The sequence below is a fragment of the Oncorhynchus kisutch genome, linkage group LG27, assembly GCF_002021735.2.
Source record: "Oncorhynchus kisutch isolate 150728-3 linkage group LG27, Okis_V2, whole genome shotgun sequence".
Classification (NCBI taxonomy): domain Eukaryota; kingdom Metazoa; phylum Chordata; class Actinopteri; order Salmoniformes; family Salmonidae; genus Oncorhynchus; species Oncorhynchus kisutch.
In genome coordinates, this window is record NC_034200.2 from 15,169,555 (window position 1) to 15,445,286 (window position 275,732).

A 275,732-nucleotide genomic window follows, 5' to 3' on the forward strand; every position below is an offset into this window, starting at 1 on the left:
ATAATCAATCATAGGCTGCTGAAAAACGCATGTGTTATGGTTTTACACCCCCTGCTATAACGTGGATAAAGAGTTACTTGTCTAACAGAACACAGAGGGTGTACTTTAATGGAAGCCTCTCAAACATAATCCAGGTAGAATCAGGAATTCCCCAGGGTAGCTGTTTAGGCCCCTTGCTTTTCCAATTTTTACTAACGACATGCCACTCACTTTGAGTAAAGCCAGAGTGTCTATGTAAGCAGATGAATGAACACTATACATGTCAGCTACTGCAGCAACTGAAATGAATGCAACACTTAACAAAAGTTGCAGTTAGTTTCAGAGTGGGTGGCAAGGAATAAGTTAGCCCTAAATATTTCTAAAACTAAAAGCATTGTATTTGGGAAAAAACATTCACTAAACCTTAATTAAACCCCAACTAAATATTGTAATAAATAATGTGGAAATTAAGCAAGTTGAGATGATTAAACTGCTTGGAGTAACCCTGGATTGTAAACTGTCAATGTCAAAACATATTTTTACAACAGTAGCTAAGATGAGGAGAAGTATGTCCATAATAAAGCGCTACTCTGCCTTCTTAACAACACTATCAACAAGGCAGGTCCTACAGGCTCTAGTTTTGACGCACCTTGACTACTGTTCAGTTGTGTGGTCAGGTGCAACAAAAATGGACTTAGGAAAATTGCAGTTGGCTTAGAACAAGACCGCACGGCTGGCCCTTGGATGTACACAGAGAGCTAATTTTAATAATATGCATGTCAATCTCTCCTGGCTCAGTGGAGGAGAGATTGACTTCCTCACTACTTGTATTTATGAGAGGTATTGTCATGTTGAATGCACCGAGCTGTCTGTCTAAACTACTGGCACACAGCTCAGACAGCCATGCATACCCCATAAGACATGTCACAAGAGGTCTCTTCACAGTCCCCAAGTCCAGAATAGACGACGGGAAACACACAGTACAACATACAGTAGATCCATGACTACATGGAACTCAATTCCACATCAAGTAACTAATGCAAGCGGTAAAATTAGACTTAAAAACAGATTACAAAAACACCATATGGAACAGCGGGGACTGTGAAGCAACACAAACATAGGCACAGACACATGCAGACATACACACGATAACATATGCACTATACACACACATATACATGCATTTAGTATTGTAGATATGTGGTAGTGGTGGAGTAGGTGCCTGAAGGCACACAGTGTGTTGTGAAATCTGTGAATGTATTGTAAAAAAAAATGTAATTATATAAAATGCTTTAATTTTGTTGGACCCTTTGCAGAGCAGCAGCTAAATCGGGATTCATAATAAATACAAATACACAACGCCACAGATGTCTTAAGTTTTGAGGTAGCATGCAATTGGAATGTCCACCAGAGCAGTTGCCAGAGAATTGAATGTTCATTTCTCTAACATAAGCTGTCTCCAATGTCATTTTAGAGAATTTGGCAGCACGTCCAACCAGCCTCACAACCGCAGACCTGGTGTAACACCAGCCCAGGAACAATACATCTGGCTTTTTCATATGCAGGATCATCTGAAACCAGCCACCCGGACAGCTGATGAAACTGAGGACTGAGATACCTAAATAATGGCACCGGAGGGGATGGCTGTCATTTTACGGGCTCCGAACCAATTGTGATATTTTGTGTTTTTTTCCTGCGTAATTCTTTACTTATTTTGTACATACTGTTTCTGCCACCGTCTCATATGAGCTTCCAGATATCAGAACAGCAATTACCCACCTCAAACTGGACAAAGATTTTTTCTTTAATGAGTCGGACGCAAAGGATTTACTGCTGATACTGGACCAGGCCCAAATCCCCGATACAAGGGATACAGATCTGGGTGCCTTGTGAGAATTTGAAGGCAAGTGGGTAACCCACCTCTACCATCTGTCCTATTGGCCAATGTGCAATCATTGGAGAATAAACTGAATGAACTCTGTTTGAGACTATCCTACCAACGGGACATTAAAAACTGTAATATCTTTCAACAAGTCGTGGCTGAATGACAACATGGATAATATACATTCAACGACAAGACAGAGGTTTTGTCACCAAAGCCCCATATACTACCCACCACTGTGACCTGTACACCCTCGTTGGCTGGCCTTCGCTTCATACTCGTCGCCAAACCCACGGGCTCCAGGTCATCTACAAGTCTTTGCTAGGTAAAGCCCCGCCTTATCTCAGCTCACTGGTCACCATAGTAGCACCAACCCGTAGCACACGTTCAAGCAGGTATATCTCACTGGTCACCCCCAAAGTCAATTTGTCCTTAGGCCGCCTTTCCTTCCAGTTCTCTGCTGCCAATGACTGGAACAAACTGCATAAATCACTGAAGCTGGAGACTCATATCTCCCTCTCTAACTTTAAGCACCAGCTGTCGCAGCAGCTCACAGATCACTGCACCTGTACATAGCCCATCTCTAAATTGACCATCCAACTACCTCATCCCCATACTGTATTTATTTATGTTGCTCCTTTGCACCCCTAGTTTCTCAACTTGCGCATTCATCTTCTGCACATCTATCACTCCAGTGTTTAGTTTGAGTTAATTTTTTTACAGGGACAGTGCACATTAATCAACGTTTCAGTAAAAGTGCCGGTTTTAGCCAGCCGGCTAATTTTCAACAGCAGTCCCTAATTTTCAACCACAGTTGCTATATTGTAATTATGTCGCCACCACAGCCTTTTAATTGCCTTACCTCCCTTATCTTACCTCATTTACACACACTGTATATAGACTTTTTCTACTGTATTATTGATTGTATGTTTGTTTATCCCATGTGTAACTCTGTGTTGTTGTATGTGTCGAACTGCTTTGCTTTATCTTGGCCAGGTCGCAGCTGTAAATGAGAAACAAGATGCACCTGAACTCAATTTCAAGTCTCCTAGCAAAGGGTCTGAATACTTATGTAAATGTAATATTTAAGTTTTTTATTTTTAAATGCATTTGCAAACATTTCTAAAAACCTGTTTTCTCTTTGTCATTATGTGGTATTGTGTTTACATTGATGAGGAAAAACATGAATATAATCCCTTTGAGAAAAAGGCTGTAACGTAACAAAATGTGGAAAAAGTCAAGGGGTCTGAATATTTTCCGAATGCACAGGTCATGACAAATGTTCATGAACAGCAAATTGATACTTGCAATGCAGATTCCTTATTAACCTCCAGTGTCCATTTTCAGACTCACAAGTTGACAGTTACCCTGTGGATAATGTATCCAAGGAAGCATATGGTGGAGCGATGGAACTCACATTTTTCGGCTTTGACAAACAGTTGGTACTCCAGGAGATGCTGGAGGACTTGTCAGACATGGAGAACGTGTTCTTGAGCCGAGTGGGAAAAGACAAAGAATGTCGTCGAGGTAGACGAACACATACCGGTTCAACATATCCCGGAGAACGTCATTCACCAGGGCCTGGAACACAGCAGAAGCATTGGTCAAACCGAAGGGCATCACCAGGTATTCAAATCAAATCAATGTTTATTTGTCACGTGCACCGAATACAACATGTGTAGACCTTACAGTGAAATGCTTACTTCAGGCTCTAACCAATAGTGCAAAAAAAGGTATTAGGTGAACAATAGGTTGGTAAAGAAATAAAACAACAGTAAAAAGACAGGCTATATACAGTAACGAGGCTACAAAAGTAGTGAGGCTACATATATACACCGGTTATTCAGGCTGATTGAGGTAGTATGTACATGCAGATATGGTTATAGTATATGATAAACAGAGAGTAGCAGTAGTGTAAAAGAGGGGTTGGCGGGTGGTGGGACACAATGCAGATAGCCTGGTTATCCAATGGGCGGGAGCACTGGTTGGTCGGCCCAATTGAGGTAGTATGTACATGAATATATAGTTAAAGTGACTTTGCATATATAATAAACAGAGAGTAGCAGCAGTGTAAAAAGAAGGGTTGGGGTGGCACACAATGCAAATAGTCCAGGTAGCCATTTGATTACATGTTCAGGAGTCTTATGGCGTGGGGGTAAAAACTGTTGAGAAGCCTTTTTGTCCTAGACTTGGCACTCCGGTAGCGCTTGCCATGTGGTAGTAGAGAGAATAGTCTATGACTGGGGTGGCTGGGGTCTTTGACAATTTTTAGGGCCTTCCTCTGACACCGCATGGTGATCTAGAATTTTTTTGCCCTCTGGTTGCACATTTAACATGTTGATGGAAATTTGGGAGAACTGATTTAAGTTTCCCTGCAATAAAGTCTCCGGCCACTAGGAGCGCCACCTCTGGTGGTTTCCTGTTTGCTTATGTCCTTATACAGCTGACTGAGTGCGGTCTTAGTGCCAGCATCTATCTGTGGTGGTAAATAAACAGTCACGAAAAGTATAGCTGAAAACTCTCTAGGTAAGTAGTGTGGCCTGCAAGTTATCACAATATCCTCTACTTCAGGCGAGCAAAATCTAGACTTCCTTAGATTTCGTGCACCAGCTGTTGTTTACAAATATGCACAGACCACCACCCCTCGTCTTACCGGAGTGTGCTGTTCTCTATCTTGCCAGTGCAGCGTATATCCCGTTATCTGAATATCCATGTCGTCATTCAGCCACGATTCCGTGAAACATAGGATATTACAGTTTTTGAGGTCCCGTTGGTAGCATGTTCGTGATCGTACCTCGTCTAGTTTAATGTCCAATGATTGCACGTTGGCGAGTACTATTGACACTAACGGCAGCTTTCCACACGCCTTTTTCGGGTCCTGACCAGGCATCCGGCTCTTTGTCCTCTGTACCTGCGTCGTTTCCTCTTGCAAATAACAGGGATGTCGGCCCTGTGGGGTGTTTGGGTAATGTCCTGTGCGTCTTGCTTGTTGAAGAAAAACCGAGGTGAGTGATCGCTGTCCTGATTTCCAGAAGCTTTTTTTTGCCGTAAGATACGGTTGCAGAAACATTATGTACAAAATAAGTTACAAATAACGCAAACAAAAACACATAATAGCACAATTGGTTGGGCGCCCGTAAAACTGCTGCCATTTCTTCCGACGCCATTTGGTACCTTCACAGTAACTGATAGCAGTGTTGTAGGCTGTATCCATACCAGGTGGTAGGCGTTCCGCAGCTCTAACTTAGAGAAGATAGTGGCCCCCTGGAGCGGCTCGAAAGCCGAAGCGATGAGTGGTAGAGGGTAACGGTTGAACCTTTTTGGGATAGGGGGCAGCATTTTCCCTTTTGGATGAATAGCATGCCCAGAGTGAACTGCCTCCTACTCTGTCCCAGATGCTAATATATGCATATTATTATTAGTATTGGATAGAAAACACTCTGATGTTTCTAAAACTGTTTAAATGATGTCTGTGAGTGTAACAGAACTCTGTTCTGGCCCTGTTCACTCACATCTTCCGGCACTACGGGGTGCCTGAGTACATAGTCTCTGATCGGGGTCCCCAGTTCAGGGTCTGGAGAGCGTTCATGGGGGTCTGGGTCAGCCTTACCTCAGGTTTTCACCATGAGAGTAACGGGCAGGTGGAGAGAGTAAATCAGGATGTAGGTAGGTTTCTGTGGTCATATTGCCAGGACTGGCTGGGGGAGTGGGCGACGTTCATCCCCTGGGCAGAGATGGTCCAAAACTCACTCCGCCACTAACCTCTCTCCTTTCCAGTGCGTACTGGGTTATCAGCCAGTTCTGGCACCGTGGCATCAGAGCCAGATCGAAGCTCCTGCAGTGGACGAATGGTTCCAGCGCTCGGAGGAGACCTGGGATGCCGCCCATGTGCACCTACAACAGGCCGCGAGGTGGCCATCCTGGACTCGAGGCGTCGGGCGAGGGGCCTTCAGTACCTCATGGAGTGGGAGGGGTACGGTTCGGAGGAGAGATGCTGGGTGAGTGACCCGTCTCCATCCGGGTCACCCTGCGCCTCGTCCTCCGGGTCGTCCCAGAGGTCGGTGTCGGCGTGCTACTGGAGCCGTGCGTCAAGGGGGGGGGGTACTGTCACAACTTCCGCCAAAGTCGGTCCCTCTCCTTGTTCGGGCGGCGTTCGGCGGTCGACATCACCGGCTTTCTAGCCACCATTTTCCATTTGTTCTGTCTTTGTCTTATCACACCTGGCTTCACTCAATCAATTACTTGTTTATTATTTAACCCTCTGTTCCCCATGTTGTATTTGTGAGTGATTGTTTATTGTATTTTCGGTCCAGCATTGTGTGCTCATGATGTTACTTTGTAAATTTGTCATTTTGAGTAAAAGTACGTTGATTATTCATATTTGCTGTCCTGCGCCTGACTGTCTACACCAGCTCTACACACAGGACCCTTACACCCTTATACATGTACATACATTAAGTGCACAAAACATTTGGAACACTTTCCTAATATTGAGTTGCGCCCACCTTTTCCCCTCAGAACAGCCTCAATTCGTCGGGGCATGGACTCTACAAGGTGTCGAAAGCATTCCACAGGGATGCTGGCCCATGTTGACTCGAATGCTTCCTACAGTTGTGTGAAGTTGGCTGGATGTGCTTTGGGTCATGGACCATTCTTGATACATACGGGAAGCTGTTGAGCGTGACAAACCCAGCAGCGTTGCAGTTCTTGACAGAAAGCGTTGTCTTGCCCATTCACCGTCTGAATGGTACACATACACAATCCATGTCTCAATTGTCTCAAGGCTTAAAAATCCTTCCTTAACCTGTCCTCTCCCCTTCATCTACGTTGATTTAACAGGTGATATCAATAAGCGATCATAGCTTTCACCTGGATTCACCTGGTCAGTCTACAGAATGTCATGGAAAGACCAGTTGTTCCTAATATTATAATACTTGAGTTTTCTGTATGGGGAAGATAAGAAAATATATTTAGCATGTTATTAACTTCACCAAACAGTGCTCAAACCCGGTCAAAACAACAACAACTAGTCAGTAAGCTAAGACGACCAACAGGAGAGCTCCCCAGGGAGTAGGTGGGGGGTGTGATTGGTACCTGGATAGATAAGGTCTTATTGCCACCACCTGGAGCTGTGCTGTAGTACACTTTTCACCTGAGGAGAATATGTGTTGAAGGACTTTCTGAATGAGAAAAGAGAACTCCATCGTGGTTCCTATTTTAGGGATGTAACAGTTTTCCTCCTCTCCGAGGAGGACCAATATGCAGCGTGGTAAGTGCTCGTCATTTTATTCAACTGAACTGAACACTACAATACAAAGTAAACAAAAAGAACAACTGAAACAGTTCCGTCTGGTAACTAAAACAAAGACAGAAAACAACTACCCACAACCCATAGTGGGAAAACAGGCTGCCTAAGTATGGTTCTCAATCAGAGACAAAGATAAACAGCTGCCTCTGATTGGGAACCATACCAGGCCAAACACAGAAATACAAAAACATAGGACAACACATAGAATGCCCACCCCAACTCATGCCCTGACCAAACTAAAATAGGGACATAAAAAAGGAACTAAGGTCAGGACGTGACAAGGGACCTTTGTTGTTTACACTTTATTAGATGGTTGTATGGGAAAATGTGGGATATCTCTCAGAGGTCCCCCTATATGTATTACTTATTACTAACAGAACACTGGAAAACGCTGTCTCACAAAGTACACACTAAAAGTTCAAAATAGCGGACTCTAACATGTGTGCCTGTGTCAAAATCCCTCCGAGAACATTGACTTATTGTCTGGGTTTTCCTTTTACTCAGGCCTACAGGATATTGGTCATGGCAGCCTAGCATACTCATGCTATGTGTAATGGATTGACTGAGGAGTGTTTTCTATGTTACTGGGAGTCAAGCAGGTGTAACTCTGAGGGGGATGTTACACAGAGGGGGTGCGGAGTGGGGAGGCTGGGAGAATCCTAAATGGGGGGCATGCTACAGTAGATGCCAGTGATTCACTTGGTTGTTAGTAACACATCTCTAGGGAGGATTAGCCCCTAAGTTAGTCAACAGGGTTGGGTTGTCAAGTCAGACGAAGAACAAGATCAATGGGCAGTTGAAACAATGGCATAGAAGGCATTGAATACACGAGGCAGGAGCATGAATCGTAACAAGAGCCTTTGTTTGAATAAAATTCCACATCAGGGACTCACACGCCCCGACAGGAAGCTGTAGCAAGCCAGGAACCAGGAAAGACACTGCCCTATGCTCTTCCTCTGCTGCCACTTCAAAAATACATCAGCCTTGCCTTGCCCACCAGGCAGCAGCTTTTTAAAAAGTACTCTGTTCTGAACAAGATCCTGTTTTCACTCTCTGTCACTGGCTGTTCCATGTAGGATGGTTTGCGCAACTCTGAAAGACTGGTGTGGAACATTATAGAATGGATTGAAGTATTTCATTACAAATATGACTACTACACGATAATGTCTATAACTAATGACATGGTTTATGTTGTTTGTGTTCATGTTTTTTGTTATGTTTTCATAGTTAGCAACAACATGAGATTTTATTGTTATTTTCTGAGTGTAAAGTAATAATCATGTTGTTCACAGCTTATCAACCCAGGTTTCATCTCCTACCAGTAACATTAAACTTCAATTGCTGCAGTATGTACGCATGCTGCATCAAAGTCACGTGTCATCAAGTCACTTGACTCAACGATCAGTATCTTTCGCAATGTCTTTCCACTGTAATTGGAATAGGTGATAGCTATCTGGTCATAACTCAGGCAAGGGCATCTTGTGAGACCACTGCAAGGCCTGTAGTGATAACCCAAGGAAATATAGTACCTGTAAAAACTGTGTGATATAGAAATACAGATTTGGAGAGAGTACCCATTGATTAGACGAATAGAATTGTCCGAAAAGTGCCAGCCCCGTTCATCTTGGACTTCAGGAAGGCTCAATCAAACACTGAAAGTAATGAGAGACAAAAATACTATTTGAAGTACAGTCTACCAAAACGGCGCCGGAGCAGAAGGCAAGAGTTTAACGTGCCCCCAACTGATAGTGTTTTTTTGTTCGTTTATCTGCGTTGTTTGTAACTTGTTTTTTTTTACTCATTTTGTACATAATGTCGCCGCTACCGTCTCTTATGACCAAAAATAACTTCTAGGACTGACATCAGGACTGCAATTACTCATGAGCAGAATCCTTTTTCTTCTTTCACGACTCTGAAGATCCCGAGGCGGAGGATATACAGCTCCCTCGGGAACAGTCCCCGACCCCCGTGTTCTGAGTGAAGAGGAGGCGGAGAAAGAGAGGCCGAAGAGCGGGCTGCCTTCTGAGAATTCGAAGGCGAATGAATAAACCCCCACTTTCCTCAATTCTGCTCGCAAACATGCAATCTTTGGACAATAAAATCGACGAGTTATTGGGAAGATTAAACTACCATCGGGACATTAAAAACTGTAACATCTTATGTTTCACGGAGTCGTGGCTGAATGACGACAATATCAACATACATCTGGCTGGAAATATTTTTGTAAATAACAGCTGCTGCATTATATCTAAGGAAGTCTCGAACTATTGCTCACCTGAGGTTGAGTATACCATGATAAGCTGTAGACCACACTACCTACCGAGAGAGTTCTCATCTGTATTCTTCAAAGCTGTTTACATACAGTTGAAGTAGGAAGTTTACATACACCATAGCCAAATACGTTAAACTCAGTTTTTCACAATTCCTGACATTTAATCCCAGTAAAAATTCTCTCTCTTAGGTCAGTTAGGATCACCACTTTACTTTAAGAATGTGAAATGTCAGATTAATACTAGAGAGAACTATTATTTCAACTTTTATTTCTTTCATCACATTCCCAGTGGGTCAGAAGTTTACATACACTCAATTAGTATTTGGTTGCATTGCCTTTACATTGTTTAACTTGGATCAAACGTTTCGGGTAGCATTCCACAAGCATCCCACATAAAGTTGGGTGAATTGTGGCCCATTCCTCCTGAACGAGCTGGTGTAACTGAGTCAGGTTTGTAGGCTGACTTGCTCGCACACACTTTTTCAGTTCTGCCCATATATTTCCTATGGGATTGAGGTCTGGGCTTTGTGATGGCCACTCCAATACCTTGACTTTGTTGTCCTTAAGCAATTTTGCTACAACTTTGGAAGTATGCTTGGGGTCATTGTCCATTTGGAAGACCCATTTACAACCAAGCTTTAACTTCCTGGTTGATGTCTTGAGATGTTGCTTCAATACATCCACATAAGTTTCCTTCTGATGATGCCATCCATTTTGTGAAGTGCACCAGTCCCTCCTGCAGCAAAGCACCCCCACAGCATGATGCTGCCACCCCCGTGCTTAACGGTTGGGATGGTGTTCTTTGTTTTGCAAGCCTCCCCTTTTTCCTCCAAACATAACGATGGTCATTATGGCCAAACAGTTATATTTTTGTTTCATCAGACCAGTGGACATTTCTCCAAAAAGTACGATCTAGGAAATAGGACTCGTTTTACTGTATGACGGCTGCGTGGTCCCATGGTGTTTATACTTGTGTGCTGTTGTTTGTACAGATGAACGTGGTACCTTCAGGCATTTGGAAATTGCTCCCAAGGATGAACCTGACTTGGGAGCAATTTCTGAGGTCTTGGCAGATTTCTTTAGATTTTCCCATGATGCCAAGCAAAGAGGCACTGAGTTTGAAGGTAGGCCTTGAATTACATCCACATCCACAGGTACACCTCCTATTTACTCAAATTATGTCTAATAGCCTATCAGAAGCTTCTAAAGCCACGACATCATGTTATGGAATTATCCAAGCTGTTTAAAGGCACAGTCAACTTAGTGTATGCAAACTTCTGACCCACTGGAATTGTGATACAGTGAATTATAAGTGAAATAATCTGTCTGTAAACAATTTTGGAAAAAGTACTTGTGTCATGCACAAAGTAGATGTCCTAACCGACTTGCCAAAACTATAGTTTGTCAACAAGAAATTTGTGGAGTGGTTGAAAAACAAGTTTTAATGACTCCAACCTAAGTGTATGTAAACTTCCGACTTCAACTGTACCACCTCAGTCAGAGGTTGGCAATAAGATAGGATTGAGTGAGATGTATTCCTCCATAAGCAAACAAGAAAACGCTCACCCAGAGGCAGCGCTCCTAGTGGCCGGAGACTTTAGTGCAGGGAAACTTAAATCAGTTTGACAAAATTTCTCCCAGCATGTTAAATGTGCAACCAAAGGGAAAATAACTCTGGACCACCTGTACTCCACACATACAAAGCTCTCCCTCGCCCTCCATTTGGCAAATCTGACCATAATTCAATCCTCCTGATTCCTGCTACAAAACCAAAATTAAGGCAGGAAGCACCAGTGAGTAGATCAATAAAAAGGTGGTCAGATGAAGCAGATACTAAGCTACAGGACTGTTTTGCCTGCACAGACTGGAATATGTCCGGGGATTCCTCCAACAGCATTGAGGAGTACACCACATCTGTCATTGGCTTCATCAATGAGTGCATGAAGCCATGGATTACAGGCAGAATCCGCACTGAGCTAAAGACTAGAGCTCCCGCATTCAAGGAACGGGACTCTAACCTGGAAGCTTATGAGAAACCCCGCTATGCCCTCCGACGAACCATCTAAAAGGAAAAGCATCAATACAGGACAAAGATCGAGTCGTACTACACCGGCTCTGACGTTCGTCGGATGTGGCAGGGCTTGCAAGCCATTACAGACTACAAAGGGAAGCACATCCGAGAGTTGCCCAGTGACACAAGCCTACCAGAGAGTTAAACTATTTGTATGCTCGCCTCGAGGCAAATGACACAGAAACATGCATGAGAGCACCAGCTGCACCGGAAGAATGTGTGATCACGCTCTCTGCAGCCAATGTGAGAAAGACCTTTAGACAGGTCAACATTCACAGATGGATTACCAGGACGTGTACTGCGAGCATGCGCTGACCGTCTAGCAAGTGTCTTCACTGGCATTTTCAACCTTTCCCTGTCCAAGTCTGTAATACATGTTTCAAGCAGACCACCATAGTGACTATGCCCAAGAACACTAAAGTAACCTGCCTAAATGACTACCCACCCGTAGCACTCACGTCTGTAGCCATGAAGTGCTTTCAAAGGCTGGTCATGGCTCACATCAACGCCATCATCCCAGAAACCCTAGACCCACTCCAATTTGCATACCGCCCAAACAGATCCACAGATGATGCAATCTCTATTGCACTCCACACTGCCCTTTCACACCAGGACAAAAGGAACACCTATGTGAGAATGCTATTCATTGATTACAGCTCAGCGTTCAACACCATAGATCCCTCAAAGCTCATCAATAAGCTAAGGACCCTGGGACTAAACACCTCCCTCTGCAACTGGATCCTGTACTTCCTGATGGCCGCCCCCAGGTGGTACGTGGAGGTAACAACACATCCGCCATGCTGATCCTGAACACAGGGGCCCTTTAGGGATGCGTGCTCAGCCCCCTTCTGTACTCCTTGTTCACTCATAACTGCACAGCCAGGCACGAATCCAACACCATCATTACATTTTCCGATGACACAACAGTGGTAGGCCAGATCACCGACAACAACGAGACAGCCAATAGGGAGGTGCCAGGACAACAACCTCTCCCTCAACGTGATCAAGACAAAGGAGATGATTTTGGACTACAGGAAAAATAGGACCGAGCACGCCCCCGTTCTCAACGATGGGGCTGCAGTGGAGAGAGCTTCAAGTTCCTTGGTGTCCACATCACCAACAAACTAACATGGTCCAAGCACACCAAGACAGTCATGAAGCGGGCACGACAAAACCTATTCCCCCTCAGGAGACTGAAAAGATTTGGCATAGGTCCTCAGATCCTCAGAAGGTTCTACAGCTGCACCATCGAGAGCATCCTGCCTACTTGCATCACTGCCTGGTATGGCAACTGCTCAGCCTCCGACCGCAAGGAACTACACAGGGTACTGAGAACGGCCCAGTACATCACGGGGGCCAAGCTTTCTGCCATCCAGGACCTCTATACCAGGCGGTGTCAGAGGAAGGCCCTAAAAATTGTCAAAGTATCCAGTCACCCTAGTCATGGACTGTCCTCTCTGCTACCGCACGGCAAGTGGTACCGGAGCGCCAAGTCTAGGTCCATGAGGCTACTTAACAGCATCTACCCCCAAGCCATAAGCCTCTTGAACATCTAATCAAATGGCTACCCAGACTATTTGCATTGCTCCCCTCTCCACATCACTGAGACTCTTTTGTCATCTATGCATAGTCTCTTTAATAACTCTACCTACATGTACTATTACCTGAACTAACCGGTGCCCCCACACATTGACTCTGTACCGGCACACCCCTGTATATATTGTTATTTTTTACTGTTGCTCTTTAATTACTTGTTACTTCTACCTCGTATTCTTATTTTTGAAACTGAATTGTTGGTTAGGGGCTCATAAGTAAGCATATTTCACTGTTAGGTCTACACCTGTTGTATTCGACACGTGACTAATAACATTTGGTTTGACTTGATACACCATTTTATGAAAAAAAACTGAATAATCTGTGCACTCTCAGATAGCAATAAGAATTTATATGTTATGCACCACTTTATGTTTCTGTAGAAATGCAAAACCTGAACTTAGGAAGGGTTAGCTAACATGGTAAGTAGTTCAAAAGTAGTTCAAAAGTAGTAAGTAGTTGGAAAGTGGGAAAAATTGTCAGTGATGTGATTCAAACACGCAACCTTTGGGTTGCTATATGGTAGTGTTATACGCCCACGTATCCTCCTCGTGTTATACCCCACTCATTCTCCCCGTGTTATACGCCCACCGATTCTCCCCGACCAACCTCCCTACTTTTGTTTTTGGCTTAAGTAACCTACTGTCCTATGTAACCATACAAAATGTAACATATCATACTCATTTGAGGTGCACAAATGTACGTTTAATATGTTACGTCTGGTCTATATGGCCAGGCTGCAATGTAGCATTGGGGGAAAGTCCCCAGTATGATACAGTATATCTTGAGTGAATGCAGTAATCCTCTCTCTTGGGCTGAGCCCTATGAGCTGGTTTTCTGCTCTACTTTGAGCTGGGCGGATGGACTTCCAGCTGGAAATGTTCTATTGGGCTTTGGTCCCATTTCCTACAATCTTTGTTTATTAAAAACAGCCCATCCTCAGTTATTCACATGCATTGCACAACGCACAACAAGGCCTTATATAAGGGAGACTATAATAGCTGCTACAAAAAAAAAATCATCCTTATTATGGTCCTGATGCAATCTTAACATTTTCTAATGATAGTAGTTTAGCATTAGAAGCATTGGGATAAGTACATTGCCTTCAGAGAGTATTCAGACCCCTTTATTTTTTCCACCTTTTCTATTTTCCATTTATTCTAAAATGGATTAAATAAAAAAAATCCTTCGCAATCTACACACCACAGCCCATAATGACAAAGCGAAAAAAAAAAAGATTTATCATTTAAAAAAACGTATTTACATAAGTATGCAGACCCTTTGCTATGAAAGGCACAGATCTGGGCAAGGGTACCAAAACATTTCTGCAGCATTGAAGGTCCCCAAGAACACAGTGTATGTACTCCATCATTCTTAAATGGAAGAAGTTTGAAACCACCAAGACTTTTCCTACAGCTGACTGCCCGGCCAAACTGAGCAATCGGGGAAGAAGGGTCATGGTCAGGGAGGTGACCAAGAACCCGATGGTCACTCTGACAGAGCTCTAGTGGTTCTGGAAGGTTCTGTGGAACCTTCCAGAAGGAAAACCATCTCTGCAGCACTCCACCAATCAGGCCTTTATTGTCACACCCTGATCTGTTTCACCTGTCTTTATGCTTGTCTCCACCCCCCTCCAGGTGTCGCCCATCTTCCCCATTATCCCCAATGTATTTATACCTGCGTTCTCTGTCTGTTGCCAGTTCGTTTTGTTCGTCAAGCCTACCAGTGGTTTTCCCCTTGCGCCTGTCTTTTTCTATTTCCTGTTTTCTATTTTTCAAGTTTTGACCATTTCTGCCTGCCCTGACCCTGAGCCTGCCTGTCGTTCTGTACCTTGTTATCCCACCATGGATTATTGACCTCTGCCTGCCCTGACCCCCAGACTGCCTGCCGTTCTGTACCTTATGGACTCTGATCTGGATTACTGACCTCTGTCTGCCCTTGACCTGTTGTTTTGCCTGCCCCCTATTTTAGTAATAAACTTTTGTTACTTCGACACTGTCTGCAGCTGGGTTTTCTCCTGAAACGTGATATTTTATGGTAGAGTGACCAGACGGAAGCCACTCCTCAGTAAAAGGCACATGATAGCCCACTTGGAGTTTGCCAAAAGGCACTTAATGACTCTCTTGGGTGATGAAACCAAGATTGAACACCTTGGCCTGAATGCCAAGTGTCACGTCTGGAGGAAACCTGGCACCATCCCTACGGTGAAGCATGGTGGTGGCAGAATCATGCTGTGAGGATGTTTTTCAGTGGCAGGGACTGGGAGACTAGTCAGAATCGAGGCAAATATGAACGGAACAAAGTAAAGAGAGACCCTTGATGAAGACCTGCTCCAAAGCACACCTTCCAACAGGACAACGACCCTAAGCACACAGCCAAGACAACGCAGGAGTGGCTTCGGGAAAAGTGTCTAAATGGCCTTGAGTGGCCCAGCCAGAGCCCGGACTTGAACCCAATCGAACATCTCTGGAGAGACCTGAAAATAGCTGTGCAGCAACAATCCCCATCCAACCTGACAGAGCTTGAGAGGATTTGCAGAGAAGAATGGGAGAAACTCCCCAAATACAGGTGTGCCAAGCGTGTAGCGTCATACCCAAGTAGACTCGGGGCTGTAATCACTGCCAAATGTGCTTCAACAAAGTACTGAGTAAAGGGTCTGAATACTTATGTCAATGTGATATTTAATTTATTTTCTGAAAACCTGATTTTGCTTTGTCATTATGGGGTATTGTGTGTAGATTGATGAGGGGGAAAAAACGATGTAATAATCTTTTGAATAAGGCTGTAACCTAACAAAATGTGTAAAAAGTCAAGGGGTCTGAAGGCACTGTATGTGTTGTAAAAAGAAGCAGTAAGGTAGCAGTGGTTGTTCAGTAGTAGCCAAGTTGTAATGGTGTAAGTAATAATCATAATACAAATATTTAATGTAGTAGTTGTAGGCTTACGGGATACACAGCCAAGGAATTGGATATTCACAAACCATCATGTTGTTTACCATGTTACTATACTGTACTTTCCATTTACAGGTTGGGTGTATAATATTGCAATTGACAAGATACAATGCCTTCAGAAATTATACACAATTATACACAGTTGACTGCTGTGGCTAGCCAAAAAGGACTCCTTTTGACAGAGCCTGGGCGCAAACCTGGGCGCAAACCCAGGGTCTCTGGTGGCACAGTTGGCACTGCGGTACAGCGCCCTTAACCACTGCGCCACCCGGGAGGCTAGATTTGACTGTTCAGACACATGGCCAGGAATCAGATTTGTATCTGACTTCTTATCCTTTGAGCCTTTAAAAGTGTTCTTCCACTATGATTTTGAACATTCAAAGCAACTGTGAAATGTCCAAGGCAGTCATTGTTGTCACCTTAGCTTGCTACATAACTTCTGAGTGATAGGAACCACGAGCACCACCACCAATCAGCCTACACCACCACCGTGCACAAGCCCAACATGGCTAACATAGCATAGCCATGTTAGCGAATGATTTTGATTTTGATTTTGTCATTTGTAACTTGCTGTTTTTCAAAACAGATTTGAAAAAACAAAAATGATTTGAACATTAAGGTCTGCAATATGAACAAGGCTTAAGAGCTTCCCACACCTGGAATGTGCCATGTTTGCCCATTATTCTATTCAAAATTCTTCAAGGTCTGTCAAATTGGTTGTTGATCATTTTCATGTCTTGCCATAGATTTTCTAGCAGATTTAAGTCAACTGTAACTCGGCCACTCAGGAACATTCACTGTCTTCTTGGTAAGAAACTCCAATGTAGATTTGGCCTTTGTTTTAGGTTAATGTCCTGCTGAAAGATGAATTCATTTCCTAGTGTCTAGTGGAAAGTAGACTGAACCACCAGGATTTTGCCTGTGCTTAGCTCCATTCCGTTTCTTTTTTATCCTAAAAAAAACTCCTCAGTCCCCGGGGGGCTGCCTCTCGTGCCTGTTGCGCTGCGTCACCTCATATCGCCTCCGCTCAGCTTTAGCTACCTCCAGTTCTTCTTTGGGGTGGCGATGTTCCCCAGCATGTGCTCCCTGTTACCACGCTGCTTGGTCCGTTTGTGATGAGTAGTTCTGTAAAGATCATTGTCCTCCTCGTATGAGGAATAGGAAGGATCAGACCAAAACGCAGCGTGGTTAAGTGTCCATGTTAATTTTAATAAATAAACTGAACACTGCAATTACCAAAAAACAACAAAGAAAGAGAGTGAACGAAACGAAACAGTTCTGTAAGGTGAAGACACACAAAACACAAAACAACTCCCCACAAACACAGGTGGGAACAGGCTACCTAAGTATGGTTCTCAATCAGAGACAACGATAGACAGCTGCCTCTGATTGGGAACCATACCAGGCCAAACACAGAAATACAAAACATAAAACAAAAACATAGAATGTCCACCCCAACTCACGCCCTGACCAAACCAAAAATAGAGACATAAAAAAAGGAACTAAGGACAGGACGTGACAGTTCAGATCTCCTTCTTTTCACTCTGTCAATTAGGTTAGTACTGTAGAGTAACTACAATATTGTTGATCCATCATCAGTTTTCTCCTATCATGGCCATTAAACTCTGTAACTGTTTTAAAGTCACCATTGGCCTCATGGTGAAATCCCTGAGTGGTTTCCTTCCTCTCCGGCAACTGTATCTTTGTAGTGACTGGGTGTATTTATCCAAAGTAAGGGATATTCAATGTCTGCTTTTTTTTACCCATCTACCTTTGCAAAAAACCTCCTTGGTCTTTGTGGTAGAATCTGTGTTTGTATGTGTAGGGTACAGAGATGAAGTCGTCATTCAAAAAATCATGTTAAACACTATTGCACACAGAGTGAGTCAATGCAATTTATGTGACTTGTTAAGCAAATCTTTATTCTAGAACTTTTTTAGGCTTGCCATAACAAAGGTTTTGAACACTTAGACTCACGACATATCAAGTTTTCATTTTGTATTATTTGTAAACATTTCTAAAAGCGTAATTCCACTTTGACATTATGGGGTATTGTGTGTAGGCTAGTGACAGAAAATGTCAATTGAATCCACTTCAAATGCAGGCTGAAAAACAACAAAATGTGGAAAAAGTCAAGGGGTGTGGCACAGAAGACACTGCAATGGGCTCAAGTCCATATTTGGCAGTATTATATGGGTATATTATTGATCATAACAATCATATTGTTACTCAATCCAGGTTGATAAAATGGGTTTTCTGATGGGTTAGGATCAGTCTCATTGCTCCATGAGAAACAAGCGCCACCAAAGATGCCTAGTGTATTCATTCCTATGGATATGGGCATTGATTTAGTAAATGGATCAGAGCACAGTCAGACCCATTCATTATAGCAGTATTTGGGAATCATTTGGCTTTGAGAAAAATGTTTTCAATAGTTTGTGTTTATTTCCGTTAGCCATAAACTTTGAATTATTTTATAATTAAGACCCACAAATTACACTGAAAATGAAACATGTTAAATGAAACCCGTGTAAATCACAAATTAATAAAATGGTTGATTGAACTCCCGACGACTTTTGGCCAAGTATTAATCACATAATCTCAGCAGGAACTTCTCAACATCCAGAGAGTAGGCAGCCAGGCAGGCCAGTTAGATAACGGGATTACTGTAATTACTGATTGGGAAGCTCAATTCCCTTCATACACCTCTCTGGCTGCTCAGTCATGAGGGGAAAACCCTTCTCAAAGTTCCATTTAATTCTGCTCCATGGAAGTGTTCACCTATGTGTTCTCTTCTCTGAAACTCTCCCAAGTACTGGATCCAAAATATTGCTATTAAACAGATGGTGTGTGTGATGTGTGACGTAACTGAAATACGTTCAAAAGCTCTGTAAGTCATATGACTGTGTATGTATTGTATACCGATTCAATACATGGAAAGGATTATTCCAACTAATTTATGGGAAAAAATGCAATAATTTTTCTTAGTTCCTAAATGTAGACTGTAGGATGTGTGGCATGTAGGCACTAGGCAATGAGTCTAGTGTGATTCATCGTGTGGATAGAGGTTATAGGGGTCTGCTTCTTTAAATAGTCAACATGAGCATTTTTGACATCATAAAAATTAAATTAAAATCTCCCATGAATAGTGATTGGTTGGTTAGAGACTAATAAAATGTATTTTAAATGGAAATAGAAAACTGCAGCAGAGAGAGGGCCAGTTCATGGCCTGAATGGGTGGAGCTGGTCAGAGGGTGGTAGATGATGGTGAACTGTTGTTTTACAGGGTCAGCCATAGTAGTACGGTGCCCCTGGAGCAAAGGGCACATCGGCAGATGTATTCGAACCAATGACCTTTCGGTTACTGACCCAACGCCCAGTGTGTGTGCGTGCGTGCGTGTGCGTGTGTGTGTGTGTGTGTGTGTGAACAATATGTGTATGTGTGCAATCTGTGTATGTAACAAAAACTGAGTTAGCGTTTTCTCTAACAAGATCCTGTGGTCCCCATAGCCGTCAGTGAGATCCACACTGGGCCCGTTTGCAGTAATCAGCCAGACTGTCTTGCTCTAATTGTTTCCAGATTTGTGTGGGAGGTCAGGGTCCCGGAGTGCTGATCCTTGCCAAGTTTATAAACAGAGCAGTGTTTCCAGATGGCCACTGGCTCCAGACTGGCTAGCAGGTTGATTGGGACCAGAATAATAACAGGTGGAGGACAGTCATTGAATTCCTTGACACTGTTTACCTCCTCATGCACACACATACACACACTAAGCAAGGATACTTATTCACACTCTCTCTCCAACCAACACACACTTTGGACACACTTAAAGAACACTGACGCCTTCTCTCCCTCTGTTTTTTTCCTTATTCTCATCGACAACCAGAGCTAATACTAACACTGGAAGGATTTACAGTGAACTTTAAATTGAGGAATGAAGAGCAGCTCAGAGGAGACTTTGTCCAGCCGTCTTTTAAAACATGAAAGCATAGATCAGACATTTAACACATATCCTTCTAAAAACCAATTCAGCTAATTCTGATTGAAGACTTTTCACTCTAAATGCAGTGTATATTAGAGTGTATCAATTTGTATTTCCATGATGAAATTGCAACCAACTGACTATCAGCCAATGGATTATACCTTTAACTCATGATTTTAAAATACTTCAATAATTGAATCATTGCATAAGGACCAAATGAGAAGCCCAACTGAGTTAAATAATCCCATTTTAATTCACTTTTTCATCATTTAAGTTATCAACTAAACATCATTTTATCTTTCATATCAGAAAGCCAGATACAGAAACACCTACAGTTTCTGGGAACCTAATCTACGTTTCAACACTGCTTTGCTATTCTTCTGATAAAAATGATTATGGATCATCTTGGACATCAGCTTCCTCAATCAAACCTCAAAACATATTTACTTTTCTGTGTTTTAGAGTTATTATATTTTAATGCAGAGGATTTGTAGTCATATTTTTTAGAAATACATGATTAGAATTTGAATTGTGGACGACATTCGACCTCTACTAATATTTCAAGTTGTCAAGTTAAATGATTTGCTGCTGAGAATTTTTTTTCCGTAGATGTGAGTCTACTGTTGCAATCCTGGATAGCATTTACCATGACACGCACACATACACAAGTTTACAGTTAAGACTGTAGCAGCAGCTAGCCCTCTGAAGACATTCCCAGCAGCACAATCACATCATTAGCTCGCAGCCTGCTTTCTAAAATGCTTAGCTGTCAAATTTTTGCTTACAGAACTAAGTCCTCCCAGTGTCTTTGTAATGGCTTGAGACTAGAGTGAGGAGAGAGAGAGCTTGGTGAGTTAGGAGCCGGTAGGAGGGGGGGGGGGGGGGGGGGGGGGGGGGGCTTTCATCGGTTGTGCTCTGCTACACTTGCTCGAGCCAAGGCTGGCCCCTGTTTTTCAGTAAGCGTACTCCACTCCAGATGTGCGGCGGCTCCAGAGTGGCTGCCATGTACAGTAAATCGGCATCTGAGGCCTCGTCAATCTGTGGGATAGAGCGCTGCGGTGTCGTCAGCCCCAGCCACTGGCATAAATGGAAATTTGTACTGCTGAGGTCCCATGAGACATGGGGGAGGTGTGTCGGGGTAGAAGGAAGGGGGAGGGGAGGGAAGGAAGGGAGGGGGTGGACTTGGGAGATGTGAGAAGAAATCCAATCTGAGAAGAACCCGATGATCAGCGAGGGACATGGGATTGTGAACATTCTACAATAGAAGCTGCTACAAAATGTCAGGAAAATATTTTACAAGGGTGGTGGGATGATATCCATTGGCTCCTTCTCACAGTGTTAAAATAGAGGAAAAATTAGGCCAAAGAAGAAGAAGCCAATACAGTGATGAATTTCACAGGCAAATTGATTCATTATTGAACTGGAAAGTGAAGCTGCGGAAGTGGAGCTTTGTTGGACAATTTGTAACATGCTTTAAATCAATTCAGCTTCCAAACACAATAAAACACATAACATGATACTCAATCTCATTGGCCTCCCTCCCAAGAAAGCCAGATAACATTATATGAGTATGTTGGCTCACTGTCACAATGATCTGACAAGCAGTAAATACAATAGAAACAAAAACAATATTTTTTGCAGTTGAAATAGCCCAATATACTATCTTGAATTTCCTGTATATGTAATTCTATCATGACACAAGGCGAGACCCAGATGCAGACACAGGAGGCAGATGGTTGGAGTCCTACAATATTTATTAATCCAATAGGGGAAGGCAAGAGAATGGTCGTGGACAGGCAAAAAGGTCAAAACCAGTTCAGAGACCGAAGAGCAGGCAGAATCTAGGTCAGGGCAGCAGGATGATCAGGCAGGCGGGAAAGAGGTTCAGAGTCAGGCAGGGGTCAAAACCGGGAGGACTGGCAAAAAGAGAATAGCAAAAGGAGTACGGGAAAAACACACTGGTTGACTTGACTAACATACAAGACTAAATGGCACAGGAAACAGGACAGGAAACACAGGGATAAATACACTGGGGAAAACAAGCAACACCTGGCGGGGGTGGAGACAATAATGAGAACAGGTGAAACTGATCAGGGTGTGACAAATGCAGCTTTTAGCTGCCATTTATACTGAAGTAAAACTCAACTCATGTGAAATAAAACTCATCAAATGCATAGTTGACCTTATTATCCCCTGCAATTAATACCGACTGATAATTTGTGCTAATACCAACTAATCTAAAGAGCGGTGATGATGATGCGACATCCCTTGAAACATTATTGTGAAAGCTCTTAAAAACTAAAAGTCGTAAAAAAGAGAGATGAGCTCTGATTTATAAAAGGATTCTGAGCAGACTCTGGCGTGTCTTCAGTTCAGACAGACTTTCCCCCACACATTCCAAGCCTACGGATTTTCCCATGCTTACTGCAAAGGGCCTGACTCAGCATGGTTAGGCTATAACTGAGACCATGTCATAGGAAACAAGCCACTGATGACTTACAGCGTGAAGCCAAAACTGACATTAGAGCCAGCTTGACTCAGTACTAGTCTACAAGCTTTGATCTTTTCATTGGATTTTTCAATCAAGGATTTTTTAAATATATATCAAGCCATGATGATATTGTGGCCCCCGATATATGATAGAGATTATTTAAAACATCTTCTTAAATGTATTCTAAAGTAAACCATCACATAAGTTACCTCTAGATGTAGGTCAGCTGTAAATGTACATTTTAGCTACATCCTTACTGTAATGATAGTTTAGGGTTAGGGAGGATTCCTGCTCTGGAGTTCTTCTGTGTGATTGTTTTTCCTAGCGTGGATGGCCAGTCGGCCCAGCCACATCTTAACCTTCTCGTCCCCTGGCTGACAGGCTACAACTGGGAGAGCCCTGTCCTGCGTTTCCTGTGGGATCCCCTATGCTCTGCAGCCCGCTGGGTATCCCCCTCCACCCTCTCCCTGCCAGTAACGAGCCAAGGCGTCAGAGACCTGATTATTTGCACTGACCCAGGTCTGTCTCCTCAGGGCCAGGCGGCTAGCCTCGGCCGGCACAGTTGCATTGGATCACATTGACACAGAGTGAGGGAAAGGGAAGGGGGGAGAGAGAGAGAGGGGAGGAAGGGGGAAGAGAGAGCGGGAGCGAGAGGGAGGAAAGGAGAGGAAGGGGGGGAAGAAAACAGGCCCTGGCTCCAGTCAGGCGGCCCTCCTCGGCAGGTTGATGAATGTCCAGGACTTCACGATCTTTGCCACACAAGCCAGCGGAGTCAGGCTACAATGAGTTACAGTCTCTGGGCTACGGCCCTCTCCCTCCCCTAACTCCCTCCCTTACCGAGCCCCGTAGAGCCCCCAGCCTCACCTCCCCAAAGCAGAGCTGGCTGGCCGGCGTCCCTCCACAAACACTGAGGGTCTATCCTCCATACCTTTGCTCCGTCCACAGAGCAGCAGTAAAACACCCCACCACCACCTCTACTGCCACCTCCCTTTCAAACCTTTCACGGTCCGACTGGCCTGATTCTAGCAAAGCGACACACACTGGCTTGGCTAAGGGCTCTGCCCATCACAAACTGGCATACTGGACAGACATACAGGATACCCAGTTTGTAATCTTGATTGTATTGGCAGGTTGCTATGATGCTAATGTTCTCAATGTCAAAGCTAAATGTTTGCACGATAAATCCATCCTACCTACACCTGACATGTCATATTGGCAGATTCTGAGATAGAAATGAAATGTTCTATCAATTAAGAAGAGCAACAAAATCTCCAGAATATTTATAGTAAATAACAACATCCTCCAAAACTATACAGTGTATCAGTGGGCTATATGGCAGAGAATACACTTTGCACCTGACTACAAAAAAGGGAAATTGATGACAAAGCGCTAAGGAAGTAATGCACACACAGGAAAAAATGGGGAAGCTAAGATACAGATGACAGTCAGGGTTGGGTAGGTTCCTTTCTAAATGTAATCTGTTACAGTTACTAGTTACCTGTCCATAACTGTAATCAGTAACGTAACTTTTGGATTACCCAAACTCAGTAACGTAATCTAATTTCATTCAGTTACTTTTAGATTATTTTCCCTTTAAGAGGCATTAGAAGAAGACAAAAATGTATGTTACCAACTGAACGACATCTATTGCTAAATATATAAATCACATAGCTGTCCATATATGGATGTTAAATGTTACTTTATGGGTTGGTTGTGTGGACTTCTTCTAACCCATCGCGTTCTACACAATAATACGATTAAATTATATCTTTACATTAATATATATAATTTATAACTACAAAAATGGATGTAGCAACTACAGATTGACGCTTTAAGTCTATCAAATGTTTGAGCGTGTGTAACGGCTGTCCTCCTGGGAAGGAGAGGTGGACCAAAATGCAAGGTGGTTGAAGTTCATGTTTTTTAATAAGAAAACTAAAGATGAACATAATACAAAACAGTAAATGTGGAAAAACCAAAACAGCCCTATCTGGTGCAACAAACACAAAGACAGGAAACAACCACCCACAAAACCCAACACAAAACAGGCTACCTAAATATGGCTCCCAATCAGAGACAATGACTAACACCTACCTCTGATTGAGAACCATATCAGGCCAAACATAGAAATAGACAAACTAGACACACAACATAGAATGCCCACTCAGATCACACCCTGACCAAACAAAACATAGAAACATACAAAGCAAACTATGGTCAGGGTGTGACAGCGTGTCTGCACTAGGCCTATGGAAGAAAGAAAAAAAGATCAGCATGAATTAGATTGAGCAATAAAAGCCCAATTTTTATTCCGTAGGCTTGGCTCTGCACTATGCAGCTGTTGCAAGAGAGCGTTTTTCACTGGCTGTCCACTGGTTTCAAAAACAATGATTGATAGGCAGCTTAAACATCTTGAACTCAACCATTATTGGGTTCAAAAGACACATTTCGATTTGTGATCAGCCATCCACAACAACCCCAATCCGTAAGGTGCAAATAGCTAAATGAGAGAGCATCAGTGTGATTCACATCAATGTACTGTGTACCATAGATCTGTATCGCCATACATAGCTTGGACTGTAGCCCACATTTCCCACGATCCATCAAATCCATTTGGTGTGTCATCATAGTGGTCTCTGACTTGTGGTTAGACTCGCTCAGGTGGAACAAACTTGAATTTGCACCTTTTTCAATGCTGATTTGAATGTTATTGAGAAAACAGAGAAGTGTCCAATATTTTTTGTGCAAACATCCTTTCTGAATTTAAAAGTAATCCTTGAAGTAATCATCTAGTTTTTCAAAAAAAATCTGTAATCTGATTACAATATTTTTGCTGGTAACATACCGGATTACAGTTACCGTTTTTTTATAATGCATTCTCCCCAACCCTGATGACAGTACAATGACTGTCTTTGAAAAAGAATTGTATTTACACTAATATTGACAATGAAGATTGCCATTTTCCCATTGCCTACAGTATAACAGGGGATCCTGTTTTCTGAAAACAACAGCCTGCAATAGTGCGAACGACATTGTACTTCATTACTCAATGAAAGGGCACAATCCTTCTTCCCTGGTCGTACCCAATCAGAACCCAAAATCTATTTTTTTTTCCATTCCAATATTTGTCAACACTATTGAGCTGCAGCAATTTCTGACTGACTGACGACTGACTGACTTGACAGGTGACCTGCCGTGACACTAAAACTTTCGAGCTGAGGTGTGGGAATGCAGTTGTTGTTGTTCAATCACTACATGAAATATGGGTTGTCAGTCTTTTCTTGCGTTTTTTTTTTCCTCTAGTAAAACTGGTTTTGGTTTTTGTTATTTAACCACTACTACTACTACTAGACAAAATAGACAAGCATTACATACAGTGCATTCGGAAAGTATTCAGACCCCTTCCCTTTTTCCACATGTTGTTACATTACAGCCTCATTCTAAAGTGGATTAAATTAAATGTATTCTTCATCGATCTACAAACAATACCCCATAATGACAAAGATAATTTTCTGCTGACAAATAGAATTTTCTGCTAAAATATAACAAATATAGTACAGAAATACCTTATTTACAAAAGTATTCAGAACCTTTGCAATTAGACTCGAAATTGAGCTCAGGAGCATCCTGTTTCCATGGATCATCCTTGAGATATTTCTACAACTTCATTGGAGTCCAATTGATTGGACATGATTTAGAAAAGCACACAGCTGTCTATATAAGGTCCCACAGTTAACAGTGCATATCAGAGCAAAAAACAAAAACAGGCCATGATGTCGAAGGAATTGTCTGTCGAGCTCCGAGATAGGATCGTGTCAAGGCACAGATCTGGAGAAGGGTACCCAAAAATGTCTGTAGGATTGAAGGTCCCCAAGAACACAGTGGCCTCCATCATTCTTAAATAGAAGAAGTTTGGAACCACCAAGACTCTTCCGAGAGCTGCCCAACTGGCCGAGCAATCGCGGGAGAAGGGTCTTGGTCAGGGAGGTGACCAAGAACCCGATGGTCACTCTGACAGAGCTCCAGAGTTCCTCTGTGGAGATGGGAGAACCTTCCAGAAGGACAACCATCTCTGCAGCACTCCATTAAAATCAGTCCTTTATGGTAGAGTGACCAGACGGAAGCCACTCCTCAGTTATATGCACATGACATCACGCTTGTAGCTTGCCAAAAGGCACCTAAAGGACTCTCAGACCATGAGAGTCTGATGAAACAGGATTTAACTATTTGGCTTGAATGCCAAGCATCACATCTGGGGGAAACCTGGCAACATCCCTACGGTAGGCATTCGTGGTGGCAGCATCATGCTGTGGGTTGTTTTTCAGCGGCAGGGACTGGGAGACTAGTAAGGATCGAGGGAAAGATGAACGGAGTAAAGTAGAGAGATCCTTGATGATAACCTGCTCCAGAGTGCTCATGACCTCAGAATGGGGCGAAGGTTCCCCTTCCAACAGGGCAATGACCCTTGGCACACAGTCAAGACAACACTGGAGTGGCTTCAGGACAAGTCTCTGAATGTCCGTTGCCCAGCCAGAACCCGGACTTGTACTGTTAGACTTTTACTGTACTGCTGGAGCTAGAAAAACAAGCATTTCGCTGCACCTGCTTTAACATCTGCTATATATGTGGACGTGACAAATCAACATTGATTTGAGATGCTTTGTTATTGTTTCAACGGTGGATTACCCCTTTAAAATGCTTCCAGTGAGTGTTTAGAACTCTTCATGCATCAAAATGACTGGGAATGGACCAAAACCTTGCCGTTGTAAAATGGAAGTGGTATTTATTGCCATGTACACTATTATTATATCTCATTATGATGGTTAGAAAACAAACTACACTCCTCTTCATATTTATTTGGACAGTAAAGCTAAAACTTGTTAATGTGGCTCTATGCTCCATTTTGGATTTGAGATCAAATGTTTCATATGAGGTGCTGGTACAGAATACATGTATCAAATCAAATGTTATCGGTCACATACACATGGTTAGCAGATGTTAATGCAGGTGTAGCGAAATGCTTGTGCTTCTAGTTACGACCGTGCAGTAATATCTAACAAGTAATCGAACAATTTCACAACAACTACCTTATACACACAAGTGTAAAGGAATGAATAAGAATATGTACATATAAATATATGGATGAGCGATGGCTGGGCGGCAAAGGCAAGATGCAATATATGGTATAGAGTACAGTATATACATATGAGATGAGTAATGTAGGGTATTTAAACATTATATAAAGTGGTATTGTTTAAAGTGACTAGTGATACATTTATTACATTCAATTTGTAATTATTAAAGTGGCTAGAGATTGGAGTCAGTATGTTGGCAGCAGCCACTCAATGTTAGTGATGGCTGTTTAACAGTCTGATGGCCTTGAGATAGAAGCTGTTTTTCAGTCTCTTGGTCCCAGCTTTGATGCACCTGTACTTACCTCGACTTCTGGATTGATCTTTTTGGCATTCCTGTGACATTGGGTGCTGTAGGTGTCCTGAAGGGCAGGTAGTTTGCAGCCGGTGATGCGTTGTGCAGACCTCACTACCCTCTGGAGAGCGTTACGGTTGTGGGCGTAGCATTTGCCGTACCAGGCGGTGATACAGCCCGACAGGATGCTCTCGATTGTGCATCTGTAAAAGTTTGAGTGTTTTCGGTGACAAGCCAAATTTCTTCAGCCTCCTGAGGTTGAGAGGTGCTGTTGCGCCTTCTTCACCATGCTGTCTGTGTGGGTGGACCATTTTAGTTTGTCCATGATATGTACGCCGAGGAACTTAAAACTTTCCACCTTCTCCAATACTGTCCCGTCGATGTGGATAGGAGGGTGCTCCCTCTGCTGTTTCCTGAAGTTCACGATTATCTCCTTTGTTTTGTTGATGTTGAGTGTGAGGTTATTTTCCTGACACCACACTCCAAGGGCCCTCATCTCCTCCCTGTAGGCCATCTCGTTGTTGTTGGTAATCAAGCTTACCATTGTAGTGTTGTCTGCAAACTTGATGATTGAGTTGGAGGCGTGCATGGCCACACAGTCATGGGTGAACAGGGAGTACAGGAGAGGGCTGAGAACGCACCCTTGTGGGGCCCCAGTGTTGAGGATCAGTGGGGTGGAGATGTTGTTTCCTACCCTTTTGGGGGCAGCCCATCAGAAAGTCCAGGACCCAGTTCCACAGGGAGGGGTCGAGACCCAGGGTCTCGAGCTTAATGACGAATTTGGAGGGTACTATGGTGTTAAATGCTGAGCTGTAATTGATTAATAGCATTCTTACATAGGTATTACTCTTTTCCAGGTGGGATAGGGCAGTGTGATTGCGATTGCGTCGTCTGTGGACCTATTGGAGTGGTAAGCAAATTGTAGTGGTTCTAGGGTATCAGGTAGGGTGGAGGTGATATGATCCTTGTCTAGTCTCTCAAAGCACTTCATGATGACAGAAGTGAGTACTACGGGGCGATAGTTGTTTAGCTCAGTTACCTTAGCTTAACAATGGTGGCCCTCTTGAAGCATGTGGGAACGGCAGACTGGGATAGGGATTGATTGAATATGTCCGTAAACACACCAGCCAGGTGGTCTGCTCATGCTCTGAGGAAGCGTCTAGGGATGCCTTGTGAGGGTTAACACATTTAAATGTTTTACTCACATTGGCTGCTGTGAAGGAGAGGGAGAGCCAGCAGGTTTTGGTAGCGGGCCGTGTCAGTGGCACTGTATTGTCCTCAAAGCGAGCAAAGAAGTTGCTTAGCTTATTCGGGAGCAAGATCTCGGTGTCCGCAATGGGGCTGATTTTCTTCTGGTAATCAATGATTGACTGTAGATTCTGTCACATACGTCTCGTGTCCGAGCCGTTGAATTGCAACTCTACTTTGTCTCTATACTGACGCTTAGCTTGTTTGATTGCCTTGCGGAGGGAATAGCTACACTGTTTGTATTTGGTCATGTATTCTGGTCACCTTGCCATGATTAAAAGCAGTGGTTTGCGCTTTCAGTTTTGTGCGAACGCTTCCATCAATCCACGGTTTCTAGTTGGGGAATGTTTTAATAGTCACCGTGGGTACAACATCACCAATGCACTTGCTAATAAACTCGCTCACCAAATCAATGTATACATCAATGTTGTTGTTTGAGGCTATCCGGAACATATCCCAGCCCAGGTGATCGAAGCAATCTTGAAGTGTGGAATCAGATTGGTTGGACCAGCGTTGAACACACAGGCTGGGAGCAACAAAATGGAGTCGTGGTCAGATTTGCCGAAAGAAGGGCAAGGGAGGGCTTTGTATGCATCGCAGAAGTTAGAGTAGCAATGATCCAGAATGCTGCCAGCCTGGGTTGCGGATTTGATATGCTGCTAAAATTTAGGGAGCCTTGTTTTCAGATTAGCTTGGTTAAAATTCCCAGCTACAATGATTCTAATCGAAGAGAATTCTCTTTGTAGGTAATGTGGTCGGCATTTGAATGCAAGGAATTTGCAAGGTCAGGTGAACAAAAGGACTTGAGTTCCTGTATGTTGTTATGATCACACCACGACTCGTTAATCATAAGGCATACACCCCAGCCCTTTTTCTTACCAGAGAGATGTTTGTTTATGTCGGCGCGATGCATGAAGAAACCGGGTGGCTGTACCGACTCTGATAACATATCCCGAGGGAGCCATGTTTCCGTGAAACAGAGAATGTTAAAATCTCTGATATCTCTCTGGAAGGCAACCCTTGCTCAAATTTAATTTAGTCTACCTTGTTCTCAAGAGACTGCACATTGGCGCATAGTATACTCGGGAGTGGTGAGCGATGTGCCCGTCTACAGAGCCTGACCAGAAGACTGCTCCGTCTGCCCCTTCTGGGTCGCCAACTGGGATTCCGATCCATTGTCCTGGGTGGTGGTCCAAACAGAGGATCCGCTTCGGGAATGTCGTATTCCTGGTCGTAATGTTGGTAAATTGACGTTGCTCTTATATCCAATCATTCTTCCCGGCTGTATGTAATAAGACTTAAGATTTCCTGGGGTAACAATGTCAGAAATGATACATAAAAAAAGAACACGAAGCGAGGTGACCATCTGTGTCGACGCCATGTTGCTGTTGATTTATGCAAGCCCATTCCCGATACCATTTAATTCTTTTTTTAGATAGTATCTAAAAATGGTGAGATACTATCTCAAATATTTGAGATTGTAGATCATACACATAGCATGCGTTTCTTCATTTGTAGCATTGTGTGGCGATCTTTCCAGAGATCAGCTCAGTTCCCCCGGCAAACATGTGGCAAGCAGGCATTTGCCACAGTACTTTAAATTTGGTTTAATATTTAATTAACAAAAATGTACACAAAGCTTTGAAAAGAGGGACAAAGTACTGTTGTTCAGACTAATTTTTATTTATTTATTGAATTTTCCCCCTTTTTCTCCCCAATTTTGTGGTATCCAATTGTTGTAGTAGCTACTATCTTGTCTCATCGCTACAGAGACGAAGGTTGAAAGTCATGTGTCCTCCGATACACAACCCAACCAAGCCACACTACTTCTTAACACAGCACGCATCCAACCCGGAAGCTAGCCGCACCAATGCGCCAAGCCCTCCCTAACCCGGGCGACACTAGGCCAATTGTGTGTCACCCCACAGACCTCCCGGTCGCGGCCGGTTACGACAGAGCCTGGGCGCAAACCCAGGAACTCTGATGGCACAGCTGGCGCTGCAGTACAGCACCCTTAACCACTGCGCCACCCGGGAGGCCCTGTTCAGACTAATTTAACTCATGATTTAACAACTCACAATTAATCTGTACTTCTGTCTGATCAACTATAGTCTACTGATAACAACCACAGCCAACAACCACAAGACAATTTTGGTTTAACTAGGCTACCTAGAACTTTTCAATCTAAAATTATTGACTGGAATTAATAAATCAACACAATAGTGATGACATACTTTGTGAAAGGGACTCTAAAGTGCTATCCTTTTGGTCACATATCCTAAATATTTTGATGTGCCAACTGGATTTTTAATGGCACCAGCTAATGGGGATCTTTAATAAATACAAATACAAATATGGGAGCACCAGGGCACCTAGAAAAGAAATCACCCAGATAATAATTGTTGTAATGATAAGATTTCGCTGTACCGTTGTTTGCAGAGTGCAGATTCATTAGCTGTTGCGCCTTCTTCACCACACTGTCTGTGTGGGTGTACCATTTCAGATTGTCGGTGATGTGTACTTGAAGCTTTTCACCTTCTCCACTGTGGTCCTGTCGATGTGGATAGGGGCGTGCTCCCTCTGCTTTTTCCTGAAGTCCACGACCAGCTCCTTAATTTTGTTGATGTTGAGAGAGAGGTTATTTTCCTGGCACCACTCTGCCAGGGCCCTCACCTCCTCCCTGTAGAATGTCTCGTCATTGTTGGTAATCATCATTTGCAAACTTGATGATTGAGTTGGAGGCCTATGTTACCACGCAATCATGGAGTACATGAGGGGGCTGAGCACACATTTTTGTGGGGGAGGGCTTGGCCGGAAGGGATGTTCTTGTCCCATTGCACACTAGCGACTCCTGTGGCAGGCCAGGCACAGTGCACGCTGACACGGTCGCCAGGTGTATGGTGTTTCCTCTGACACATTGGTGCGGCTGGCTTCCAGGTTAAGCGGGAATTGTGTCAAGAAGCAGTGCGGCTTGGCTGGGTTGTGTTTCGGAGGCCGCACGGCTCTTAACTTTCGCCTCTCCTAAGTCTGTACGGGAGTTGCCGCAATGGAACAAGACTGTAACTACCAATTGGATACTGAGAAAAAGAGGTAAATAAAATTAAGAAAAGAGACTGTACAATGGTGCCGGGGGGGATGGCTGCCATTTTACGGGCTCCTAACCAATTGTGCTATTTTACGTGTTTTTTCACATTGTTTGTAACTTATTCTGTACCTATTGTTGATACTATCGTCTCTTATGACCAAAAGAGCTTCTGGATATCAGAACAGCGATTACTCACCTTGAACTGGACAAAGATTTTATTTAATGAGTCTGACGTGAAGGATATAATGTTGCTCCCAGACACGGCACAAATCCCCATCATTCGCAGCAAGAAAATATGAAAATACAGGGGGCGCAGATCAGGGTGCCTTGTGAGAAGTCGTCGGTGAGTGGGTAAACCGCCTGTACCATCCGTTCTATTGGCCAATGTGCAATCACTGGAGAATAAACTGGATGAGCTCCGTTCAAGACAATCCTACCAACAATGTCCCATGTTTAACCGAGTCGTGGCTGAACGACGATACAAATAATATACAGTTGGCTGAGTTTTCCATCAATTGGCAGGATACAACAGCCTCGTCCGGTAAGATGAGGGGTGGGGGTGTGTGTCTATTTGTCAATAACAGCTGGTCTGCAGTAGTCTCGAGGTATTGCGCGCCTGAGGTAGAGTACCTCATGATTAGCTGTAGACCACACTATATACCAAGAAAGTTTTCATCCATATTTTTCGTAGCCATCTTTTTACCACCACAAACCGACGCTGGCACTAAGACCATACTCAAGGAGCTGTATAAGGCCTTAAGCAAACAGGAAAATGTTCAGCCAGAAGCGACTCTCCATGTGGTCAGGGACTTTAATGCAGCCAAACTTAAATCCGTTTAACCTCATTTCTACCAGCATGTCACATGTGCAACCTGAAGGGAAAAAAACTCTGGACCACCTTTACTCCACACATAAGCTCTCCCTTATCCTCCATTTGGCAAATCTGACTATAAGTCTATCCTCCTGATTCCTGCTGACTCGCTCAATACGGAAGTTGTAAGATGACACGGATGCTAAGCTAGAGGACTGTTTTGCTAGCACAGACTGGAATATGTTCAGGGATTCATCCAATGGCATTGAGGAGTATATCAGTCACTGGCTTCATCAATAAGTGCATCGACAACATTGTCCCCACAGTGACCATACGTACATATCCCAACCAGAACCCATGGTTTACAGGCCTCATCCGCACCGAGCTAAAGGCTAGAGTTTCTGCTTTCTAGGAATGGGACACTAATCTGGACGCTTAAAAGAAATACCCCTACACCCTCAGACGAACCATCAAACAGGCAAAGAGTCAATACATGCACTTGAATCCTACTACACCGGCTCTGACGCTCATCGGATGTGGCAGGGCTTGCAAACGATTACGGACTACAAAAAAATCCAGCCGCGAGTTGCCCAGTGACACGAGCCTACCAGACGAGCTAAATGCCTTTTATGCTGGCTTTGAGGCGAGAAACACTAAAACACCATGAGAGTATCAGCTGTGTGATCAGACTCTCCGCAGCCGATATAAGCGAGACCTTTCAACAGGTCAAAATTCACAAGGCCGCTGGACCAGACGGATTGCCAGGGTATGTACTCTGAGCATGCGTGGACCAACTGGCAAGTATCTTCACTGACATTTTTAACCTCTCTCTGACCGAGTCTGTAATACCTACAGTTGAAGTCTGAAGTTTAAATACACTTAGGTTGGAGTCATTAAACCTTGTTTTTCAACCACTCCAGAAATGTCTTGTTAACAAACTATAGTTTTGGCAAGTCGGTTAGGACATCTACTTTGTGCATGACACAAGTAAGTTTCCAACAATTGTTTACAGACAGATTATTTCACTTACAATTCACTGTATCACATTTCCAGTTGGTCAGAAGTTTACATACACTAAGCTGACTGTGCCTTTAAGGACAACAAAGTCAAGGTATTGGTGTGGCCATCACAAGCCCAGACCTCAATCTTATAGAAAATGTGTGGGCAGAACTGAAAAAGCGTGTGTGAGCAAGGAGGCCTACAACCCTGACTCAGTTACACCAGCTCTGTCAGGAGGAATGGGCCAAAATTCACCCAACTTATTGTGGGAAGCTTGTGGAAGGCTACCCAAAACGTTTGACCCAAGTTAAACAATTAAAGGCATTGCAACCAAATACTAATTGAGTGTATGTAAACTTCTGACCCACTGGGAATGTGATGAAAGAAATGAAAGCTGAAATAAATCATTCTCTCTACTATTATTCTGACATTTCACATTCTTAAAATAAAGTGGTGATCCTAACTGACCTAGGACAGGGAATTTTTACTGGGATTAAATGTCAGGAATTGTGAAAACTGAGTTTAAATGTATTTGGCTAAGGTGTATGTAAACTTCAGACTTCAACTGTACATGCTTCAAGCAGACCACCATAGTCCCTGTGGCCAAGAAAGCGAATGTAACCTACCTAAATGACTACCGCCCAGTAGCACTCACGTCGGTTGCCGTGAAGTGCTTTGAAAGGCTGGTAATGGCTCACATCAACGCCATCATCCCGGAAACCCTAGACCCACTCCAATTAGCATACCGGCCCAACAGATCTACAGATGACGCAATCTCAATCACACTCCACACTGCCCTTTCCCACATGGACAAAAGGAACACCTATGTGAGAATGCTGTTCATTGACTACAGCTCAGCATTCAACACCATATTACCCACAAAGCTCATCACTAAACTAAGGACCCTGTGACAAATACCTCTCTCTGCAACTGGATCCTAGACTTCTTGACAGGTTGATGGTAAGGGTAGGCAACAACACTGTTATTAGATCCTTGATACAGTATATAGACTTTGTAATTGTAATACTTTTAATTGTATTTTTTTTTGCTGGATTATTGACAATTGTAAATAGCATTCATGTTATAAAATTCTATAGAGGCCACCTGGAGGTAACCATTTTACTCAGCATCAATGTCGCACGGCAATACATTCCTCATAAATCTGCAAGGCTTATGAAGGCTCCACCCCAATGAAAAAAAACAAGCTAGACAGTGTTTTCAAGTGCTGTGTGTCAGTGGTGAAACCAAAGATAAATTAACGAGATGCTGTACAGTTCAGAAAAACATGCCACACCATTAGAAATGTAATCATTCCCTATTACAGTGAAAGCACAGTCATTATGTTACCCAGCAATTGCGATTGGCAACACTTTTTTTGGTAATTTGATGACGCACAAATCTTGGTGCTGTTGGCAGGAGTCGGGCTGCGTGTGTCTCACCCCTTTTCCATGGATATGATCAGCCAAGAGTCTACTCTGGAATGACCCGCAGCATCTAACTCTCAGAGACATTCCCTCAGCACAAATGTCATATTCCCTACTGAGAACCATGAGAATTTATGGGACATTTCTAGTAGCAGTATAGAGTAGAGTAAAGTCTTTACTATTCCTTGGGGGCAATTCATCCCACAAACATCTAGTCAACATGATTTTGTGTATTAGCTAACTATATATGCATGTACAGGTAACTGGCCAAATAAAGGAAACACCAACATAAAGTGTCCTAAAAGGGTGTTGGGCCATCATGAGCCACCGGAACAGCTTCAATGTGCCTTGGCATAGATTCTATAAGTGTCTGGAACTCTATTGGAGGGCTATGACATCGTTTTTCTACGAAAAATTCCATAATTTGGTTGGTTGCTGAGGGTGGAGGAAAACGCTGTGTCAGGTGCCGCTCCAGAATCTCCCATAAGTGTACAATTGGGTTTGGATCTGGTGAATGAGAGACACACACCCTTTAAATCCACTATGGTCCTTTGAGACCCCGCTTTCAAAGTTACTGGGATCTCTTCTTCTAGCCATGAAAGACAAAATAATGTGCAACTGGGCATTTTTTATACATCACCCTAAAGCATGGGATGTTAATTGCTTAATTAACTCCGGAATCACACCTGTGTGGAAGCACCTGCCTTCAATATACTTTGCATCCCTCATTTACTCAAGTGTTTCCTTTATTTTGGCAGTTACATGTATATTGTTGGTGCTATTTTTTGCACTAGTTTTGATTGTGCACGATTTCAATAGCACTGTAGAATAATAATAATAATAATAATGAAGACATAAAAACTATGAAACAACACATATGGAATCATGTAGTAACCAAAAAAGTGTTAAACAAATCAAAATATATGTTATATTTGAGATTCTTCAAAGTAGCCACCCTTTGCCTTGATGACAGCTTTGCACACTCTTGGCATTCTCTCAACTAGCTTCATGAGGCAGTCACCTGGAATGCAATTCAATTAACAGGTGTGCCTTGAATTTCTTTCCTTCTTAATGCATTTGAGCCAATCAGTTGTGTTGTGACAAGGTTGGAGTGGTATACAGAAGATAGCCCTATTTGGTAAAGGACCAAGTCCATATTATGGCAAGAACAGCTCAAATAAGCAAAGAGAAATGACAGTCCATCATTACTTTAAGACATGAAGGTCAGTCATTTTGGAACATTTCAAGAACTTTTAAAGTTTCTTCAAGTGCAGTCACAAAAACCATCAAGCACTATGATGAAACTTTGCTGTCATGAGGACCGCCACAGGAAAGGAAGACCCAGAATTAACTCTGCTGCAGAGGATAAGTTCATGAGAGTTAACTGCACCTCAGATTGCATCCCAAATAAATGCTTCACACTGTTCAAGTAACAGACACATCTCAACATCAACTGTTCAGAGGGGACTGCGTGAATCAGGCTTTCATGGTAGAATTGCTGCAAAGAAACTACTACTAAAGGACACCAATAAGAAGAAGAGACTTGCTTGAGCCAAGAAACACAAGCAATGGACATTAGACCAGTGTAAATCTGTCCTTTGGTCAAATTTGAGATTTTTGGTTCCAACCGCCGTGTTTTTGTGAGACGCAGAGTAGGTGAACGGATGATCCCCGCTTGTGTGGTTCCCACCATGAAGCATGGAGGAGGAGGTGTGATGGTGCTCTTCTGGTGACACTGTCTGTGGTTTATTTAGAATTCAAGGCACGCTTAACCAGCATGGCTACCACAGCATTCTGCAGCGATACGCCATCCCATCTGGTTTGCGCTTAGTGGGACTATCGTTTGTTTTTCAACAGGACAATGACCCAAAACACATCTCCAGGCTATGTAAGGGCTGTTTAACCAAGGAGAGTGATGGTGGTGCATCAGATGACCTGGTCTCCATAATCACCTGGACCCCATCCAAATGAGATGGTTTGGGATGAGTTGGACCGCAGAGAGAAGGAAAAGCAGCCAACAAGTGCTCAGCATATGTGGGAACTCCTTCAAGACTGTTGGAAAATAATTCCTCATGAAGCTGGTTGAGAGAATGCCAAGAGTGTGCAAAGCTGTCATCAAGGCAAAGGGAGGCTCCTTTGATGAATCTCAAATATAAAATATTTTTTTATTTGTTTTAACACTTTTTAGGTTACTACATGATTCCATATGTGCTATTTCATAGTTTTGATGTAGAATGTAGAAAATAGTAAAAAAAGAAAGAAAGAAAAGCCTTTGAATGAGTGAATGAGTAGTGTCCAAACTTTTGACTGGTACTGTGTGTATTCAGCATTTGTCTCCTTTTGCAGATAATCCACAACAGAATGAAGTTGACCAAATTAACAACACAGATGACCTTGCATGGTGGGCGCGTGGGACTTTTCCAGTTAAACGTATTTCAGCTAACCATCAGATGAAAGTGCTACTTAAAAGACTTCAGCAATCAGCTGACCAACACAGAGAGTGATCCTGTCAATGGATGCTTTGAGTACTCTTTCAAAGCAACCACTGTCTGCACACAAAGCTCATCCCATCCTTCTCTCTCTTCTCTTTAAACCAGATCTGACTTCCGTCCGACCCTCCCTTACTCTCCCCCGACACCCCCACTGGTGCGGGAGATATTCCTACAGCAGGATGGTTGAATGGCAGCCCTGTTGCATGTCAGCCTAGGCGGCAGCAACAGGCATTTTACAAGGTCCCTGCTGTGTGGAACTGTGACCTGGCCCTCCGAGCAGTGGTCCCATGTGACAAATAAAACACTATCCCCCACAGGAGCTGGCTGGCCCTGAAGACTTCACAATGCTAACCTAATCGTAGCTATAACTCCAAGTGGCCAGCTCATTCTCTCGCTCTCTGCCAGCCATTCAGAGGAGTAGGTGCTGCTAATTGGGAAATAAACGTGTGTGATAAATAGTCGGGGAGTAGGTGGTTTTAATGTGGGGCCCTTAAATGGCCACTTACTGTTCATTGTGTTTTTCACAGAGTCATTGTTCAGTAGAAAAAGGTTTAAAAAAAAATCTGGATAGCCACAGACAATGTTTTTTGCCCTTTTAATAAAAAAAAAAACGAATTAAACACTACACAACACAAAGGTTGTTCAACACCATTATTGTGCATTATTGTGACCTGTCACTATAATAAAGCTGGTAATTGTGTAGAGGTGTTTTCTGTTTTACTGATAAAAGGTGCACTTACCAAAACAATACAGCGTAAATGCATCTAAAAACATCAGTCAAGTCAGTAATGTTAAGAAAAGAAATGCACCAGATCAACAATTTGGTCGACAAATGGTCCCAGTGTCCAATGATATTCATTGTAAATAGGGGCTCTGTCCCTCGGATCAAATGGGCAGGTTCTCAGCAGGCTATCAAGGTTGTTAACGCCGGCTGTAAACCAAACCTCCCTGGGGGTCAAAGGTTGAAATGTTTGGGCTTCAGAGAGACGCCAATGGGTGAAGCATGGCAAGGATTTACAATGAAGCCTGTCACACAGTTACAGCCCTTGAATCAATGACCTCTCCCCAGCCCCAACTTTGGCCATCAGGGAGCTCCATTCTCAGGGAACACACACACACACAAGCGCACACACACTGATGTGGATTGTTGTTGGCAGACTAAATCAAACTTATGTAATGATAATAACAAGCTAATTTAGTCATGAAATTTAAAACCATGATCACTGAAAGGGCTGCAAAAGAATACTAGTTGCAGACAGCTAGGTTAGTTAGCTATGTGATTAAATGTTATGTAACAGCATAGCATTTATGTTTGAACGTATGTCATCTGTGATGTTTGTGTTGACATTCTCTATTTATAAAAAACTGGGGTATCAATTTAATTCCAATCAATACCTTTTTGCCACCCCTCATCGCATTGTGTTTCACATACTTAGTTAATGGTTGTCCATTTGGTCATGTGCTTGCTTGGTTGGGACCACGTATATTAAGTCCGGAACTTGTGAAATTGCTGTGAGAAAAAGGTAATTACACCCGATTTGATCTAGAAGTATTCCCCAAAGCAGATGGTAGATTAGTGAGTCTGGTGATGTGAGATAGGTGGAGGATAACTCAGGTAGAACCTTGTAGAGCCAGTTAAGGGAGGCTGCAGGCCCATCCATGGTAGGTGTTGAACGTAGCTAATGGTAAAACGAGATGCTGTATTCTAGAGCCTGTAGGCTTACTGTAGTGTAGCAATCACAGTCTCGATTTGTTCTCAAATTAGGCCAATAACAATTTCCAGAAATGTCCAGCCCCCCCCAAAAAACGAAGACTTCAACAGGAACTACAGCAGACAGAGAGAGGCTGAAAGGCCAATTTCAAATAATGAAAAGCACAATAGCCACTCTGTGTGTCTGAGATTCAGACTTGATAAGTGAAAACGCTTTTGAAAATGTGTTTGAGAAAGTCAGTAGACCATTATCACAGTGGTTTTAAAAACACATTTTCTGATCAATGTCCAAATTAAATCAATACAGTCATCTGACGTGCCCTATATTAATACATTTTAAAAAAAGACATTCCATACAAAGGCTTCGATAAGGAAATTAACAAGCTTTTCCTCTCAACTTCCTTTTTAATCATCTGGCGAGCAGCGTACACTGGCAAGCACCTCAGTGTACCTCTCTCTCCAGTGTTGTCCCGGAGGATAAGAGAGGGAATATAATGATCTAGCAACAGAGTAAATGAACATCAAGCCCAGACTTTGGGTGCCAGAGTGACGTGGGGAGAGATGAGGAGACGGAGAGGGCGAGAGAGACAGAGAGAGGGAGAGAGAGACAGAGAGAGGGAGCGAGAAAGAGAGAGGAAAGAGAGAGGGAAAGAGAGAGAGGAGAGGGGGGGGGCAAAAGATAGAGAAGGGGAGGATGAACACAGCTCATATCAGTGGATGGGAGCAAAGATTACCTGAAACACAAGTGCAACCCAACCAGGCATATTGAATGACAATAACACTAGGGGTGAAAAGAGTGATTACAAAGCACTCACCATGTAAATACATCATAAATACACAGAGAAGTTGGATTTAGGTCACATCATACCTGGGATTTGATTCCTCCTTTTCATTCATATTAAATGGCGATCATTCGGGTACTTAAATGCTCATGTTATAGGACTTTTCAAAGATATTGACTCAAATGCTGTCACTGCGGTTCAATGGTATTTGAACATGTCGAACAATTTACTGTTTGTGTGTCTGTTCATTGGTTTATTTCCCCTATGTTACAGCTTCATCACAAAATTGCCATGATCTATCTTCTGTCCACCTTATCTAAGTATTTCAACACATACTGTAGCAAATTGCAAATATCTATATAGATGTCAAATTAGTCCACTTTACAAAGTTCTCAAAATTCATACCTTGATAAGCTGCAACAGTTAACACGTAAAACAAAAACACAGATTCAGCATAAAAAGGGAATAGTCAATCATTTCTGCTTTAGGATTTACTATCAAATAATGTTTCTTGAGGGACTGATTGCCCTCTTGTCCCAGTGAGCGACACCGGAGGAGGGAGCCCCTAGATGAGAGCTATTGTAAGAGCTGCTAATACGAACCAGATGTTAAACTTGTGTCCTCAAAATGAATGGGCCTATTGGGAAACCAAAGGCGGGTCTCACGGGACATTCCAGTGAAGGCTAAGCTGATTGGTTCATATTGAAACAACATGGCCAAGATAAACGAAAGATTTTCAAGAAAGTGGGTCTCTGGACTCTGAATCTAAAATAAATCGTTAGGGCTAAAGGAGGAGCTTAGCTCATCCTCTAAGGAAAACAGAGCGTTTTGCAAGTGACTGACACACATGATGACTGTGGCGCCAGGGAACCTAGGTCTAGGGCCCAGTTGTGCAGCCTGGTCTCATAGAGTAGACGTAACATAATAAAAGTATATCCGAGATACTCAAATGACTGTGATATGTTACGTTTGACATGGTTACATAAGACAGAAGGTTACTTAAGGCAAAAGGGTGGATGGGCGGGCAGTTAATGCGAACATCTAGCAGCACAAAGGTTGCATGTTCGAATCTCATCTCGGAAAACTTTATAATTTTAGCAACTTTGCAACTACTTAACATGTTAGCTAACCCTTCCCCTAACCCTAAACCCTTTAACCTAACTTCTAACCATAACCATAACCTTAACCCCTAACCCAGCTAACGTTAGCATTAGCCATCTAGCTAATGTTAGCCACAACAAATTGGAATTCGGAGCATTCATACGTTTTGCAAATTCTTAACATATTGTAAGAATTGCAATTCATAACATATCATTCAAATTGAAATGTGTAACATATCATACTAAATGAAAGATAGACATCTACAAATTAATCCATACCCATACGAAACGTAACATATCATAATAATTGGAGTGTTCTGGATTCACTTTTACTATGTTACGTCTACCCTTGAGTCCAGGTTGCAGCCAGAAGTTGTGGGCTGCTGCCTGGGCTGCATGGGAAGTGGGGATCATCGGCCAGGGCCGTGCTTCCTTTATGCTGATGTCACATAGCATCGAGGCTACAAGACTGCAGGGTATTACTTTTTCCAAATTGTTCTATTTATTTTCCCCTCGTGACTTGGATTGTTTTTGGAAGAGTACGGAGCTCAGCACAACTGAAATGGTCTTGTAGCTGCAGCAATAATACTTTTGTTTATTCAATCTGATAGAAAAGCTTTCTAAAGCTGTCATACATAGCATAAGTATCACAGCTTATCTGACGACACATCTTCCCTTGATCTGTTTATTTTCCAACCCAAATCCAGACAGTATGTGAAAAAACGGCAATGGTGTCATAGGGTCGAAATTCTAATAAAACCATTAACTAAGATGACTTTTGTTTTACAGTTTAAACTCCATTTTTGCCATCATTTCATCAGCTATTTCAATACTGATTTTGTGTATTTTCTTTTTAAAAATGTGCATAATAATATTAAGTAATATAATTACACTAGCAGCTATTTATTTTCTAGGATCATGGGCAACAAACTTTGAGATATTAACAGACCTTGAAGGCTTCAGTAGGATTTTTTTGGAGAAGCATTTTCTGGAGAAGCATTTCGACACAGGAAGCAGCTCTGTTGCCACAGTTTGCACCCCTACTATCTCCATCAGACAACAGTCCTCCCCCTTTCACCTACATTGAGGTTGTCGACATAAGCGTTTATGAAAGGCTTATATACAGCTTATGGATGTGTTATGTATAGGCTAGGTCTTCATGTAGGTAACCTTCAAATAAAGTGTTACCTAATTCTCACTGTGATATTACAGAAAAGCGTTCTGCCCCAGTGAGCTAGGGCAGTAATTGTACTGTACCACGTTAAAAATAATAAAGTCAAGGTCTAATAGTGACATGGTAATTAACTTAAGGCAGGCATGTAGCTCCAGTAGGTGAGGTAGTTCTCAGTGCCGTGTCTCTTCCGGCTCTCAGAGCTGTGTCGGTGCTTAACTGTACAAAGGTGAGGTTCTAAAAAGAGAAGCACACTTCTACACAATAGCTGGAAAGCAGGAGTGCGGCGGTGCTTTCCTCTGTCAGTGGGCCGCCAGCCTGTTTTGTAAGCACTTCCATCCTGTGAAAGCCCCTGGTAGACCTCCACCTGCTAGTTAGCCCAGGGAGGGAGGGAAGGAGAGAGGGAGGGAGAGAGAGGGAAGGAGGGATGGAGGCGCCTCCAAAGCCAGCCTCTCCCCCTCATATCACTGGCGCCAGCTCTCAATGGGCCCTGCACTTTGATTATTTGTGTTAACAGTTAATTTAGCACCACAGACACATGTGTAAAAGCTGGCTTCACTTCCTCATGCATCACCAACAAATGGGACTTTTATGAGTTCTTTTTCACAGGGCCACCCCCCTCTGTTCTCCTCACTCTCTCTCTCTCTAACCCTCCACAGAGTAGTGGAGTGACACTCCGCCACTCTCCACCACCACCCCTAACTCCCTCCACCCTTCTTTTCAACCCCCGCCTCCACTTGCTGCTTGGTTCGGTCCTAATCTCTTCCACATCTTGCATGAGAGAGTTATTTCTGGCTCCTCTGTTCCCAATGGTTGCATTATCAGGAATACATTTCATGTCAATTTATGGTTGGTTAATACCACAGAGAGACTCTTTGTTATTGAGATTTGCTCTCGATCCAGTTGAAAAGTAAAAGCTCAACCCCCAACCCCCTGAAAAAAAAGGTTTCTGCCACATTTTCTAAACTTCTTCCCCCTATTTGGATCATGCAGGGCTCACAAAAATAACTGCAGGAAGAATTCAAAGAATAAGTGTTTCATAAGCCCTAATTATAGTCACAATTACATGCAGTAAAGGGGTAGAGAGAGTTTATTGAAACAGTTGACTCCTGAGTTTTATAAGTAATCATAAGGATTCCCAAGGCATTGAGGACCACTGTCATCTGAGGACCAATGTTTAAAACCTCATTTTGAATAAATATCTTGATAAAGCTGATACTCTGGCTGCACATGTTCAGTTTCAGCGTATGGAATAACTATGTAGGCTATGATGTCCTCTCACAAAAAAATCCCCACCCTTGGCTCTCAGTGGAACAACACTCCCAAGGGTGTTTCAGGGGGAGTGAGTGAGTGAGTGAGTGAGAAAAGCATCTTGGATGATAATGTAGATGGCTAGTTGAGCTAAGACACTGATAGTTATAGGAAGGGAACAGTGCTGAGAGAGCACAAACTAGCCACAGCACACAAGGGCTCATGCCTGAAGTATGCTAGCAGAAGGCCACAGGAGCCATGGAAATATTTGGACATCTTTTTTTTTGCTCCCTCTGCTCGTCTGCGATGTAACCAACTGCATCATTTTTTTTGTGTGGTTAAGAGGCACGTTTTCATGTGGCTTGAGGGAGGCAGAGCGTTCAGAAGTTTGGCCTCTCTTGTTTTTCTTGCATTTGAACCGCTCAACATGAGAAAAATGTGACCCAGCATCCCAGTTTGTCCCGTAAGGCTGACGCATATGTCATTCAAACCATGATGCCATGTCCTTTCTTAACTCTGAATATGAACATTGATTCATCATATACCACAATGTTCCAGAATGAAATAACAGTAAAGAGCTATAATCTGTAAACATGGTTTCCGTTTGGCAGCTAGCTGTATAAGGTCACTGTTTGATCTTGTTTGATGTGCTCTGGAGTGTAGAGACTCCAGCTATAATTGGTTATCAACGCATGAGAATTATTTTGACGTAATCCACTTTTCCCCCTTCTGTGGCAGATGGGGTCTGGTCTGACCGGGCACGCCACTCCTCTGAGCACATGAGAGTACCATGAAAATCAGGCCTCCGTGTAGGTTTCATCTCCTTAGTACTGTGACAAGCCGGTTAATGCTGCAGATTTGACAGATATGGGCCTGTTGAATGACAGGTGAATTACATTGAAGAGAACAACAACAATGCAATGATGTCAGCTCTGTGTCAATGCTTTGGAAAATACTGTTTTGAAAAGAATAAAGCAAACCAAACGCTGAAATATTAATCAAAGACGTTGGCACGAACTAGAGACAGAAGACTTCATTATCATTCACAGAGCATGCAACAAGAGACTGATGAATGCTGACCAAGCTAACTCAAGCCAAGCCCCGGGGACAGTGAGGAGTCCTTCATATAATAAAAAGCTCTTCTCTTCTTTTCCCTTCTCCTCCTATCCTCTGTTCACTCTTCTCTTGTCTTCTTCTCTTCAAGAGGACCCGGGGGGACAGTGATGTAGGAGCCGAGGAGGCTGGTGGGTGGAGCTATAGGAGGATGGGCTCATTGTAATGGCTGTAATAGAATAAATGGAACTAAGTCAAACATCTGGTTTCCATATGTTTGATGTGTTTGATGCCGTTCCATTCATTCCATACCAGCCATTACAATGAGCCTGTCCTCCCATAGCTCCTCCCAACAGCCTCCACTGGTGAGGAGTCATTATGGGGTGGAGGCTCCTCTCTTCAAGACAACCAGGGCTGATGATGACCACCAGGCTCCATCTAACACAAAGCCCAGGATTCCCTCCTCTTCCTTCCCAGCATTGTTTGACATCCTGCAAGGCCAGGGTCCCAGCTCTCTGTGGTCCTGTAGCCACTGCCTGCCACAATAGCACCAACCAACTAACCAGCCAATGCCCAAGGCCCTGGGCATGGAAGTGTGACAACGGGGACAGACAGCAGCAGTCAGCTCAGCTCAGCTTTATGGGATGTGACCAATGACTGCTGGGGATGTGACACACTTCTTTTCCTCAACAATTAACTACATGACAAAGCAAAACGCCTGACACGACATGAAAGTCTAACTTGACATTAAAGTCATGATGGACTCTGTCTGACAGATTTGTCGTGATAGGCCTATTTTACTATCTATCCCGCAGTATGTAAAAGTGAACTTATACGGTTAGATGCACTACATACTACAAAAGTATGTGGACACCTGCTCATCAAACATCTCATTGCAAAATCACGGGCATTAATATGGAGTTGGTCCCCCCTCTGCTGCTATAGAAGGCTTTCCACTAGATGTTGGTACAGTGCTGCTGGGACTTGCTTCCAGTCAGCCAAAAGAGCAATAGTGAGGTCAGGCACTGATGTTGGCCGATTAGGGCTGGCTTGCAGTCGGCGTTCCAATTCATCCCAAAGCTTTTCGATGGCGTTGAGGTCAGGGCGCTATGCAGGCCAGTCAAGTTCTTCCACACCGATCTTGATAAACCATTTCTGTATGGACCTCGCTTTGTGCACGGGGGCATTGTTATGCTGAAACAGGAAAGGGCCTTCCTTAAACTGTTGCCACAAAGTTGGAAGCACAGAATTGTCTAGAATGTTATTGTATGCTGTAGCGTTAAGGTTTCCCTTCACTGGAACTAAGGGGCCCAGTCCAAACCATGACAAACAGCCCCAGACTATTGTTCCTCCTCCCCCAAAATCTACAGTTGGCACTATACATTTGGGCAGGTAGCGTTCTCCTGGCATCCACCGAAAACCCAGATTAGTCTGTCGGAATGTCAGATGTTGAAGCGGAATTCATCACTCCAGAGAACGCATTTCCAATGCTCTCAATGGCGGGACGCTTGATACCAATCCAGCCGACACTTGGGATTGTGCATGGTGATCTTAGGCTTGTGTGCGGCTGTTCGGCCATGGAAAACCATTTCATGAAGCTCCCAACGAACAGTTCTTGTGCTGACGTTGCTTCCAGAGGCAGTTTGGATGAATGTTGCAACCGAGGACAGGCGATTTTTACGCGCTACGCACTTCAGCACTTGGAGGGTCTCGTTCTGTGAGCTTGTGTGGCCTATCACTTTGTGGCTGAGCTGTTGTTGCTCCTAGACGTTTCCACTTCACAATAACAGCACCTACAGTTGGCCCGGGGCTACTCTTGCAGGGCAGAAATTTGATGAACTGACTTGTTGGAAAGGTGGCATCCTATGACACTGCCACGTTGAAAGTCACTGAGCTCTTCAGTAAGGCCATTCTACTGCCAGTGTCTGTCTATGGAGATTGCATGGCTGTGTGCTCATATTTATACATCTTTCAGCAATGGGTGTGGCTGAAATAGCCGAATCCACTAATTTGAAGGGGTGTCCACATGCTTTTGTATATATAGTGTATTTTGGTTCTGAATATGAACAGAATGCGCTCGTCACAGGTCAATACGGATACAGAATATCATCCAAATGTTATATTATACATAGACTGCTTTATATAACACTGGGGGAAATGACGTGATGGACTGAACCACCTCAACATGTTGCACATTCCATATGGCCGTATGTTTAAGAGCAAAGCAGGCTGGACATTCTGACTCCTCCAGAGTTTGGTTGCTGTTGCACACAGTCCTCTGCTCAATACTAATAATAATGTTACTGATGGCATCGCACTGAGAGCAGGATTAAGTGCTTAAACTGCTGGATGAGAGTCGCCGGCCGGCCGCAGCGGTCCCTGCTTTGGCTGCCATACACATGGGATTTGACTTGACTTTCTTAAACATCAGAAAAATGGGAAGGCAACAATCTTTTTCATTTAAGAGCAATTAAGTGGATCCCAGTCAGAATCACTGGCTCCAGCGTGCTGCGGCGCGAGGGAGGTTATTTGGGGGGGTTTATTACCCATTTCCTTTCCCCTTGCGCCAGCAGCAGGAATGCTCACTTTTCTTTCACTAAAAGCCACATTCCAAATGCCAGAAACACATATACAAGGACCACCATGGGCCAGTGCTTCCCTAAACATACGAAGAGGCATTATAAGGGCCCTCTAACACTGGAGAAGTGTTGTGTTCCAACATTTATAGTGAGGTAATTAGAAACATCCAGACGTAATTTAATAGTTCCCGCAGAGTAGAGACATGAAGTCTACTGACTTTTCTCTCCTCTGTATAAATAACTTGGAATGCAATAAGTACACAGCTTATTTGTTCATATTTTTTTTCTTTACCTCCTTTCTCAACATTCAGTCAGTTGATGTGAGGCCCTCTTTAATATCACACTGGCCACATATTAAGTGGCAATAAATAGGCTATTTGAAATGATGTTTCAGATAGCATGTTTATTATCATCATACAACATCAGCCATAAGATATCAGTGAACTTCCCCTTGACTAACTGATATATCATTCTATGGATCTTGGATTCCAATAGCCGTGAGCACAATGTGCCATAAGTATAAACAGGCTGACTGAAGCCCAGCTCTCTGCATGAGTATTGTACTTTGTCTGTGAAGTGCCTGTCAATATCCCTGGCAAGCAGACATGCGGTTCCAATCTGTCCCTTTTCTCACAATGAGAAGAGGCCATTCATGTACTAGCTCACCACTGTAAATGCAGCACTTGAATGTGTGAGCAAATCCCCCCCCTTCAGTAGAAAACCATGCCTTTTTCTGTTATCATCAACAAAATTCTCATCTATAGATAAATAACAAGCCTAATAGTGAGAAATATCTTGTTCTCTATAGTTCCAGGTTACCATTGTTGAAATACAGTGTGCCTCCTTTCTCTGGAAATGGGCCTCAAATTGCTTCAATCTTAGAACAAGTAAATTATCTTTATCTTTTTGTTTTGTTTATCGACTAGGCCTATTACAGAGCCTACAGAAAGTTCATTTTCTTTTGCGTTACAAATTGTGAATGAAATATAATTTTAAAAAAAATTAAATGTCATTGATCTACAGAAAATATGCCATAATGTCAAAGTGAAAAGAAAATTCTACCCATTTCTACAAATTAATACAATTTCACGTTCTGACCTTAGTTCCTTTGTTTTGTCTTTTGTTTTAGTATGGTCAGGGCGTGAGTTGTGTGGGTTGTCTATGTTAGTTTTTCTATGATTTTCTATTTCTGTGTTTGGCCTGGTATGGTTCTCAATCAGAGGCAGCTGTCAATCGAATTGAATATGTACCACGCTGCGCATTGGTCCTCACCTTATTCCACCGACGACGGCCGTTACATACAATGTAAATAACTCAAATATAGTCATTGCATAAGTATTCAACCCCTTTGTTTAGGCATGCCTAAATAAGTTCAGAAGTCAAATTTGGCTTAAAAAATCGTAATAAGTCATATGGATTTTTGAATGACGACCCCTTCTTCTGTCCCCCATACATACAACATCTTGTCACGCCCTGATCTGTTTCACCTGTCCTTGTGACTGTCTCAACCCCCTCCAGGTGTCATTGATTTTCCCCAGTGTATTTATCCCTGTGTTTCCTGTCTCTCTGTGCCAGTTTGTCTTGTATGTTTCCAAGTCAACCAGCAGTTTTCCGTTCTCCTGCTTTTTGCTCTTCTCCTTTTTCTAGTCCTCCCAGTTTTGACCCTTGCCTGTTTCTGGACTTTGTACCCTCCTGCCTGACCATTCTGCCTGCCTTGACCATGAGCCTGTCTGCCACTCTGTACCTACTGGACTCTGATCTGGTTTTGACCTTTTGCCTGTGCACGACCATTCTCTTGCCTACTCCTTTTGGAAGAATAAACATTGTAAGACTCCAACCATCTGCCTCCTGTGTGTGTATCTGGGTCTTGCTTTGTGTCATAACATCAGTAAGGTCCCTCAGTCAAGTATTGAATTTCAAGCACAGATTCAACTACAAAGACCAAGGAGCTTTTCAAAAGCCTCATAAAGAAGGGCAGTGATTGGTAGATGGGTAACAATAACAAATCAGACATTGAATTTACTGTATCCTTAAGCATGGTCAAATTAATAATTATGCTGTGGATGATGTATTAAACCACCCAGACACATCAAAGATGCAGTCGTCCTTCTGAACTGAACTGCAGGACAGGAAGGAAACTGCTTAGGGATGTCACCATTGGTGGCCATTGGTGATTTTAAAGCAACTACAAGAGTTCAATGACTGTGATAGAAAACTGAAGATGGATCAACAATATTGTAGTGACTCCACAAAAATATATATATATTTTATTTAACCTTTATTTAACTAGGCAAGTCAGTTAATAACAAATTATTATTTACAATGACGGTCTACACCGGCCAAACCCGAATGATGCTGGGCCAATTGTGCACCGCCCTATGGGGCTCCCATAGGATGTGATGCAGCCTGGATTCAAATCAGGGACTGCAATGACACCTCTTGCACTGAGATGCAGTGCCTTAGACCGCTGCGCCACTCGGGAGTGGTCTAATGGCCTAAATGACAGAGTGAAAAGCAGAATAAAAATGTACAGAAATAAAATGTCCAAAACATGCATATGTATGCAACAAGGCACTAAAATAATACTGCAAAACAACACGGGAAAGGAATACACTTTTTGGACGAAATGCAAAGCCAGGCTGTATCACAACCGGCTGTGATTGGGAGCCCCATAGCGCGGCGCACAATTGGCCCAGCGTCGTCCGGGTTTGGCCGGTGTAGACCGTCATTGTAAATCAGAATTTGTTTTTAACTGACTTGCCTAGTTAAATAAAGGTTAAATAAAAAAAATATGTTTGGGGCAAATCCAATACAACATATCACTGAGTAACTGCCTCCTTATTTTCAAGCATGATGGTGGCTGCATCATGCTAATGAGTATGCTTGACATCGGCAAACAGTTTTACCAGATGACAAGAAACAGGATGAAGCTAAGCACAGGTCAAATCCTAGAGGAAAACCTGCTTCAGTCTGCTTTACACCAGACACTGGGAGAACAATTCATTTTTCAGCAGAACAATGACCTACAATACAAAGACTAATCTACACTGGAGTTGCTAACCAAGACAGTGAATATTCCTGAGTGACCAAGCTACAGTTTTGACTTAAATCTGTTTGAAAATCTATGGCCAGACTTGAAAATGTCTGTCTAGCCATGACCTCCAACACCTTGACAGAGCTTGAAAATATTAACTTTTTATGGCTGCAGGGGCAGTATTGAGTAGCTTGGATGTAAAGGTGCCCATTGTAAACGGCCAGCTCCTCAGTCTCAGTTGCTAATATATGCATATTATTATTAGTATTGGATAGAAAACACTCTAAAGTTTCCAAAACTGTCAAAATATTGTCTGTGAGTATAACAGAACTGATTTTCCCTGAGGAAAATGAAAACAGGAAGTGGCTTCTATTTTGAAAACTCCATGTTCCATAGACTCCCTTTGCTGGATTTAAAGGGATATGAACCAGCTTCCTCAAGGTGTCAACAGTCTTCAGACATAGTTTCAGGCTTTTATTTTTGAAAAATGAGCCAGAACAATAACATCGGGTCAAGTGGTCACATGAGTTTTGCTCGCGCAACAGAGTTTGGATAGGTATTGCTTTTCCCTCTCCAACTGTGAAAAGCATTTGCGGTTGATATATTATCGATTATATATTTTAAAAACAACCTGAGGATTGATTATAAAAAACGTTTGACATGTTTCTGTGGACATTATGGAAACTATTTGGAATTTTTGTCTGCATTTTCGTGACCGCTCTTTCCTGTGGATTTCTGAACATAAAGCGGCAAACAAACGGAGGTATTTTGGATAGAAAAATAATCTTTATGGAACTAAAGGAACATTTGTTGTGTAACTGGGAGTCTCGTGAGTGAAAACATCCGAAGATCATCAAAGGTAAACGATTAATTTCATTGCTTTTCTGATTTTCGTGACCAAGCTTCCTGATGCTAAGTGTACTTGTTTTGTCGTGCAATCGATAAACTTACAGAAACGCTTGGATTGCTTTCGCTGTCAAGCATAATTTCAAATTCTGACACGACATGTGGATTAACAAAAGGCTAATCTGTGTTCTCCTATATTGCACTTGTGATTTCATGAATGTAAATATTTGCAGTAATATTTATTGAATGTAGCGCTATGCAATTCAGCGGTTGTTGATTACACTTATCCCGTTAGTGGGATTGCAGCCATAACAAGTTTAAATGGGTAAAATATTGCATAATATAGGTGTGTAAAAGCTCTTATTAGACTTCCCTAAGAAGAAGACTGACAGCTGAAATTGCTGCCAAAGGTGTTTCTAACATTATTTAACATTAATCTAAAAAATAATATATACAGTGGGGAGAACAAGTATTTGATACACTGCCGATTTTGCAGGTTTTCCTACTTACAAAGCATGTAGAGGTCTGTAATTTTTATCATAAGTACACTTCAACTGTGAGTCTGATGACGGTCATAGGTATACTTGTGCAGTGTATCAAATACTTGTTCTCCTCACTGTATATATGCAAGTTCTCCCACTTAATAAGATGAGAGAGGCCTGTAATTTTCATCATAGGTACATTTCAACTATGACAGACAAAATGAGAAAAAAAATCCAGAAAATCATATTGTAGGATTTTTTATGAATTTATTTGCAAATTATGGTAGAAAATAAGTATTTGGTCACCTACAAACAAGCAAGATTTCTGGCTCTCACAGACCTGTAACTTCTTCTTTAAGAGGCTCCTCTGTCCTCCACTCGTTACCTGTAGTAATGGCACCTGTTTGAACTTGTTATCAGTATAAAAGACACCTGTCCACAACCTCAAACAGTCACACTCCAAACTCCACTATGACCAAGACCAAAGAGCTGTCAAAGGACACCACAACCAAAATTGTAGACCTGCACCAGGCTGGGAAGACTGAATCTGCAATAGGTAAGCAGCTTGGTTTGAAGAAATCAACTGTGGGAGCAATTATTAGGAAATGGAAGACATACAAGACCACTGATAATCTCCCTCGATCTGGGGCTCCACGCAAGATCTCACCCCGTGGGTTCAAAATGATCACAAGAACGGTGAGCAAAAATCCCAGAACCACACGGGGGGACCTAGTGAATGACCTGCAGAGAGCTGGGACCAAAGTAACAAAGTAACACACTACGCCGCCAGGGACTCAAATCCTGCAGTGCTAGACGTGTCCCCCTGCTTAAGCCAGTACATGTCCAGGCCTGTCTGAAGTTTGCTAGAGAGCATTTGGATGATCCAGAAGAAGATTGGGAGAATGTCATATGGTCAGATGAAACCAAAATAAAACTTTTTGGTAAAAACTCAACTCGTCGTGTTTGAATGCTGAGTTGTATCCAAAGAACACCATACCTACTGTGAAGCATGGGGGTGAAAACATCATGCTTTGGGGCTGTGTTTCTGCAAAGGGACCAGGACGACTGATCCGTGTAAAGGAAAGAATGAATGGGGCCATGTATCGTGAGATTTTGAGTGAAAACCTCCTTCCATCAGCAAGGGCATTGAAGATGAAACGTGGCTGGGTCTTTCAGCATGACAATGATCCCAAACACATCGCCCAGGCAACGAAGGAGTGGCTTCGTAAGAAGCATTTCAAGGTCCTGGAGTGGCCTAGCCAGTCTCAGATCTTCAGATCTCAACCCCATAGAAAATCTTTGGAGGGAGTTGAAAGTCTGTGTTGCCCAGCAACAGCCCCAAAACATCACTGCTCTAGAAGAGATCTGCATGGAGGAATGGGCCAAAATACCAGCAACAGTGTGTGAAAACCTTGTGAAGACATACAGAAAACGTTTGACCTCTGTCATTGCCAACAAAGGGTATATAACAAAATATTGAGATAAACTTTTGTTATTGACCAAATACTTATTTTCCACCATAATTTGCAAATAAATTCATTAAAAATCCTACAATGTTTTTCCATTTTTTCTGTCATGGTTGAAGTGTACCTATGATGAAAATTACAGGCCTCTCTCATCTTTTTAAGTGGGAGAACTTGCACAATTGGTGGCTGACTAAATACTTTTTTGCCCCACTGTATATACTGTATATACAGTTGAAGTCGGAAGTTTACATACACCTCAGCCAAATACGTTTAAACTCTGTTTTTTTTTTACAATTCCTGACATTAAATCCTAGTAACAATTCCCTGTCTTAGGTCAGTTAGGATCATCACTTTATTTTAAGAATGTGAAATGTCAGAATAATAGTAGAGAGAATTAATTATTTAAGCTTTTATTTCTTTCATCACATTCCCAGTGGCTCAGAAGTTTACATACACTCAATTAATATTTATAAGCATTGCCTGTAGATTGTTTAACTTGGGTCAAACGTTTCGGGTAGCCTTCCACAAGCTTCCCACAATGAATTTTGGCCCATTCCTCCTGACAGAGCAGGTGTAACTGAGTCAGGTTTGAAGGTCTCCTTGCTCGCACACGCTTTTTCAGTTCTGCTCACAAATTTTCTATAGGATTGAGTTCAAGGCTTTGAGATGACCACTCCAATACCTTGACTTCGTTGTCCTTAAGCCATTTTGCCACAACTTTGGAAGTATGCTTGGAGTCATTGTCCATTTGGAAGACCCATTTGCGATCAAGCTTGAACTTCATGACTGATGTCTTGAGATGTTGCTTCAATATATTCATATAATTTTCCTACCTTATGATGCCATCTATTTTGTGAAGTGCACCAGTCCCTCCTGCAGCAAAGCACCCCCACAACATGATGCTGCCACCCCCATGCTTAACGGTTGGGATGGTGTTCTTCGGCTTGCAAGCCTCCCCCTTTTTCTTCCAAACATAACAATGGTCATTATGGCCAAACAATTATATTTTTATTTCATCAGACCAGAGGACATTTCTCCAAAAAGTACAATCTTTGTACCCATGTGCAGTTGCAAACCGTAGTCTGGCTTTTTTATGGAGGTTTTGGAGCAGTGGCTTCTTCCTTGCTGAGCGGCCTTTCAGGTTATGTCGATATAGGACTCGTTTTTACTTTGGATATAGATACTTTTGTACCTGTTTCCTCCAGTATCTTCACAAAGTCCTTTGCTGTTATTCTGGAATTGATTTGGACTTTTCGCACCAAAGTACGTTCATCTCTAGGAGACAGAACGCGTCTCCTTCCTGAGCGGTATGACGGCTGAGTGGTCCCATGGTATTTGTACTTGTCATGCCCTGACCATAGAGAGCCTTTTTATTCTCTATTTTGGTTAGGTCGGGGTGTGACTAGGGTGGGTGATCTAGTACATTTATTTCTATGTTGGCCTGGTATGGTTCCCAATCAGAGGCAGCTGTTTATCGTTGTCTCTGATTGGGGATCATATTTAGGCAGGCATTTCCCTACTGGTTTTTGTGGGATCTTGTTTCTGTGTAGTTGCTTGTGAGCACAGTTTGAGCTTCACGTTTCAGTTGCTGTTTTTGTGAGTTTCCTTTGTTAAACATGTGGAACCCAAATCACGTTGGTCTGAGTATATTTCCAGTTCACACGACGATCGTGACAGTACTTGCATACTATTGTTTGTACAGATGAACGTGGTACCTTCTGGCGTTTGGAAATTGCTCACAAGGATGAACCAGACTTGTGGCGGTCTACAATTATTTTTCTGAGCTCTTGGCTGATTTCTTTTGATTTTCCCATGATGTCAAGCAAAGAGGCACTGATTTTCAAGGTAGGGCTTCAAATACATCTACAGATACACCTCCATTTGACTCAAATTATGTAAATTAGCCTATCAGAAGCTTCTAGAGCCATGACATCATTTTGTGGAATTTTCCAAGCTGTTTAAAGGCACAGTCAACTTAGCGTATGTACATTTCTGACCCCCGGAATTGTGATACAGGGAATTATAAGTGAAATAATCTCTCTGTAAACAATTGTTGGAAAAATGACTTGTGTCATGTACAAAGTAGATGTCCTAACCAACTTGCCAAAAATATAGTTTGTAAACAATACATTTGTGGAGTGGTTGAAAAACGAGTTTTATTGACTCCAACCTAAGTGTATGTAAACTTCTGACTTCAACTGTACATTGATTCCACCTTGACAAAATATATGTTTTTTTGTAGATTGTAGATTCCCACTTTTTAACACAAAATATGAAGAAATCCAAGGGGGGTGTAGACCTTCTAGGCACTGTATATGTTAACTCTCAATTTGCACAAGCACAGACAATCACTGGGGTAAATCCTGTGAAATGTATGCGAAAAATGTTTTTGCGATAGACACGTTCTCCATCTCCACTCATTCCTTCTGTCCTGTGGACTGTAAAAAGAGACAAAGCTTTTTTTTTATAGCTTTTACAGTACGGACAAACGGAAGATGTGACCTTTTGTCCCAGGAGGGCAGAAGGTGAGAACTCTGGGAATCCACTAAAGAGGGCTGGCTCCAGAAGCCAGTCTGTAGACTAGCATCATGTCCTCCTCACCACATTCCTTCCCAACTTAGATCACTGAAACGCTCGCAGACTACATTCAGCTCAGTCATTCAAACCCAAAGCAACATTTACTAATTTCACACGTTTTCGAAAAGGTGGGAGACTGGTTGCCTGACTGCATGGGTAGAGAGCTGAGCGTGAGAGGACAGAGGATGTAAAAAGTGAAACAATGTCAGTGTAAGCCTCCACTTGAGCTTCCTGCAGAGGGAGAGAGAGAGAGAGCCTTGAGAAAATAAGAAAAAGGATTCAAATTGAAGTCCTTATTGAGGTGTTCAGAGTTGAAATTCAGATTAGCGTGACGGTGCTGGAGGTTAAACAGTCAGGTGTGGATTTGCTGCTCCTATTGTTAAGATGAATCTCTCTCAGGTTAAATACTATATTATGTGCCGAGAAGTCTTCATAAGACAGCCTTTTTAGTAAACGCATTCTGTTAGAATGCAATAATATACACTGAGTGTACAAAACATTACAAACACCTTCCTAATATTGACTTTGCACCCCCTTTTGCCCTCAGAACAGCCTCAATTTGTCGGGACATGGACTACCAGGTGTTGAACGAGTTCCACAGGGATGCTGGTCCATGTTGACTCCAATTCTTTACACAGTTGTGTCAAGTTGGCTGGATGCCCTTTGGTGGACCATTCTTGACACTGTGAAATTGTGAAAAGGATGATAATGCCCTTTTAGTGTAAGAGCTGTTTGAAATTTCAGCCTGTTTAAGAGTTCCAAACCTCTCTGCCAATAACAGCAAATTTTCCGTTTTCCGCTCCACACTCAAACCACCCCAACAGTCCATTCTTGCTTGAGAAATGACTCTTTGTTAAGAAGCGATTTTAGTTTATTTTTGACCATTTTAAATGAAAACCGCTACAGTGGACCTTTTACAACAGCCCCTACATTATCTTCAGACATACACTGAGTTCTTGACACACTTAAACCGGTGCACCTGGCACCTACTACCATACCCACGTTCAAGGGCACTTACATGTTTTGGCTTGCCAATTCACCCTCTGAATGGCTTACAAATCCTTCTTTAACCTGTCTCCTCCCCTTCATCTACACTGATTGAAGTGGATTTAACAGGTGACATCAATAAGGGATCTTAGCTTCCATCTAGATTTACCTGATCAGTCTGTCATAGAAAGAGCGGGTGTTCCTAATGTTTTGTAGACTCAGTGTATTTCCTCTGCGTGTAACTGGGAATTTGGAAGGTTCTTCAAATTTGGGTAAAGAAAATCTGAGCTCTACTAATGACTTCAAATGGATTACTTGCAGTAAATGCATGGTTATTGTGATAAAAAGAAAAAAGTACCTCACACTCCTATTTAGAAAAAACAAATCAAATCAAATCAAATGTATTTATATAGCCCTTCGTACATCAGCTGATATCTCAAAGTGCTGTACAGAAACCCAGCCTAAAACCCCAAACAGCAAGCAATGCAGGTGTAGAAGCACGGTGGCTAGGAAAAACTCCCTAGAAAGGCCAAAACCTAGGAAGAAACCTAGAGAGGAACCAGGCTATGTGGGGTGGCCAGTCCTCTTCTGGCTGTGCCGGGTGGAGATTATAACAGAACATGGCCAAGATGTTCAAATGTTCATAAATGACCAGCATGGTCGTATAATAATAAGGCAGACCAGTTGAAACTGGAGCAGCAGCACAGTCAGATGGACTGGGGACAGCAAGGAGTCATCATGTCAGGTAGTCCTGGGGCATGGTCCTAGGGCTCAGGTCCTCCGAGAGAGAGAGAAAAAAGAGAGAATTAGAGAGAGCATATGTGGGGTGGCCAGTCCTCTTCTGGCTGTGCCGGGTGGAGATTAAAACAGAACATGGCCAAGATGTTCAAATGTTCATAAATGATCAGCATGTTCGAGTAATAATTTTTATTTTATTTATTTTTATTTTTTATTTCACTTTTATTTAACCAGGTAGGCTAGTTGAGAACAAGTTCTCATTTGCAACTGCGACCTGGCCAAGATAAAGCATAGCAGTGTGAGCAGACAACAAAGAGTTACACATGGAGTAAACAATTAACAAGTCAATAACACAGTAGAAACCAAAGGGGGAGTCTATATACAATGTGTGCAAAAGGCATGAGGAGGTAGGCAAATAATTACAATTTTGCAGATTAACACTGGAGTGATGAATGATCAGATGGTCATGTACAGGTAGAGATATTGGTGTGCAAAAGAGCAGAAAAGTAAATAAATAAAAACAGTATGGGGATGAGGTAGGTGAGAAAGGGTGGGCTATTTACCAATAGACTATGTACAGCTGCAGCGATCGGTTAGCCGCTCAGATAGCTGATGATTGAAGTTGGTGAGGGAGATAAAAGTCTCCAACTTCAGCGATTTTTGCAATTCGTTCCAGTCACAGGCAGCAGAGTACTGGAACTAAAGGCGGCCAAATGAGGTGTTGGCTTTAGGGATGATCAGTGAGATACACCTGCTGGAGCGCGTGCTACGGATGGGTGTTGCCATCGTGACCAGTGAGCTGAGATAAGGCAGAGCTTTACCTAGCATGGACTTGTAGATGACCTGGAGCCAGTGGGTCTGGCGACGAATATGTAGCGAGGGCCAGCCGACTAGAGCATACAAGTCGCAGTGGTGGGTGGTATAAGGTGCTTTAGTGACGAAACGGATGGCACTGTGATAGACTGCATCCAGTTTGCTGAGTAGAGTGTTGGAAGCCATTTTGTAGATGACATCGCCGAAGTCGAGGATCGGTAGGATAGTCAGTTTTACTAGGGTAAGCTTGGCGGCGTGAGTGAAGGAGGCTTTGTTGCGGAATAGAAAGCCGACTCTTGATTTGATTTTAAGAAGGCAGAACAGTTGAAACTGGAGCAGCAGCACGGCCAGGTGGACTGGGGACAGCAAGGAGTCATCATGTCAGGTAATCCTGGGGCATGGTCCTAGGGCTCAGGTCCTCCGAGAGAGAGAAGGAGAGAATTAGAGAACGCACACTTAGATTCACATAGGACACCGAATAGGACAGGAGAAGTACTCCAGATATAACAAACTGACCCTAGCCCCCTGACACATAAACTACTGCAGCATAAATACTGGAGGCTGAGACAGGAGGGGTCAGGAGACACTGTGGACCCATCCGAGGACACCCCCGGACAGGGCCAAACAGGAAGGATATAACCCCACCCACTTTGCCAAAGCACAGCCCCCACACCACTAGAGGGATATCTTCAACCACCAACTTACCATCCTGAGACAGGGCCGAGTATAGCCCACAAAGATCTCCGCCATGGCACAACCCGAGGGGGGGCGCCAACCCAGACAGGATGACCACATCAGTGAATCAACCCACTCAGGTGACGCACCCCTTCCAGGGACGGCATGAGAGGGCCCCAGTAAGCCAGTGACTCAGCCCCTGTAATAGGGTTAGAGGCAGAGAATCCCAGTGGAAAGAGGGGAACCGGCCAGGCAGAGACAGCAAGGGCGGTTCGTTTCTCCAGGGCCTTTCCGTTCACCTTCCCACTCCTGGGCCAGACTACACTCAATCATATGACCCACTGAAGAGATGAGTCTTCAGTAAAGACTTAAAGGTTGAGACCGAGTTTGCGTCTCTGACATGGGTAGGCAGACCGTTCCATAAAAATGGAGCTCTATAGGAGAAAGCCCTGCCTCCAGCTGTTTGCTTAGAAATTCTAGGGACAATTAGGAGGCCTGCGTCTTGTGACCGCAGCGTACGTGTAGGTATGTACGGCAGGACCAAATCAGAGAGATAGGTAGGAGCAAGCCCATGTAATGCTTTGTAGGTTAGCAGTAAAACCTTGAAATCAGCCCTTGCCTTGACAGGAAGCCAGTGTAGAGAGGCTAGCACTGGAGTAATATGATCAATTTTTTTGGTTCTAGTCAGGATTCTAGCAGCCGTATTTAGCACCAACTGAAGTTTATTTAGTGCTTTATCCGGGTAGCCGGAAAGTAGAGCATTGCAGTAGTCTTACCTAGAAGTGACAAAAGCATGGATAAATTTTTCTGCATCATTTTTGGACAGAAAGTTTCTGATTTTTGCAATGTTACGTAGATGGAAAAAAGCTGTCCTTGAAATGGTCTTGATATGTTCTTCAAAAGAGAGATCAGGGTCCAGAGTAATGCCGAGGTCCTTCACAGTTTTATTTGAGACGACTGTACAACCATTAAGATTAATTGTCAGATTCAACAGAAGATCTCTTTGTTTCTTGGGACCTAGAACAAGCATCTCTGTTTTGTCCGAGTTTAAAAGTAGAAAGTTTGCAGCCATCCACTTCCTTATGTCTGAAACACATGCTTCTAGCAAGGGCAATTTTGGGGCTTCACCATGTTTCATTGAAATGTACAGCTGTGTGTCATCCGCATAGCAGTGAAAGTTAACATTATGTTTTCGAATAACATCCCCAAGAGGTAAAATATATAGTGAAAACAATAGTGGTCCTAAAACGGAACCTTGAGGAACACCGAAATTTACAGTTGATTTGTCAGAGGACAAACCATTCACAGAGACAAACTGATATCTTTCCGACAGATAAGATCTAAACCAGGCCAGAACTTGTCCGTGTAGACCAATTTGGGCCAACAAAGTAGACCAACAAATCCTCATCATCCAACCTCAGCAGCAGGTACTTTATTGCATGTTCTGAGACCAGATTCAAGAACTTATCGAGAAGATTGCGTTGTTATGTAATGACTAGTAAAAATGCACAATGACCTTACTCCCCATTCTTGTGATAATTAACCCATACACCAAGACAACCCATAGGGCTGCTGGCTTGGGGCTTTGCACGTAGGGAACTCCATATCACATCAGGTCACATCAAGTAAGAAGTTATACTATACTTACCATCCTTCTAATATATTGTAACATACTGTACTTCTCTCGTTTTCCTGTGAAACCATCTATTGATACAAAACCCTGGTCAAATATATCAGCACTCAGACAATAACTACATTCAAAGGCTCCTGACAAATGATGGAATAATTGTGTTCTCTATCTGGTTGCTTTTAAGTATCCAAGAGAGGACAGCTTGTGAGAGAAATAATCACTTGCGGGTGTCCAGAATGACGCCTTAATTACATAAATTAATCATTCATAGTTGGTGCTTTGCTTTGGACACCAATTCAAAAGCACAATGAAGACACATGGTGAACGCCGGCTAACAGGCAGGCAGCACTGCACAGCACGAGTAGCTAGTGCAAATATATATATATTTTTTATTTGATTTCACCTTTATTTAACCAGGAAGGCCAGTTGAGAACAAGTTCTCATTTACAACTGCGACCGGGCCAAGATAAAGCAAAGCAGTGCGACACAAACAACAACAGAGTTACACATGGGATAAACAAACGTAGAGTCAATAACGCAATAGAAAATTCTATATTACAGTGTGTGCAAATGAAGTAAGGTGAGAGAGGTAAGGCCTATAAATAAGCCATAGTGGCGAAATAATGACAATTTAGCAATTATCCGTACGATATTGGGTGAGGCGGGTTGCAGGAAAGTATATTTCGTTCGTAGATAGAAAGTGAGATTAAGATATATACGAAAAAGACTGGCTATTTACAAGGGATAGGACATGGGATAAGACAGATAGATATACACGTCCTACTGCGCTGCCATCTTGGAACAAGATCATGCATATCATTTTTCCCTTTGGTGCGCAGCTCTGTCTAAAGCATCTCTTTTTAAAGAGTAATGTAAACATGCGGCAATGGAGGCACTGGAGACAAACCTAAGCAGCATCATACTGCTGCCCCTGCCTTTCAGAACAGTTATGACTCCAAGAGTAGAAACCACAGCTAGAATGGAAAGCGCTCCGAGAACACCCAGTAGTGTGAACTCACAGGCATATAGCTCCCTCTAGGGGATGATTTCAGCGCTGATTAATTATAGAATGGCTGAAGCTTGATAACAAGACGGGGTGAATCTCAATCCTAATTCCTTGATTCCTCATGGAGAATATCAATTGTATTTAGTTGATTCCTCATTGAGCTCCTTCTCAAATCACATTGGAGGTCCAGGATGGAGAGGACACAAGGAATCAAGGAAATACTATTTAGATTCAGTGGTGTAAAGTAGTTCAGTAAACATACTTTAAATGACTACTTAAGTCGTTTTTTGTGTTATCTGTAGGCTACTATTTATATTCTGGACAACTTTTACTTCATTACATTCCAAAATAAAATTAATCCATTTGTACTCCATACATTTTCCCTGGCACCCAATAGTACTCCCTAAATCATGTCTGGGTGTTGGAGTGTGCCCAAGGCTATCTGTAAATTAAAACAAAAAACACATTGTTCTGTCTGGTTTGCTTAATATAAGGAATTTGAAATAACATATACTTTTACTTTTGATACATATTTACTTTTGATACTAAAGTATAATTAAAACAAAATACCTTTTAAGACTTTTACTCAAGTAGTATTTTACTGGGTGACTAACTTTTACTTTTAGACATTTTCTATTAAGGTATCTTTACTTTTCCTCAAGTACTTTTTCCACCACTGTTTTGATTTAGTCCACCAGGGAAGAAATCCTCCACCAACTCTTCCCACAACCACTCTCTTCAAAGATGGTTTCCTCCCAGCATCTGTACATATGACTAAGCACATTTTTACTGTGTGCTTTTCGAGTAGATGCTTCCTTTGTATATTTAGGCTGTTTTAATTAATTAGTTATTCTGCTGTTACTAAGATGGCCATGCTGGTGCATAGGTCAACGCCAGTGTTATTTACAATACAGAAAATATTTGGATATGGCTTTGTTGTCCTTCTCGTCTTTTGGGATACCATTTATCCTGTGTTGTTCTGTTGCGAATATATCCTTTGTTTATGTAAACCTATCAGCTTGAGATGAGATCTATACACAAATACAGCAGAGAGAATGAATGAACACATCTAACAAAGGAAATGTTTCTGTGGCTGACAATGAGCTCTCCCATACTGAGGTTATATAGTGTGTGTGTGTGTGTGTGTGAGATGTGGTGCCCAGTCCACAGCGATGTGGGCGGTCTACTAGTCTGCAGTGAATGTGATGCTCAGCCCCAAGACAGTCAAGCTGCTCTGTGTCAGGCCACTGCAGTGGGAGAGATCTATGGTGGTCAGGCCATGCCGAGGACTGGCATGGTGGCCTTACAGTCACTAACCATTACAGTCTATGACCCTGAGTGTCACATCACACAATCCTCTGTAACATGAAAGCTGTACTGTTTTAGGATACTGACTCCTGCAATACAGAGTTCTGACAGACAGTATATGGAAAAAAGTGTATAATCACTGTCCAAAATCATGAATTAATCAGTATTATTAATCAAAGTTAATGGCCTTTTGCACATAAAACTCAACTGTATGAAGAAAAAGAGCTTGTGTTTTCAGTCCAACGGATCATTTTCTAATTATCTGCTATGGCTTGGCAAATGGCTATTAAACACTGTCCAAATGGCCTGATATCACCACTGTAATTGTTTTGGTGCCAATTGCTAGTGGTTAATCCCTGAACCCCATTTAAAGAATGAAAGCAATTGTATATCAAGGCTAACAAGATCTATGAAATATTATATATACACTACCGTTCAAAAGTTTGGGGTCACTTAGAAATTCTTGTTTTTGACAGAAAAGCAAGTTTTTTTTTTGTCCATTAAAATAACATCAAATTGATCTGAAATACAGTGTAGACATAGTTAATGTTGTAAATGACTATTGTAGCTGGAAACGGCAGATTTGGAATATTTACATAGGCGTACAGAGACCCATTATCAGCAACCATCACTCCTGTGTTCCAATGGCATGTTGTGTTAGCTAATCCAAGCTTATAATTTTAAAAGGCTAATTGATCATTAGAAAACCCTTTTGCAATTATGTTAGCACATCTGAAAACTGTTGTTCTGATTAAAGAAGCAATAAAACTGGCCTTCTTTAGACTAGTTGAGTATCTGGAGCATCAGCATTTGTGGGATCGATTAGATCTTTGTAGACATTCCATAAAAAAAATCTGCCGTTTCCAACTACAATAGTCATTTACAACATTAACAATGTCTACACTGTATTTCTGATCAATTTGATGTTATTTTAAATGGACAGAATGTTTTTCTTTAATAAACAAGGACATTTCTAAGTGACCCCAAACTTTTGAACAGTTGTCTATATATTGCATCACAGGTGGACATAAGCTAGAAAAGATTTAACTTATTTATGAGAATCGTTGATAGTGTTGATAATCTGGCTGTTAGACAGGTCAGTATCAACATTCAGAATTTATTTCATTTTATAAGCTGGGTGGTTCGAGCCCTGAATGCTGATACCACGGGTATGACCCCAAAAATGATTTGGAATGCTCTAATTACGTTGGAAAACAGTTTATAATAGCAATAAGGGTGTTTGTGCTATATCAAATACATTTTTATGTCACATGCATCGAATACAACATGTGTAGTAGACCTTACAGTGGAATGCTTAACCAACCAATGCAGTTAAGAAAAATAAGTGTTAAGTAGAAAATACAAATAACAAATAGTTAAAGAGCAGCAGTAAAATAACACTAGCGAGGCTATATACAGGGGGTACCGATATAGAGTTAATGTGCGGGGGCACAGGTTAGTCGAGGTAATATGTAGGTATAGTTAAAGTTACTATGCATATATAACCAGAGTAGTAGCAGCATAAAAGAGGGGGTGGGGGGGGACAATGCAAATAGTCTGGGTAGCCATTTGATTAGCTGTTCAGGAGTCTTATGGCTTGAGGGTCGTAGCTGTTATGAAGCCTTTTGGACCTAGACGTGGCGCTCCGGTACCGCTTGCCGTATATGGCCAATATACCACGAATAAGGGCTGTATACAGGCACTCCGCGTTGTGTTAAGAACTGCCCTTAGCCGTGATATATTGGCCATTTACCACACCACCTCAGTCCTTATTACTTAAATAACTGTTACAGTATAATATTCAACAGATATTTCAGAATAGATTGGGTAAAAATGTATGCAGTTTGCAACATATTTTTCAGATATTGATTTTTAATGTCAGAAAAATCACAATGTCATACATACACTTGTCATTTTCACAAAAAGTTAAATGCAAGGGGTATTTTTTCGGAACCAAACAGGCTTTAAGGTCTGTTACAAGTTAAAAAGCAGCAGAACAGAAACATTGGCATTGTGTCAAATAAAAAATAAAAACCAAATCCTTCACACCCGGTGACACTACGTCTGGCCTACAGCCACATTTTAATCTTCATAATAATTCAATGTACCTACAAATTACAACTGGTGTATTATAGTCTATTTCTTAGTTGGAGCATGCCATCATACACACACCTCAATTCTATATTTCAGTGACCTACCATTCGAAAGATAAATTGTTCTGACTTGGGTCTCCACTTGGTGCTATGCTCCTCTTGGGAAGCCAACTTGACACATCTCTTGATCAGAAAGTGAATGGTCACACTAGCCTAGTGGTTACAGCGTAGCCTAGTGGTTACCGGAGCAAGTTCAAACCCCCGAGCTGACAAGGTACAAATCTGTCGTTCTGCCCCTGAACAGGCAGTTAAACCCACTGTTCCTAGGCAGTCATTGAAAATAAGAATTTGTTCTTAACTGACTTGCCTAGTTAAATAAAGGTAATATTAAAGGTCAATAGAAGAGAAATAACAGTGTTCTTAAAAACATAATTTCACTCTCAGTGGGGATATTCTAGAATGAGCTAACTAGAAGAAATGTCCAATTTTAGGAATATCCAACCTGGCTCTCAGTCTAAATTCTTGGAATGGTGGAGGGAATATTTTTTTATAAGAGAATAAGGTTTAAGACAATAGGGGTCAAAAGTAAACAATCCGTGAACAATTAATTGCTGTAGGTTTGTCCTTCTGGTGGTTGTGGGAGCTTCATATTCTCCTTGGACATCATTAGACGCCTTAACTCTTGAAGAACAACTTTAATGCTATAAGAATTTTGCCATTTAGATAGAATTGGTATGCTTCGTGTATCCACCTGATAGAGAGAGAGAGCGGCAAATCAGTGAACATCCTTTGAAGAGCACTACATTTACCAGAACATATATACACTAATAATTTAACAGATTTAGGTCTATCATTTGTACGAGCAAAAATGTGTATGTAATGTAACTTACCATCCCATTGGAATTATTTATCCCATTCATGCAAATTTTTGTTACAAATCTAACGACCGGTGGTGATTCAGGATATTTTGGACCACATTCCACTTTCAGACTGTATATCCTGTTCTCATAATTAGTCTGGAAAACAAAACAAAGAAACAAACATTGCTTGGTCAGGGTAAAGGTGATCAGTTACAGTGAGGGGAAAAAAGTATTTGATCCCCTGCTGATTTTGTACGTTTGCCCACTGACAAAGAAATTATCAGTCTATAATTTTAATGGTAGGTTTAATTGAACAGTGAGAGACAGAACAAAAAAATCCAGAAAAACGCATGTCAAAAATGTTATAAATTGATTAGCATTTTAAATGAGGGAAATAATTATATGACCCCCTCTCAATCAGAAAGATTTCTGGCTCCCAGGTGTCTTTTATACAGGTAACGAGCTGAGATTAGGAGCACACTCTTAAAGGGAGTGCTTCTAATCTCAGTTTGTTACCTGTATGAAAGACACCTGTCCACAGAAGCAATCAATCAGATTCCAAACTCTCCTCCATGGCCAAGACCAAAGAGCTCCCCGAGGATGTCAGGGACAAGACTGTAGACCTACACAAGGCTGGAAAGGGCTACAAGACCATCTCCAAGCAGCTTAGTGAGAAGGTGACAACAATTGGTACGATTATTCGCAAATGAAAGAAACACAAAAGAACTGTCAATCTCCCCCGGCCTGGGGCTCCATGCAAGATCTCACCTCGTGGAGTTGCAATGATCATGAGAACTGTGAGGAATCAGCCCAGAACTGATCTGGGAGCTGGGACCATAGTCACCAAGAAAACACCAAGGTAACACACTACGCCATGAAGGACTGAAATCCTGCAGCACCCGCAAGGTCCCCCTGCTCAAGAAAGCACATATACATGCCTGCCTGAATTTTGCCAATGAACATCTGAATGATTCAGAGGACAACTGGGTGAAAGTGTTGTGGTCAGATGAGACCAAAATGGAGCTCTTTGGTATCAACTCAACTCGCTGTGTTTGGAGGAGGAGGAATGCTGCCTATGACCCCAAGAACACCACCCCCACTGTCAAACATGGAGGTGGAAACATTATGCTGTGGGGGTGTTTTTCTACTAAGGGGACAGGACAACTTCACTGCATCAAAGGGACAATAGACAGGGCCATGCACCGTCAAATCTTGGGTGAGAACCTCCTTCCCTCAGCCAGGGCATTGAAAATGGGTCGTGGATGGTTATTCCAGCATGACAATGACCCAAAACACACGGCCAAGGCAACAAAGGAATGGCTCAAGAAGAAGCACATTAAGGTCCTGGAGTGGCCTAGCCAGTCTCCAGACCTTAATCCCATAGAAAATCTGTGGAGGGAGCTGAAGGTTTGAGTTGCCAAACGTCAGCCACAACCTTAATGACTTGGAGAGAGGAGTGGGACAAAATCCCTCCTGAGATGTGTGCAAACCTGGTGGCCAACTACAAGAAACGTCTGACCTCTGATTGCCAACAAAGGTTTTGCCACCAAGTACTAAGCCATGTTTTGCAGAGGGGTCAAATACTTAATTCCCTCATTAAAATGCAAATCAATTTATAACATTTTTGACATGTGTTTTTCTGGATTTTTGTTGTTATTCTGTCTCTCACTGTTCAAATAAACCTACCATTAAAATGCTAGACTGATCATTTCTTTCTCAGTGGGCAAACGTACAAACTCAGCAGGGGATCAAATATTTCCCCCCTCACTGTATGTACATTACAATGCCGGTTTTGACTTACTGGTTATTTTTCAAGAATTTTCAACAACACAATTCAGACACAGTATGGTCTTACACACACATATTACTCTTCCACTTCCCTGGTGGAAACACGTTTAGAGGTGCTTATGTTACAGAGGTGATTCGGTAATCAAACCAGAGACAAGAGGAAGCAAGACATCCCACTCGCTATTTCTGGTTCATATACAGTCAATAAACTAAGCAGACCAGACCCAGCTGCTAATGCATTGGTGCCTATGGGAGTGCCACCCCCTTAAAAAGCAATTGCCCCTAAAAAAACAACTTCTCATTTAGAAAATCAATATGAGTCCGAAACATTTATAAAAATTGACTACAAAGTGTAAATAGGATACTTTTGGTCATGAAGTCAGTCTTGTCCAAAACATAGATTTGTGGTCGTGACTACATCACAAAATAAATCAATGTTGGGTTTGTTTCAATCCTGCCCACAACACACAAGTAATCATCAATTTGGAGTGCAGTTGCATGCAACCCAATCGTAATGCCCGTGGTAAATTTGAATTGACTTTGGATATCCCTATGGGGCTAGTTAGGGATCTTTGGTAAATTACACAATGTACATGGGACAATGTTTAAATTCCAAAAGCTCCAATTTTCAATTATTTAAAAACCTGAAACCAACTATAAAATTGTAGAAATGTATATACATATATTCAAAGTATGATAACCTAAATATGTTCTACATTAAAATATTGTCCCATTTACATTGTGTAATTTATTGACGGTCCTTAAATAGCCATACTAGTCAAACCAACTGCCACGGTCAGACACCAGCCGGCTGACGCTAATTGGCTAAATAATTTGGATAACTCTTCTACCTGCAAAGATATACGAGACACCCACATCAAACCCCACCACAAAACCAACTCATGTTTGAATTCAGTCTTGGCCCCTAGCATTTCTTAATTAACCAAATCTAAAATTAGGGCAAAACAGGAAGTATAGAGCCTCTTGAGTGGAGCAGCAGTCTAAAGCACTGCATCGCAGTGTTGCGGCGTCACTACAGCCTGGGGTTTGATCTCACTACTGGCCGTGATCAGCCTGCAGGCACCCAGGGTCGCCCGGGTTAGGGGGAGGGTTTGCCCCGGGGGGGGGGGGGGCTTTACTTGGCTCATCGCGCTCTAGCGACACCTTGTGGCAGGCCAGGTGCCTACAGGCTGATCTTCAGTTGAACAGTGTTTCCTCTGACACATTGGTGCAGCTGGCTTCCGGGTTTAGTGAGCGGGTGAAGAACGGTTTGGCGGGTCATGTTTCGGAGGACGCATGACTCGACCACCGCCTCTCCCGAGCCCTTTGGGGAGTTGCAGCGATGAGACAAGTTAGTAATCACAAAATTGGGGAGAAAAGGGGGTAAAAAGAAATTATGAAAAAGGAAGTGCAGTCACCCATTAAAGGTCAACTGCACGTCCTGATTTAGCCTCGTTTTTCATCAATGCTCATGAACAAATACCATGACAGAAGGCAAATGAGAGTTGTCCTGGGGGTGTGGTTTGATGTGGGCGTTTCTTGGTTGTGTCTTATCCAGTCAATCACAACAAACAAGGACAGTAGCTAGCCAGTTTGAGTTTAAACATTATTGAAAGAAAGCTGCATAAAACATGTCATCGGGTTTGCTTGATTGTGAGAACTAGCTTGCTAACATCAGTTAGCAGGGCTCAAACCTGTCTTCAGGTGCAACATTAGCTATGCAAATCTTCCTCTCACATTACATGTAAGGGAGAGGCTATGTATTTAGGCTATGCCCCTATGATACTAGGCTATCAAATAATGACATAATGCTATTAGCTAACAAAATGTAGCTACATTAACCAACAACACACCTGTCTGGGGTTTGACGGTTGACAGGCCAAGCCGAAGCTCGTCGGACTTAATCCATATCCTTGGCATTCGGCCAAGATTGTTGAACAACTTTATGGAAGCCCGTTTTCCCTAGAGTAGGTATTTCCTGACCATGGGCAAGTACTAACCACTATCTGGGGAAGACGTTCCAGTGGGCGAGTTTGTTTTGCGTGACTTGGTGCCCCGGGTGGGCGGGGTTTGCTCATGGTCCTTCTAAGAAAAGGTCTCCGCCCACCCGGGGTACCGGACCATGCAAAGCATACTTGCCCGTTCTTTTCCCAAAGAACAAACACTACGTGTTAATAGGCAAAAGGGGGCATGAATTGTTGACATAATGTTAACAATTAACATAATGTTAATCCAAACCTAACATTAATTTCCTCGTAAATTATATTTACATTTTGTAGTCAATTTTAAAACTACAATAAATGTTTGACTCATATCAATGCCACATATACTGTTTTCAAAGGGATTAGTTGTTTTTTTAGGGGCAGTCATTCTTTAAGCAGACGGGAATTTTTTTTCCTAAAAGGTAAACAGTCTTCATTTATCCACCATCTGATCAAACATTAAGTGCTGTGTAACCTTGCCTGAGACTTTTGTTACTTTAGCTCAGCTGACTTTTACACAGTAATGTGGCGCGTAGACAACTCTTACTTACTCCTGCTGCAGTCACACTTACTCGTGCCGGTCCGATGATCATGCCCGTCCACCGTGTTAGCATTATGTCTTCATCGTCTTCAAGGCCCCAGCTGACTGTCCCATCTCCAACACCTTTCTGACCCTCTTCAAGCTCTTCCAACAAGCGAAAATTACGTGGAACTTTAACTCCTGAAATAAAAACAATACAAGATTAAAAACTAGAAGACAGGTTATCCTGGGGCGGGTTTGGCCATGCTACCCCCATGCTAACAACTGCTCAGGCCGCAACACTGCACAACAAAACCATATAAAACTGCTGACTCAACAAGATATCTGCAACTACTTATTGAGTATTTGCTAGTGGCTGAAAACAGGCAACCAACTATCACTGTCATCATCCCTTGTGCTGTAAGTCACTGGAATGAACACTTCCTTCTAATGGGTAAATGCGATGTCAGTGTAGGTTATCATTTTAACTGTACACTGATGGCAAAATATCAAATTCTGACCTGCCCTGATCTTTCCAATTCATCATTAAGAGATCATCCTAACACTGTAGCCTATTGAACACTGGGTAATTAGTGATGGAACAGGACTAACCTCATCCTACATGATTCCAGAGAGGGAATAATGAGGTACATGTCTATGTGCAATTTTAAGTGGGGTGTGTCAGTGTGGGTATTGTGTTCTGGATCATTCTGCATGCCAGGGTGGAACCAGAGATATGGCACTCTGTGCTTGGCTCTGAAAGTAATGGAATGCAGCTGTCATGATTCCTCAATCCACCACTGCACTATCAGACCTGGCAGGGGGCAACTTCCTTTATGCTGAAAACAGGCGCAAGCCAAACAGCCAACTGTGAAAGCAGTGTTTCCCCTATATTTAATCGTTGCTGCCACTCCCAAAAAATCTGCTTCAAATTCTGACGATTTTAAAGCTGCAATATGTAACTTTTTGGGCGACCCGACCAATATCTGTCACTCATTGAAAACAAGTCTAAGAAGCGGTAGATCTGTTCTTTGTGCACTATTTCTATGCTTCCCGTGCATAAGTTTCGCTTTTGTCTTTTACTTTCGGTTTTGTAACTAGCTTCAAACAGCAAAAAATACATTTTCTGGTTACTGAAAATATATTTCACAGTGGTTTACATGGTACAATGATTCTCTACACTATACACTGCTTGTTTTGTCACATACTGTTATTGGAATTAGACAAACTATTAGAATTTTAGCAACCAAGAAATGGCGGAGCGATTTCTGCATATTGCACCTTTAAACTTTTAAAGCCCCCACTCACCGGCAAGTTTATTAGGTACACTACCCCGATCACGAAATGGATCACTCCTACAGACAGTGAGTCACGTGGCCGTGGCTTGCTATGTAAAGCAGTTAGACAGGCATTGAGGCATTCAGTTACTGATCGATTGAACTTTATAATGGGCAAAATGAGTAACCTAAGCGACTTTGGGTATGGTATGATCGTTCGGTACCAGGAGCACCAGATCTAGTATCTCAGAAACAAACACCCCCCCTGGGATTCACGCACGAGTGTCTACAGTTTACCGAGAATGGTGGTTGAAGGAGAATGGCAGAAATCCTGCAAGCGAACAGGCGGGCTTCAAACAGACAAATAACAGCGCAGTACAACAGTGGTGTGCATAATGGCATCTCGGAACTCACAACTCGTCCATCCTTGTCATGGATAGGCTATTGCAGCAGACAAGCACACATGGTTTCACTCCTATCAGCTAAAAACAAGAAGTGTCTCCAGTGGGCACACAGTCACCAACACTGGACAATTGAAGAGTGGAAAAACATGGCCTGACGAATCCCGGTTCCTGTTACGTCAGGCTGATGGCAGGGTCAAGATTTGGTGTAAGCAGCATGAGTCCACAGCCGCATCCTGCCTGGTGTCAACAGTATAGGCTGGTGGTGGTGGTGTAATGGTGTGGGGAATGTATTCCTGGCACACGTTAGGTCCCTTCATTCAAATTGGAAAGGGGGATACCTAGTCAGTTGTACAACTGAAACGTGTCTTCCGCATTTAACCCAACCCCTCTGAATCAGAGAGGTGCGGGGGGCTGCATTAATCGACAGCCACGTCATCGCTGCCTAACTGCCTTGCTCAGGGGCAGAATAACAGATTTTTACATTGTCATCTCGGGTTGAGTAACGTTTCCATGCGCTGAAGAATTCAGGCTGTTCTGGAGGTAAAGGGGGGGTCCAATCTTTGTAATTGCGCCATCAAATTACACCTGTGAACGGCTGATCTCACCAGCCCATAAAAACAGAAATTCAGTTTCTGAAATTAAATGCATGCAAAATGCTCATAAGATGTCTGAGTAAATGTTCTGAGTATATGTAAGGCCATGTTCTGTTATAATCTCCACCCGGCACAGCCAGAAGAGGACTGGCCACCCCTCATAGCCTGGTTCCTCTAGGTTTCTTCCTAGGGAGTTTTTCCTAGTCACCGTGCTTCTACACCTGCATTGCTTGCTGTTTGGGGTTTTAGGCTGGGTTTCTGTACAGCACTTTGAGATATCAGCTGATGTAAGAAGGGCTATATAAATACATTTGATTTGATCCATCCTCAGCCATTAAACCTCTTAAATGTAACTAAATGTAATTACATAATCCCCTAAATGTATTATTTATCATGAAAGTGCCATAAACAATTACTAGTAATGCTGCATAATCCAAGAACGGTTCTGGTAAAAATTAATTGCTCAGGTGTGGTCACTTTTGATGACACAAACTCATGTACACATTACAAATATGTTAAAATATGAAATTGTATGATGTATTTCTTCAACAAAACTGCATAAAAGGTTGAAATGACTTATATTTGTTATAAATATAGTATAATCAATTTATAAAATGACTAACTAAGATCTCAACTGCCTTACAACTGTAAAATACATATGTGTATTTAGTGTTAGAGAACATTTGCATCTTTTCATTGCTGTGAACATCCCACCGAGCTCTAGCTTGGCTTCCTGAACTCGTTAGGAACTCACCTTTCATCTCATATTAATTTTCTCTGTCCATTTTATAATAAAAAAAATACTGAACCTTTATTTAACTAGGCAAGTCAGTTAAGAACAAATTCTTATTTACAATGACGGCCTACCCCGGACGATACTGGGCCAATTGTGCACCGCCCTATGGGACTCCCAATCACGGCCGGATGTGATACAGCCTGGATGTAACAATGAGTACGGTATGACTACGACAAACAGAAAATGGTGTTTGTTTAAAATCTATTAATTACTTTAGATTACTGGCTATAAATCAATCTATGAATGTGCTACAGCAACGAAACCATCTCCCGCTACGTTACGATGTGTTGTTGTTTGTGACGTAGGTTTCAGACAGGAGTTGATGGACAGTCGGAAGAGGGAACCAAATGTTAAACACTATTATTGCACACAGAGTCCTCGCAACGTATTATGTGACTCGTTAAGCACATTTTCACTTCTGAACTTATAGTTTGGCTTGTCATAACAAAAGGATACTTTTTAATTAATTTAAACATTTCCCAAAACATTCCACTTTGACATTATGGGATATTGTGTGTAGGCCAGTGACAAAACTAAATGAATACATTTTTAATTCAGGATGTAACACAACAAAATGTGGAAAAAGTCAAGAAGTGTGAATACTTTCTGAAGGCACTGATTGATACAACAGATAATGTGATTTCAACCAAACAGTTTTGGTATCCATTACTGGGAGTTTCAGGTTAGGTACAGTTAGGTGTAGCACAGAGAATTTTCAACCAACCTTAACGATACTATCTTTGTACTCTTTTCGGCAAAACATACTGTATCTTCTAAATGTTCTGCGTCCAGTTGCTGGTGGTGCGTTTGAAATTCAGAAAATGCTCAGTTTTTTAAATAAATACTTTTTTTTGGTCCATGAAGTAATCAAATAATGAGTACGGTTACATGCACACAATAATGTGATTATTGTGGACAGTTAGTCGGAAGTTTACATACACTTAGGTTGGAGTCATTAAAACTCGTTTTTCAACCACTGCACACATTTCTTGTTAACAAACTATAGTTTTGGCAAGTCATTTAGGACATCTACTTTGTGCATGACACAAGTAATTTTTCCAACAATTGTTTACAGACAGATTATTTCACTTATAATTCACTGTATCACAATTCCAGTGGGTCAGAAGTTTACATACACTAAGTTGACTGTGCCTTTAAACAGCTTGGAAAATTCCATGGCTTTAGAAGCTTCTGATAGGCTAATTGACATCATTTGAGTCAATTAGAGGTGTACCTGTGGATGTATTTCAAGGCCTACCTTCAAACTCAGTGCCTCTTTGCTTGACAACATGGAAAATCAAAAGAAATCAGCCAAGACATCAGATTGTTTTTCATTTTTAGGACTCCACAAGTCTGGTTCGTCCTTGGGAGCAATTTCCAAATGCCTGGAGGTACCACGTTCATCTGTACAAAAAATGTTACGCAAGTATAAACACCATGGGACCACGCAGCCGTCATACCGCTCAGGAAGGAGATGCGTTGTCTCCTAGAGATGAATGTACTTTGGTGCGAAAAGTGCAAATCAATCCCAGAACAACAGCAAAGGACCTTGTGAAGATGCAGGAGGAAACAGGTACAAAAGTATCTATATCCAGAGTAAAACGAGTTATATTTCCTAGATTGTACTTTTTTGGAGAAATGTCCTCTGATGAAACAAAAATATAACTGTTTGGAGGAAAAAGGGGGATGCTTGCAAGCCGAAGAACACCATCCCAACCGTGAAACACGGAGGTGGCAGTCTCATGCTGTGAGGGTGCTTTGCTGCAGGAGGGACTGGTGCACTTCACAAAATAGATGGCTTCATGAGGTAGGAAAATTATGTGGATATTTTGAAGCACCATCAAGACATCAGTCAGGAAGTTAAAGCTGGTCGAAAATGGGTCTTCCAAATGGACAAGGACCCCAAGCATACTTCCAAAGTTGTGGCAAAATAGCTTAAGGACAACAAATTCAAGGTATTAGAGTGGCCATCACAAAGCCCAGACCTCAATCCCATAGGAAATGTGTAGGCAGAACTGAAAAAGCATGTGCGAGCAAGGCGGCCTACATGCCTGACTCAGTTACACCAGCTCTGTCAGGAGGAATGGGCCAAAATTCACCCAACTTATTGTGGGAAGCTTGTGGAAGGCTACCCAAAACGTTTGACCCAAGTTTAACAATTTAAAGGCAATGCTACCAAATATTGAGTATGTAAACTTCTGACGCACTGGGAATGTGATCACAGAAATTAAAGATGAAATAAATCATTCTACTATTGTTCTGACATTTCACATTCTAAAAATAAAGTGGTGATCCTAACTGACGTAAGACAGGGAATGTTTACTAGGATTACATTTCAGGAATTGTGAAAAACTGAGTTTAAATGTACTTGGCTAAGGCATCTGTCCTCGTGCTCCTAGACCTTAGTGCTGCTTTTGATACCATCGATCACCACATTCTTTTGGAGAGATTGGAAACCCAAATTGGTCTACACGGACATGTTCTGGCCTGGTTTAGATCTTATCTGTCGGAAAGATATCAGTTTGTCTCTGTGAATGGTTTGTCCTCTGACAAATCAACTGTAAATTTCGGTGTTCCTCAAGGTTCCGTTTTAGGACCACTATTGTTTTCACTATATATTTTACCTCTTGGGGATGTTATTCGAAAACATAATGTAAACTTTCACTGCTATGCGGATGACACACAGCTGTACATTTCAATGAAACATGGTGAAGCCCCAAAATTGCCCTCGCTAGAAGCATGTGTTTCAGACATAAGGAAGTGGATGGCTGCAAACTTTCTACTATTAAACTCGGACAAAACAGAGATGCTTGTTCTAGGTCCCAAGAAACAAAGAGATCTTCTGTTGAATCTGACAATTAATCTTAATGGTTGTACAGTCGTCTCAAATAAAACTGTGAAGGACCTCGGCGTTACTCTGGACCCTGATCTCTCTTTTGAAGAACATATCAAGACCATTTCGAGGAAAGCTTTTTTCCATCTACGTAACATTGCAAAAATCAGAAACTTTCTGTCCAAAACTGATGCAGAAAAATTTATCCATGCTTTTGTCACTTCTAGGTTAGACTACTGCAATGCTCTATTTTCCGGCTACCCGGATAAAGCACTAAATAAACTTCAGTTAGTGCTAAATACGGCTGCTAGAATCCTGACTAGAACCAAAAAATTTGATCATATTACTCCAGTGCTAGCCTCTCTACACTGGCTTCCTGTCAAAGCAAGGGCTGATTTCAAGGTTTTACTGCTAACCTACAACCCATTACATGGGCTTGCTCCTACCTATCTCTCTGATTTGGTCCTGCCGTACATACCTACACGTACGCTACGGTCACAAGACGCAGGCCTCCTAATTGTCCCTAGAATTTCTAAGCAAACAGCTGGAGGCAGGGCTTTCTCCTATAGAGCTCCATTTTTATGGAACGGTCTGCCTACCCATGTCAGAGACGCAAACTCGGTCTCAACCTTTAAGTCTTTACTGAAGACTCATCTCTTCAGTGGGTCATATGATTGAGTGGCCCAGGAGTGGGAAGGTGAACGGAAAGGCTCTGGAGCAACGAACCGCCCTTGCTGTCTCTGCCTGGCCGGTTCCCCTCTTTCCACTGGGATTCTCTGCCTCTAACCCTATTACAGGGGCTGAGTCACTGGCTTGCTGGGGCTCTCTTATGCCGTCCCTGGAGGGGGTGCGTCACCTGAGTGGGTTGATTCACTGTTGTGGTCATCCTGTCTGGGTTGGCGCCCCCCCCTTGGGTTGTGCCGTGGCGGAGATCTTTGTGGGCTATACTCAGCCGTCTCAGGATGGTAAGTTGGTGGTTGAAGATATCCCTCTAGTGGTGTGGGGGCTGTGCTTTGGCAAAGTGGGTGGGGTTATATCCTTCCTGTTTGGCCCTGTCCGGGGGTGTCCTCGGATGGGGCCACAGTGTCTCCTGACCCCTCCTGTCTCAGCCTCCAGTATTTATGCTGCAGTAGTTTATGTGTCGGGGGGCTGGGGTCAGTTTGTTATATCTGGAGTACTTCTCCTGTCCTATTCGGTGTCCTGTGTGAATCTAAGTGTGCGTTCTCTAATTCTCTCCTTCTCTCTTTCTTTCTCTCTCTCGGAGGACCTGAGCCCTAGGACCATGCCCCAGGACTACCTGACATGATGACTCCTTGCTGTCCCCAGTCCACCTGGCCATGCTGCTGTTCCAGTTTCAACTGACCTGAGCCCTAGGACCATGCCCCAGGACTACCTGACATGATGACTCCTTGCTGTCCCCAGTCCACCTGGCCATGCTGCTGCTCCAGTTTCAACTTCCACCTGACTGTGCTGCTGCTCCAGTTTCAACTGTTCTGCCTTATTATTATTCGACCATGCTGGTCATTTATGAACATTTGAACATCTTGGCCATGTTCTGTTATAATCTCCACCCGGCACAGCCAGAAGAGGATTGGCCACCCCACATAGCCTGGTTCCTCTCTAGGTTTCTTCCTAGGTATTGGCCTTTCTAGGGAGTTTTTCCTAGCCACCGTGCTTCTACACCTGCATTGCTTGCTGTTTGGGGTTTTAGGCTGGGTTTCTGTACAGCACTTTGAGATATCAGCTGATGTACGAAGGGCTATATAAATAAATTTGATTTGATTTGTATGTAAACTTCCGACTTCAACTGTGGATTAATATAATAGTTTGATTAAAATGTTTACTTGCTTTGCAAGAAGACCAATTTCCCTAATAATCCTGTTTACATGGACACATCTGAAATCAGGCTACCTGATGGCACTGGTAAATGCAGAAAATGGCCAATCAAAATAAACTTTCAACCACCAGGACAGTTATTTTTGGGAAACATATTTGATTGTGAGTTTGGAAGTAAAGTTTGTATGTGAAAACTACTTCTAAGACGCATACATTCAGTAGTTCTGAATTCTTCACTTGCGCTGAAGAGGGAGGCTCGGTTGGCTAGTGCTAGCACAGGCACAGATCAAATACGTCGGAACGCAGATTAAGGTGTTTACATGTCTTAATTCAAAAGATTTTCTCAGAAAACTAGGTGTTTAAATTGGCGTATGCTTACTTTAATTTGGACCTCATGCCAATTAAGGTAAGAGAAATGTGTTTACATGACTATTGCATAATCTGCCCCCTGCCCTAACCTGAGAAAAAAATCCAACCAGGAAGTGGGAAATCTGAGGTTTGTAGTTTTTCAACTCAGCCCCCATTGAAGATACAGTGTGATATTAGTTATGTTTCACTTCCCAAGGCTTCCACTAGATGTCAACAGTATTTATAGAACCTGTTTTGAGGATTCTACTCCAAAGGAGGGGCTCATAAGAGCTCTTTGAGTGAGTGGTCTGGCAGAGTGCCCCAGCCTCTGTCTGGCGCGCTCACGTGAAAGGTAGCTACATTCCACTTCATTTGTACAGACAAAGGAATTGTCCGGGTTGGAACATTAATTAAGTTTTATGTTAAAAAAATCCTAAAGATCGATTCCATACTTAGTTTGGCATGTTTCTACGGGCTGTAACGGACCTTTTTGAACTTTTCATCCGATGTTCGGCGTGACCTGAACGCGCTTTTGGATTTGTTACCAAATGCCCTAACAAAAGAAGATATTTGGACATAACTGATGGACATTATCGAACAAATCAAACATTTATGGTGGAACTGGGATTCCTGGGAGTGCATTCTGATGAAGATCATTAAAGGTAAGTGAATATTTAAAATGCTCTTTCTGAGTAATGTTGACTACCCACTATGGCAGGTATCTTTTGGCTGCTTTGTTGTCCAAAGGCTGTACTCAGATTATTGCATGGTTTGCTTTCTCCATAAAGTAAAAAAAAAAATCTGACACAGTGGTTGCATTAAGGAGAAGTTTATCTAAAGTATAATAATGTATAATAGTCGTAATCTTTATCAATGTTTATTATGAGTATTTCTGTAAATTGATGTGGCTCTCTGCACAATGTTTTTGAACTACTAAACGTAACGTGCCAATGTAAACTTCGATTGTTTGATATAAATATGAACTTTATCAAACAAAACATACATGTATTGTGTAACATGAAGTCCTATGAATGTCATCTGATGAAGATCATCAAGGGTTAGTGATTCATTTGATATCTTTCTGCTTTTTGTGACTACTCTCTTAGGCTGGAAAAAATGGCTGTGTTTTTCTGTGGCTTGGTGGTGACCTATCATAATAGGTTCTGGTGCTTTCGCTGTAAATCCTTTTTGAAATCAGACACTGTGGCTGCATTAACGAGAATTGTATCTTTAAAATGGTGTAAAATAATTGTATGCTTGAGGAATTTTAATTATGAGATTTTTTGTTGTTTTGAATTTGGCGCCCTGCACTTTCACTTGCTGTTGCGGGGGGGGGGGGTTTAAGACAGGTTAAGTACCCTGAAACTGAACAAATCCCTCTGCAACACATTCGCAACGCTGATCCTCAACACGGGCCCCCCCTCATAGGTGAGTGCTTAGTCTCCTCCTTTACTCCTTGTTAATGCACGACTCCAACAACATAATTTAGTGTGCAGGCGACACGACGGTGGTAAGCCAGATCGCCGATGAGATAGCATTGAGGGGAGGAGGGGTTCACAGACCTGGCAGTGTGGTGCCAGGACAACAACCTCACCCTCAACGTGAGCAATACATAAGGAGCTGATCGTGGACTACAGGAAAAGGAGGGCAGAGCATGCCCCCATTCACACCGATGGGGCTTTAGTGGAGCGGGTTGAGAGCTTCAAGTTCATTGGTGTCCAGATCAGTAAGGACTTATCATGGTCAAAACACACCAACACAGTCGTGAAGAGGACACAACACCCATTCCCCCTGAAAAGGCTGAAAAGATTTGGCATGGGACCGCAGATCCTGAAAATGTTATACAACTGCACTATCGAGAGCATCCTGACTGGTTGCATCCCCACTTGGTATGGCAACTGCTTGACATCCGACCGCAAGGCGCTACAGGGTAGTGCGTACGGCCCAGTACATCACTGGGGATGTGCGTCCTGCCATCCAGGACCTCTTTACCAGGCGTGTGAGAGGAAGGCCTTAAAAGTTGTCAAAGACTCCTTCCACATAGACTGTTCTCTCTGCTACCATACGTCAAGCGGTATTGGAGCAGCAAGTCTGGGACCAAAAGGTTTCTTAACAGCTTTTACCCCCAAGCCATAAGACTGCAGAACAGTTAACAAAATGGCTACGCTGACTATTTCCATTGCCCCCCTTATTGTATTCTTATTTTTTGCATTGACTCTCTTGCACAGGCTCGATGTACTCTCACTGGACTCTAACCGCACATATTACACTGACACTCCAACACACACGCACACTGACGCCCCACACACATAAACTCAGCAAAAAAAGAAACGTCCCTTTTTCAGGACCCTGTCTTTCAAAGATAATTAGTAAAAATCCAAATAACTTCACAGATCTTCATTGTAAAGAGTTTAAACACTGTTTCACATGCTTGTTCAATGAACATGCACCTGTGGAACGGTCGTTAAGACACTAACAGCTTACAGACGGTAGGCAATTAAGGTCACAGTTATGAAAACTTAGGACACTATAAAGAGACCTTTCTACTGACTCTGAAAAACACCAAAAGAAAGATGCCCAGGGTCCCTGCTCATCTGCGTGAACCGTGCCTTAGACATGCTGCAAGGAGGCATGAGGACTGCCGATGTGGCCAGGGCAATAAATTACAAATTCCGTACTGTGAGAAGCCGAAGAGCGCTACAGGGAGACAGGACGGACAGCTGATCATTCTTGCAGTGGCAGACCGTGTAACAACACCTGCACAGGTTCGGTACATCCGAACATCACACTTGCGGGACAGGTACGGGATGACGACAATAACAACTTCCTGAGTTACACCACGAACGCAAAATCCCTCCATCAGGCTGGACTGAGGGCTTGTAGGGCTGATGTAAGGCAGGTCCTCACCAGATATCACCGGCAACAACGGTGCCCATATGCGACATATGGGCACAAACCCACTGTCGCTGGACCAGACAGGACTGGCAAAAAGTGCTCTTCACTGACGAGTCGCGGTTTTGTCTCACCAGGGGTGATGGTCGGATTCGCGTTCATCGTCAAAGGAATGAGCGATACACCGAAGCCTGTACTCTGGAGCGGGATAGATTTGGAGGTGGAGGGTCCATCATGGTCTGGGGTGGTGTGTCACAGCATCATCGGACAGAGCTTGTTGTCATTGCAGGCAATATCAACCCTGTGAGTTACAGGGAAGACATCCTCCTCCCTCATGTGGTACCCTTCCTGCAGGCTCATCCTAACATGACCCTCCAGCATGACAATGCCACCAGCCTTACTGCTCATTCTGTGTGTGATTTCCTGCAAGACAGGAATGTCAGTGTTCTGCCATGGCCAGCGAAGAGCCCAGATCTCAATCCCATTGAGCACGTCTGGGACCTGTTGGATCGGAGGGTGAAGGCTAGGGCCATTCCCCCCAGAAATGTCCGGGAACTTGCAGGTGCCTTGGTGGAAGACTGGGGTAACATCTCACAGCAAGAACTGGCAAATCTGGTGCAGTTCATGAAGAAATGCACTGCAGTACTTAATGCAGCTGGTGGCCACACCAGATACTGACTGTTACTTTTGTTCAGGGACACATTATTCCATTTGTTAGTCACGTGTCTGTGGAACATGTTCCGTTTATGTCTCAGTTGCTGCATCTTATGATCATACAAATATTTACAAATGTTAAGTTTCCTGAAAATAAAGTTGACAGTGAGAGGATGTTATATATATATATAACCACAATTAGCTTGACTAACCCGTACCCATTGACTCAGTACCGATACCCCCTTGCATATTGCCTCATTATTTTGTGTTACTATTTTTCCATTTAGCACATTTTTCGTGCTTTTTAAAATAACCAACAATGCAGTTTAAGGGATTGTACATTAAAAAAAAGTCGCGGTAATGTGTTTATGTGAATTTGTATCAATTAGATCCACCTCTCTCAATCAATGAGAGAAGATTTGAAATGGACTAAATGGAGTACACACTGTTGGATTACTTCCTGAATAAAAAATAAAGGAACATTTTCTAAATACAAACGCACCACATGCAACTGGACACGGCAATTTTAGAAGATATATGTTTGGCAGCTCGAGAACGAAGAAAATGTTGCCACGTTAAGGTTGGTCTAGAATTGTCGGTGCTACACCAAACCGTTCTCATATATATATATATATATATATATATATATATATAATAAACCAATATACCACGGCTAAGCTTATTTGTCCTGTACAACCGCTGTCTTTCTGAGGAGAGCTGAAATTCATACTAAATTAAGTTTTGAATAAAACCACTGACTTTTTCTCATTTGTTTTGCTCAACTTACATACTCAAGGCCGCTATGTCTACAGTTAAACAGAAATGATGAAAATGTCAATGGTTATATTCGATAAATGTTATTAAAAGGTATGCATTTGAACACACTGCAAAAAGGACCACGGTTGTACAGGACAAACATAGGTTTTCGTTTCGGTAAGCGTTTTCAGAAGGTATTTTCCTACAAGTATCGACTGAATTGAACGTCCCTCAGCCATCCAGTACAGTTCGGTAAACCTCCCAGTAATAATTGATACCAAAAATATTTTGTTCAATCACATCTGTATCATTCTGTAGCTAATGATGCACACACGTGTGGCGAAACGTTAGCTAGCAAATTATGAAAACCAGTGGTCTATTCTGAAATAGGGCAAATTCTGTTTGCTTTTAACTAGCAAGCTAATTGTAACATCCATGATCCAAGTTAGCTATATAACCGTTAACTGACGTTACTGTAGCAAAGAGATGCTAAGTTACTTGGTGGTAGGCTAGGTTGACCTATCAAATCATTATGCTAGTTTGACTTAACTTCATATAATGAAAATACACATCTTATCAGATAAATCTGGTGGCTGTTAGCAAAACAGTTTGTTACTAACAAATTAGCTAACCTTCACCAATAATTGCCGATAGCTAGCTTGCTGCAAGCATTTCAGACCCCCTGCATCTTTCAGATTGTGTTCAAGTAAATACATACTATGACTCGCACGAACAAATAATCATTTAGAATCTTTACATATTGCCCAGTGTGTAGCAGACAAACCTGAGGAGGCCGCCATCTTCTTCAGCCAAATCCAGAAGCAGTGACATCACGATTATCTGACCGCAGTCTATGAAATAGGGTGTGTTGGGCCTCAGGCATGTATGCAGAAACCGCTCAGGCCCCGCTGGGTCTTTCCATGTATTCGAATATACTACTAAGTAGGGGGTTAAGTTGGGGGGTTGGACAAGATTAAATTAAAGCCAAAAGGCATACCAAGAATGTGGCTGACAAGGTGGTCTTGCATTGGGACAATCAGGAGAGGCACATTACACCAACTGCATACGAACTAAGCTTGAGAATGCCATGAACATACAGTACCTCAAACTGGTACAGCCAGATCTCTTCCCGTTCCTCTTTAGGTGTATACCTTTCTAGGGAGTTTTTCCTGTCCTACTATGCTTTTGCCATGTGCTGGGTAACACAGTAGTCCTAAGTGCACACTGCCTGTAATCATGGCACACCTTGTCATAGTGTTGCATTGTAGCCCTGGCATCAGCATTCTTCCAAACCTGAAACATCCCAAAAGACATATAAAAGCATTTCTTTATTGCTCACCAAAACATCAAAGCAACCAAGCACTATCAGTAATCATGAAGCATACAATGCTAGTCCTGACTGAGTCATTAACATTAATGTGGTCAAACATTCTTCACAGATCAGTATTCTGTAGAGAAAGCTGCTGGTTCAGGGAAATAAGTGCAAATTCAATGACTGTACAAGGTAAGGGGAGGCGTGAGTTTCTTTATAGCAGGCGAACAGTCTTTCCAGTGACAGTCAGATAGTCTTCATCTGCCAGGGCGCGCAGAGCCTCTTCAAACATGTCCTTTGTTATTGCCTGAAAGTTAACACATTAGGAGACAGAAACACTATTCAGAAGATGGATATGCTTACCATCCAATTCAAATGTACAGAAAAATACACATTTAAATCTTGTTTTAGGGTAATTGTGAGGACTGTTTTGATAGTTCTCAACAGGAAAAGCAGAGCTGGGAGGTACTACTTACAGCTTCAGACTGTCCTCGGAGATCATCAAACAGCTGCTGGTACTTCATGGCAGGGGTCTTTCCCTTGGACTGGATCATTTTCTTCAAGGCCTGGGCCACTTCCTCCTTACGCTTACGGGCCGTGGCACTCATTCCTGGGTTGAGTAAAAACAAAAAGACAAGATAATATTTGCACCATATTGCACATTATCAAAGACACTGACACATACAAATTCATAACATGGTTGGGTTCGCACATCCAACCAATCCAAAAACATATTTGAAACATTTAACATGGCAGACACCTGAAAGAAATTTGAAGAGCTGTCATAGTAAATAATTACAAATAGACTAAATCCTCCATACCGGTTGTGATGATGGAGATGTCGACAAAGCCAGTCCTGGGGTCTGTAGCGGACTGCTTGAGGGCTTCGCGATGCAGTCTCTTGGCCTCCTCCACGTCGATGGTCTCCACCTTGTCAGAGAAGCGCACCTTGGCATGGGCCTCAGCCAGGCGGATCAGAGACTCCAGCTGCCTGGGGTAGGCAGACACCATCCCCCGCCCGCTGCCAATCTTCCTCATGTCCACGTAGGCCTGGAAGAAAGATACCCATACAATCAATCCAATTTATTTATAAAACCTTTACACTGTTGAATGCTACTGCAGGCTATCGACCAGGGCTTCATCTGGCTTAATATAGCCTAAACCTGGAACCAGCACAGAACTTGTTACATTCAGGGCCTGAAACAAACCTAGCCAGCCACTTAATACTTTTTATTTTATTTGGTGCTGTCAGGCCCTGAAGTTACATCTACATCACAACCCCTTTCAACTTAGAGTATTTGTTATTATTATATGCCTATATCGTACCTCAATGAGTGCCTGGCTGGCTTCTTCGTTCAGTCTGGGGTTGATGTAAGTGCGAGCGTATGCAATGTAGTCCTTCAGCACAGCCATGTCCAGGAACTCTTCCTCGATCTGCTCCTCGCTCTGGTAGTAGAGCGCCACCAGGTGGTGAGCCAGGCGACGGTCGTACGCCTCGTCCTGAGGATCCAGCATCAGGAAGATCAGATCAAATCTGTAGGGGAAAAATAGCATTTTATTTTTTTATATATTATGTTTAATGCCTCACATACTACATTTTTTAATAGTAGATCATATGCATGTTGTGAGTTATTTTTATTTTATATATTTTTTGGCAACAAGGTGCATTTAGTTACAGTGGAGAAGTCATTGTTTGGGGTTCAGTGACCCTAAGGATATTATTGACAATCAATATCATTTATCAATAAGAGTGTCCAGGGTGGTTGACCTATCAGGTAATATTTACCTTGAGAGCAGTGTGTGAGGGAGCTGGATGTTCTCAATGGTCGTCTTCTTGGGGTTCCACTGAGACTCCACGGGATTGGCTGCTGCCAGGACGGAGGTGCGTGCATTGAGCTGGCAAATGATTCCCGCCTGCACAAAAATAAAGAGAGAGCTTTGTAAGAAACTACCCTGTAGTTCATCGTTACTAACAGACTATTTACAAAACAGAAAACAAAATTATAATGCTTCTCCAGTATTGAAACTATTTAATCATTTGATGTTAGCAACACCACATTTAACATTAAAATTCAAGAAGAGCCTATAAGTTTCTGTGAAGTGCATCATTTCTGTGAATAGTCTTGAACCTAGTGCTGAAACTTAAACATAAGTAAACTTTTTTATTTAACCTTTAACAAGGAAAGTTCATCCCCTAATCTTATTTTGTTCTTTTTTCTTTTTTTTCCAACCAACCTTGGCGATGGAGAGAGTCTGCTGCTCCATGACCTCATGCAGCACAGAGCGCGTGCTGTCGCTCATCTTGTCAAACTCATCAATACAACATATCCCGTTATCACTGAGCACCAGGGCCCCCGTCTGCAGCACTAGCTGCTTGGTCTCTGGGTCCTTCATCACGTAGGCTGTGAGGCCCACGGCGCTGGAGCCCTTCCCAGACGTGTACTGACCGCGGGGCACCAGGTTGAACACGTACTGCAGCAGCTGTGACTTGGAGGTGCCGGGGTCTCCACAGAGCAGGATGTTTACCTCGGCACGGAAGTTACCGCGGCCTGTCTGGCTGAAGTCTTTACGGGTGCCCCCAAACAGCTGGAGAAGAATACCCTTAGGAAAAGAAGATAAAGTTTATAGTACTGTGCATTTTGAATAAAAGTCTAATCTAAACTCAGTCAAAAATGAAACAATTGCTGCAGAAAAATACCCTGGGAAAAGAATGAAACTTTATAGTACTGTTCATGGATGTTGAATGAAAGCAAAATCCACTGTAATCTGAAAGACAGCAGTTCCACATCCCTGGCAACAGAGGACCCCACGTTCATTTGACGAGACAACGATCCCGTGGTGAGTTTCCCAAAAGCGTTGTAGCACAAACATCTTAATTACATAGCAGGCAATATAGAAAATGATCTTTGTGCTACAACTTTGCTTTCACTGACCTTTTTGATGTCCTCGTGTTCATAGATGCTGGGGGCCAGGGCGGAGGAGAGACGATCGTATACATCTGGTTTGGAGGCCAGCTCCTTCAGTATCTGGACACGCTCTTCAGTGAAAAGCTTCTGGTCTGAATCCTCATCCAGCCCGTGAAGGCGCTTCTCATCAGTCTTGCGGAAGTGGATGACATCGATGTGGGTCTTATACACAGACTTCACGTTGCTCTGGCGAGGGTTCTCACGCATAGGAACCGCTCTGTAGATACCTGTGGGGGAGTTGAGGAGTTTCGTCACGACAATAGGACCATTTTCTTGCATCCCAACATCAAAAAGCTCTGTAGCAGGACAGCTAACACGGATGTCGGGAGTCTCGGGACCTTGAGAAATTTAACAGTGAGTGAGTGATGACCATGAAAACACACAAGACTGACGGCTATTGCTATGCAGGGATGGAACCAAAATTATTCTCCAATCGTTTTGTTCTGAACAGAATCATTATTTTTGTTGGTTCCGTTACACTGTTCCAACCAGCAAAATAAAGTTCTGGACCGATTTAAACCCCAAAAATGTAACGTTTATATTGTTCATTTCTGTTCCTTTTTAAACCTTTTTACATTCAACTCGACATTAAATGACTTCACCAATGGATACGGGAGCTTGCTATGGAGCAGGCAAGCTACAGACAAATGTAGGGGGCGACATGTGAATGAAATGCTGTGGGTGAGGAGAGCACTGGGCATGAAGCACTGGGTAACTTGTTGATATGACATACATTATTTGAATTAGGCCCACATAATTATACCTACGGAGGAGTCACTTCTAAGAAGGAACATAACTTCAGAGAGTTATCGTAATGTTGGACCAGAGCTAGCCCTGGATCATGACTCATTTTATTTCACCTGTTCTCTTTACTGCTCCAGAACAGTAAAAGGTCACTTTTATTCTCGGTTCTGCTTCTTATTTTTTATTATTTAAAAAAAAATCGGTCTTTCCCGGTTTTCGGTTCCCTGAACAGGTCCCAACTTGTTTCTAATGTTCAACAAGTATATTATTCTTATGGCTTTATCTAGCTTTATTTGTGATATTTCCCCTTGCCTTGTTGGCTTGCTAGGTTATCAATCCTCTGACATCTGCGTTGTTGACGGTAACCATCTGAGTAGGTTTAAAAAAAAATGTTTTACTTGCACGAGCTGCATTTGAAGTTGCACGCGATCGTATCCACTGCTAGGTACACAGATGACGAACTGCACACTCAACTTTTCATGACGCAGCAGAGAAATGAGTCTATAGAACCATGTCTTCTTATTCAAACTCTAGTAAGGCACAGCAGCAGTATGCATGACTACGGCTAATTGTTTTCCTTACCACGTGACCTGACCAGAAAAACTAAGCCCACGGTTATAGGCTTAAAAAATAAAGAAAGGGGGGGGGCAAACAGCAGTTGAAACAAACAAAGCGCTATTGATTGCAAGGACTGACCACTAAAATATCACAATTATAGTTAAGCATATTTTAAGTCGAAACAGTGTTTGTTACTAACATGGGATACGGTAGTTGCACTATGCGCATGAGGCACTTACAAGTTATATTCTACAAGAAATCACTGAATATCATTTATTTAGAAGTCCAAAAATGGATGTGGCAACTTCAGATTGCCCTTTTAACTAGAGCACACTTTTTGGAAAGCACTTTATAGCCTGTTACAGAATCCCGTTGCCGAGGTCGCCACAACATTGTGTGCGCATTTGTTTATTTGCTTTCTGGAGCCGCGCTGTCTGGCTCTCACCCCTGTGCACGCTCTAGCCATGCAGTCTCTCCGAGCCCTGATTGGCTAACCAGCCTGACCCACACACCCCAAGGGAGTAAATATGGCCCGTCCCCAAACAGTCTTTTCCCAGTCTGTGAGCATGGTTGAACCGGTGGATATGGGGATGCGTGAAAACATAAGTTTGTATCACTATTGTTATGCCCGTTGGACGTGTTTACCACATATGTGCTCCAAGTAGAGATGAACTTTTCTTGACATTTATGTTGCCTATTTGTATAGCTTCACAGTGTTCATTGAATGTTATTGTTAGCATGAGCGCTAGTTGTAACTCGGGTTACTACAGTTGAAGTCAGAAGTTTACATTAAAACTAGTTTTTCAAACACTCCACAAATGTCTTGTTAACAATCTATAGTTTTGGAAAGTCGTTTAGGACATCTACTTTGTGCATGACAAGTAATTTTTCCAACAATTGTTTACAAACAGATTATTTCACTTATAATTCACTACCACAATTTCCAAATACCTGAAGGTACCACGTTCATCTGTACAAACAATAGTTGGCAAGTGCAAACACCATGGAACCACGCAGCCATCATACCACTCAGGAAGGAGACTTGTTTTGTCTCCTAGAGATGAGCATACTTTGGTGTGAAAACTGAAAATCAATCCCAGAACAACAGCAAAGGACCTTGTGAAGATGCTGAAGAAAACAGGTACAAAGGTATCTATATCCACAGTAAAACTAGTCCTATATCGACATAACCTGAAAGGACGCTCAGCAAGGATGAAACCATTGCCTCAAAACCGCCATAAAAAAAGCCAGACTACGGTTTGCAACTGCACATGGGGACAAAGATCTTACTTTTTGGAGAAATGTCCTCTGGTCTGATGAAACAAAAATAGAACTGTTTGGCTATAATGACCATCATTATGTTTGGAGGAAAAAGGGGGAGGCTAGCAAGCCAAAGAACACCATCCCAACCGTGAAGCACAGGGGTGGCAGTATCATGTTGTGAGGGTGCTTTGCTGCAGGAGGGACTGGTGCACTTCACAAAATAGATGGCATCACAAGGCAGGAAAAATATGTGGATATATTGAAGCAACATCTCAAGACATCAGTCAGGAAGTTAAAGCTTGGTCGCAAATGGGTCTTCCAAATGGACAATGACCCCAAGCATACTTCCAAAGTTGTGGCAAAATGGCTTAATAAGGACAACAAATTCAAGGTATTGGAGTGGCCATCAAAGCCCTGACCTCAATCCCATTAAAAATGTGTGGGCAGAACTGAAAAAGCGTGTGCGAGCAAGGAGGCCTACAAACCTAACTCAGTTACACCAGCTCTGTCAGCAGGAATGGGCCAAAATTCACCCAATTTATTGTGGGAAACTTGTGGAAGTCTACCTGAAACGTTTGACCCAAGTTAAACAATTTAAAGGCAGTGCTACCAAATACTAATTGAGTGTATGTAAACATATGACCCATTGGGAATGTGATGAAAGATACTATACTATACTATTTCACATTCTTAAAATAAAGTGGTGATTCTAACTGACCTAAAACAAGGAATTTTTACTAGGATTAAATGTCAGGAATTGTGTAAAAGTGAGTTTAAATGTATTTGGCTAAGGTGCATGTAAACTTCCGACTTCAACTCTATGTAATATATGGTTATTAGATAGTCCTTTGCTCCAGTTGTATTCATCATTCCTTCATACATAGCACTCTGCACACATCTATGCAGTGTATTTATATCCTGTATAGCATATTCATCTTCTCTCTGTACCTTTACAGGACCTTTCTCAGGGTGTTTAAATAAAGTTAATGTGTGCCAACTCTTGGGCTGCTTTATTCCCCTCTAACAGGGGACGGTGTCAGTGGCTCACAAACCAGTAAAATACGTAGAGCCGGGTTGCTCTCCTCCACATACCATATCCAACAGCTAAGCTATACATTATCGCTTCACAGCCAGTTCTTCTACGGGGTAAACAGCTCACCAGTGATGTTGATGCGGTCTCCTGGCTGTACTTTGTCGACCAGGTCGTTGTGAGCGTACACTATGGTGGTGTGAGGGGTCTGCCCAGCAGGCATGTCATCAGGAGACTCCTGCACTTTGATCTGAAAAGGGGAGATGGAGGAGAAAAAAAAAGGAATCCGAGTGAAAACAGGAGTTCTGCTTCTTCAGAGCTGTGTCTGGGAATACACTAATATTGGATTTGTGTTCTAACCCAGGAAGACAAGCTTTTATGGACTAACGGGTATCTGAACTAAACCACTATCCTCAGTTTTCTGTTCAGCAGCATCCAAACAAATCGTATCTTCCAATTAAAGTAAGCAGACAGTCAAAGTATAACAGACCCCTGCATGATCTTGACCAACTCTTAAAAAACGCTTTCACCCCATATCTCACCATCTGTTTGTCGGAGAAGGCTGAGCGGTTGTGGATGAGGGCCAGACTGTGGGTGGTGTTGCAGTTGCGGCACACGGCAGGCTCTGCGATGCGGCCGCGGTCCACCTCCACGCAGGTAGAAAAAGCACAAACCTGGCACTGGAAGAAGGCCTCCTGCATCTCTGGGATCAGCTGGGAGGTCCTGATCACCATGCCACTGATGGTGATCATTTGGTCAATGTCTGGAAGGAGAGGGACAGAGGAAGATTGTATTAAGTACTGAGCACTATAGCACCAGATATGGCTTCAAATTGTGCTCGTTTCAAACATTTTAGATATGGTTAACTGAGCTTGCCCGGGACAAATGGAATCAATGTCAGCCCCAAAAGTACAAATCATCTGGCACTCTAGGCCACAGGCTCATTCAAACGCTCAATTTGGAAAGAAAATCAATGTTAAATTGAGTATAATTCACTCTTCATATGGTTTATAGTGCAATAGATGTTCATGTGTTGTTCAGGGAAGCTAGACATCCATCAGATGCTCCCAGGTGATATTTATTTTTAACAATGTTTCGACCCGTAGGTCTTCATCTGACATCGGTGCAAATGCAATCGAAATTCTAATCAAACACTTCATGAGAGCCCTGGCATTCAGAGTTTGAGCGGAATAGGATTGCCTGTTGCACAGTGAGAGCCAGCTCCTCATAGCTACAAGACTATGGTGCTTACCTATGTCTATGCGCAAACCCTACACCCCAACCCGAGCACTCCGTTCTGCCACCGCAGGCCTCTTGGCCCTCCCACCCCTACGGGATGGCAGCTCGTCTCTGTCCTGGCAACCCAATGGTGGAACCATCTTCCCCCTGAAGCTAGGACAGCAGAGTCTCTGCCCAACTTCTGAAAACATCTGAAACCCTACCTCTTCAAACAGTATCTTAAATAATCCTCCTCACCTCAACCCCCCCTCCCATTTTTTAAATGTTTATATAAACACTTAACCAGCACTTGCACTTGACTCCCTCTTCTAGCTCCGACTCTGACAGCTACGTTAAAGGAAAAATGTACTTTCCATGCCTGTGATATGTGGTTGTCCCAATGAGTTAAATGTAAGTCGCTCTGGATAAGACTGTCTGCTCAATGACTAAAATGTAAATAGCTGGTTGATGTATTGAATGAAGTAAGTTTTCCCATTAGCCCATGTTGCGCAACATTTCTATAGGCTATGCAATTGCATGGCAAAACTGAGTTGATGCCCTCTGCTAAAAAGAGGGATACCATAAGTTTTCTATAGGCTAGGTCTACTATATTTATTTCTTAAAATTCCTAATATTAAGCACATTGCTTCGCTTTATAACCGGAGTAGCCTACCTGGCTGGCATGAAAAAGAACCACGGTGAAAATGTCCTCTATTCGCTATTTAAATGCCCAAGATGACCTTTTTTTCCCCCCTGGCCCTGTTCCGACAGGTGCATGATAATGGCCCTAAATCAAAACTAATTTCACACATACAGTACCCGTCAAAAGTTTGGACACCTAATTTCAGGGTTTGTCTTTGTTTTTACTATTTTGTACATTGTAGAATAATAGTGAAGATATCTAAACTATGAAATAACAGATGGAATCACGTCGTAACCAAAAAAGTTTTAGATTCTTCAAAGTAGGCACCCTTTGCCTTAATGACAGCTTTGCACACTCTTGGCATTCTCTCAACCAGCTTCATGAGGTAGTCAACTGGAATGTATTTAAATTAACAGATGTGCCTTGTTAAAAGTTAATTTGTGGAATGAATGCCCTTCTTAATGCATTTGAGACAATCAGTTGTGTTGTGACAAGGTAGGGGTGGTATACAGAAGATAGCACTATTTGGTAAAAGACCAAGTCCATATTATGGCAAGAACAGCTCAAATAAGCAAAGAAACAACAGTCCATTACTTTAAGACATGAAGGTCAGTCACTCCAGACAATTTCAAGAACTTCAAGTGCAGTCACAAAAACCATCAAGCGCTATGATGAAACTGGCTCTTATGAGGACCGCCACAGGGTAGGAAGACAGAGAGTTACCTCTGCTGCAGAGGATAAGTTCATTAGAGTAACAGCCTCAGAAATTGCAGCCCAAATAAATGTGACGCATCAAATCAAAGTTTTTTTGCCGAATACAACACTACTGAAATGCTTACTAACCAAATAGTGCAGAAGAAAAGGCATGCGTGTGTGTAGGTAAGTAAAGAAATAAAATAGTAAAAAGACATTTGAAAATAAGAGTAGCAAGGCTATATAAAGACACCGGATAGTTGGGCTTATTGAGGTAGTATGTACTAGAGGTCAACAGATTATGATTTTTCAACGCCGATACCGATTATTGGAGGACCAAAAAAAGCCGATACAGATTAAAATCGGCCGATTTTTATTTATTTATAATAATGACAATTACAACAATAGTGAATGAACACTTATTTTAAATTAATAATACAAATCAATTTAGCCTCATAAATAATGAAACATGTTCAATTTGGTTTAAATAATGCAAAAACAAAGTGTTGGAGAAGTAAAAGTGCAATATGTGCCATGTAAAAAAAGCTAACGTTTGAGTTCCTTGCTCAGAACATGAGAACATATGAAAGTTGGTGGTTCCTTTTAACATGAGACTTCAATATTCCAAGGTAAGAGGTTTTAGGTTGTAGTTAATATAGTATTTATAGGACTATTTCTCTCCATACCATTTGTATTTCATATACCTTTGACTATTGGATGTTCTTATAGGCACTATAGTTTTGCCAGTGTAACAGTATAGCTTCCATCCCTCTCCTCGCCCCTACCTGGGCTCGAACCAGGAACACAACAACAGCCACACCCGAAGCAGCGTTACCCATCGCTCCACAAAAGCCGCAAACCTTGCAGAGCAAGGGGAACAACTACTCAAAGTCTCAGAGCGAGTGATGTTTGAAACACTATTAGTGTGCACCCCGCTAACTAGCTAGCGATTTCACATCGGTTACAACAGCCATTAGGCTGATAGGCTTGAAGTCATAAACAGCGCTGTGCACGCGAAGAGCTGCTGGCAAAACGCACGAAAGTGCTGTTTGAATGAGTGCTTACGAGCCTGCTGCCTACCATGGCTCAGTCAGACTGCTCTATCAAATCATAGAATGACTTATAACATAATAACACACAGAAATATGAGCCTTTGGTCATTAACATGGTTGAATCCGGAAACTATCATTTAGAAAACAAAACGTTTATTATTTCAGTGAAATACGGAACCTTTCGGTATTTTATCTAACGGATGGCATCCCTAAATCTAAATATTCTTGTTACATTGTACAACCTTCAATGTTATGTCATAACTACGTAAAATTCTGGCAAATTAGTTCGCAATGAGCCAGGCTGCCCATATACCCTGACTCTGCGTGCAACGAACGCAAGAGAAACGACACAATTTCACCTGGTTAATATTGCCTGCTAACCTGGATTTCTTTTAGCGAAATATGCAGGTTTAAAAATACAACCCAGCAGCAGGACCACTACCTCCGCCTTTGTGCAAGGAGGACCAGGAGGAGCACTGCCAGAGCCCTGCAAAATGACCTCCAGCAGGCCACAAATGTGCATGTGTCTGCTCAAACGGTCAGAAACAGACTCCATGAGGGTGGTATGAGGACCCGACGTCCACAGGTGGGGGTTGTGCTTACAGCCCAATACCGGGCAGGACTTTTGGCATTTGCCAGAGAACACCAAGATTGACAGAGTCTGGAGACGCCGTGGAGAACATTCTGCTGCCTGCAACATCCTCCAGCATGACCGGTTTGGCGGTGGGTCAGTCATGGTGTGGGGTGTCATTGGTGTGGGGTGTCGTCTCGCTCCATCCACCAACGCCACGTTGCACCACAGACTGTCCAGGAGTTGGCTAATGCTTTAGTCCAGGTCTGGGAGATCCCTCAGGAGACCATCCGCCACTTCATCAGGAGCATGCCCAGGCGTTGTAGGGAGGTCATACAGGCACGTGGAGGCCACACACACTACTGAGCCTCATTTTGACTTGTTTTAAGGACATTACATCAAAGTTGGATCAGCCTGTAGTGTGGTTTTCCACTTTAATTTTGAGTGTGACTCCAAATCCAGACCTCCATGGGTTGATAAATTTGATTTCCATTGATCATTTGTGTGATTTTGTTGTCAGCACATTCAACTATGTAAAGAAAAACATATTTAATAAGAATATTTCACTCATTCAGATCTAGGATGTGTTATTTTAGTGTTCCCTTTATTTTTTTGAGCAGTGTATATACTTCTGTGTATTGATTTTAAGAAAGGCATTGGTGTTTATGGTTAGGTACAGTCGTCCAACGATTGTGCTTTTTTCGCAAATGCGCTTTTGTTAAATCATCCCCCAGCGTTGCATCGATTATATGCAACGCAGGACACGCTAGATAAATTAGTAATATCATCAACCATGTGTAGTTATAACTAGTGATTATGATTGATTGTTTTTTATAAGATAAGTTTAATGCTAGCTAGCAACTTACCTTGGCTTCTACTGCATTCGAGTAACAGGCCTCGTGGAGTGCAATGAGAAGCAGGTGGTTATAGAGTGTTGGACTAATTAACTGTAAGGTTGCAAGATTGGATCCCCCGAGCTGACAAGGTGAAAATCTTTCGTTCTGCCCATGAACAAGGCAGTTAACCCACCGTTCCTATGCCATCATTGAAAATAAGAATGTGTTCTTAGCTGACTTACCTAGATAAAAAGGTATACATTTTTATTAGATTTTTTTTAAATCGGCGCCCAAAAATACCGATTTCCGATTGTTATGAATCGGCCCTAATTAATCGGTCAACCTCTAGTATGTACATGTGGGTATGGTTAAAGTGACTATGCATATATGATGAACAGAGAGTAGCAGTAGCGTAAAAAGAGTGGTTGACGGGTGGTGGGACACAATGCAGATAGCCCGGTTAGCCAATGTGTGGGAGCACTGGTTGGTCGGGCCAATTGAGGTAGTATGTACATGAATGTATAGTTAAAGTGACTATGCATATAAGATAAACAGAGAGTAGCAGCAGCATAAAAGAAGGGTTGGGGAGCACACAATGCAAATAGTCTGGGTAACCATTGGTTACCTGTTCAGGAGTCTTATGGCTTGGGGGTAAAAACTATTGAGAAGCCTTTTTGTCCTAGACTTGGCACTCCGGTACCGCTTGCCATGCGGTAGTAGAGAGAACAGTTTATGACTGGGGTGGCTGGGGTTTTTGACAATTTTCAAGGCCTTCCTCTGACATGCCTGGTGTAGAGGTCCTGGATGGCAGGCAGCTTAGCCCCAGTGATGTACTGGGCAGTACGCACTACCCTCTGAAGTGCCTTGCGATCGGAGGCCGAGCAATTGCCGTACCAGGCAGTGATGCAACCTTGAAGCATGGAGGTGGTGTGATGGTGCTTTGCTGGGGACACGGTCTGTGATTCGTTTAGAATTCAAGACACACTTAACCAGCATGGCTACCATAGCATTCTGCAGCGATACACCATCCCATCTGGTTTGCACTTAGTGGGACCATCATTTGTTTTTCAACAGGACAATGACCCAAAACACGCCTCAAGGTTGTGTAAGGGCTATTTGAGAGTGATGGAGTGCTGCATCAGATGAACTGGTCTCCACAATCACCCAGAAACCACCAAACCATCCCAAGATGGTTTGGGATGAGTTGGACCTCAGTGTGCAAATTTGTCATCAAGGCAAAGGGTGGCTACTTTGAAGAATCTCAAATATATTTTGATTTGTTTAACATATTTTAGGTTACTACATGATTCCATGTGTTATTTCATAGTTTTGATATCTTCATTATTATTCTACAATGTAGAAAATAGTAAAAAATAATTAAAAACCCTGGAATGAGTATGTGTTCACACTTTTGACTGGTACTGTATATTATTTAGTATATGCATAGACAAGATTACATTGAGAATAGCCTGATGGGTGAGATTATCACCAGTTGTGAATGATGTTCAGCGTATGCAGTCTAGGCAAGAAACAGCACATGCATTGTTTTTTAAAAACTTTTTCAAACCATAGTCACATGCAATCATGCGGACTACCTAACCCGAAGGGCTATATGTTTAAAATCAACTAAACTGGCCACATAACTAAGCATAGCCTATAGGCCTATGACCCCTGGAACATGGTTGGGTAGACCCCATAGCCTAAAGAGCCTAGTGAAAAGTGTTCTTATAAGCCCAGTCATTGCGCCATCACATGTGAAAACTGTTGACTGGCCACTATTTAAAAAAAGGTTAAAGCTTTCTTGTGCTGCTTTATTTATTGCTAAATTCTTAAAATTAAGCACATTAATTCACTTTCGAACCGGTGTAGCCAACCTGGCATATTAACAACGGAACCGCGGGAAGAGCTTTCGCTACTTGAGTGCAGGCTAAGGATAACATGTTTTTGTGTGGGCCACTCTAAATCAAATAATCCCACATGTTAGTAGGCGATATGCAAAAAACATTCAATTCAGAATAGTCTGATAGATGAGAATACTGCGGAGTGCTTGTCAAATTGTGAATAAGAGAAAGATGGTGTGCAGCCTGTGCAAGAAACAGGCTACTTTTGCCAAATCATCCTTAGTGTCCCATCATGCAGCCTCAGAAATCAAAACATATACCTTAAGTTTTGTATCACAACTAAAGTTGCATAAATAACTACATTTAAGCATATAGGACATGTTTTAACCCATCACTTTGTTAACCAATCAACACAGAATAGCAGCATGCATGTGCGCACTCCCGTCAGAAAAATAACCTTTCTATTTTATTCCACTATGTTCAATTGTACTCTTCTTACTAGAACATAATATACAATGCCACAGGAAATAAGCAAATCTTGTCTGCTAAATGAACTAGTGTATCAAACAGCCACATGGCATAGCCAGATCAGGGCCTAACATGACCCCAGAATATGCTATTCGGTTCTTTTCTCCATATGATGTATCTTTAGAAATGCCTCAAATAAATAATGGATTTATTGTGTTGGTGTAGGCTATAATCAATTGATTCATTAGCCTATTTTAAAGTGTATGTTCCAGAGGTCCGATATCAGTGTCTTGTAGGCTATGTGTGTGGAAGTCCGGAGATGTTAAACGTGTTTATGTTAATTAACGGTGAACAACAGTGAGACCAGCAGTTATTTGCATGACAGTTACCGGCTGACAAAATGTAATTACCGCCACAGTCCTATTACCTTCAGGGTTCAGGCTCCTCATGTTCCTGGTCTTCAGGGCGTTGTATGGCCGCACCTGGATCTGGTGCTCCAAGATGGAGTCTGGGAAACGCTCAAAGAACAGCTCATTGACAGCCATGTCAAACGTGGGGATGACTTCCTGTGAAAGAGAAAAACAACATTATGAATCACCATTCTTATTGGTATGCCACACGTAATTAAACATATTGCAATCTCCATGGTAATAAATGGTTGAAAAATATTTTGCAGACAAATATTACACCAACCCACCCTTGCTAGCGGTCACAATTTGATTTAACGTTGTCATACGGGAAACATTTTAAGTTAGCACTCATAGCCCATTATCTCCCATTAATATTAAAGAGGTCCTAAAGCTAGAAATCAAATATCTAAATGACCCTTGGTAATTCCATATGCTAGCTTAGTAGAACTTACACACACACACACACACCCCACTTAGACTCGAGAGGGTTCATATGTGAGACCGTCTGGTGCGTGTTTACCTGGGGGTAGGAGATGAGCTGCCTGTACAGGTCCGCGTCAAAGGACTGCACATGGCTGCAGTTAACGTTCAGCACAGGCTCACCAACCACACTGATCTAGAGGGACAACACAAGTAGAAAATGATCACTGCAAAAGAATAAGTGCAATACTAGTCTCAAGACAAGATGTTAATGGTTGATCACTGTTATTGGTGTCACATGGTGCTAGGGGGAGGGGGACCCTACCTCCTCCAGCTTCTGCATGTAGAGAGGCTCATTCAGGTCCAAACCAGCATTCTCATCCTCGTTGGAAGTCGGGTCAATGAACCTCTGCAGGAATCTCTGTGGGGAAAATGAACAATAATAGCATTCAGATAAAATGATCTAACAGATTGAACTCACATTTTTTCTTATCAATTATATTTGTATTATTTATTTTTCTACACAAATGAAAGCAAAGCCCCAAAGGTTCATTTCCATACCTGGAACTTCTCCTTGCACGTTCCCACATTGACATCAGTGCCCCAGATAACAAGCTTCTGACCCAGTGCCTGCTCACTGGCTACTGCACCATCTGCACTTGGCTGGTGGAGGACAAAAATGGCATTAGCTGTTATAGATTTCCTAACAATGTCATTCTATATAGCATAAGCCGTTAGCAAATCTCTAACGCCAACTTTCTAAAATAAATAGCATTAGCTGTTACAGATTTGCTAACAATATCATTCTATATCTATATAGCATTAGTGGTTATACATTTCCTGATTATCATTCTCCATATAGGAGTTTCTCTACTCACCGGCTCAGAGTGAAGGTCCACCTGGGGGGCCTTCCTGATGGAGCCCAGGTCAGGGCGCTGTCTGGCTGGGGTGCCACCCACACCACTACGGGGGGTGCCCTCCACCCTGGAGCTCGGAGTCCCGTACATCAGAGGGGAGCTCATGTCCACCTCACTTGGGAGAACTGAGAAGACATTGACTTAACATTCCGAGTGACATCACAGGGTCAAAATCCCAGTTCTTTTAGGTACAGTTCCAGTTTATCTTTTGCAGTTGTGCTGCACAAATGATCTGGGCCCGTCTCCACAAAGCATCTCAGAGTAGGAGTGCTGATCTTGGATCTGTCCATATAAATCATATCAAACTTTAGTTGTCACATGCGCCCAATACAACAAGTATAGACCTTACTGTGAAATGCTTACTTACAAGCCCTTAACCAACAGTGCAGTTCAAGAAGAGTTAAGAAAATATTTACCAAATAAACTAGAAAGTAAAAATAGAAATAAAAAGGGGCCAGTGTTGAGGATCAGCATGGCAGACGTGTTATTGCCTACCCTTACCATCTGGGGGCAGCCCGTCAGGAAGTTCAGGATCCAGTTGCAAAGGGAGGTGTTTAGTCCCAGGATCTTTAGCTTAGTGATGAGATTGGAAGGCACTATGGTGTTGACAGCTGAGCTGTCGTCAATTAATATCATTCTCACATAGGTTTTCCTTTTGTCTAGGTGGGAAAGGGCAGTGTAGAGTGAAAAAGAGATTGCATCATCTGTGGATCTGTTGGGGTGGTATGTGAATTGGAGTGGCAATTGACAACAACAAAAAATATATATTATTATCAAGTGCAGTCACAAAAAACATCAAACTGGCTCTTATGAGGACCGCCACAGGAAAAGAAGACCCAGATTTACCTCTGCTGCAGAGGATAAGTTCATTAAGAGTTACCAGCCTCAGAAATGGGCAATTAACTGCACCTCAGATTGCAGCCCAAATAAATACTTCACAGAGTTCAAGTAACAGACACATCTGATCATCAACTGTTCAGAGGAGACTGTGGGAAATCAGGCCTTCATGGTCGAATTGCTGCATAGAAACCACTACTAAAGGACACCAATAAGAAGAGACTTGCTTGGGCACAAGAAACACAAGCAAAGGACATTACACCGGTGGAAATCTGTCCTTTGGTCTGATGAGTCCAAATTTGAGATTTTTGGTCCCAACCGCCATGTCTTTGTGAGATGCAGAGTAGGTGAACGGATGATCTCGGCATGTGTGGTTCCCACCGTAAAGCATGGAGGTGGTGTGATGGTGCTTTGCTGGGGACACCGTCTGTGATTTATTTAGAATTCAAGACACACTTAACCAGCATGGCTACCACAGCATTCTGCAGCGATATGCCACCCCATCTGGTTTGCGCTTAGTGGGACTATCACTGGTTTTCCAACAGGACAATGACCCAAAACAAACCTCCAGGCTGTGTAAGGGCTATTTGACCAAGAAGGAGAGCGATGGAGTGCTGCGTCAGATGATCTGGCCTCCACAATCACTCGACCTCAACCCAATTGAGATGGTTTGGGATGAGTTGGACAACAGAGTGAAGGAAAGGACCCAACAAGTGCTCAGCATATGTGGGAACTCCTTCAAGACTGTTGGAAAATCATTCCTCATGAAGCTGGTTGAGAGAATGCCAAGAGTGTGCAAAGCTGTCAAAGCAAAGGGTGTCTACTTTTAAGAATATAAAATCTATTTGGATTTGTTTAACTTTTTGGTTACTACATGATTCCATGTGTGTTATTTCATAGTGTTGATGTCTTCACTACTATTCTACAGTGTATAAAATAGTAAAATAAAGAAAAACCCTTGAATGAGTATGTGTCCAAACTTTTGACTGGTACTGTATATTTATGCGACTGCAAAAAAAAAGACTAACTCAAACAGCATCATTCTGTGTGTTAATGCTGGAGAGGCAGTTAGTTACCTGAGCGGCGCGGGCTGGAGAACAGAGAGGTGTCATGGACAGCAGGGCTGGCAATGTCTGTGGCTGGAGACGTGGGCATGGCCCGCAGATCCCCGTTGGAGGAGTCCTGACCTCTCCGCCGCTGGGAAGGAGGGGAGACCAGGCCATCACTGCCAGCTACAGAGACAGAAAAATACATAGTTGGTTAGGTTAGACTGCTTCCTTTCATCTGATTTATATGTCCTTGAGTGTTATATTAAATTAAAAGCAGAATATCTCTGTACAAAATCAAACTGTAAATATAGTTTATGGTACTCAGAACCTTTTGCTGTCGACTTAGGAGTGGCTGGAATGTCATCCCTGTTACGCTTGCGTCTACCGGGAGTTGATGTTGGTGAAGACATTCTGAATGATCACAGGTCCTAGAAAAGAAATCTGGTTGACTATACGAAAAAAAAAAAAAGTTAAATAACGTTAAATGTATGCGTCTTTGACTCGTAAAATAACATAATACAACCAGTAAGTAACACATAGTTAATTCAAGCTCAACTCCGCTAACTACTGGCTTTGTTATTAGCTATGTCACTAGCTAACGAGTTCATTGTTGGTAGCTACTTGCATTCTATTCGACGTGTAATGAAACAATGCATCCTAGCCAGTTAGCTAGCTGGGAAGTCAACTAAACATCCGAAAGAGCTTGTAAACTAAAAATAAAATATTGATTGTAAATCCTTAACTAGGTACATTCTCTAATTATATATTCCTAATAATTTGTTTATCAAATACTTTGATGGCTGGCATGTTCATTGTAAAACAGTAGCTAGCTAGTGCAAGTTAACAATAGAGAGAAAGCTACTATATGTTAGTATCTTTGCATGAAAGGCACCAACTACTACTTGCCGAGGAAACCCAGTCTGATTTTATTTTTTAAATCCGGTGAACACTCCCAAACACATAAATTAGGTCATCTGAATTTGCTCTAACACAAAACATTTAATAAACAACGACCTAGTTCATTTAGCTTTTGAAAACCTTAGAATTAGCTAGCTACAGTATCTTAAAATTACTTTTCTTACCTACTACGTAGTGATACCGCAATGAATTTGGCGCGAAATGGTGGGTGTGACGTTTTAGTCCCGGGAAACTTTGCACCAATAGCGAAGCTAAGTACTTGTGCGCTAACCATTAGTATTTGCACATCAAGGGGGTTCCGGAGTGTCTTTACAATCAGTACGGTTAACATTTTAAATGGAATACCTTAATAATCTTATTTTTTGTAAGTATTTCATTATTAGATCAGGAGTTTGCATTGTAATAATTGTGTTCACCTAAAGGTCTGGGTAATCCCCCCATCAATCTGATATCGTTTCACGGACCAGGATGTCTTGCTCCCAGGCAGACTAAACAACTTTTTTGCCCGCTTTGAGGACAATACAGTGCCACTGACACGGCCTGCAACGAAAACATGCGGTCTCTCCTTCACTGCAGCCGAAGTGAGTAAGACATTTAAACGTGTTAACCCTCGCAAGGCTGCAGGCCCAGACGGCATCCCCAGCCGCGCCCTCAGAGCATGCGCAGACCAGCTGGCCGGTGTGTTTACGGACATATTCAACCAATCCCTATACCAGTCTGCTGTTCCCACATGCTTCAAGAGGGCCACCATTGTTCCTGTTCCCAAGAAAGCTAAGGTAACTGAGCTAAACGACTACCGCCCCGTAGCACTCACATCCGTCATCATGAAGTGCTTTGAGAGACTAGTCAAGGACCAATATCACCTCCACCCTACCTGACACCCTTGACCCACTCCAATTTGCTTACCGCCCAAATAGGTCCACAGACGATGCAATCTCAACCACACTGCACACTGCCCTAACCCATCTAGACAAGAGGAATACCTATGTGAGAATGCTGTTCATCGACTACAGCTCGGCATTCAACACCATAGTACCCTCCAAGCTCGTCATCAAGCTCGAGACCCTGGGTCTCGACCCCGCCCTGTGCAACTGGGTACTGGACTTCCTGACGGGCCGCCCCCAGGTGGTGAGGGTAGGCAACAACATCTCCTCCCCGCTGATCCTCAACACTGGGGCCCCACAAGGGTGCGTTCTGAGCCCTCTCCTGTACTCCCTGTTCACCCACGACTGCGTGGCCACGCACGCCTCCAACTCAATCATCAAGTTTGCGGACGACACAACAGTGGTAGGCTTGATTACCAACAACGACGAGACGGCCTACAGGGAGGAGGTGAGGGCCTTCGGAGTGTGGTGTCAGGAAAATAACCTCACACTCAACGTCAACAAAACTAAGGAGATGATTGTGGACTTCAGGAAACAGCAGAGGGAACACCCCCCCATCCACATCGATGGAACAGTAGTGGAGAGGGTAGCAAGTTTTAAGTTCCTCGGCATACACATCACAGACAAACTGAATTGGTCCACTCACACAGACAGCATCGTGAAGAAGGCGCAGCAGCGCCTCTTCAACCTCAGGAGGCTGAAGAAATTCGGCTTGTCACCAAAAGCACTCACAAACTTCTACAGATGCACAATCGAGAGCATCCTGGCGGGCTGTATCACCGCCTGGTATGGCAACTGCACCGCCCTCAACCGTAAGGCTCTCCAGAGGGTAGTGAGGTCTGCACAACGCATCACCGGGGGCAAACTACCTGCCCTCCAGGACACCTACACCACCCGATGCTACAGGAAGGCCATAAAGATCATCAAGGACATCAACCACCCGAGCCACTGCCTGTTCACCCCGCTGTCATCCAGAAGGCGAGGTCAGTACAGGTGCATCAAAGCTGGGACCGAGAGACTGAAAAACAGCTTCTATCTCAAGGCCATCAGACTGTTAAACAGCCACCACTAACATTGAGTGGCTACTGCCAACACACTGTCAATGCCACTGACTCTACTCCAGCCACTTTAATAATGGGAATTGATGGGAAATGATGTAAATATATCACTAGCCACTTTAAACAATGCTACCTTATATAATGTTACTTACCCTACATTATTCATCTCGTATGCATACGTAGATACTGTACTCTATATCATCGACTGCATCCTTATGTAATACATGTATCACTAGCCACTTTAACTATGCCACTTGGTTTACATACTCATCTCATATGTATATACTGTACTCGATATCATCTACTGTATCTTGCCTATGCTGCTCTGTACCATCACTCATTCATATATCCTTATGTACATATTCTTTATCCCCTTACACTGTGTATAAGACAGTTTTTTTTGGAATTGTTAGTTAGATTACTTGTTCGTTATTAGTGCATTGTCGGAACTAGAAGCACAAGCATTTCGCTACACTCGCATTAACATCTGCTAACCATGTGTATGTGACAAATAAATTTGATTTGATTTGATTCCACTCAGGGGCGCTAGTGTAAACCTTTACCACAAGGTGGCGCATGTGCCATGAGAAATGTGTCAACATTTTTTGACGATCACTCGAAAAATACAGAAAGCATTTCTTTAGATTTTCATAGAATTTATGGCAATGGCATGAAACAAATTCCGGGAACACATCAAACATGCAGAATTGCTCTTACCATAAGTAATTACTCTGCATTCTTCTATATAGCAACAATGCCTTTATATCAAATTAATAACCATGATAACCTACTTTCCAGGGCCATCAAGGACATCAAATTTATTTTATAGACAATGGCATGTACTGTACACAAAAATCGGTGAATATAAAATATTGTTCATTATGTAACATTTCCACTGCCCACAATGTCATATGACCAGAGACGTGCACTTGACAGTTTACATCAATGGTTCCCAACCAAGGGTACTTGACCTACCCACAGTGGGTACTTGAAAAGACTCATGAGACCATAGGCCTACTGGTAAAAACTACACGAGGGGGTACTTTAGGGGTACCAACGGTTGGGAACCACTGATTTACATGATGATGCCTATAAAAGCGCTGGCTCCACATACGCAGCATGAAATTGTGCGCTTGTCAGTTAGGGAATTCGATTCATCTGGCCCGGGCGCCTTGGCGTGTTTTGCCCTGGGTGAAAGTTGATTGCATTCGTTTTAGAACCGGGCTTCCTCCCGGGCGTGAGCCAGGTTCGCCGTTTAAAGCCCACGGCGTAGTCGCCTCAAAACTAAAGTTAAGTAATTAAGCATGTGAGTAGGAGTAGGATTCTATGTTTTCACATGGAAGTGATCACTTTGAGAAAAACACTTATTTTAACTGCCTTACCAATGAAAACTAGATTGAAAATTCAAACATATATGTATAGAAAAGTGATGTGTTTCTGGACAATGCACCATGCTGCATCGTTGACATGGCAGAGCGGCGCAGATTACTGTTCGATTTGAGAGGGCACAGCTACCTCATCTCTTTTGCCCGTTGACCTCACGGGTCATAGAACGGTGGCCCCGCGGATCAGCATAATCGAATCCCCCCCAATGCACTCGTAGTATAGAAAGAGGGTGGCATGTGCGCACACCCTTCTCTCCTCAAATGGGAGCTAGGGAGACCACGTGATTCAAACTAGACTCTACTGGCTTGTCAAAGGGGGAGGTAAACCTTTGACGTAAGCAGAGGAAAGATACAAAATACACTCCGCGAAATACAGAGACTTCAGAGAAGTTACAGACCTTAATATACCGCCACTATTTTAGAATAAACCTAAACACCACTTAAAAGAAGCAACGTTGGGGAAAGGGAAGAGGACGCTCCAGTAATACAGAGTGAGCGTGATACATTGTATCAAGCTTGTTCCAACTACTTGGCTACTAAGTAACGAAATCTATTGACGTTCGATCCCACGAGGGCAGAAAGCAGAGTTCATGTGTGATATATACAGCCTGGATTCTCAGTGCGTGTCTCCACAATGCAACATGAGTTGGGCGATGGAGCCTACAAACTTCTACGACAATAAGCTGAGCAGCGGTCTTCAGGGGGTCTGCAAACCCGGGAGAAGTGATCATGGCACGGGCGAGGACACAACCATGGCCGAGCTGAACACAGCCCCTGCAATGTACGACGACGAGAGTGCCATCGACTTCAGCTCCTACATAGAGTCGATGACAGCAGTACCACACCTGGAACTCTGCAACGATGAACTTTTTCTTGACTTATTCAACACTGTGAAGCAAGAGAAGACAGACTTCTACATGCCAAGCTCGACTACGTCGTCCAGCAATATGCAGCAGCTGTCAAACTGTTCAAACAACGCATACGCAGTTGGAAGCCAAAAAGAGTTCGAGAGGAAGCTCAAGGGTGGATTTGACAACAAGGGGGTCTTCAGTGCACCGATTAAACAGGAATCGGACTGGAGCGACAATGACATGTCCTCGTCGTTACCTTCCCAGATCAAAAACTGCGCGCAGACCTCCGTGAGCCTTCCCATGGGACAACCAACTCCACCATCAACCCCAGAGCCCCTCTCAAGCCAATCAGCCCACTCCTCTCCTCGGAAGGTCGGCAAGGAGAAAGGGAAGAAGAATTTTGACAGGTACAGCCAAGAGTACCGCCAGAGACGTGAGAGGAATAACGTTGCAGTGAGGAAAAGTAGGGACAAAGCAAAGCAACGCAACGTGGAAATGCAGCAAAAAATGCTTGAACTGGGTTCAGAGAATGACAGATTACACAAAACTATCGATCAACTAACCAGTGAGCTCACTGGCCTGAGAGATTTCTTCAAGCAGCTTCCCAATCACAGCTCCTCGTTTTTGGGGACCACGGGTGGGGCCAGGCGGTGACCAATTAATCTTACTTTCTAATTAACTGAACTTTTGAAATACATACCTCAACACAGACTTACCATCTGTAACAGATGCATTATAAACAAGCTTACATTTATGGCACTGGAAATGTACTGGAAACGTAGGCTTCCTCCCATATTGTTGCCATAATCTTTTTGGGGGATTTTTTTTTTCTATATTAAATTATTTTACTACTTCATTTAGTTGTTGTTATACCAGATATGGTACATGTTTTATAATTCCAAACTTTGTAAGAGCAAGAGCATGTTTGAATTTTATATAGTTTATATAAAAAAAAACATTAAATATTTGTCTTATGGAATCTCTAATAAAAGTGCTGAAAAGTCATACAAATCAACATCGTCTATGAGTGTGTTTGGGATGTACATATGTGATTATAAATTACTTGGCATGGTTAAAGAATCTACCTCAGTTGGAGTTGGGCCACCTCTCTAGAATAACATTTTCACAGCTAGCGGAAGAAAGTACAGAAAAAGGTAAACAAATACACTAACTTATAATACAAGGTTTATTGACACAGTATAAGCACCATTCATCTTCAGAGAAAGATTAGGGGGTAGATATTCAAGGGAACACTTTGAAAGAAATGTGCGGCTATATACAGCAAACAGGCATATTTTACAGTCACCATTTGGACCCACGTGACAAAGTCTGACATATGTTACTCCTCTCTGGTCCTTCAGTTCTAACCTTGGGCTGTCATCTCCAGGGTCCTAACATATCAGTAACACACAAACAGATCTATTTTTTCCAGCCTAACTATTCATGCGCTGTACAGAGAGCCTGGGCCTGGCTGGGCTGAGGAGACCTCCTAGTCCTACAGATTGATTTCACGGGATCCCATTCCACACTTTGACAGCCTCAGAGGCAGATCTCTTCCAGGCGGATCGACAGGGCAGGTTTCCTGGTGACCACGCGGACGTAAGCGCTGAGGGGGCCCACCTCCTTCCCCAACACATTTTCCACCTCGTAACCTGGGAACTGCAGCACATGAACAATCAATCTAACTATGGATCTATAGGCATAGGCTAGTCTAAGAGTAAGACTTACAGTGTAAGTCGGAAGTTTACATACACCTTAGCCAAATACATTTAAACTCAGTTTTTCACAATTCCTGACATTGAATCCTAGTAAAAATTACCTGTCTTATGTCAGTTAGGATCACCACTTTATTTTAAGAATGCGAAATGTCAGAATAATAATAGAGAGAATGATTTATTTCAGCTTTTACTTCTTTCATCAAATTCCCAGTGGGTCAGAAGTTTACATACACTCAATTAGTATTTGGTAGCATTACCTTTAAATTGTTTAACTTGGGTCAAACGTTTCGGGTAGCCTTCCACAAGCTTCCCACAATAAGTTTGGTGAATTTTGGTCCATTCCTCCTGACAGAGGTGGTGTAACTGAGACAGGTTTTTAGGCCTCCTTGCTCGCACACGCTTTTTCAGTTCTGCCCACACATTTGCTATGGGATTGAGGTCAGGGCTTTGAGATGACCACTCCAATACCTTGGCTTTGTTGTCCTTAAGCCATTTTGCCACAACTTTGTAAGTATGCTTGGGGTCATTGTCCATTTGGAAGACCCATTTGCGACCAAGCTTTAACTTCCTGACTGATGTCTTGAGATGTTGCTTCAATATATCCACATCATTTTCCTACCTCATGATGCCATCTATTTTGTGAAGTGCACCAGTCCCTCCTGCAGCAAAGCACCCTCACAACATGATGCTGCAACCCTGTGCTTCACGTTTGGGATGGTGTTCTTCGGCTTGCAAGCCTCCCCCTCCAAATCAAATCAAATCAAATCAAATTTATTTATATAGCCCTTCGTACATCAGCTGATATCTCAAAGTGCTGTACAGAAACCCAGCCTAAAACCCCAAACAGCAAGCAATGCAGGTGGAGAAGCACAGTGGCTAGGAAAAACTCCCTAGAAAGGCCAATACCTAGGAAGAAACCTAGAGAGGAACCAGGCTATGTGGGGTGGCCAGTCCTCTTCTGGCTGTGCCGGGTGGAGATTATAACAGAACATGGTCAAGATGTTCAATGTTCATAAATGACCAGCATGGTCGAATAATAATAAGGCAGAACAGTTGAAACTAGAGCAGCAGCACAGTCAGGTGGAAGTTGAAACTGGAGCAGCAGCATGGCCAGGTAGACTCCAAACATGTAACGATGGTCATTATGGCCAAACAGTTCTATTTTTGTTTCATCAGACCAGAGGACATTTCTCCAAAAAGTATGATCTTCGTCCCCATGTGCAGTTGCAAACCGTAGTCTGGCTTTTTTAATGGCGGTTTTGGAGCAGTGGCTTCTTCCTTGCTGAGCAGCCTTTCAGGTTATGTCGATATAGGACTCGTTTAACTGTGGATATAGATACTTTTGTACCCGTTTCCTTCAGTATCTTCACAATGACCTTTGCTGTTGTTCTGGGATTGATTTTCACTTTTCGCACCAAAGTACATTAATCTCTAGGAGACAGAACGCGTCTCCTTCCTGAGCGGTATGACGGCTGCGTGGTCCCATGGTGTTGTCCCATTGACTCAAATTATGTCAATTAGCCTATCAGAAGCTTCTAAAGCCATGACATCATTTTCTGGAATTTTCCAAGCTGTATAAAGGCACAGTCAACTTTGTGTATGTACTTCTGACCCACTGGAATTGTGATACAGTGAATTATAAGTGAAATAATCTGTCTGTAAACAATTGTTGGAAAAATGACTTGTGTCATGCACAAAGTAGATGTCCTAACCGACTGGCCAAAACTATAGTTTGTTAACAAGACATTTGTGGAGTGTTTGAAAAACTAGTTTAAATGACTCCAACCTAAGTGTATGTAAACTTCTGAATTCAACTGTAGTAACCCGAGTCACAACTAGCACTCATGCTAACAATAAACATGTTACCTAATAACATTCAATAAACACTGTGAAGCTATACAAATAGGCAACATAAATGTCAAGAAGAGCGTAACCTATGTGTATGTAAACTTCGGACTTCAACTGTAAAAACACAAGTTAGACATGCTCAATGAGAACAAAAGTTGGAGCTAAGCTAAGCGTCAAAAGTTAGTTACACTCTATAATATAACTTATAATGACAATATATTGTTATTAGATTGGGGGGGGGGACATCCAGTGCAAAAACTCAATAGAAAATATTTGTATTGGGTATGTGGAGCTGATCCACCTCAATTAACCTGGATTGTTGGTTTGCCCTGGTTCTCAATAATGGATGTAAGCCAGGTTTTCAACAATATCCATTCTAGAATGCTGGATGATACAGTGCATTCAGAAAGTATTCAGGTCCCTAGACTTTTTCCATATTTTGTTACGTTACAGCCTTTTCCTAAAATAGATTAAATCATTTTCCCCCCTCATCAATCAACACACAATACCCCATAATGACAAACAAAAATAAGGTTGACATTTTTGCTCATTTATAAAAATATATATATATATATAAAAAAAATATCACGTTTACATAAGTGTTCTAACCCTTTACTGAGTACTTTCTTAAGGCACCTTTGGCAGAGATCACAGCCTTGAGTCTTCTTGGGTATGACGCTACAAGCTTGACACACCAGTATTTGGGGAGTTTCTCCCATTCTTCTCTGCAGATCCTTTCAAGCTCTGTCAGGCTGGATGGGGAGCGCCGTTACACAGCTATTTTCAGGTCTCTTCAGAGATGTTCGATCGGGTTCATGCTCGGGCTCTGGCTGGGCCACTCAAGGACATTCAGAAACTTGTCCCAAAGCCAGTCCTGTGTTTTCTTGACTGTGTGCCAAGGGTCGTTGTCTTGTTGGAAGGCAAACCTTCACCCCAGTCTGAGGTCCTGAGCGCTCTGGAGCAGGTTTTCATCAAGGATCTCTGTACTTTGCTCTGTTCATCTTTCCCTCAATCCAGACTAGTCTTCCAGTCCCTGCCACTGAAAAACATCGCCACAGCATGATGCTGCCACCACCATGCTTCACCGTAGGGATGGCGCCAGGTTTCCTCCAGACGTGACGTTTGGCATTCAGGCCAAAGAGCTAAATCTTGGTTTCATCAGACCAGAGAATCTTGTTTCGCATGGTTAGATGCCCTTTGGCAAGCTCCAAGCGGGCTGTCATGTGCCTTTTACTGAGGAGTGGCTTCCGTCTGGCCGCTCTACCATAAAGGCTTGATTGGTGGAGTGCTGCAGAGATGGTTTTCCTTCTGGAAGGTACTACCATCTCCACAAAGGAACTCTGGAGCTCTGTCAGAGTGAACATCAGGTTATTGATCAACTCCCTGATTGCTCAGTTTGTTCAGGCAGCCAGCTCTAGGAAGAGACTTGGTGGTTCCGACCTTCTTCCATTTAAGAATGATGGAGGCCACTGTGTTCTTGGGACCTTCAATGCTGCACAAATGTTTTGGTACCCTTCCCCAGATCTATGCCTTGACACAATCCTGTCTCAGAGTTCTATGGACAATTCCTTCGACCTCATGGCTTGGTTTTTGCTCTGACATGCACTGTCAACTATGGGACCTTATGTAAACAAGTGTACGCCTTTCCAAATCATGACCAATCAATTTATTTTAACACAGGTGGACTCCAATCAAGTTGTAGAAACATCAAGGATGATCAATGGAAACAGGATGTACCTAAGCTCAATTTCAAGTCATATAGCTAAGGGTCTGAATAGTTACAGTACCAGTCAAAAGTTTAGACACACCTACTCATTTAGTTTATTTATTTTTACTATTTTCAACATAGTAAAATAGTAGTGAAGACATCACAATTATGAAGTACACATATGGAATCATGTAGTAACCAAAAAAGTGTTAAACAAATCAAAATATATTTTATATTTGAGATTCTTCAAAGTTGCCACCCTTTGCCTTGGTGACAGCTTTGCGCACAGTCTTGGCCTTCTCTCAATCAGCTTAACAAAGTTAATTTGTGCAATTTCTTTCAGTCTTAATGTGTGAGCCAATCAGTTGTGTTGTGACAAGGTAGGGGTGATATTTGGACTCATCAGACCAAAATACAGATTTCCACTGGTCTAATGTCCATTGCTCGTGTTTCTTGGCCCAAGCAAGTCTCGTCTTCTTATTGGTTTCCTTAGTAGTGGTTTCTTTGCAGCAATTTGGCCATGAAGGCCTGATTCACACAGTCTCCTCTGAACAGTCGATGTTGAGATGTGTCTGTTACTTGAACTCTGTGAAGTATTTATTTGGGATGAAGTCTGAGGTGCAGTTAACTCTAATGAACTTATCCTCTGCAGCAGAGGTAACTCTAGGTCTTCCTTTCCTGTGGCGGTCATCACGAGAGACAGTTTCATCATAGCTCGATGGTTTTTGCGACTGTACTTGAAGAAACTTTCAAAGTTCTTGAAAGGTTACGGATTTACTGACCTTCATGTCTTAAAGTAATGGATTGTCGTTTCTCTTTGCTTATTTGAGCGGTTCTTGCCATAATATGGCCTTGGTCCTTTACCATATAGGGCTATCTTCTGCATACCAACCCTACCTTGTCACAACACAACTGATTGGCTCACGCAATAAGAAGGAAATAAATTGCACAAATGAACTTTTAACCAGGCACACCTGTTAATTGAAATGCATTCCAGATGACTACCTCATGAAACTGGTTGAGAGAATGGCGAGAGTGCGCAAAGCTATCATCAAGGCAAAGTGTGGCTATTTTGAAGAATCTCAAATATGACTTAAATTTGGATTTGTTTAACACTTATTTGGTTACTACATGATTCCATATGCATTAGTTTTGATGTCTCACTATTATTCTACAACGTAGAAAATGTTATAAAATAAAGAAAAACCCTTGAGTAGGTGTGTCCAAACTTTGGGATGGTACTGTATGCAAATAAGGTATTTCTGTTTATAATTTTTAATACATTTGCAAACATTTCTAAAAACCTGTTTTCACTTTGTCATTATGGGGTATTTTGTGTAGATTGATGAAGATTTTTATTTATCGAATCAGTTTTAGAATAAGGCTGTAACGTTACAAAATATGGAAAAAGGGAAGGGGTCTGAATACTTTACGAATGCACTGTATATGGTGGTCAGAGCCATATATTTAGATGTCAGAGCCTTATATTTAGATATTTGGCTTTGATGGTGGTATGTGGTGATACCAGTGTTTGTAGATTAGAAGGAAATATAGATCCAACTCCAGCGATACTAGTATCATTTGGCTCTTCTTACAGTATTGATCTGTGTGAGTAAGTCCCGCCATTGTTCTAAACAGCTCCCTTAACACAGTCTAACTATGGGATATCAGACAGATGACAATGATGTCACTTTCAGCAAACATACTGACAGTCTGACGCATAGGAGGATCAAAATGCTATATCGATGCACTAAACTGAGAGGTAAGTACTGTCTGCATAAAAAGGCAGGTACAGCGTATTACATAACATGTGAGAGAGAGCTCACCTCATGGCCAGAGGCTGCACAGTTCAACACAGACATGATGGTGCTCTGCTGGAGCTAGAAAACAGTAGAGAGAATAGTCACCATACTTGTTTGAATAAATGGTCTGGATTGGACTGTCAAACTAAGCTTCTTCATATTAGATGTTTTATTCAATTATGTCATATTACATTACAGCACATACCTTATAATAACGTAATAAGCGGTTATGAGCATTGACTTTGTCATAGCTTTTTCAACAGTTTCATGTTTCCATTAATGATACAATCTAAGACTATATTTGACAGTGACACTAAGAAAATACAGAACTATTGGTATACACTTCAAGTGAAAAGATCTGAGACCCCATCTTGATTAAGATTAGATCAACCTTCCCTTTATATTACTTTATACTTATGCACTGCTATGTCACACATTGAAAACACAGACATTTGCCAACACACAACCTAAACTCAAAATCTTGTCTCACCTTTACTTTCACAGTGAAGTCTCTCAGTGTAGAACAATTCATGAACACTTCAAGCTGCATGTTCATGGTTGGTTGGTCAACCAGTGAATCACAAGCAACACAAAGGAATGCTTGACTGGGGACAACAGACATAATGCAGATACTGACATCACATTTCAACCACAATACACAGGTTCCCTTTGCAAAAAAATGAAGTTATTCTATTGGTAAACCAATAAGATTCAATCAGTTATTTAAGCTTATCCCCTATAGGTCATCAGCAGGTGAATTGAAGACTTACGGCTTTTGGGGTGCCATCTCCAAGCGGTCGCTCCCACACAGGCTGCAGACTGGCCAGGAGTAGGCCGTGTCCTCATCCACACCAACTATCACACCTACAAATCACCAACACAACCATCAGCACTAGCCAGAGAAACAAACCTCTCTAGGGCACCACACTGACTAAACTGGCAAGCAACATGGGTGGAAACTGGGAATGAGCAGTGTAACAATTGTATCAATATTCTTGAGGTCACTGTGGTATGGATGAAAAAAGGAAAGATAAAACAAGCACAGTAAGAAGATAAGAATGACATTTTAGGGTCAAAGGGAAAAAAATCAAGTTTGCAGCCCCAGATATTCTTATCTGTGCGTTGAAATGGATAGCAAGTGTTTACTCCCTTAAAGAACTGACACAATCATAGTTAACAACTAGAGATATGCCCCCCCCCAACACACAGCTTATGTAAAATATATATATATTTACCAACCAATAAAAAGAAAAATTCTGTCTTCACACAGAGCCAGGCAAACTGCCATAAGTTAGAACTTCCTTACGAGTGCAGATAAAGACACATTATATGGCAGGTAGCCTAGTGGTTAGAGCGTTGGACTAGTAACCGAAAGGTTGCAAGATCAAATCCCCGAGCTGACAAGGTACAACTCTGTCGTTCTGCTCCTGAACAAGGCAGTCAACCCATGGTTCCTAGGCCGTCATTGAAAACAAGAACTTGTACTTAACTGACTTGCCTAGTTAAATAAAGGTAAAAAAAAATAGAGAAAAAATACCCTATTCTACACTTCAGAGCCTAGCACAACTGTACCGTGCTGGCCTGGTTATACATCTACCATAGCGTCTGGAGCCGTGCTGGAAATGACCATTTGAAAATAAACTATCTGAGCCAGCAAAGCACGGGTTCAGCACAGCATTCGGGTTAGTGTGAATCAGGCATTGGTGTTTGTTTTATTCAGCCAGCTGATCCAACATGGAAGACAAGTGAGAGACCTGAACTAATCCAAAGGGTTCACAGTTTCACCTTTGATCTCTCCTGTGACACAGGGTGCTAACAGATGCAACTTATCGTGACTTACTCAAGATTCCCTGAGTTGCATATAAAATAGACTGTAGACAGACAGTGAATGCATTTGTGCCAGTATCTTAAGGGCTTAAGGGCTCTGTAGTTTGATTGGATCCCTTAATCAGATTCATACCATTATCACTGAGTTTAGGATAACAGTATCATCACTTGATTACAGATAGATAGTCCACAGCTAGTTGCATTGGTGGGCCTTGAAAGGTTGTCACAACCAGTGGCTCAACCACTTGAGGGAAACTGTGAATGAGAGTGGAAGAACACAATGCCTTCGACTAAACACAAGAAGGCCTCTGTCTCGCACAAAGTAACAAATACAAACAGGCAACAGCCACAACACACTCAAAACCGTTTGTCTGTCCCTCCAATAAAACAATTATCCGGGCTAACCCTGAAAAATAATTGATCAAAGAGGAGAGCGTGACTGACCCGAGAACGTGCAGAGGGAGTTGGGTGGTGTTTCCGGACCCAGGGGATCCAGCGTCACATGTTGTGGTAAAGCCTGAGGAAGGACATTGGGCTGGGATTGAGGTAGGGGCTGAGGTAAGGGCTTTGCCTGGGACAATGACAGAGACCCTGGGCCCAGCGTGCTCTCGGTATGTGGGCAGCACACTGATACCAGAGGCCACAGCTGCACAACTGACTGCTCCACACACAGGATCCCACCTGGAGAGAAATCATTGCATAGCTTCATAAAACAGTAGTTTGACCTGACATTGGAGGTGCTTTCATTATTAAGTTTTGGGGAAGCAGTAGCCATGTGACTTCAGATGTCCTACAGTATACAATACATAGTGGCTAATGCAATATACACTATATAGTGACAGACTAGATGAATAACACCATATATATGTCCCAAATGGAACCCGATTCCATATGAAGTGCACTACATAGGGAATAGGGTGCCATTTGGGTAGTAGCCATGATATTGCAGTAAAACAGTACCATGCTCTCTGACTGCGTCCCTGAATGACAAGCGGAAGGTGCTGGGGGTGCTTATTGCCTTGGCGACAGAGGAAGTGAGCACACAGGAAGTGGTCACACAGACAGCCAGCGTTCGTCTGCATGGTGGCCCATCGGACTGCTGCTCCTCCTGCAAACTGGGGTCAGTCACCACCAGCCAAACCTCCCCTGGGCTCTGATCACTACTCTGAGACTGGAGGGGAGAGAGAAAGGGGGACAGACAGAGTTGGTGGGGGCTATCATCCATATCGACCAAGATGATAATAAAGTGAGGAAGAGAAAGAGGGGATCAGTCGTTAGTGTAGATTATTAGAGAGACAAGGCGCGAGAGAGACAACGCGAGAAAGAGAGACAATGAGAGAGGGAGAGACAACGAGAGAGAGAGAGAGAGAGAGAGAGAGAGAGAGAGAGAGAGAGAGAGAGAGAAAAATGGTGTGGGAGACTATGAGCTTACTTTCTAAATTCTAAGTGTCTTAGTGAATAAACACCTTTCTGTCTGTATCTGTATGTGCATCAAACAAAAAGCATGAGTCTCTGTTGGCTCAGTCTGGTTGCTCGGAATCATCCATTTGATGACTGACATGAAAAGCAGAGTGGTATAGACAAAAAGCGTTGGACTTCGCCACACGCTCTGTTCTGGGCCTGTTATCTCCATCCCGGTGGTCAAAGTGTAAAGGTTTCACTGATCAACAGTAAAAAATAAAACAAACTGGTAGATAATGTAGGTTAATATGCATACAGATGGTGAAGGCAGTTTGCCTCGTCTTGTCAACACAGCAAGTTCTAATGATTCCCCACTGTCCACCACAGCAGGATGTGATCATGTTCCTGTCAACTCTTTAAATATGTTGTGTTAAATCTACCCGTCTCTAATAAGATAAGATACAGATAACAGTTTCTCAGTCAGACTATACATTCTCATTGAAATCCAAGGATGCATTTGAAAGTACCTGCGTTCTCTTGTAGATGACAGTGGCGACAAAGCTACAACGATGGCTGTTGAGCTCACACTGAAATAGATGTGACAGGCCGTTACTACAATTCATATTTGATCGATTGCCACTGGCTCAACAAAGTCAGAGTGAAGGAAAAATGTGTCATCTGGTCTCAACAACTCAAATGTTTGGAGGAATAGTTGGGGAGGTATACAGAGTTAGAATTCAGTTCTCGCCCTCTCTCTCTCTCTCTCTGTGTCACTAGTTACCTGCAGTATGTCTCTGAGGGTTTGTTCTGTAGGAGGCAGGTATAGAGAGGATAAAGGCTGTCCCTCTACAGGCTCCACAGAGCCCTCTTGGCCTGACAGCAGGTAACAGAAGCTTGGGGCTGGGCCTTTGTGTCTGCTGTCCTACAAACACACAGAATCAAGATTATAATCCACTACGTGCAGGCAGTATTCATAGCCATTCTAACATAAATTAACCATAATAACATGGGATCTCAATATCAAATGGAAATACTGTATATACATTGTTCACGTAATTGAGATGCAATTGCGGGAAAAGGCAGAATATGATTCACAACGGAATATTGAATAACCTACACCTTGACAGCTCTGGTTTTCTCCAAGTACTTTGAAAGGCATCACTGGTGGCCAGAGGCTGTCTATCAGGCTGAAGAGTCTGGTCCACCTGTGAGAGCGAGAGCAGAAGAAAGTGAGAGAGGGGTTGGAAAGGGAAAAGACAGTGAACGACAGGGTATACAGAGAGGGAGGTGCAACAATATCAGTTGGTTTCCCTTTTACGGAATGACAGATCTGTTAAGACAGGGCACTTTTTAGCTTTCACCGAATCAACAGAAAACATGCCGAGACTGGTGCGAGAGACACACTCTCGCGCTCTCTCTCGCACCTCTTTATCACTAGCAATCTGACTGCTGAAAAGACAAGCCTAGCCGTCTCCCTGCATAGACCTGCAGCGTAAAGACTTTTTGCAGAGAGCCTATATGCACCTTAGAGATGATTTGCACAGACTACTCACACATCCAACCCTTACACACAAACAACCATAAACAAAACGCACCCCCACTCAGAACTCACACTGCTGCTGTTCTTTTATATACTATTGATTCCACTACCCACTTTATATTTGTAAATACAGTGTAAATACAGCCCATTATTACTATGCATACCAATTTAATTTGTATATTACTTCTACTACTTGTTATTGTGACTCTTTTCATCGCTATTATTGATTAATGTACTGCATTGTTGAGGGAGCTATTACATAAGCATTTCGCTGCACCTTTCATACCCGCTGTAAACTGTGTATGTGAAGAAAACATTTCTTACACACACCAAAACATTTAACCGAGCAAACACCTTATGTAGGGTGTCCAATCAAAAACACATATTTAGACCAATGAGTAAAATCATTTTAATTGTGTAGATACTCTTCTAAGAAAATGAATGGTCCCAACCTTATGTCTCCATCATAATCCATTCAAAAGTTATTGTAGTTACTACCCTGGCCAAAATTAGAGTGACTAAATCAATGGAGGCCAGAGGAAAAAAAAGTGTTAATAAATCTGGAAAATAGCATTGTGTCAGCTAGCACGATGCTGTGCGAGAATTTAGACTGACAGGCTCACCGTTGAACTTGTCTTTCTTCTCAAATCCGGAGGACATAAAACCACATAGAGGTGAGATAGATATCGATTTTGAGACGTGACACTAAACATTTTCATATTTTAGTATAAGCTTTTCATATTAATGCAACCGTTTTAAAAGACTTCTCACAAAAACAAGCGTATCTCTGAAATGTCAATGGAGCACTGAGCGTACCACCTTTTATTGTCAAAACCTTTAACAATTCATTCAGTTCGGGGCAACAGAGCCCAGTACTTGTTATCGGATGTATTATGTTACGAAATCCGACTTCTTGGATTTAATGTTAATGACATGTTAGAGAAAGACCCCACTGAACGATTCAGAACATGAAGAATCATATTTGTCTTGGTAAAATGTATTTTATAACATAATGAAGTGAAATTTCATCACCAAAGCATCTTTTCACCCGCGCTATGTAAATCCCACACAAAAACAAGTCTGGCTTCTATTGGTTTCAATTGTTGGTTTCAACTGACAATTTTGACACCTGAGGGCCTGGGTGTTGCTTTGAGGTGCCCCGTCTAGAAAATCCAACTAGGGGACCAACAGAGGAAGACCGAAAATAGCGATGCTTCAACCCCAACCTAAATGCCCAGAAACAAAATAAATTAAACCTGTCCTTGAGTTCAGGGCCACCAGTTAGTCAGTGTATGTGTGTGTGTGTGTGTGTGTGTGTGTGTGTGTGTGTGTGTGTGTGTGTGTGTGTGTGTGTGTGTGTGTGTGTGTGTGTGAGAGAGGTTGGGTTGATGTCATTACTATTCCTCCTCTTTGGTGCTGTTAACTCAGTCTGCCTCATTGGTTGGTAAAAACCGGTTCCACAGGGTGTCTGTGTACAGAACTGGCTCTGCACCCCGGGCTGGTCCAACAGGTCAGGATGAAGAATGAGCTCACCTCACACAACACTGACTTTGTTACCGAGACCTTTATTGTAACATTGTACAAGTGAGCTGATTTGCCTACTGAAGAATGCTTTTTAAGTACAGTAGTATGTGAGTACTGAAGAGTCAGTCAAGGACTCAGTGACAACACTAACATTTATCAAAAACTGATTTGACATGATTACAGTAACATGATCTAATTGTCGATTTAATGATGATTCAAATTGAGATTCTTAAGTGCCAACACATCAAAAACACTTGTTTAAGCTTTGATAAAGGCTTATTAAAAGATCAAGCCCCAGCTACTGTATATGCAGGGTTCCACAGTGCTACCTGGAAATTAAATTTAGGAGCCCCAGTCCGCCAAGAAAAACAAAGGATTCTAGCTTTAATACCTCAAATATTTTTCATTGTGCTCCTATATTTCTTTGTGTCCGCCTGCATTTTCCAACTTAGCCGCATAAGTATTCCTTGTTAAAAAAAATAAAAAAATCTAAGTCAGTGTAGAGCCCTGATATGGCAGGAATGTTTTGTTTAAGATAAGAGTATAAGATGGTGGCTACATGCGTTTGGACCAATCCCAAATTGACACCTAAACTACGCACTTCAGGAAATCAGAGGATTTTACAGGTGTAAGTAATATAGTTATCGCACCACCTTGACCTCAAGTGCATAGGGCATAGAGGTGCTTGCTCCTGAAGGGGATATATCCATCATGGCGGACTGTAGACAACAACCCCCGCCTCCCCACCAACACATTATGGGATGCTTTTTGGCATAAATGAAGCCGTAAACACACTAACCCCTCCTCTAAATGTCCCCACACCAGTTCTCCAAAATGTTTCTAATCTGAGCTCCTGACTGTAGAAAGTAAATCATAGGTCCAGTGCGAGCACCAATGATGTATCACTTTACATGTAAACATGGGACAGTGACATGGCAGGATGATCAGCGGGCGGCCATCTTGAACTCAGGTTGGAAAGTTATGATAGTTAGAGTGTATTCGGAAGGTATTTAGACCCCTCCACTTTTTCCACATTTTGCTATGTTACAGACTTATTCTAAAATGGATTACATAGTTTTTTCCCCCTACACCCCATAATGACAACAAAAAAAATACAAAAACTGAAATATTTTTACTTTACATAAGTATTCAGACGCTTAACTATGTACTTTGTTGAAGCAGCTTGAGCTGCTTGGGTATGATGCTATAAGCATGGCACACCTGTACTTGGGGAGTTTCTCCCATGCTTCTCTGCAGATCCTCTCAAGCTCTGTCAGGTTGGATTGGGAGCGTCGCTGCACAGCTTTTTTCAGGTCTCTCCAGAGATTTCGATCAGGTTCAAGGCAAGGCTCTGACTGGGTCGCTCAAGGGCATTCAAAGACTTGTCCCGAAGCCACTCCTGTGTTGTCTTGGCTGTGTGCTTAAGGTCGCTGCCTGTTGGAAGGTGAACCTTCATCACAGTCTGAGATGCTAAACTCAGTCTGAGATCCTAAGGATCGCTCTGTACTTTGCTCCCTTCATCTTTCCCTTGATCCTTACTAGTCTCCCAGACATTGCAGCTGAAAAACATCCCCACAGCATGTGCTGCCACCACCATGCTTCACCTTAGGGATGGTGTCAGGTTTCCTCCAGACGTGACACTTGGCATTCAGGCCAAAGAGTTCATTCTTGGTTTCATCAGACCAGAGTCTTGTTTCTCATGGTCTGAGAGCCTTTTACGTTCCTTTTGGCAATCTCCAAGCGGGCTGTCGTGTGCCTTTTACTGAGGAGTGGCTTCCGTCTGGCCACTCTACCATAAAGGCCTGATTGGTGGAGTGCTGCAGAGATGGTTTTCCTTCTGGAAGGTTCTCCCATCTCCACAGAGGAACTCTGGAGCTCTGTCAGTGACCATCGGGTTCTTGGTAACCTTCCTGACCAAGGCCCTTCTCCCCCAATTTCTCAGTTTGGCCGGGCAGCAAGCTCTAAGAAGAGTCTTGGTAGTTCTAAACTTCTTCCATTTAAGAATGATGGAGGCCACTGTGTCCTTGGGGACCTTAAATGCTGCAGATATGTTTTGGGACCCTTCCCCCCTAGGAGGGGTGCGTAACTTGAGTGGGTTGAGTCACTGACGTGATCTTCCTGTCCGGGTTGGCGCCCACCTCGGGCTGGTGCTGTGGGGGAGATCTTTGTGGGTTATACTCGGCCTTGTCTCAGGGTAGTAGGTTGGTGGTTGAAGATAACCCCCTAGTGGTGTGGGGGCTGTGCTTTGGCAAAGTGGGTGGGGTCATATCCTGCCTGTTTGGCCCAGTCATCGGACAGGCCAGTGTCTCCCGACCCTTCCTGTCTCAGCCTCCAGTATTTATACTGCAATAGTTTGTGTCGGAGGGCTACGGTCAGTCTGTTATATCTGGAGTATTTCTCCTGTCTTATCCGGTGTCCTGTGTGAACTTAAGTATGCTCCCTCTAATTCTCTCTTTCTTGGAGGACCTGAGCCCTAGGACAATGCCTCAGGACTACCTGGCCTGATGACTCCTTGCTGCCAGTCCCCAGTCCACCTGGTCATGCTGCTCCTCCAATTTCAACTCTCCTGCCTGCGGCTATGGAACCCTGACCTGTTCACTGGACGTGCTACCTTGTCCCGGACCTGCTGTTTTGGAGTCTCTCTCTAACGCATCTGCTGTCTCAACCTCTGAATGCTCGGCTATGAAAAGCCAACAGACATTACTCCTGAGGTATTGACCTGTTGCACCCTCTACAACCACTGTGATTATTATTATCTGACCCAGCTGGTCATCTATGAATGTTTTAACATCTTGGCCATATTCTGTTATAATCTCCACCCGGCACAGCCAGAAGAAGACATGCCACCCCTCAGAGCCTAGTTCCTCTCTAGGTTTCTTCCTAGGTTCTGGCCTTTCTACAGAGTTTTCCCTAGCTACTGTGCTTCTACATCTGCATTGCTTGCTGTTTTAGGCTGGGTTTCTGTTTAGCATTTTGTGACATCGGCTGATGTAAAAAGGGCTTTATAAATACATTTGATTGATTGTTTTTTTTATCACCACCTGATATGGCAACTGCACAGCCCACAACCGCAGGGCTCTCCAGAGGGTGGTGCGGTCTGCACAACGCATCACCAGGGGCAAACTACCTGCCTTCCAGGACACCTACAGTACCAGAGCCAAAAAAACCATCAAGGACAAAAAACACCCAAGCCCGTGCCTGTTCACCCCGTAATTACCATCCAGAAGGTGAGGTCAGTACAGGTGCATCAAAGCTGGGACCGGGAGAAGGAAAAACAGCTTCTATTTCAAGGGCATCAGACTGTTAAACAGCCATCAAATCAAATCAAATGTTATTTGTCACATACACATGGTTAGCAGATGTTAGTGCGAGTGTAGCGAAATGCTTGTGCTTCTAGTTCCGACAATGCAGTAATAACCAACAAGTAATCTAGCTAACAATTCCAAAACTACTACCTTATAGACACAAGTGTAAGGGGATAAAGAATATGTACGTAAAGATATATGAATGAGTGATGGTACAGAGCAGCATAGGCAAGATACAGTAGATGGTATTGAGTGCAGTATATACATATGAGATGAGTATGTAAACAAAGTGGCATAGTTAAAGTGGCTAGTGATACATGTATTACATAAGGATGCAGTAGATGATATAGAGTACAGTATATATGTATACATATGAGATGAATAATGTAGGGTATGTAAACATTATATTAGGTAGCATTGTTTAAAGTGGCTAGTGATATATTTTACTAACACAGAGGCTGTTGCATACATACAGACTTGAAATCATTGTCCACTTTAATAAACGGATCACTAGTCACTTTAATAATGATGTCTTGCATTACTTATCCCATATGTATTTACTGTATTTTATACCATCTACTGCATCTTGCCTATGCCGGTAAGTCATCGCTCCTCCATATATTAATATGTTCATATTCTTTTGTGTGTATTAGGTAGTTGTTGTGGAATTGTTAGATATTACTTGTTAGATATTGCTGCACTGTCCAAACTAGAAGCACAAACATTTTGCTACACTCGCAATAACATCTGCTAACCATGTGTATGTGACCAAGAACATTTGATTTGACATTGAAACGTTAGCTAGCTAACGGTCTGACTGACTTTGTTAGCCAACTAATTTTCACACCATAAACTAAATTATTTGATCAGCTAAATTAGCTAATGTTGCTCAACATTTATCTTGCTAGCCAACAGAGAATTCAATCCAGCAAGATACTTAACAATCCTAACAATTCTTGTTCCACCACACTTGTTCCCTCACCTCAAACTTTCCAAATGCCAGTTTTTCGGTTACAGCTCATGAAGTACGCTGCATCACCTTCTCAACTCAGTCTCTAGGCTTCTCACCTACCTCTTCATTGTCATTCAGGGGACGCACTAGTGTGTTGTATCTGGCAAACTGCCTTCCCACTGTCTGCGGTCTTTCCAGAGCGCGCGCTGAAGCTGTAACTAGCAAGTTGGCTGTCTCTTCTCTCTTCAGTCGCATGCTTGGATACATACAGTATTGCTCCAAACATGCATCACTGGTTCTACTTACAGCCATTAGTGACCCGAACCCGCATATTAGACAAGCCCGCACCCAAAAATTTTTACATTTACTCATCAGATCTACAGAAATCTTGTCGTCTACCTATTTTGGATTAAAAACGTTGAATTTCGTGTCTAAAAAAGTGTCTACTTTGCATCCCTGTTACATAGACAGGTATGTGCCTTTCCAAATTGTGTTCAATCAATTGAATTGACCACAGGTGGACTCCAATCAAGTTGTAGAAACATCTCAAGGACGATCAATTGAAACAGGATGCACCTGAGCTCAATTTTGAGTCTCATAGCAAAGAGTCTTAATACTTAATAACGTATTTCTGTTTTGATTTGTTTTATACATTTGCTAACATTTCTAAAAACCTGTTTTCGCTTTGTCATTATGGGGTATTGTGATGTCATTATGGGGTATTGTGATGTCATTATGGGGTATTGTGTGTAGATTGATGAGGAAAAATAATAATTTCATCAATTTTTAGAATAAGTCTGTAACGTAACAAAATGTGGAAAAAGTGAAGGGGCCTGAAAACTTTCCGAATACACTCTAGGTTAAATGAGGTCAGTGGAAACTGGCCATGGATTTCATATCAGGGACACAAATGGTAGATATCTAACGTTCACAGTTCACACCTGTTTTTGTAGCTTTAACCTCAGGCCTAAGCCCAAGACTACGTTGGCCTTGTTCGGGACCTAGAACAGATAACCTCACGAATAATCATCAAAATCTTAATACATATTTGAATTTGAATCTTAATACAGGAAAATACATACCTCTGGCTAACAATAGTCTGTAGCCCTGGGTTGAAGTTCAAACGAAAGGCCTGCAGTGTGTGTGTGACTCTCTCACCTTTCCCGAGTGACCCGCTGCACCACTTTGATGGCTCGCAGGACGCAGGTCCGGCCCTCCCACTTCCTGGTGTAGAGGTGGAGAGGGTCCTCAGACGGCAGAGGGTGGAGCTGAACCATGCTGAACATCCCATAGCCGTCCTGGACCAGCACACACAGCCTGGAACACACAAACACAGGGAGAACGTAACACACAGCCTGGGCCTCATAGAAACAGGTAGAATTTAGTTAAATAAACTGAGGGCTGCAAGACAAGTTAGTCATTTGCCAGTCCATTGACTATTATTTCAAATCTGTATTGGTATATTAATGTGTGTTGGTGAGGGTGTAAGAATATAACATTAACTGAACACACATTATGAACCAAACTCAAAGCTTTGTGATTTGGGCTTGTATTGACATTTTACATTTGAGGTGTTGGAGGTTGGTTTGACAGGCTGGCTGCTGAGATTGAGAACCGTTGGCCTAGTAAACAAGATGTGCTGTTCTGCCACAGAACTCTGCTGCTCTCAGCAACCAAGAAAGAGAAGGAGATAGCAGAATTAATTACTAGGAGGTATCAGAAGGAGTTCAAATCAAATTGTATTTGTCACATGCGCCGAATACAACAGGTGTAGACCTAACAGTGAAACGCTTACTTACAAGCCCCTAACCAACGATGCAGCTTTAAGAAAATACAACAAAAAAAAGTTTTTTAAAAAGGTATGAGGTAAGAATACCAAATAATTAAAGAGCAGCAGTAAATAACAATAGCGGGACTATATACAGGGGGTACCGGAACAGAGTCAATGTGCGGGGGCACTGGTGTCGAGGTAATTGAGGTAATATGTACACGCAGGTAGAGTTATTAAAGTGACTATACATAGACAATAACAGAGAGTAGCAGCAGCGTAGAAGAGGGTGGCTGTAGTGCCTTGCGGTCGGAGGCAGAGCAGTTACCATACCAGGCAGTGATGCAACCAGTCAGGATGCTCTCGATGGTGCAGCTATAAAACTGGTATCATAAGGAGTTACTAGAAGTAGTCAGAAGGAGTTACTAGGATTAACAGCGGGATATCAGAGGGAGTCAACAGGAGGAGTTAATGAGTTAGCAGAAAAAGACAGGATTTTAAGTCAGCCCTTCAAGTCCAGACACAGCCGCTGTACTGTACCAGTCCTTAGAGGGTAAACAGTGCTGTTCATAACCCCCAGTTAAAAGATACCAGAGGGGGGAGTGGACTCTTAGTGCTCTATACCCTCCGTCAGGAGAGGGGGAGGAAAAACAGTGGGAGGAGTAGGAAGGAGAGGTGTGTAATGGACAAAAGTTCAAGGCTAACCATGCATTTGCATTTCCCAGACACTAGGAATGTTTTGAGTCTGTTGGTTTCCATTCCAGCCACCTGCTTGGCTATATAAACTGTGTTGGTAAACATTGGTCTGTGTTTATTTCTCATCTACATCATACCAAGTTGCTAGGGAACAGTACAGCGTTTTATTGTTAACAATTACCAATCCATAACCTACTTACACAGTGCTGTAAAATGGCTGAGTCCAATAATCAAAAGAAGAAACATTCTTCTACACTATAAGGTGTAAGGTGTTATCAGTTAAATTATGGAACTGCATACATGGGAGGTCCATGGGGAATGTCTGAAAAAGTCTGAATATGTGGATCATGATGCATTTCATGGCAATATACAGAGAGCATACAAAACATTTAGAACACCTGGTCTTTCCATGAAAGGCTGATCATGTGAATTACGGTGACTGCTATGATCCCTTATTTATGTCACTTGTTAATTAAATCAACTCCAAAATCAGTGTAGATGAAGGGGAGGAGACAAGTTAAAGAAGGATTTTAAAGTATTGAGACATGCATTGTGTGTGCTATTCAGAGGGTGAATTGGCAAGACAAAAGTGACTTTGAACGGGGTATGGTCGTAGGTGCCAGACGCACTGGTTTGTGTCAAGAACTGCAACGCTGCTGGTTTCTCACGCTCAACAGTTTCCCATGTGTATCAAGAATGGTCCACCACCCAATGGACATCCAGCCAACTTGCAAACTGTGGAAAGCATTGGAGTCAACATGAGCCAGCATCCCTGTGGAACGCTTTTGACACCTTGTAGAGTCCATGCCCCGACGAATTGAGGCTGTTCTCATGGCAAAGGTGCGACTCATTATTAGGAAATTGTTCCAAAGGTTTGATATACTCAGTGTATCTCCATTAACAACATACAGATTTTAGGGAAAACGATTTGTCAGGTAATTTATCTAACGATGACCTAAAATTGAAATTGAACTTTTGCGTGGTAAATATTATCATCTGCTGTCAATCAGATCAAGCCAAAACACTGCTCTTGGGTGAAGCAATCTAAAGTTATCCTAATCGGAATACTGATCGTAACTAAACACCGTTTAAGACACTGGGCATCTATCAATCAGTGCATTTAGAAAGGATTCAGACCCCTAGACTTTTTCCACATTTTGTTAGGTTACAGCTTTATTCTAAAATGTATTAAATAGTATTTTCCCCCCTCATCAATCTACACACAATAAAAAAAAATTGCAAATAAATTATAAAACATTTATCTCTGCACAGCTTTATTCAGATCAATCCTGAGATTTTCAATCCTATTCAAGTCCAGGCTCTGGCTGGGCCACTCAAGGACATTCAGAGAAACTCCTGCGTTGTCTTGGCTGTGTGCTTATGGGTCGTTGTCCTGTTGGAAGGTGAACCTTCACCCCAGTCGGAGGTCTTGAGCACTCTGGAGCAGGTTTTCATCAAGGATCTCTCTGTACTTTGCTCCGTTCATCTTTCCCTCGATCCTGACCAGTCTTCCAGTCCCTGCCGCTGTAAAACATCCCCACAGCATGATGCTGCCACCACCATGCTTCACAGTAGGGATGGCGCCAGGTTTCCTCCAGACGTGACGCTTGGAATTCAGGCAAAATACTTCAATCTTGGTTTCATCAGACCAGAGAATCTTGCTTCTCATGGTCCGAGAGTCCTTCTGGTACCTTTTGGCAAACTTCAAGTAAGCCGTCATGTGCCTTTTACTGAGGAGTGGCTTCCGTCTGACCACTCTACCATAAAGGCCTGATTGGTGGAGTGCTGCAGAGATGGTTTTCCTTCTAGAAGGTTCTCCCATTTCCACAGAGGATCTCTGGAGCTCTGTCAGTGGCCATCGGGTTCTTGGTCACCTCCTTGACCAAAGCCCTTCTCCCCCGATTGCTCAGTTTGAATTTACCACAGGTGGACTCCAATGAAGTTGTAGAAACATCTCAACGATGATCAATGGAAACAGGATGCACCTGAACTCAATTTCGAGTCTCATAGCAACGGGTCTGAAAACTTAGTTACCTGCTTTTTTATTTTTAATACATTTGCAAAAAAGTCTAAAAAACTATTTTTGCTTTTTCAATTGTGTGTAGATGGATTAAAACAAAAAATAATCTCACATTTTAGAATAGGGTTGTAAAGTAACAAAATGTGGAAAAAGTCAAGGGGTCTGAATACTTTCAGGCTGTAATCAGGTAATCAATTTCCATGCGTAGTTATGCTGCATTCAGTTATAAGAGTGTAATCCTATCTGTTTTAAATCTAATATGATTAATAAAACAACACAGGGAGGGACAGAGAAGCAGTCTAATATTAAATTGTTTACAGTGACACTAAATATAGTGTTGACATATGTAAACTTGTCTCCAGTTACAGCTAGTATCTCTGCGCTCCGGTCAAGACATTTGTGCATTTGTTTATCTTAGTGCATATTTTCCACCAAATACACATTAATAGCTAAATTAATTTGGGAGATTTTTCATTTTGGACAGAACTGAAAAATATCCTGTAGTACTCTCTGACTAAACTTCTATTTTGCAAATGTTGAAAAACAACCACAGAGATCTAAAATCAGAGCATGCATAAAAGAGTCTTAACTGGAATAGCTAATTTTGTCCAATGTAAACAGTCGCTGTTTTAAAGTCAACTGCGGCACAAAACTTAGCCTACACAGGTTTCTCCTTCTTTTCTTTTTTTAACAGCAGAGCCTGTTCAAACCTGAAATCCTAAAGTGAAAGCTAATTGGTGAAGAGAGAGAGAAAAAGTTGGGAGAAAGGTAAGAGGGGGGAGTCTTGTGGTATTACCATCTTGACATAACCACCCATCTATCCAGCCCCTACACTAAAACTATACCCCATTCAGCCTCTCTTTTTAGCCTTTTCCAGTCCCACTCAGTTTCAGTCACAGGCTGATTTCAGAATGTGTTATTGTGAGCAATCACAAGAACTCTCAGCAACTCGGGGGTTCTTCCAGGAATTACGATCCATTGAGCGTGTCCAAATACACACACACACCACTTGGCCCCACAGTAAGTAAGAGACCCACACATTAACACAGCCGAGAGGCCTCATTGACAGGGGGCATTGAGGAGGGATTCCTTCCTCTGCACCGTCCACCAATCACGTCGCAGAGTGATAAACATGCTTGTAACAGGATCCCTGCAGCACATTGTGTTCCAAGCTCTGTGAAAATAGCCAGCCTCCTCCTCCTCCTCTCCTCCTCCTCACTCCCTCCCTCTCCTTTCCCCCTCATCTTGTCTTCTCTTCTGCCTCTCCTCCTACCCCACCTTCTCTATTCCCCACTCCCTCCCTGCAAACAGTTAATCTTCTTGTTTATTCAATTCTGAATTTACTGGAACTAAACATCTTCTAGCATAAATATAATCCTGGTTTCCTCTCTCCCCTGTGTATGTGAAAGGAACAGGCTATAAAATCAAACAACAAAAAGGACTAGAGAAAAGTGGCTACCCAGAATAGTGAGATAGAAATTGGGGAGAGGGAAACAGAGGTCCATAGGTCACTCATCCTACTTTCTTTGATCACTTAAATTGGGACGTTGGGCCAGTGGATAATGGACTAGGCCTACATTGCACTAACCTATATATTTTTTAAAAACACACAAAAAAACAAATTGAACACAAAATTAAAATAACAGAACAAATATTTCAAATGTTGGATTACTACAGCCAAAGTACACATTACTACATTATCATTTAAATTGACTAGATGAGATGGCAAATTCTTATTCCTCAACAAAGTGTGCAATATGGACACTGACTAACAGACTCAAGCAGAGGCAGGCAGGCAGGCGTTCATTCTGAAATTCCAGACCTCATGGTCACATCCAGGACACACCCCCACCTGAGCCAGCTCAATCTGGTTGTTGACTAGTGAGGCAGTCAGGCTGAAGGCTGTGCACTGTGTTACAAAGTGTGCTTCAAAGTGTGCGTGCATGTGTTTCCTGTGAGAGGTGGTGTTTGCTTACCAGCTGTAGCAGCATGGCAGGAGCAAAGGGGACAGGAGCAGAGGTGTCAAATTACTACTGCCCGGTCAGTCAATTAGTGACAGCCTAGTCAGCTGACCGGGACTCCCCTTCTTCTACCCTCTTGTACCACCCTAAAATACCACTCCAGTCCCCACGTGCAGCTCACAGTGATCCCCCTACGCACCCTGCCTCGGATCCCATCCCTCAATAAAAGTAATTTTAAAGTCACCTACAATTTGAGTGTAATAATTGTCAATGATATCTTGGGTTCAACATCAGAGGTAATTATATGACTAATGGCTGTTTAAAAGGTAATAAAGCATGGTAGCAATTCAACAATATGGCTCCTAAAGAAACATAATACTTCAAATGGCAGAAGCCATGATTGCACATCCCAGCACTTTATTCCAGTCCATCCAGTGCAATTTGTATATACACACACCGAACAAATTCTGTTACAGTTCACATCAGGAAATCATTCAATTGAAATAAATTCATTAGGCCCCAATTTACGGATTTTACATGACTGGGAACACAGATACCTTAAAAAAAAAGGTAGGGGCGTTGATCAGAAAACCAGGCAGTATCTGGTGTGACCACCATTTGCCTCATGCAGCGCAACACATCGCCTTCGACATGGAGTTGATCAGACTGTAGATTGTGGCCTGCGGAATATTGTCCCAATCCTCTTCAATGGCTGTGCGAAGTTGCTGGATATTAGCGGGAACTAGAATACGCTGTCGTACATGTTGATCCAGAGCATCCCAAACAAGCTCAATGGGTGACATGTCCTGTGAGTATGCAGGCCATGGAAAAACTGGGACATTTTAAGCATCCAGAAATTGTGTACAGATTGTTGCAACACGGGGCCGTGCATTAGCATGCTGAAACATGAGGTGATGGCGGCGGATGACAGGTATCACAGTATATCTGTGCATTCAAATTGATATCGATAAAATGCAATTGTGTTCGTTGTCCGTATGCTATAACCCCACATCAGCAAACCGCTTGCCCACACGACGCCATACACTCTGTCATCTGTCTGATACAGTTTGAAACCGGGATTCACCAGCGTGCCAGTGGCTATTGAAAGTGAGCATTTGCCCACTGAAGTTGGTTACAACGCCAAACTGCAGTAAGGTCCCGACTCTGGTGAGGACGACGAGCATGCAGATAAGCTTCCCTGAGACAGTTTCTGACAATAAGTGCAGAAATTCTTTGGTTGTACAAACCCACAATTTCATCAGCTGTCCGGATGGCTGGTCTCAGAAAATTCCACAGTTGAAGAAGCCGGATGTGGAGGTCCTGGGCTGGTGTGGTTACGCGTAGTCTACGGTTGGGAGGCCGGTTGGACGTACTGGCAACAGCTCTGGTTGACATACCTGCAGTCAGCATGCCAATTGCACGCACCCTCAACATTTGAGACATCTGTGGCATTGTGTTGTGTGACAAAACTGCACATTTTAGAGTGGCCTTTTATTGTCCCCAGCACAAGGTGCAGCTGTGTAATGATGATGCTGTTTAAATCAGCTTCTGATATGCCACACCTGACAGTTGGATGAATTATCTTGGCAAAAGAGAAATGCTCATTAACAGGGATGTTAAAAAATTTGTGCACAATTTTTAGGGTAGAAAAGCTTTTTGTCCTTATGGCACATTTCTGGGATATTTTCTTTCACCTTATGAAACCAACACTTTACATGTTGCCTTTATATTTTTGTTCAGTATAGATGTATTTTAGTGATATATATTTTATGTTATGATTTTCATGTTTGTCTCTTGAAAACTGCCGCAAACCAATTTCCCATTGTGGGATAATAAAGGGAAGTACTACTAGTACTCTCAACGACCATGCATTCTATCATGAGCTCCAGTCCAGGGTCCATGTTCAGGCAACTGTCAAGTCTGCCTAACATAAAAAATAGCTTAAAAAAAACAAGCCATTCGCTCTCTGAACAAGGTAATTAAATGGAAATTGGTTTTATGTAGTCTGCTCGTCAATCAAAGTTTATTGCTGGCAGTCCTGGAAGCTATAGGTTAGGCAGCGTTGTGCCACCCTGTGGCCAGTGGGCATTACTGGGCATCCCCTCCCTCACCTACTGATGCAGCCAGGACCCAGCAGGACCCTCCCTGGAGCTCAACAACATGTCGTCTTTTGTTCCAGAGAATTGGCCTGGTGGATCATGACAGCACAGCAGGTCTGGCTTCAATTATAAATGTTTATTTCCTTTGTCAAGCAATGCCATATGGCTGGAGAGTAAAGAGACAGTCCTCTGTGGAGGGGGTCTGTTCAGCTAACTGTCCAGTGTTTCGAGATTTCTATGAAATATGACTTATAATTAATAACAATATGCGTAAAATAATTTTCCTTCCAAGAAATTGTAATTAAGTACTTCAAAAAGCAGTTTATCTGTGTTGGAATGGTGTGGGCATACCACAACAAAAGAACACTGTGGGTGTATACCGGTCAATAAAAATATTTGTGAGAATAGTCTGCTGATTGGCCAGCTCATCCTTCCTCGGGAGGATGACATCATCCTATGAGGAAATAGCAAGCATTTTTTAAATGGTCTGTTGATGTTCGTTTTTTTCTTCTCATATTTATGCGTTGGCTACAAAGGCAAGTATAGGATGAGTCAACAACATTATTTGAGTATGAGTTAACAGAATATTACAGATTTTTACTGGACAGTTACTTTAACAATAGCTAAGAACTAAGCTGGGGCACATGTTGCCACCAAGGCGAGGCAAATGTCCATGGAGAGGCAGAGGAACTTGCTGCAGGAAAGAATAAACAATGGAATAAACATTGCATATGGACAAGAACCAAAATAACATTAGAAAGTGACATTATCAAAAGGGGGAAGTATCAGCCTATATAGCCAACACACAGTTTGGGCTTCAGTAAGCATAAGAAAATAGCAAGCGATTCACATCTTTCTCTGAAGTTCTCTACCATTACATTTTCACATTTATATTTCGCTCTTACAGTGTTTGCCATTAGCGCCGGCTGTCGGCTAAATCAGTCGGTTGACTCATTTTCAGCCGGCTACATTTTCCACTTCATAGTAAGTAGGCTACTTTTTATTTAAAAGTTTCAATTCGCTACTCCGTCGAACCTACTAGAATGAACAATCTGCATTTCCTAGGGATCTATTGATAGGAGGCACCTGCCTGTCAGACACAAATTGCGCAATGACACGGAAACGCAGCAGAGAGGAAGAGGCGAAGAGAGAGTATTCATTCTCCCCAAAATTGGTCCAAAATAAGGCCAATGCATTTCTATGGGCTTATTTTGGACCTGAGCTTGTCGCCTTCCTTCCCGTCTTTGGGACAACGACTGCCATTGCTAGGGCAGAGACATTAGCATCTCGTCATTATATACAGATCTCTGGTTGCAGTCAAATTTCTTTAGGCCTACATGGAGGTGAGAGAGCATGATGTTCGTGACTTTGCAGGTGGTAACAATGACTCAGCTTAATTGTTTTCACACATTCATTTATTTTGCTAGTGTTTCACATAGCCAGCCACGAGGAGTCATGACGCATATTTACAGTGCGTTGATTGACAAATGAACAGCAAGTGTTGACTATAGTTGATAAAAAATATTTTTTAAACTGTCAAACTGACGAAATAAAGTTGATCTCCTATTCTATTTGCCATTCATAAATCATACAACGTGGTTATACGTCCATGCCATGGTATTTGTATTTTTTTTATTCTAGATCCCCATTAGCTGCTGCAAAGGCAGCAGCTACTCTTCCTGGGGTCCAGCAAAATTACATATAATAAAACAATACATTACACCACAATATTACACACTACTCTACCATAACATTATACAATCCAAAATCAATCAAATCAATACAGCAAAATAACAATATTAAAATGCGTGTGTGAGTAGTGTGTCTGTTCGCATATGTTTGCGAATGCTGTGTGTGTGGGTGTGTGTTTCTCGTCACAGTCCACACTCTTCCATAAGGTGTAGTTTTATCAAATCAGATTTTACTGATTGACTGAGCTACATGATGTGGAACACAGTTCCATGTAGTCATGGCTCTATGTAGTACTGTGCGTTTCACGTAGTATGTTCTGGACTTGGAGACTGTTAAGAGATCTCTGGTGGCATGTCTTGTGGGGTATGTATGGGTGTGTGAGCTGTGCGCTAGTTGCTTAGACAGCTCAGAGATTTCAACATGTTAATACCTTTTGACCATGACAGTTTAGAATCCAGGGTTACTCCAAGCAGTTTAGTCAATTCAACTTGCTCAATTACCACATTACTAATTACAATATTTCGTTTGAGGTTTAGGGTTTAGTGGATGATTTGTCCCAAATACAATGCTTTAAGTTTGCTTAATATTTAGGACCAGCTTATTTCTTGCCACCCATTCTGAAACTGACTGCAGCTCTTTGTTAACTGTTGCAGTGATTTCACTTGCTGTGTTTGCTGACGTGTATTGTGTTGAGTCCTCTGCATATATAGACACACAGGCATTACTCAGTGCCAGGTCATTAGTAAAGACTGAAAAAATGAAGGGGCCTTAACAGCTGCCCTGGAGAATGCCTGATTCTTCCTAGATTATGTTGGAGGTTTACATTAAAGAACACCCTCTGTGTCCTGTTAGAAAGGTAACTCGATCCACAATATAGCAGGGGATATAAAGCCATAACACACATGTATTCCTTATAAGTCTAACAAAACAGCTCCCACAATTTTCTTATTATCAATTGCTCTCATCCAAAAATCAGCCATTTGTGTAAGGTACAATACACATGTTGAAAGCCCTTCCCTATAAGCGTGCTGAAAGTATGTTGTTAATTTGTTTGTGAAATAGCATTGTATCAGGTCAAACACCATTTTTCCAAAAGTTTACTTAGGGTTAGTAACAGGTTGATTGGTCGGCTGTTTGAGCCAGTAAAGGGTGATTTGTTATTAGCGGAAAGACGTTTGCTTTCCTCCAGGCCTCCACTTTCCTGTAGGCTTAGATAAAAGAGAGGGCAAATAGGAGTGGCAATATAGTCCGCTATTATCCTTAGTAATTCTCCATCCAAGTCGTCAGACCCAGGCAGCATATCATTTCACATTTTCCACACTCAATTTACAGAATTCAAAATTACAATGTTTGCCTTGCATAATTTGGTCAGTTATGTATGGATGTGTAGGTTCAGAACTTGTTGTCATGCCTACATTTTCTAATCTTGCCAATAGAAAAATCATTAAAGTAGTAGGCAATATCAGTGGGTTTTCTGATGAATGAGCCATCTGATTCAATGAATGGAGCCGAGTTTGCCTTTTTGCCCAAAACTTCATTTAAGGTCGCAAATTCTTTTTATTATCATTCTTTATACATATATTCTATATATTTTTTTTCATAGTACAGTTGATCATTTTTGTTAAGTTTAGTCACATGATTTCTCAATTTACAGTAAGGTAGCCAATCAGCTGTGCAACCAGATCTTTTTGCCTCATCCCTCTCAATCATCGAAATGTGCAATGAATATGGTTGATTTTTAAGGTTAGGGAAAAGTGCAATTAATAGTGCCACTTTCCATGATTTCAATATAAATGTATGTATTTATGGTTGTTTATAATTTTTTCTTGCATTTCAATCATTATATGTGTTATTGTTTTTAACCATCGAGTGTTTTAATTAATACTTAAGTGATCTGTCTGTTACACAAATAATTTCAATTCAATCATAACATTTTTTAATTCCTCATCAATCCACAGGGATTTAACAGTTTTTACAGTCATTTAATAATGGGTGCACGCTTATTAGTAACTGAAATAAGCAATTCAGTAAATTATTCAAGTGCAGCATCGGGATGTTCCTCATTACACACATCAGACCAACAAATTTTTTTCACATCTTCAAAATAGGAATAATTTCAAAACCTTGTTTGATCGCATATACAGTCGTGGCCAAAAGTTTTGAGAATGACACAAATATTAATTTTCACAAAGTCTGCTGCCTCAGTTTGTATGTTGGCAATTTGCATATACTCCAGAATGTTATGAAGAGTGATCAGAAGAATTTCAATTAATTGCAAAGTCCCTCTTTGCGATGCAAATGAACTGAATCTCAAAAAAACATTTCCACTGCATTTTAGCCCTGCCACAAAAGGACCAGCTGACATCATGTCAGTGATTCTCTCGTTAACACAGGTGTGAGTGTTGACGAGGACAAGGCTGGAGATCACTGTAATGCTGATTTAGTTCAAATAACAGACTGGATGCTTCAAAAGGAGGGTGGTGCTTGGAATCATTGTTCTTCCTCTGTCAACCACCATTCATATGTGGGGTTGCTTCTCAGCCAAGGGAGTGGGCTCATTCACAATTATGCCTAAGATCACAGCGATGAATAAAGAATGGTACCAACACATCCTCTGAGAGCAACTTCTCCCAACCATCCAGGAACAGTTTGGTGATGAACAATGCCTTTTCCAGCATGATGGATCACCTTGCAATAAGGCAAAAGTCATAACTAAGTGGCTCGGGGAACAAAACATTGATATTTTGGGTCCACGGCAAGAAAATTCACCAAACATTAATCCCATTGAGAACTTGTGGTCAATCCTCAAGAGGCGGGTGAACAAACAAAACCCCACAAATTCTGGCACATTCCAAGCATTGATTATGCAAGAATGGGCTGCCATCAGTCAGGATGTGGCCCAGAAGTTAATTGACAGCTTACCAGGGCGGATTGCAGAGGTCTTGAAAAAGAAGGGTCAACACTCCAAATATTGACTCAGCATCAACTTCATGTAATTGTCAATAAAAGCCTTTGACACTTATGAAATGCTTGTAATTATACTTCGGTATTCAATAGTAACATCTGACAAAAATATCTAGACACTGAAGCAGCAAACTTGGTGAAAATTAGTATGTGTCATTCTCAAAACGGCAGTCAAACGAAAGTTAAATGACCAAAGTTGCTAAGGTTGCAAGATAATGTCCTATTTGGCAAAATCGAGTTGATGATTATACAGAAAGCAGATAAGGACATGAATAACAGCGAGATGGAGAGAGGAAATTGTTGCAATATCAAGGTATCTTAAAGGGGACCATTCTACTCTCATAACGTTCGTTGATCACACATTCTATACCGAAGCTCTCATATGGGCAGCAATTACGAGACAGCGCAGAAGCGTGGGACATGTTATAGCGGTATTTTGACATGTAAAGGCAAGACATGCTTTGATAATGCAACATATGGATTACATAATAAAGTAAGGAATTTTCATGTGAGACAGGAGTCATGATTTTGAGTTTGTTGGATTGGGACGATAAGAAACTAGCCTAGGCTCTACATGTGGCTATATAAGGCTACTACATGAGTCAATAAATATATTCATAATACACTTGACTTAGGCTACATTATTGCATGCTAAAAGTTTCTGATCAGATAGATGATCAAACAAATAAATGAGATACCACTTCCACTTGTCCTGAGAGATAAATGATCCAAATATATAGACAGATTCAGTGAAAAAAAATCACATTTATTGATAATCAGACAAGTCACAGGCTTTTGGTTGGGAGTAGGCCAGGCAACTGCCCGCATGAAGAGCAAGACTTAAATAACATGGTGCCATGTTTCATGAGCGGAAATAAAAGATCCCATACATTTTCCATATGCACAAAAAGCGTATTTCTCTCAAATTCTGTGCACACATTTGTTTACATCCCTGTTACTGAGCATTTCTCCTTTGCCAAGTTAATCCATCCACCTGACAGGTGTGGCATATCAAGTAGCTGATTGTGCTGTTTAATCATTACACAGGCGCACCTTGTGCTGGGTACAATAAAAAGCCACTCAAATGTGCAGTTTTGTCACACAATACAATGCCACAAATGAGGGAGTGTGCAATTGGCATGCTGACAGCAGGAATGTCCACCAGAGATGTTGCATGTTAATTTCTCCACAATAAGCCACGTCCAACGCTGTTTTAGAGAACTTTGCAGTATGTCCAACAGGCCTCACAATCGCAGACCACGTGTATGGCGTTGTGTGGGTAAGCAGTTTGCTGATTTCAACGTTGTGACATCAGCAACGTTGTAGTGATGGTGGGGTTATGGTATGGGCAAGCGGTGGAATTATGGTATGGGCAAGCAAAAGCTACTGACAACGAACACAATGTCAATAGAAATTTGACAAATGCATAGAGATACCGTGACAAGATCGAGGACAATTGTTGTGCCATTCATCCACCGCCATCAGCATGATAATGCATGGACCCACGCAAGGATCTGTAAACAATTCCTGGAAGCTTAAAATGTCCAAGTTCTTCCATGGCCTGCATACTTACCAGACATGTCACCCATTGAGCATATTTGGGATGCTCTGGATCGACATGTACGACAGCATGGTGCAGTTCATGCCAATATCCAGCAACTTCACACAGCCATTGAAGAGTGGGACAACATTTCACAGGCCACAATCAACAGCCTGATCAACTCCATGCGAAGGAGATGTGTTGCGCTGCATGAGGCAAATGGTCACACCGGATACTGACTGGTTTTCTGATCCACGCCCCTACCTTTTTCTTAAGGTATCTGTGACCAACCAATGCATATCTGTATTCCCAGTCATGTGAAATCCATAGATTAGGACCTAATTTATTTATTTAAATTGACTGATTTCCTTATATGAACTGTGACTCAGGAAAATCGTTGAAATTCTTTATATTTTTGTTCAGTTCGGTAAACTTCTGCTACAGCTTAGTATGAAACGTAGCCGTAATGCTGAGGCTGCATTGGCACGCACTACGCTCTTAAACTCTTGATGGTTGCTAGGCAGCGCCAGTTAACCATCCTCCTGCCAGTAGTTTACTTTGCAAAGCATTTCACTTCTACCATCTCTTCACATAGCCCACCACTAAGTATGCGCTGTTTTCTTAACCACAACTGGATGGATCCATAAAGAATTAATGTGGGAATAAATATCACTGAATTTTGAAAATATTGGAATAAAGTAGGCTAATGCATTTGAAGGCATGTATCAAATGGTTGCTTACTGAAACTCCCAAAGTCATCCAACTGTTCTAATACATTTGAAGCAATAGCCTACCCACGTGTGGAAAACCAGATGATAATTTCAGCACGATTTTGATTAGGACAGCGCCATCGCGCTGCTTTGAGACAAGTGTGGGAACTCGTCTCGATAAATCAATCAATGTCAGATTTTTTTTTTCACCAAATCTCTGTTTGTATATTTGTAGGGCTGTCCCCAACTGTAAAAAATCTTGGTCGACCGAAAGTCATTTGTTCTTTCGACAACTCGATTGGTCAAAATATGTATTTTTATATGTAACTTTTCCACATTTTGTTATATGTAACTTCATCCACATTTTGTTACATTCTAAAATGTATTAAATAACATTTTCCCCAATCAATCTACACGCAATATCCCATAATGGCAAAGTGAAAACAGGTTTAGAATTTTTTTCTAATTCATAAAAAATAAAAAACAGGAATACCTTATTTACATAAGTATTCAAAATTGAGCTCAGGTGCATCCTGTTCCCATTGATCATCCTTGAGATGTTTCTACAAGTAGATTGGAAAGGGAAAGGGGGATATATTGTCAGTTGTCCAACAATGTATTCAACTGAAATATGTCTTCCGCATTTAACCCAACCCCTCTGAATCAGAGAGGTGCGGGCTGCTGCCTTAATCGACATCCACGTCTTCAGCGCCCGGGTTAACAGTGGATTAACTGCCTTGCTCAGGGGCAGAACAACATATTTTTACCTTGTCAGCTCGGGGATTCGATCCAGCATTGGATGGAGCTCACTTGTGTAAATTCAATTGATTGGACATGATTCGGAAAGGCACCCACCTGTGTATATAAGGTCCCACAGTTGACAGTGCATGTCAGAGCAGAAACCAAGCCACGAGGTCGAAGGAATTGTCTGTGGAGCTCAGACAGGATTGTGCAAAGGCACAAATCTGGGGAAGGGTATAAAAAAATGATTGAAGGTCCCAAGAACACAGTGGCCTCCATCATTCTTAAAATGGAAGAAGTTTGGAACCATCAAGACTCCTCCTAGGGATGGCCGCCCGGCCAAACTGGCCCATCGGGGTAGAATGGCCTTGGTAAGGGAGGTGACCAAGAACCCGATGGTCACTCTGATAGAGCTCCAGAGTTCCTCTGTGGAAGAAGAACAGAGCAAAGTACAGAGATCCTTGATGAAAACCTGCTCCAGAGCGCTCAGGACTTCAGACTGTGGCGGAGGTTCACCTTCCAACAGGACAACAACCTTAACCTCTTGGTGACAGGGGGAAGTATTTTCACGTCCGGATGAAATGCATGCCCAAATTCAACTGCCTGCTACTCATCCCCAGAAGATAAGATATACATATTATTAGTAGATTTGGATAGAAAAAACTCTGAAGTTTCTAAAACTATTCGAATCATGTATGTGAGTATAACAGAACTTATTTAGCAGACGAAACCCCGAGGACAAACCATTCAGATATTTTTTGAGGTCACTCTCTTTTCAATGGGTTTTCATTGGGAATCCAGAATTCTAAGGGACCTTCTTGCAGTTCCTATTGCTTCCACTGGATGTCAACAGTCATTAGAAATTGGTTGAGGTTTTTCCTTTGTGTAATGAAGAAGTACGGAATTCTTGAACATGGGTCACTTGAAGTGTACTGTTAGATGGAGGCGGATGACCAGAAAACTAGCTACAGTTTGTTTTCCTCATCGTCTTCAATTTGATTGACTATTTCCGTAAAACAATACATAATGGTGTATTACAAAAGTAGTTTGAAATGTTTTGACAAAGTTTACAGGTAACTTTTGAGATATTTTGTAGTCAAGTTGGAACCGGTGTTTTTCTGGATCAAACGCGCCAAATAAATGGACATTTTGGATATATATATATTGACGGAATTAACTTCTTATGGCTGCAGGGGCAGTATTGAGTAGCTTGGATGAAAACGTGCCCAGAGTAAACGGCCAGCTTCTCGGTCTCAGTTGTTAATATATGCATATTATTATTAGTATTGGATAGAAAACACTCTAAAGTTTCCAAAACTGTCAAAATATTGTCTGTGAGTATAACAGAACTGATATCGCAGGTGAAACCCTGAGGAAAATCAAACCAGGAAGTGGCTTCTATTTTGAAAACTCCATGTTCCATAGCCTGCCTTTGCTCCATTTAAAGGGATATCAACGAGATTCCTTTTCCTATCGCTTCCTCAAGGTGTCAACAGTCTTCAGACATAGTTTCAGGCTTTTATTTTTAAAAATGAGCCAGAAAGATAAGATCGCGTCAGGTGTTTGCATGAGTTTTGCTCGCGCAACAGTGGACATTACGGAAACTATCTGGTATTTGTCTGCGTTGTCGTGACCGCTCTTTCCTGTGGATTTCTGAACATAACGCGCCAAACAAACGGAGGTATTTTGGATATAAAAATAATCTTTATGGAACAAAAGGAACATTTATTGTGTAACTGGGAGTCTCGTGAGTGAAAACATCCGAAGATCAAAGGTAAACAATTAATTTGATTGCTTTTCTGATTTCCGTGACCAAGCTACTTGATGCTAAGTGTACATAATGTTTTGTCGAGCGATCGATAAACTTACACAAACGCTTGGATTGCTTTCGCTGTAAAGCATATTTTCAAAATCTGACACGACAGGTGGATTAACAAAAGGCTAAGCTGTGTTTTCCTTTATTGCACTTGTGAGTTCATGAATATAAATATTTTTAGTAATATTGTTCGAATGTGGCGCTATGCAATTCAGCGGTTGTTGATGACAATTATCCAGTTAATGGGATTGCAGCCATAACAAGTTAATCGAACAAAAGGACCATTTGAGATGTTTATGGGACATATTGGAGTGCCAACAAAAGAAGCTCGTCAAAGGTAAGGCATGAATTATATTTTTATTTCTGCGTTTTGTGTCACGCCTGCAGGGTTGAAATATGCTTTTCTCTCTTTGTTTACAAAGGTGCTATCCTCAGATAATAGCATTGTTTGCTTTCGCCGAAAAGCCTTTTTGAAATCTGACATGTTGGCTGGATTCACAACAAGTGAATTTGTGATTTAATGAAAGTTAGATTTTTATAGTAATTTATTTGAATTTGGCACTCTGCATTTTCCCTGGCTTTTGGCCAGGTGGGACGCTAGAGTACCACATATCCCAGAGAGGTTAGCACTGTGATGGACATTTTTATGTTTGTGCTTTTTTAATAACCAATTTCTGTGTTCATGCAAATTAACACCCGGGAGAAATCCTCACTGTAGTATCTGCAATTTGGCAGTACTCCCAAACCCTTGATTTGAGAACGATCTCTCAGTTTCAAGGTCTCCGCTTATAATGATTATGAATAATGAATAAGCAACATCATGCAATTATTACTTTGTGTGTCAGTATATAAAATAATTAACGGTACTGCCCCATTGCAGCTCCTGATCGACATGTGGCTGCACTCGGTTGGAACCTCTCCAGCTTGCTGATAATAAACAAAAGGATTAATTTAAGACTGACTTCGAGTGTCATTGTGTAACATTTCCACAACAATTTGACGTCAACAAACAGGATGATTGATTCTGCCTGCGGAGCTTTCCAGTGAGGGTCTGCGAGGAGAAGTGGTGCCACGTTTTATGAAGCGTGAGGGAAATTCCTCTCGACACCCCTACCTGGGCTTGAACCAGGGACACATTGACAACAGCCACCCTCGAAACATCGTTACCCATCGCTCCACAAAGCCGCGGCCCTTGCAGAGCAAGGGGAACAACTACTTCAAGGTCTCAGAGCGAGTTACGTCACTGATTGAAACGCTATTAGCACGCACCCCGCTCACTAGTTAGCCATTTCACATCGGTTACACCAGCCTGATCTCGGGAGTTGATAGATTGAAGTCATAAACGGCTCAATGCTTGAAGCACAGCGAAGAGCTGCTGGCAAACGCACGAAAGTGCTGTTTGAATGAATGCTTACGAGACTGCTGCTGCCTACCACCGCTCAGTCAGACTGCTCTATCAAATATCAAATCAGACTTAATTATAACATAATAACACACAGAAATACGAGCCTTAGGTCATTGATATGGTCAAATCCAGAAACTGTCATTTTGAAAACAAAACGTTTATTCTTTCAGTTAAATATTTTATCGTATTTTATCTAAAGGGTGGCATCCATAAGTCTAAATATTCCTGTTACATTGCACAACCTTCAATGTATTGTCAATTACGTAAAATTCTGGCAAATTCTTCGCAACGAGCCAGGCGGCCCAAACTGTTGCATATACCCTGACTCTGCGTGCAATGAACGCAAGAGAAGTGACAGTTTCCCTAGTTTAATAATGCCTGCTAACCTGGATTTCTTTTAACTAAATATGCAGGTTTAACAATATATCCTTGTGTATTGATTTTAAAGAAAGGCATTGATGTTTATGGTTAGCTACATACATGCAACGATTATGATTTTTCCGCAAATGCGCATTTGTTAAGTCATCTCCCGTTTGGCGAATTTGGTCTTCAAACAGTTCGCAACGAACCAGGCGGCCCAAACTGCTGCAAATAGCCTGACTCTGTTGCACAGAATGCAAGGTAAGTGACACAATTTCCCTATTTAAAAGGAATTCATGATAGCAGGCAATATTAACTAAATATGCAGGTTTAAAAATATATACTTATGTATTGATTTTAAGAAAGGCGTTGATGTTATTGGTTAGGTACACATTGGTGCAACGACAGTGCTTTTTCGCAAATGCACTTGTTAAATAACCATTTGGCAAAGTAGGCTATGATTCAATGATAAATAACAGGCACCGCACCGATTATATGCAACGTAGGACAAGCTAGATTAACTAGTAATATCATCAACCATGTGTAGTTAACTAGTGATTATGTTAAGATTTATTGTTTTTTATAGGATATGTTTAATGCTAGCTAGCACCTTACCTTGGCTCCTTGCTGCACTCGCATAACAGGTAGTCAGCCTGCCATGCAGTCTCCTCGTGGAGCGCAATGTAATCGGCCATGATCGGTGTCTAAAAATGCAGAATACCGATTGCTATGAAAACTTGAAATCGGCCTTAATTAATCGGCAATTCCGATTAATCGGTCAACCTCTAGACCAGACCCTTACTGTGAGCTGCCCAGGAGGAGACATCATCCGTGAACAATTGAGGGATGGCAACTGATTTCAGTAAGTCACTTGAAATTAATAAATTAAGTCGAGTAAATGCGTAAAAAGGCTATTCACTAGTCTTTGGAGAAGACTAGAACGAGGGTGTAACCGACAGCAGTCTGTAGGTATTTATTAATTAGTGTCTACATGGTCGGCAGCCACAACAAATAGCACTAGGTTATTCACAAGGAAAGGAAGTATCAAGAGAAATGTTGTAGATTCACAAACACACACAGTTGTGTACGTATGCATGTATGTACAGTTGAAGTCGGAAGTTTACATACACTTTGGTTGGAGTCATTAAAACATGTTTTTCAACCCCTCCACAAATTTCTTGTTAACAAACTATAGTTTTGGCCAGTCGGTTTGGACATCTACATTGTACATGACAAGTCATTTTTCCAACAATTGTTTACAGACAGATTATTTAACTTTTACTTATAATTCACTGTATCATAATTCCAGTGGGTCAGAAGTTTACATATTCTAAGTTGACTGTGCCTTTAAACAGCTTGGAAATTTCCAGAAAATTATGTCATGGCTTTAGAAGCTTCTGATAGGCTAATTTACATCATTTAAGTCAATTGGAGGTGTACCTGTGGATGTGTTTCAAGGCCTACCTTCAAACTCAGTTCCTCTACGCTTGACATCATGGTAAAATCTAAAGAAATCAGCCAAGACCCTTGTTACTTTTGGAGGAAAAAGGGGGAGGCTTGCAAGCCGAAGAACACCATCCCATCCGTGAAGGGGGTGGCAGCATCATGTTGTGGGGGTGCTTTGCTGCAGGAGGGATTGGTGCACTTCACAAAATAGATGGCATTATGAGGCAGGAAAATTATGTGGATATATTGAAGCAACATCTCAAGACATCAGTCAGTAAGTTAAAGCTTGGTCGCAAATGGGTCTTCCAAATGGACAATGACCCCAAGCATACTTCCAACGTTCTGGCAAAACGGCTTAAGGACAACAAAGTCAAGGTATTGGAGTGGCCATCACAAAGCCCTGACCTCAATCCAATAGAAAATGTGTGGGCAGCACTGAAAAAGCGTGTGCGAGCAAGGATGCCTACAAACCTGACTCAGTCACACCAGCTCTGTCAGGAGGAATGGGCCATAATTCACCCAACTTATTGTGGGAAGCTTGTGGAAGGCTACCCGAAACGTTTGACCCAAGTTAAACAATTTAAAGGCAATGCTACCAAATACTAATTGAGTGTATGTAAACTTTTGACCCACTGGGAATGTGATCAAATGAAATAAAAGCTGAAATAAATCACTCTCTCTACTATTATTCTGACATTTCACATTCTTAAAATAAAGTGGTGATCCTAACTGACCTAAAACAGGGAATTTGTACTAGGATTAAATGTCAGGAATTGTGAAAAACTGAGTTTAAATGTATTTGGCTAAGGTGTATGTAAACTTCCGACTTCAACTGTATATAGTACCAGTAAAAAGTTTGGACAAGCGTACCCATTCTAGGGTTTTTATTTCATTTGACTATTTTCTACATCGTAGAATATTAGTGAAGACATCTAAACTATGGAAAAACACTAACGGAATAATGTAGTAACCAAAATAGTAGCCACCCGTTGCCTTGATGAAAGCTTTGCACACTCTTGGCATTCTCGCAACCAGCTTCATGATGTAGTCACTTGGATGGCATTATAATTAACAGGTGTGGCTGATAAAAAACTAATTCTTAATGCATGAGCCAATCAGTTGTGTTGTGACATGGTAGGCTAGCTATACAGGAAATAGTCCAATTTGGTAAAAGACCAAATCCATATCACAGGAAAGGAAGACCCAGAGTTACCTCTGCTGCAGAGGATAAGTTCATGAGAGTTAACTGCACCTCAGAATGCAGCCCAAAAAAATGCTTCAGAGTTCAAGTAACAGAGTAGACTGTGTGAATCAGGCCTTCATGGTAGAATTTCTGCAAAGACTCCACTACCAAAGGACACTAATAATAATAAGAGACTTGCTTGGGCCAACTGATTGGCTCAAACACATTAAAACTTCTTATGGCTGCAGGGGCAGTATTGAGTAGCTTGGATGAAAGGTGCCCAGAGGTACCCAGAGTCAACGGCCTGCTCCTCAGTCCCAGTTGCTAATATATGCATAGTATTATTAGTATTGGATAGAAAACACTCTGAAGTTTCTAAAACTGTTTGAATGATGTCTGTGAGTCTAACAGAACTCATATGGCAGGAGAAAACCTGAGAAGAAATCCAAACAGGAAGTGGGAAATCTGAGGTTGGTCGATTTTCAACCCAGCCCCTATTGAATACACAGTGGCATATGGATAAAGTTGCACTTCCTAGGGCTTCCACTAGATGTCAACCATCTTTAGAAACTTGAATGAGGCTTCTACTGTGTGTGGAGCCAGATGAGAGTTCTTTGAGTCAGTGGTCTGGCAGAGAGCCAGGTCCTGGTCATGCGCATTTCACATGATAGCGACCTGCGTTCCACGACTTCTTCAGACATAGAAATTCTCCGGTTGGAACTTTATTGAAGATTTATGATAACATCCTAAAGATTGATTCTATACTTAGTTTGACAAGTTTCGTCGACCTATAATATAACTTAATAAGTTATATAATAAGTTAATAAGTTTTCTTCCGGCGTTCGGATGGACCTGCATGAGCTTTTGGAACAAATCAAGCATTTATTATGGAACTAGGATTCCTGGGAGTGCATTCTGATGAAGATCGTCAAAGGTAAGGGAATATTTATAATGCGACTTCTGTTGACCTCAACATGGCGGATCATTTTACTTATTTTCTGAGCACTGTATCAAAAGAGTGCTTTTTTTTTTTTTATCTGACACAGCAGTTGCATTAAGGAGAGGTATTTATATATTTCCATGTCTAACAATTGTATTTATCCACATTTATAATGAGTATTTCTGTAAAATGATGTGGCTCTCTGCAATATCACCAGATGTTTTTGGAAGTAGTGAACGTAACGCGCCAACGTATACTGAGATTTTTTGATATAAATATGAACTTTATCAAACAAAACATACATGTATTGTGTAACATGAAGTCCTATGAGTGTCATCTGATGAAGATCATCAAAGGTTAGTGATTAATTTTATCTCTATTTGTGCTTTTTGTGACTCCTCTCTTTGGCTGGAAAAATGGCTGAATTATTCTGTGAGTTGGTGGTGACCTAACATAATCGTTTGTGCTTTCGCTGTAAAGCCTATTTGAAATCGAACACTGTGGTAGGATTAACAACAAGATTACCTTTAAAACAGTATAAAATACATATATGTTTGAGGAATTTTAATTATGAGATTTCTGTTGTTTTGAATTTGGCGCCCTGCACTTTCACTGGCTGTTGTCATGTCGATCCCGTTAACGGGATTGCAGCCCTAAGAAGTTTTTAAGAGGGAAAGAAATACACAAATTAACTTTTAAAGGCACACTTGTTAATTGAAATCCATACCAGGTGACTGTCTCATGAAGCTGGTTGGTCTTTTTTTTTTTTACAAGCAAAATACCATAAATCCTATGTGAAAGATGTAGCCTACCGAATCCATCAGTAAGAGGGCCATTCATTTGGCTCCCTAATTTGCATAGGTTACTGGTAGGCAAAAGCCTTTTGGTGATTATCTGCAGATCAATTATGAAAACATTTGATGAAGAAAGCTCCTGAGTGGCGCAGCGGTCTAAGGCACTGCATCTCAGTGCTTGAGGAGTCACTACAGACACCCTGGTTCAATTCCAGCCTGTATCACAACCGGCCGTGATTGGGTGTCCCATAGGGCAACGCACAATTGGTCCAGCATCGTCTGGGTTTGGCCGACATAGGCCGTCATTGTAAATAATAATTTGTTCTTATTAACTGACTTTCCTAGTAAAATAAAGATTAAATATATATATATTTAAAAAAATCATCACTGCAGGAACAATACGGAGAACCTCATTCTGGTCCAAATTTTGGAAAATTTGTGCCCTCACAGAATCCAGACATAAAAACGGAAATCAACAATATAAAAAAATATATTGACCTTAGTAGGGAATCAACTACAGTGGGGAGAATAAGTATTTGATACACTGCCGATGTTGCAGGTTTTCCTACTTACAAAGCATGTAGAGGTCTGTAATTTTTATCATAGGTACACTTCAACTGTGAGAGACGGAATCTCAAACAAAAATCCAGAAAATCCCATTGTATGATTTTTAAGTAATTAATTTGCATTTTATTGCATGACATAAGTATTTGATCATCTACCAACCAGTAAGAACTCCGGCTCTTCCCTTTGTGAGGATTCTACATACCCCGTAGTCTTGTGAAAACAATGTGATCAGATTGTTAACATAGCTAAAACGAGCCTGACTCAAAGCAGCCTCAAATGTTTCCAGCCAATACATTTTTAATTAAATAACATTACAGCTCTGAAGTTCACAAGCAACGAGACAGTTTGGAATTGGTTAAAGGCAAGTAGGCTACAAATGCATACTAGTAGTAGTCATTTCCCCTGCTCAAGTAATCTACACATTCTGGGTGATGAGATACAACGTTGTCACCTCACTTGCTTCTTCTCTGGCGAGCTCTCATTGGCTATTGCTGATCACCGTTCTCAAAACTTGCACATCTCAAACTACGGGACGTCTGGGACAACTCAAAGACGGGATCGGTAGCCCTCAGATTGTGTCTCTGACCTGAGAGTAGAGGAGACTACACGACCCGAGTAGGGGAATTTTGTCTCGGATCTCATAAACTTGTCTGGGACAGCTAAATCGGGGCCAAAATCTTGTAGTGTGCGCCCGGCTTTACAGTTAGTTTACCATGTAAACACTCACAACAGGCCATCATATTCAACCTCATAGGGACTTCATGGTAGATTAAACAAGATATCAGACATGTTGCTGAACTCTACCTGCTTTTGCCCTTCTGGAGAGGAGGCGACACTCTAGGGGATCGGCCAGGAGCTCTGGACTTGAGTGAAGCCCCAGTGGAGCGCTCCCTGATGGGGGTACAGTAGACCCTCTGGACCACCACCTCCACATCCTGCCCCACTGAACCAGCCTGGCCCAGGCCCTCGATGGCCTCTAGGAGCGAATGACACCCTCCGCTGCTGGCTGCACCTGGGCCACCCTGGCTGCATAAAGACTGGAGATTTGGATAGAGGGAAAAAACACACTTATTGGACCCGGACATCATATTGTACCTGGACAAACATGGGAGAATATTTGTGTTACCGAATTAAGATTTGAGACACTGACAACATAGCAGGTTAGCCCACACTATACTTTACCCCACTGGTACTAATTGTGACTGTGTAGAGTGCAGACCACCAAAATAATAGGGCTAATCAAACCTGGGTTAACATCAATAGAATATAACTTTATTGTCCATTCTAGGTGGAATATCTGCCAGTAAATATAGTGAAACCCAACCCACCTGTTTGACCGTGCCATCTCCCTCTGGTGAAGTCTTGTTGATCTCAAGCTGGCCAAATGACCTGGTCAGAGAGTATGGGTTGCATCTCTCCACTGGGACCAGGGCTCTGGGGAGGGACATGCTGGTTTGCTTGGTGTCAGAGTATACCTTCTGGCTGAAGTGTGTGTTGAGAATAATGCTATTATGTTGGCCCTCAATCATGAGACTTTGCCTGTAGAGGAAAAAAAGGGTTAATTTTGAAATATAGAGTAGAAGTTGTGTTGTACCAAATCTTGTTTAGTAAATTGACAGAAAACTATAGATGGTATTTGACTCGGTCATCTGTCACACATGCAACATTCAGGTTAAAAGGAGTGGAAAGATTGAGTAAACTAAAAGTATAGATTTAGGGGGGGGGCTCTGTTCTTGCATAAGACTGCAGCGGCAGGAAGGCTGAAGAAGACGTATGATGAATGTCAAATGTAGATCAATTGATAAGCAGGCAGCCGCCTCCACCTCCATCGGTCTCCTCACTCTCTAAACACCCTACCCCCAGGCACGTAGCAGATTCAGGTGGGTTAGCCTGCCCCCATGCTCCACGGAAAAATGCAATTGAACTGATAAGTTTGGAATCTTTCGCTGTATAGAAAGCTGCATTTTTCTTTTCCACAACAGTGAATTCAGACAGGCTGTTCCGGATACTGTGAAAAGTGGCAAGCCTGACCAAACACATTTTTATGTGGTTGTTAACACTTTCTTTCTTCCTGTTATTTTTTTTATAAACACCCTCAATTAAAATTCAGAATAGCAGCCTATGTACATTTCAGTTGGGGCTTAATAAAACTAGAAAGGAAATATGTGCATTGCATGTCATTTAACGATCCTTTGCATGTAAAGAGGCTGATCAATGTCTATTTTTTGTTTCCCTTTAATATCAGGAGAAACCATACTCATATTAATCAAGTAGCTAGGAAAAATACTTAAAACATGTTTTATCAACAGTCAAGCATTTCAGCTTGTTAAGAATATTCACTTCACACCCATCTGAACAATAATTTACCAGACAAAGTCCATCCTTTGAAAGCAATCCATCTAATTCAGATCGCATTATTTCTCTAAGTGTTTATTATGTGGATGATACAAAGGTCTGACTCAATATTTATTTTGATGTGACATAGGTAATAACATGGCTTATAGTTGACTCAGGGTCAACCACAGTCTCTGTGGCTTCAGCTTACATGTGCCAGCCTGCCTCTGACTGGTGATAAGATGGAGGAGCCAGGGTAATAAAATCACACTTCATACAATGTAGACTACAGTTGCTTTCAATATAACAAATTTGATATTTGAGGTAATTGAGTAAACCTTTCAAAAAATATGTTGTTATCTAATATTCAGTAGGTGCACATTTCTGGTAGTGTCAATCATCAGGAAATTATAAATAATAGCTTGTTTTAAATGTTGTCCAGAAGTTAACAAGTGCACACACTATAGTTCCACACGTGCAATGTTTTAGTTATCATTTAGCCTAAGACTTATCAATGTTAATAAAGCCTATTGATATAAATAGGGTGCTTCATTACACTCAATTAGTGTCAGTATCAAGGTTTTGAAAAACCTGTTTTCTACATTTAATCTATCAGTGTCAAGGCTATCCTAAAGGAGCAACAGGAAGTGTGACCCTGCACAGTGCAGGTGACTGTTGGGAACTAGTACACGTTCACTACGTGTCATCAGACAGGTAGTTAGGTTAAGGAGCGGCTGCTTTCGTCAGAGGCCGAGTCAGTGAGGTGAATAATGTCTGCAGGTATTTCCACTCTGCTGCTGGCTGTCTGTGCTCTCTGCCCACTCACAAGGAGTGGGAGGCGGAAGGAGGGAGGGGCCCGGCCCACTCAGTGAAGGAGTATGGGGGAGGGAACAATTCACGTGTCACACAGGAAGCCGATAGACAAATGATCAATTTTACAAGCATCGCTAATTTGATGAATTCCTGGGTTTTTCCACTTCTGGCTGTTTTTTTTGGCTATTGTTATAGACTCGCTACTGTTATTTTTCACTGTCTTTTTTACTGTTGTTTTTATTTATTTACTTACTTATTGTTCACCTAATACCTTTTTTGAGTCTGTAAGTAAGCATTTCACTGTTGTATTCCGCGCACGTAACAAATCAACTTTGAAATGTAAGAGAATGAATGGCTACGAGGTTCAGCATTAGGCAAATAAGCTAGATTAATAGTTGGTCTATATCTCATTACCAAAATATGAAATTGGGTCTAAAGAACAGATTCTGTAGGTTATACACTGAAAAAATATATATAAACGCAACATTCAACAATTTAAATGAGTTACAAGAAATTAGTTATAAGGAAATATATGAACTGTATATAAGGTTTCACGTGACTGGGCAGGTGCACAGCCATAGGTCCACCCACTTGGGAGCCAGGCCCAGCCAATTAGAATGAGTTTTCCCCACAAAAGTACGTTATTACATACAGAAATACACCTCAGTTTCATCAGCTGTCCCGGGTGGCTGGTTTCAGACGATCCTGCAGGTGAAGAAGCCGGATGTGGAGGTCCTGGACTTGCGTGGTTACACGTGGTCTGCGGTTGTGAGGTCGGTTGGAGATACTGCCAAATTCTCTACGACATTGGAGGTGGCTTCTTGTAGAGAAATGAACATTCCATTTTCTGGCAATAGCTCTGGTGGACATTCCTGCAATCAGCATGCCAATTGCACACTCCCTCAAAACATGAGACATCTGTGGCATTGCACATTTTAGAGTGGCCTTTTATTGTCCACAGCACAAGGTGCCCCTATGTAATGATTATGCTGTTTAATCAGCTTCTTGATATGCCACACCTGTCAGGTGGATGGATTATCTTGGCAAATGAGAAATGCTCACCAACAGGGGTGTAAATACATTTGTGCCCAAAATCTGAGAGAAATACGCGTTTTATGTATATGGAACACTTCTGAGAACTTTTATTTCAGCTAAAAAAAAAAAAACGGGACTAACACTTTACATGTTGCGTTTATATTTTTGTTCAGTATAAATGATTGATTTTGCTTTCAATAAGTCAGTGGGGGACTACTCTTCTCCACTGCTGGTGAAAAACAATACAGAGAAAAGAGAACTGCTATGATATTGCTAAACCACTGATACACTACACTGTGTGTGTGTGTGTGTGCAATAAGAGCCGCATGTGTTTTCAATCCTGTCCTCTTGACTTCTTCCACTCTGTTCCCAAATGCTCCAGAAAAAAAGCCCAGTGTTTTTTCCCGGGCCGGCTTGCTGGAAATGACCTAACTACTCCACTGCCAGGAAGAGGAATCCGAAGCAGCATTCCCTGGAGCAGCTTTTGACGTCAGAGCACCGAGTAGGCCCTTGGACTTCCGCCAGGCCAGCTCAGAGCCTGGATATTCCAGAGCTGCATGCTGGACTCCCAAACTAAACCCCCAACAGCTGGAACCAGCCTCCATCTTGCGCCCAAACAACTTCACACACCCCAACTACTCTGACTGTGTATACACTACACCATTGCATAAGTTCCAGTAACGCATTATAACACATTTTGAAACAGAAAGTACAGGTAGGCCTATATTAGAAAATATAATTGAGATTTACATTTAACATTTGAGTCATTTAGCAAATGCTCTTATCCAGAGTGACTTACAATTAGTGTATTCATCTTAAAGGGATAGTTCACCCAAATTAACATTACAAAATGGCATTGGTTTCCTTACCCTGTAAGCAGTCAATGTACAAGGTATGACAGCAATGCATGGTTTGGTTTAGTTTCCCTGGCACCGTTTTCACATGCAAATGTTTTAGCATTCAAGTCATGTGACTGTTATTAGCACTTTTCAAATCATCTACAGTGCATTCAAAGTATTCAGACCCCTTGACTATTTCCACATTTTCTTACATTACAGCCTTATGCTAAAATTGAATTAAAAAAATATTTCATCATCAATCTACACACAATACCCCATAATAACAAAGCAAAAACAGGTAGACATTTTTAAACATTAAAAATAAGACTGGGGCCTTCTGAGTGGCACAGTGGTCTAAGGCACTGCATCGCAGTGTTAGCTGTGCCACTAGATATTCTGGTTTGAGTCCAGGCTCTGTTGCAGCCGGCCGCAACCGGGAGACCCATGGGGCGGCGCACAATTGGCCTAGCGTCGTCCGGGTTAGGGGAGGGTTTGGCTGGCATGGATGTTCCTATCCCATCGCGTACTAGTGACTCCTGTGGCGGGCCAGGCAACCAAATCAAAATCAAATCAAATGTATTTATATAGCCCTTCGTACATCAGCTGATATCTCAAAGTGCTGTACAGAAACCCAGCCTAAAACCCCAAACAGCAAGCAATGCAGGTGTAGAAGCACGCAACCGTCAGGTGTACAGTGTTTCCTCCGACACATTGGTGCGGCTGGCTTCTGGGTTAAGCGGGCGTTGTATCAAGAAGCGGTGCGGCTTGGCTGGGTTGTGTTTCGGAGGACGCACGGCTCTCGACCTTCGCCTCTCCCGTGTCCGTACGGGAGTTGCAGCAATGGGACAAGACTGTAACTACCAATTGGATACCATGAAATTGCAGATTATTATATATTTTTTTTATAAAAACTGAAATATCACATTTACACAAGTATTCGAACCGTTTACTCAGTACTTTTTTGGAAGCGATTACAGCATTGAGTCTTCTTGGGGACGCTACAAGCTTGGCATACCTGTCTTTGGGAAGTTTCTCCCATTCTTCTCCGCAGATCCTCTCGAGGTACATTTGTAAACATTTCTAAAAACCTGTTTTCGCTTTGTCATTATGGGGTACTGTGTGTAGATGGATGAGGGGAATGTTTTATTTAATCCATTTTATAACAGGGCTGTAACGTGGAAAAGGGGAAGGGGTCTGAATACTTTCCAAATGCACTGTATAAGTGACTGTTGCTCTTCACAATCAATTTGAGATACTTTTGGATGATTTGGACATGGTGAGTGAAAAATGCTAATATCGGTCCCATGACTTTAATGGGATTTGTGCCGCAAATGCTAAAACTGTAGTATGTGGAAACAGTGCCAGGGAAACTAAACCAAAGCATGAATTGCTGTCATACCTTGTCAATAGACTGCTTACAGTGAGTACTTTTACACAATAATGCGAATATTGCGGATAGTCAGATTAATATAATCATTTGAGTAAAATGTTTACATTCTCTGGAAGAAGAACTATTTCCCAAATAATCCTGTTTACATGGACACATCTGAAATCAAGCTACCCGATGGCACTGATAAATGCAGAAAATCTAAATAAGCGTTATACCAAAGCAACCGTGTTATATTTGGGAAGCATATTTGATTCGGAGTTCGGACATATAAAGTTTGTATGTGAAAACTACTTCTAAGACGCATACATTCAGTAGTTCTGAACTCTTCACTTGCGCTGAAGAGGGAGGCTCGCTCGGCTAGTGCTAGCAAAGGCACAGATCAAATACACTGGAACGCCTTTTATTGCTCAGAAAATCAGGTATTTTAAAACGCCATATGCTTACTTTGATTTTGACCTCACGCCGATTATGATCAGTATAACTTTGCAATTTGGGTAACGATCCCTCTAAGATAGCTAGGTGAGACAATCACATATCACAGTCAAAGTACATTCTCCCTCAAAGTAATTATCAGCAAAGTCAGTGATAGTAGGAAAAGACAGTAGAAAATAGGAGAAGATAGTAGAAAAGACAAGTGCAGGAAACGTAATGACTATAGTTTTTCTGCATGAGGAAGATGTGTAGATAACATAATGACTTGGGCATTTCCCCTTTTAATATTACATTTTTTACTTGACACCATAACTTTGCATTATTAACTATTGCAGACTAATGCTCTCTCACCATGGTGGGTATATATGGATGAGGTCTTGAGGCACAGGCATGAGCTGAGCAGTCGTCTCCTTACTGAACAGTACCAGGACCCGAGCTCCGTTTCTGGTGGAGAGAGGGGGGGTGTGGTCTGTAGCAGAGGGATTGTGCTGTTCAGGTCTTGTCATAGTGGTGGTGGTGTTGGATGGAGGCCTGTGGTGGCCTGTAGCAGGGGGGTGGTGTTGCTCACACAGGGCCAGCTGCATGCAGCTCTCCTCCTGGACTGACAGGACCTCCAGTACCAGCACCCCAGGCTTATCGACTGGAGGAGAGACAAGAACAACACAGATGGTGTGTGATGTGAGTGTCTATGTGGGTCACTTGCCTCACAGGGTTAGGGTCAATTCAGTCTTCAATTAAGGAAGTTAAATAGAAATTCACTTCCTGGATCTGAAAAAAGTATTCCAGAACAGTTTCACTCAGTGTCACTCATAATGTAATATCTCTTATGACAGTGATTATGTGAATTAATAAAGTAGGCTATAACTATTATGAAATGCAGAAACTGGAAAGCTCATACATTCAATGAGGTGTGACTTAGCTCAATGTAATGTGTGTGTGTAACACTGACGATCTATCATGCCATACCATATCAGTGCACTCCAATTCAATGCAAGACAAAGCAGCTCTACGTTGGAGTATGTAACTATCACTGATGTTTGCCTGAGGGGATTGTCAACAGGAGAGTAAATCAAAGTCAGCACTAAGTGGAAGGAATTGTTAGAACATGTATCATATCCAGAGATATGTTCCTCCATTTGGCACACAAGACATACTATAAATCTATACCGAACAAAAATATAAACGCAACATGCAACAATTTCAACGATATACAGTTCATATAAGGAAATCAGTCAACTGAAATAAATTCATTAGGCCCTAATCTATGGATTTTACATGACTGGGCAGGGGTGCAGCCATGGGTGGGCATAGGCCCACCCACAGGGGAGCCAGGTCCCAGCCAATCAGAATTTGTTTTTACCCAAAATTGGGCTTTATTACAGACAGAAATACTCCCCCACATTTCTCCAGCATGCTAGCGGCCATTGAAGGTGAGCATTTGCCCACTGAAGTCGGCTACGACGCCAAACTGTAGTCAGGTCAAGACCCTGGTGAGGATGACGAGCACGCAGGTGAGCTTCCTTGAGATTGTTTCTAACAGTTTGTGCATAAAATCTTAGTCTAGGTAACCCCCAGTTTCAACAGCTGTCCGGGTGGCTGGTCTCAGACGATCCTGCAGGTGAAGAAGGCAGATATGGAGGTTCTGGGCTAGCGTGGTTACCCGTGGTCTGCGGTTGTGAAGCCGGTTGGAAATACTGCCAAATTTTCTAAAACGAAGTTGCAGGTGGCTTATGGTAGAGAAAGGAACATTAAAGTATCTGGCAACAGCGTTGGAACATTCCTGCAGTCAGCATGCCAAATGCACGCTCCCACCAAAACTTGGCATTGTGTTCTGACAAAACTGTGGCATTTTACTGTACTTAAAAAAAAAAAAAAATATTTAACCAGGTAGGCTAGTTGAGAACAAGTTCTCATTTGCAACTGCGACCTGGCCAAGATAAAGCATAGCAGTGTGAGCAGACAACAAAGAGTTACACATGGAGTAAACAATTAACAAGTCAATAACACAGTAGAAAACAAAGGGGGAGTCTATATACAATGTGTGCAAAAGGCATGAGGAGGTAGGCAAATAATTACAATTTTGCAGATTAACACTGGAGTGATGAATGATCAGATGGTCATGTACAGGTAGAGATATTGGTGTGCAAAAGAGCAGAAAAGTAAATAAATAAAAACAGTATGGGGATGAGGTAGGTGAAGAAGGGTGGGCTATTTACCAATAGACTATGTACAGCTGCAGCGATCGGTTAGCTGCTCAGATAGCTGATGTTTGAAGTTGGTGAGGGAGATAAAAGTCTCCAACTTCAGCGATTTTTGCAATTCGTTCCAGTTACAGGCAGCAGAGTACTGGAACGAAAGGCGGCTGAATGAGGTGTTGGCTTTAGGGATGATCAGTGAGATACACCTGCTGGAGCGCGTGCTACGGATGGGTGTTGCCATCGTGACCAGTGAGCTGAGGTACCCAGCACAAGGTGCACCTGTGTAATGATCCTGCTGTTTAATCAGTTTCTTGATATGCCACACCTGTGAGATGGATGGATTATCTTGGCAAAGGAGAAATGCTTACTAATAGGACTGTAAACAGGACTGAGAAATAAGCTTTTTATACGCACGTATGTAACATTTCTGGGATCTTTTATTTCAGCTCATGAAACATTTACGTGTTGCGTTTATATTTGTGTTCAGTATATAACAATGATAGTGAACCCTTTATTAGTGGGCAGGTGAATACAGGAAAGACTGAATGGAGTCCTCCTTCTGACCTGCAATAAACTAATCAATCTAAAGTCGAATAGTGTGTGAAGAAATAACATCAATGACTGACGCACACACTTTTGCCAAACACACACACACAGCTTATTCTCGTGAGGATGAACATGCTTGTAATAGCTGGTGCTGAGCGGTTATTGGTTTTTGAGGTTGGTTCAGTTTCATTTAAATTATAAAAAAAATATTTTAATAAAAAAAACTTTAAATGCACTATTCATTGTGGGTTGACTGCTGTAACACAGAATAAAACTATTAATAAAAGTCCCATGATAGTAATGACTGCTCATCACTTTGTTTTATTTGATGACTTTATTTCATTCCAAGTCATCATCTCATCTCTATAGAGCTGCTGTCAGACAAAATCAATCTGACTAGTTCTGCAAAGTAAATACGGCATACTTTTATGACTGCTGAATACCAATTATCAATCACTTAGATACTGTACTTTCAGGTAGATACTGCACCGTGCAAAGCAACTGCTCTCGATCCCTCTTGATTGCGCATTCTTGTCTCTTATGTATCATGCAAAAAAACAAACACAGATGGGCTAAGTAGGCACGCAACGGATTATGATCGTTGTAGTTAATTAACATGTTTTCTGCTATAAACTATGTTGAATATTGGCCGGTTGGAAACTATGAGTACCTACTAAATCACAGTTTGTGCTTCATCTAAAGAAACTGAGCAATGAGCACACAATATTTATATATACACATATATATTTATTTATTAATGGAATTCAAATAATTAAACTTAAGTTTTAGTTGTTAATCGCTCAGCACTAATAATAGGTGAAGCTAGTTGTGTTGTAATAACTGCCGGTGTTATTGTTTAAGTGCAGGTGCTCGTAAATCAAGGTGAGAAAGTCAACAAACAAAAGTGCCAACACTAGTACGCAGTATAGCACACAGAACATTGTTATGATCCAGGACGAGGGCCAAATACTCTCACTAGATGTCACAAGTCTAAAAATGAGGCCAAGTTAGAGCAAACTTCTTCTCCTTAACATTCTATTTTCTACAAGTTCTTCTCGCACTCTGATGAAAGACAATCAAGCCATCTAACTGACCTACAGACTGAACGGGAGTTGGAAAAGGTAGACGTTTTTTTGTTTTGTTTTTTTCCACGATCAACTGTCACATTAAAATAGTGGTTTAACCTAATTATCTAGGAGCCAATGACAATGAGGGTAGACTCATGCTTTGGTAGCACCATGGAAAGAAAACATAAGTCAGTAAGCAGAGTGCTTCCTGTCACCTACATACTGGCCCCGACCAAACAAATTCACTTGTCACAATTATCAACGAGCAACCAGCACTTCCTCCACACGCTCCAGCTCCAGTCTTCACGTGACCACAGATCTGAGCAGAAAAATCACGCCTGCCTGAGAGATTGACTTCTGTCTCAGAGAACGCATCAAATCAAAGTTAATCTTGAACCATTCACGGAGAATACTTAGCGTATATAGGAATGTGTGGTAACGGTGACTGGGGATCCTTTCATAAGCCCGTCTGGGTTTCTATATTCGCAGAGCACATGGTTACTTCTGCATGTCTGTTGCTGTTTCTCAGTTTTACATGTCAAATAAAAAGCTCTGTAGCCTAATACCTGTGCCTATAGTGTAGTAATGGGGAGAGAAAAAAATCCATACAGTAACAAATCAGGATATTATTTTTGACAATATATCGTATATCGTTTTGACCATCGCATTACTATTTTTGCGCTAGTTAGTTGTATCTTTACCAAAAGTTCACTATTTTTCCTTCATAGCGTCTTGTCCATCTTTTTAAATACAGAGACAATTTTGTTTTTCAATCAAAACTAGTTCTCATGGCTCTCTCTTGTCCCTCTGCAGCAGACATACGGTGAGCAATATGTTTGGAACATCGAATCGCAATAAATTTGCAGTGTCGAAACAGAATACATATCGGATCGTGAGAATCGCAATACATATCGTACCGGCACTAAAGTATCGTGATAATATCACATCTATCGTATCGTGAGGTCCCTGGCCACTGCCAGCCCTACTACAGTGGTGTCAAACACGGACTTGTGCGTTTGTTTGTTGTCTGTATTACCTGTGGCTGTAGTAGAAGTGTGAGAGATGGACTGGTGCCTCCAGAAGCTGATGGCTGACCTCTGTCTGCACTGGAGTCGGTTCAGTCGCTCCGCCATGCCGCCACTGTAGGAAACACACACACAACGTCAATATCCTCAAGAATACTATATAAACAGCGCTCAATACAGGCTAAGGTTCTTTAAATCGATTTTAAAGAAGTGAACATTATTCTGTGCTGTGCATCCAACTGTGCAGTGCACTCAAGCCATAGACTGCTACCATCAGGCAAATGGTACCAGAGCATTGTTCTCAGACCAACAGCCTCTGAGACAGCTTCTACCCCCAAGCCATAAGACTGCTAAATAGTGATTTAAATGTTACCCAAACTACCTGCACTGACTATCTTCCACTGAAATGTCACACACTCACTAGACCATATATATACACTGAACAAAAACATAAAAATGCAACATGCAACAATTTCAACCATTTTTACAGTTCATATGAGGAAATCAGTCAATTGGAAATTAGGCCCTAATCTATGGATTTCACATGACTGGGCAAGAGCGCAGACAATCAGAATGAGTTTCCCCCCCAAAAGGGCTTTATTACAGACATAAATACTCAGTATCATCAACTGTCCAGGTGGCTGTTCTGAGACAGTCCCGTAGGTGAAGAAGGCAGATGTGGAAGTCCTGGGCTGGAGTGGTTACACGTGGTCTGCAGTTGAATGTCCTGCCAAATTCTCGAGGCCGGTTGAACGTACTGCCAAATTCTCTAAAACCACGTTGGAGCGGCTTATGGTAGAGTTATTTCCATTCAAATCTCTGTCAACATTTCTGCAGTCAGCATGCCAATTGCACACTCCCTTGAGACATCTGTGGCATTGTGTTGTGTGACAAAACTGCACATTTTAGAGTCCCCAGCACAAGGTGCCCCTGTGTAATGACTATGCTGTTTAAATTAGCTTCTTTATATGCCACACCTGGCAGATGGATGGATTACCTTGGCAAAGGAGAAATGCTCACTAAAGGGATGTAAACAAATTAGTTCACAATGAGAGAAAACATTTGTGCATATGGAACATTACTGGGATCTTTTACTTCAGCTCGTGATACATGAGGCTAACACTTTACATGTAGCGTTCATATTTTTGTTCAGTATACAGTGCATTTGAGTTTTCAGTTTTCAGACCCCTCGACTTTTTCCACATTTTGTTAAGTTACAGGCTTATTCTAAAACGGCTAAAATAATTTTGGGGAATAAAAAAATAAAACAGAAATACCTTATTTACATAAGTATTCAGATCCTTTGCTATGAGACTTGAAATTGAGCTCAGGTGGATCCCGTTTCCATTGATCATCCTTGAGATGTTTCTACAACTTGATTTGAGTCCACTCGTGGTAAATTCAATTGATTGGATATGATTTGGAAAGGCACACACCTATCAATATAAAGGTCCCGCAGTTGACAGTGCATGTCAGAGCAAAAACTAAGCCATGAGGTCGAAGGAATTGTCCGTAGCGCTACGAGACAGGATTGTGTCAAGGCACAAATCTGGGGAAGGTTACCTAAACATTTCTATAGCATTGAAGGTTCCCAAGAACACAGTGGCCTCCATCATTCTTAAACGGAAGAAGTTTGAAATCAACAAGACTCTTCCTCGAGCTGGCCGCCCGGCCAAACTGAGCAATCGGGGAGAAGGGCCTTGGTCAGGGAGGTGACCAATAACCGATGGTCATTTTGACAGAGCTCCTCTGCAGAGATGGGAGAACCTTCAGAAGGACAAACATCTCTGCAGCACTCCACCAATCAGGCCTTTATTGTAGAGTGGCCAGATGAAAGCCACTCCTCAGCAAAAGGCACATGACAGCCCACTTGGAGTTGGCCAAAAAGGCTCCTAACAGACTCTCAGACCATGAGAAACAAGATTCTCTGGTCTAATGAAACCAAGATTGAACTCTGGACTGAATGCCAAGAGTCACATCTGGAGGAAACCTGGCAACATCTCTACGGTGAAGCATGGTGGCAGCATCAAGCTGTGGGGATGTTTTTCAGCGGCAGGGACTGGGAGACTAGTCAGGATCGAGGGGAAAATAAACAGAGACAAATACAGAGATCCTAGATGAAAACCTGCTCCAGAGCTACCCAATAAGACCCCAAGGCTGTAATCGCTGCCAAAGATGCTTCAACAAAGTACTGAGTAAAGGGTCTGAAAACTGTAAATGTGATAATTTTTGCACTGTACACACAGAGAACCAAATTCTCTCACCCAGCAAAATACTAAGTGAATGAAAGTCTAAAATTATTTGGTTTTAAACATAATTATGGATCAAAATTAAAAGTAGAAAATCATTTCAAATTCCTTATCTTATGTAAACCCGATTTTATTTACACAAAGCCAGTGGAACACTCGGACATAACTTACAAACAAAGCATGTGTGTATAGTGAGTCAGCCAGATCAGAGGCAGTAGAGATGACCAGGGATGTTGATAAGTGTGAGAATTTCACAATTTTCCTGTCCTGCTAAGCATTCAAAATGTAACAAGTACTTTTGGGTGCGAGGGAAAATGTATGGAGTAAAAAGTGTATCATTTTCTTTAGAAATGCAGTGAAGTAAAAGTTGTCCAAAATATAAATAGTGAAGTACACATTCCCAAAATACATAGTACTTAGTAGTACTTTACACCACTGTGGACAACTGAATCATTTCTGCACAAACTGTAAGAAACCATCTCAGGGAAACTCGTCTGCGTGCTCGTTGTCCTCACCAGGGTCTTGACCTGACCGCAGTTCGGCGTCGTAACCAACTTCAGTGGGCAAATGCTTACCTTCGATGGCCTCTGGCACACTGGAGAAATGAGCTCTTCACGGATGAATTCCGGTTTCAACTGTACCGGGCATATAGCAGACGGACGGGCAAGTGTTTTTTCCTGATGTCAACTTTGTTAACAGAGTGCCCCATTGTGGCGGCGGGGTTATGGTATGGGCAGGTATAAGCTACATTCAACGAACACAATTGCATTTTATCGATGGCAATTTGAATGCACGGAGATACTGTGATGAGATCCTGAGGAACATTGTCGTGCACTTCATCAGCCGCCATCACCTCATATTGTAGCATGATAATGCACAGCCCCATGTCTCAAGGATCTGTACACAATTCCAGGAAGCTGAAAACGTCCCAGTTCTTCTGTGTTTGGGACGCTGTGAATCAACGTGTACAGCAGTGTTCCAGTTCACGCCAATATCCAGCAACTTCACACTGCCATTGAAGAGGAGTGGGACAACATTCCACCAGGCCACAATGGGACAACATTCCACAAGGATGTAATCTACAGCCTGATCAACTCTACGCAAAGGAGATGTGTGGCGCTGCATGAGGCAAATGGTGGTCACACCAGATACTGACTGGTTCTGATCCACACCCCTACCTTTAAAAAAAAGCTATCTGTGACCAACAGATCCATTTCTATATTCCCAGTCATATGAAATCCATAGATTAGGACCTAATTCATTTATTTCAATTGATTTCCTTATATGAACTGTAACTCAGTAAAATCTTTGAAATGGTTGTGTTTATTTTTTGTTCAGTGTACAAACCACACACACAATACATTGACACTCCCACACGCAGTACATACACACAACACACACATGCAGATTGACACCAGACACACGCTAATACTCATACTTTGCTTCTTTTGCTCTGTTCTTTATTTTACTCTTAATAATAATAGTAATAATAATATCTATCCTGACGCATAGTCACTTTATCCTGCCTTCATGTACTTATCTACCTCGAACCTCATACACATTGATCTGGTACTGGTACTCCCTGTGTATAGCTCCATTCTTGTGTATTTTATTTTATTCTCCGTGTTACTACTTTATTCTTATCTTTAAACTCCGCATTGTTGGGAAGGGCTCGTAAGCAAGCCTTTCACGGTAAAGTCTACACCAGTTGTACTCGGCGCATTTGACAAATACAATTCTATTTGATCAACTGTAGAAATACAAAGGAATCACAAAGCAGTAGTTTGTTATGGTACTCTGTGGAGAAAGATTGTCTTATCCGAGGGTCTTAACTATGACAGTGACATTTGGCACCCACATGTCGTCACCCAGGTGGCCCTTTGATCAGCAGCATCGCCCTGGAAACATCCGCAGACGGTGTGTGTGAATGTGACTCGAGATGATCATGATGATTATTTCTCTCACATTGCTTCTCATTATCCAAGAGCTAACCCAGGGTTAAGCAACCCTGGTCCTGGAATGCAGCAGAGACTTAACGTTTTTGATTTACCCGACCTGGAAGACCAAGTGTGTTGAATTTAGGCAATCACAGAACTGATCAATTAGCTCAGTTGGTCGGGTGTGGTGCCGAGTTGGAACACAATCCTGCAGTACACTCCAGGTACAGGGTTGCCTATCCCTGATCGAACCTATTATGAGATCATAAATGATTCTTAAAAAAAAAAATCTTTAGTAGTCAAACCTTTGAAACGTCCTTTTCTTTTTGCTGGAGTCCTCTGGGGTCTTGGAGCTCCGGTCTGTCTGTTTCTGGGGCGTCTGCAGCGCTGCCTGAGCGGACCTGACCCAGTCACTGACTGACCTTCTGCTGCCCTCCCCTTCCCCAGCCTGCAGAGGACATTCAGCCACAACCCCAGCCTCCAGTCTGTTCAGGCTCAGGGTGTCATGGCTCTCTTCCTCTCCATCAGACAGGTAGTCTGAGATGTCAGTGTCTGCCACCTGGGGATGATTAGTCTATTATTATTATGAGCTTTACACATAACATGATATCAGTGCAATATGTTAATTCCAAAAGGTCATACTTTGGCAGAAATATTTTCCTTCATTCAAAGGAGTATGTTTTCATCTTAGATCTAACACTTGGGTGCTAATATGTGGCATATCAGCACTTATCAAGTGTTATGTACAATATGATCAAAAACCCTTCTTAAAAACTGTCATCAATGAGGATTAAGGTACACATGTGGAACCATTAAGAGCGGGCAGATAGGAACAAGCCGTTACACTAACAATAACAGAACGCTCTGTCTCATTGGGCACACACACAGCACACCTGAGGATATCAGTTCCCATGTAGAGAAATCCAAAACACTCTCCACCCTGTCATGTGCAGACAAGACCAGCATACCAGCCCCCTTTCCCTGTTAGCTACCCACACCACCCCAGCCTACGCAGCAGCCGAGCAGTGTGCTCTCTTATTTGATTCAACTTGACCCTGCTAGGCGGAGTGCCAGCAGATGTCACACTAACTAGCTAGAGAGCAGGAACACGATGTTCCTGGCCAGTGCTCAAAAATGTGTTCACTCACCCTGCCTGCACGGCACTGGATGCATTGTAAGTAAATACAGAGCTCACACAGCTCTCTCACACAGCCTATGAGGGAGAGGTCCTGCCTCCTAGCTGACATGTTGTTGTTGAACCAACAGTAGTAAAAGGCAAGTTTTACAACCCTGATGGCACGGCGCAGATGGGGTGCAGGTTATTAACCCTGTTGGCTGCTGACTGCCGAGGCAAACCTGGGTTGAAATACTATTAGAACTCATTCAAATAGTTTGAGTGATCACTTTAGCCTGCCAGTGCCTGGAATGCCAGCCCAGGTGGGCGGAGTTTGTACTTTTGGAGACTTTTCTATCCCACTCAATCAATCACACCTATTTGAAAAATACTTCAAATAATATTAAACCCAGGTCTTGGCTTTGGAGGTTTAGCTTGAGCTTGGGTGTGGATCTGCCTTCATCTGGGAAGTGGCTAGCTGGCTATCCTCATGTACTCTTGAAATAAAGCATCAGTAGGCATGCTCCTCTTCCTCGCTACCAACCACACAGTTCTAGATCAACAATAAAAACGAAATGAGTACTACGCTGGCAAACACAGATAGTGTTTGCCAGCGTTTTGTGTTTTGTTCGTCGCAGGGCATAGCTTTATATGGAACAATAAATTGGTCCTTTTGGATTGAGACCTCAAAGTCCATTTCCTGTTAGATCCAGTTTGATTTACAGTTTGATAGTAACCACCTCATCCTTTGCAGAGAGTAGGAAGTACTAACTCTTACCCTTCTGACCCAAACTGTAGTAAAAGGAAAGCAAAATGGATAGCCACTGATCAGAATAGGATAGGGAAACACTAGCTTTTACACCGAACAAAAATATAAACAAACAAGTGTTCGTCCCATGTTTCATGAGCTGACATCCCAGAAATTATCCATACGCACAAAAAGCTTATTTGTCTCAAATTTGGATCATTACACAGGTGCACCTTGTGCTGAGGACAATAAAATGACACAATTGTCACAACACAATGCCACTGGTGTCTCAAGTTGAGGGAGTGTGCAATTGGCATGCTGACTGCAGGAATGTCCATCAGAACTGTTCCCAGAGAATTTAATATTAATTTCTCTACCATAAGCTGCCTCCAATGTACACTACCATTCACCAGTTTGGGGTCACTTAGAAACGTCTTGTTTTTGAAAGAAAAGCAAATTTTTTGTCCATTACAATGACATCAAATTGATCAGAAATACAGTGAAGACATTCTTAATGTTGTAAATGACTATTGTAGCTGGAAACGGTTGATTTTTAATGGAATATCTATATAGGTGTACAGAGGCCCATTATCAGCAACCATCACTCCTGTGTTCCAATGGCATGTTGTGTTAGCTAATCCACGTTTATCATTTTAAAAGGCTAATTGATCATTAGAAACCCCTTTTGCAATTATGTTAGCACAACTGAAAACTGATGTCCTGATTAAAGAAGCAATAAAACTGGCCTCCTTTAGACTAGTTGAGTATCTGGAGCATCAGCATTTGTGGGTTTGATTTACAGGCTCAAAATGTCCAGAAACAAAAAAACTTTCTTCTGAAACTCGACAGTCTATTCTTGTTCTGAGAAATGAAGGCTATTCCATGCGAGAAATTGAAACTGAAGATCTCGTACAACGATTTGTACTACTCTCTTCACAGAACAGCGCAAACTGGCTATAACCAGAATAGAAAGAGGAGTGGTGCACAACTGAGCAAGAGGACAAGTACAGGACAAGTACATCAAGTGTGTCTAGTTTGAGAAACAGACGCCTCACAAGTCCTCAACTGACAAGTACAGGACAAGTACATCAAGTGTGTCTAGTTTGAGAAACAGACGCCTCACAAGTCCTCAACTGGCAGCTATATTAAATTGTACCCGCAAAGCACCAATCTCAACGGCAACAGTGAAGAGACGACTCCAGGATGCTGGCCTTCAATATATTTTAAATTGAATGATAGGTAGCCTAGTGCTTAGAGCGCTGGACTAGTAACCGAAAGGTTGCAAGATTGAATCCCCACCCAAGCAGACAAGGTAAAAATATGTTGTTCTGCCCCCGAACAAGGCAGTTAACCCACTGCACCTAGGCCGTCATTGAAAATAAGAATTTGTTCGTAACTGACTTACCTGGTTAAATAAAGGTAAAATACAAAAATTACAATTTCCTTATATAAACTGTAACTCAGTCAAATCCTTGAAAAATGTAGCATTTATATTTTTGTTCAGTGTAGCTTTTTAAATGATTGCCATCGTTAAATCTGCATCCATTCATGTCAAGAGTAGTTGTTATTCTGGCTGTTTATTTACCACCATAGACAGATGCTGGCACTAAGATCGCACTCGGGAAATAAGCAAACAGGAAAAACACTCACCTAGAGGCGGCGCGCCTAGCGGCCGGAGACATTAATGCAGGGAAACTTAAATCAGTTCTACCAAATAAATATTAATATGTTAAATGTGCAACCAGAGGAAGAAAAATCTAGATCACCTGTAATCCACACACAGAGACGTGTCCAAAGCTCTCCCTCGCCCTCCATTTGGTAAATCCGACCACAACTCTATGCTCTTGATTCCTTCTTACAAGCAAAAATTAAAGAAGAAAGCACCAGTGACTATGTCTATAAAAAAGTGGTCAGATGAAGCAGATGCTAAAATACAGGACTATTTTGCTATCACAGACTGGAACATGTTCCAGGATTCGTCCAATGGCATTGAGGAGGACACCACATCAGTCACTGTTCTGTTTTAATCTCCACCCGGCACAGCCAGAAGAGGACTGGCCACCCCACATAGCCTGGTTCCTCTCTAGGTTTCTTCCTAGGTTTTGGCCTCTCTAGGGAGTTTTTCCTAGCCACCGTGCTTCTACACCTGCATTGCTTGCTGTTTGGGGTTTTAGGCTGGGTTTCTGTACAGCACTTTGAGATATCAGCTGATGTACGAAGGGCTATATAAATACATTTGATTTGATTTGGCTTTAACAATAAGTGCATAGAGGACGTCGTCCCCACAGTGACTGTACGTACATACCCCAACCAGAATCCATGGATTACAGGCAACATTCGCACTGAGCTAAAAGGGTAGAGCTGCCGCTTTCAAGGTGCGGGACTCTAACCCGGAAGCTTACAAAAAATCCTGATATGCCCGGCGACGAAACATCAAACAGGCAACGCGTCAATACAGGGCTAAGATACTACACCGGCTCCGACGCTCATCTTATGTGTCAAGGACTGAAAACTATTACAGACTACAAAGGGAAGCACAGCCACGAGCTACCCAGTGACACGAGCTAAATCACTTCTAAGCTTGCTTCTAGGCAAGCAACACTGAGGCATGCATGAGCGCATCAGCTTCAGACCTTTAAACAGGTCAACATACACAAGGCTGCGGGGCCACACGGATACTAGTACGTGTGCTCCGGGCATGTGCTGACCAACTGGCAGGTGTCTTCACTGACATATTCAAAATGTCCCTGATTGAGTCTGCAATACCAATATGTTTCAAGCAGACCACCATAGTCCCTGTGCCCAGGAACACAAAGGCAACCTGCCTAAATGAATACAAACCCGTAGCACTCACGTCCGTAGCCATGAAGTGCTATGAAAGGTTGGTAATGGTTCACATCAACACCATTATCCCAGAAACCCTAGACCCACTCCAATTTGCATACCGCCCAAACAGATTCACAGATGATGCAATCTCTATTACACTCCACACTGCCCTTTCCCACCTGGACAAAAGGAACACCTATGTGAGAATGCTATTCATGGACTACAGCTCAGCGTTCAACACCGTAGTACCCTCAAAAACTCATCACTAAGCTAAGGATCCTGGGACTAACCACCTACCTCTACAACTGGATCCTGGACTTCCTGGCGGGCCGCCCCCAGGTGGTGAGGGTAGGTAGCAACACACCTGCCACGTTGATCCTCAACACGAGCTCCCCAGGGTTGCGTGCTCAGTCCCCTCCTGTACTCCCTGTTCACCCACGACTGCATGGCCATGCACGATTCCAACACTATCATTAAGTTTGCAGACGACACAACAGGGTAGGTCTGATCACCGACAATGATGAAACAGTCTATAGATAGGAGATCAGAGACCTGGCCGGTGGTGCCAGAATAACAACCTAGCCCTCAACATAACCAAGACTAAGGAAATTATTGTGGACTACAAGAAAAGGAGAACCGAGCACGCCCCCACTCTCATCAACGGGGCTGTAGTGGAGCAGGTTGAGAGCTTCAAAATCCTTGGTATCCACATCAACAACAAACTAGAATGGTCCAAACACACCAAAACAGTTGTGAAAGGGCACGACAAAGCCTATTCCCCCTCAGAAAATTAAAAAGATTTGGCATGGGTCCTGACATCCTCAAAAGGTTCTACAGCTGCAACATCGAGAGCATACTGACTGGTTGCATCACTGCCTGGTATGGTAATTGCTTGGCCTCTAACCGCAAGGCACTACAGAGGGTAGTGCGTACGGCCCAGTACATCAGGGCTAAGCTGCCTGCCATCCAGGACCTCTACACCAGGCGGTGTCAGAGGAAGGCCCTAAATATTGTCAAAGACCCCAGCCACCCCAGTCATAGACTGTTCTCTCTACTACCGCATGGCAAGCGGTGCCGGAGTGCCAAGTCTAGGACAAAAAGGCTTCTCAACAGTTTTTAGCCCCTAGCCATAAGACTCCCGAACAGGTAATGAAATGGCTACCCAGACTATTTGCATTGTGTGCCCTCCTCCCCAACCCCTCGTTTTACGCTGCTGCTACTCTCTGTTTATCATATATGCATAGTCACTATAACCACATCTACATACTATCTCAATCAGCCTGACTAACCGGTGTCTGTATGTAGCCTCGCTACTTTTATAGCCACGCTACTGTATATAGCCTGTATTTTTACTGTTGTTTTATTTCTTGACTTACCTATTGTTCACCTAATACCTTTTTTTGCACTATTGGTTAGAGCCTGTAAGTAAGCATTTCACTGTAAGGTCTACTACACCTGTTGTATTCGGAGCACGTGACAACTTAAAAATAAAATCTATCATTTATACGCATAAATGTAAAATATATGTAGCCCCAAATTAAACCAGGGCTTCAAAAAACATAAAAAGCTACACTGAAAATAGGACAAACCTGAGAATAACCTAGGCTATAACTCGATAACTCAAACCTTCAAGCAAATCTCCCATTGACATCAAAACCCGATCTTAAGAAAAACGTTCAACTTTTAATGTTTCACATGTTAGGTGAATTCAGCTTTATGAGATAATCTCTTGGTTTCTGTGAGGCCTCAGACCACAAGCCTCCAGTTCAGGGAGGTTAGATAGGTAACCTTTGACTCCCAGAATGCTGATAGCAGCTGTGAAAGTAAGAGGGAAATGGCTACACGGTCTGTGGGGGTGATGATTATCTGACTACATGCGTGAGGCTTCCTCACGAATATTGCCTCGACTGCATTACAACTAACAGAGAACTCCTTCAGAGGCACATTCTAACTTGTCAAGACAACACATACATACAATGTAACTCCAATCCAGTGTGCATACAGCAAACAATCTCAAGCAACAGTATTCCTTTTAACATGGTCTCTGGCAACAGAGCTAGGGCTAATATGTATATTCTCGTTGGCCATACATATTTCAGTATCTTCATTAAACATAGGCTTAAGTGCCTTAGTGACTTCAAAAAGTATTCACACCCCTTGACGTATTCCAAATGTTGTCTTAGAGCCTGAATTCAGAATGGATAAAAAATATATATAAAATCATCATTTTTAACACAGTACCCCATAATGACAACGTGAAAACATGTTTGACATTTTTGCAAATGTATTGAAAACTAAATACATAAAAATTTCAGAGTCAATGCATGCTCTGTCAAATTGGTAGTTATTCATTGCTAAACAACCATTTCCAAGCCATAGATTTTCAAGCAGATTTAAGTCAAAACTGTAAGTCTGACACTCAGGAACATTCACTCTTCTTGGTAAGAAACTCCAGTGTAGATTTGGTAGTGCTGAGCGATTAACTGCCATTTTGGTTAGTTTAGTGTAGAAAACATAGTAATTAACTACAATGACCATAATCCAATGCACTCGGTCTGTGCGGAGCAGACATGGAGACTGAGAGAAGAGAGAACGTGCAACCTACAGGGATAGAAAGCAGTTGCTTTGAGAGCCTGAACATACATGATCTAAGTGATTGATAGTTGGTATTCAGCAGTCAAAAGTTTATTTGAAGAACTTTAAAAAAAATGTGATTTGGTCAGACAGCATAGGCAGCAGCTCTATAGAAATGAGATGACTTTAAATTAAGACAAACAAAACAAATATTTCTTAATATACTGTGAATAAATGGTTAAGTGATGAGCAGTAATGGGCAGTTACTACCATCTTGTGACTTATTGTTTTACTCTGTGTTACATCATTCAACCCACATAATAAGCAGGCACGACAAAACCTATTCCCCCTCAGGATACTGAAAATATTTGGCATGGGTGCTCAGATCCTCAAAAGGTTCTACAGCTGCACCATCGAGAGCATCCTGACTGGTTGCATCACTGCCTGGTATGGTAATTGCTTGGCCTCTAACCGCAAGGCACTACAGAGGGTAGTGCGTACGGCCCAGTACATCAGGGCTAAGCTGCCTGCCATCCAGGACCTCTACACCAGGCGGTGTCAGAGGAAGGCCCTAAAAATTGTCAGACTCCATCCACCCTAGTCATAGACTGTTCTCTTTGCTACCGCACAGCAAGTGGTACCGGAGCGCCAAGACTAGGTCCATGAGGCTTCTTAACAGCTTCTACCCGCAAGCCATAAGCCTCTTGAACATCTAGTCAAATGGCTACCCAGACTAATTACATTTCCCCCCCTCTCCACACCACTGCCACTCTCAGATGTCATCTATGCACGGTCACTTTAATTAACTCCACTTACATGTACATACTACCTCAACTAACCGGTGCCCCCCCCCCGCACACTGACTCTGTACCGGCACCCCCCTGTAAATTTGGTTATTTTTATTCTTATCCGTATTTTTTGAAACTGCACTGTTGGTTAGGGGCTTGTAAGTAAGCATTTCACTGTAAGGTCTACAATTCTGCACATGTGACTAATACTATTTTATTTTATTTGATAATGCATTTTATGTAAAACTAATTATTGAACTCGAACAGACCTCAAAAAGCACGAAATCGCTCAGCAAAATTTATGTTATTGTCCTACTGAAAGGTGAATTCATCTCCCAGCATCTGGTGGAAAGCAGACTGAATCAGGTTTTCCTCTAGGATTTTGCTTAGCTCTATTACATTAGATTTTTTTATCATGAAAACCTCCCCTGTCCTTTACGATTACAAGCATACCCATAACATCATTCAGCCACCACTATGCTTTAACATATGGAGAGTGGTACTCAGTAATGTGTTGTTGGATTTGCCCAAACATATCACTTTGTATTCTGGACATACAGTTAATTTCTTTGCCATATTTTTTTGCAGTTTTACTTTAGTGTCTTGTTGCAAACAGAATACATGTTTTGGAATAATTGTAATCTGTACAGGCTTCCTTCTTTCACTCAATTAGGTTAGAATTGTGGAGTAACAATTTTGTTGATCCATCCTCAGTTCTCCGATCACAACCATTCACTGCTTGACCGAGGGACCTTAGATTATTTTGTGGGGGATACAGAGATTTTTTTATTTTAATTATTTTTTTACCTTTATTTGACTAGGCAAGTCAGTGAAGAACAAATTCTTATTTTCAATGACGGCCTAGAAACAGTGCTGCCTTGTTCAGGGGCAGAACAACAGATTTTTCTGGGATTCGATCTGGCAACCTTTCGTTTACTTGTCCAACGCTCTAATCACTAGGCTACCTGCTGTATGACGAATGATGAGGTAGTCAATCAACAATTATGTTAAAAACTATTAATGCACACAGAGTGAGTCCATGCAATTTACTATGACTTGTTAAGCACATTTTTACTCCTGAATTTATTTAGGCTTTCCATAACAAAGGTGTTGAATACTAATTGACTCAAGACATTTCAGCTTTTCATTTTTTATTCATTTGTAAACATTTGTGAAAACCTCATTCCACTTTGACATTATGGGGTATAGTGTATAGGCCAGTGACACAAAATCTCAATTGAATTAATTTAAAATTCAGGCTGTAACAATAAAACGTAGAAAAAGTCAAGGGGTGTGAATACTTCCTGAAGGCACTTTAATCCTCATCTGGAGGGTTCAACACAACTCTAGTCCTCAAGAGGGTCAGAGTCTATTATTTCCATCCTTACCTTCTAAGCTTTAACCAATCGATGACTTAATTGATCAATCAAATGTCATGGTGGGCGGGAACCAGTACAGACCACAGGTGGGCCGCTAGTTGAACAATCTAAAAGCCACATAGTAGAATATTCTAGAACTTTGGAAAACATCGGTGAACAGAACACCACTCCTTGTACATTCTCAAGGTGCCTGGCCAACCTTTAACAAACACCCCTGAATGACTTCTGAAGACTGACATAATGCAAGCCTCCACTGTACAACACATGACATAAAGGCACCTTTCTTTCCCTGTTCAGTCACTACAAGTGAGTGGGTAGGCTAAAGATAAACATATTTCCATCATAAAATATAATAGATTGACATATGTCAAACACTAACAATGTTGAATGCAAAATATAATGTGTCATCTAATAGGCTGTTTGTATCTCACGATGTAAATAACATAACCGAAGGTCAGGCAGCACAAAAAATATCCCCCTTTCCACAATTAAATATAGACAACTTTGGAGGCCAAAACATTTTTACCTTCCAGAAAAATTAGGTTAAACATGTGTATATTACCTGAAATAGATTAGAGTTTATTGATACATGGACATTGGTTAAGTGGCTGCTGGCCGTTTGGGAACGTGCCCTACTCTCTCCCCACATAGACAGTGCTCCATTCAGCAAAACCACTTGGGGTCAACTTATGAACTGTAACAATTTAGAACATGACCTGAACTAATATACACCACTGAGTGTACAAAACATTAGAAACATGTTCCTTATATTGAGTTGCACCCACTTTTGCCCTCAGAACTGCCTCAATTCGTAAGGGCATGGACTCTACAAGGTGTCGAAAGAAAGCTTTCCACAGGGATGCTCCAATGCTTCCCACAGTTCCCACATGAGTCAAGTTGGCTGGAAGTCCTTAGGGTGGTGGACCAGTCTTGATACACACGAGAAATTGTGGAGCATGAAAATCCCAGCAGCGTTGTGGTTCTTGACACACTTAAACCGGTGCGCCTGGCACCTGACATCATACCCCGTTCAAAGGCTCTTAAATATTTTGTCTTGTCCATTCAACCTCTGAACGGCACACATACACAATCCATGTCTCAATTGTCCCAAGGCTTGAAAATCCTGGATTTAACCAGTGACATAAATAAGGGATCATAGCTTTAACCTTGTCAGTCTATGTCATGGAAAGAGCAGGTGTTCATAATGTTATGTACACTCAGTGTAGAAGATGTTTTATTCAAAGCAACTTAGTAGTGCGTGCATACATTTTGCGTACAGATGGTCCCGGAAATCGAACACACTATCCTGGCATAGTAAGCGCCATGCTCTACCAACTGAGCTACAGAGGAAAGTGCACTGCATTGTACTGTGTTGGTATTGGCCTGACAGACCTATTCTGTCAGTTTGTTTTTGAATACTCCACCTAGTGGTAGAATATCTAAAAAGGTATATCATAAAAATATAACTAACTAGACAGAATAGGAACTTGTTGATGTTCAGATTAGTGCTATAAAATAGTCATGTTCCATTCAAATGAATATATGTGAAGTCATGTTTCCTTAAATGTATATTACACAGTGTTGTGTTTACATGCGTCATGAGTTGAGTGGGAAGGGCAGTAGCCTAATGGGCAAACCATGTGGCCCTGCGGACACACTGACTGACAGGTGGTACGGGAAAACCACCATGCCGCTATAGACATGTTGCTATACACGTGCACATATTTACCTTTACGCTCATAATGAGTGAAGGGAGGTTAGATTAAACTGGGGGTAGACAATTGTAAACACAGCACTGTCATATAAAGGCAGAGGGAACAAAACAATGCACTGTAAGGTGCATAGCACCACCTAGTGTCATTGAACATGGCTGCAACTCATAATGCCATAGCTGTTAATGTGCCTCTGTACATTTTTGTAGACGTAAAGTATAGTTTGTGTCCAGTGTTTTAGCAATAGTATATTTGTCTTAAACAATGTGAAATGTCTGAGTTTCTATTTATTTCAATAAAGATTATAATTTCTGTTTAGTATTCCTAGATGTGATTACACATACAGTATTTTATCTTGTTTTTTGTAGTATTGGTAAAGTGTGAGTAAACCTCTCGTTTACTCACAGTTGTAGGTTTAGGCGATGATTCTTTCGGTTCCCGAGCGTAGGGCTCCGACTCACAGTCAGAGATCTCCCCCACACCGTCCTCCTTCTTTCCCTGATCATCTTCAGCCTCATCCACATCGCTATCCGTGTCTATCGTCGGAAGCTCATCTAAAAATAAATATTTTTTTTAAACAAGTGTCCACTGAAAATATCACTTTTAAAAGTTCCTATTCTGTTAACTGATACCCAAATGATGTAGTTGACTATTTCCTATACTCGTTCGTACGTGGTTTAAGCATAAATTGGAGAGAGAAAAAATACCTTTAAAAAATAAAAAAAACTTTAAACTTGTATCTCAAACAGGCTGCTTCAAAAATGCTTGCCATTTCCTCATAGAACATGTCAGCCTCCTGAGGAGGCTTAGCTGGCCAATCAGTGGTCTTCTCACATTAATATTTGTAATTACCAGTATACGCCGACAACATTCTGTTGTTGGGTTGGGCCCACACCATTCAACCACAGAAAAGCTGCTTTTTAACATGAATAATTGAAACACTGGACAGTTTGAGTTTATTTTTTATTTTTACAGGGACAGTGCACATTAATCAACGTTTCAGTAAAAGTGCAGGTTTTAGCCAGCCGGCTAATTTTCAACCGCAGTCCCTGGGCAGGTTATTAAAAACAATTATAATATAGACAATAGCAACATAGAACAAGCAATACATAGCAACATAGGACAAGCAAGACATAGCATACAGACAGAGCAACATAGGACAAGCAAGACGTAGCATACAGACAGAGCAGCATAGAACAAAAAGCAGCAAGTCAAAATTCATAAAAGCAACAAAGTGTTTCCACACCTCACAAGCTACAGACAACAGACAACATGGAGAGCGGCAACACACAGCTAGGGAACATGTTCACAAATCTGATTGACCTTTAGCCATGTCTTCAAGCATTTTGTGAAAGTGTGATAAGTGGTGCAGTTATGTGTGTCTGATGGCAGTGTATTCCAGACATGGGAAGCTCTCACAGAGAATGCAGATTTACTAAAGGTGCTTTTCCTTAGGGGAACTATACAGTCACCTCTCAGGGCAGACCTTGTGGATCTGCTGCCATATGTCTGGGTTTTCTGTTTAACAAAAATATTGAGTGGAGGGGGAGCCAGACCAATAAGGATCTTGAATACAAGACATGCGTCGGTGTATTGCACAAGATTTTCCCAACTCAAGAACTCATGCTTTCTAAGGATGTGACAATGATGATGGCTATTGGGCTTCCTATCAATCACTTTGAGAGCCTGTTTGTAGACAGACTGAATAGGTTTTAATGTTGTACAGCAAGCTTGGGCCCAACTAGTCAAGCAGTATGTTAAGTGGGGGAGTATCATAGATTTGAAGTACAGTTTTGCTACCTCTGTAGTCAAACAATTCCGTATAAATCGGAAATTAGCTAGATTGAATTTGGTTATTTGAATGACCTTTTTCACATGCTTTTTAAAAGAGAGGTTGGAATCAAGTATGATGCCAAGGTACTTAAAATCAGATACCACCTGGAGCTTCTCCCCTGACACATAGACATCTGGCTCAGTAGCATCTGTTGCCCTCTTTGTGAGGAACATGCAAACAGTTTTTTTCACATTGAGATGCAAACACGAGTCACTGAGCCACTTTGTAACCTGGACCATTACAGTAGTGAGTTCTTGTGCAGCTTGTTGTTTGCTCTTTGCATGCACATATATCACTGTATCATCTGCATACATTTGAACTTCAGACCCAGTACAGACAGAAGGCAGATCATTAATGTACAGGCTGAACAGGAGGGGCCCCAGTATTGACCCTTGGGGCATGCCCACATCATAGCTACGAGTGGGCGACAGCTCATTGCTCACTCTGACACACTGAGTTCTGCCTTCAAGGTATGATTTCATCCATCTCAAGGCATCAGGGGAAAAGTTGAACTTGGACAATTTTGTGATGAGAATCTCATGGTTAACAGTATCAAAAGCCTTCCTTAGGTCCAGAAACACAGCCCCAACAGCACCCCCTTTGTCCATCTTGGACTTCACATTTTCCAGAAGAAAGCAATTGGCCGTTTCTGTGGAGTGTTTCGCTCTGAAGCCAAACTGCATGGAGTGTAATGTGAAGGGACTGTTGTTGAGGTGGGCAATCAGTTGTTCTGCTACACACTTTTCAACAACCTTTGACACCACAGGTAGTATACTAATGGGCCTGTAGTTACTCACGTTAGCAGGGTCGCCTGATTTAAAGATGGCCGTTATTATGGCCGACTTCCATACCCTTGGAAACACACCGAGACCAATAGATGTGTTGGTGACCTTAGTAATGGGGCCAATGAGTGACTCTTTGTAGTTTTTAAGAAAGGTAGAGTCCATCCCAAACACATCTTTGGCTTTAGAGTTCTTTAGTGAGCTAATCACCTTGTTCACCTTTGACTCAGAAACCTCCCTTATGATGAAGACAGGTTGAGTGTCATTCACTAGCACTGAGCCCAAGAAACCAGTGGAGGGGTTCTGTGTCAGTACCCTGACAGAGTCAATAAAGTAGGAATTGAAGGCTATTGCTATTTCGACTGCATCCTGTGTTAGATTGTTATTCACCATGATTTCTAGTCTTTTTGCAGTGTTACTATGGTCTTTCCCTGTTAACTTTTTTAGATTCTCCCATATCAATTTAGAATTTCCCTTTGCTTCACCAATTATGTCAATAAAAAAGTTTGCCTTGGCCTGTCTGATTTCTTTCATCACCTTATTTCTCAACATGGTAAACCTACGTCTGTCATGCTCTAATTTAGATTTTAGGGCTATTTTTAGAGCATAATCTCGTTCTTTCATCAATTTCCAGATTTCTCCATTTAGCCAAGGAAGAGTGCTCTTTTGGCCAGGTTTGGATTTGATTTTCTTTAGGAAGCCATTTATTGTAGTCTGGATTGTGGATAGAAAAACCTGACTATCAGCTTCCACGTCTGTATAGGACAAGAGATCATTCCAGTTTATTCCCTTAATTGCTTTTTCAAAATAGTTTAATTCACTCTTAGGTATTCTGAGTTGATCCGGCTTTCTAACAGTAGAGAGGTTAAACCTGCTCTTAGACAGCTTTCTGGCTATTAGTGTCAGATTATGATCAGACAGCCCAGTAACCATATTGAATGATTTAGTCACTCTCTCTGGTTTATTACTGAACACCAAATCAATCTGTGTTTTAGAGCAACAAGTCACCCTGGTCGGCCCTTTAACTAGCTGTGTAAGGTCAAAGGTATTAGTGATCCGTTTGAGGGTTTTCCTACAACACTTGTCTTCATAATTAATGTTAAAATCTCCCATTAAGATGACCTCTTTCCCAAAATCACATTCCCTAAGCATGGTATTAAACTGATCAAAAAACACACTTTTGGTGGAAGGTGGCCTATACATTCCAATGAGGGTAAAAGACATTTGGGGAGACAGTGTAACGTTCAGGGCGATACATTCTAGTTTATTATCACATGACCACTCAATTTGTTTACATCGGATATGTTCTTTAATGTAAATCATCACACCCCCTCCTCTTCCTTCAATCCTGTCTCTCCTGAAAACATTGTCCTGAAAACACTCAGTGTTTATGGAGCCATGTCTCTGAGAGGCAGAGAAAGTCAAGGTTGGAGTCTGTGAGTAGATGTTGAATTTGATCACTTTTTGGAACGACACTACGAATGTTCAAGTGCCCCCCTAGTAGTCCCTTGGGCTTAGCTCGTGGGTCCCAGATGACTCGAGAGTGATTGACACATTGAAAAAAGTTAAATTTTCTGTGTTTTCTGACGGCTGGGTTTAGGCCGGTTTGCTTCGTTTTGATTAGGGGCAGTTCGGTAGCGCAATTAACAATCCCTCCCGCCTGCACTGGATGCGGGGAACTTGCGTACCAGAAGCAGAGCCAGGGATCGCATATAGCGACTCTGGTATGTTTGAAGAGTCAAAATCTATCCTGGAGCCGGGTGAGTCGAGAGAAACCATAGGACCATAGCACTCACCCACCTCCACAGCGGCGACGACCAGTGGACGAGGCCATCCACCGCTCTCCACTCCGGTGCGTATCACTGGTTCGGTGATATTGGGCCCAGGATTGAGTTGTACATCCCAGTGATTTTTACCATACAGTTGGGCAAAAAAGTATTTAGTCAGCCACCAATTGTGCAAGTTCTCCCACTTAAAAATACGAGAGAGGCCTGTAATTTCCATCATAGGTACACTTCAACTATGACAGACAAAATTAGAAAAAAAATCCTGAAAATCACATTGTAGGATTTTTAATTAATTTATTTGCAAATTATGGTGGAAAATAAGTATTTGGTCACCTACAAACAAGCAAGATTTCTGGCTCTCTTCTTTAAGAGGCTCCTCTGTCCTCCACTCGTTACCTGTATTAATGGCACCAGTTTGTACTTGTTATCAGTATAAAATACACCTGTCCACAACCTCAAACAGTCACACTCCAAACTCCACTATGGCCAAGACCAAAGAGCTGTCAAAGGACACCAGAAACAAAATTGTAGACCTGCACCAGGCTGGGAAGACTGAATCTGCAATAGGTAAGCAGCTTGATTTGAAGAAATCAACTGTGGGAGCAATTATTAGGAAATGGAAATCCCTCGATCTGGGGCTCCACGCAAGATCTCACCCCGTGGGGTCAAAATGATCACAAGAACGGTGAGCAAAAATCCCAGAACCACACGGGGGGACCTAGTGAATGACCTGCAGAGAGCTGGGACCAAAGTAACAAAGCCTACCATCAGTAACACACTACGCCGCCAGGGACTCAAATCCTGCAGTGCCAGACGTGTCCCCCTGCTTAAGCCAGTACATGTCCAGGCCCGTCTGAAGTTTGCTAGAGAGCATTTGGATGATCCAGAAGAAGATTAGGAGAATGTCATATGGTCAGATGAAACCAAAATAGAACTTTTTGGTAAAAACTCAACTCGTCGTGTTTGGAGGACAAAGAATGCTGAGTTGCATCCAAAGAACACCATACCAACTGTGAAGCATTGGGGTGGAAACATCATGCTTTGGGGATGTTTTTCTGCAAAGGGACCAGGACGACTGATCCGTGTAAAGGAAAGAATGAATGGGGCCATGTATCGTGAGATTTTGAGTGAAAACCTCCTTCCATCAGCAAGGGCATTGAAGATGAAACGTGGCTGGGTCTTTCAGCATGACAATGATCCCAAACACACCGCCCGGGCAACGAAGGAGTGGTTTCGTAAGAAGCATTTCAAGGTCCTGGAGTGGCCTAGCCAGTCTCCAGATCTCAACCCCATAGAAAATCTTTGGAGGGAGTTGAAAGTCTGTGTTGCCCAGCAACAGCCCCAAAACGTCACTGCTCTAGAGGAGATCTGCATGGAGGAATGGGCCAAAATACCAGCAACAGTGTGTGAAAACCTTGTGAAGACTTACAGAAAACATTTGACCTCTGTCATTGCCAACAAAGGGTATATAACAAAGTATTGAGATGAACTTTTGTTATTGACCAAATACTTATTTTCCACCATAATTTGCAAATAAATTCATTAAAAATCCTACAATGTGATTATCTGGATTTATTTTTCTCATTTTGTCTGTAATAGTTTAAGTGTACCTATGATGAAAATTACAGGCCTCTCATCTTTTTAAGTGGGAAAACTTGCACAATTGGTGGCTGACTAAATACTTTTTTGCCCCACTGTATGTGGCTGATAACATAATGAACATACACAAAATATTAGGGTTGTTAATTGATGGGGACATCACAATATGATATCACGATACTTAGGTATCGATACAATATGATTTGCGATTCGATACTGCGAATTTACTGAGATTTAATGTTCCAAACACATTTCTCAATGTCTGCTGAAGAGTGAAAAGAGAGCCATGAGAAACAAGTTTGAGATAAGTGTCCAAAACATGTTGGCTCACCATTTAAAACATTAAAGAAGAAGATGGAAAACAAGCTATAGGATGAGAAATACTAGAGTTTTGACCTTCATGAGTAGTCATTTCTATGAACTGTTCGGTCAGGAGAAGTTGGGTCCCATGCCACTGATTAGCATTGCGGACCGCTGCCCTGATGTTGCCCACAGTATAAGACAATGAGGACACCCCCTCATGTCAGGGTACAAGGAACAATATTACAATTATTAATGACCATTGAACTAGTTCAAATGATATTGCCTATGATCCAGGCCATTTAGACACTGATGGAAAAGAAGCCAATTAATGAACAATATATGGAGGTGTCTACATACTGGGAATGCTTTCCTTTGTGGCTACAGCGAATTGAATCCATTTGGGCTAACTAAATATGGCAATTTAAGTTGGTATCTATTCCCCTACAAATTATTTTAGATTGATTTTTTGCTACTGGCAAGGAGAGATGGCCAGTCCAATATGGGATACTGAATTTAACTTCCAGGGAGGACGTGCACTACAGGCAATGGTGAACTACTACATACAATCTTGAGGATATATATACTTCACTTTTCGCACATACCTTTGTTCTTTTTTTTTCTTTAAAGGAGGCCACATTTATGTTTAAGGTCATTCAAATCATATTGCTAATAATAAATCAAGATAATGGATTAAGTGCTATTGCTTCTACAGCTATCATATTTTTTGTCTGTTTATGCATTAGACTTGCATATCACTCGTCTTTTTGTTTCCATTTCCTGCCAACAACTGTAAAGGTCTGAATTGGTTAATTATTTCATGTTTTACTTTATTATTATAATAATAATAATAATAATAATAATAATAATAAATAATATAGCAAACATTAGTAACACAATGGCAAGACTAGCTATTCTCTAGTGATATTAGAAAGGCCTTAATAGTCCTATCAAATGTTCCAGGTGTCTTGACATTCTAGCAAGAAACCATATTGACATAACAAGGCTCCAAGAAACACATTCTCTCCAAAACGACGCACATAGAACAGATAACCATTTGTACAAACTGGTAGACTTGGGTAGTATACCGTATACCGGGGTATTTGGGAAAAAGCCACAGGATGGTTTTTCAATACTGATTAAACTATTTATTTTTAGTTTAAGACATTTTAATATTTGTAGCTACTTCTGTAAATACCTGCAGTCAACTTGTGTAATAAGTTAGGAGGTAAAGAACATTGCTTTCTTCACTTCACCTATCACATTATTATGAAGCTTACGGTAGTCCCCAATCACATATTGTTTGTTACAAGCACACAAAGGAGAGACCGGAGCCTTGTGAGTCATTCACTGTTGTGCAGCATGCGCCAGATTAGCTAAATATTTTTCTCTAATATACACTGCTCAAAAAAATTAAGGGAACACTTAACCAACACAATGTAACTCCAAGTCAATCACACTTCCGTGAAATCAAACTGTCCACTTAGGAAGCAACACTGATTGACAATAAATTTCACATGCTGTTGTGCAAATGGAATAGACAACAGGTGGAAATTATAGGCATTTAGCAAGACACCCCCAATAAAGGAGTGGTTCTGCAGGTGGGGATCACAGACCACTTCTCAGTTCCTATGCTTCCTAGCTGATGTTTTGGTCACTTTTGAATGCTTGCGGTGCCTTCACTCTAGTGGTAGCATGAGACGGAGTCTACAACCCACACAAGTGGCTCAGGTAGTGCAGCTCATCCAGGATGGCACATCAATGCGAGATGTGGCAAGAAGGTTTGCTGTGTCTGTCAGCATAGTGTCCAGAGCATGGAGGCGCTACCAGGAGACAGGCCAGTACATCAGGAGACGTAGAGGAGGCCGTAGGAGGGCAACAACCCAGCAGCAGGACCGCTACCTCCACCTTTGTGCAAGGAGGAGCACTGCCAAAGCCCTGCGAAATGACCTCCAGCAGGCCACAAATGTGCATGCGTCTGCTCAAATGGTCAGAAACAGACTCCATGAGGGTGGTATGAGGGTCCGACGTCCACAGGGGGGGTTGTGCTTACAGCCCAACACAGTGCAGGACGTTTGGCATTTGCCAGAGAACACCAAGATTGGCAAATTCGCCACTGGCGCCCTGTGCTCTTCACAGATGAAAGCAGGTTCACACTGTGCACATGTGACAGACATGACAGTCTGGAGACGCCATGGAGAACGTTCTGCTGCCTGCAACATCCTCCAGCATGACCAGTTTGGCGGTGGGTCAGTCATGGTGTGGGGTGGGGTGGCATTTCTTTGGTGGGCCGCACAGCCCTCCATGTGCTCGCCAGAGGTAGCCTGACTGCCATTAGGTACCGAGATGAGATCCTCAGACCCCTTGTGAGACCATATGCTGGTGTGGTTGGCCCTGGGTTCCTCCTACTGCAAGACAATGCTAGACCTCATGTGGCTGGAGTGTGTCAGCAGTTCCTGCAAGAGGAAGGCATTGATGCTATGGACTGGCCCGCCCATTCCCCAGACCTGAATCCAATTGAGCACATCTGGGACATCATGTCTCGCTCCATCCGCCACGTTGCACCACAGACTGTCCAGGAGTTGGCTAATGCTTTAGTCCAGGTCTGGGAGGAGATCCCTCAGGAGACCATCCGCCACCTCATCAGGAGCATGCCCAGGCGTTGTAGGGAGGTCATACAGGCACGTGGAGGCCACACACACTACTGAGCCTCATTTAGACTTGTTTTAAGGACATTACATCAAAGTTGGATCAGCCTGTAGTGTGGTTTTCCACTTTGATTTTGAGTGTGACTCCAATCCAGACCTCTATGGGTTGATAAATTTGATTTCCATTGATAATTTGTGTGTGATTTTGTTGTCAGCGCATTCAACTATGTAAAGAAAAAGTATTTAATAAGAATATTTAATTCATTCAGATCTAGGATATGTTATTTTAGTGTTCCCTTTATTTTTTTGAGCAGTGTATTTGTGCCACAATTATTGGCACCCCTTCATTCATTCATGCACTGTCAACTGTGGGATCTTATATAGGCAGGTGCGTGCCTTTCCAAATCATATCCAATCAATTTAATTTACAGCAGATGGACACCAATCAAATTGTAGAACATCAAAGATGATCAATGGAAACAGGATGCACCTGAGCTCAATTTCAAGTCTCATACAAGAGTCTGAATACATACGTGAATAAGGTATTTCATTTTTTGCAAACATTTCTAAAAACCTGTTTTTGCTTTGTCATTATGGGGTATTGTGTGTAGATTGATGAGGGAAAATTATCATTTAAATCAATTTCAGAATAAGGCTGTGACGTAACAAAATGTGGAAAACGGGAAGGGGTCTGAATACTTTCCGAATGCACTGTAAATGAAAATAATACATCTAAAAGTAACTTCTATTGCCAATATGTAAAAATTGCCTACATATAAAGCCAACAAATAAAAACATTGCAGCCCACAGGTAAAACATATCCTGATGAAAATAAATAGCTTATGAATCACATTGGCTACACATGGCCTATATGCAAGGAACTTGAAACATTGTATCAACTATTAACTTGGTCTAGCCCAAAGGCTGTGCTAGCAAAAGTGCAACATTGTATAAAATATTTTGGACCCTCAGTTTCATGAGCCAGTGATCTCCGGACAGACAGAGTTGTAGGCTATTTGCCCAAGGGATACGAAGTAATCAGGTAGAACTATTTTATGACGTTTCCACCGGATCAGAGCATGACATTTTTTACCCTTTCACGCTGAGTAGTTATCGAAAGGGAGAGAGTTGGATTTTTTTTTCAAATAGGCTACATTTAGGAACTTATTGTTCTCAAGGATGTAAAAAGACTTTCACTTGCTGTTTGAGGCAAAGAAATGTTTTATCTGAGAAGCTTAACAGTGATGGTGAGTTAAGACAATCAGAAATAGTATCAGATCCCCAAATCAGCACATTTATAGGCCTACATTTGCACACAGGCCAGGTAACCTACTTCTATGCGTAATCAGGTGTGTGTCCTTACTCAAGATTGACAGAAGCGCTCCAAACAAAAAGACAATGAATAAATTGAAAATTAGTAAATGGAATGAAATAAACCAAAACTTTTCTTCAAATGTATAGCCTAGGTTATGCGCTCCGCAAACAACTTGTCCACTCGTATAAGGACAATACTAATACTGTAATAATATATTGAATGCACTAAGAGAAATTACCGTAACCTACTCAAATAAATTAAATCAGACTTCAGTAGATGGAATAACATCCCAGTCGCTCTAACCAGAAGAATTTCTGTTGTGGAAATGAATATATTGCCTCGGTTTAATTTTCTGAGCTCAATAGTATACATGTCTCGTTGGATAAAATCCACAGTGCGTTTTCAAAATGTATATGGAAAGGTAAGAGATAGGGATGCACATTTCGGTCGTTTTTTGCTGCCGACTAACTGACCCTCGTTAACTGGTCAACAAAAGGTAAAAAAAAAGAAAAGAATCATACCAGTAAAATGACGTGACCAACAGGAAATACAATTTATTATTTAACCTTTAACTAGGCAAGTCGGTTAAGAAAAATTTATTATTTACAATGACGACCTACCCAGGCCAAACCCGGACGACGTTGGGCCAATTGTGCGCTGCCCTTTGGAACTTCCAATAACAGCCGGATGTGTAATAGCCTGGAATCGAACCAGGGACTATAGTAACGCCTCTTGCAAGGAGATGCAGTGCCTTAGACCGCTGCGCCACAATAAAGGCTATAGCCCATTATTGATCATGTAACTCCTGTATTGAAGCAGCTAATAAAACGTCATTTGTAAACATTTGCCAAAATGCAATTCGCGGAAAACACAGTTCTAAACTGCGCACCTAATGCGAGCAGTTCCATATGTGACAGATGAAAATCTCTGTTAGAAACTTAGAAAGAGTGGGAATCTAATAGCAACAACTAGCATGGGTTGCTAATAAGACTAGGATTGTGCCTTTGGCTTCTGGAGAACGAACTAAAGTTGATTGGGAAACTAATATAAACAGGAGAGAAATGCTGTTTAATGGCATGAGGAAGTTTCTATGGATAGATTTTCGAAAGGCTACTTTGAAACAAGGTAAGAAATGCCTCATTATTGGATTTAAAGGAAAAGGTTAAGGTTTCGAACAATTATTTTGCCTCAAGCTCAAGTTGTAAAGTGGTGGGTGACGCGTTGATAGTCAACGGTAGGCTGGCTATAGCCTATGCATCCGAATGGCGAATGGGAGGCATGCTTTACAAGTTGAAAAAATAGCTCCTTTTTAAATCGTGGTCACCAAAGTTTAACATGCGATTGCATTTAAAATCTTTACGCTTTGGCCCTATAATTTCTCATACAATTTCTATTAGGCGCAACATTTTTAAAATATGCAACTCTTTTTTTTCTTTATCTCCAATTTAGGTCAGCTATGACTAACACACAATAAAGATGTATACATTAAATTGTCCCCTTATGTTCACTCTGTTCGCTAAATCATGTAGGCACATTCCTTCACATGATGCGGGAGTGCCCTGAGTGTGCGGGAGTGCCCTGAGTGTGCGGGAGTGCCCCGGGAGTGCCCCGTTTGATGACGATGCGGGAAAATTGGCAGGGTGGGAAACCCAGTTTCCAGGTGGGGAGGGAGAATGCAGACAGGTGGATGGGGACTGAGGGGAGGACTGGGTTGGGGAGGGGGAGCCTTTGTTTATTTTCCTTGCATACAAAATAATACAAAACTGTTGATACTGTTGTTAATTTGCATTTCTCATATTTCTTTTTTGTTTTTGTGGCAGCACACAGGTACAAGAAAATATCAAAATGCAAAAATATATGAATATATCTGAATGAATATTACTTTGGATGTTATACCTGTACCACCCTTCTGAAAAGATGACAAACTAAACTAAAGTTGGTCACAAAAAAAAAACATTTTTGGTGCAGGTACAGGCGACTATAGTGTTAGCTAACATTAACTACCCAGGAAAAAAAGTATCACAGTATCGATATAAAATCTGCAAAAATAATATTGCAATACTCTACTAAATCGATTTTTCCCCCATCCCTACAGTATATTCAATTCTTAATTACAACCTTTTCGACTGCAGTTTTTGCACTGAGGAGGCATTGACGTATATTCTCTGAATGCCATTTAAAGACAAATACATATTGAAATCAAAATACCAACCACAGATTGTGTCATACTGCATTGTATGAAGCTGAATGCAAACAGAGCACTAAACATTGCACCCGTTTCAAGTACCTGTTTCAGTGCTGAGCATGCGCTGGGCTCGGCTGTAGGACTGGATGGAGGCTCCTTGTCTCCCGGGCCCGCGGTGCACCTGAGCCACAATGCTGCTGGGGGGAGTTGGAGGAGGCTGCTGGCCTTGGGGCTCACTGTCAGAAGGCTCACTCTCACTGGAGCTCCAGGCGATGTGCACTGGGTCCTCATCACACCGCAGACCACTGCACTGCACTGGATGCGATACAAAGTTTTAATGGATGTTCATGGATAATAATAAAGCATTTTCAGTAATAATGGATTGTCAATGGATTTGGATTTGCACCAGGCACTTATAGAACCTTCCAATACATATTTTAAATCAGTATAGTAGAACGTATTTGACAAGTTAGTTATCACTAGACACAGACACAAATGACAAGTAAACATCATGAAGCATTGTTGTCCTATTGTGATTAGGTACTCATAAAACTTTGATATGCAATGGTATCGCCCTCTATTGGCCAACCAAATATTTTTGTTCTTTTAAAACTCAGCTTAACCACTGTTGGGCTAGAGTATGAAATTGCATTCTACAACTAAACGAATCATGACAGAAGAGAATGTTGTTGAAACCCTGGACAGAGGCTAAGTGCAGGCAAATCTTTTCTAATATTCCCTTCTGGTGAGGCAGGGAAATCTTTTCTAATATTCCCTTCTGGTGAGGCAGGGAAATCGTTTCTAATATTCCCTTCTGGTGAGGCAGGGAAATCGTTTCTAATATTCCTTTCTGGTGGAGGTTCAGCATGAAACAGGTTTGTCCGTCTCCGATGAGAAACGCATTGCCTTGCCGTAGTGAGTTAGGCAAGGTTATAAATCATGGGCTGGATAAAAGCTAAAAGTCTATCGTCTTCAGAACTGGATAATATTTGCTTTATTTGAGTAATCCGCCTCTCTTAACATTGTTTAATCTCTGGATCTCTCATAAAACTGTGATTGAGAAAAGCCTATGCCTATAGAATCAAACTTTCATTCTTGTTCTTTTTGAAAGTGGCAACTTTTGGACACCTTAGGCTATTACAATATTTGGGAAATAGGCTATTGTTCATTACTTTACCTTATCTTAAAGCTTTTATGATAGGATTTGGCCATTTGGTTTTCAACTTGGCATGGAGGAATTTTTCCTCCCTGCATGGATCATTTCCTTCTTAATAAACTTAAATTGATTAAACTTGTCATTCGATTTTTCAATAGGCTATTGATATTGTTTGCTCATGCTAATCTTTAGTTTGGCTACCTTGTGTTTTTAGGATATTCAAACTTTGAGATGTTGACTCCAATGCTTCTCACAGTTGTGTCAAGTTGGCTGGATGTCCTTCGGGTAGTGGACCATTCATGATACACGGGAAACTGTTGACCGTGAAAAACCCAGCAGCGTTGCCGTTCTTGACACAAACCGGTGCCCCTGCACCTACTACCATACCCCGTTCAAAGGCACTTAAATATTTTGTCTTGCCCATTCACCCTCTAAATGGCGCATAGACAATCCATGTCTCAATTGTCTCAAGGCCTAAAAATCCTTCTTTAACCTGTCTCCGCCACTTCAGCTACACTGATTGAAGTGGATTTAACAAGTGAAAACAATAAGGGATCATAGTGATCACCTAAATTCACCTGGTCAGTCTATGACATGGACATTTTTTGTACACGCAGTTTATAGAGAGTGATGGAGTGCAGCATCAGATGACCTGGCCTCCACCATCACCCAAACTCAACCCAATTAAGATGGTTTGGGATGAGTTGGAGTGAAGGAAAATCAGCCAACAAGTGCTCAGCATATTTGGGAACTCCTTCAAGACGTTTGGAAAAGCATTCCTAATTAAGCAGGTTCAGAGAATGCCAAGAGTGTGCAAAGCTGTCATCAAGGCAGGGTGGTTACTTTGAAGAACCTCAAATATAAAACATATTTTGATTTGTAAAAAAAAAAAAAAAGGTTACTACATGAGTCCATATGTGTTATTTCATAGTTTTGATGTCTTAACTATTATTCTGCAATGTATAAAATAGTAAAAAAAAAAGAAAAACCCTTACACTTTTGAGCCTCCATTCCTCTGTGTCGTTCTGTACATATTTATTGAAATAGGCTATAGCAGATAGGGAAGCCAGTCAACTTAAAATAGGATAAACGATCGTCCCGATGTAGTCACCATCGAAGATGGCTGTCAATCGGCGATGGACCAAGAATGATAATATCGCCCAACCGTATTGTTGACTATTCAACTATTGTTTACAATACCTTGTGCCGGTGACTGTGCCAGTCGTCGTACAGCTCGCCATTTGTTCCCAGATGAACTTAGGTTCTAAAATAAATCCACAATGATATGTTTGAAGCAATATGAGAAACTCAGCATCATGGAGTTGAATTGGAATGACAACATGAAGTACAGTAGCCCAGACTGCTTCTAGATCATATAGTCTGTGTACATTACCCACCTTTATCACAGGAGTGTCCAAAAAGCTGTCTCCACAACTCTCCCAGGACTTGGTAGCAGAACTGTCAGTGATTGAAGGCCCTCGTCCCACTTTTCTGACACCAACTTTGACATCAGGAAAGAACATACACTGTATGTCCTTGGAATATCTTTTGCGCTGAAAAATAAATTACTTCATATGTAAAACAGTGCAAAGTTGATATTTACTTAAACTGTCTAGTTAAGCTGGCTAGGTAGCTAGATAACTCTGGTCCATGTGCAAGCGTCGGATCTGCACTACCAGATGCATTCGCATCCCAGAAAGTTATTCTGGCGTGCTCAAATTTGGTTTATTTCGTATTTTGGCTCTGCACTCTATCAACATTCACTTTGGTGAGTTACTAAAGTATAATGATGACAGTCACTAAACATGAATCGTGGGAAAACCCTCTCTGAAAGAATCCTTAGAACGTTGTTGTCGTCGCACAATTGAACCAGACACAGAGCAGTCTAAGTTAGCTAGCTAACGTTAGCTACCAAGCAGAATAGACTTAGAGAAACGTACCTTTCCTTGAAAAGGCATGTTGGCAAATGGTTACATGTCGTTTTGTATGAGTGGGTATGACATAAAATGTCCAAACATATTAAAATATTGTGATATACAGTATTTTTGCCAGTATATGAAATGACCACTAACGGTAGCTGCCTTCTCCACAACTTTTCTTCTTGGCGCGCCACTGGCGACGTTTGTTCACGTGAAGCTTTCCGGAAGTGGTCAAATCTTCTTTGGCTCCTGGGAAATGCAGTACTAAAGGTTTGTTACGCATCTTTACTCCAGTAATTTGCTTGTAGCACGGTCCTTAGATTCATCCAGGGGAAGATGCTGGAAGCAAAAAAATATTAACTCAACATGTAAAGATCCCAGAAATGTTCCATACGCACAAAATCATTTTTCTCTCAAATTGTGTCCACAAATTTGTTTGCATCCCTATTAGTGAGCATTTCTCATTTGGCAAGATAATTCATCCACCTGACTGGTGTGGCAAATCAAGAAGTTGATTAAACAGCACAATCATTGCACCATTGCAATTTGGGGACAATAATTGGCCACTCTAAAAATGTGCAGATGTCTCAAATTTTGAGGGAGTGTGCAACTGGCATGCTGACTGCATGAATGTCCACCAGAGCTGTTGCCAGAAAATGTAATGTTAATTTCTCTACCATATGCCGCCTCCAATGTTGTTTTAGAGAATTTGCCCGTACAACCCAGTGTTTCCTCTGCATTCATTTAAGTGTGGCGCTGTGCCACAGCAGAATCATTGCCGCCGCACAAAAATAAACATCCTATTTCTACCAAACATAGTTTCAATAAAGTTATGTAAAGCACATTTGCTTTTCTTGGTAAATAGATAATATGTCTGGGTTCAACACAGTTCTGAAGGTTATTTAGCTGAGTGGTGGCAGGCAGCCTGCAACTCAAGAAACACAGTGCGCCAGTGACCAGTGTGCGAGTGACCAGTGCTTGATAAAGACTCTGGATTTGAATCACTTCAGAATGCACTTGTATGGGGGGTGATACGTGCCAGAATTAAGCCTAGGCAACCGTACCAACTTGTGGCTGTCGCCTACCATTGAACATCTGACTGATATGACATGATACCAACACCAACACCTAATGTCTGTGGACGTCTGTGTCGTCATACCAATGCCTTACTATGTCTACATGACGTGTACGTGTCACGTGACATGAACGTGACGTGAACCCTTCAGCAGTTCGACGCCTTACAAAAAAAAAGTTTCTCCATTGACAGTCGATGTTAATTCATGCCGGTATTTTATGGTGATAGGAAGAAGTTCGGTGACTTGATGAGAGGTATCAGTAGCTTCCCGATGCTTAATTCATGCACTTATTACCAGTGCACAATACAGAAGCTCTGTGGCATGAAATAAAATTAACTTGAATCACCTCAGAGTGCACCTGCGCGAGAAACTGCAAGGAAAGTATGTTAGTTTGTTTGTTTGACTAACGTTACCTAGCCAACTAGTTAACTACATAAGCTAGCTATAACCTAAAAACTATACTAACATCATTTAGATCTATAATATTGCTGCCACAATTGTAACGGCAAATAGCTACCCAATATCCACAAGTATGTTGATGACAGAAACATGGTTAACTAACGTTACTAGTCTAGCAAGTTAGCTAGCTAGTTAATTTGGAACTGTATGAAGTGCAAGCAAGATAGTTACATTTATCTGTCTTCGATTAGATTTTTTCTTTCTCAGATGAGTTTATTGAAATATTTCCAGCCACAGCAGTGAAAGAGAAAGAGGGAGCAGGGACAAGAGCATCAGCTAATGTTAACTTAGCTAGCTAATGTGAAATCAGCCTGAATTAAATTAAACTTTCTTTAGTTAGCTAACTCTTTAAAAGCTTAAGCTATCGTTTTTATAACAAGTGTATGGCTTACTTTACTAGACAGAGAAGAGGCATAATCCGGGGAGTGAGGTAGGGATATATGAGGGACAGAATGGAGCAGAGGAGAGAGCCAAGAGGGGAGATGGAACGAGAAAAGGAGAGAGGAGAGCAGAGTGGAACAGAGGAAAGGCGAGAGCCAGGAGGGGAGATGGAAGGAGAAAAGGAGAGAGGAGAGCAGAGGGAAGGAGTTGATAAAAGGAGAGGAGCGAGTAGTAAGGCCAAGTGTGCACCACCGGCAATCCGGATGGGACCCAAAGTGGCTTAAAATTGACAGACTGAAGCCGTGGCTATATAATACACCACATTGTTAGTCATATTTCCTTTAATTAGGCTAAGGGCTAAAAATGTTTCTGCATATTTAGACTGTACTAGTCTGTAGCATTATGTGTAGTGTTGTAATGCTTGCTATCTGTAATAGGTATTGCTCCAGCTACCAGTAATTCCACTAAACTACACTCTACATAACTACAGCTGGACTATATTAACCAGCACCCAGGGACAGAGCACCACATGGAAAGTATGAGGGCTCATGCAATGCTGGCAAAATGTAAAGATTGTTCTATTGGATCCTTCCATTTCTCAAAATGTCTTCTAATGTAAAAGATGTCTCAGGTTGTGCACTAATCGTGGCTCAATAATAACACATTATGCCTGTTGCTGTTCACAGGTTCCTCAGTCATGGTTGCATCTAGCCAAGCACAGTGCTTGAGCACGAGGCCGTCATTGGGGGTTTTAAATGTCTGCGCCATCTAACAAAGCGGGAGCAGGCCCATCACACAAACTTCCCAGAACTGCTGGACCTTGCTGAATTGCTGGGTTGCTTGTGACTATTTCACAAAGCTCAAGGTGAATGACTGCTCCACAATTCTGTGTTTTTGCTCATGTTTTCTTCACTTGATATTTAAATGTCACCAGACTTATTTCACATTGTTCTCATTTACTTAAAGATTGACAAGAACACAAACTACAGGTCCTACATAATAGTGGACGAAATGTTGAAGATTCTGGCTAAACTTGTGGAGGAGCCTATCCTCAATGTCATGACATCCAGACATCTGTAGCCATTGGCCTGGACGCTGATGAAACTACAGATATGGCAACTAATACGCAGCTGGATTTACATGTCAGGTATTATTTCAAGAATAGATACCAAATTATTTTTAATAGTGATATTCTACAGTCACATGACTTATAATGTGTGTGGATTTTTAAAATGTTTTCCAGATACATGGACCAAGAGGTTCAACTTTACAACCAGTTCCTGGACCTGGTGTCAGTCCCTGATGGCAAGGCAGACACTCCTGCCATCAAGGAGGTGCTGCATAATCAGAAAGATACCAACAGAGAGATTGTACGGCTTGGGCACTGATAGAGCTGCAGTGATGACTGGTATGGACACAACTCAAGGTCTTAGAATTAAATTATTATTATTATTTACAGTAGGTCTTGTGATACAAATCATTTTCCTCGTCTTCGAACACGACAACATAGTGGTGTGGCAAAACAGCTAAAGGATGCCTTCCTGTGGATGGCGTCTGTGGCTTGTGCAGCCCACCGTCTTGTCCTGGCCTGTAAAGATGCATCAGCTGAGGTCTCCTATATGGACACTTTCAAGGAGCACCTGCAGCAGCTTCATAGTTAATTTGCCAAAAGCAGTAACAAGACAGAAGTCTTAAAAGCTGCTTCAGCGACCCTGGGCCTTCAGTACTTAAAAGTTAAGGTAAGATTATGCATCACATTTCTTCACTTGGCTAGTCTGGTCTCCTCTTGTTTACCTACTGCATCTACACTCAAAATAAATGTATTTTGTAGGAAGTAAAGAATGTTCGCTGGCTGTCCCAGCACCTGGCCGTGGCTAATCTTCAGCGAAACCTCAGCGCAGTGTTGGCTGCATAGTCTGAGGAGGTGGAGGTGAACCGGTGCCCAACTGCTTAGGGCCACTATGCTTTCTGTGCCACGTACAGGTAGGCCTAAATGTATTATAGATTATAGTGGACTCCAAATTAAATAAATGTACTATGTTGCTATTACTGCTTTCAGTGTCTCAAAACTCTTATTTGAATGGTCCACAGTGTGGCTTTTAAAACCTGTTTTGTACTGTCAATTGATGTATCATTGTGGAGTCAAACACTTTTTTAAACTCAGATTTGTGGCAGCACTTTACCTGCAGGCGGACGTGCTGCTTCGCCTGACGTGGCTTTCAAAAGTATTCCAAAAGGAGGATGTAAACTTCCAGGCCATAAAAGAGCAGGTACATTATTTTCTATCTTCATGTTCAAATGTGTGCAAATGTCTCAGTTTAACAGCACGACTCAATTATTTAAGAACTACTGACACTTCATTATAATAACTTCAAGCAAAATAACTCTTGTGTTGTAGGTCCCTGTGACAATGGCATCACTCCTTGCCATAAAAAAATTCTGATGATTCCCAGCCCCCGGGGTCATTTCTGAGCCAACTCCACCAGGACCTCTATGACCCAATGGGTCTGGGGGCATTCAACATCAGGGAGAGGGAGAGGCCAGGTGGAGAAGACCAAGACCAGGGAGCAGTTCTGGGCTCGTTTCAGAGAGGAGGTAAGAACATTTGTTTTCAAATGCTGTGATGAAACCAATGTTACATCATGGGTGTTGGATAAACTAAAACAAACAGCTATTAATAATTTATTGTCTGTTTTGTGCTGTAATCAGGTCATGGATCCATATCTTGTTCGCCTCCAGGACAGGCTAGACCGGAGGTTCCAACACCTGGAGATTCTGGGGGCCTTCAGTGTGTTGGGACCTTAGGCTGTGTTCTCTAGTGAGAGGATAAACACCTTTTAACCTGGCCCTCCTCTCCAGGCAGTTCTTGCAAGCGCCAGAGGCTGCTGTGCTGCAAGAGTGGCACTCTCACAAGCAACATTTGCTAGTTGGAGCATTCAAGGTATGGCATGAGTGTGACAATCTTTTGAAGATAACGTTTTTGGCCAGTGTTGGCCAACCCTATTTCCTGTTGAACTACCACTCTGTTTGCTCTTCTATAATGCTGTACGTCTTTTAGTGTTTCATGTATTTCAGGGGTTGGACCAGCAGACGACAATGGCAAAGCTGGCCTCGCAGTTTGATGAATGGGGGCAGCTCTACCCCTGCTTTAGCCAGCAATCGGACTGACCTATACAGTCGTGGCCAAAAGTTTTGAGAATTACACAAATATACATTTTCACAAAGTCTGCTGCCTCAGTTTGTATGATGGCAATTTGCATATACTCTAGAATGTTATGAAGAGTGATAAGATGAATTGCAATTAATTGCAAAGTCCCTCTATTTCACCATGCAAATATTTCGCCATGCAAATGAACTGAATCCCCAAAAAACATTTCCACTACATATCAGCCCTGCCACAAATGGACCACCTGACATCATGTCAGTGATTCTCTCGTTAACACAGGTGTGAGTGTTGATGAGGACAAGGCTGGAGATCACTCTGTCATGCTGATTGAGTTTGATTAACAGACTGGAAACTTCAAAAGGAGGGTGGTGCTTAGAATCATTGTTCTTCCTCTGTCATCAATGGTTACCTGCAAGGAAACATGTGCCGTCATCATTGCTTTGCACAAAAAGGGCTTCACAGGCAGGATTTTGCTGCCAGTAAGGCTGCACCTAAATCAACCATTTATCGGATCATCAAGAACTTCAAGGAGAGCGGTTCAATTGTTGTGAAGAAGGCTTCAGTGCGCCCAAGAAAGTCCAGCAAGCGCCAGGACCGTCTCCTAAAGTTGATTCAGCTGCGGGATCGGGGCACCACCAGTACAGAGCTTGCTCAGGAATGGCAGCAGGCAGGTGTGAGTGCATCTGCACGCACAGTGAGGCAAAGACTTTCGGAGGATGGCCTGGTGTCAAGAAGGGCAGCAAAGAAGCCACTTCTCTCCAGGAAAAACATCAGGGACAGACTGATATTCTGCAAATGGTACAGGGATTGGACTGCTGAGGACTGGGGTAAAGCCATTTTCTCTGATGAATCCCCTTTCCGATTGTTTGGGGCATTCGGAAAAAAGCTTGTCCGGAGAAGACAAGGTGAGCGCTACCATCAGTCCTGTGTCATGCCAACAGTAAAGCATCCTGAGACCATTCATGTGTGAGGTTGCTTCTCAGCCAAGGGAGTGGGCTCACTCACAATTATGCCTAAGAACACAGCCATGAATAAAGAATGGTACCAACACATCCTCTGAGAGCAACTTCTCCCAAACATCCAGGAACAGTTTGGTGACGAACAATGCCTTTTCCAGCATGATGGAGCACCTTGCCATAAGGCAAAAGTGATAACTAAGTGGCTCGGGGAACAACACATCGTTTTTTTGGGTCCAAGGCCAGGAAACGCCCCAGACCTTAATCCCATTGAGAACTTGTGGTCAATCCTCAAGAGGCAGGTGGACAAACAAAACCCCACAAATGCTGACAAATTCCAAGCATTGATTATACAAGAATGGGCTGCCATCAGTCAGGATGTGGCCCAGAAGTTAATTGACAGCATGCCTGGGCGGATCGCAGAGGTCTTGAAAAAGAAGGGTCAACACAAAACAGACTTAAGGAACAGAGTGCAGGGAGCGCATCTAGCCGCCTGCATGCGGCTCTCCATCAACGGCCCTCCCATCAACGAGCTCAATTACAGGAGGTCGTTGGAAATCTTTTTCCAAAAGCCCAGAATAATAAAGTGCTCTGACCAAGACTGTAGAACTACGTCAGAACTAGGTTGTCGTCAGAACCTGGAAAGAGATTTCCAACATCCTCCTTTTGGTATGAACATGAGTGGGCTCTCATGAGTGGGCTCTTAGTGAGCTCTCATTCATGTTCAATCAAATGTTCCTCTGTTCATTTTGTCAAGATGATAAACTTTTTTATTTCAGAAAGACGGTCTCTGTTGTGTTTCTTTAGATAGTTGCAGCACTCAACCTTAAATTGCATCTTGTATACTATAATAATTTTACCAATACGTTATTGAGCTCATTTCTGGGGGTGGAAATTATATATCAGATGGTTTATTAGAATTGTTTTCCTTAAATTTAAAAATCACCAGATCCAAACTTTTCAGTACTTATTTTAAACCCCCCCCCAGCTAACTTTTCCCCCACAGCTAACACATTTTCCAGAGGAAACACTGCAAGGGAGGCGGAGGACGGCGTCAGCCAGGGGACCAGGAACCAGCGGCCTGAGGGAAACATGAAAAGGATGGTGAGATCCCGTAGTTAGTGGGGAGTTGTAATCTGTAAGTTAGCTCGTTGACCCTCGGGAGGACCTTGAACGGCCCCACAAACCGGGGACTCAGCTTCTTACAGGACAGGCGGAGAGGGAGGTGAGGCTGACCGTGATTCCCAGCTTCTCCACGAAAGCCTTCCATACACGTGATGTGAATTGGAGGCCACGATCGGAGACCATATCTGCTGGCCATAGTGCTGGAAGACTTGCTGGATCAATGCCTCAGCGGTAGGGAGACCAGAGAGAGGGATGAAACCGCATGATTTTGAGAATCTATCCACAACCACCAAAATGGTGGTGAAACCATCAGAGGAGGGGAGATCAGTGACAAAATCAATGGGCAGATGAGACCAGGGACACTGAGGCACGGGAAGGGGAAGTTGTCTTCCAGCTGGAGCGTACCAGGGAGATTTAGATTGAGTACATACTGAGCATGAGTAGACATGGTGTGCAACGTCCTGCGCCAAAGTGGACCACCAGTATTTCTCAGAAAGGGATTGACTGGTGCGGGTGGTACCTGGGTGTCCAGTGGTGAGGGACGTGTGTGCCCAGGTCAGCAACCGATCTCTGACCCCCGTGGGGACGTAGATGTGCTCCGTAGGGCAGGTGTCAGGAGTGAGATCCCTCTCCAGAGCCTGGCAGATGTCCACATCTATGTCCCAAAATACGGGGCAACAATACGGGAGGACCGATTGATGGGCTGACGTACACTCACAGGTCCCTCCACTGACGTGGAACCACAGGGTGCGGGAAAGCTGGTCCTCCGACATCCTGGTCCCCAGGCAGTAATCCTCCTCTCTGACCAGGAATTGGAGCCACAGGAGGCCATGGATGACTTTGTGCACAGGTGTGTAAGTGATGAGGAAGGAAAGGCTTTCCTGGTGCTTGGTTTCCACAGTGAGGGTGAGGAGCTGTGACGTGCGTAATAGTGCTGGATCCCAATGGTCGCATATCCAACACTTGGACCGGAAACGAAGTGGAGAACGGGTATGAGGTGAAGTGCAGGGAGGAGGCAAGGGCCTGGTCAATAAAATTCCCTGCGTCACCGAAATCCACTAGAGCTATAGAAACAATAGATGAGTGAAATCGAGACTAAAAAAGGTGATGGAGAACTCATGCCTAACATAGGAGACGGATGATCACGGGGCCGTCCCTCTGCTCTCGTGGATTCCGGTTTGGGACATACAGGACACCGTTGAAGCTGATGCCCCTCCTGGTCGTAATAGGGACAGAGCCTTAACTGTCTCTGACGGCGTCGGTCAGCCGTAGGGGCCAGACGTCTCCCCATCTCCATGGGTTCAGGTTCTGACGGTCAACGAAGGAGGGAGAGAGGCGATGGAGGTGCCGGCGCTCCCGAAGAAGGTTGCCCAGACAGATGGCCATCGCGATGAGTGTGTCCAAGGTTAGATTAGCATCTCGGTACGTCAACTTTGTCTGGAGCCCCCCCCCTCCCCCCTGCTCCTCTGCCCTCCAGTGGATGGTCAAAGACCCCCCTGAACAGAGCCATGAACCCCTCATAGGAACGCAGCTCCTCCTCTCCTCTTTCCCAGACAGCAGCCGCCCACTCCAACACCCGTCCGGTCAGCAGGGAAATAACCGTGGCAACCTCAGACCTCTCCGTGGTGGGGGCTCCCATCTGATGGTGAGTGAAATAGAGGGAGCACTGGAGTAGGAAGTCACAGCATTTGGAGGGAGACCCGTCATATTTGTCTGAGAGGGACAAATGGGCATCGCTGACTTGGGCAGACTGTTGGATGGGCTGGGGTGCTGGCTCGACTTGTGGTAGAGAGATGTCTGACAGGGAAACAACCAATGCTGCCTGGTAACTGATAACAAGTGCTATATAAAGGGTAAGTAATCAGGGAGTAATGAAGTCCAGGTGTGACTGATGAGACGCAGGAGTGCGTATAGATGGGTTGCCAAGACCGGTGGTGAGTAGACTGGCGACGTTGAGCGCCGGCGAGGGGGAGCAGGAGTGAAGGTTGGTTATTTGATGGAAAAGACAATGTAATGAAACACTCCCTTTGACTGAAAAGGTGAAAGGTTTTATTACAGCAAATCCATCCAAATCTCAACAGTTTTAAATAGCAAGTTAAACATACAAAACACAGCTCACTTAACATAGTTGTTTTTTATTAAATATGTAAAAAGCAGGTCAAGTTATTCACAAATAAAATGCAAACATGCAACACATTTTGGGGAATGCATAATGAGTGGGACATCAGAAGAAAAACATGATCTATTTATAATTATTGACAGTACATGTTTACATTCCTTTTCATTTACACAAAATACGACTAAAGTATTATGGTGCACTGCTGAGTTCAATAAGAATAAATGCAACATTAAGAAAGGGTATACAATATACGTACTTGGAATATAGTATGTCAAATTACTCAGTGAACTGACTCACAACTTTCCCTAAGACCTGTGGTTCAAAAGTCATACGAAAACATCTGAAATATACCCGAATTCCATTGAATACGATGGTGGCTAGTTGCTCTTGAAGTTACATTTTTTTTTTACTGTGATCATACTAGTCTACACGAACCCTTTCCCTTATGATGAAGCCATACTGATGAATCAACCTTGTTTCTGTCACTTTAGCACCAAATAAGGCATTTTTGAGTACGCACAGATTATCAAAATTCTTTGAATTGCTGAAGACAGTCACATGCTACTCATCATTTGTCTAACTAACTTACTACTACTTTTCATTAATAATTCTCATGGACTAAACTGCCTCCCATCGCGTAAAGGCAATATCAAGTCTCCTTAGTTTTTAATAAATATTGTTTTTGCAATTCAATTTGTAATTGTGTGAATCTATGGACAGATTGTCCATTCCAGAGTCAAATGACAGTGCAACATATGGAGGAAGGTTAAATGGGAGCTACTACCGGCCCTTCAGGGTTTTGCTTATTGCGTTCTCATGATTAATATGTACAAGTCTTAAAATAAACAATAACTTTGAAACAACGTACATAATGGATGGATCATGGGACCGACCGAGACTGGCAACATACTTAACACGTGCTGTCAGATAAAAACACTGTCTACTCCATATTACAATTTCATCAAATAGAGAATTTTGAATTACATACTTTTTCCACCCTTTTTCAATGGCCTTGGAAACTTCTGTGATGGTCTGAGCTTTTCTGCATGTGGCGGTATGTAATAACAGCAACCTGGCCACAGCATTTCACCAACAGTCAACAAAACACAGAGAATTCAGAACGTCTGAGGGATATCTAAAAAATTAAAAACGAGGGTCGTGCTTCTTTTCACGAGGTTGCTTCATGTGCTCAGTCTTCAAGAGAACGAAAAAGAAACAAACCTTTAGGGGAAAAAAATGTCATAAAAAAAGAAAAATGATACCTGTAACAAAGTTCTCACAAAGTAAAAGGGCATGGTGGTGGGGACACGGAGGGATGGCAGTCAGTACTCATCCTGCTGATCATCAGGAACCTCTTCTTCATGGACCCCTGGGTCCACGTCCTCCCCCTCTCCAGCACCTTCCTAAGGGGACACAAGCGGTCATAGCAAAATGTTAGGGCAACAACCGCCATAGATCTTTTCAAGTAATTAACAGCATTAGGTAACCTAAATCAATTGCTCAATTAATCAAACAAAGGCCTGTGATTACAAAGACAATATCTCCCTAGAAAAGAACTAGTATCAAAACATTTACTGCCCAATCCAGTACGAACATTCTAGAATCTAAAACAAATGTTGCACAACAACATCCCACACCCAATCCCCTTCGGGAATCTCCTATGAATAATCACTGAAGTGTCAATAACAGCCGATTGACCTGTTCGTCTGCAGAGTACAGGATCTCCATTAGCCTCTCCACGAACTGTGCGCTCTCCTGACCTTGCTCCTGTGCCAGCACTTCCACCTCCCGCAGCTTTCCAAAGTAAAAATCCCTCTCCTTCTCCACCCCCTCCAGTGCAAGTTTTAATGTGTTCACCTGCACACAAAACGAGACAGACAAATTGATATTCCTTTCATATATCTTGCTATTTGACTTTAAACAACAACATTTGTCTGTGTGTAAACTATTCTTGCAGTATTAATGATTTTTCTATTGTCAATCAAATCCAAATGGTCACATGCGCTATCATAAAACTATTGCTGTTATACACTGCTGCTCCTCTCATCCCCAACTTATTGTTTCTCGGACCCTTTTCATGTTTCTGTTAATCTAATCTTTGTAAAATCAGGATTATGGAATTATCATTCAAGGCAGTTTGGAATTACTTATCATTTTGGTTCTGCCAAAAAGCAATACACATCTTTCTTACAAATCTTACCAGTGAGTCCAACTTAGATATATTAAGTTGTAATGACGTGGTTGTAGTAACTTTTATATATGAAGTTGTTATGATGCAGTAGTAGTGGCTTTTTACCTGGTCATTGAGCAATGTGACCTGTGCTTCCAGTTCCCGCTCTCCTTTGGCCGGAGTTGTCGTTGCAACTGGGATTCTTTTGGCTGAAGAGGGTCTGGAGGACGGATGGGGGCTGCAAGGGTTTTGTTTCGGCGTTGTTGCGTTCGCCCTGGTGGCTCCTGAACACAAATATAGGTTAGTCAGTCAGTTTCCTAATCTACGTAAACAATGTCTGCTGTACAGAGGGGTATACTACAATCAACGCAGAGTTCTTCCAAAATAATATAAGATGGGCGCTGCACTACCTTGTGGACTTGCTGCGCCACTATGTAAACTGTTTTTTACTTTATTTGGTATCATTTAAGGCTCGAGATTGCAGGAAATGGCAGTTAGGTGTTCAAGGGTGGACAGAGCCCCCTTTATAGGCACCCTCCCACCTTACTCATCCGTACCACCTATTTCAAAACTCCTGGCCATCTAACTTACCAGAATGAACTACAAATGTTCTGGTTTATTAAGAAAGCTACACTTTGTTTTTGGTTGTCAAGTCAATTAGACCATACCCATTTCAAGCTTATCTTTCTCAAAAATAAACTGTTATTTCAGAGTATTTAGGCAAGTAAACTGGCTAACTCATTGATCGTGCTTTGTATTATACCCTTCAGGCGGCTGGTCTTCTTACCTGCAGTGGGGGAGCTGGCTGCGTGGTGTTGAGACTTCTTTGGCAGGTTGAAGATCTGCTCACCGGGGTCAGGTGGGGGGATGGCATCCTGACCCTGTCTGGCCTGAAGTGGGTCGTAATCTTTACCGTCGTAGTTGGCGTCAAAGAACCTCTTGAACCACTGGATGAAGTCAAGGTTGTCCTGAAATCTAGCTTTCACCAGCTTTTCCACAGGAATAATCTTCATAGAGAAGTGGAAAGAAATGATCAACAAAAAATTGGGGTACCGGTTTTATAATCTGCACTTCACGTGATATTTTTTAGGAGCAAAGTGAGCGTGTGTGTGTGTTCAATCAAATATAGCCTGGGCTAGCCATAGTAACTAAAGAAAAGCCCTATCTAATGGTAAACTGTTATAAGTAGCTACAGTAGGTCCCATCAGGACACTACTCACTCAGCCTCATTCTCTCACCTTGTCCACATTCATTCTCTTGAAGGAGGCCTGCAGTAGCTTGAAGTTGTGAATGTACTCGTGCTCAAATTTAGCTTGGAACTTAACCTTCTTAAGACTGACGCAGCCAGGGAAGAGCAAATCCATGAACTGGCAGTAGGCCGCTCCTACAAGTGAATGAAAACAAAACCACGTCAGAAGATGTGACAACTACAAATTGTTTCTCTTCTGATACAGGTTCGAAACTAATGATAATGAACAAATTATATTTTTCAGCCAACCTAGCACAACACAACCTACGGAAGACCAGACACAACAGGCTTGACAGCGCTGGAAGTGACAAGCAGCTTTAACCTCAAAATAGTACCATTAGCACACCTTGCTACAGGACTGTGTGTGGTTCAGCAGAGATTGGATTACTTGGGGCAGCCATGGCATGGTAGCCACAGCAAGTGCGCAAACTAGTTGTATTAATAGCACTGTCCGTCTTCTCTGTCAGAGCAAGGATAGGTTAGGAGCAGGGTTAGGTTTACACCAGGTTTCTTTGACTATACACATTACTATACCTATTACTAGGTCATTGGCAGAAGCTTGGTGTGGAACAGAGGGAAAGCATGGACATATCTCTCCCTTCCAATACCGCATCACTCTCCCTTTCTATGCTAGGCCTATATCCTGAGCCCATAATGAGGTCCTTGGGTCTGGAAGGAAGAACAGTTTACAGCAAGGTTAACAGGGTAATTATTCTTACCTGAGGAGAGCTGCTCCACTTTAGTGTAGTTCAGACCGAGAAGATCGTTAACCCAGGCAGTGATGTCATGCCTGCTCATAGTCTCCTGGGTTATTGAGGTAGAATATACATTGACCGCCATTCCCCAACTGCAAAAGATAGAAAAGGCACTAAGCAGTTAGTTACAATTCATTTTCTCCAAAACATTACCATCTCAAAATGAGGATTTTTTTTGTAATCTCTTTTACAGAATGGTTAGAGAACATGTTCTGTACACACAATTGTTGACCAACAGATAAAAGCCACCATATAATTTTCAACTACTAACATTACATGTAAATGTAAAGCAAGGCAGATAAGAACAATGCAAACCATCAAGGGGAAACTCGACAGCAAGCCAGTAAACCTAGGCCTATAACCAGAGCTACTAGTAACGAAATAAAGGCACACTGGTCTCAAATCAAATTGGTCTCAAATCAAATTATGTGAGATCAGTGTGTATGCTGATTTTCATTCCAACCAATTTCCATTGTCAAATTGCTTAACAACATCTATTACAATTTATCTCCATGCATATCCCATGTTAGGTCCAGTAATGTAATAACACGTTAGTAATGCGGTTATAATATCGGGATGCCCAATTTAGCTAAAATGTATACAGACTTTTGTAAACACACTCATAGAAGGAGTTTGAGTGTGGGTGTAGCACAAAATCTATATTGGATGAGAATAAACAAAAAAACGGTCATGAAGAGTTGAGATGTTATCTTCAGAAACATCAACAGAGCAAAGTGACATGAAAGTGATGACTTGCAAACAAATGTTTGAAACTGTTGACCACCCTTCACAGTAAATGCAAAAATGGTCTTTAAGTGTAGCCTACGTTATGCAAACACCTTGTAAAGTGCAGCAAAAAATAACGTTTTTCACAGCTTTGGTATTTGGAATATTTTCGTTTTAATGATGAGGCAGCCTGGAGCATATAATGTCAAAATGTAAAACCTGAATTGCTGTTGCAACATATCATATTCGCAAATGGGTACCCGAAGAAAATAACGGGCCTGGTGCTTAGGACATATGAGCCAAATGTCTAACGTTACCACTATCTATCGCTCCACCATTCCAAATGCAAACATTCAGCTAATGAGTTTAAATCGTTTGTCACTGATACGGAGGGCTGGCTATAAATGCGACGGACAATGCATTTCCATTTGATAAAAATATGGTAACAGCGAACGTTAGTCTACAATTACATCAAGCGCATAGTCCACATCCTAACAGCTAAACCCTAAACATGAATGGCAAAAGCTGACAAGATGTGGACTGGAGTTTCGTTTTCCAACTATCCTCTTCCATTGATTGCGCACTGAGACAGAAAATCGGACAGCCGTTCTCGTGTCAACAAAGCGGATGTACTGCTAGCTTTGTTAGCTCATTGGCTCTACTTGACCCAAACAAACGAGTTTATATATTTCTTTTTATAACGGTGCCCCTTTTCCCAGAACACACGATTGGGTAGCGTGGGGCCAACAAGAAAATTCGAGCAGCTATTGCTATCATTACAGTCAAGACAGTGACTGTATTTGACAATGAAGCAAGCTAACTTGCTAGTTTTTTCCCACAGCGGTCCCATTTCCAACTGGCCAGACAATGTGTGTTATTTTATGTTTAAATGTCACCGATTTCGCTTTGGCATTATTGTGAACTTGCAGGGGCCTCCTCAAGACAATTTACGCCATGGTCAAGAAACGGTCACCAAGAAGGAAATACATCCAATGTTATGCACGAGCTGATACATTGTAACATAATTGAAAAAGAGCGAGCGGATGGCGTGGAAAAATCCAATGCTCCTGAAACAAATGTTCAGAGTTTTGCAGCAACCTTATTATTGCTCAAAGCCTTGCTGTGAAGCCACGCCGAATGCGGCATTTGCACTGATTTACCTGTAGGCGCGCTCTCCTCGCACTGTATTTTTTCTGTAAGGAATGCAGTTGGATCCGTCCGTTGGGATGATGTCGTTGTTATTCTCTCCATTTGGGGACAGTGCTTGGGTGGGACCAGGCATTGGGTCTCTAAAATATTGAACAGATTACCTGTTCTCTCTCTATGAAAGGACGATGCGATATAAAGTGCCGCACCTCGGGCTCGTTCTCCTGTCTGCTTATTCTTCAAATCTGACTCTGGTGACGTAGGTGCACCCTAACCAACCACGTGACTGGTGATGGGGGCGCGCTTCTTGGACAGTGGACGGCGAATTCCACGAATAGAAAACGAAGGGACATAGCATACACACACACACACACACACACACACACACACACACACACACACACACACATATATATATATAAACATATATATAAACCTTTATTTAACTAGGCAAGTCAGTTAAGAACAAATTCTTATTTACAATTACGGCCTACCAAAAGGCCTCATGCAGGACGGGGGCTGGGATTAAAAATATACATAAATTAAATAAAAATATAGGACAAAACACACAAGAGAGACAACATGACATAGAGAGAGGCCAAAGATGACAACATAGCATGGTAGCAACACATGACATCACAGCATGGTAGTAACACAACATGACAACAACATGGTAGCAACACAATATGGCTGTAGAACAAAACATGGTACAAACATTATTGGGCACAGACAGCAGCACAAAGGGCAAGAAGGTAGAGACAACAATACATCACGCAAAGCAGCCACAACTGTCAGTAAGAGTGTCATTGAATGAGTCTTTGAATTGGAGTGTTTGAGTGTTTGTTGCAGCTCATTCCAGTCGCTAGCTGCAGTGAACTGAAAAGAGGAGCAACCCAGGGATGTGTGCTTTGGGGACTTTTAACAGAATGTGACTGGCAGAATGGGTGTTGTAGGTGGAGGATGAGAGCTGCAGTAGATATGTCAGATAGGGGGGAGGGGGGAGTGAGGCCTAAGAGGGTTTTATAAATGAGCATCAACCAGTGGGTCTTGCGAAGGGTATACAGAGATTACCAGTTTACAGAGGAGTAGAGTGCAGTAATGTGTCCTATAAGGAGCAATGGTGGCAAATCTGATGGACGAATGGTAAAGAACATCTAGCCGCTCGAGAGCACTCTTACCTGTCGATCTATAAATTATGTCTCCGTAATCTAGCATTGGTAGGATGGTTAGTTTGGCAGCTGGGGTGAAAGAGGAGCGATTATGATATAGGAAACCAATTCTAGATTTAATTTAAGGGGTGGTAGGTAGCCTAGTGGATAGAGCGTTGGGCCAATAACCAAAAGTTTGCTGGGTCGAATCCCTGAGCTGACAAGGTAATCTGTTGTTCTGCCCCTGAACAAGGCAGTTAATCCACGGTTCCCCGGGAGGCCATCATTGTAAATAAGAATTTGTTCTTAAATTACTTGCCTAGTTAAATAAAGCTTACATTTAAAACATCTTTAAAAAATATTTAGCCTTCAGCTTTGATATGTGCTGAGAGAAGGACAGTGTACCGTCTAGCCAAACACTCAAACTTTAGATCTCAAGCTCTAAACCATCAGAGGTAGTAATCACTCCTGTGGGGAGAGGGGCATTCTTTTTACCAAACCACATGACCTTTGTTTTTGAGGTGTTCAGAACACAGTTAAGGGCAGAGAAAGCTTTTTGGACATTAAGAAAGCTTTGTTGTAGAGTGTTTAACACAAAATCCGGGGAAGGGCCAGTTGAGTATAATACTGTATCATCTGCATATAAATGGATGAGAGAGCTTCCTACTGCCAGAGCTATGTTGTTGATGTAAATTGAGAGGAGCGTGGGGCATATGGCCACTTTCTCACTCATACGCTAAAATGCTTTCTTTATTTTGGGTCTCTCCTTCAATAGCTGGTCTACTTGTAGATATTTAAATGACAGGACTAAATTATAAGATTATGCATCTATTGTGCTCAGTGGCGACTTGTCATTCACCTGTTTTGAGCCCCACATTAAACAAAATACAAAATCATATTTTTTTTTAGGCTTGCCTGTTTTGCATGTTATTTTGGCATTAATACGTGTCACATATCAGATAGCAAACCATGTAAAAAATATATATCATTAAGTTAATAAAGCCGCATACAAACATGGATTTGGATGTTGGATTTTTCGAACGTATGCGTCAAACTGTATGCGTAGATGGCTTGGCAGAAATGGTAGCAGAAGGTGAATGTTGAACTTTTGTTGCATACATATTCAGATGATGCTGTGTACTATTTTGTGCAATGACGCTGTCTGTGTGATCGAAGCGTAAGGAGGCTCCAAAATGCAGGTGTTTCAGCCTAGCTCAATGCTTTGTGTGGTGGTGGGGCAAGCCATCGTAAAATACAGAGCGTTGCGGCTTGATTGGCTCAGTGTTCTGTCACTAATGGGGACACTATGGGTAGAGCTCGAAAATTCAAGCCCCTTGAGTGCTACCATAGAGTTACATTAGAAGTGCCCATCCAAGAAGGCTCAAGGTCATTGGCCACAGATGGAATGACGTCAAATCACGTTATATCTACAGTAGCTTTGATTGGAATGATCATGTCAACATCACACTTTTAAAATCTCAGCTAGCAGACATCATCATGAATCAAGTCGACAATCTACTGGCAAATCCTTTTTAATCCTTGTCATATGAAGATAAATTATAGTTAAGTTGCTCCTGGGCCATTGGACATAAACATTACACAACAAGTAGGAAATCGCAAATTCAACAATGAGTGGTTTGGAAGGATTTAGTGGCTAACTGCAAGCATCGCAAAGCAATCATTAGCCTGCTATTCAGTGGAGTGGCTGTGTGGTCCCAAGTCTAAGATTAAGAGTCTGTTTTCCTAGTTTAAAGGTGACCAAGAACCAGATGGTGCCTCTGACAGAGCTCCAGAGTTCCTCTGTGGAGAACCTTCCAGAAGGACAACCATCTCTGCAGCACTCCACCAATCAGGTCTTTGTGGTAGAGTGGCTAGACAGAAGCCACTCCTCATTAAAAGGCATATGATAGCCCAATTGGAGTTTGCCAAAAGGCACTTAAGGGCCTTTCAGACCATGAGAAACAGGATTCTCTGGTCTGATGAAACCAAGATTTAACTCTTTGGCCACTTCTGGATGAAACCTGGCACCATCCCTACGGTGAAGCATGGTGGTGGCAGCATCATGCTGTGGGGATTTTTTTCAGTGGCAGGGACTGGGAGACTAGTCAAGATTGAGGAAAAAAATGAATGGAGCAAAGTACAGAGAGATCCTTCATGAAAAGCTGCTCCAGAGCACTCAGGACCTCGGACTGGGGTGAAGGTTCACCTTCTAACAGGACAACAACCATAAGCACACAGCCAAGACAACACAGAAGTGGCTTCGGGACAAGTCTCCGAATGTCCTTGAGTGGCCCAGTCAGAGCCCGAACTTGAACCCGATCTAATCTCTCGTGAGACCTGAAAATAGCTGTGCAACGACGCTCACCATCCAACCTGACAGAGCTTGAGAGGATCTGCAGAGAAGAATGGGAGAAACTCCCCAATTACAGGTGTGCCAAGCTTGTAACGTCATACCCAAGATGACTCAAGGCTGTTATCGCTGCCAAAGGTGCTTCAGCAAAGTACTGAGTAAAGTGTCTGAATACTTATGTAAATGTGATATTTCAGTCTTTTATATCTAATACATTTGCAAAAATGTTTTTGCATTGTCATTATGGGGTATTGTGTGTAGATTGATGAGGTGAAAAAACTATTTAAAGGGTTCTGAATACTTTCTGATTGTACTGTACATAGCGGGCCGCACTGGCCCCACTGACACGCCACATGGCAGGCTGGGAGCAGTAAAGGGTTAGCTGTAGGGCAGCACCTGGTTAGGCCGGGCGCGTAAAGACCTGCCTTGCTCAAGGACACAATAGTTGTAGGTTGCACCTGAGAAAGTGATGCCAGTAACCTCTGGTTGCCAGTTGACTGATTCCTGTGAATCCCGACAGATTCTCCCAGGGATAGACATTCCAACCATTCCAATGATTATTGTCATGCAGAGTTAGGGTTGCAAAGCTAGCAGCAATTTACTAAAATTACCGGAATCTATGGTAATTTAGGTCATTAACAGGTAATATATGGCAATCTATTGCAGTTGAAGTCATTTTGTCTGTTCTAACGAATATTGCCATAGAACAAGCAAGATGCCGTCTACACATTGCATTGGGGCAAAACTATCAGCGTTTTGTGTGATGAAAGCTTTATGCTGCCACATAGCCAGAGTTGCTGAAAAAAAAAAAAAACTCATAAATAATAGCCAATGTTTGCTATTGACAGTCTGACTGTCTTTACCTTGTACTTTTTACCCCTTTTTCTCTCCAATTTCATGATAGCCAATTGGTAGTTACAGTCTTGTCCCATCGCTGCAATTCCGGTATGGACTTGGGAGAGGCAAAGGTCAAGAGCCATGCGTCCTCCGAAACACGACCCTGCCAAGCCGCACTGCTTCTTGACACAACAGCTCACTTAACCCGGAAGCCAACGCACCAATGTGTCCGAGGAAACGCCATACAACTGGCGACACGAGTGAGCGTACAGGCGCCCGGCCCTCCACAAGGAGTCACTAAAGTGCGAGGGACAACAACATCCCAGCTGGCCAAACCCTCCTCTAACCTGGACGACGCTGGGCCAATTGTGCGCCGTGGGTCTCCCGGTTGCGGCCGGCTGCGAAAAGCCCGGAATCGAACCAAGGTCTGTAGTTTATGCCTCTAGCACTGCGATGCAGTGCCTTAGACCGCTGCCCCGCTTTAGACCGCTGCACCAATCGGGAGGCGTGTTTTCCTTTTTTTTTATGCTGTGTAGGCCTACATATAGCTTGCCTAGATAGCTACATGTAGGCCAACTCCCCTCCTGAAAAAAAACAAGCTATTTTTGATTCTTTTTAACCATTTTAATTGAAAGCAATCACAGTAAGTTACTCAATTGTTACCCAGAAATGATTTGATATTGAGATAAAATGACTGCATTGGACATTTAACATTGCTAAATAAATAAGTGTGTGAAAGAAATTAAGAATATTTCATGCTGAAACCCTCATATTAAACACCAATGGTATTCACTAAGTTGGTTTATATTTAGGATAATGTTTTACAGGTTTGTCCAAATGTTTTTATCATCTTATTTGATTATTTTATATATTTCACGTGTTAAGGCCATACAGAGGGACAGAGATACAATATACACTGCTCAAAAAATAAAGGGAACACTAAAATAACACATCCTAGATATGAATGAATGAAATATTCTTATTAAATACTTTTTTCATTACATAGTTGAATGTGCTGACAACAAAATCACACAAAAATGATCAATGGAAATCAAATTTATCAACCTATGGAGGTCCGGATTTGGAGTCACACTCAAAATTAAAGTGGAAAACCACACTACAGGCTGATCCAACTTTGATGTCCTTAAAACAAGTCAAAATGAGGCTCAGTAGTGTGTGTGGCCTCCACGTGCCTGTATGACCTCCCTACAACGCCTGGGCATGCTCCTGATGAGGTGGCGGATGGTCTCCTAAGGGATGTCCCAGATGTGCTCAATTGGATTCAGGTCTGGGGAATGGGCGGGCCAGTCCATAGCCTTCCTCTTGCAGGAACTGCTGACACACTCCAGCCACATGAGGTCTAGCATTGTCTTGCATTAGGAGGAACCCAGGGCCAACTGCACAAGCATATGGTCTCACAAGGGGTCTGAGGATCTCATTTCGGTACCTAATGGCAGTCAGGCTACCTCTGGCGAGCACATGGAGGGCTGTGCGGCCCCCCAAAGAAATGCCACCCCACACCATTACTGACCCACCGCCAAACCGGTCATGCTGGAGGATGTTGCAGGCAGCAGAACGTTGTCCACGGCATTTCCAGGCTCTGTCACGTCTGTCACATGTGCTCAGTGTGAACCGGATTTCATCTGTGAAGAGCACAGGGCGCCAGTGACGAATTTGCCAATCTTGGTGTTCTCTGGCAAATGCCAAACGTGCTGCACGGGGTGTTGGGCTGTAAGCACAACCCCCACCTGTGGACGTCGGACCCTCATACCACCCTCATGGAGTCTGTTTCTGACCATTTGAGCAGACACATGCACATTTGTGGCCTGCTGGAGGTCATTTTGCAGGGCTTTGGCAGTGCTCCTCCTTGCACAAAGGCAGAGGTAGCGGTCCTGCTGCTGGGTTGTTGCCCTCCTACAGCCTCCTCCACATCTCCTGATGTACTGGCCTGTCTCCTGGTAGCGCCTCCGTGCTCTAGACACTACGCTGACAGACACAGCAAACCTTCTTGCCACATCTCGCATTGATGTGCCATCCTGGATGAGCTGCACTACCTGAGCCACTTGTGTGGGTTGTAGACTCCGTCTCATGCTACCACTAGAGTGAAAGCACCGCCAGCATTAAAACGTGACCAAAACATCAGCCAGGAAGCATAGGAACTGAGAAGTGATCTGTGTTCAACACCTGCAGAACCACTCCTTTATTGGGGGTGTCTTGCTAATTGCCTATAATTTCCACCTGTTGTCTATTTTATTTGCATAACAGCATGTGAAATTTATTGTCAATCAGTGTTGCTTCCTAAGTGGGCAGTTTGATTTCAGAGAAGTGTGATTGACTTGGAGTTACATTGTGTTGTTTAAGTGTTCCCTTTATTTTTTTGAGCAGTGTATACACAAAAGGTATATGGACACCCCTTCAAATGAGTGGATTCAGCTATTTCAGCCACACCCGTTGCTGACAGGTGTATAAAATCGAGGACACCGCCATGCAGTCTCCATAGACAAACATTGGCAGTAGAATGGCCTTACTGAAGAGCTCAGTGACTTTCAACGTGGCACCGTCATGGGATGCCACCTTTCCAACAAGTCAGTAAGTCAAATTTCTGCCTTGCTAGAGCTAACCAGGTCAACTGTAAGTGTTGTTATTGTGAAATGGAAACATCTAGGAGCAAAAAAGGCTCAGCTGCGAAGTGGTAGGCCACACAAGCTCACAGAAGTACGTAGTGTGTAAAAAACACCTGTCCTTAGTTGCAACACTCACTATAGAGTTCCAAACTGCCTCTGGAAGCAGCGTCAGCACAAGAAATGTTTGTCGGAAGCTTCATGAAATGGGTTTCCATGGCCGAGCAGCCACACACAAGCTTAAGATCACCATGTGCAATGCCAAGCGTTGGCTGGAGTGGTGTAAAGCTCATCACCATTGAATTCTGGAGCAGTGGAAAAGCGTTCTTTCGAATGATGAATCACGCTTCACCATCTGGGATTCCGACTGACTAATCTGGGTTTGGCAGATGCCAGGAGAACGCTACCTGCCTGAATGCATAGTGAAAACTGTCAAGTTTGGTGGAGGAGGAATAATGGTCTGGGCTGTTATCATGGTTCGGGCTAGGCCCCTTAGTTCCAGTGAAGGGACATCTTAACGCTACAGCATACAATGGCATTCTAGATGATGCTGTGCTTCCAACTTTGTGGCAACAGTTTGGTAAAGACCTTTTCCTATTTCAGCATTTTCCTATTTCAGCATGCCCCCATGCACAAAGCGAGGTCCATACAGAATGGTTTGTTGAGATCGGTGTGGAAGAACTTGACTGGCCTGCACAGAGCCCTGACCTCAACCCTATCGAACACCTTTGGGATGAAATGGAACGCCGACTGCGAGCCAGGCATAAGCGCCAAACATCTGTGCCCGACCTCACTAATGCTCGTGGCTGAATGGAAGCAAGTCCCCGCAGCAATGTTCCAACATCTAGTGGAAAGCCTTCCCAGAAGAGTGAAAGCTGTTATAGCAGAAAAGAGGGGACCAAGTCCATATTAATGCCCATGATTTTGGAATGAGATGTTTGATGAGCTGGTGTCCACATACTTTTGGTCATGTAGTCTACTTTAGTTTACTCGTAAAGTTTCCAGTAATATACCCTCCCTTTTGCAAGCCTATGCATAATTGACATACCTCAGTGTGTGAATATAGAATGGATCTTTTGATCAGCTCTGAACAATAAATTGAAACTTGTTTTGTTTTTCGATATACAATTGGAATGAAATAGAAGCCAGCCTAAATTGTAATCTTCTGACAGTGCACACACTGTTTATTTTTGGTAAACTACAACACAGTGGACTATTCAGTCAGTACACACATGATTAATAAAATAATGTCCAAAGAGATTGAATGGAATTATTATGATTTGCCACATAGGTGTTCCTCATGCAAACATAATGACTGCAAAAATGCCAAGTTGACCTGAGAATTTCAGATCTCAACATGCATTTTTTAGCAGCTGCTGTGCGGCATCAGCTATCTCGGCCACCTTGCTGGCTGCAGCTGAATTGCAGCATTGATTAGCACCGTGCCGTTGTGGTGTCATTGTTAAATGTGTTGAACCCGAACAACAGTACAATTAGGATATGTCTCTGGTGGCTGAGACTTGCAATGAACTTAATAGTTAAACGTCATTTTTTACAAGCTTTTGCTTGGTTTTCGATATCCAAGTTTGACATTCTTGCAACTTTAGCAAGAGAGTTTTGGCTACAAACGTGCAGTCCCCTGTCCCGCGCACAGTGGTTTAAATGTGCATACGTCTCAAATTGTGAAAACGACACACAGACCAAAGTGAAAGTGGAGTAGTGACTGAAACTTGCTTGCTAGTTGGCCAGCTGTCAAACCAAACAGTTAGCATGCTAGCTAGTTAGCTAGCTAATCAAGGCATAACTAGTCAACATCGGCTCCGGTAGCTAGCATCAGAGGCGGAAGAGGAAGCAAAACATCCAACTGCCTAATTCTTTCTGGTTCATATACTGTCAATTAACTAGCAGACCAGCCCTTAGCTGCTTTAATGCATTGGTGCCCCGTTAAGATGACCGGAACTGACCCATTTTTTTCTACGGTAAACGGCCAGATTGGGACATCTTCATTTATTCACCATCTTTGCTAGTGTACTGTACACTGGACTAGCTAACCAGTTAGCAATAATTACAAACTCACTTTGACAGAAACTGGTGGCCAAGATATTTACCACATTACATCGAGTATAATTCAAAAACATAACACTGAAGTGTACGGCCCATACATGTCCTGAAACATATCCCACATGTTTATTATTATGAATATATGTTTTGTTTTTTTATCACACATTGCATCCGTAGATCTTTGACTCACCAGTGAACTCAGGTCCCAGGTTACTCCGTCTTAAAAAAAACTGCTGTATTTCAGCACCTCTTTCCATTCAATGAAGGGATTCGATTAATCCGGCCCGGGTTCCCGTGTAGGAGTGTTTTGCAACGGGTGAAAGTTGATCGGAAGTCGGGAAAAAAATTGTTAAAATCATGATGTCAGTTATCTTCAGGCCATAAAGTTGGAGCTCTAGAAAAAAATATGCTAGATTTTCCGACTTGGAATTCCAATTTGGATGACCGTTTTTAAAACGATTTTTCCCAGTCAAGACTTTTTTTCTCGAGTTCCCAGTTGTCTTGAACGTACTGAGTTCCCAGTTCTTTTGAACAAAAACGGTCCGGGTGAAGTCGTCTCATAAACAAAGCAATTTAATTAAGCACTGGGAGTAATGAGTGGGATTCACATGCAAAAGTGATTGCTTTTTATAAAAACACTTTATCTGCCTTCCCAATGAAAACTACTTTGAAAATTCAAACATAGCATAGGCCTATATTTATGGAAAAGAGATGCTGTATGTTTCTGGGCAATGCACCAAGCTGCCTTGTAGACAACATGACCCAGCAGCACAGCCTCCCAGAGTACTGTTCGATTTGAGAATGGTGCTACTCACTCACCGCTTTTGCCCGGTTACGTCATGGGCCATAGATCGGTGTCACGCGGCTCAGCATAATCGAATCCACCGATTGTAGAAGCTGATGACGTGGACAACCGACACATATTTTCTCCGACAAGCGTTGCAGAAGTTGGTGGGTTTGATCTGGAGTGATTTCGACCGGTCATAACTTGATGCGTTGCTCATTGAGGACAGCTGTATGTGGGCATCGAAGTAACCTAAGCGCTCAAGTGCCTCTCCCTCTCTCCTTGTTTTGTACATGATAAATAATGCATGCGCGCATTTATTTTATTATCATACAATAACACAATTTTAACAGATAATGCAATATGTTATTTAATTTCTTAATGCTTCATGTTTTATATTTTATATTTATTTTAAATTACGCAACTATGCATCTTGTACTTCAAATGAAGGGTTTAACCTTCAAGATTCCTATTCCAAGTTGGATATGATAAGTACAGTATATATAGTTTCCACATTTGCTAAATTAAGCTCTAAATCCAAACAAATGTCATGTGTTTGTTTAAACGTATCTTGTGAGGCTAGGAATACCATATAGACTTTTCTAATTGTAACAGTTGAACTTTAATCCGTCACCTCGCTCGAACCAGGGACCCTCTGCACACATAGACAACTGACACCCACGAAGCATCGTTACCCATCGCTCCATAAAAGCAGCGGCACTTGCAGAGCAAGGGGAACCACTACTTATAGGTCTCAGAGCGAGGACGTCACCGATTGAAACGCTATTAGCGCGCACCACCGCTAACTAGCTGGCCATTTCACATCGGTTACACTATCATAAAAAAATATTTCCCTTGGCATTTCTCTTAGCACACAGAAATTATATAAATTGTCACAGAAAATCTATCAGATATTGGTCAATCATAGTGTGCCATTTGCAAAAGTGTATACTCTGGGTCAGGGGTGCAACTTTGGTTTTAGAAGGGGGGGAACAACTGCTCTTGGTGCCTGTTTCCCAGACACAGATTAAACTCAATGGATAATCTCCATTAAGAACGCTTTTAGGCTTAATATGTGTCTAGGAAACGGGCCATTAAGGTTCTCAGGTATATATCATCACAGCGTGTGTAGCAATGTCTGTGCAGGCACAAAAAAAAAAACTGATGAAAGTGAATAACAAGAGAAATAATTTGTCTTGAACCCAACGGATGGTTGAACCACTGCTTGTAGGAAAGAAACACAGCTAATTGTTGTGTTGCAGACATTATTTGGTTCTGGGTGCTGAGATACTTCTTCCTCTGCAGGGGGCAGGCCATCAAGTCCTACGTAGAGAGGAGGAAGACAGATGATGGAGTGGCATGTCAAGCAAGAGCAGGGGAGCAGACACAGAGGACAGAGCTGGCAAATCAATGAGATGAGGGTATCCGTTTCAAAAATCAGGAGCAAGAAAGCATGAAAAACATTAGCATTTAAGATGACCTTGGCTGAAGTGATTAGTCAAAGGCCTTTTCTTTGGCCCAAGGGATTATTTGACAGACTTTCAGATGTTCAATACCAGTGGATGCCTGCATTTTTTTCTAGACTGTTTTTAATTCTTAGTCTTCAAGTTGACATAATTCCCTATTTGACAGGGATCCTATCTTACTGACAATAGCTTACTGTTTCCGAGCCAGTCACGGGTGCACCTCAGCCACGCTCAAAGGTACTAAACGATATCATAACCGCCATCGATAAAAGACAGTACTGTGCAGCCGTCTTCATCGACCTGGCCAAGGCTTTCAACTCTGTCAATCACCATATTCTTATCGGCAGACTCAGTAGCCTCGGTTTTTCTAATGACTGCCTTGCCTGGTTCACCAACTACTTTGCAGACAGAGTTCAGTGTGTCAAATCGGAGGGCATGTTGTCCGGTCCTCTGGCAGTCTCTATGGGGGTGCCACAGGGTTAAATTCTCGGGCCGACTCTTTTCTCTGTATATATCAATGATGTTGCTCTTGCTGCGGGCGATTCCCTGATCCACCTATACGCAGACGACACCATTCTGTATACTTCTGGCTCTTCCTTGGACACTGTGCTATCTAACCTTCAAACGAGCTTCAATGCCATACAGCACTCCTTCCGTGGCCTCCAACTGCTCTTAAACGCTATTAAAACCAAATGCATGCTTTTCAACCGTTCGCTGCCTGCACCCGCACGCCCGACTAGCTGGTTCCGACCTAGAATATGTGGACATCTATGAGTACCTAGGTGTCTGGCTAGACTGTAAACTCTCCTTCCAGACTCATATCAAACATCTCCAATCTAAAATCAAATCTAGAGTCGGCTTACTATTTCGCAACAAAGCCTCTTTCACTCACGCCGCCAAACTTACCCTAGTAAAACTGACTATCCTACCGATCCTCGACTTCGGCGATGTCATCTACAAAATACTCTACTCAGCAAACTGGATGCAGTTTATCACAGTGCCATCCGTTTTGTTACTAAAGCACCTTATACCACCCACCACTGCGACCTGTATGCTCTAGTCGGCTGGCCCTCACTACATATTCGTCGCCAGACCCACTGGCTCCAGGTCATCTACAAGCCCATGCTAGGTATAGCTCCGCCTTATCTCAGTTCACTGGTCACGATGGCAACACCCACCCGTAGCACGCACTCCAGCAGGTGTATCTCACTGATCATCCCTAAAGCCAACACCTAATTTGGCCGCCTTTCCTTCCAGTTCTCTGCTGCCTGTGACTGGAATGAAATCGCTGAAGTTGGAGACTTTTTCTCCCTCACCAGCTTTAAACATCTGCTATCTGAGCAGCTAACCGATCGCTGCAGCTGTACATAGTCCATCTGTAAATAGTCCACCCAATTGACCTACCTCATCCCCATACTGTTTTAATTTTTTACTTTTCTGCTCTTTTGCACACCAGTAGCTCTACCTGCACATGGCCATCTGATCATTTATCACTCCAGTGTTAATCTGCTAAATTGTAATTATTCGCCTACCTCCTCATGCCTTTTGCACACAATGTATATAGACTCTCTTTTTTCTACTGTGTTATTGACTTGTTTATTGTTTACTCCATGTGTAACTCTGTGTTGTTGTCTGTTCACACTGCTATGCTTTATCTTGGCCAGGTTGCAGTTCTCAACTAGCCTTCCTGGTTAAATAAAGGTGAAATAAAAATAAAAGCCAAGAGATACACCTACTGTATGTGGGCAGTTATACAAAAGTATGAGTGCAATGATCTCATCTAGCAATGGTTGTCTGCTTTTTTTGTTCTAGCTGGGATGGTATGTGATGAATTAGAGGCAGTGAGCTGTCAGCAGTGAACTAGTGTCAGATAATAAATGTGGAGCAGTTAACCACGCCTATGGGAATTCATAGTGCTAGCCCAGAATCCAAACTGATGTGCTCCATTTCACTATTGTTTCAGTTGATTCCAGGCTATGCAGTGCCAGGTGCCTTTCATAAGTGATGGAAAAAAGAAGCAAGAAAGAGCTCATAGAGACAACATTCTCATGTTGTGTCAATTCTTTATTATGCATCATCACCAACATGCAAAATCACTGATATGAACTAGCTCGAAAATCATACTACATATATTTCACACATTTATGATTTCAAATTGGCTTGCACCACTTCTTTAAAAGTGACTGGGTAACATTTTACACACACAGATCTCAGGTATCAAGAGTGTGACTGTGAGCGTCTTTGAGTGTATGTTTGAGAGAGATTTGTGTGTGAGTGAGCAGAAAAATGCAAATAATTTGGTCAGAACATTTAAATGACAAAGCAACTTCAAAATCTATGGTAAGACAGTAGATATTGATTCTGAAACATGGGAAACAAACAATGTTCTCCGTTCTTGCAAGTGTAAACCTTTGAAACTGAAGTGCTATGAACAATGTTTCCATTCTTTTCTTCTTTAAGGTATTTTACTTCCTACTCCAATTTCATGTCTGTCATCACATCTTTAAATCTCAAGCAGGTATTAATAAAATAAACTCAACTATAACTCTTCATCAACATATAGCTATTAGTTAACGAAATCCCTCAGTAGACAATATCACTTTCCAGCATCAGATTTAAAAAAAGTTCAGCTTGTTCTTCCTATACGGTCTCATTCGCTTAGTATCACCTACAGGCGCAATACACCAGGTGGAATTCAGTTAAATATGCAATGTGGCAAACACAAAATGCAGAAGACATAAATAACATTGTCCTTCTGCCACAAAGTTCTTACCTAATATAGCTAGTACTATTTAACTACTATATTTATGGGTGAATTAAACAATGTGATTTTGACAGTGATGAACATTTGCATTTTAACAGTGGCAGAAACAATGTTAGCTACATGTTGCATTGAAGGTTTGTCTGTACCCCATCCAAAGGTGCGCTAGGCTAATCAGCTAAGGCAGTGCACACAATATGAGATATGTCAAAAGAAATACATTCTCTGACAAGCCACTCTTTCAATTGGTTAAAAGCAAAGATAAAAGGTCAAACAACACATACAAAAGCCAAACAACACCAGTAGTTAAAAATCCTTGGACTGGTAGGCCAACCTGGTCATAGCGGTCAGACGTACTATAGCTAACCTCTAGGTTATAGACAGTTGTGCCTCCGTTTACACATACACCAGGTAAATATTTGGATTCAAAAGCAATCTCACTGAAACACAACGGCCTGGTTTGTCCACCATACACCTACAACATATACTTGCACAATTCTTCAACAGCTCTTACCTAAACATAATATGATTAAAAATCAACAAATACTTCCCAATAAAGTTACTTGATTTTATGGCACTGGTGGTATAATAGACAGCTCTGTTGTTATATGACCTCTCCATATCGGTTCACAGTATTCACTTAAATATGCTGTTGGTTTTAAAAATAGATCTTTACATAATATAACTATGTATTCTATTGTTGGATTTAGCAGTGTCATAACTTTGATCCTTCCTTCCTGTCACTTCTTCTTCAGCTTGACTTGGAGATCATGCATGCTCGCGGACCATCATCTCCTCATAAGCCTCTCAGTGCCTTCTCTTCTCATCCATCTTCCAGTGTTTTTCTACTTTTGTTGCTTCGCATATTGTTTACCTGTTCAGAGGATAGGGAGTTAAATACTCTGCCCATCTGAGTTGGCACATAGTGTAGTGAGAAATTGTGAGAAGATGTAGAAGACCACAGAGAAATTAATTAGGCTACTTAACCACAAAACTGGTTCAGCATGGTCATTGCTGCAATGTCACCTGTATAGCACCAGGAACATAGCCAAGACGAAGAGAGAAGATTTCAAAGAATAATATTAGGAATATGTTTTGTAATGCACTATTTCCCCTGATTTTAAATATATTTAACCATAGCTCACCATGCGGGTTTTCTCTTGCTCCTGTCTGTGTTTTAGTAGTTCCTCCATCTTCAGCTCATCCTCCAGCACCTGAACCAGGTCGTTCTCATAGCACTCCTCCTCAACTCCACCAGTGTTCCTGCCACCAACACTATGGAGGTAAATCCAACATTACCATACTGTCACGCCTTGGTCTTAGTATTTTGTGTTTTCTTTAATTATTTGGTCAGGCCAGGGTGTGACATGGGTTATTGTGGTGTGTTTTTGTCTTAGGGGTTTTGTGGGGTGTCTACGTAGTCTATGGCTGCCTGAGGCGGTTCTCAATCAGAGTCAGGTGATTATCGTTGTCTCTGATTGGGAACCATATTTAGGCAGCCATATTCTGTGAGTGTTTTCGTGGGTGATTGTTCCTGTCTCAGTGTGTTTGTATTCACCAGACAGGCTGTATTAGGTTTTCACATTTCTGTTTGTTGTTTTTGTATTTGTTCGTATTTTCGTTCATTAAACATGTATCGAACTAACCACGCTGCATTTTGGTCCGATCCTTGTTCTACCTCTTCGTCAGAGGAGGAGATGGAAGAAAGCTGTAACACCATACTAAAATCTACTGTATATGATTGTGCAGCCTTTATAGATTCCTAGATTCCTAGATCTGCTCCAGTGCTTGACGTGGACTGAAATAGGTGACAGTACTCATTTTGGGTGCCGGTACCATTTATATTCAGGTGCAGAAACCCCTCAATACTTTTGAGCTAATATTCTATATGAGGTGCAAGAACTCAGTTCTGGTGAGCTTCTGCCCAAGTCAAGTACTGATCTGCATACTGCATCAAATCAAACTTTATTTGTCACATGCTGTCACGTTCTGACCTTTATTTCCTTTGTTTTGTATTTATTTAGTATGGTCAGGGCGTGAGTTGGGTGGGCAGTCTATGTTTGTTTTTCTAGGTTTTGGGTATTTCTATGTTTCGGCCTAGTATGGTTCTCAATCAGAGGCAGGTGTCATTAGTTGTCTCTGATTGAGAATCATACTTAGGTAGCCTGGGTTTCACTGTGTGTTTGTGGGTGATTGTTCCTGTCTCTGTGTTTGCACCAGATAGGACTGTTTAGGTTTTTGCACATTTCTTGTTTTGTTAGTTATTTCATGTCTAGTTCCTTTATTAAAGAACATGAATAACCACCACGCTGCATTTTGGTCCGCTTCTCCTTCACCACAGGAAAACCCTTACACATGCGCCGAATACAACAAGTGTTGACCTTACTGTGAAATGCTTACTTACAAGCCCTTAACCAACAGTGTAGTTCAAGAAGAGTTAAGAAAATATTTACCAAATAAACTCGAGTAAAAAATGTAAAATAATAAAAAGTAACACAATAACATAACAATAAACGAGGCTATATACAGGGGGTACTGGTACGAGTCAGTGTGCGGGAGTACAGGTTAGTAGGCAGGGATGAAGTGACTATGTATAGATAATAAGCAGCGAGTAGCAGCAGTGTACAAAAGAAATGGAAGGGGGGGGAGTCAATGTAATAGTCCGGTGGACATTTGAGAAATTGTTAAGCAGTCTTATGGCTTCGGGGTAGAAACTGTTAAGGAGCCTTTTCGTCCTAGACTTGGCGCTCCGGTACTGCTTGCCGTGAGGTAGCAGAGAAAACAGTCTATGACTTGGGCGACAGAAGTCTCTGACAATTTTATGGGCTTTCCTCCGACACCGCCTAGTATATTGGTCCTGGATTGCAGAAAGCTTGGCCTCTGAAGCGCCTTACGGTCAGATGCCGAGCAGTTGCCATACCAGGCAGTGATGCAACTGGTCAGGATGCTCTCGATGGTGCAGCTGTTGAACGTTTTGAGGATCTGGGGACCCCTGCCAAATCTTTTCTCCCGAGGGGGAAAAGGTTTTGTCGTGCCCTCAGTCGTGCCCTCACGACTGTCTTGGTGTGTTTGGACCATGATAGTTTGTTGGTGATGTGGACACCAAGGAACTTGAAACTCTCGACCCACTCCACTACAGCCCCGTTGATGTTAATGAGGGCCTGTTCGGCCTGCCTTTTCCTGTAGTCCACAATCAGCTACTTTGTCTTGCTCACATTGAGCTGTAGTCAATGAACAGCATTCTCACATAAGTGTTCCTTTTGTACAGGTGGGAAAGGACAGTGTGGAGTGCGATTGAGATTGCGTCATCTGTGGATCTGTTGGTATGGTATGCGGATAGATTTAGCTCGTTTAGTAGGCTCGCGTCACTGGGCAGCTCGCGTTTGGGTTTCCCTTTGCAGTCTGTAATAGTTTTCAAGCCCTGCCACATCCAACGAGCGTGAGAGCCAGTGTAGTAGGATTCAATTTTAATCCTGTATTGATGCTTTGCTTGTTTAGGGCATAGCGGGATTTCTTATAAGCGTCTGGATTAGTGTCCCACTACTTGAAAGCGGCAGCTCTAGCCTTTATCTCGATGCGGATGTTGCCTGTAATCCATGGCTTCTGGTTGGGATATGTACGTACGGTCACTGTGGGGACAACATCGTCGATGACTTCTTTAATATTAGACATCGCACACCAGCTGTTATTGACAAAAAGACACACACCCCCACCCCTCGTCTTTCCAGACGTAGGTTCTCTCTTCTGCCGGTGCATGGAAAATCCCGGCAGCTCTATATTATACGTGCCATTGTTCAGCCACGACTCGGTGAAACATAAGACATTACAGTTCTTGTTAATGTCCCATTGGTAGGATAATCTCAATCGTAGGTCATCAATTTTATTTTCCAATGATAGCATGTTAGCAAGTAGAATGGATGACAGTAGGAGTTTACTCGCTTGCCTATGGATTCTCAGTAGGCAGCCCGATCTGCGTCCTCTTTTACTCTGTCTTTTCTTCACGCAAATGACCGGGATCTGGGCCTGTTCCCGGGAGAGCATTATATCCTTCTCGTCAGACTCGTTAAAGGAAAAAGCTTCTTCCAGTTCATGGTGAGTAATCGCTGTTCTGATGTCCAAAAGTTATTGCTGGTCATAATAGACGGTAGCAGCAACATTGTGTACAAAATAAGTAAAAAAATAAGTCACAAACAATACAAAAATCTAGCAAAATAGCACAATTGGTTATGAGCATGTAAAACGTCAGCCATCCTCTTCGGCGACATCTATACAATGGCATACTGTATTTACCGTGGTTTAGTGGTCATCTGTGCTAGAAGATCAGAAGTGGGAGAGGAGACCAGTTCCATGTTGCTCTCTGTCTCACTTCCAGCCTCTGACGGAGACAACACAGTGTTAAACTGTTGAAACGATGAGCAAAGTATATATAAGTCAGATAGAAACAGTGAGACTATAGTATCACCTGAATTGAGCTCTTTAACCAATGAAGACATGGTGTTGGTGATGGAGTCAGCAGCAACAAGAAGGTCATTTCTCAAGTTTCTCCTGGGGCCTGGAGATAGAACAGAGCCTCTGTGAAGACTGTGGCTCTCCAGAACCAGAGTAGGCCAATCCACTCTCATCTGTAAAGTTGTGTATGTGTGTGTGTTAATACATGCATGTGTGTATTACCCTGAGCAAAGGCCTCCTGCACGTCTCCTCCCACACCCATGAGTGAGTCCTGAGGGGTGTGAGTGGGTGTGGTGCCGGCAGACTCTGACTGGGTTGGCATGGGGATGGGCCGGCTGACTGCGTGGCTGGGGGATGAGCGGGGGGAGCCAGGCCCTTGAGTCTGAAACAGGAAGTAGGAGTTTTAGTGTGACTCTAGGTGTCCCTTCCTGTCACTGTTTCAGTAGTAGTAGTAGTAGTAGTAGTAGTAGTAGTAGTAGTAGTACACCAGTGCAGTAACAACCAGTGATTATCTTGATCAACATTGATCTATCTATTGTTGGTGGAGATATTTTTATACTGAATGATTCTGTTATGAATCTCTATAGGTCTGTATGGGGAAATGAAAGTGGGGATTGTAGCTTTGGTCAAGAAAAGCTCAAGGTCCTACTCATCTTCACTGCTTAAAACCTCCAATAATTATATGTTATCATTCCCATATGTCAATTACAATGTTATAAGACCCAGTAATGGAGCAAAAAATCCTCAAGTTCAGACCAGCTGTGCTGAAAAAGCTGTTAGGTTATGCATATAAAAAAACATTTTAAAAATACATCCATAAATGGTGAGCAACAAACATAGCACACATGCCATAATGAATTGTAAGTTCATTTAGTAGCACTTTTCATGAAATCAAAATGATCTAAACATTTAACATGCTGTTAGTTCAACTGACTGCTGCATTTTCATTTCCAATGAGAGCTGATCACATATTGTCAGCAAAACCACAAACAAACACAATATAATCACATTCATTTGTCCTCAAGTCTCTTCACATCTCTTTGAAAGAAGCATTAGTTATTTTGAGGTTTTACAGACAGACTTACAGCTTGCTTCCTTTCCTCCTCCTGTTAAGAAAAAATGTTATTCATTTACCGTCCCAAAAAACACACAATAGCATAATCATTCAATGAAGACAATTTCTTTCACATATAAAAACCTATTGGGATTTTCTGCCTAGGCCTAAAGCAAGTCTGATGCTAGCATTCTAATGCTAGGTAGAGCTAACTGGAATTGCATTGATCCTTTCAGTTGAGTAATTCGATTGATAGCCTTACCACTTAAGCCAGTAGAGTAAGCAGTTTATGTCAGAATTCTATCCATTATTGTTGTGACTGACTCCGGCTGAATATTATCCTATATACTGTTTAATTATGTGAAAGTGATGTTGGTTGTATATTGTCAGTGGTCATAATCCTATGATCAAAACAATGTCCTTGGGTAGACACACCAGAAGAAGGTCTGTTAAATCGTATATCTCGATATCTTGACATGGAAGAAATTGGGGAACACAAAGTCATTTTTGATAAAGACAGAGTTATGGGCTATGGTCAGAGGATGAGAAGGGAAGACCTGTCAAGACCAGAGCAACACCTCAGGATTTACTAACACCAGGGAAGTTCTGCAGTGAAAGTTGAAGTGCGCCCTCTAGTGGGCAAATAATGAAATGTGCGTTCTATTTTCTCTCCTCCCCAGTCCCTCCAGGATTTAGCGGGAGGGATATTTGTGGGAAAAAATGCGTGATTTTGCAGCGGCAATTCTGATATTTAGCATGGTAATATGCAATGATTTTGTCCAATTTGTCTTTGTCGCAAAAAATGCGCTGACGAGGGAACGTTTGTTGACGTTTGACTTGATTGAACCATATTGGCCCAGCGTCGTTAGGGTTTGGCCGGGTAGGCCGTCATTGTAAATAAGAATTTGTTCTTAATTAACTGACTTGCCAAGTTAAATAAAGGTAAAAAAAAAATAATAAAAAAAACGTGGTAAATGTGCGCTGATTGGTTGAATTTGCGAGCCCTCTTTTTGTACTGCGCTGCAGGGTCAGTTTTATGCAGAAATAGTGCGGTGTTTGGTACAATTTGCAAGCCCTCACAAATACTTTGGCAAAAATGTTGCGATCACAGAATCGCGAATTCTGGAGGGGACTGAGTAGACCTATATTATAGTAGAAATTAAACTGTATGGCATGCATAGTGCATTCTTACGCACCTTCAGCAGCAGCATCAGCTGCTCCAGCTGTACCATGAGTTCCCTGCGACTCTCCTGCAGAGCAGACATCCTCTGCTCCAGCTCATCTTTGCGTTGCCTGGTTGAGGAAAAACAACCATTATATATATATATATATATACACACACACACACACTGCATGACCAAAAGTATGTGGACCCCTGCTCATCGGACATGTCACTCCAAAATCATGGGCATTAATATCGAGTTGGTCCCCCGTTTGCTGCTATAACAGCCTCCACTCTTCTGGGAAGGATTTCCACTAGATGTTGGAACATTGCTGCGGGGACTTGCTTCCATTCAGCTACAAGAACATTAGTGAGGTCTGGCACGGATGTTGGGTGATTAGTCCTGGCTCGCAATCAGCATTCCAATTAATCTGAAAGCTGTTCGATGGGGTTGAGGTCAGGGCTCTCTGCAGGCCAGTCAAGTTCTTCCACACCGATCTCAACAAACCCTTTCTAAATGGACCTTGGGGCATTGTCATGCAGAAACAGGAAAGGACCTTCCCCAAACTGTTGCCACAAAGTTGGAAGCACAGAATCGTCTAGAATGTCATTGTATGCTTTAGCGTTAAGATTTCCCTTCACTGGAACTGAGGGGCCTAGCCCGAACCATGAAAAACAGCCCCAGACCAAAAAGTACTCTTCACTGAAGAGTTTTGTCTCAACAGGGGTGATGATCGGATTCACGTTTATCGTTGAAGGAATGAGCGTTACACCAAGGCCTGTACTCTGGAGCGGGGTCGATTTGGAGGTGGAGGGTCCGTCATGGTCTGGGGCGGTGTGTCACAGCATCATCGGACTGAGCTTGTTGTCATTGCAGGCAATCTCAACATTGTGCGTTACAGGGAAGACATCCTCCTCCCTCATGTGGTACCCTTCCTGCAGGCTCATCCTGACATGACCCTCCAGCATGACAATGCCACCAGCCATACTGCTCGCTCTGTGCGTGATTTCCTGCAAGACAGGAATGTCAGTGTTCTGCCATGGCCAGCGAAGAGCCCGGATCTCAATCCCATTGGATCGGAGTGTGAGGGCTAGGGCCATTCCCCCCAGAAATGTTAGGGAACTTGCAGGTAACTTTGTGGAAGAGTGGGGTAACATCTCACAGCAAGAACTGGCAAATCTGGTGCAGTCCATGAGGAGGAGATGCACTGCAGTACTTAATGCAGCTGGTGGCCACACCAGATACTGACTGTTACTTTTGATTTTGACACCCCCTTTGTTCAGGGACACATTATTCCACTTCTGTTAGTCACATGTCTGTGGAACTTGTTCACTTTATGTCTCAGTTGTTGAATCTTATTATGTTCATACAAATATGGACACATGTTAAGTTAGCTGAAAATAAACACATTTGACAGTGAGAGGACATTTCTTTTTTTGTTGAGTTTATATGCACACACATTTAAATGGTCAGGAATGATTTTTTTTTAAGAAACTTGATATGGGTCTACCTGAGAAGACGTAGCTCGGCCAGCAGAGTGGGGTTCTGTTGGGCGGTGCCCGTTGGCGGCTGGGAGGCCTGCTCGTGCTGCACTCGCAGGCGCTGGATCTCTTGCAAGATCTCTCTGTGACACACACGTACACACATGCCAGTTGAAGCTAGTATATCACATATGTAAACTTTCTGAAGTATAACTGAACAAAAATATAAACGCAACATGTAAAGTGTTGGTCCCATGTTTCCTGAGCTGAATTACAAGATCCAAGAAATGTTCCATACACAAAAAGCTTAATTAACTTAAATGTTGTGCACACATTTGTTTACATCCCTGTTAGTGAACAATTCTCGTTTGCCAATATAATGCATCCACCTGACAGGTGTGGCATATCAAGAAGCTGATTAAACAGCATGATCATTACACTGGTGCACCTTGTGGTGGGGACAATAAAAGGACACTCTAAAATGTGCAGTTTTGTCACACAACACAATGCCACAGATGTCTCAGGTTTTGAGGGAGTGTGCAATTGGCATGCTGACTGCAAGAATGTCCACCAGAATTGTTGCAAGATAATTTACCATAAGCTGTCGAAACTGAGGAGGAGTATTTCTGTCTTTAATAAAGCCCTTTTGTGAGCAAAAATTCTGATTGTCTGCCCCTAGCTCCCCAGTGGGTAGGCTTGGCTCCAAGCCCACCCATGGCTGCGCCCCTGCCCAGTCATGTGAAATCCATAGAATAGTGCCTAATTTATTTATTTAAATTGACTGATTTCCTTCAATGAACTGTAACTCAGTAAAATCGTTGAAATTGGTGAATGTTGCATTTGTATTTTTGTTCAGTATAGTTTTGTTTTGTGCATTTCAGATGGTGTGTTTTGACTTACAGGTGGGGTCTATGGACGGCAGGTAACCTAGTGGTTAGAGTGTTGGGCCAGTAACCAAAAGGTTGCTTGTTTGAATCCTCTAGCTGACAAGGTGAAAAATCTGTTGATGTGCCCTTGAGCACGGGACTTAACCCTAATTGCTCCAGGGTTGCTGTTGATAATGGCTGACCCTGGCCGTGAACCACTTTAGGGGGAGTTGGGATATGCAAAAAAACAGATTTCCAGTTCACACATGCAAATAATATACAAACTTGTACATGTGTGAAATAGGACATTTCCTAAGCACCAAATTATTATTATTATTATTAACAGCTAGCTTGACTACATTAAGTCTACCACAACCACATCAAGTAATTTGACTTCCTGTCAAATTGTTCTGGTACTACCATGAAAACTGGGCTACAGCCAAGGGCTGTCACTAGGGTTGGGAAGTATACCGTATATACCGTATTCCTCAGTATTTTGAAATGCTCATGGTATGATTTTCAATACCGTAGGAAAAAATGTGTTTTGTTTTTGAATACATTTTCAAATGTGTACTTTTTAAATAAATACCTGCAGTCAACTTGTGCATTAAATAGATGAAGCAAATCGCATTTCATTTCACCTGTTAGATCATGTTTTATCGTGAAGCTTACCGGTAGTTCACCAAAACAGCTGTTGAGCCAGTCACGTGTGGTTGTTAACAAAGAAGCAGAACAGAGTCATATTCCCCTGCAGCGCAAGTTAGTGAGGTGATCAAGTTAAACTTGTATGAAATTGACTGTTTTGTCAGCTATATATCTTATCACTATTAAGTTACCAAATAACTCATTAAGATGTACCAAATAAATTCTCTCCAGCTGCGTACTTGGTTTTCTAACTTGCTAGCCAAGGGGCTGATGTTACCTTGCAAGATCAAGCTTCTTAAATCTTGGTAATAGTAGAGACAATCCCCTCCTAGCTTGACATCCCTGCCGTCTTGTATTTGTTTTGTGTGTGCAGCAAACTGTGAGTAAGTAGCCTTTTGAGAATCTTGAATACATTTATGAGCTCGTTAGCATTTACCTAGCATCCACTATATGCGGCAGTGTAGCCTAGTGGTTAGAGCATTGGACTAGTAACCGAAAGGTTGCAAGTTCAAATCCCCAAGCTGACAAGGTACAAAATCTGTCGTTCTGCCCTTGAACAGGCAGTTAACCCACTGTTCCTAGGCTGTCATTGAAAATAAGAATTTGTTCTTAACTGACTTGCCTAGTAAAATAAAGGTAAAAAAATATATATATATATACTTAGTACTTGTTAGCATCTGGTTAGCTTTTTGGTAACGGAATTCTTGGGGGCTTTTTCCCCATGCGGCCGGCCTGTCACAGGAGACGCTAGAGCTCGATGGGACAAGGATATCCCGGCCGGCCAAACCCACCCCTAACCCGGACAACACTTGGCCAATTGTGCGTTGCCTCACGGGTCTCCCAATCATGGCCGCCTGCAACACAGCACGGTATCGAACCAGGATCTATGGTGATGCAGTGCCTTAGACCTCTGCGCCATTCGGGAGGCCTATTGGGGGCTTTTTTTAACATTGAAAAAAAAAAACAACACCCCATGTTGTATCACCGGTAATACCGTATAACCGGGATGGCACAGGCACGGTATGAACGTGTATAATCGTGTAACCAACAATTATGGACAATAACTTAAAAAACAACAACGTCACAATCGTAATAATATTTTTAAAAGAAGGGGAGTTCAACTTTATATTCAAGTAGATATAGTTCACCCAATAGCAGTTTAATTTGTACAAGTGGGTAAAGTTTGGTGCAGTTCTGCTCATTTTACGAGCAGAACGGCATGGTCGGGAGGATATGCTTCATTTCCAAAAGTTCCAAGCGGTCAAAACCATTCATAAAGCTGTGTTGTTGCATTTTTTTTTGTGTCGTAGCTCATTTTGAAAAATGCATTAGAAGTTCAAAACACTTTTCAACAAAAATTACAATTATGATAATAACTGTGGCTATTTGCATGACAATTGACTGTTACCCAAAATTCCATAATTGTCACAGCCCTACTACAGCCTATTAGAATAACTTGTGACCACAGCTTGTGTGAGAAGCACATTGGGTAGAACATTAAGTAAGCTATCACCATTCTTGTAATTTGGCACGATTGGCAGGTTTGTAAAAAAGAGGCGAACAGAGAGAGAAAAGCGAATTCAGAGGGAATCCATCCCTGACCTGTTTTTGCTCTCCAGCTCGGCAATAAGCTGCCTCTGCTGCTTGTTGGCGTCCAGAGTGAAAGAGATGTCGTTGGGGACCCTCTGCTGCTGGGCTTGTTGCTGTAACACAGAGACACATGACATGATCATGACATTACCATAACACACAGGAACACATGACATTATCTATTGTACTGAGGTTAATCCTACTGATGTCATTTCCTTATTCAATGCTACTCAGAAACCACCTCATACACTTAGGGGCACAAGTTTTTCCTGACTGGGTGGCCTGACTCAGGGCCACGCTCAACTTTTATCTTCAGAGACAGACAATTGGAACAAATGTGTATTTGTGCTGTGCACACAAAGATGTCAGGTTGCTATTCATGGTATTTTCTCCCTCTATGCCCTCAGATAGCATGTGTCTCACCACGGCGGCTCCGTCAGAGGCCAGTCTAGCAGCGTAGCGGGCGATGAGACTGTGCTCTTCATCCTGGTGGTTACTGCTCTCCAGCAAACTGTTTACAAGGCGGAGAGGAGACAGAGTCACACTTCCACCTATATATTTACCGCAGACAAATATAAAAAGTAGTTCTGTACTGTACTTACATTACTGTATATACATTGGGAAAGAATATTTCATGGGAATTTCCTCATGGAAATGATCATTGGAACAGTGTGTCTGTGTGATTGTTTAGTTAAGTATAATGCACAGTATTTACATGCAAACACTTAGTTTGTTTGTCAATTGGTGATGCTATTTAGGGACAAATCATAGCCATTTTGCCAAAGCCTTAAAGCAGCTAGATACCAACGCATGTACACACACACACACACACACACACACACACACACACACACACACACACACACACACACACACACACACACATACTATACACACTAAAGAACAACATTAAGCTTATACAAACGCTAAGGAAGGTAACATGCAGTTGAAACTGTAAGTATTTTTAATCTGCAGAAAGATCTCTAAGATGATACTACTACACAGAGTCAAGAGAGGCGGAGGCAGCAGGAGAGAGGAACAGCAAGGACTAAAGCAGATGATTCCAACAATCTTAGCACCCTTACAAAATAGTCCATTTGGATGGATGCTTCAGTAAACGGTCAGTAGCTTCCACTGGATCATTTTGTTAAGGTCTGAGTTTCCTTTCAGAGAAAAGGAACAATCCCAATACTGTTGAAAACTTTGAGATCTATTGTACAGCATTTATTGCAACTCATGAACACGCACTAGTCCAATAATCTAAATCCAATCAAACTATTTAATGTAACGGCCCAAGTTGTTCTAATAGAGGACAAACATAAACACACAGATGTTCTCTGAAAAGAACTGACTACTGCCACTTATCAAAGCAAAGGAAAAGCAGCAAATTCCAAGCTGTCATCATAAGCACATTAAAATGACAATTCTAGGGCAGTAAACTAGATCTTTACTACGTGAAGAGCAAAACAAATGCAACTTTCTACAGCCCTGTAACAACTTAATGAGCAAGATAATGTTGATTTAGCCTTCAAAAATGATTGCTAAGTAGCACAACAGCTGGCAAAAGCATTATGGTGAATGAAAAAAGTGTTAGATTTTCTAATGGCTTAGCTACATTACTGTATGTCAGCTGTTAAAAGACACGTCAATGGTTTGTGAATAGACACTTTTCATTTATTCTGCTTGATGTGAGTAGTGTATGCGGTATTAAGGCTTGTAGCTCCAATTAATAAAGGGAGAGCCGTGCCAGGGGTGGTGTAAATACAATGTGAATACAGTGCCTTCAGAAAGTATTCAAACCCCCTGATTTTTCCCCACATTTTGTCGTTACAGCCTGAATTTAAAATTGATTACATTTAGATTTTGTGTCTCTGGCCAACACACAATACCCCATAATGTCAAAGTGGAATTATGTGTTTATAATTTTTTACTGTAACGGGGTGAGTGACTGGTTGCCCGGGAAGTCAGGAGAGCAGAGATGGGTGATAACAGGAGAACTTTAATATACACCCTGGCCAAAAGGCACAGGCAAGGAGGCAGCACAAAGCACAACCACAGTAACATGAACCGGATTAAACAAAACAAACAAACCTAGCGCAAGATAGCCTGTAGTGTAACACCCAACACAAAGAACAATTCAACACACGGACATGGGGGAAACAGAGGGTAATATACATTTATTCTGATGAGGGAATGTGAACCAGGTGTGCGGGAAAACAAGACAAAACAAATGGAAAATGAAAGGTGGAGCAGCGATGGCTAGAAGACCGGTGACGTCGACCCCCGAACGCCGCCCGAACAAGGAGAGGGAACGACTTCGGCGGAAGTCGTGACATTTACAAATTAATTAAAAATGAAAAGCTGTTTTCAGTCAATATGTATTCAACCCCTTTATTATAGCATTCCTAAATAAGTTCAGGAGTAAAACTTTGCTTAACAAGTCACATAATAAGTTGCATAAACTTTGTGTGCAATAATAGTGTTTCAAATAACTATATATTTTTGGGGGTTTACTTTTACCCCTTTTCGTGATATCCAATTGGTATTTACAGTCTTGTCCCATCGATAGTGGCCGTAGTCAGCTTGCAGGCGCCCGGCACGCCACAAGACCGCAATGGGACAAGTAAATCCCAGCCAGCCAAACCCTCCCCTAACCCGGACGATGCTGTGCCAATTACGCACCGCCTCATGGGTCTCCCAGTCACAACTGGTGGCGACACAACCTGGGATCGAACCAGGGTCTGTAGTGACACCTCAAGCGCCTTTGACCGTTGCGCCACACGGAAGGCCCTTTACATGATTTTTGATTGAATACCTCATCTCTGTACCCCCTCAGTTGAGCAGTTAATTTCAAACACAGATTCAACCACAAAGATGAGGGAATTTTTCCAAAGGCACCTATCGGTATATGGGTAAAAAATGAAGGCATTGAATACATCCCTTTGCGAAAGGTGAAATTATTAATTACACTTTGAATAGTGTATCAATACGGTACAAAGTTACAGGGGTCATTTCTAACTCAGTTGCCGGAGAGGAAGGAAACCCCTTCAGTATTTCAGCATGAGACTAAAGGTGACTTTAAAACAGTTACAGAGTTTAATGGCTGTGCAACACTATTCCAAAACACGTGTTCTGTTTGCAATAAGGCACTAAAGTAAAACTGCAAAAAATGTGGCAAAGAAACAAACTTTCTGTCCTGAATACAAACTGTTAAGTTTGGAGAAAATCCAACACAACACATCACTTAGTACCACTCTTCATATTTTCAAGCATGGTCGTGGCTGCATCATGTAATGGATATGCTTGTCATCAGCAAGAACTAGGGAGATTTTTAAGATAAAAAGAAACAGAATAGAGGTAAGCATATGCAAAATTCTAGAGGAAATTCTGGTTCAGTCTGCTTTCCAATAGACACTGGGAGACAAATTCACCTTTCAGCAGGACAATAACCTAAAACACAAGGCCAAATATACACTGGAGTTGCTTACCAAGATGACATTGAATGTTTCTGAGTGGCCTAGTTATCCAGTTGAAGTCGGAAGTTTACATACACCTTAGCCAAATACATTTAAACACAGTTTTTCAATTCCTTACATTTAAGTAAACATTCCCTGTCTTAGGTCAGTTAGGATCACCACTTTATTTTAAGAATGTGAAATGTCAGAATAATAGTAGAGATAATGATTTATTTCAGCTTTTATTTCTTACATCACATTCCCAGTGGGTCAGAAGTTTACATATACTCAATTAGTATTGGGTAGCATTACCTTTAAATTGTTTAACTTGGGTCAAACATTTAAGGTAACCTTCCACAAGCTTCCCACAATAATTTGGGTGAATTTTGGCCCATTCCTCCTGGCAGAGCTGGTGTAACTGAGTCAGGTTTGTAGGCCTCCTTGCTCGCACACGCTTTTTCAGTTCTGTCCACAATTTTTCTTTAGGATTGAGGTCAGGGCTTTGTGATGGCCACTCCAATACCTTGACTTTGTTGTCCTTAAGCCATTTTGCCACAACTTTGGAAGTATGCTTGGGGTCATTGTCCATTTGGAAGACCCATTTACGACCACGCTTTAACTTCCTGACTGATGTCTTGAGATGTTACTTCAATCTATCCACATCATTTTCCTGCCTCATGAAGCCATCTATTTTGTGAAGTGCACCAGTCCCTCCTGCAGCAAAGCACCCCCCAACATGATGCTGCCACCCCCGTGCTTCACAGTAGGGATGGAGTTCTTCGGCTTGCTAGCCTCCCCCTTTTTCCTCCAAACATAACGATGGTTATTATGGCCAAACAGTTCTATTTTTGTTTCATCAGACCAGAGGACATTTCTCCAAAAAGTACAATCTTTGTCCCCATGTGCAGTTGCAAACCGTAGTCTGGCTTTTTATGGCGGTTTTGGAGCAGTGGCTTCTTCCTTGCTGAGCGGCATTTCAGGTTATGTCTATATGGGACTCGTTTCACTGTGGATATAGATACTTTTGTACCTGTTTCCTCCAGCTTCTTCACAAGGTCCTTTGCTGTTGTTCTGGGATTGATTTGCACTTTTCGCACCAAAGTACGTTCACCTCTAGGAGACAGAACGCATCTCCTTCCTGAGCGGTATGACAGCTGCGTGGTCCCATGGTGTTTATACTTGCGTACATTGTTTGTACAGATGAACTTGGTACCTTCAGGCGTTTGGAAATTGCTTCCAAGGATGAACCAATTTGAAGGTAGGTCTTGAAATACATCCACAGGTACACCTCCAACTGACTCAATTATGTAAATTAGCCAATCAGAAGCTTCTAAAGCCATGACATCGTTTTCTGGAATTTTCCAAGCTGTTTAAAGACACAGTCAACTTAGTGTGTGTAAACCTCTGACCCACTGGAATTGTGATACAGTGAATTATAAGTGAAATAATCTGTCTGTAAACAGTTGTTGGAAAAATTACTTGTGTCATGCACAAAGTAGATGTCCTAACTGACTTGCCAAAACTATAGATTGTTAACAAGACATTTGTGGAATGGTTGAAAAACGAGTTTTAATGACTCCAACCTAAGTGTATGTAAACTTCCGACTTCACCTGTAGTTTTGTCTTGAATTGGCTTGACATTTTATGGCAAAACTTGAAAATGGCTGTCTAGCAATGATCAAAAAACAACTTGACAGAGCTTGAAGAATTCTTAAAAGAATAATGTGCAAATATTGTACAATCCAGGTGTGCAAAGCTCTTACCCAGAAAGACTCACAGCTGTAATCGCTGCCAAAGGTGATTCTAACATGTATTGACTCAGAGGTGTGAATACTTATGTAAATTAGATATTTCTGTTGTTCATTTTCAATACATTTGCTAAAATTTTGTCATTATGGTATATTGTGTGTAGATGGGCGAGAGAGAAAAAATATTTGACCCATGTTGAACTCAGGCTACAACACAACAAAATGTGGAATATTTTCTGAAGGCACTGTAGCTAGTAGTTTCCACTGTTACTTTACAGACAGGAATCCAGACTAACCATGACATGGGGTTGTGTTGTAGGAGATTCACATACAGCCCAATGAGAACATGTTCATCAGCCAGTCTATCGGCCACATCGAGACTGTAGTTTAACCTGGAACAGTGTAGGGTTTCAGAACACAAACACAAACGGCACACATGATGAGAACAAGGAGAAAAGAGGACCGGACAAGAACAGGTCTGAAGAGAGACACAATGTCTTCTCAGTCATTGAATGTTTAATAGAAGAAAACACAAAACTGTGTTATGCTATCCCTGTTGTATTCTCTTTAGATACTAGAACTATGGATAGGAATGTGATGCTGTACCTGTACTGCATTTTCAAATCATTTACAGTACACAGAGAGAGAGAAAAACATGCATTTATATCTCTAATCCTGTATCATAATCCCTTTATGGGAATTGTTATCTGAATAGACAGTGTTTAGGTTTTCAACTGTGAAAGTACTATGTCAAAACATTGAAAAACTGTGAAAGTAAATGAATGTCAAAACATTGATATGTCGTTCATTTGACATTTTGAAAAATGTGCTAAATAACCTATAGCGGCAAGATGCAAAGCGTCGTCATGCACTAACTGCCACTATGTCTGATAAAGCTAATGATTTCAATAATATTGTCAAGACAAGAATGAGTGATTTTTGTACTGTTTGTTTACTACTGACTCACAAGACCAAAACCCCACCTTAACCACATCGTCAACAAATGACCCCGTACAACCTCTCCTAATCATCACATCCACTGAAGGTACATATCTTTAGAAACCTGGCTCTACAAATGAGGTCAGTGTTTAAACCAATGGAGCCCTTTGTCTCTTTCCTTAAACTAGCATCAAGTAGAGGTGCAGCTCCAATACATAGAGATGAGGACTCACTGACGCCAGATAACTATGCATGTAACTTCTCCTGTAAATTTCCCTGGCTCGCTCAGTGTGTGTGTGTGTGTGTGTATCTACCGTGCACTTGTACTATTCCTGAGTCCAAGGCTGACACTACCAGCCAGCGAAACAGAAAATAAAAGGATATAAAAAGTAAGTCAAAAGGAGTGTAGTTGTATGTTAATCATTGTAAAAGAAACTTGAGAGAGAGACTCCAAGCTAATATTGGTGACTTGGAGCAGTTAGCTTCACTCTCCCAGGTAACGTGGGACACGTATGAAAATGACTGTAATAGATACTCTACCCTAATGAATGGTCAATGGTCTTTGTTATGCATGCACTATCTAGCATCTTTCAAATAGCCCCTTGAGTATCACTGTGTAAAACCATCTACACTGTAGGAAACCAGAAGAGTGAATGGCTCCACTGGGACAATGAGCACTACAGTGTGCGCTCTATAATGACTATATCTACGTCTGAAATGGCACCATATTCACCATTAATAGAGCCCCACAGGCCTGAGCATGGTCAAAAGTAATGCGCTATATAAGAAATATTGTTCCATTTCAATTAAAGCCTATATCTATATAAATTAGTTTGTGCATGCATTTGAGTCACCAAACCATTCTCACAGGCAGTAGGCACCCTTGGGTCACTGGGTTACTTACCCCCTTCCTTTCAACAGATCTGGAGCAGCCCTAGCCAACTGTTTTCTCTGCTCAGCTTCATTATTCTTGGTTTTATAAGGCAAGCTATTTACACCAGACAAAAGAGTGAGACCGCGAAAGGAGCAACACACACAAACACAACAATTGACCCAGGCACACACAAACACAACACTCACCTCCACCAACACTCTACCCTGTACCAACCAGCCAGATACAACCATACAGGTTTACAGAAATAAGGACTGGTTAGTAGAATTCATACGGGTATATGTGGACTTTCAGGGGACTTAAGTGGATGTAGTAATCTTTAATCATGACGAATATGTACAGTCAGGTAACCTGATTCTGCATATACGGCCTCGTTGCAGTCTTTCTGATCTCAGATACTTACTTCTTAGTGGAGTAAGGGTTCCCTGACGTGGGCATGGAGTGGGAGAGCATGAAGTCATTGGTGCTGTTCATTGGTCTGGGAGGCCTGTGCAGGAGACAAACTGTATTATGTTCAAACAGCCAACATGACAGAGAGTCTGTGTGTGTGTGTGGGAGAGAGAGAGATAGTGTGTGTGTGTGTGTGTGTGTGTGTGTGTGTGTGTGTGTGTGTGTGTGTGTGTGTGTGTGTGTGTGTGTGTGTGTGTGTGTGTGTGTGTGTGTGTGTGTGTGTGTGTGTGTGCCTGTGTGTGTGTGCCTGTGTCTTTCTGATCTAGGTCTCAGAAGGCTGACGGAGCATTGAATGGGTCTGGGGAGTCAGGGCAGTTTCTGATTGTGACAATATTGTTATGTAAACAATGCGTGGGTGTGGATTCCCTCTTCACTCATCCAAAGGTCATTGACTCCTCATAATCTTATTGTTTACATGACCTAAAAAGGTATTCACATGTGGCACAAAGGAAAGTTGGGATAACTGATGCAGAAATCGGTAGTAAACTGCACACAAGTAGGTTGTGCTAAAACTGAAGTGACTTTAAGGAGCTACAGGGCATAGTATACTGGGACAAAATAATATTGCACTAGCTACTAGTAATATATTACACTACCTTCTATATTACTTGAGTTGATCTAATTAAATGTACTACAGGCATTTCTACATATTCTAGGCAAATATTCAAAGCAAACTTACCAAGTGTCTCTATTTTGCAGCAAGAAAAGAACAAAGACATTTGTTACGATCACCCATGCATGCACTACAAAGGCCACAGTGAAGTGGTACAACTGAATTCACTTCCACATGAAAAGGGTCTAGATGACCAAATCAATTTCTGTCTGTCAGCCATTAGAATGAATTGCCACTCGTTTCCCACACTACAGACTGGGCTCAGCTTAGCTCTTAAGGGTTTGTATAAGAATGTATCAAAGACATACTGTAGTTCTAGAAGACCTTGTCCTCATATAGTCTTTTTTGATTTTCCCACAAGAAACTGAGCAAAGATAAAACATCTGTTTTACCAATTGTGGTTATTCCTACAGCTAACATGAATTGATCATGTGCATCCGACAACTGACTGATTGTTATTACTTGAGTGTTAGAAGCATGTAGTGTAATGTATATAAGGCAATTACAAAACATGTAGATATACAGTACGTACAATTCACAACGTTTCAACATTTACTTTGGGGATAAGGGGCTAGTTAGGGATGATGGGATGGATATGAAATGTATTGAAATTGAAAAGGAGGATTGTGCTATAGAATACAAGTTTTACTATGTTACTGTAGGAATATAATAGAATACCTATACAACTCACACCATACTTACACAATGTGGGCTAGGTTCAGAGGTTTCTCTGGCATGTCGGGAAACATAGGGTGTAAAGGTTCTCTGCTGGATGCACAGCTCAGAGACTTGCTGAGAGCATTAGATAACTTCTTAGCAGGCGATTTCTGGGAGAAACCCAAAAAGATGCTACGTCTGATTTCGAGAGGGCAGGGAGAGGCACTTAAAAACAGAGTAATGACTTTCAAAAATTTGATACAGGACTAGATGTCATTGACCAAAATGTAAGAGAATCGAATCACAGTCTCATCACCATCCCCATAGCATTGCATTGGGTGAAGCAAAGCAGAAATGGCTGCTGCACTGGCTGGCTGGCCTGATGCTGTCATCCCCCCCCCCCCTCTCTCCCCACCCCATCACCCCCCTTACCCATGACGTGTACTCCTTCATTTGGTGCTGGTTGCTATGGGAACCGCTGGCATGCCCCCTCCAGAAGCAGTCCTGACACAGCTGGTAATTATGACATTGCTGGCAGCGGTAGCGGAAACCCATCATACTCTCACTGTGGCAGTAAGAGCACTCGACCGGGTGGAACACTGCAGGGGGCATGGCACACACACAAACATGTGCACGCACACAGACATACAAACACGTGCATGGGGATGCACGTACACACACACATACACACACACGTGCATATATATACCACACACACAGACACACACACACACACACCAAAGGTTGTTGATACAAATACATATTTGGTGCAACCAATATCTTTATAAAAAAAACCAATGGCACTGGGATGTTTTGCAGGTCTATTAGACAGCATTCTTTTGATTTACATCAAATAAGGGAGGGTGTTCTGTGATCATCAGTGTGTGTAAGACTTTAATTCTGTTGTCAGTTCCTTGTCATTCATGAGGGGTTGGGAGGTGGGCGATGGTGGAAGGCTGCGTGTGTGTGCTCGCGCTCGGGCATGGGTTCCTGAGCATGTACTGTATGTCTACTGTGTAGTGACTCAATGCGATGATATGAGACAAAATGACCCATCATTCCTACCCGCAGCCATCCCATGAATGTGTTAAATATGCTGTGGTGGCTCACCATTCTCCACATTAGCCAAGCGATGCATGAGTGGTAACCACACCAGACACTGAGGAGGAGGGTCTGACATCAGCGTGTCCAGGAATGTGTTGAGGGAGACCTTTTTCTGTCAACATACAGTAGAGGACGGGGTTACACATCAAATACAGGTTTGGCATATGGGGTAGTAGTAGAAAGAAAATACAGTAATATGATGGGATGTTTTATACACAATTACAACATCCACCCACTATACAGTATCTATACCAATAGCGTGTTGTATACAGTGCATTCAGAAACTATTCAGACCCCTTCCCTTTTTCCACATTTTGTTACGTTACAGCCTTATTCATCGACCTACACACAATACCCCACAATGACAAAGTGAATTTTTTTTTTTTTTTTTTTTACAGAAATACATTATTTACAAAATTATTTACAAAATTGAACTCAGGTGCATCCTGTTTCCATTGATTCTCCTTGATATGTTTCTGCAACTTGATTGGAGTCCACCTGTGGTAAATTCAATTGATTGGGCATGATTTGGAAAGGCACACACCTGACTATATAAGGTCCCACAGTTGACAGAGCATGTCAGAGAAAAAACCAAGCCATGAGATCGAAGAAATTGTCCGTAGAGCTCTGAGACAGGAATGTGTCGAGGCACGGATCTGAGGAAGGGTACCAAAAAATGTCTGCAGCATTGAAGGTCCCCAAGAACACAGTGGCCTCCATCATTCTTAAGTGGAATAAGTTTGGAACCACCAAGACTCTTCCTAGAGCTGAGGGATGGGGGGAAAGGGGCCTTGGTCAGGAAGATGACCAAGAACCCAATGGTCACTCTGACAGAGATCCAGAATTCCTCTCTGGAGATGGGAGAACCTTCCAGAAGTACAACCATCTCTGCAGCACTCCACAAATCAGGCCTTTATGGTTGAGTGGCCAGATGGAAGACACTCCTCAGTAAAAGGCACAAGACAGCCCGCTTGGAGTTTGCCAAAAGGCACCTAAAGAACTCTCAGACCAAGCTTGTAGTCTCATACCCAAGAAAACTCGAGGCTGTAATCGCTTCCAAAGGTGCTTCAACAAAGTACTGAGTAAAGGGTCTGAATAGTTATGCAAATACGATAATTTAAAAACAATTTTTTATACATTTGCAAAAATGTCTAAAAACCAGTTTGCTTTGTCATTATGGGGTATTGTGTGTAGACTGATGAGGAATAAAACATACATAATCAATTTTAGAATAAGGCTGTAACGTAACAAAATGTGGAAAAAGTCAAGGAGAAAAAGTCAAGGGGTCTGAATACTTTCCAAATGCACTGTACATTCAATTTACTTGAAAATTGATGTTCATTTTTTGTGTAGATGGGACTCTCACCTGTTGTGCAAAGCAAGTTCTTGTGGCTTGCTCAGTATAGCCAAAGGAAGGTGCCTCAAAAACAGTCATTGGTAATTTGAGAACCTCCCTCAGAAACTGGTCAAATTGGGAGTATACCATTATGCCACCAGGGTCTGATATCTGTGAAAAAATATCTGGGCAGAAAATGGGGGGGGGTTACTCCAAAATATATAATTAATTGATCAAATTAATTGTCAGCTGTCACCATTGTTAGCTAATTGCAGCAATAGGCAGTGCAATCACTGAAACTAAAACTAAAACAAATGAGAGCTGGGTAGCAATCCGTAGTAATTACCACAAAACATAAGCTAAAATGCCCTAACCCATCATTTACTTTCCCTATGAGTAGCTGTGGCTGCTCTGCTGCAATAAATTTGTGGATTAAGTAATAAGCCCTATCCTTTTTATTATAAATAATTACTTCTCCCAGCCATGAATAGTTATTTGGTATTTGTTTCATTATTTGTCCATTGTTGATATAGTCCAAACCTAATCCCAATTGAGATGTTGTGGAAGGACTTAAAACGAGCAGTTCATACTTGAAAACCCCAAAATGAGAGTTAAAGCAGTTCTGCATATGCAAGTGGGCCAAAATTCCTTCACAGCGATGTGAGAGACCGATTAACAACTATAGGAAGCATTTGGTTGCAGTCATTGCAGCTAAAGGTGACACGACTAGTTTTTGAGTGTAAGGGGGAAATGACTTTTTCACACAGGGGCATTGGGTGTTGCATAACTTTGTTAATTAAATAAATATAAGTAGTATATCTTTTTTTGTTATTTGCAAACTCAGGTTCCCTTTATCTAGTATTAGGTTTTGGTTGAAGATCTGATAACATTCAGTATCAAAAATATGCTAAAATTGAGAAAATCAGAAAGGGAGGCAAATACTTTTTCACGGGACTGTAGGCCTATGATACGTCAAAGGGACTGTAGGCCTATGATACGTCAAAGGGACTGTAGGCCTATGATACGTCAAAGGGACTGTAGGCCTATGATACGTCAAAGGGACTGTAGGCCTATGATACGTCAAAGGGACTGTAGGCCTATGATACGTCAAAGGGACTGTAGGCCTATGATACGTTAAAGGGACTGTAGGCCTATGATACGTCAAAGGGACTGTAGGCCTATGATACGTCAAAGGGACTGTAGGCCTATGATACGTCAAAGGGACTGTAGGCCTATGATACGTCAAAGGGACTGTAGGCCTATGATACGTCAAAGGGACTGTAGGCCTATGATACATCAAAGGGACTGTAGGCCTATGATACGTCAAAGGGACTGTAGGCCTATGATACGTCAAAGGGACTGTAGGCCTATGATACGTCAAAGGGACTGTAGGCCTATGATACGTCAAAGGGACTGTAGGCCTATGATACGTCAAAGGGACTGTAGGCCTATGATACGTCAAAGGGACTGTAGGCCTATGATACGTCAAAGGGACTGTAGGCCTATGATACGTCAAAGGGACTGTAGGCCTATGATACGTCAAAGGGACTGTAGCCTACTGTTCAGATGGGTTAAATGGAAACTGAAATCTGAACACTGACTGTAGGTCTACAACCTCTCACATAGCCTTAATATTAACTCCCTCAGAATGAAACATTTCTTGCAGTAAAATGATACACCAAATGTGGGCTACATTTGAACTTGGGAACAGGCGTGGAGAAATGTATTTCTTTCGGCATCTTGAGAGAATGTGAATGTGCAGTTAGATATTGTCTGTGGAGGTGCTATCTTAATCAGCATCATAAAAGCTGATCATATTGCAACCACATAAAATATGCATCCAAGCCAAACTGAAATCTTATCAGAAACATGTTGGGTCGTTTTCACAGCTTTCTATTTCCTTACAACTGGTCAAACTGATGTCATTTGGAAATGTTTCTAAGAAAATATTTCCCGTTTCTTTAGGGTTATTGCATTTTCTCCCTGGTCCCTAAACATCTATGAAAGAATCAGAGATGACAGAGCAAACTTGACCAATCTCAACTAGATTGAAGCTTTCATTCTATTGATCTATTACATTATTCTGGTGAGCAAGGGTCTTCTAGGGCAACATACATTGAGTATACAAAACATTGAGAAATCTTTCCATTACAGACCGACCAGGTGAATTCAGGTGAAAGCTATGATCCCTTATTGATGTCACTTGTTAAATCCACTTCAATCACTGTAGATGAAGAGAAAGCGACCGGTTAAAGAAGGCCTTTTAAGCCTTGAGACAATTGAGACATGGATTGTGTATGTGTTCCATTCAGCGGGTGAATGGGAAAAACAAAAGATTTAAGTGCCTTTGAACCAGTGGAGGCTGCTGAGGAGGGAGGACGGCTCATAATAATGGCTGGAACAGAGCAAATGGAATGGCATTAAACCATGTGTTGGTTTGATACCATTCCACTGATTCCGCTCCAGCCATTATCACGAGCCCGTCCTATCCAATTAGAAAGTGCCAACAGTGCATTGAACGGGGTATGGTAGTAGGCACCAGGCACACTGGTTTGTGTCAAGAACTGTAACACTGCTAGGTTTTTCAATAATGGTCCACCACCTAAAGGACATCCAGCCAACTTGACGCAACCGTAGGAAGCATTGGAGTCAACATGGGCCAGCATCCCTGTGGAACGCTTTCGACACCTCGTAGAGTCCATGTCCAGACAAATTGAGGCTGTTCTGAGGGAGAAAGGTGTGCGTGCAACTCAATAATAGGAAGGTGTTCTTAATGTTTTGCACACTCAGTGTATAATAAGAGAAGATAAGCTGCATGTATCTAATTATAGACAATTTGACAAACAAATAGCCTACCAAAAATGTCTGAAATTATATGCAACAACATAAATCAGGCAAAGATATCCTGCACCCCCTTGTCAAAAAATCACTCCGCTGTCTCTGACTGTAGCCTACAGGGCATTTTCTGTCTTAGCAGGTTAGGGTCAGGTGCAGGCCTCAGATTTTCACTTTATCACATATAGTCCGGCGGTTTCAGATGTGTTATTAGCAATTGCGGGAGGGTGCAGGTGCACAAACAGCTGACCCACGCACCACTAATGCCCACATCATTCCAACACAGAAAATATGCTTTTTAGCATACTCAATTAGCATTTCTTGGAAGGAAAACCATTTCACTAATATTGTAAATAATTATAGGTCATATTTAATAGAAATCTGTAAACACTGGACAGTAATGTTGGGCAAATCATTCTCTGTAAATGATTAATTCATCTTAATCGTAATCTACAATCTTAAGAAATATTAACCATGTATCTTACATCTTAATTTATCCAAAATCTTCCCTCCGCAGATGGTTGCCAGGGCCATCTTCACAACAAAGACAGAGATTTTTCCGAGGCTTTCCCTAAAAGAAGAAATGTGTTTAGTGTTTTTTCAGATTTGTATAATTTGTATAATTTGTGTATTTGTGAAAAGGTCAAGAATATGCAGTACAATGATAATACCTGCAATAACCTAAACACTTTCACATTCAAGGTGCTACCCCTAGGATTTTTTTGGTATTTTTGTATTATAATTTCTGAAAATGTCTATTAATATATCTGGCGCTAATAGTGGAATGATAGTGTTTCACAGTATGACTTACATTCTTTTGAATGGTTGTGATACTCGCCTATTGATTTCTCCCACCGGAGCAGCATCTGTTGTCAAACTGGGAAAGCTGTTCTGACTTTGTGGCTGTGTTATCTAGTGGAAATCGCTCTGTCATTTCCCGGTTGCTACAATTCTACACTGTTCCCTCAATTTCAGTTTATGTGAGAAAACAAGGTCAGAACAGCTTTCCCGGTTTGACAGATGATACTCTGGCAGGAGAAATAAATAGACGAATATCACAGCCAATCACAACACTAGCGGGTAAGTAATACTGTGAAACATTATTATTCCACTATTAGTGCCAAATATATTATGAACATTTTCTGAAATTACAACGCAAAAATGACCAAAAATCCTGTGTAGCACCTTTAAGTTGCTCTTATACACTGTAATTACAGCAGTAAAAACAAGCAGAAATGGTTCAACTGTATTTATCATCATCACTATGTCATTTTCACTGTTTACTTTCTCTTGTCTTTCATCAGAACTAAAGATGTATCACTTGACACAAGACTATTGTGAGACCATTACATTGTTAAAACAACAGTCAGTCTGGATTTCGTTCTCCCATGAATGACTGTGTGTGAACAGACGCCACACACACCACACACGTACACAAACACATCCAACACAATTGCCCCATAATCACGCTCAGTGACCGTCACACAGTGATGCGGTCATGGTGGATCCTCACGGGTCATAGGCAGCCAGCAGGAAGTTGAGCAGCATACTGATGGACTGTTCCACATTGATCTGGTGGGTGGTGGGCATGCGCTTGTTGAGCTGGTAGAAGATGGTGGAGAGTATTGCTTCCAGGCGAGCCACAGTGAACTCTGTGTTGAGGTCCATGGTGTTCAGGCCGTTCTCTCTGAACGCCTCAATCACATTCCAGATGTCCACCAAATGGACTGTGAAAAGACAGAATAGAAATGCACAGACACGTTTCCCTTTTAGCTACGTGTTTTCAGAGACACAAGACAATCCCAATCAAACCTCAGACAGAGGACATCACGCCATACTCACGGTTGCATTTCTTCTGAACGAATCTGAGTTTGCAAGCTGTCCTATACGTGGACAATCTTATGGAATCCAACTCTTGTGCCCCTGTAGGAAAAAATAAATTTGTGTGCAAGGTAATATGGCGGACAGTAACACAGGAATGCTGGTGATGATGAGACTTTGTGGAGCTACTGGGGGAAGAGTGTTGCTTCACACACTGTCCATGCAGAGTGCATCCATGTGGTCATTAACAATAGATTCCTGTCTATTATTGCTAATGAAAGTAAGCTGTGTTGGCCTATATTGGATCCTATACTGGAATCTTTCTTTGAGGTAGCATGGTAAATGACTTGGTAAATGTTATTAATAACCTGGTGAATGTTGTTATTATGCATACAACAGTTATAATACTTTGAGTGTGGTTCACTACTTTTCAGAGATCGCCCTGTACACTTACGCATCTCTGCGAACAGTTGTCGTCTCTCCGCCATTATGTCACCACTCCTCCCACGATCTTCAATCATTCTGATCAGGAGGAAACAGATGATATGAGGTTAGTGTTAGGACAAAGACAAACACACTATCCAGGACACACTTCCACACTCCATCCCACAGGTGGCAGTGTCTAGGTGCTGAGCCAAGGCTCGATAAGCATATCAGGTACTGTCAATTAGGATTGTCAGTCAATGTCCCAGCTTGCAAGCCACGAAGCTGCTGGTTTTGCTTGGTGGCCATCAGGCTTTCCGTTTGTTTTTGAGTCTTTACTTTGGGCATGCCTTTGGTGTTTTTCCTTTTTGGACATATTTCTGTTTTGTCACCATCTGAGCAAATAATAATCTGCTTGGACTGGCCAACCAAGAGGTCAAGAGAGACAGAGCTAGCCTTGGACCAAGGTAAGGTTGCTGTCTCCCTGGGCACATGTGCATCCAACACGGTCCTCAAACACTGATTTCTCACATTCAAGCAGCCATTCATTCAGGTTACAGACAATGTAGCTAGGCCTAACACCCCTAGACATAACGAGTGCAGCAAAATCAGTAGGCTAGTTATTGGTTTCTTAAAACTGTTCATGAGTAATGACTTACACTCACTGGGCCATGACAGTTTGAATTAAAATAATACACATTTATTTTAATCTTTCAGTACTTGAGTCCTAATAGTGACACGTTTGTAATGGATCAATGATTAGGTCATTATTGTGTGCAGACAATACAATATTGCTTCCCAGGTGGTCATTTTACAACAAAAAAAATACATGAACGTAACACTACTAACTCAACAGCTTTAGTAGTTGTAGTATTACTCATAGTAGTGCCACTGTTCAGCCGCAACTACTATCATTTAATGTACACTACCGTTCAAAAGTTTGAGGTCACTTAGAAATGTCCTTGTTTTTGAAAGAAAAGCACTTTTTTTTTGTCCATTAAAATAACATCAAATTGATCAGAAACACAGTGTAGACATTGTTAATGTTGTAAATGACTATTGTTGCTGGAATATCTACATAGGCGTACAGAGGCTCATTATCAGTAACCATCACTCCTGTGTTTCAATGGCACGTTGTGTTAGCTAATCCAAGTTTATTATTTTAAAAGGCAAAATGATCATTAGAAAACCCTTTTGCAATTATGTTAGCACAGCTGAAAGCTGTTGAAGCAATAAAACTGGCCTTCTTTAGACAAGTATCTGGAGCATCAGCATTAGTAGGTTTGATTACAGGCTCAAAATGGCCAAAAACAAAGAACTTTCTTCTGAAACTCATCAGTCTATTCTTGTTCTGAGAAATGAAGGCTATTCCATGCAAGAAATTGCCAAGAAACTGAAGATCTCTTACAATGCTGTGTACTACTCCCTTCACAGAACAGCGCAAACTAGAAAGAGGAGTGGGAGGCCCCAGTGCACAACTGATCAAGAGGACAAGTACAAGTGTTTAGTTTGAGAAACAGACGCCTGACAAGTCCTCAACTGACTTCATTAAATAGTACCCGCAAAACACAAGTCTCAATGTCAACAGTGAAGAGGCAACTCTGGATGCTGGCCTTCTAGGCAGAGTTACAAAGAAAAAGCCATATCTCAGACTGACCAATAAAAATAAAAGATTAAGATGGGCAAAAGAACACAGACACTGGGCAGAGGAAATTTGGAAAAAAGTGTTATGGACGGACAAATCTAAGTTTGAGGTGTTCAGATCACAAAGAGGAACAATTGTGAGACGCAGAAAAAATGAAAAGATGCTGGAGGAGTGCTTGACGCCACCTGTCAAGCATGGTGGAGGCAATGTGATGGTATTGGGGTGCTTTGGGGATGGTAAAGTGGGAGATTTGTACAGAATAAAAGGGATCTTGAAGAAGGGAGGCTATCACTACATTTTTGGAACGCCATGCCATACCCTGTGGACGGTGCTTAATTAGAGCCAATTTCCTCCTACAACAAGAGAATGATCCAAAGCACAGCTCCAAATGATGCTCGAACTATTTAGGGAAGAAGCAGTCAGCTGGTATTCTGTCTATACTGGAGTGGCCAGCACTGTCACCGGATCTCAACCCTTTTGAGCTGTTGTGGGAGCAGCTTGACCGCATGGTATGTAAGAAGTGCCCATCAAGCCGATCCAATTTGGGGTGAAATCTCTTCAGATTACCTCAACAAATTGACAACTAGAATGCCAAAGGTCTGCAAGGCTGTAATTGCTACAAATGGAGGATTTTTGACGAAAGCAAAGTTTGAAGGTCACAACGATTATTTCAATTAAAAATCATTATTTATAACCTTGTCAACGTCTTGACTCTATTTCCTATTCATTTTGCAACTCATTTTCATGTATGTTTTTATGGAAAACAAGGACATTTCTAAGTGACCCCACATTTTTGAACGGTAGTGTACATGCTAGTCTCAATGCAACACTACAGTACTAAGTGTCTGACACCCCTTCTACAACAGCAACACTACCATCCTCTTGGTTATCTCTACGTACTGTATCACCATCCACACTCTATCTTAGTTCACTTCATAGCCTGAATCACCACAAGATACTGTATCATTAGTTCCAAAAGTCCTTCACTAAACATAATCTGTGACATGACTGACACAACCCAGAGTCATTTTTTCCATCAACGCTAATAACTTTTGACCACCTCACACTGCCCATTTTCACTTGAATAAATGGCAACATGACACATAATTTCTTACCTGGTGGCCGTCAGGACATATTAAATAATATTTTATTTTTTTAACTGTAGCCTGCGGACAGTCCCTACAGGGCATTGAAAAACTTGAGCGAGACAAGGACGAACGTTTCACAGCAGCTAGCGAATGCTCACACTATGCCTCGCTGCACACTGTCCAAGGAAATCTAATACACCTAGTCATGTGGTAAGTTGCCATGGTAGCAAAGAACCCAGTCACTCCATTCCTAAAAAAACAGGGTGCAATGCCCCCCCTTCTCTCTCACTTTAAATGGGACCAGATTTTGTGGAGCAAAACATCAATGACAACAAAATTATAAACGATTCATTATACTCTTTCTCCCACGACTGGCCACTTTTCATCAATAATGTAGAAGTTAATTGAATAATTAAATAAATATGCAAATATTATGCAGTGGCCTCAGGTTACATGCAGAAACTTCCAAATGTTTCATGCCAAATGCTAATTGAAGGTACTGTACACATACACAAAAATGAAAACAATTTCTGCACATAGACCCTTCTCTGCAGAGTAATGCCCTCTATGGTAACACTGGATCAAATTGGTAGCAAGTAGCGCATTCACTCCTAGACACTGTATTCACACAATAAAGATGACTGCAAACAAACATTATCTGTCTGTAATGTCAAGTTTTAGTTTAAGTAAGTTACAACAATGTTAAACACTTTTGAGTGAATCATTCATTAATCATCCAAGCACAATCTACTTGAGTCTCATATAGTACAACAAACGCATAGCAACTAACTAACTAATAATAACAATGTAACATACTCAAACTGCCAATTCATATCACAAAGGAACAGAGCCAAGCTCTTGTGCCAAGTATTTGACCTTACGAATGCTATTCTAAATCTGTGAAATAAATAGCTAAGATTGACACAAACTACTATTCCCCTGTTGAAGATTGAAAACAACCACAAGCAACACAACTCAGGAGATAACAAACTTGTCAATGTTGAACATACCCTTCAGAATGTACCATGGTCCTCTGTTTCCTTGTCTGTCTGTGTGCTACTCCAAAGGCTTGTCATTCTTGATAACAACTGTACAGAGTATATAAAGCCCTCTCTACCAGGCAAACATGACAACAAAAAGCAGCCAGCCCCAGTTGGAAGGGGTTAGCTTAGCTACAGTCACATATCTGAAATTAGAAACTGTCAGGACACTGGTTGTGCTGCTGCCTCTATCTTTAACTTCAAATGAGCAGGCTTGACATTCTTGTACAGCTTTACTGGCTCTCCAGTTGCAGCCCCTTCCAACCTCTCACTTGGCGCCCACCCAGCGAGCATTACTCTTGCTCTGTGCTAGCGTCACATACACTTGCAGTATTAAAAATAAATGCCCTGAAATGAGCAAATCATTGTATACCATAAACATTGCAGATAACTTGTAACACTCCACCCCTGCCAGAATCAAACCAAGGCTATAAAGACAGTTTCTCTTAGCAATATTAAAACAATCACATTTCTTCCTGCAGTGGATAGATAAACTCTCTTGCCCAGTTATTAACTGAATTTCAGGCACGCTGAACCCTTCCCTTATAAGTCTCTTATGTATATTATGGCTTTTTTTTTTTACCACAGTCAAAGAAAGAAAAGCAAAGGGGTACAGTATTTCTGAGACATGAGCAGTTGTTTGAGTTATAGCCCTGTATTTCCCCATATTTTTCCCCACTTAGACATCAGCTATATATTGCAGCTGTTCATGCATTTACTTACATCCACTGATTGCCCAGTGTTATTTTACACCATAAGAATATAATTGATATCAGATTTATAACCACAGGGTAGAGCTGTGTGTAAAGATGCCTGCTTTGTTCAGTAATGAAGTTAACTGTACAACAATCGTCAACAAAAACACCCATCACATATTGAAATTGCAGGACCAGTCAAAAGTTTGGACACACCTACTCACTCAAGGGTTTTTCTGTATTTGTACTATTTTCTACGTTGTAGAATAACAGTGAAGACATCTAAACTATGAAAGAGCACACATGGAATCATGTAGTAACCAAAAAAGTGTTAAACAAATCAAAATATATTTTATATTTGAGTTTCTTCAAAAGTAGCCACCCCTTGCCTAGATGACAGCTTTGCACACTCTTGGCATTCTCTCAACCAGATTCATGAGGCAGTCACCTGGAATGCATTTTAATTAACAGGTGTGCCTTGTTTAAAGTGAATTTGTGGAATTCCTGTCCTTCTTAATGTGTTTGAGCCAATCAGTTGTGTTGTGACAAGGTACAGTAGGGGTGGTGTACAGAAGATTGCCCTATTTGGTAAAAGACCAAGTCCATGTTATGGCAAGAACAGCTCAAATAAGCAAAGAGAAATGACAGTCCATCATTACTTTAAGACATGAAGGTCAGTCAATCTGGAAAATGTAAAGTAAAAACTATCAAGCGCTATGATGAAACTGGCTCTCATGAAGACCGCCACAGGAAAGGAAGACCCAGAGTTACCTCTGATGCAGAGGATAAGTTCATTAGAGTTACCAGACTCAGACATTGCAACCCAAATAAATGCTTCACAGAGTTCAAGTAACAGACACATCTCTGCATCAACTGTTCAGAGGAGACTGTGTGAATCAGGCCTTCATGGTCAAATTGCTGCAAAGAAACCACTACTAAAGGACACCAATAATAAGAAGAGACTTTACTGGGCAAAGAAACACGAGCAATGGACATTAAACTGGTGGAAATCTGTCCTTTGGTCTGATGAGTCAAAATTTGGATTTTTGGTTCGTCGTGTTCAACCGCCGTGTTCTTGTGAGATGCAGAGTAGGTGAACGGATGATCTCTGTGTGTGTAGTTCCCACCGTGAAGCATAGAGGAGAAGGTGTGATGTTGTGGGGGTGCTTTGATGGTGACACTGGCTGTGATTTATTTAGAATTCAAGGCACATTTAACCAGCATGGCAACCACAGCATTCTGCAGCGATACGCCGTCCCGCCTGGTTTGTGCTTAGTTGGACTATCATTTGTTTTTTAACAGGACAATGATCCAACACACCTCCAGGCTGTGTAAGGGCTATCTGACCAAGAAGGAGAGTGTTGGAGTGATGCATCAGATGACCTGGCCTCCACAATCACCCGACTTTAACCCAATTGAGATGGTTTGGAATGAGTTGGACAGCAGAGTGAGGGAAAAGCAGCCAACAAGTGCTCAGCATATGTGGGAACTCCTTCAATAGTGTTAGAAAAGCATTCCAGGTTAAATTGGTTGAGCAAATGCCAAGAGTGTGCAAAGCTGTCATCAAGGCAAAGGGTGGCTACTTTGAAGAATGTCAAATATTAAATATATTTTGATTTGTTTAACACTTTTTTGGTTACTACATGATTCCATATGTGCTATTTCATAGTTTAGATGTCTTCACTATTATTCTACAATGTTGAAAATTGTGAAAAATAATGAAAAACCCTTGAATGAGTAGGTGTGTCCAAACCTTTGACTGGTACTGCATGTACAGTGCCTTGCGAAAGTATTCGGCCCCCTTGAACTTTGCGACCTTTTGCCACATTTCAGGCTTCAAACATAAAGATATAAAACTGTATTTTTTTGTGAAGAATCAACAACAAGTGGGACACAATCATGAAGTGGAACGACATTTATTGGATATTTCAAACTTTTTTAACAAATCAAAAACTTAAAAATTGGGCGTGCAAAATTATTCAGCCCCTTTACTTTCAGTGCAGCAAACTCTCTCCAGAAGTTCAGTGAGGATCTCTGAATGATCCAATGTTGACCTAAATGACTAATGATGATAAATACAATCCACCTGTGTGTAATCAAGTCTCCGTATAAATGCACCTGCACTGTGATAGTCTCAGAGGTCCGTTAAAAGCGCAGAGAGCATCATGAAGAACAAGGAACACACCAGGCAGGTCCGAGATACAGTTGTGAAGAAGTTTAAAGCCGGATTTGGATACAAAAAGATTTCCCAAACTTTAAACATCCCAAGGAGCACTATGCAAGCGATAATATTGAAATGGAAGGAGTATCAGACCACTGCAAATCTACCAAGACCTGGCCGTCCCTCTAAACTTTCAGCTCATACAAGGAGAAGACTGATCAGAGATGCAGCCAAGAGGCCCATGATCACTCTGGATGAACTGCAGAGATCTACAGCTGAGGTGGGAGACTCTGTCCATAGGACAACAATCAATCGTATATTGCACAAATCTGGCCTTTATGGAAGAGTGGCAAGAAGAAAGCCATTTCTTAAAGATATCCATAAAAAGTGTCGTTTAAAGTTTGCCACAAGCCACCTGGGAGACACACCAAACATGTGGAAGAAGGTGCTCTGGTCAGATGAAACCAAAATTGAACTTTTTGGCAACAATGCAAAACGTTATGTTTGGCGTAAAAGCAACACAGCCGTTCACCCTGAACACACCATCCCCACTGTCAAACATGGTGGTGGCAGCATCATGGTTTGGGCCTGCTTTTCTTCAGCAGGGACAGGGAAGATGGTTAAAATTGATGGGAAGATGGATGGAGCCAAATACAGGACCATTCTGGAAGAAAACCTGATGGAGTCTGCAAAAGACCTGAGACAGGGACGGAGATTTGTCTTCCAACAAGACAATGATCCAAAACATAAAGCAAAATCTACAATGGAATGGTTCAAAAATAAACATATCCAGGTGTTAGAATGGCCAAGTCAAAGTCCAGACCTGAATCCAATCGAGAATCTGTGGAAAGAACTGAAAACTGCTGTTCACAAATGCTCTCCATCCAACCTCACAAAAATACAGTTTTATATCTTTATGTTTGAAGCCTGAAATGTGGCAAAAGGTCGCAAAGTTCAAGGGGGCCGAATACTTTCGCAAGGCACTGTATGAATAGCAACCTATATAGCCTGTTAATACGAAGTCTCAACAATCTTGTGTTGTTTGTCGGGGAGTGTATTACACTGGGCTGCCCTGTCTCCAGTGGTGTAAAGTACTTAAGTAAAAAGTACTACTTAAATCGTTTTTTGGGGTATCTGCACATTACTTTACAATTTTATTTTTTACTTGTACTTTTACTCCACTACATTCCTAAAGAAAATAATGTACTTTTTACTCCATACATTCCCCCTTACACCCAAAAGTACTCATCACATTTTAAATGCTTAGCAGGACAGAAAATGGTCCAATTCACACACTTATCAAGCGAACATCCCTGGTCATCCCTAATGCCTCTGATCTGGTGGACTCACTAAACACAAATGCTTTGTTTGTAAAAGTGTTGGAGTGTGCCCCTGGCTATCCATACATTTAAAAAACAAGAAAATTGTACCATCTGTTTTGCTTAATATAATGAATTTTTAATAATTTGTACTTTTGATACGTAAGTATATTTTAGCAATTACATTTACTTTTGAGACTTAAGTATTTTTTTAAACCAAATACTTTGACTTTTACTCCAGTAGAATTTTACTGGTTGACTTTTACTTGAGTCATTTTCTAATAAGGTATCTTTACTTTTACTAAAGTATGACAATTGGGTACTTTTTCACCACTGCCTGTCTCTGAGTTGTACTAGTAAATGCTGTCTGCCTGTTGGGCCTCTGATCACCATGGTTCTTTGCTCCATAATACAGAAAGCATTCTATCCGTTTTTTAACATGTTTGTGGTTGTTGTTCCTGAACTGACCCTGTGTCCCAATGTGAGCTCCTTACTGGAAGAAAAAAAACTCTGATACTGGCTGCTTTACAAAGGTGATTAGTGAAACTGCTTCGGGAAATTGCTGCAACAACAGAAAAACTGGATCGGTGGGAATATGCTGATATTGACACAATATATACAAAAGTATGTGGACACCCATTCAAATGAGTGGATTTGGTTATTTCAGCCACACCAGTTGCTGACAGGCGTATAAAATCGAGCGCACCGCCATGCAATCTCCATAGACAAACACTGGCAGTAGCATGGCCTTACTGAAGAGCTCAGTGACTTTCAATGTGGCACTGTCATAGGATGCCACCTTTCTAACAAGTCAGTTCGTCAAATTTCTGCCCTGCTAAAGCTGTCCCGGTCAGCTGTAAGTGCTTTTATTGTGAAGTGAAAAATGTCTAGGAACAACAAACAACGGCTTAGCCATGGAATGGTAGGCCACACAAGCTCACAGAATGGGACCGGCAAGTGCTGAAGCGTGTAGCACGTAAAAATCATCTGTCCTCGGTTGCAACACTCACTACCAAGTTCCAACCTGCCTCTGGAAGCAATGCCAGCACAATAACTGTTCATCTGGAGCTTCATGAAATGGGTTTCCATGGCCGAGCAGCTGCACACAAGCCTAAGATCACCATGCGCAATGTCAAGCATCTGCAGGAGTGGTGTAAAGCTAGCAGCCATTGGACTCTGGAGCAGTGGAAACGCGTTTTCTGGAGTGATGAATCACACTTAACCATCTGGCAGTCCGACGGACTAATCTGGGTTTGGTGGATGCTAGGATAACACTACTTGCCCGAATGCATAGTACCAACTGTAAAGTTTGGTAGAGGAGGAATAATGGTCTGAGGCTGTTTTTCATGGTTTGGGCTAGGCCCCTTAGTTCCAGTGAAGGGACATCTTAATGCTACAGCATAATGTCATTCTAGACAATTCTGTGCTTCCAACTTTGTGGCAACAGTTTGGGGAAGGCCCTTTCCTGTTTCAGCATGATAATGCCCCAGTGCACAAAGCAAGGGCCATACAGAAATGGTTTGTCGAGATCGGTGTGGAAGAACTTGACTGGCCTGCAGAGCCCTGACCTCAAGCCCATCGAACACCTTTGGGATGAATTGGAATGCTGACTGCCAGGCCTAATCACCAAACATCAGTGCCCGACCTCACCAATGCTCTTGTAGAACATCTTGTGGACCATCCAATGGAATGCCTTCCCAGAAAAGTGGAAGCTGTTATAGCGGCAAAGGGGGGGCCCAACTCCATATTAATGTCCATGATTTTGGAATGAGATGTTTGAAGAGCAGGTGTCCACATATTTCTGGTCATGTAGTGTACCAAACTGTTAGTTGATGATGCCATAACAGTTTTACAAACGAGCCATGATAGCCATGTCAATGACTTGGTTACTTTAATTACAATGGATCCTGCTCAGCTCTGGTGTATTTCAGAAAGAACTGAGAAACACTATGGTTGACAGTGTGAAATACCAAGAGCATCATTGTCAACATTTCTTGTCAAACACACATGATGAGTGAAGAAAGGCAACAACAGGCTGTATATGACAGATTTATATGCACATCCATTGCGATAATCTGTATCCCATTATGACAGAGGCACTACAAATGAGGCATAATAACGGTAACCCCCAAATTGTCAATCCTTAAATTCTAACAGTTGACATGCAATTTGCCTCGGGATTCAAACAAATCTCGATCTCACTAGTTCCTATACAGTAACTTGGATTTTACACGAGTGATATTAAGGTCGTTCCAGTGCACTTGTGCTGTCTATACTTACCAGGATTTCGAGGAATAAAACTGCATTGTTTACATCCAGGATAGACGTGTCAGCCGTGTCCATAGATGTGATTACGATTAATTTAGGTCAATTGTACAATACCCCTAGAACGTTCTATTCCTGTAATTACGAACGCTTTTTGCAGCGGTGATGTGATGGAAATTTTCGAGTAGCGCAACCCAGCATTTGCCTCGAGTACGTGTGGCTTCTGCCGATGACGTAATGCGGAATCTCTTCACTTGCGTCAGTGTATTCTTTACAAATGTTGAAGTTGACAAAATAAACATACAAATACATATTGATTCAGCCATATACTTACTGTATAAACCCATTAATACAATGCACAGGAAGGATAAGTGCAGTCTGTGAAACCAAACCACATCTAAAAAATAATAATAAAAAAATGGTGAGAAACTGATGAGATAAATCTGTATCACATCAAAGTGTTTATAGTAACATATATGGCCAGTAAATAAGAAGTCTCAACAATTTGGTGTTGTCTGTCTGGGAGTGTATTACACTGGACTGCCCTGTCTAAGAGTTGTACTAGTCAGTGCTGACTGCTTGTGGGGTCTGTGGAAACAATCCCCATCTGATAAATACATTTTTTGAACGGTGAGAAACTGATGAGAGAAATTTGCATCACATCGGAGTCAGATAAGCACAGTTTAGAAATGAACAAATAAGACAAAACATCCTCCACATGCATAGCCTGGGAAACCGTTAGTGGGAGCTATTGATCTTCACTATCATCTATGTGACCAGCGGCTATTACGCTGGTGGCCCCCGGCGAACGGTTCGTACAAAAAACATCCTCCATTCAGAATGCAAAGTCATCGGTTTCCTCCTTAACTAGTTTTAATTGCGCGCCACTGTGGGAAAAAAAAGAAAAAAAAAGGCGTAATTTTCCACCACCATGCTAAAGTGGCTAATGCTACTTCATGATGTTGGCCACCTCAACTAAGGGTAAACAACCGACTGCTGCAACCGGATTGGCTGAACGCGGTAGGAAACATTCTGAAGTTGTCCAAAAATCTCAAAATGGTGGTGGAAAATTGTTTTATTAATACAGTACGCACATTAAAAAAACAATCACGCGGCACACCATTAAAGCAAGTTAAGGAGGAAACCGATGTATTTGCAGCCGGAATAGAGAATGCTTTACGTACGAACCGGTCGTCCAAAATCAATCTCGCTCTATTTTCTCCTACTTGCCGGCCACTGTGCTCCCTCTAACCACCGCATTTGCTAAAGAGTGGAAACGCCAACCGGATGCTTCAGATTTGTGCATCCGGTGAAACATCTGGATTGTTCTAGGCTGGGCACATTAAACCCAGCCAATAGTCGAGATCCATAGCCCACACTAGGCTGCACAAGGCTACCTCACAAAGATAGAGAGGATGCAGAGGACAACAAAATAGCACTTCCTTAGAGGACTTGATTACAGTGGGCCTATGTCTATATAATGTAATTGTATTTTCTAAAGTAAACTTTATTTAACTAGGCAAGTCAGTTAAGAACAAATTCTTATTTACAATTACGGGAAACTGTGGGTTAACTGTCTTGTTGTAATAACTAATAACATATATCATTTAATATAATCTACCAAAGATAATGCGGCCTCCTTGTGGCACAGCGGTCTAAGGCACTGCATCTCAGCGCTAGATGCGTCACTACAGACACCCTGGTTTGAATCCAAGCTGAATCACAACTGGCCGTGATTGGGCGGCGCACAATTGGCCCAGCGTTGTCTGGGTTTGGCCCGGTGTAGGCTGTCATTGTAAATACGAATAAGAATTTGTTCTTAACTGACTTGCCTAGTTAAATAAAGATACAAATATAGTTTACGCTATATTGTCACGCTATGCCTTGTCACATCATCGGGCGAAAGCGGGGAGAGAGGAGCGCCTTTCTCAAATCTAACGTAATCTATGCAGCTTGGTCAAATTGCCAACAACGCAACATGGGGCATCATCTTTTCCAAAAAATAAATGTTTGACTTTTCAAAATAGTTTCAATTGGGAAGGCAGATAAAGCGTTTCAATCAAAAGCAATCACTTTTGCATGTGAAAACACAGAATCCTACTCATTACTACACGTGCTTAATTACATCACTTCTGTTTTGAACCGACTTTGCAGTGGGGATTTCGACTTTCAGCCAGTGCAAAACACATCTACACGGGCGCCGGGGCGAGATTAATCAAACTCCCTCACTGGCAGCCCAATTATAGGCTGCGTTCAGAACAGAAAGGGGTTGGGTACGCTTTGCTGCCCTCTAAATACCATCACTCATTGCTTCAAGCCACACCCCACCACACCCACAAAACGGAGCAAACGTACCTCAAAGTCTGTTCAAGAACGTTGAAGAACGTTTTTGTAAAAATGTGTCTTTCAGTAAAACCGTCATGCAACGTAGCAAGTGATTAATCAAACTGAACGCACCCCAGATTTTTTTTTTGCCTAATTATTCGCAAAATATCTACACTGATTGATCAAAAGACCAATTATTGGCAAAAAAATTATATAATAATTAGGCTGCCTGTGTAAATGCAGCCCTTCAGTCACATTGAATAATCCTTTTCCAGTTTATGTGTGCTTGTAAAGTAGTAATTGGAGGTATTCTCAGTACAACTTAGTTGGTGGGTGTTTGGAGTGGACTTGGAGACAGCCAGCAGATGTAGTTCTTCAAATCAAATCAAATTTGATTGGTCGCATACACATATTTTGTAGTTGTTATCGCAGGTGCAGCGGAATGCTTATGTGTCTAGCTCCAACAATACACACAAATCCCAAAATAAAGAAATATCATAATGAGCAATATCAGAGTCCGCAATATAAACATAGACAGTATGAACAGTATATGAATAGGAAAGGTGTGTACAGCAGTAGATATATAAGTCTCTGCTAGGTAAAGCCCCGCCTTATCTCAGCTCACTGGTCACCTTAGCAGCACCCACTCGTAGCACGCGCTCCAGCAGGTATATCTCACTGGTCACCCCCAAAGTCAATTCTTCCTTTGGTCGTCTTTCCTTCCAGTTCTCTGCTGCCCATGACTGGAACGAATTGCAAAAATCTCTGAAGCTGGAGACTCACATCTCCCTCACTAGCTTTAAGCACCAGCTGTCAGAGCATTTTTACAGATCACTGCACCTGTGCTTAGCCTATCTGTAAACAGCCCATCTATCTACCTACCTCATCCCCATACTGGTATTTATTTATTTTGCTCCTTTGCACCCCAGTATCTCTACCTGCACATTCATCTTCTGCCAATCTACCATTCCAGTGTTTAATTGTTATATTGTAATTACTTCGCTACCATGGCCTATTTATTTCCTTAACTTACCTCATTTGCACTCACTGTATATAGACTTTTTGTTTTCTTTTGTTCTACTGTATTATTTACTGTATGTTTTGTTTATTCCATGTGTAACTCTGTGTTGTTGTATGTGTCGAATTGCTACGCTTTATCTTGGCCAGGTCGCAGTTGCAAATGAGAACTTGTTCTCAACTAGCCTACCTGGTTAAATAAAGGTGAAATAAATAAAATATAGGATGAGCCCATAGCTGTACTGAAGGTGCTGCAGCACCCCCTGAAAAATCGGAATTAAACCCCACCGAGTGACAAAAAAATGTATGTGTCACCCTCCCCCTGCACCTGTACTGTCTCTGCCTTCTAGATGATAGCGGGGTGAACAGGCCATGGCACAGGTGGCTGAGGTTCTTGATGATCTTCTTGGCCTTCCAGTGACACTGGGTGCTGTAGATGTCCTGAGGGCAGGCAGTATGCCCCCCGTGATGCGTTGGGCTGACCTAACCCCTTGAAGTCCACTATCAGCCCCTTTGTTTTGATGACGTTGAGGGAGAGGTTATTTCCTGTCACCACTCCGCCAGGGACCACAACTCCTCCCTGTAGACTGACTTGTTGTTGTTGCTAATCAGGCCTACCACTGTTGTGTCGTCAGCAAACTTGATGATTGAGTTGGAGATGGGTGAAAATTGAGTACAGGAGGGAGCTGAAGATGCATCCTTGTGGGGCCCCCATGTTGAGGATTAGCATGGCAGAAGTGCTGTTGCGTACATTCACCACCTGGGGTCTGCCCGTCAGGAAGTCCAGGACCCAGTTGCACAAGGCAAGGTTCAGACCCAGGGCCCCGAGCTTAGTGATGAGCTTGGAGGGCACTATGGTGTTGATGGCTGAGTCGATAAACAGCATTCTTACATTGGTAATCCTCTTGTCCAGATCAAATCAAATCAAATGTATATATTAAGCCCTTCTTACATCAGCTGATATCTCAAAGTGCTGTACAGAAACCCAGCCTAAAACCCTAAACAGCAAGCAATGCAGGTGTAGAAGCACCGTGGCTATGAAAAACTCCCTAGAAAGGCCAGAACCTAGGAAGAAACCTAGAGAGGAACCAGGCTATGAAGGGTGGCCAGAATGGGATAGGGCAGTGTGCAGTGCACTGATGATTGTGTAATCTATGGATCTTTTGGGGTGGTATGCAAATTATGGTAACACTTTACTTGACACCCAGCATAACACATTATGACACGGTCATAACGATATCATAATATGTCATAACAGCTGACATAACTTGTCATAACCTGTCATAACTCTGTCATGCCACATATATTTAGACCTGTTGTGACGTATATTGTGTTATTTTATGGCTGGTTATGACACCTACATAAGAGTGTCAAAACCTACCACACAAGGCAAAACATTCCATTACACCACAGCCTGCTTGTCAACAGTATGTTTATGTTATATACAATTATCTGAAATTGACCATACTAAATGATCATTGTAATAGTGCACACATTGATGTCAGACTGACACCTACCCCAATGCTTTGTTGCTGATGACTGGGATGAATGCAGGAGCAGATTTCAGGAGCAGGACAAGACACCTTCTTTTTGACTGATAACTGACATAAGGGCTTGTATGTGATAGCCCTATCTGACTTACATGATTATGATGGTCAAAATTATTCTTGACAGTGTCATAAAGGGTATTTTCTACATGTTATTTAAATTATGATGGAAAAAAAGATGACTGTAAATAATTCCTTACAACAACAAGAAATGACTTACTAAACAGACTTTCAAACAAAAGGAAACTTCTTGGCAGAGAAAAAACATTTAAATAAATGTGGGTTTTGACACGCTTATGTAGGTGTCATAACCAGCCATAAAATAACACAATATATATCACAACAGGTGTAAATATATGGGTTATGACAGTGTTATGACCATATTATGACAGGTTATGACAAGTTATGTCAGCTGTTATGACATATTATGCAATGGTTATGGCCGTGTCATAAAGTGTAATGATGCTGGGTGTCAAGTAAAGTGTTACCCAAATTGTAGTGGGTCTAGGGTGTCAGGTACTTACTTACTGACTTTATTGTCCCCGTGGGGTAATGTTGTTGCAGTGTCATGTACACATTTAAAGTGGCGTTTAAAAACAAAACAAATTGACATTGAAACTTTCATAACAGTTACATACCAATACAAAGAGACTAGCCTGCTGGCCTTACTGGGTCGGTAGGAATATTAGTCCGAGCTATTTAGGAGGGATATCACACCTGGCACAAATGATTGTATAGTTCTGTTTTTCCTGCAGAGGGTTGCCCTATACCTGCTCCCAGAGGGGAGTAGTTCACAGTCTGGGTACAGGGGGTGGCTTGGGTCTAAAATTATTTTGTGAGCCTTGCGGAGGGCCCTGACCTTAAAGATCTCATCCAGGCCTGTCTGTTTGACTCCAAGTACATTGCTTGCTGTGGTGATAATCCTTCTAAGCATATTTATCTGGCTGACAGTGGCATTGCCAAACCAACAAACATTACAAAAAGTTAAAATACTCTCAATGAAAGATTGGTAAAACAGAGTCCGTATAGTTAAACATTAAAAGACTCTAGCTTTTTGAGAAAGTAGTCTCTGTTGACTCTTTTTGTAGATCAGATCTGTACATTTACTCCACTGAAGCTTATTGTCCAAGGGGACACCCAGATATTTGTATTCCTCTACAATCTCTATGTTCTGACCTCTGATAGATGTTGCAGAGGTAGGTGTTGTACGCTTCCTGAAGTCTATCTCTTTGGTCTTGATGGTATTGAGGACCAAGTGTGATTCGTCACATCACTCTACAAAGTCATTTAGGACCAGGCCACGTTGTTCCTCGTCATCACGCAACATGCTGATCAAGGCAGTGTCATCAGCGAACTTAACTAGGTGTCTGTCAGGATGGGAACTAGTACAACTATTAGTGTACAAGATGTACAGGAGTGGGGACAAAACACATCCCCGAGGAGAGCCTGAGTTGGTGGTGCGCATGTCTGCCACGTGGGGACCGACTTTGACCCGCTGTGGTCGCTGGCTCAAGAAGTCCAACAACCACAAGTCCATCTAAGGAGAAGTCCTGAATGAGTCTCTGTGCCAGAATGTAAGGCTGGATTGTGTTGAAGGCAGAAGAAGGTGGAGGTGATATGATCCATAACTAACCTCTCAAAGCACGTCATGATGACAGAAATGAGTCCTTGTGTTTTATACTGTGATTTTGTGGCCAGTTTTATGATCGTAACACTTTAGTCTGTTAAGATCTTTCATATTGATTGAATATTGTGTTGTTTGCTGTGTTGCACGGAAAATCAGTTTGCTGTAATTACACTTAATATTTGCCTTTGTAGAACTGTACAAATTCAAGTTGTAATAAAATCTATAAATGTTGTGATAATCCTGTGTTGCTTCCATACCAGTATCCAGTTGAGGTCTTTATGACCCAGGCCTATCCTAGAACATGTTTGTTATAAATCTACCAATAGTAGGCCTATATCTGCTCTTCACACCAATATCTCTACCTGTACATGACCATCTGATCTTTTATCACTCCAGTGTTAATCTGCAAAATTGTAATTATTTGCCTACCTCCTCATGCCTTTTGCACACATTGTATATAGACCCCCCCTTTGTTTTCTACTGTGTTATTGACTTGTTAATTGTTTACTCCATGTGTAACTCTTTGTTGTATGCTCACACTGCTATGCTTTATCTTGGCCAGGTCGCAGTTGCAAATGAGAACTTGTTCTCAACTAGCCTACCTGGTTAAATAAAGGTAAAATAAATAAAATAAATAAAATTAACTTGTAGCGCACATTGGACTTTCAAGTGGAGTTGATTGCCATAAGGACATAAACAGGGTTGGAGTCAATAGCAATTTAATTTGAAATTCCAATTCAATTCTTGAATTCACTCATAAAGTGGAGAATTTACATTGAATTCAATTTTAATTCCAACAATCTTAAAGTTATGGAATTGGATTTAGACTATATGCACTGATGGAATTGGAATTATAAAAACATTTGATCTTTGGAATTAGATTTCAAGTCAATATTTGTAAATGTCACAGTTAAAGGAATGAATGCACTTTGTATCAAACATTTAACTGAAGGATTTGTTTAAAATAATTTATATTTCCATTATAGTAAGGCTGTCTGAAAAGTGACATGATCAGCCTGAAAGCCTGAGGTAATTTAATTTGTGGAATTGTTTGGGATAATATTTAATTGTGAATTGAATTATTGAAATGTAGTTACCTTGGAATTGAGAGGTATTGAATTATCTCTGAATTCAAAGGCTGACCTGGAATTTGAATTGAATTACAAGGAATTCACAGAGGGAATTGAACTAGAATTGAATTAGTTGAATTAACCCCAACTCTTGATATAGCTGACATTTAGGTGTTAGTATTTAATCAATTAATGATCAATTACAGATCATCTTTATTACATTAATTGTGGTGTAATTGCAGCTTTAGCACAAAACGTGAAAATCAGGATGAGTCTCTTTCATTTAATTAATATGCTATCAAAACTTGCTTCGTGACTCATATTTCTACAAGCATTACCCCAATATAATCATATGTATCGGTTATCCCTTTGACTCCTAACCAAACAATTTCACTGTAAAACTTCCAGAAACGTAATATTCAAACAGTTAGCCTAGCGGTTAAACGCGAAAGGTAGCTGAAAGGTAGCTGGTGGAAAAATCTGTAATTCCGCGCTTGAGCAAGGCATTAACCCCAAACATCTGTACCCAGGACCCCGATGACTTGGACGTCGATAAAGCGTCGAGTTTGACACCCCTGCTTTAAATGCCGATTGTGTCTCAAAATGTATAGACACTTGTCTAACCTTGGTGTAAACCTCTGAATTAATACAATGCATCACGTCCCCTAATTTAAAATGTCAGATGATGAGCTATGCATGTACCATGCAAAGGGCCTCGAGCGGTCGACAACAACTGCAACATTTGGCATTTTGTAAAGTGAACAAACCTCCGCTGCTATAGGGCTCTTGGATGCAGCCCTGTTGAGAACCTGCGTGTTGCTTAGCAACAACGTGACACGGTAGTTTACGCAACCGTTCAAGGTAGAATATAATCTTATGGGGCATTATTGTATTTTATGTAGCCGCTAGCTAGCTAGTCAGAAAATACTTTTTTGAACATTTCGCAGGATATGTTGTAGACGGCAAAAGTAGCTGTGGGTGCTACAGTAGCGCCTGAATCAGGACGTTGACATGTAAAAAAAAATATATATATCCATTCTGGGAACAAGTAAATTCATAGCCAACTCAACCCTCTTCAGTCCAGGCTAAATTAACCACGCGTTTACCTTCCTTCATGCCACATGACACACACCTAGCCAGCTAAGATTACATTTTGCCATTAGTTTACACAGTGGCAAGATGTAGTAGGTACCAAATAATAGATTTCATTTCACTAACAATTTGTTTTTGCACAGGATTGTGGCGATTGCATACTGCTACTGCCTTAAATGGAACCACTTAATTTCCATCCAGGGAAGGGGGACCGAGATTACTAGGTTTTAATTATATTTTGCACGATATACCCCTCCCCACGCACACATACCTGAACACTTGAAAAGCAGTTGAAACAGAACAGAGATAGTGGTTCGCATTTTTCTACTATGGTTATACTCTGTCATCACACGTTGACTTGCTCCCAGACAATGAGACAGGTTGGCACAACACCACCGGTGTAATGCACTGTATCAAATTACAGACCATGACAAAAGGTGAGTCACTCACTTGCTTAATAACGTTTCCTATGAGCACTCCACTTGCAAGTATGTTGTACCTAGAAAGCACCGGCCTAAAGTGCCTGTTAGACTGGGTAGGATATCTGTTTCAATATTCTGTATTTAGGCCAGGAACTATACTGCAGCCAGATGGCGCCCTTAAACCACCAAGTCTGTATTGCCACATGAGGCTCAAATTAAGCTTCCCTGGCCTGTTTACTGATGCTTACAATACGGCGATTGGTTATGAACAGTTATGGGTGATACTGGAAGGACATAAGCTCATTATGTTATTGTCATAATAAGTGCATGACTTGGACTGAAATAGGTGCCTGTACTAATTTTGGATGCCTGTATTGTTCATATTTAGGTGCAGGAACTCCACAATACTTCTGAGCTAATATTCTGCTGTGCATCACAACAAGTAGATCATTTGATGTGTCAATACTCAGTGCCGGTGAGCTCCTGCCCAAGTCAATCACTGCTTTTTATAATACTATGTCTCTTTCATACATAGTGGATTACATGTCCGATATACCATATGTACCTTTGTGTCTAATTTTAAGGGATAGACATTTCATGTTCATTCCTTATGCTATACAGTCATACTGTTATTTGTATGTATAGTATTTATGAAAATCAGTTATGTGTTTTTGGCTTTTCATCATGCCAACCAAAAGGAAACATGATTTGGGGCATAACTCTTCAATTTGATTTACGGCTCGTATTTTCTGATATCTTTTAAGATCAGGCAGATCTTCAAGCAGTGTGCCCCAGCAGACGTCGCAGTTGTGCCCTGGTTAACACCCCCTCACTGTGTGCCAACAAAGCTGTTTGCCATATTCAGGAGCTGAAGAGGCAACTGGAGAACTGGTGTCAACAGGTAAGATGCTGATGTCATAGTGTGATCATGCAAGAGATAGAGAACTATGGGGCAAATATCAGTGATATTAACAAATGATCCAATCTATCTAGAAATACTGTAAGGTTGGATGCATTTCTGTAATTTGTCCTGTCCCCTCTATCAGTCAGGAAATGTTCAGCATCAGATGTCTCATGAAAAACAGAAAAATAGCAAAACTTTTAGGTAAGTAGTGTCGTGTTTATCCAATGTTAGTCTTCATCCAAAGCTTTACATTTACAGCAATTAAAGGGATAGTTCACCCATATTGGTTTCCGTACCCTAGATATGACACCAATCCGTCCTTTGGTTTAGCTTCCCTGGTAATGTTTCCAAATGCTCATATTCTAGCAGTTGTGGCACAAATCCCAAATCCCAAGTCATGAGATTGATATTAGGAAAGCTAAGGCTAGCTTTTTCAAACATAAATTTGCTTCCTGTAGCACTAATTCAAAAAGGTTTGGGACACTGTAAAGTCCATGGAGAATAAGATCACCTCCTCCCAGCTGGCCACTGCACTGAGGATAGGAAACACTGTCACCACCGATAAATCTACGATAATCGATCATTTCAATAAGTATTTTTCAACAGCTGGCCATGCTTTCCACCTGGCTACCCCTACCCTGGCCAACATCTCAGCACCCCCTGCAGCAACTTGTCCAAACCCCTCCTCTTCTCCTTCACCCAAAGCCAGACAGCTGATGTTCTGAAAGAACTGTAAAATCTGGATCCCTATAAATCATTCGGGCTAGACAATCTCTCTTTCTAAAATTATCTGCAGAAATTGTTGCAACCCCTATTACTAGCCTATTCAACCTCGCTTTTGTATCATCGGAGATCCCCAGAGATTGGAAAGCTGCCGCGGTCATCCCCCTCTTCAAAGGGGAAACACTCTAGACCCAGACTGCTACAGACCTATATCTATTCTACCCTGCCTTTCTAAAATCTTCGAAAGCCAAGTTAATAAAGAGATCACTGACCATTTCGATTCCCACCGTATCTTCTCCCCTATGCAATCTGGTTTCCGAGCTGGTCAAGCCACGCTCAAGGTCCTAAACGATATCATAACCGCCATCGATAAAAGACAGTACTGTGCAGCCGTCTTCATTGATCTGGCCAAGGCTTTCGACTCTGTCAATCATTGCATTCTTATCGGCAGACTCAATAGCCTTGGCTTCTCAAATGACTACCTTGCCTGGTTCACCAACTACTTCTCAGAAAGAGTTCAGTGTGTCAAATTGGAGGGCCTGTTGTCTGGACCTCTGGCAGTCTCTATGGGGATGCCACAGGGTTAAATTTTCGGGCCGACTCTTTTCTCTGTAAATATCTATGATTGCTCTTGCTGCTGGTGATTCTCTGATCCACCTCTACGCAGACGACACTATTCTGTATACATCTGGCCCTTCTTTGGACACTGTGCTAACAAATCTCCAAACGAGATTCAACGCCAAACAACACTCCTTCCGTAGCCTCCAACTGCTTTTCAATAATAGTAAAACTAAGTGCATGCTCTTCAACCGATTTCTGCCCGCACCCTCCCGCCCGACGAACATCACTACTCTGGACGGTTCTGACCTAGAATATGTGGACAACTACAAATACCTAGGTGTCTGGTTAGACTGTAAACTCTCCTTCCAGACTGACATTAAGCATCTCCAATCCAAAATTAAATCTAGAATCGGCTTCCTATTTCGCAACAAAGCCTCCTTAAGCCTCCATCACTCATGCCGCCAAATATATCCTCGTAAAACTGACTATCCTACCGATCCTTGACTTTGGCAATGTAATTTACAAAAGAGCCCCCAAGACTCTACTCAGCAAACTGGATGTAGTCTATCACAGTGCCATCCGTTTTATCATCAAAGACCCATATACTATCCACCACTGCGACCTGTATGCTCTCGTTTGCTGGCCTTCACTACATATCTGTCGCCAAACCCACTGGCTCCAGGTTATCTATAAGTCTTTGCTAGTTAAAGCCCTGCCTTATCTCAGCTCACTGGTCACCATAGCAACACCCACCTGTAGCACGTGCTCCAGCAGGAAACGAGCCACCTACGTTTCCCCACATGGCAGTTTCTTGTCATTGTTGCTAGCTACCTGGCCATCCAGAATCACAACATCCTAAAGACTTCTGCTTCATTGAAGTGTGCGCATCGTTTTCGTAACGCTGTCAGCTAACCCATTTATAGATGATTTAAACATGCTGCCAACAAATGCTAATTTATTTGTTGAATGGGATTTGTGCCACAAATGCTAAACGTTAGCATTCGGAATCTGTGCCAGGGAAACTAAATCAAAGCATGGATAGGATAGGATAGCCCTCTTACCTTGTCCATATACTGCTTACAGGGTAAGGAAACCAATATGTAATTTTGTCATTTGTGTGAACTATCCCTTTAATGCGCCTATTTCTTCAGGTATGTGAAGAAATGTGTTCCGTCTTTTTCAGATTTCATTCCAGTGAATCCAAGTCTTCAATTATGTCTCCTGAGTTATACATTGAAGACATTGGGCTAAGTGCAAGAACCGAAAGAAGTGAATTATTTTTCTCAAATGAGAGGGATACAGTACACAGCCTCGTGCCACATGATTTCCATGAACACAATGGAATATTTCTAGTAACAAAAATGTCCAGTGTAATGGCATCTATAACGTGCACATTATTCTGAATCGTCCATATGCAGTACAGCCCCTGTTGTTTGCCGATGCAATGAGTCCACTTGTAGTGTATTTTCGTTTAGCTTAGTTTAACTGATAATGACCAATATTTTTCAATAGATAAGGCTACTGGTATACGTATACTGTACAAACATCTTTCTTCCTTCATACAGAAGGTGGCCTGTTGTCTCCGCTGTGTAAGGAAACTACAAAGTTGGTGTATCTGATTGAACATCTAGAAGCTGATCGCCAGGATGCAGAGGAAGCACTACAAACAGAGAAGAAGAGGAGGTGAACTTTTGGGAGAAAAATGTATACTATTTCACTGTGGAAGCAGCCGTCCAGAAAGGTCAGTCAGTGGCATAAATGTAGCCGGCAAAAGTAAACCTAGCACAGGACACAGACTCATTTGGGGTTGTTTATTCTGTCGAAGCGTGCATTTAAAATAGGACAATGTAGGACGGAAATCACTGCAAGGTGGTCACCATAAAGTAAAGTTCAGTCTAAATCACCATCAAGAGAAGTAAATGTGTTAGTAAAGTGCATAAAATCAATCTGAGTACAATAAGTACAAAGAGAAATGCATAAATGGTAATGGCTCTGCTTTCTATAAAAAAAAAGAAAATACACAGACCACAATGTTCACAGTTAGAATAGACTAGAATAGACTTTCTAACATTTTTCAAATGTCTGAGTACAAGATGTCCAGAAACAAAATGACATCTTGCATGAAAAACAAAAATACATTTAGTAATAAAACAATATGAGTACTTACAAACACACTGTCTACCTGATACCCAAACCCCACATGGAACAGTAGATCCTCACCACACCCATATAGCACTGGGGGAAATTATATACACTATATATAGTATACAAAAGTATGTCACTATATAAATTAAAATTAAAAAATGAAACAAAATACAACACCCTGAGTCTTTACATGAAATCGAACGTCCTTCTGATAATTACTCACGCTTCAAATAATGTTAGCAACTCCACAAATTGGTTCTGAGAGCACTGGTATTCAGCTAGGAAGAAGCTAACATCCTCATGTCAATCTGAAAGTATCAACAGGCTAACATGACCATCTGGCATAAATATTACAAAACAAACGTATACACTGCAGATTATGATCCTACTCGGGTACAAGAGTAGGATAAAAAATTAAGTAAGGTTGGACCAACGATGGATTTCAACAGCTCTCCAGTGTAATTGCTTTCTTTCACTCTTACACACTGCGCATGCGCAATCCCATAATGGCTTGCACACATTATTTATGTATCGGCAGGATAGAACAGCAGCCTCTGGTAAGACAAGGGGTAGCGGCCTATGTATATTTGTAAACAACAGCTGGTGCGTGATATCTAAGGAAGTCTCAAAGTTTTGCTCACCTGAGGTATAGTATCTCATGATCAGCTATAGACCACACTATCTACCAAGAGAGTGTTCATCTATATTCTTCGTAGCTGTCTATTTACCACCACAAACCGATGCTGGCACTAAGACCGACCTCAATGAGTTGGATATGGCCATAAGCAAACAGGAAAACGCTCATCCAGAAGCAACGCTCTTAGTGGCCGCGGACTTTAATGCAGGCAAACTTAAATCCGTTTTACCTAATATCTATCAGCCTACTAAATGCGCGACCAGAGGAAAAAAAACTCAAGACCACCTTTACTCCACACACAGAGGCGCGTACAGAGCTCTCCCTCGCCCTCCATTTGGAAAATCTGACCATAATTCTATCCTCCTGTTTCCTGGTTACAAGCAAAAATGAAAGCAGGAAGCACCAGTGACTCGGGCAATAAAAAAACTGGTCAGATGAAGCAGATGCTAAGCTACAGGACTGTTTTGCTAGCACAGACTGGAATATGTTCCGGGATTCTTCCGATGGCATTGAGGAGTATGTACACCACATCAGTGACTGGCTTCATCAAAAAATGCATCGATGACGTCGTCCCCACAGTGACTATATGTACATACCCCAACCAGAAGCCATGGATTACAGGCAACATCCGCACTGAGCTAAAGGGTAGAACTCCCGCTTTCAAGGAGCGGGACTCTAACCCGGAAGCTTATAAGAACTCCCGCTATGCCCTCTGACGAACCATCAAACAGGCTCATCACTAAGGTAAGGACCCTGGGATTAACCACCTCCTTCTGCAACTGGATCCTGGACTTCCTGACGGGCCGCCCCCAGGTGGTAAGGGTAGGTAACAACACATCTGCCATGCTGATCCTCAACACGGGGGCCCCTCAGGGGTGCGTGCTCAGTCCCCTCCTGTACTCCCTGTTCACTAATGACTGCATGACCAGGCATGACTCCAACACCATCATTAAGTTTGCCGATGACACAACAGTGGTAGGCCTGATCACCGACAACGACGAGACAGCATATAGGGAGGAGGTCAGAGACGTGGCCGTGTGGTGCCAGGACAACAATCTCTCCCTCAACGTGATCAAGACAAAGGAGATGATTGTGGACTACAGGAAAAGGAGGATCAAGCACGCCCCCATTCTCATCGACGGGGCTGTAGTGGAGCAGGTGGAGAGGTTTAAGTTCCTTGGTGTCCACATCACCAACAAACGAACATGGTCCAAGCACACCAACACAGTCGAGAAGAGGGCACGACAAAACCTATTCCCACTCAGGAGACTGAAAAGATTTGGCACGGGCCAGTACATCACTGGGGCCAAGCCTTCCAGGACCTCTATACCAGGTGACGTCAAAGGCCCTAAAAATAGTCAAAGACTCCATCCACCCAAGTCATAGGCTGTTCTCTCTGCTGCCGCACGGCAAGCAGTACCGGAGCACCAAGTCTAAGTCCAAGAGGCTTCTAAACAGCTTCTACCCCAAAGCCATAAGACTTCTGAACATCTAATCAAATGGTTACCGAGACTATTTGTATTGCCCCCCCCCCCCTTTTTTACACTGCTGCTACTCTCTGTTTATTGTCTATGCATAGGCACTTTAATAACTTTACCTACATGTACATATTATCCCAATTACCTTGACTAACCGGTTCCCCTGCACATTGACTCTTGTACTGGTACCCTCTGTATATAGCCTCGCTATTGTTATTTTACTGCTGCTCTTTAATTATTTGTTCATTTTATTTCTTTTTTTAAAGGTATTTTTCTTAAAACTGCATTGTTGGTTAAGGGCTTGGAAGTAAGCATTTCACTGTAAGGGCTACACCTGTTGTATTCAGCAGATGTGACAAATACAATTTGATGCAATCTAGTGGATATAAAGGAATACAGCTATGTGCTTTAACCACCTGGCTACATTCTCCCCTGCTACAAAGTCAACGTCCTCGGTGACTTAGCACAAATTTCTAACTTCTCTTACAGCTTCTCTGAAGAACACAGTACCCAGACTGGTTATAACCTGATACAACACTTCGGGACTGAGTGAAATTGCATTATTACAAGCTGATTTAGGAGCGTTATACGGGTTTGATTGTACCCAAGCATTTGCACTGGTACTTCTGTGTGGAGCAGGAACGGGCACTTCACAGAATCACCTGCGTGAACTGGCTCAGAAACATGTTGTTCCTCAGTAATATTTTCATGTTCCTCTCTATCGGAAAAATAACTGTCACTATCAGCGTTACCAATTGGTTCTGTGTTTCCCTCTCGAGTTACCTTTGGATAGGAGACACCACACTTTACATGGCATTTTTTAAATTTAACCAGGCAAGTCAGTTAAGAACAAATTCTTATTTACAATGACAGCCTACACCATTCATACCCAGTGCTGAGCCGATTATGCACCGCCCTATGGGACTCCCAATCACAGTCGTTTGTGATACAGCCTGGATTTGAACCAAGTTGTCTGTAGTGATGCCTCTAGCACTGAGATGCAGTGCCGTAGACCGCTGCACCACTCAGTAGCCCTAGAAAAGCTTCTCGAAAAGAAAAAAGCTTCTATTAAAGAAAACCCTCTGAGTTCTATTAGATAGATAGCACTGAATCCATGATATGGCATAGGTTGAAAAGCCATAACACAAGTTTTCTCAACAACAGATTATGTCCAATAATATCAATGGCTGCACTGAAATCTAACAGTGCAGCTCCCACAATCCTCTTATTATCAGTTTCTTTCAACCAATCATCAGTCATTTGTGTCAGTACAGGACATGTTGAGTGCCCTTCTCTATAAGCATGCTGAAAGTCTGTTGTTAATTTGTTTACAGAGAATTAGCATTGTATTTGGTCAAACACAATTTTTTCCAATAGTTTGCTAAGAACTGTCAGCAAGCTGATAGTTCTGCTGTTAGAACCAGTGAAGGCCATGCACACAAGTTCCTTACTCTTTGC

The 275,732-nt window shown here is 42.1% G+C and overlaps 6 protein-coding genes across 27 annotated transcripts; 1 reads left to right on the forward strand and 5 right to left on the reverse strand.

Moving 5' to 3' along the window:
• Nucleotides 1-65,074: 65,074 nt before the first annotated feature.
• On the reverse strand, nucleotides 65,075-83,998 carry ube2v2 (ubiquitin-conjugating enzyme E2 variant 2). Of its 2 annotated transcripts, none has more exons than XM_020463277.2 (4): nucleotides 83,639-83,998; nucleotides 70,497-70,666; nucleotides 66,206-66,331; nucleotides 65,075-66,066 (listed from the first exon to the last, which is right to left on the reverse strand). In XM_020463277.2, the coding sequence occupies exons 1-4, from the start codon at nucleotides 83,652-83,654 to the stop codon at nucleotides 65,920-65,922; spliced, it is 459 nt and encodes a 152-aa protein (XP_020318866.1). In that variant the 5' UTR covers nucleotides 83,655-83,998; the 3' UTR covers nucleotides 65,075-65,919. The 2 variants fall into 2 exon arrangements, with proteins under 2 accessions (XP_020318866.1, XP_020318867.1); XM_020463278.2 differs by having other exon boundaries at nucleotides 70,518-70,666; nucleotides 83,639-83,769.
• Nucleotides 83,999-84,163: 165 nt separating this feature from the next.
• LOC109871974 (DNA replication licensing factor mcm4-A-like) lies at nucleotides 84,164-102,832 on the reverse strand. Of its 2 annotated transcripts, none has more exons than XM_020463025.2 (17): nucleotides 102,765-102,832; nucleotides 102,011-102,131; nucleotides 101,710-101,865; nucleotides 99,758-99,921; nucleotides 99,441-99,542; nucleotides 99,205-99,300; nucleotides 98,980-99,075; nucleotides 98,477-98,615; nucleotides 91,270-91,490; nucleotides 90,857-90,977; nucleotides 87,100-87,359; nucleotides 86,402-86,767; nucleotides 85,953-86,080; nucleotides 85,493-85,700; nucleotides 84,988-85,216; nucleotides 84,643-84,776; nucleotides 84,164-84,473 (listed from the first exon to the last, which is right to left on the reverse strand). In XM_020463025.2, exons 2-17 carry the CDS (start codon nucleotides 102,090-102,092, stop codon nucleotides 84,381-84,383), a joined length of 2,595 nt encoding a protein of 864 aa, XP_020318614.1. In that variant the 5' UTR covers nucleotides 102,093-102,131; nucleotides 102,765-102,832; the 3' UTR covers nucleotides 84,164-84,380. The 2 variants fall into 2 exon arrangements, with proteins under 2 accessions (XP_020318614.1, XP_031662748.1); XM_031806888.1 differs by having other exon boundaries at nucleotides 99,758-99,936.
• Nucleotides 102,833-106,263: 3,431 nt separating this feature from the next.
• LOC109872046 (CCAAT/enhancer-binding protein delta-like) lies at nucleotides 106,264-107,793 on the forward strand. Its single transcript, XM_020463130.2, has one exon. The coding sequence runs from the start codon at nucleotides 106,518-106,520 to the stop codon at nucleotides 107,430-107,432; it is 915 nt and encodes a 304-aa protein (XP_020318719.1). The 5' UTR covers nucleotides 106,264-106,517; the 3' UTR covers nucleotides 107,433-107,793.
• Nucleotides 107,794-107,946: 153 nt separating this feature from the next.
• spidr (scaffold protein involved in DNA repair) lies at nucleotides 107,947-191,864 on the reverse strand. 2 transcript variants are annotated; one of them, XM_020463007.2, is made up of 20 exons: nucleotides 191,658-191,863; nucleotides 191,115-191,270; nucleotides 190,918-190,981; nucleotides 188,664-188,876; nucleotides 176,517-176,665; nucleotides 165,276-165,529; nucleotides 160,796-160,899; nucleotides 156,300-156,588; nucleotides 150,434-150,644; nucleotides 149,910-150,142; nucleotides 125,562-125,720; nucleotides 118,200-118,287; nucleotides 117,864-118,004; nucleotides 117,610-117,669; nucleotides 116,642-116,852; nucleotides 116,126-116,362; nucleotides 114,625-114,718; nucleotides 114,345-114,459; nucleotides 113,879-113,932; nucleotides 107,947-108,437 (listed from the first exon to the last, which is right to left on the reverse strand). In XM_020463007.2, the coding sequence occupies exons 1-20, from the start codon at nucleotides 191,673-191,675 to the stop codon at nucleotides 108,318-108,320; spliced, it is 2,970 nt and encodes a 989-aa protein (XP_020318596.1). In that variant the 5' UTR covers nucleotides 191,676-191,863; the 3' UTR covers nucleotides 107,947-108,317. The 2 variants fall into 2 exon arrangements, with proteins under 2 accessions (XP_020318596.1, XP_031662750.1); XM_031806890.1 differs by lacking the exon at nucleotides 117,610-117,669 and having other exon boundaries at nucleotides 191,658-191,864.
• A 9,050-nt stretch (nucleotides 191,865-200,914) lies between these two features.
• mapre2 (microtubule-associated protein, RP/EB family, member 2) lies at nucleotides 200,915-216,291 on the reverse strand. Of its 2 annotated transcripts, none has more exons than XM_020463036.2 (7): nucleotides 216,172-216,291; nucleotides 205,057-205,184; nucleotides 204,327-204,472; nucleotides 203,876-204,095; nucleotides 203,215-203,372; nucleotides 202,617-202,775; nucleotides 200,915-202,321 (listed from the first exon to the last, which is right to left on the reverse strand). In XM_020463036.2, exons 2-7 carry the CDS (start codon nucleotides 205,175-205,177, stop codon nucleotides 202,241-202,243), a joined length of 885 nt encoding a protein of 294 aa, XP_020318625.1. In that variant the 5' UTR covers nucleotides 205,178-205,184; nucleotides 216,172-216,291; the 3' UTR covers nucleotides 200,915-202,240. The 2 variants fall into 2 exon arrangements, with proteins under 2 accessions (XP_020318625.1, XP_020318624.1); XM_020463035.2 differs by lacking the exon at nucleotides 216,172-216,291 and adding an exon at nucleotides 206,979-207,252.
• Nucleotides 216,292-220,260: 3,969 nt separating this feature from the next.
• dtna (dystrobrevin, alpha) lies at nucleotides 220,261-258,910 on the reverse strand. 18 transcript variants are annotated; one of them, XM_031806895.1, is made up of 24 exons: nucleotides 252,257-252,479; nucleotides 248,545-248,612; nucleotides 248,112-248,192; nucleotides 247,783-247,996; nucleotides 246,755-246,840; nucleotides 243,465-243,619; nucleotides 242,105-242,210; nucleotides 241,427-241,593; nucleotides 241,040-241,164; nucleotides 240,404-240,412; nucleotides 239,678-239,761; nucleotides 239,287-239,370; nucleotides 237,740-237,835; nucleotides 232,664-232,751; nucleotides 232,253-232,353; nucleotides 229,169-229,282; nucleotides 227,692-227,788; nucleotides 226,527-226,547; nucleotides 225,664-225,823; nucleotides 225,455-225,544; nucleotides 225,283-225,367; nucleotides 222,138-222,267; nucleotides 221,980-222,018; nucleotides 220,261-221,866 (listed from the first exon to the last, which is right to left on the reverse strand). In XM_031806895.1, the coding sequence occupies exons 1-23, from the start codon at nucleotides 252,271-252,273 to the stop codon at nucleotides 222,001-222,003; spliced, it is 2,196 nt and encodes a 731-aa protein (XP_031662755.1). In that variant the 5' UTR covers nucleotides 252,274-252,479; the 3' UTR covers nucleotides 220,261-221,866; nucleotides 221,980-222,000. The 18 variants fall into 18 exon arrangements, with proteins under 18 accessions (XP_031662755.1, XP_031662753.1, XP_020318049.1 ...); XM_031806893.1 differs by lacking the exons at nucleotides 221,980-222,018; nucleotides 252,257-252,479 and adding an exon at nucleotides 258,742-258,897; XM_020462460.2 differs by lacking the exon at nucleotides 240,404-240,412.
• Nucleotides 258,911-275,732: the final 16,822 nt, after the last annotated feature.

What these genes read in the sequence shown, in the direction of transcription:
- ube2v2 (XM_020463277.2), bottom strand. An exon ending in TAAGTGTGACTGCAGCAGGA is followed by an intron (nt 66,332 to 70,496) that starts GTAAGTAAGAGT and finishes TTTGTTTTCCAG; the next exon opens with ACTAATTATGAGAACAGGAT. An exon ending in TAAATAATTCCAATGGGATG is followed by an intron (nt 66,067 to 66,205) that starts GTAAGTTACATT and finishes TCTCTCTATCAG; the next exon opens with GTGGATACACGAAGCATACC.
- LOC109871974 (XM_031806888.1), bottom strand. Translation starts at nt 102,092, where the DNA reads ATGTCTTCACCAACATCAACTCCCGGTAGACGCAAGCGTAACAGGGAT. An exon ending in TGGACCTTCACTCTGAGCCG is followed by an intron (nt 99,543 to 99,757) that starts GTGAGTAGAGAA and finishes GTCCTCCACCAG; the next exon opens with CCAAGTGCAGATGGTGCAGT. An exon ending in CCAGCCAGGCACTCATTGAG is followed by an intron (nt 85,217 to 85,492) that starts GTACGATATAGG and finishes TCTTTCTTCCAG; the next exon opens with GCCTACGTGGACATGAGGAA.
- LOC109872046 (XM_020463130.2), top strand. Translation starts at nt 106,518, where the DNA reads ATGTGTGATATATACAGCCTGGATTCTCAGTGCGTGTCTCCACAATGC.
- spidr (XM_020463007.2), bottom strand. An exon ending in AAAACCAGAGCTGTCAAGGT is followed by an intron (nt 118,005 to 118,199) that starts GTAGGTTATTCA and finishes GTGTGTTTGTAG; the next exon opens with GACAGCAGACACAAAGGCCC. An exon ending in GGACGCAGTCAGAGAGCATG is followed by an intron (nt 116,363 to 116,641) that starts GTACTGTTTTAC and finishes ATTTCTCTCCAG; the next exon opens with GTGGGATCCTGTGTGTGGAG.
- mapre2 (XM_020463035.2), bottom strand. Translation starts at nt 207,100, where the DNA reads ATGCCTGGTCCCACCCAAGCACTGTCCCCAAATGGAGAGAATAACAAC. An exon ending in CGAGGAGAGCGCGCCTACAG is followed by an intron (nt 205,185 to 206,978) that starts GTAAATCAGTGC and finishes TATCTTTTGCAG; the next exon opens with TTGGGGAATGGCGGTCAATG. An exon ending in TCACATTGCTCAATGACCAG is followed by an intron (nt 202,776 to 203,214) that starts GTAAAAAGCCAC and finishes TTTTGTGTGCAG; the next exon opens with GTGAACACATTAAAACTTGC.
- dtna (XM_031806891.1), bottom strand. An exon ending in GATTTTGGATAAATTAAGAT is followed by an intron (nt 243,620 to 246,754) that starts GTAAGATACATG and finishes TTTTCTGCCCAG; the next exon opens with ATATTTTTTCACAGATATCA. An exon ending in GCCGAGCTACGTCTTCTCAG is followed by an intron (nt 227,789 to 229,168) that starts GTAGACCCATAT and finishes TTCCTCAACCAG; the next exon opens with GCAACGCAAAGATGAGCTGG.